Source organism: Macrobrachium nipponense, chromosome 31 (assembly GCF_015104395.2).
Source record: "Macrobrachium nipponense isolate FS-2020 chromosome 31, ASM1510439v2, whole genome shotgun sequence".
Taxonomy (NCBI): Eukaryota; Metazoa; Arthropoda; class Malacostraca; order Decapoda; family Palaemonidae; genus Macrobrachium; species Macrobrachium nipponense.
In genome coordinates this window covers 8,626,073-8,846,510 of record NC_061093.1, presented here as the reverse complement: position 1 = coordinate 8,846,510, position 220,438 = coordinate 8,626,073, and the positions used below count along the sequence as shown (strand labels likewise).

General features: G+C 41.8%; 1 pseudogene; it reads right to left on the bottom strand.

The window, feature by feature from the left end:
- Positions 1 to 54,632: 54,632 nt before the first annotated feature.
- Positions 54,633 to 202,794, bottom strand: LOC135206595 (DNA polymerase alpha catalytic subunit-like; annotated as a pseudogene).
- Between the last annotated feature and the right edge of the window lie 17,644 nt (positions 202,795 to 220,438).

Below are 220,438 nucleotides of genomic sequence, written 5' to 3'. Positions count from 1 at the left end.
CCATGGTTTCGCTGTGAATAGACACTCACGTATTTCAAGTGGAATTTGGAGAGATTCGGTTGCGATGGCAGTAAGGATAAAACAACTGATTAGGTTAAAATGCATTTCAGTTCAAAACATGACCCCGGGGAAGAGGACGTCTTATATTTTCACTAGTATAGGCAACAGAATGTTGTTTTATTGTGCTGATTACAACTACAGTCTTGAATAATATCAATAAACATTACACACATACGCAAATATTGTTCAAATGAGCGCTGGGAAGGCTGGAAACGACGTGGCTGTCGTGTGAGTAACGAATTGTTCACGTCCCAAAGAGACGCCATATTCTGCAGTTTTCCATCCAACTGAATTCTCCACTTTCACAATTATGGTTCCTCATAAGCTAACTGGAAGACATTCAGGGGATCAGATCTCTCAAAACTCAGTTGCTACTGAAATGAACTTTTAGTCATGCTCAGAAACACACTGCAACTGGAAAAAGACTTTCAACCCAGATAGCTAGTACATATACTAATAGTTTGAAACCCTGAGGCTAGCATTCAATATCCCTTCAGGGGTAGTTTACAGTTTAGTTGGCCAGGCTGCGCAACACCTTTTGCCCGGCCCATAATCCCTCCACCAAGGTAAGTAGTTCCGTGACAGACCGGGCCGCACAGGTAAGCAGTCCCTTTGACCTGGAAGACCTACCACGACCCGTGAGGCCCGACCATTCAAAACAGTCAACATGGCGTTCCGTCTACTCCTCATCCATCGCGGGTTGCTTTTGCCGCTGCTAACCCGATTATGCTTTCGGACTTGATAAAGTTATTTGACGATATTGACGTGTTATGTTCGTTCCTTTTTAAAAGTGGCCTTTTAGGCGATTTTTGTGGTCAATATGAACAATGAGCCTCGTGAAAGAAGACGACAGTTTTGTGCCCTAAGTCAGGTTAGTGTGGTTCATTGGTTAGCACAACCATTGTTACCATACTGGGGGTTCGGCCCCCGGTCAGGTTAGGTTGATTCATTTGGTTAGGTCACAATCACTGTTACCATACTGGGGGTCCAGGGGGCTTTGGCCCCCTGGCCAGGTTAGGCCATGCACCCTACGTCAGGTTAGGTTGGTTTATTTGGTTAGGGGTCAGTCAAGTAAGCCAGGCCGCGCATCTCATCCCTGAACGTCCACTTAGGCTAACAGTCCATAGGGTAGACAACCGACTGGACTAGTCGAGCCACTGACTACCGCGTTTGTGGCCACCCTCCGAAAAACTACTTTAACTTTCACAGTAAGTATTTTCTGCAAAGTTAGAAATTAAGGACATATGTTCAGACTAAACAGAGAGTATCGAAAAGTGTGGTCATACACAGTGCACACTACCTCCGTGACGCTTTCGAAATTTTTACTTACAACTATAAATATTTTGAAGATTTACACCATCTCGATGTTTGCGGAGTCGCTTGTGTCAACAAACTTCCCATTTCCTGTGCAAAATCTGCACACCACTTGTACACATAGAGGCTGGGGCACTTTCATCACAACAATCATAAACACCGACTTCCAACCACTACTTTCTTAAGGAAACTACGATTTTTGGTAGAAGAAGAAGCGTGCACTAGATAATTATTTAAATAAATAGTTAAACGACAGTACAAGGTCATGAATTGCATAAATATTTTTACATATTCATGATTATTAATTTGAAAATATCATTGCTGAAAAAGTATCTAGATTCCTCACTTATATATAAACAGTTCTGCTTGTGAACAGTACCTCCAGCGTTCTTCGCGCTCTTCAACTATTTATCAGTGTTGCCGATTGGTATTGGTTTACCCGCCAAACTGGGTATAAGACTTACACAAAAACGGGGAAATAAGTGAAATTAGCGTATCCATTTGTAGTATACATATATTACAGCAATTTTATCATTACTGCATTACTACGACCACTAGAATTCATGGAAACTGTTTGTAAATGCATCAGCGTATGTGTGAAGCTCCACTAGATTGGCAACGACAAGTCATTTTGCCGTCGTCTGCTCTTATGTACTTCAGAAATATCTGTAATTTTTGGGGGTTAATTTGGTTGCAAAAAAGGGATAATAGACATGAATTAAAGAAACAATTTGAAGTAACAAAGTAAAGTTAAACTAAATAATGAGTAAAGTAAACAATTAAGGAATAAAAGCTTTGCACCCCATAAACTGTATACTCGTGTGCTGCCCATAACTGTGTTTATGGAGTGAGCGCTTAGGAACCAGGAACCACAGCGTAGTTCAAGTGCAATTTGGAGTGAATTAAGACCAAAATGTGTAAAATTACAATCAAATAAGCACTGTGGAGTTTCAGTTGTTATGGCAGTGAGGATAAAACCACCGATTACAAAGTAAAAATGAATTTCAGTTCAAACCATGACCCCGGGAATAAAACGTTTCATACTTTCACTAATAGGGGCAACAAGATGTTTTATTGTGCTGATTACAACTGCAATCTTGAGTAAGATTAATAAACATGTTATTGTTATAATACAATTAAGTTTGTTCATACTTACCTGGCAGATATATATATAGCTGTATTCTGACGTCCGACAGAATTTCAAAAACTCGCGCACACGTAGTGGGGCGGCCAGGGTGGTAGTACCAATTCCCGCCGCTGGAGGCGGATATCAGGAACCATTCCCATTTTCTGTTCATATTTATTCATGACCCTTGTCTCCTGAGGGGAGGAGGGTGGGCACCCTAATTATATATATCTGCCAGGTAAGTATGAACAAACTTAATTGTATTATAACAATAACATTTTGTTCATGAAACTTACCTGTCAGATATATATATAGCTGAATCCCACCTTCAGATGGTGGGTAGAGACAGAATAGGATTTTTAGGAAACATAAATTAAATAAAAGATTTACTTCTTGGTTCCTTACCTGATAGCAAAGTAGACTCTGTGATTACTGTCACTAAAGCCTGCTTATGCTTTTATCAGAGTTGCCAGCCAGGTTTGGACCTGTAGTGCTGGTGCACTCTGGATGCTCTGTCAACGGGGACGTGACCACAATGTGACAAGACCATCTAGCCAAACATATGGCAGTAACACAGCAACCGACCACCACCTGACCAACTAACCAAAAAACCCCTGACATTAACACTAAGGAATGGGAGATTTCCACAGAAGATCTCACCATCAACCAAAAACACAATAAAAACTAACCTAACTAAGCTAAGGGATAGGGAGAGAGCTACCTTCAAGCCCCCAAAACTGTGTCTGCCGAAATGTAAGGCCCCAAAGAACTACAGTTCTCGTAAATCGTCACATCCCGGAGGTAATGTGAGGCGAATACGGAATTGCTCCTCCAAAAGGTGCTATCAAGTATATCTTTGATAGACATATTCCTTTGGAAGGCAAGAGAAGTAGCTACGGCTCTGACTTCGTGAGCTTTCACTTTAAAGAGGCTCAAATCAGTCTTCTGGAAAGATGAATGAGCCTCTTTAATGACGTCCCTCAAGAAGAAAGCAACAGCATTCTTCGACAACGGCAAATCTGGTCTCTTCACCGAGCACCAGAGATTACCTGAGGGACCTCTTATCTCTTTAGTCCTATTCACATAGAACTTGAGAGCCCTGACAGGGCACAGGGCTCTCTCTGGTTCTTGACCCACGAGAACTCGACATTCCTTTGATTTCAAAGCTCTTCGGCCAAGGATTAGACGGGTTCTCGTTCTTAGCCAAGAAAGATGGGCTCAACGAGCAGACAGCGTTGTCCTCCCCCTTGAAGCCCACTAGGCTACTGAACGCTTGGATTTCACTAACTCTCTTCGCCGTCGCCAGAGAAGCTAGGAAAAGCGTTTTTACTCGTCAAGTCCCTTAGAGAAGCTTCATGGAGAGGCTCAAAGGGACTTAGCATAAGATGTTTTAAAACCAAATCGAGATTCCATGAGGGCGGTCTTGCTTGAGGAATCTTGGTGGTTTTCGAACACGACCTTAAGAGATCGTGCAGATTCCTTATTGTCGGAGAGGTCCAGTCCTCTGTGGCGAAAAACGGCAGACAACATACTCCTATAAACCCTTGATTGTAGGAACTGCCAATTTCTGCACATTTCTTAGATAGAGTAAGAAATCTGCTATCTGATTCACAGAGTTCGTGGAAGAGGAAATTCCTTCCTTTTTGCACCATGCCCTGAAGGAGGACCACTTAGACTGGTAGACAGCTCTTGAAGAGCTCTTCGAGCATTAGCGATTGCTCTCGCAGCTGCCTTTGAAAAGCCTCTCGCTCTGGCCAACTTTTCGATAGTCTGAACGCAGTCAGAGCCAGAGCGGAGAGGTTTTGGTGAAACCTTTTGAAGTGAGGCTGTCTGAGTAGATCTCTCCTCCAGGGCAACGTTCTTGGGAAGTCCACAAGGAATGTCATGACCTCGTGAACCACTCTCTTGCTGGCCACATTGGGGCAATCAGAGTCAACCTTGTCCCTTCTGAAGCTGCGAACTTCCTCATTACCTCCCCCATGATCTTGAATGGGGGAAGGGGAAAGGCGTAAAGATCCAGGTCCGTCCAGTTCCAGAGCAAAGCGTCCACTGCAATTGCCCCTGGATCCAGAACCGGGGAGCAATACAGAGGAAGCCTCTTCGTCCTCGATGTAGCGAACAGGTCTACTAGAGGACGTCCCCACAATGTCCATAATTGTTGACAGACTTCCTGGTTCAAGGTCCATTCTGTTGGTAGAATCTGATTTCGTCGACTGAGAAGGTCCGCCCTGACATTCTGAACCCCTGCCACGAATCTTGTCAGGATCTTGATGCGCCTTGCGTCTGCCCATAGCAGAACCTCTTTCGCCAGGAGAAAAGGGATCTGGAGTGAGTTCCTCCCTGATTCTTTAGATATGCCAGGGCTGTGGTGCTGTCTGAGTTGACTTGAACAACCTTGCTTGACAGTTTGTCTTCGAAGAACTGTAGCGACAGGAATATCGCTGCCAGTTCCTTTACATTGATGTGCCAGGCTACCTGTTCCCCTCTCCAGGAGCCTGACACTTCCTCCCCCCCCCAGTGTTGCTCCCCAACCGGAAATGGAAGCGTCTGAGAACAACACTAGGTCGGGGCTCAGAAGATTTAAGGAGAAGCCCTCTCGTAACTTCTGAGGGTCGAGCCACCATCTTAAGTGGCTTTTACCTTGCTTGAGATCCTTAAGATCGCATTCAGGTCCTCTTTCGACTTCCATTCTTCCGCAAGGAAAAATTGAAGAGGCCTGAGGTGCAGTCTTCCCAGCGAGACAAACTTTTCTAGCGAGGAAATGGTGCCCAGCAGACTCATCCACTCCCTCACCGAACAAGCTTCTCTCTCTAGGAAGGCTGCGACTTTCTCTAACCCCAGTCGCTGACGTTCCTGGGATGGAAACGCCCGAAAAGCCACTGAATCCATCTGAATCCCCAGATACACGATGGACTGTGTCGGGGTCAGATGCGACTTTTCGGAGTTGACCAAAAGACCCAGAGACTTTGCTAGGGCTAACGTAAACTGCAGGTCCTTCAGACATTTCTGCCTCGACGACGCTCTGATCAGCCAATCGTCGAGATAGAGGGATATCCTGATCCCTGACGAATGGAGCCACTTCGCTACATTCCTCATTATCATTGTGAAAACCATCGGGGCCGTGCTGAGACCGAAACAAAGGGCTCTGAATTGCCAAACCCTGTTGTCTAAGACGAATCTCAGGTACTTCCTTGAAAGAGGGTGGACGGGGACGTGGAAGTACGCGTCCTGCAGGTCCAGAGACACCATCCAGTCGCCAGGGTCTCACAAGGGCTCCCAGCACCCCGACTGAGGCGTCTCCATTTTTGAAGCTTGATCTCTCTTTTCCTACAAAAAGATTGAGCCTGCTCACATCCAGGACTGGGCGCCAACCTGACGACTGCTTCGGCACTAGGAAAATCCTGTTGTAGAAGCCCGGTGACTCCAGGTCCAAGAGACTCCAGGTCCAAGACTTGTTCCACCGCTCTTTTTTCGACCATCTGGTCTAACAGATCGAAAAGAATACTTTTTCTTCTCTCCCTGATAATATGGAGAGAGGTCTCTGGAGTTGATGTTAAAGGAGGAGGATGTAAAAAGGGGATCTTGTACCCCTGCTCTACTATCTTGAGCGTCCAAGGATCCGCCCCTCTCTGCCTCCATGCCTCCGCAAAGAACTTCAGTCTGGCCCCGACTGGCGTCTGAAGGACAAGATCTTCATTTGGTGGTTTTGGTTTTAAATGAAGCTCTTCCTCTCGAAAAACCTCTCCCTCGAGGAGCTGCTCTCGAGGGGGTGCCCGCGAAAGGGTTTGACTTTCTTCGGGGGTTTACTGAATGCCGATGTGGAAGGAACTGCTTGAAAGACTGTACCAAGAGGTCCTGGGTCGCCTTCTCTTGCAAACTCGTTGCAAGATCCTTTACCATAGCCTGGGGGAAGAGATGGTCCGAAAGAGGCGCAAAGAGCAATTCCGCTTTCTGAGCGGGAGAGACCGACTTAGCGGTAAAATTGCATAAGAGAGCTCTTTTCTTCAGGAAAGCAGTTCAAAAATGAGAAACTAGCACCTCCGAACCATCCCTGACGGCCTTGTCCATACATGACAACAACGCTGACAGCTCCCCCAGACTGAGAGAATCAGGACTTCTAGACTGAAGTCTAAAACTCCCAGGCACCAAATCTAAGAAATTTAAGACATTCAAGGTGCGAAAGCAAGTCCCTTCAAGTGGTGGTCCGTCTCCACAGGAGTCCAGGACACCTTAGCAGACGCTAAGAGAGACCTCCTCTAGGCGTCCACTAAACTGGAGAAGTCACCCAGAGCGGACGAAGGAACCTTTACTCCCACGTCCTCCTTGGTTTCATACCAAATTCCTCCTTTCCCGGCGAGTCTAGAGGGAAGGAAGGGCGAAAGTGTCTTGCCCTGATCCTTCCTTCGAGACATAAAATCTTGAAGTTTCTTGAAAGCTCTCTTGGTCGACAGCGATGTCTTCATTTCGACGAACTCAGGGGTCTTAACGTCTTGGAAGACGAAAGTTGAGAGGGAGGAGACCTAGGGGCTGCCGGCTGGAACTTCTCCCCGAAGGATGAACGTAACAGCCTGACAAGAACCTTATAGTCCGAGACAGCTGAAGCTACCGGAGGTTCTTCTTCGACGGAACTCCCTGGACTAAACTAAGTTCCCCTTCCTCCCTAAGAGGAACTGGAGAACGTCCATCAGGAGAGGGCGTACGTCCAGCAGTCTCAAGCCTGAACAAAGACTTCCGTTTGGGATTTAGCAACAAGGCCTGCCGAAGGGACGCCAGATCGGTGGGGAGCCCCCGTAACCCTCATTGCGGCTTTCGACATACCCACTCCCTGAGTCCTGGGAGTCCGATAGAGGTCTAGGTCTAGAGGCATTATGGGGCCGATCTGACGCCCCCTCCACAACACTTAGGGCACTAAAACACAAAATTTCACAGGGCCAGTTTCTAGGGCCAAAACTTTCGATTCAAAGCGCGAATAGACTCAAAAATCAAGAGAAAGGTTGTTACCTTCTCCAGACACAGCACTGGGCCCGCCCGAAGGCAACAAACAGGATTAGGTTGAGCAAAATCTACTGGTGTTAGAGGAGGAGAAATGTTACATCCCTTACCTTTCGTAGAACTGCTCTTGGAGGAAGACCTCCTGACTCTATCGCGCTCCAATTTACGTCGATAGGTCTCATACATCTTCCATTTATCATCATCCAAATCCTTGCATTCATTGCACCGATCATCAACCAAGCAAACATGCCCCTGCAATCCATACAAACTGTGTGAGGATCAACTGAAGGTTTAAGAAGCCTCACCTTACATTCACTCCTCACACACACTCTGAAACTTCCAGTACTTGATCCCGACATCATGTACACAGAAAAGCCAATCCAAAATAAAAAACCAATCCACTATTACGCGTGCCAATCCAACAATCCAGAAGTCGATACCAAAAGTCAATCCAGATAATTTAAAGCGAGATAAATCAAAAATCCTAGACGGAGGTACTGTAAACAGTTGTTTCCAGCACCGGCGACAGAAAAAATATAAACAGAAAATGGGAATGGTTCCTGATATCCGCCTCCCAGCGGCGGGAATGGGTACTACCACCTGGCCGCCCCACTACGTGTGCCGCGAGTTTTGAAATTCTGTCGGACGTCAGAAAATACAGCTATATATAATATCTGGCAGGTTAAGTTTTCACCGAACAAAGTTTACATTATATATGCTAACATTGTTCAAATGAGTACTGGGAAAGCTGGGAAAGATGGTGGCTTGGCTGTGGTTACGAACGGCAAGTCACACGGTTGCCGCCATATTGGATTTCAAAACTGCCTTGAAAATATATTTTACGAGGACCTCACATGCTTATTTTAGTTCGTATGGCGCTTTCATATATCACATTATGTTGATGAAACTTCAATCTTTTGAATGGTATGCTTAAAGATGTTATAGTATTCTTGTTTCACCAATTAAATACCGAATGAATAAGTCTGAGCCACGCAATGATGATGGATCGACTGCGGTGTTTCCCCCTACGTTCAAACTACAAATGTAGAGTATGGGAACAGTTTAGTTAGCCAGGCCGCGCAACTCGTGTCCGAATGAATGTAGAGTAGTGGGTCAGCCACACAGCCGTTTCATGGATTTCCTAGTGTTAATTGTCGTTATTGTTTTCCCCCACCCCCAAAAAGCCTAGTTCCCCAATAGTTCCCCCCTTACCATTTCACGAAAATTACGCTGAAAATACGATTTGTATAGTCTTTCACTGCACATTTTCGAAAATCGGGCCAAATCATACGCACTAGCTTTGCCAAGTTTTACCAAAATATGATCTTTCATTTGGCTGCCATCATGTCGCGCCATCTTGTTTGTATTCGTCCGCCAATTATCTAGCAGACAATATTCTTGGCTAACTAAACTGTAGGCGCTCCCATTTCAGAATCAAAGCTCAGATTTGCTGTAGGCTACGACTTTCATATGGAATTGGGTATACTAATTCTAGGCAGTAACTCCGAGCGGACTGCAAGGAACAGTCCTGTGAACATGACAGCCCCTAGAGATAAGGGCTTCAAATATATACTATATCGGTGTGCTTTTGTACTGACCCCTGTGGGTTAATTACAGTCGACCCGCCAACAGTAACGGGAAGTTCTTAATGAGCAACCTAGGGTAGAATATCACGACAGGCCAACCCTCATCACAGTGGACGGGTCTTATTCACTCGATATTTAATTGGTGAAACATGAATACAATTGCAACTCTAAGCATACCATTTAAAAGACTGAAGTTTCGTCAACATAATTGTGATATATGAAAGCCCCATACGAACTAAAATAAGCGTGTGAGCTCTTCGTAAAATATGTTTTCAAGGCAGTTTTGAAATCCAATATGGCGGCTACGTTTTTCATGGACGGTTCTCATCAGTGACGGCCACCATCTTTCCCCAGCCTTCCCAGCACTCATTTGAACAATGTTAGCGTATGTATGTAACGTTTATTGATCTTACTCAAGATTGCAGTTGTAATCAGTACAATAAAACAACATTTTGTTGCCTATATTAGTGAAAGTATGAAACTTGTTATTCCCGGGGTTATGGTTGGAACTGAATTCATTCTTACCTTGTAATCAGTGGTTTTATCCTTACTGCCATCACAACTGAAACTCCACAGTGCTTATTTGATTGTAATTATACACATTTTGGTCTTAATTCACTCCACAGTGCACTCAAACCACATTGCTGTTCGTGTTTTCCTAAGCACTCACTCCGTAAATAAACAAAGTTACGAGCAGCAGACGACAACACTGATTATTGAGATGCAAAGCTTTATTCCCTTAATTGTTTACTTTACTCAATATTTAGTTTAACTCTACTTCAAATGTTTATTTAATTCATGTCCTATTATCCCTTTTTTGCAACCAAATTAACCCCAAAAATTACAAATGTTTCGGATGTATACTTACGAGCAGACGACTGTTAGGAAAAATGACTCATCGTTGCCAATCTAGTGGAGCGTCACACATACGCCGATGTATTTACAAACTGTTTCGATGAATTCTAGTTGTCATAGTAATGCAGTAATGATAAAATTGCTCTAATATGTATATATACTACAAATAGATACGCTAATTTCACTTATTTCCCCGGTTTTGTGTAAGTCTTATACGTAGTTTGGAGGGTAAACACATACCAATTGACAACACTGATAAACAATTGAAGAGCGCAAAACGCCGCAAAGAATGCCGTAGTCCCCTTGAATAAGTAACGAATAAGTACTGGTAAGAGGTGGGTTTACGATTGTTGTGATGAAAGTGCCCCAGCGTCTATGGGTACAAGTGGTGTGCAGATTTAGCACATGAAATGGGAAGTTTGTTGACACAAGCGACTCCGTAAACATCAAGATAGCGTCAATCTTCGAAACATTTTTTAGTTGTAAGTAAAAATTTCTAAAGCGTTTTTGGTGAGATTTCCACTGCCGTAGCCACCCTTTTCACTACCCTCTGTTTAAATCTTAAATTTGGCCTTAATTTCTAACTTTGGAGAAAATACTTACTTCGAAAGGAGAGTAGAGGTCTTTAGCTCCGTTTTTTCACCAACAAGAAGTCGCGACTGATGCCCATCTCCGGTGTCAGGACGCGTTATAATGTACTTTTTCAGAGGGTGGCTAGCGTTGATTGTAGGTGGCCTGCTTGGCCTGCTGTGATATTTTACCCTAAATGCTATAGGAGACTGTAATTTCCAAAGAAATACCCAACTTAGTTAGTTGAACCCCCAAAAATATAGGTGAAATCTTAACAGGCAACCCAAATGCTATAGGAATCTTTAAATTCCAAAGACGTAAACCCAACACGGAGTTATTACTTAAATCTCCCCCTCAGGAACCACAACAATGGACGAACTTTGGACGTCGAACTTTCGGCAAAACCAACGACCCTCGGAACAAAATTACAGTAACAAGGGGCTGACTGCAGACTTCGGGGTAATTTATTTGTCCAGAAATGGTAATAAAAGTATTAAGGAAATCTTGACCGGGTCTCGACACTTCTAACCCGACAAAAATAGTGGTATAGGTACCACAACAATGGACGAAATGTGGACGTCGACCTTGCTGATAAACAAACAAACGACAAACTTATACAACTATCGGGGGGCTGACTGCAGACTTCGGGGTAAATTGATCAGAAATGGCATTAATAGTAAGGAAATTTATTAATAAATAGGGAAAATTACCTTATCCGGGCCAATTCAGGGCTCTAAATGACCCAGGTTTGGTTACGTTACGGGGAGGTTAGGTTAGGACGGACTCGTCCTGGACTCAGTTTTCAGCAGAAAATGACATATTTAACCCCTAGTCAGCAGTGGCTCCCGGGCATGCAAACTAGCCATTGCAACTCAAGCCATGCGTTTGTTAAATGTAGTGGGGGCGTTGTAAGAGGGCCAAGAACACGAAGGGGGAAAATCCCTCTGAGCGCCTCGTTTCCACCAAGCTGAATGAAACCTCTCTCATGCTCCTTCGACCTCAGCCACAACAGTGAGTCAAAACGCAGCTTTGGGGCTCCTGCGGGCCATTTCTGCGGAACCACGTCCACCTCACACTCTACCCTTCGCTTTCGCGTACTCACTCGACGAATTTCGGAGTCGGAAGCTCCTCTTGAAACGCCTAAAGCCTCGTCAACTTAATTGTCCGCCATTTCTTCTCTTGCGATCCGCTCCGCTCCTCTGCGTAATCAGTCGTCTCTCTCGATGCCAGAACCTTCTTGCGGCCCATTGTGCTTCTCCTCCTCGGCCCCTGCTGGCCTTCGTACGCGCTCCCACAAAGATCTCGTACTTTTCGTCGTCAGTCAGCATGCATTTTCACTCGTATGAGACATTTTTCTCATTTCAACTGAGTGTATAACCTTTTCACTGACCAAAGATTTGATAGAGCAACGCCTATGCATACGAAACCATTAGACAAAGTTCATTTCATGCATGACACATGGCAAATGTCCGTAATTCAAGAAAGACAAAGATCTTTTGCTTTTAGTTGTCAGTCAACAAACATGCATTTTCACTCGTATGAAGTATGGTGTATTTTTTTTCTTATTTAAACTGAGTGCAACCGTTTCACTTTCCAAAAATTTGATAGTCTGTGCAAACGAAACCATTAAACAAGTTAAGTCCCCCAAAAAGATCTCTACTTACTTTTAGTTGTCAGTCAGCATGCGTTTTCACTCGTATGAAGTATGATAACCTTCTTCTCATTTAAACTGAGTGTAACCGTTTAACTTTACAAAAATTTTATAGCCTCTGCAAACGAAACCATGAAACAGGGTTAAGCTCCAAGAAAGATCTCTTACTTTAATATGCATTTTCACTCGTATGAAGTATAGTACCCCTTTTCTCATTTCAACAGAGTGTATAACCATTTCACTTTCCAAAGATTTGATAGAGCAACGCCTGTGTGCAAACGAAACCACTAGACAAGGTTAAGCTCCAAGAGAGATCTTGTACTTTCTGATAGCCTGTGCGAACGAAACCATTAGGCAAGGTTAATTTCGCGTACACAGAGGAAATGAACGAACAAGCGCCTTCACATATGACAAATGTTTGCTAATAATAGCATTCAGCGAGCAATGAAAACATTTACATTATGCATATTTTTTGCACGGAACTGCTATATCGTGTTAACTTCAATTTCATATTGTTTGAAAGTAATAAGTAGTTAGTAAGACTGCTTTCAGTTATGAATATCTTGTTCTTGATTGCTTATTAGGTAAAAGGTGTATTTTTTTTGTTCAACCTTTTGCACGAAACGTGCAAGTCTCTTGGAATTCCACGAATCACTAACATTATGTTTTTCTCGTGTTCATTAACTTTCTTGTAAGGTCGGTAGAGTTTAGAACTAGCTTTCAATTAATGTTTTGTGTAAGCACCATTGACTCCACTACCATGACCACACCTGTCGTCAAATGACAGTGAACTTGTTGTAGATCACTGATAACTTTTAGATAATGAATAACCAAGAAGATATTCATAACTGAAAGCGGTCTTATACTAACTACTGCATTTACCCTGGCACCCGATAATGCAGAATTTAAAAAATAAATTTTTCATTTTTAAGAAAGAATTTAATAAGGAAATTATTGCTCGAACACCTAGCTCTAGGTCAGCTCAGTTTTCGTTGGGTAGAACAATGCCTAACTTTTCTATCAAGAATGCTGCTTCTTGACAAATTAGTTGGTGTATGCTCTATGAAGTTGATTAGAACAGTTGGCTATATGCTCTTCCATATACTATCGGGCACATTGAACGACAGTGATTTCCTATAATTCACCGACTCATGCCTGTAAACAAAGAAATTCCACGTGACCAGATTTTCATGTTGACGCATCTCCAGTTTACATCTACTATTGATGACGTAACACAGCGCAAAAGCCTTTACAATCAGAAGTGATCGTGCTTGTTATACGTTATCGTACATCGTTTACAGGCTTTACTGAAACATTTGGGAAGCATTCTCTCTTGATTTTGCTGAAATAATGAGAATGACCCTTACACTAAAGTTGAAATTATACATCTGTTACTAAAATTCGGCAATAAAGACAAGCAAATAAGAGGTTGGCCTGTATTAAGGAATACAAAATCTTCCCAAAGTTGCACCATCACAATTTTCTTAAGCTCACCCGTCTGGCGTAGAAAACTTTGTAGGGGAGACTATTTTGCATAGGATTTTGAGGTATTTCTACAGCAGTCCGCACGAACTGCAAGGAACGTAACCGCGGGTACGACATCCACTAGGGAATGGGGCATCCAATGTATTTCGCCGTGTTTATTACTTGCCACTGGCGGTTAATTACAGTCGTCCGAATAAATATCACTTAAAATTCTTGTTCAGTAGGTAAAACTGCATAGAAAAACCGCAACCGCCGTAGTCTAGGGCTAAGCCACCGCGGATTAATACCCTAGATCTACCGATTTTGATCCTGAGGTTGGGCGGTAAGAATACTCGTGTCGTAAAAGGCGATTAAAAGGACAGCTGCTACTTTGCAATCTTACTTTTTAGTAAAATGCAAGACCCACCGCCAATAACTGTGGAAACCGCTACCTTGCAGTCGTACTTTTTAGTAAAAGGCTAAGCCCGCCGCCAATAAGAGAGGTTGATGGCAGCAAGGGCATGCAGTTGTAAAAACCCCTGATGATGCCTTTGATAGACAGTAGAGAAGGCAGTAGAGAAGGCGCATCAGGCAACCGACCACTTAATGTAGGGGTAACGGTGGGAAAGAAGATTGCATAGGACTTAACACAAAGCCCAGACGGAGGAACTTGTCTTGAATTGATATCCGTTACCTTCAAAGTTTTCAGGGAAGCGCGTTACATTGTTTCATGAAATAATGAATATTTTATACCATGACATCCGACTACTTTTAGCAGAATATCGCATTGTATGTGAACACTATAGACAGAATAAATGAAGAATGGCCCCAACATTCAAGGAATAAGAGAATTCATGCGAGAAGCGTTGAATGGCAATATATAAGGTGATTGAACGTAAGTTTTGGTGTATGAAACGATTATTCTGGGGTTTTCTGAGCATAAGGCTTATCAACAATATTGCAGTAAATTATATTGTGAAAGGTGCAATATCCAGGTTTTTTTATTGTTAATATTTTCAAGATTTTTATATAAATCATAACATAAAAAATGGTGACAGAAGTCTATACTCTAACTGCACAGTAACAGCAGAAATTCAAATTCTTTAAACCTTTGCCATGAAGGCCACTGCAGTCATGAGGTACACCTCTTATCCTTCCTCCTAATACTTCCAAACTCTGTAGCTACTTTTTCTAACAATCCGCTATCCTTTATTTTTTCTACATGACCAATCCAAGCACACACACACACACACACACACACACACACACACATACATATTGTGACGAAGTGCCAAATATCTGGTTACTACACTTATACACTTACCATTCATTAATTGTTACCTTACAACAGCCAGGCACCTGAACCTTCATCACAGGTACTAAACGACTGAATACTCTAAAGGCAATCGACAACTTTAAAAGTCTAAGTATTTCCCTGATTTCAGAAGTCTAAGTACTTCCCTGGTTCTAACTCACTTCAAGTAAATTGAAGGAAAACAGCTCAGTTACCACTCTATGTGCAAGTGATTACATTAAAAAAATATGGAATGTTATTCCATATATATAAAAAAAACTAAAACTAAAGAGGTCAACCAGATTGCTTGCAGGAATGTGATCAGACCAGAGACGCTAAGATGACGTATACAATAAAGTAGGCTAAGTTGACGTGCCGTCACCTGTGGTCGTTCATTTGTTTTGAAACATTAGTCCAAGCTTCCTGCTTGAGACAACTACCGCGACCTATAATTCAAACGGCCTACGTGATTTCTAATGTGTCTCATTTTGTATGTATGTTCATATGTTCGAGCTACTGTCTGCTTCTTTTATGACTTGTAACCGAGATAGTAGTCAGAACAGAATTAGCCATCATCATTGGCAGAAGCGATTAAGCCATCGTCATTAGAAGACCTGTACAATCCTATCTGATCTTCATCATGTAATCTCAGAGAATAGAACTATTTTTTATACTTCGTGTTTTCTACTAGAAACCTCACATCAGAAAGATATCATCATGAGTTTAAACACATCTTCGGTCAAATAACGCAGAAGATACTTACTTCGTTAGTTATCACAAAACCCCAAGACACTCCAATGAGTATGGAAGTGCATAACCAACCGACTTAGCGTAAGATTATCGCAAGTCTAACATTACCTCATAGGGCGCCTAATTATACAAGGCAACAGCCCTAATATTGGTGGCAGACTACAACAAGAACTCTACAACGTCTTCCAAAGAAAAACCAGAATAATGAATAATTTATCATATCAGAAGTCAACGACGACGAAAGCAACAGATTCTTCAAGCAACTTAGTATCATCGTTTAGTGAGCGTTTCCAGCACTTCAAGAAACAAACCGAACGCGTCTTCAGCATCGGATCTTCAAAGGACACGAATCATCCAAACAACGCGCACAAGGGAAACTCAAGCCAAACCAGGTCATCCGCTAAACAGAGAAGGAGGGCCAAGGGCGTGTCGTTATCGGAACACCGTGACTTCCCACAAAATCAAGCTAAGTACAATTTTTTTATTCATTTGGAGTAACTGAGTGTTTCCTTTACAGGTCGAATTTTCGTTATTCCTGTGGCTGAAGTTACGAGACCTTCTTAATCTTACTTTTTTACAGAAATTATCTACATCATTGAGATTTCGCTACTGCGAGTTTTTATCTTTGAGTTTCTGTTTCCAGAAGTTCTACTGAAATATCATAATCATATACTGTGTTAATTTTATCATTTTGGTTGATTATTAATTCTTTACGTAACAAATCATATTAAACAGTGAATATGCATTTACGCAGTGGACGTCTGTATTTATACCGATGCATAGATAGGGCCATTAGACACCGTAGTGATTAGAAAACACAAAAACAAGTGGAACACCCGTACAAATCTAGATAAATTAGAGGTAACACTATTTCGGGTTATGACAATAAATGCTCCTGTGCAAGGTCCCGATCGCAGTTTTAACCTTGAGTTTTTTGAGTTATATGCATAAAATATCAAACCTCAATGACTCAACTTAACTTTTTAAAATATGGCTGGATTGCAAGGAATAACATGTCTATAAACACTTTCATTAGGTTAACATACTTAAAACAAATCAACAAAATGTCTAAATGCGCTGACCTCGATCCCTCACTATTTCAAAATTTGAGCAAAGAATGAAGTAAACACAGCAAGTACACGATAACGCAGTAGAGATAACTTGTTTTAATAGTAATCGCTCAATTCTTTATAGTTCAAGTCATTCTTATGTTCGTTGCTTTATACGTAACCAACAACAGAATGCTAAAAACACAAAATACGTTGCCGATGGTAATAAAGAGAAGAATCCTAAATATTACAAAAAGAAATAGGTAAACAGTAGCCCTTTCAGAAACAAACAAATCGTGCTTAAGCAAACTTGGTTACTGTGTCATCTAGTCAAGCGGTCAGGGTCAGTTAAATCTGCCGAGTGTTCAAAGCAAAGCACATTCCACATAAGCGACTTCAGTGGAGAGGGAGAGCGATGTTGAAAAAATTAAAAAGGAATTTTCCTATGAATCACACGACCGTATCAAGTAATCAGAGCAGGTTCTCGTAATTTTAATACAATAAGTAGTGGTGGATTAAGCCCGACTGTATGCGCCGTAAAAATGAGAATATCTTGTTTTTATCCCTTTAGTCCAGTAATATCCTGATTTACGGACTCACCGTCTGTTGTTCGAACTTCCCTATTGAGAAGTCCAGAGTATATTTCAGTAATGAGCAACAAAGAGTTAATCGTTGTAGCGTAACGCAGATTCAGTAGTGGCGAATAAGCGAGCGCTTACAGATACCTCTATAGTTATAAAAAACATTGATCTGTATCTAGCGTAATTGTAAGATATCCATCTATGTGTATACAAAACATTATCTTACATCCTGGCAAATAAGGCGTGTTTATCAAAGGAAAATTCTATAAACCTCCTAACATATTAAAATTCATTTTGAACAAAAAGAGACAGTTAATCAAATAATAACTTTTATAGAGTAACTATTCATTTGTCTCATAAATCGTGATATTGTTCAACGACCCAACAGAATTAATTCTCCCACAACCGCAGTCGCAGTGTGCACACAAAATCTCGAGAAGCATGCACCCTCGAATGTCTTAGTGCGTGTAAAAAGACTTTGCTGGGATCTGAAATTTTAATCCTTCCCGACACTCTGGAATATAATGATTTCCGCGAACAAAGCCCTATACACGGTTGACTCACAGCAACAAGTTAATCTAGTAATCCACAAAACCTATACATATAAATATCGCATTTTTTTATTGTTGCTAATTTTTAATCACGCCCAACCAGTCGTAGATGAATCGCTCTTATACTCTATCTAAAGTAATATCCGTAAAGTCATTCAAGCAGAGGTGATTCAGCAGAAATTTTTTTTATCTTTTATCTGAATACCAGGAAGTTTCTCCACTAGCGAGTGATCTCTGGGGAAAAACGGATGTCATTGAAAACAAAATACGGTCTAAGGACAAACATAAAGCTATATACGCACCTTCGTATAGACTCCCAATGAAATTTCAAAATAGAGATAAATGAAGAAGTTAAAAAAAAAATGTTAGTAATAGGAGTCATTAGGAAATCAAATAGCCCATATAATTTTTCCCTCAAACGTCATGCCAAAAAAGAGATCGGATTTGGCGTATCGGCGTAGATTTCTGTTGCTTAAACAAGGAAACGATTCCCGATTGTTTCCAGTGCCATGAACAGACGATATCTTATCTTTGTTAGTTCAGAATAATTTTTTTTTTCACCAGCTTGGACTTACTTAAAGGCTTTCACAAGATACCATTACCTAAGTGATTGTACCTCATACACCGTTTTCAGCACACTCAGGGGACATTATCAATTTTTATGTATGCCTCCGGCTTACGTTGCGCCCCAATTACAATATAGTGTTTGGAGACTTTTAGGGGATACCCTACATTCTTATATGGTTGGTCTTGTAATCTTTTCTAATACCTTAGAAGTACATTCACATAAACTAGAGCTAGTGCTACAGAGACAAAGACAAATAATCTCAGAGTAAAATATCTAAATGTGAGTTTTTAAAAACCGAACATGTTTATTTACGTTTTATGTGTCTAGTCAAGGTCTTAAGTAGTCCATGGTAAGGTGTCGGCTATTCATAACTTTCCGGTACCTATTAACGCAAGGGGGATACAGCACTTTTGCGCTGTAGTGGGTATTATAATCGTATGTAAATATGTAACTCTTCAATCATAGCAGCTCCTTTAACAGATCTTACGAAGAAGAGCATAGATTTATTATGGTCTAAAAAGCATCAACAGGCGTTCGATATCTTAAAAGTGGAATAATGCAGCTCACCTAACTTAAAAATCCCTGATTTATATAAGGAATTTTTTTTTATTGCAACAGACGCCTCAGACCAAGGGGTAAGAGGGGTACTACTTCAGCAATATGATAAACAGTTCTTCCCTATAGCTTTTTATTCACGTAAACTAAAGCCCTCTGAAAGTAAATATGCATTAATACACAAGGAAGGGCTAGGTATTGTTAACTCACTAGTACATTTTACGTTCATAATTTACGGCAATCCTGTTAAAGTCCTTACTGACCATAAGTCACTTACCGAGTTTTTCAAAGGCTTAAACAGTCCTAAAGGAACTCTTTGGCATATGATCATTCAGGTCTTTGGAGCCAAGTTAAGATATCTACCTGGGAAAGCAAATATCATAGCTGACGCATTATCCCGCACCATACTGCAAAGAACCATTAATTGGACTAAAAGATATAGAAACATCCGTGCCTATTGTTAAAATCGTATCTAAACAAGAAAATTCCTTAACCCAAGAGATCGAGAGCATTGAATATCTGGGTTGGAGCGCCGAACTGTTACAAACTGAACAAAGCAAGAGTCAACAGCAATAAGCAAAACAATAAAAACTTCGAACTGAAACAGGGTCAGCAGCTAAGCAAAACAATAAACACTTCGAACGGAAACCGGGTCAACAGCAATAAGCAAAACAATAAACACTTCGAACGGAAACAGGGTCAACAGCAATAAGCAAAACAATAAACACTTCGAACGGAAACAGGGTCAGCAGCTAAGCAAAACAATAAACACTTCGAACGGAAACCCTAAAGCAAAAGTATATTTAAAGTATGTGTATCAGAATTATGTAATCAAATATAATATTTTATGTAGGTCCGTGACGAGGAAAACCCGAAGAACACAGCAGGTGACTAACGACCAGGTAGTAGTAATCTCTTTCATACCAATCGTCCTAAACTGGTTGCATTCCATCATCCAGGGTTCTCTATTATGTCACAGAAAGCCAATCACTGTTTTACTGGCCTACAATGCTTACAGATATAAAAAGCACATAACTAATTGTAACACGTGTCATGAAAACAAGGGATACACTAAGACACCTGTCAGTTTAAGGGCCTATCCTGTGCCAAATCAATCCTTGAAAGAATATACGTAGAATTATTAACAGAATTATGAGTCTGACAGAGGAAATAAACACTTCTTAGTGTTAATAGTTCCTTGACACTTTATATAGAATTAATAGCACTAAAAACAAACACCGCAATTGAGTGCGCTAGGAATATTTATGAGTGCTAAATCAGTAAACATGGAATTCAACACATAATAATCTCTGACTCGGGTGGTGTAAATCAATAATAATCTCCTTAACTCGTTGTGTGAATTCCTTTCCATTAAGAAAACCAATACTATATTTTATCACCCAGAGTCAATTGGTTTGGTAGAATAACGGATGATTAAATAGGAAGTGTCAATGTCTTACGAGTTACAACTCGTGATACTGGATCCGAACTGGATTATAGCGGTTCTCACGGTTTTAAATACCTTTATCATTCATATCTTGTATCTATAGAATTGATACCGCAAGTAGCCTTACGTATACGGTACGCCGCTAGGACACTTTTCCACATATTCAAGCCAACCATTAATTTATCAAATATAAAAAATAAATAAATAAATAAATAAATAAAATAAAATAAATATGGATACAAGTAGAGCCGATATAATACACTCCATAAGAAGTCGGAAGGGTTACAAATTATAATTAAAAAGGAATCACGATAAAATCAATAAGCAAAACGTAACCATAGGTTAATAACATATCCAAATATATATGCGTAAAGATTTGAACGCTTTAGTTTAGTATTCCATTCAGTATTCTAGGGATACTAATGACAAATAAGCTAAAAGTTCAAACACATATCAAAACCTACTGACATATTGTCTGTCCCGGTGATTTATACTAGTAGTCAATGAAAAATAAATAAATAGATAAATAATAAATAAAAAATAAAATAAAATAAAATAAAAGAGATTTTAAAGTCAGGAAGTCTACAAGTGAAAATGTATATCTATGCAAATAATCTTACAGGGCAAATAATATATATAAAATTTGTATGGAAACCCTTTTCATTAGTTTGAATAAGGAATATCTAATTTAACATAATTACATTTATTTACAATCATGCAGATTTCCAAACATGAAACTAATATATTGTTCAATGTTGGTACTGTTTTTTTTTTCAGACATTCTTCTCATGTGGGTGGAGTATTAAAACAAAAAAATATCATTTGAAAGTACTAAAGTCGTATTTATTACAGCAAGTAACGTAACGCATAAGCTGGCTGAGAGCAATCTCCTGCCCGGTGACGACGTCATCATTGCCAAATCATCATTGTTCCTTTTAACCTCAATAAACCGCTTGCAAAGCAGGTTGGCTGGAGAGAGGAATGCTTAGCTCATGAACTTCACATGTGGTTCATAGGTCATGATGACATACATAGCCATAACCTATTCTTATCCGTGTGTGCAATGCAACTTTAGTAAAGGAATTGCAATCGTTTTAAAATGAATGAACAAAATAAGCAAACAGAATTTCTATAACATCAAAATGAATTAATTTTTTCTGAACCTCATAGACAATTAGAGTCAATAAATCAGCGTATGACATTGGTAAACGGACATTTAGAAGTATCAAGTCATGGATATGAAATATTTACTTGCAACATTAGTCCATTACAATTCAAGTAAATCACATTCATGGGAAAATGTCACACTTTCTTGAAAAACCCAAAGTTTATATAAAAATTAGTTACATAATGGGTTCTTTCGTTGCATCTCCTGCCTATTAATAAAGTTTAAAAAATTAACCTCAGAGGGTGCGCTGGAGAAATTTGAATATGAAACTTTTGTTAGGGGCACATAGGATCGGATTTTATCACAACTTAATTTCAGTAAGCATAGAGAAATACAGAATCATGATTAATATTCTCTTTGACTCTTACGTTGCCTGGCAATCTTACAGCTCCGTTTCACACTTCTTTGTCTAGTAACTTACTACCAGTAATATCGAATTTTCTTTGGGATTCGTATTGATATCTGTTTATTTTTATAATTATGGATATTTTTACAGTCATCATAGACCTGGATAGGTTCACTCATTGTTAATGCCATGGATAAAAAAGTTTGTACAGCTGACTCATTTGAATTCCATAAAATATCAGCAAATTCATGTGGGTTAAGTCTGGTTCTTAATGGCTTTCTCCCTCCCGTATTTGATGTTGTCTGAATTTACTTTGCCCTTGTGACAAGTATAATTTCACTTGCAGGCTGATTAATGGAACCTGGTTACAGTATCCTGCAGTACGAGAGTTTCACATCGCAACTACAAAAAATCGTTCGTCGCTGCGGACGACTGCAGTCAAGTAACAACCGCCTACAATGTGAAAGGAATAAGCACCATCATAAGTGAACAAGCTTATTTCATGGACTTCTTCGACCGATACCCGTATCCCATCGTTAATCTCGTTTTAATGCGGAATGCTCTGGCGGCTGTCGGAAATTGACTACAAAAGGGACATACTTCCGACAATTACGACCAGAAGGATATTCAACTCTACTTTGCTGGCGAAGGACTCGTGCTGGGGATGATTTTATTCATCGCGAACGTATTTGTGTGGCTTAGGATGCAGAGAACAAGTATGAGCGCAAAATAGAATGTTGGACCCTGACCAGGCAATTTTCCCCTTGTTTTAACCATTTGGAATTGGCCATTTCATTTGGCTATAGGTGGTTGTCTGGAACTGTGTAATGGACGAAAAGTTGTTCGAACGCTAGTTAAATGTGTAGTAGTATAACCTCGGTCATGTATCCTATATATAAAGTATCATGTATCCTATATATAAATGATCATAAATAACAGAGTCGAAATATAATTTTGCGTGTACGCACTAGGAATATATTATATAAATGATCATAAATAACAGAATCGAAATATATCTTTGCGTGTATGCACTAGGAATCTATTTAAAGTGCACCTAGATTAATCACTTAGATTAGTCGTTTATGTGAATCAGTTGTATTAAGTGCACATATATTAATCATAATTATATGAATCCATATACATATGTATAAATAAATCAGGTAGCCTATAATCAATCTGTTACCTTTTATCTTATAAATAACTGCAGGTATATAACAGTTAGCATAAAAATCAACGAATCAATCAGCATAAACGTTAATAATTTTTATCAATTTATATATGAATTTTTATCAGTTAAAATATGATTTTTATCATGTAAATCTGTATTCTATGCAATTATCAGAGTACATTAGTATTTTCTGTAGCATATGTATCTTAATGAGTTGAAGTGAAAAACTGTATCAGTATATATCACATGATCACTATTATTTACGAATATCATCATATGCATATTATGTCTTATATCTTATTACTTGAATCTGTATTTGTGTACACCATGAATTTTTTTTTACTTATAAGTTTATCTATATATATTCACATAGTGTCTGTATCACACTCCTATAAGTCAAATGCAAGTCAAGCTTGAGTAATGTTCAGTGGTTGGTTTTGTAGCTGACCGAGCTTTTATGTAAGTGATTACATAATAAAAATATGGAATGTTATTCCATATATATAAAAAACTAAGACTAAAGAGGTCAACCAGATTGCTTGCAGGAATGTGATCAGACCAGAGACGCTAAGATGACGTATACAATAAAGTAGGCTAAGTTGACGTGCCGTCACCTGTGGTCCTTCATTTGTTTTGAAAACATTAGTCCAAGCTTCCTGCTTGAGACAACTACCGCGACCTATAATTCAAACGGCCTACGTGATTTCTAATGTGTCTCATTTTGTATGTATGTTCATATGTTCGAGCTACTGTCTGCTTCTTTTATGACTTGTAACCGAGATGGTAGTCAGAACAGAATTAGCCATCATCATTGGCAGAAGCGATCAAGCCATCGTCATTGGCAGACCTGTACAACCCTGTCTGATATTCATCATGTAATCTCAGAGAATATAAGTATTTTTTATACTTCGTGTTTTCTACTAGAAACCTCACATCAGAAAGATATCATGAGTTTAACACATCGTCGTCATAACGAAAGAAGATACTTACTTCGTTAGTTATTACAAAACCCCAAGACACTCCAATGAGTATGGAAGTGCATAACCAACCGACTTAGCGTAAGATTATCGCAAGTCTAACATTACCTCATAGGGCGCCTTATTATACAAGGCAACAGCCCTAATATACGTTTCTACCTAACATAAATAGAATCATACAAATCGATGTGAAAGAAAACACTTTAAAAATTTTAAATACTAAAATTTATCATTAATGCATCGACTTCCAGCAGGAACAGGAGGCCTGTCAACTCGTCCCAGGCATCCTTGGGTGATGTAACTTCCAGGGATTGGTTGATAAGGTCGAGGACTCGTTGGGCCCTCACCGGAAGAGGAAGGGAATATGTCTCGACGAGTTTACTCCTCAGGTCTCCGTAGGATATTTGACCAGCCAGTGTATCCAGCCACTGGGTGATACAGTTGAAGACCTCTTCAGGTAACATCATCATGATGATGTTGGCCCTGGTTCCCTTGTCTGTGATCCTTGCTACCCTGAAGTGGACGTCCACCCGAATGGAACCATGATGTCATATTCTGTCGTGAGAACAGTGGCACTTTTACTTTTTAGCCGATTGACACTCTCGTCGATGTGAGAGTGTTGTGGAGGATCTGAATGTCGTTGGAAGAACTGTAACTGTTTCACACACCAAAACCCAAGAATTTAGTCCGTGAATGGTGTTGGGTCCGTCAGCGGCCAAGACTAGACACCGCGTGGTTCTGTTAATGACTTTCTGAATGCGGTCAACGTGTGTCGTTAATGGCGGGAGCCAAACCGTTCAAAGATGCCAGAACGCACCTGAAAGGGTACGCTGTAAGGAGTCTGTTAGTGGTGTCAGTGTCAACTGAGAAAAGGAGCTTTCAGAGACCTAGACTTTTTGTCGCTGTGTGAATCTGTTAAACGTTCTCTGAAGGTAAGCGGCTGTAGTGAGTTCATTAATGGCAAGGCCAAAACTGCTGTGTTTACCGTCCAATCCAGGTCACCAATTGTGAGGACATAGATTAACAGGTAGTATCTGGGTACTGATGCTTTATTACCTGAGTGTGGGGTATAACATTGACTTGTGCGGACGGACATGAGGTACCTGAGATCAGGTCAACAGAGGTCTGAACGCTGAGTTGGATTTTGGCTGACAATTTGTGTTTGTTTACAAACATATAAATGACAATATGAACAGATGTTGTCTGTGTATGCACATGATTATCATATTGGCAGAAAGGCCAGAGAATTCTACATCGACTGATATACAGTGAGACCTTAGCAAGTTAATGGATGTGTTAAATGATAATGAAAACATTGTGGAAAGACGTTGTCTTTACACCATTCCGATTTCGTGGAGTAAAATTTTATAACCATGACTGATCTTTAGAAAGGGTATTGCCAAACAACACTGACTTACAGATGGATACCAGCAACCCCTATAAGCAGCAGACACTCAAAAATGATCCACTAGAAAGGGGAGGAAAATATGGTGACTATCAATGAAAATTATTATAATGTATTTTAACCAGACCACTGAGCTGCCACCGAACTGGCCGTAAGGATGATAACGTTGAGATTTTACAAAGTTAGAGCTCCTTAAAGTTTTTATAAACCTCGTAACACTAAATGAATTTCCAACAGGCATATTACTACGAAAATAAGTGAGATTAACTTTATCTCTGGAAGACACTTTTGTTTCAGTTCGGCTGACAATGCCTTCATTAGTCATCCGTTTCAATAGGCACACTAGTACATTAGTAAGGTCAACATTATTTTCTTTAAACTCAAATTTCTTACTGGCACTAGGACTTAATTCCTTCAAACCATTCTATTCCTACATTTCAATGTCATATGATCTGGTTCATTACATTTTTGCCTAAAAGTACCAGTGTGATTATCTGACTCCAATAAAATACTAGGTTCCTTAGGTTAACGAGTCTTTGAATAATGCGATAACGTATAGGTATATGTTAGCATGTTGACATAGATATGTATATCTCAACTGTCTAGTATTAAAGGATAAATGGTTCAAAGTACCATCATAGTTGCAAAAACTGCTCACATGACGTCACAGCATCCGGGCATTTCCCAAGCACTCGCTATATTCATTGGCAAGCTGTGCAATGAGCGAATAGCGTGTTTAAGTGCGAAAATAGCTGTTTCTCGTTGGGTAAATGGATGTACAAATCGTGCAGGGGCTCAGCAAAACATGGATTCTATACAATACATGTCATAAGATTACATGAATATGAAAACGCCAAGCAATTGTCAGAAGAAAGACGAAGATTATGGCTGTCAACAGAAAAGAGACGTCGTCAAAACAAGCCCGAATCTGCTCAGAACACTTTGTCACAGGTATGATTTCATTCTTTACCCATTTTCATGAAGTCACAGTAGTATTCTATACTCATGTATTGAGTGGTATTTGCCACGTATTTAGACAAATCAGCTCTGTTATGTTGTTTTGCACACACCATATGTGTAAAGAATAATCAACGATTCTCTGAATACGAGATTTATGGGTCATATTAATTGTACTACATTGCATATATTATTACGTCATTGACACTGAACTATGACAGATGCAATCAACTGATGGTGATTGAATAACATTGATTTTTTATCTTTATGACATAACATACATCCGTACTTACCATCAACAAGACTTGATGATCTAGGTAAATTTGAGCACTTACCAATGACTCTCTTGCACTAAACTTCATACACCACTTCAAAATGGCTCATCGATTCCAAACTTCACCAGCTGCTTCCAGGATTTTTCTTGTATGCATTCATGTCCTTCATGTAAGATTTCGCCACATGATGTACTCGGCAACTCGTGAGGAATTGAGGAAAACCACGCCCATGGAGTTTCGAAAAAACTTTGGTTAAAAAAACAGCTGTCGTCAACGCTTGTCATTGATTGTTTCGAAATTCCAATTCAGCTACCAAAGAATTGAATGGCACGGGCACAAACTTGGTCAGCATACAAGCATTGCAATATACAGTCAAAATTTCGGTTAGAATCACAATCCAAGGTTTTGTTTCTTTCTTGTCAAATGGATGGGGTGGTAGAGCCGGCAAGGAACTGTGGACTGCTGAGGAAGTTACTGTCTGGAGACTGTATTCTGGCTGACCCGGGACTTGACATTTCTGATAGTGTTGGTTTCTACTGTGCCCAAATTAACATTCCCAACTTCACAAGGGAAAATTCCCAACTGTCACCTATTGACGTGGAACTTAAAAGGAAAATTGCTCATGTAAGGGACACAAGCGCACTATCGAGTCAAGAGCAAATTGCATTCTAATGACAGAAATTGTGTGAATCTGTTGTGCCATTTATTATAAATCAAAATAAATGTGGCACCATACTGGAAACAAGGTATAAAGTGACCTCTTTATTTACATGTATGTGCTAGAAATGAAATTTGTACCCATTGCTACAGAAAATAATAACATAAATGACATATATAATGAAGAATAACAAATTGTTAGCTTAGATGTAACTTAAGCTTTCAGAATAAGACATACACATTACAAATTGAAAATAGCTGCCTATTACAGCTTGCCAACAAACATGGCGTCGCTGAGGAGGTCACGTGACAAGAATTGGCCTGTGGGAACTGTATAGTTACGAGCATCCTCTCTATATGTATGGTTATGGGGACAGTAATTCAAATTGCTCTTGCACTTATGAAAGACTACTGGGATTTTAAATTTATTACAACAAATCAACATTAAATAACAATGCAATTATTCACAACAATAAATATCAGTGCAATTATTCACAAAGAAACAAAAGGGATATGTGAATTCGAATCAGCACGTGCCTGCCACTAATCACTAGTCAAAATAAAAGTATGATAACACAGCCCCATCCCGTGGACAATGAAATATTAGTAATTAAACAATTTTTCTGATAGTCCAAGGAGTAAAGAGGAAAAGGTGGGGCTAATACCTGCTTTTATACTCACAGGATATGATAGTTGCAATATGAAAAATGGCAAATATCAATTGAGGATTGGCGTGTGACTACATGATCAAATGGCAAAGGATGGGGCTTTCATTACAGGTACATATTATGTATATGTAAAGTTAGAGTCTATGATCAGTAGGTAAGCATGAATGAATCATAGTTTGGCAGACAAGCAGCACATGAAATGGGCGTGAACGTGCATGATTTTACCACCCATACACAATTTGGGCGACAACACAAAAGTTATTTAGTTTTGATGTAGGAAAATATCAAAGTACAAAAACTAAAGTGGGAATTACTTAAAATTACCACACTATTTGTAAACACTTATTAAGTGACATATACAGTCTATTAAGAAATTCAACTAAATAAATCTCCAAAAACCTCACTTAGAGACAGGTGATGCCCAATTTGGCGCTGCGTTCAATATTTGGACATTTCCCCCATAAGAAGGTGAGAAATATGGGATAATATAATACCCTCGTTTCTCATTATTCTGAAATAATTAGGCAAATGCATGCCCCTGGACTCGAGGACTTGCTCCTCGAGTAAGGTTTGTAATTTAGCCCGTTGAATGGTTGGCCCCCTAATGGGCATGAGTCTTTTGAATCAGTTTCTGTGGGACTCTTTTCACTAGTTACTTCCCTCGTTGGAAGGTTCACTAAAGGGTTCACACTGTGGCGGGATCACAAGCTTACAAAACAATCGGCGAAAATCCCCCCCCCGCCCCCCCCCCCCCCCCCACCCCCCCCCCCCCCCCCCCCACATAAACTTAACCAATCCAGCTGCCAAACTCACCTTCAGTCACACTTTCCTCTTTACACTACGGAATACGTGCAGGACAACTGATTTACCTACACAAAGAAAAAAAAAAAAAAAAAAAAAAAAAACATGTACTCATCCAACTGCAGATACTCAGGGCTATGCTATGCTGTCCGCTGGTCGAGGTCACTGAGACACTAACAACAACAAAGACAACTACCAAGAACCACAACCCCACAACTCAACCACCAAAACAACCAAGGACCACAACCCCACAACCCAGCAACACAACTATAACACAACACCCAAGGACCACAACTCAACAACACAGCAAACCAACAAGGAACACAACTACAACTCAACAACACAACAAACAAGGAATACAACCACAATAAAAGACCACTACACAAACAATCACTAACACAAAAAAATCACAACACTTCACCAACAACAACAACAACCCTCAACTACAACAACTCATATATAACCCAACAGAAACTCACATGCACAACAAATCTAACAACACAGGCACAACAACTCTATAGCAAACAACATCAACTCAACAACAACTAAGCAACAAATCAATAAAACACTAAATGTAACTGACTTCCAATGCCTTCAATAGACTGTTGCCGACACTTCTGACTATCACCGATTCTGACAAAAGACTAAAGAATGCCTCCAAAAACACAGAACTCTAACCATAACTCTAAACTCCAACAGCACCAGCAGACAACCCAGAACTCACCAACTGCCAATTCAATCGCTAACCATCCATCCACCAATTACACCCTCTCTCTTTCTCTCTGTCTCTCTCTCAAGGACGTTGTCAAATGGAACTCCCATAACTCCTCCATATTTCCTCCCCCGTTACATTTGACAACGTCTCCTTACTCTCACAACACCCACACTAAATATCCTTCCGCAACACCCACAGGTGCTCAGACACAGGCCCCCTGGATCTTGTTTGAGGGCCCTCATACACACTCTCAGTTACACCGCCATCCACTTCTCCCAAGCCACTTCCAGTCAGACTCCCATTACCATCTCCCTCACTACTATCCTCTCAAATCTCACTCACTATCTCATCTACCCCTTCTAACTCTTGTCCCAACATCTCTCGTAACTCTGCCACCAAATCACTAACCTCATTTACACTCCTGCCAAACTCCTGAAGAGACTCATTCATACTGCCAACCACGTCCTTACAACCCGATTCCCTTCCTGCTGAAATCTCACTAAACCCTGACAATTCAAACCCACACACACCACAAGTATCATTCCTCCCCTCAAAGTCATCCGTATTACATGCCTTATCCACCATTTTTACCCTAACACTAACCCCTCTATCATCCAGTTCATGTTTCTCCCTTTCCTTACCTTTCTCCACTTTTTTCCATACTCAACCAACACTAACTGCTGATCTCCCAGACCCATTTGCTCACTGACACCCGGCTCACATTTATTAACTTTTCAACCACTCACTCAGCGCATTCTCCCGAACACACTGTCGCATACTAGAGGACCCACCCAACTGAATCCCCTTAATGCCTAGTTTCCCGAACTCCCAACCTGACTCATCCTCCTTCGCCTACACACTCACCACGCGACCTTCCATTCCACATTCAACACACTTCGCACACGGCTCCTTACACATCCTAGCATAATGCCCACTCTTCCCACAGTTGCTGCAAACCACGTTTACATGGGTATCCCGACATCCACTAGCTATGTGCCCTATCTGCCCACACCTGTAACACTTAATACCCCTATATTTCTTACACTCACTCGCCAAATGTCCCGTTTGCCCACACCCAAAGCACGCGCCTAACAGCCACCGACATTCATTCTTCTTGTGTCCAGGCTTAAAACACCTGTAACACTGCTGCTCTCGCTCACAACTAACTGACCTCACTCTTCCGACACTCGCACTCCTATCTCTTTTAGGGCTAACTACACTCACGTTACTTGCTCTAATGCTCCTATCAACCACTTGCTCTGCCATTCGCCTCGGCCCTTCTAAAACTGCCTCTTTATAGCTTTTAAACTCTAGTATAACCTCAGCTACTTCAGTCCTAACACTAACACTTCTACTCTCATGCACCTATCTAGCTCGTAATCCTCTATTTCTAAAATGTCATTCCACGTCAACCTTTCATTCGTCCATCTCATTTTTCCTAGCTAATGTTTCTAACCTACAGACATACATTTACAATGACACACCAACATTCATTCTTGCCTCTTCAAAATCATGCTTTCTCCTATATCTAACGTTACTCTTTATCCTCTTTGCCTGTTCTACAATCCTGGCTTTCACACACTCGTATGGCTCATTCCCTACACTCATCATTACCCCATACATACTCAACAAAAATCCCGTCAAGAAGCTACCTAACTCTTGTTATCCCCATACTTAGCCTCACAATACTTCTCATATTCCTTGAAAAAGTCCCCTATGTCCCTACTACTATATTCCTCGTATTGTGCATATTACGGTACCTCTCTCATATGCACAGCCTTTCGTACTTCCTGCTCACTCTCGCTACTTCCATTCTGACCCTTCTTTCCCTCTTCCTAATACAGCGAGTCCACTTCCATACTCACGTCCATACTCTTGACTACACTCTTCTTACCCTTCTTTCTACCCACCTGTTTCCACTCACCACTATCTAAATCACTCTCAGCCCTTTCCCCAGTGTATTCAGTCTTAGTCTCATCCTGTCCGTCACCCTTAATAACCTTCTTTCCCTTAGTCTTCTTTTCCTCAGCCCCCCTCTTATTCTTGTCCTCAGGTTTACCCTTATCCTGTATCTTCCCCTTACCTATCACAACCAAGTCACCTTCATCACTTGTACTCTCATCCACTCGCTCTTACACTTTCTTTACCACTCTTAGCCAATTACAAGACCCAGTAAGCCTACCTCCTACAGCTCCCTCTCCCATGAATCCCTTAATCATCTCCTGCACTGCATTCATCCTTACTCCGAATTTTTCGTCCATTTTCTCAACCATTCTCAATTCCGCTCCTTTCACCTCTTCTTTCATTTCCACTTTTGCACTCCTTAGCATTCCTCTCATTTCCTCTAACTTGCTCTTCAGCTCCTCACACTCTACCCTTAACCTCTCATTCTCCACTTCCAATCTTTCCTTAGCTTCCCTTGCCAACTGTAAAACTCCTCCTCCAGCCTCTCCATCTCCTTCAACCCTTCCATCCTCACTTTCTCTACCAATCACACAACTCACTACCCCAATCGTCCTGCAGCTGCCGCACCAACAGTCGCTGTTCGGGCGCCAAAAAATAATGTGGTGGGATCACAAGCTTAAAAAACAAGAGGACAAAGTCTCTCCCCCCCCCCCCATAAACTTAACCAATCCAGCTGCCAAACTCACCCTCAGTCACACTTTCCTCTTTACACTACGGAAGGCATACAGGACAACTGACTTACCTACAAAAAAAAAACACACACACGCAAACACATGTATTACCCAGCTGCAGATACTAAGGGCTATGCTATGCTATCCCCTGGTCGAGGTCGCTGAGGCACTAACAACAATAAAGACAACCAAGAACCACAACCCCACAACTCAACAATAACACAACAACCAAGGACCACAACCTTACAACTCAGCAACACAACATCCAAGGACCACAATTCAACAACACAACATCCAAGGACCACAACTCAACAACACAACAAACAAGGAATACAACCACAACAAAAGACCACTACACAAACAATCACTAACACAAAAAAATCACAACACCTCACCAACAACAGCCCTCAACAACTCACAACCACACCAAGAAACCACAACAGCTCCCCAACAACAACCCTCAATGACTACAACTCATATATAACCCAACAGGAACTCACAAGCACAACAAATCTAACAACACCGGCACAACAACTCTATAGCAAACAACATCAACTCAACAACAACTAAGCAACAAATCAATAAAACACTAAACTTAACTGACTTCCAATTTTTTCAATAGACTGCTTCCGACACTTCTGACTATCACCGATTCTGACTAAAGACTATAGACATCCTCCAAAAACACAGAACTCTAACCATAACTCTAAACTCCAACAGCACCAGCAGACAACCCAGAACTCACTGACAGCCAATTCAATCGTTAACCATCCATCCACCAATTACCCTCTCTCTCTCTCTCAAGGACGTTGTCAAATGGAACTCCCATAACTCCTCCATAACAGTCTATGGGAACTATGGTGGAAGGGTCACATAAATAATGTTCTGTTCCACTGAACAATTCTACTGTTCTCATCATGACCGTTAGAGAAGTATGCAATAAAAGCTTTTGCGTTAATAGCGAAGCCAAGGGCCCATAGGTATCGGCATTGGGCAGTCTTTACTAACACTACTTGATTCATCATCAGCTTCCATTAACATAGATCACGATTCTGACGTATTCTTAAGTTTAACGATGTCAGGTAACAAATAATGAAAAATGAATCCTTTTTGGAACTGCCTGAGGGTTTGAACCAAGGCATTTTGATTAAGACTGAGTTCACTGGCATCAGGCTCTGACCACTTGTGATCACCTGAAAGGACGACAATTCTGCCTCGCCCCTCAAGTATCTTGTTAGGAGTAAGCGGTTCTACTTCTGATGAGTCTTCAATGTAAGCCAGAGGTCGTAAGTTCACTACGCACTCAGCTTCTTTCTCCACCGTGAGGAATGTGTCATAACTGAGCTGTTTGGAAGTGCCATGTGATGTGCTTCTGAGAGCAATAAAGCTACAACTCCTCTTGAAACTTCTGAGCCTGCCAGAATGATGTGCGGTTGTCAGAATACAAGTATGTTGGTTGGCAGTGGGCTGCGGCAAGACGAGTAGTGCTGATGACGCCAACAGCAGTGAGACCGGTGGACGCATCTAGGCAGACAGCCTGGGTGCTGAGATATATGATTACTGCAATGTATACTTTGATGCTGTCTCCTAGTCCTTTGACCTTTGAGTGCACAATACTGGTTTGGTGCATAGGGTTGAGGAGGCAATGGCAGCTGGCTCTATACAGTTTTGCCTTCAATTTCCAGCAGGTCACACATATTCTGCAAAACAGTTTGACGAAAGATTGAATATTAAGTGTGATACCTTTGGCGGTACAAGGAAAGAAGAGTACGAAAAGGGCAGTGCATGTTGAAGAAATGCATATATATGACAACTGTTTGGTGATGTTGGTTTAGAAGATGAGTGTTAGCGTGTATAATTTTAGTTTCTGGGACCATTTTAAATTGTTTTGAACAATGACATTTTTAAAATTTTACGTCAATAGGTGATTATGAAGAAGATTACTCCTACTGGCAGACACGAATTGATCTGCGAAATCAGACTAAAGCGTAATTGACTTAAAGGTATAAAGGTTAATGAGATGTTTAACCAAATGACAGCTAAGGGTCAATGTGGCTAACTCAAGCTTTGGTATTGAGAGTTTACAGAAATGGGATTCAACTTCGATTTTGACATTAACGTGATTTTCTTCAGCTATGCAATTTACTGCATAGGATAATGTCCCATAACTGCAGTTGGAAGCACCAGGTACATCTGAGCGAAGGATAAAGCGAGGAAGGGTGACATATACAAACAAGAAAATTCAGCAATTGGAATCTTACATTACTGACTGAGAGTTTAAGACAAAGGTCTATCCTGTGGAGGTGATTCTTTCCATGCTTCTTGTACAAGTAATTTGAAAAAAACGCTTTTCTGGGTTCGACCTATGTCGGCCGGTGAAATGGTCCTGTAGCACGCATTTCTAGGTATAAATAGATTCTAAATATACCAGAGAAAAAAGCTAAATGGAATGCTGAAGTTATTACCCTCAGCTCAAACACCATAGGGCGTCGGTATAAGCACTGGGGTGAGTGGAGGCCACTATCACAGGTCTTCTGCCAATTAGAAGATCCCCTTCAAAGTCCCTCACAAGGCAAGTGCCGTTACAAGGACTACTACATCTACCTTCCGCTCGCTACTACTACCACCCATGCCCGGCGGCTACATTCCTGTAATTAGCGCATTGTTATTCGCACATGTCTCTCGCTCCTCCCCCTTTGTGTGTTTTTGTCGAAGCCATGTCTGCTGCAGAGCTCCCAGCTTCTTCATCCAAGTTGAGTATTCCATTTTACGTTTTGGTATTTCGTGTGGTCATGATGCATTCCCTTTTTAGCCCTTTTGGCCCCGTAGTTCTCGCAAACCGGGGTGGTGCTATTTTCATCCGCCATCTTGGGTGCATCATCAGACGCGTGCATTCTTCCCTTTGTTTGATTATGCTTACATTTATTTCACGTTTAGTTTTTAACTGTTTTTTACCGCTTTTTCATATTCACCCGTGCATTTCCTAGCTCCTGGCGTATCTGGAGTTCTGGTTTTACGTGTTTATCTATACGTCGTAGGCTCTAACTCGCTCCTAACGTCCTCTGGGGTCTCTTGTTAATTGTTTATTTCGCTTTTTCTAGCCTTTGACTTTGTCCCCAGTCCCTCAGGACCGTGTTCGTTCATCTTCGTACGTATTCTTTATTTATTTCTTGTTATACGTGAGTAGTGTATTTGGGCTTCCAGTTAGCCTATAGTATGGTATCTTTAAAGAGAGGGTGATTCCCCTCTCTCTCTCGCGTTTTTATGCATGCATGCTTTTATTGTATTTTCGATGTTAGCCAGCTATGCACTCGATTTTATGTACATTTATGATATTCATTTCACTGTGAGGTTGGAAGTTTTGCTTTCCTACCCTGGCTTACCCGACCAGACATAGGCTAGGTTTTGGAAGGTAGGTCAGGTGACCCTACCCCTCCACCCTTTAGGCCCTCCATTATCGCCCCCTGCCTGCGCTACGGTGCTCGCTGGGAGGATGATCCAGGATGGAGAGTCCCTCTCTTGTCATGTTTGTTGGGCCTAAACCCTCCCTACCTGACCAGATCGAAAGTTTCGATTTTGGAGGGTTTTGTTGGCTTCCTTCCGTCCACGTCATGAGATCCTTGGAGGCCGAGCTAGCCTACCTGACCGGATCCGTACCGATCTCAGAGGGTTAGGCTGGGTCCCTGCTGGGTATATCCTTTTCCCCCTTATTGTTCCTCTTTTGCAATTCTTCCAGTGATTACTCATCATTTTATTATGTTTGCTTTGTTGTGTATTGCCTTGGTCTTGCCTCCTTTAGGGTACCAGTTGGCCTACCGTCTTCTGCTCCCTTTAGTAGTAGGCTAGTACAGCTCCCGTAAGGTGGTGGCCACTGATCGGTTGCTGTGGCCAGGCGTTCACGACTTGTCCACTCTCCTCAGACCCCCCCCCCCCCCCCCCCCGCACCGGTCCTGTTCGGCACTGCCTAGCTAGCTTGCGGTGCAAGTAATCCTACCGATGAACGTCCGCTAGAGTATCTATCTTTCCATGGGGGGGAAATTGGTTGGAGGGGAGTGGTTACTAGTAGTTGGTGTAATCTCCTTATTTATGTCTCCGGGCCTGTACGTGCGCTGGTCAGGTGGGGTCTACCATCAAACCAGCCAGCAGGCTATACACCAGATTGTACGTTTCACTGCTCCGCCGCTCAGTTGTCTTTTCTCCCTGTTGTCTCCGCCTCCCCACTCACGTGGGGCCGGATTTGGGCTCAGAGTTGCGTTTCTAGTCACCTTAGAATCGCTTCTCTCCCCCGATGCGATCAGGTTCAGGCCTAGGTCTTACCTTTTCCCCTGTTCCGCTCGTATCAACCCGTCTCCACCGGTGTTAACTATTATGATAATGGGATTATGAGACTTCGGAGTAGGCCAAGCCTTCAAGGGATTACACCAGATTTATTAGATGTTATTCATATTTATATTTCGTTAGACTCTGTAGGTATATCTCCGGACCTGTTGGGTTCCGACGTAAAAGATACCGGAGTTTATTGTACCGTTGTTTCCGTCGCTCAGTTTTCCGTCTTCTTTGCTATCACTGTTCCCCATTTCAGTGGGGACGGTAAGGGGTTCAGATATGCGACTACATTAATTCGTTGCTTTTTCTAATTCGGTACGGTCAGACTCAGGCTTAGGTCTTACCTTATCCACCTGTTCTGCTCGTATCAGGCCCCATACGCTGGTTATAGCTTTACCATCCTGAAGACGGACTCCGGAGCAGGTGGAGACACCCAGTTTTTCTTTTATTCATTCAGTGAGTTGAAATCATTCAGTGAGTTAAAATCATTAACCGATATTTCCTTTAAAGATGCAAATATTTGGTTAAAGTGCTTGCTCCTGCTGGAGTTAACTCCGGCGCTTCTACGTATAATACTCATTTGACTTTCCAACTTACAGATGGTCCGCTGCCAGGTAGAAGGTTGCTTAGCCACCCTGATTATGCCGTACGGGCATGTGGTCTGCAGGTCCCATGCTAACTGTGCCATTCCGCTGGATGACTACCTGGTCTGGCACCCGGACCCCTGCACTGTGTTATGAGATGGTCGGCATCATCTCAGACGAGTCTGTTAGTAACGTTCTCACCTCGTCGTTTCCCTAAAATTTCTGCTATACGTCAACTTTATGAAATTTCTTTGACACGCAATCCCCTGAACGGGATCCTAATTCGATTATTTTTTACAGGCTAGTTTGGCGCTCCAGGGGGAGACCAAAGCGTCCCTGAAGTCCTAGGTGGGAGGATTTGGTAGGAACGCCAGGGCCAAACATCCCTACGTGCTGTCTGAGAGTCTGTGCTCCCTTCTTTACCTGGGAGCTATGGCTTCGACAGCTGTTCCTGCTTCAGTGGCGGATCCATTCATCGAGGGCATCCGTCTGGAGACGCTACCCCTCCCGGAGGACCAAGAAGGCTTGTGTGACCTGGTGGCAGAGGAGGTTGCGGCCATCAGCCTCCACCACGAACCGATGGCCACTGAGGATCAGGAGGTAGGTAGGGAGGTAAGTGAGGCAGGTAGTCTCCCCTTTAGCCCCACTCCTTCTTCTTCCCCTTCCTTCCAGGGCTTTTCTTCCAAGTCCGCCCCCTCTTGGGATAGATCGGCCTCAGTCATCCCTAAGGTTAAGGCTCGGAAGACAAGATCCCTTCCAAAGGGATCCAAACCTGCTCCAGCAGGTTCTGCAAGGTCGTCTTCGGCCTCCAAGCCATCGACCTCTGCTTATAAGCCTTCCTCTTCCAAGGCTCCTCCCCCACCCAAGTGGTCGAGAGCCAAGACCTCCAGAGCTAAGCCGACGGAGTCCGGCTTTGACCAGGAGGCATTCGCAAATCTCCTGATGATGAAGATGAGCGAGGTAGTGGACACCAAACTTGAGTCGGTGTCCACTCGACTCGCTTCAGGCCTGGAGACCTTGGGTCAGTCCCGAAAGAGACCGTCATCTACCCTAGGGACCAGACCCAGTCTGCATGGGTCCGCACCCTTACAGAATGGGACTGCGTCAACACAAAGTTGACACCCCATAAAAGTTGCTTCACTATGTTTGTGGCCCTGTGAGGAGTTCCGACTCCTTGCACTTCAAAAGTGGCGGAGTTGACTCTACAGGCTGCGGTAGAGGACAAACCCTTACCTCAATTAAAAGAGACAGAGGCTACCTCCTTGCTCTTCCTCGGAGATGTTAGAGTTTTGGACTGACGCTCCGGCTACATTCACGGTGGGCAGGCTCAACCCAGTGTGCCTCCCCCCTGTTCACCGAACGGCTACCTAGGATTCCGGACCCCTTGGTCAAAGCGGAATTCGAAGCGAGATGCAGACTGAGTAGGTCGATTAACTCAGTCACCTCGACTGAGTTGATCGCTACGACGTTCGCTGATGAGGCTCTTTTTCAAGTCCACACGTAGTCACTGTTACAGGCCTTCCAGTCGGACCTGTATGACTATAGTGGCTAGGCGAGCCTGCAAGAAGCATGTCTTTGCGAATGCTTCCATAAGGCACGAGCCAAAAAGACTCATAAAGGCTTCAACTTGGGGTGCCAATCTCTTCCCTGAGAATGCTGTTAACAACGTCCTCAGTGAAGCAGCTAGAGCTAACCAGAACCTTCGTGTCCGTTGGGGACTTCCTTTCAAAAGGAAGTTTGAGACCCCCAGACCACAATCCAAACCTAGGAAGAGGGTGAGGAAATTCCAAATTTACCAGTCCTCTCATCCTCAGACGGTTGTCCAAGCAGTCCCTGTCGCCCAGATCGGCAAGTCTTCAACATCCAAGGCTCAGCCACAGCAGCAGTTTGTCCTGGTTCAGAGTCCTCCAGCTCAGCAACCCTCAACCTCAACAACCTTAGTAACCTCCCAGCCTTCAACGCCTATGAGTCGAGAGGAGCATTTTGCGGCTACAGTAGACATGCAGGGAGTAACAGAGCCAGAGGTGCCTTCCAGCAGAGAGGTGGCTCTAGAGGCAGAGGCCTCAGGGGAGGCCAAGGAAGCAAGACTGCAACCAACCAGTGAGACCCCGCAGGTGGGCGGGAGACTATCTCTTTCGGGACCATTGGACCTTCAGTCCATGGGCCCACAGCATTGTTTCGAAAGGTCTAGGGTGGGAATGGGAGAAAGGGCCTCCTCCACCAGTCAGTTTTCACCAGACCCCAACGACAGACCTACTAGACTATGCCAAAGATCTCCTTCAAAAGAGGGCAATAAAGAAGGTCAAGCGCCTAAAGTTTCAAGGACGTCTGTTCAGTGTACCAAAGAAGGACCCGGACAAACAAAGAGTGATTCTGGACTTGTCCCGTCTCAACTCATACATACATTCAATGAGACAAGTTCCGCATGCTGACCGTCTCGCAGGTGCGGACCTTACTTCCCCGTGGGGCCATCACCACCTCTATAGATCTTACAGACGCTTACTATCATGTTCCGATAGCAAGAAACTTCTCTCCATACCTAGGCTTCAAACTAGGAAAACAAGTTTACTCATTCAGAGTCATGCCATTCGGGCTCAACATAGCGCCCAGAATATTCACCAAACTAGGAGAGACAGTAGTCCAAGAACTAAGAGCTCAAGGGGTAATGTTAGTAGCTTACCTAGACGACTGGTTCATTTGGGCAACCAATGACGAGGAGTGTCGCAAAGCAACAGCCAAAGTAATAGAATTCCTAGAGTATCTGGGTTTCCAGATAAACCAGGAAAAATCTTGTCTCGTTCTGGCGTCCCGCTTTCAATGGTTGGGAATCCAATGGGACCTAAACTCGCACAAACTATCTCTCCCATCCAAGAAGGCCAGAGAGATAGCGAAGGCTACGAGACAGTTCCTCAAGAACAAAAAGGCTTCTCGTCGTACCCAAGAGAGAATTCTAGGTTCGCTTCAGTTTGCCTCAATAACAGACGTCCTGTTGAATGCCAGGCTGAAGGATATCAATCGAGTCTGGCGAAAGAGAGCCAACAACAAATTCAGAGACAAGATCTCTCTAATTCCGCCGATATTGATGAAAAGGCTCCGTCCGTGGACGGAACGCCGGAGCCTTTCCAAGTCAGTGCCACTGGAATTTCCTCCGCCGTCTCTGATAGTCCACTCGGACGCCTCTCTGAGCGGTTGGGGGGGTTACTCTCAATACAAGAAAGTTCAAGGAACGTGGTCGAAGATGTTCCACCAGTTCCACATCAATGTCCTAGAAACAATGGCCATTTTTCTGACCTAAAAACGTCTGGCTCCAGTCAAAAACAGTCATGTAAGGTTAGTCTCGGATAGCGCAGTGATAGTTCATTGCATAAACAGAGGAGCCTCCAGGTCAAGCAAAGTAGATCATGTGATGATTGCGATTTTTTCTTTAGCGACGAAAAATCGTTGGCACCTGTCAGGAGTAAGAAATGTCATCGCAGACTCACTATCCAGGAAGACTCCGCTAGAGTCGGAGTGGTCCCTGGACATGAAGTCATTCCGTTGGATTCGCAATCAAATCCCGGGCCTTCAAGTAGACCTGTTCGCCATGGAGTCCAATCACAAACTTCCGTGTTATGTGGCTCCCAACCTGGACCCTCTAGCTCACGCCACAGATGCGATGTCCATAGATTGGAACGGTTGGCAGAAAATTTACCTATTTCCACCAGTAAACTTTCTGATGAAAGTCCTGCACAAACTCAGATCTTTCACAGGACAGGTAGCAATGGTTGCACCCAATTGGCCGAAGAGCAACTGGTTCCCTCTTCTTCTAGAATTGAATCTCCGTCCCAGACGGATCATCTGTCCAGAACTGGCTCAAGTAGTACAAACTCGGACTGTGTCAGCTTCCTCAAGAATTCTGAGTGCCCCAACTTTATGAACTTCATGAAGTTTGCAGCCCAAAAGGACGCTAGTATCGATCCACTAAACATCCTGTTCATAGAATCAGATAAAAGAGAGTCAACACTCAGACAGTATGCTTCTGCAGTGAAGAAACTGGCCATCTTTCTAAAAGAATCAGATGTCCAAAAGATGACTACGAATCTGACAATTTCAATCTTTAGAACCCTATTCGAGAAAGGTCTAGTTGCTAGTACCATTACTACAACCAAATCTGCCTTGAGGAAGATTTTTCAGCTTGACTTTAGTATTGATTTGACAGATTCGTAATTCTCTTCAATCCCTCGAGCATGTGCCCGTCTGAGACCAGTAGACCGCCCTCATGCAGTCTCCTGGTTTTTAAATGATGTACTTAAATTAGCCTCATATATAACCCTTCTCAGAAAAACATTATTCTTAATGAGCCTGGCTTCAGGCGCCAGAATATCTGAACTGTCGGCTCTCTCTAGACCCAAATCACATCGATTTCCTTCCGTCGGGTGAAGTTCTACTATCCCCGGACCGGAAATTCTTGGCCAAGAATGAAGACCCTCAAAACAGGTGGGCTCCGTGGAAGATTATTCCCCTTACACAGGACGCATCATTGTGTCCTGTCGCCACTCTTAAATCTTATCTGGCCAGAACTTCTGAAAAGTCTTCAGGTCCTCTTTTTATTAGAGAGAAAGGCGGAACAATTTCCTTAAAAGGTATTAGACAACAAATCCTTTATTTTATTAAAAAAGCCAATCCGCATTCAGTCCCACACGTCCATGATATCCGGGCAGTGGCTACCCCGATTAACTATTTTCACAATATGAACTTCGAGGATCTGAAGAAATATACGGGTTGGAAATCTCCGGCAGTATTTAAACGCCACTATCTCAAGAATTTAGAGGCCCTTAAATTCTCAGCAGTGGCTGCAGGGAGCATAGTCTCCCCTGAGATGACCGAGTCCTAAAACTCTATTTTCTATTGCTTATTCTGCTTAGCTTTTTTCCCTTAATACTCACTCCTTCCTACCTGCCTCGCTCATAATCCCTACCAATCTTTCCCCCCCTTCCCGGTGCTGGGCTGGTTTGCTTGCCATTCCGTTGCTGGACTTTTATATAGCGCTTGGGACTCCTTTTTGTATTCCTTACCTGTTATTGTACATACTTGTATGTATCTGGTCATATTGGTTCCATCTGTCTTACCATTGTAATTTATTACTTTAATGCTAGTTATTAAAACTTAATTTTAAGAATGCAGCTAAGTTTGCTTGTTTCTTTTCATTCCTTATTAAATTTAATCTTAAGTGAACTTTAAGTTTTATTGTTCCTTATGTCTTTGCTTTGTATCTTTCAAGCTTGTATGGCAATTCTCTGATACTAGTTTTCATCCCGACACAGGTCGAACCCAGAAAAGGGATTTTGACGAAGGAAAAATCTATTTCTGGGGGAAGACCTGTGTCGCCCGGTGAACCCGTCCCTCTCTCTTTTCCTGATCCCCACCCTGCAGCCAGTCCAAGTGGGTGGTAGTAGTTGCGAGCGGAAGGTAGATGTAGTAGTCCTTGTAACAGCACTTGCCTTGCGAGGGACTTTGAAAGGAATCTTCTAATTGGCAGAAGACCTGTGATAGTGGCCTCCACTCGCCTTAGTGCTTATACCGACGCTCTATGGTTTTCAAGCTGAGGGTAATAACTTCAGCATTCCATTTAGCTTTTTTCTCTGGTATATTTAGAATCTATTTATACCTAGAAATGTGTGCTACAGGACCATTTCACCGGGCGACACAGGTCTTCCCCCAGAAATAGATTTTCCCTTCGTTAAAATCCCTTAATAGGTATGATCCTAATGGATAAAAAATAGAAGCTACTACTACAAGTAATTGTCATTAGTTAAACAATCACTGTCAACTACTGAAGATATGGACTAAGGTGCGCTGATTGTAGTTTATTATCCAAAAGACACGAATGATGGACCAGTATGCAGACAATCATTTAGAGATTTGGTACCTCTTTTACAATAGAGGCTACTAATAAGAACAATTGTCGTTCGTTAAACAATCACTATCAACTACTGGAGATAAGGACTCAGGTGCGCTGATGGTTAGTTTATTATCCAATATACACACAAATGACAGACCAGTATGCAATCATTTAGAGATTTAGTACCTCTGCTACAACTACTTGCATTAAAAACTGCAAAAATGTGCCCTCTTGTGGCTTCTATAAAGTAATTCTTTGCGTTTATCAGTTACTCCGGCATAGCTTTCTCTGAGCTATGCCTCGCATTTAAACTTTCCTTTTGAAAGTGAGTCAAGATCTGACACCACTGAGGTTAAGAGGAGGCCTTGCCTTAGATTTAAAATCACAATTTTTGAAAGTAAATTGTATGTTTCCTAACTATGCAAATCTGAGGTCCTTTACAATAGGAATTGCTTGCGGCGAAGCTGGAACATGGCCGTTAAAACTCTTGAACAAGGTTTCAGATTGAGGTGTGGCATGAGATGGGCATTAGTGTCAAGGACCTCAGGTTTTTATGGTCAGGAAAAATACAATTTACTTTCAAAAGCTTTGTTCCTACACAATATAGAAACCATCGGTCCTTTACAATAGGAAGACTCACTTATTGGAGGGAGGAATCTGAGCGAGTCTCTAGAACTGACTGGAGTTCAGCACACCTGGTCGATAGTTTTTTTCATTGCATAGCCTTTCCATGTATTTATATCAAATGTGACTAGCTTATGTATTGGAGATATCATGCATTCAAGCTCAACTTGTATGTCACTCACAATCTCATTGTTTTTGTTTTGTATCACTATGGTATGGTTCAAGAATGATGTTGGTTTCTTCAAGACATTTACAAGGTTGTAGCTTTCAAGTAACTATATAAAATCTTTGAAATAATTGTCATCATTATTTTCTGAGTGCAGGTTGAAGTCACCACTAATCAGTGTATTTTTGTTATCAGCTAACAAGTTTAGGAAGTCACTGAATTTATCTATGAACAATCTCTTACTTGTGCTTGGTGGTTTGTTTCCTTGTTAAGAATTTGTATGTGTTTATTTATGTGTAATTTTAGTTTTTATATATTCGAATGCATTGAACATATCAGTATAGATACTCTGCATACTTTTTTTTTTACAAAGATTTCCACTCCACCACCTTTTTTGTTTTCTATTGGTACATGGTAAAAGTTGAGACGCTGGCTAGCATCATTTCGTTTATTTTAAAATAATCACTTACATTATTGCTTAGCCAAGTCTCCATTAGCATGTATATATCTAGATTGTGATCATCTATAAGATTTCTAAGTATTGGTTTTATATCCTACTGACTGTATGTTTAAATTGCATAAAAGATTATTAGTCAAAGCCATGATCCATACTATTTTTTGCCCTTGATACTTGTTCTTTATATACTATGTGTAAGAGTTACATAATAAAAATATGGAATGTTATTCCATATATATAAAAAACTAAAACTAAAGAGGTCAACCAGATTGCTTGCAGGAATGTGATCAGACTAGAGACACTAAGATGATGTATACAATAAAGTAGGCTAAGGTGACGTGCCGTCACCTGTGGTCATTCATTTGTTTTGAAACATTAGTCCAAGCTCCCTGCTTGAGACAACTACCGCGACCTATACTTCAAACGGCCTACGTGATTTCTAATGTGTCTCATTTTGTATGTATGTTCATATGTTTGAGCTACTGTCTGCTTCCTTTATGACTTGTAACCGAGATGGTAGACAGAACGGAATTAGCCATCATCGTTGGCAGAAGCGATCAAGCCATCGTCATTAGAAAACCTGTACAAATTTCCTCTGAACTTCATCATGTAATCTCAGAGAATATAAGTATATTTTTATACTTTGTGTTTTCTACTAGAACCTCACATCATTGCCGAATCATAATGAGTTTAACACATCGTCGTCATAACCAAAGAAGATAATACCGACTTCGTAAGTGATCTACAAACCCCAAGACACTCCAATGAGTATGGAAGTGCATAACCAACCGACTTAGCGTAAGATTATCACAAGTCTAACATTACCTCACAGGGCGCCTTTGCAGGCCGAATTTCGTTATTCCTGTAGCTGAAGTTACGAGACATTCTTAATCTTACTTTTTTACAGAAATTATCTACATCATTGGGATTTCGCTACTGCGAGTTTTTATCTTTTGAGTTTCTGTTTCCAGAAGTTCTCCTGAAATATCATAATCATATACTGTGTTAATTTTATAATTTTGGGTGATTATTAATCCTTTACGTAACAAATCATATTAAACAGTGAATATGCTTTTATGCAGTGGATGTCTTATTTATACAGATGCATGGATAGGGTCGTTAGGCACCGTAGTGATTAGAAAACACACAAAAACAAGTGGAACACCCGTACAAATCTAGATAAATTGGAGGTAACACTATTTAGGGTCAGGACAATAAAATGCTCCTGTGCAAGGTCCCGATCGCAGTTTTAGCCTTGAGTTTTTTTAGTTATATGCTTAAAATATCGAACCTCAATGACTCAACTTTAAAAAATACGGCTGGATTGCAAGGAATAACATGTCTATAAAAAACTTTCATTAGGCTAAATGCGCTGACCAGGATCCCTCACTATTTCAAATTTTAGCAAAGAATGAAGTAAACAACAGCAAGTACAAACAGTTAATATTGAATGCAGTAGAGATAACTTGTCTTAATAGTAATCGCTCAATTCCTAATAGTTCGTCATTCATACGTTCGTTGCTTTATACGTAACCAACAACAGAATGCTAAAAACACACAATACGTTGCCGATGGTAAACAGTAGCCCTAAATATCAGAATCAAACAAATCATGCTTATGCAAACTTGGTTACTGTGTCATCTAGTCAACGGTCAGGGTCAGTTGAATCTGCCGAGTGTTCAAAGCATAGCACATTTCACATAAGCGACTTCAGCGGAGAGGAAAAACGATGTTGGATCATTTATGCCATACCTTTTTTTATGCCAAAACCTTTTTAATTTAATAAGGAATTTTCCTATGAATCACACGACCGTATCAAGTAATCAGAGCAGGTTCTCGTAATTTTAATACATTAAGTTATTATAAATACTGGTGGATTAAGCCCGACTGTACACGCCGTAAAAATTAGAATATCTTGTTTTATTCCTTTAGTACACGTAATATCCTGTATTTACGGACTCACTGTCTGTTGTTCGAACTTCCCTATTGAGAAGTCCAGATAAGCGAGCGCTTACAGATACCTCTATAGTTATAAAAAACATTGATCTGTATCTAGCGTAATTGTAAGATATCCATCTAGGGGTATACAAAATATTATCTTACCTCCTGCAAATAAGGCATGTTTATCAAAGGAAAATTCTATAAACCTTCAAACATATTAAAATCCGTTTGAATAAAAAGAGACAGTTAATCAAATAATAACTTATATAGAGGAACAAATCATTTGTCTCATAAATCGTGATATTGTTCAACGACCCAACAGAATTCTCCCACAACCGCAGTCACAGTTTGCACGCAAAATCTCGAGACGCATGCACCCTTGAATGTCTTAGTGCGTGTAAAAAGACTTTGCTGGGATCTGAAATTTTAATCCTTCCCGACACTCTGAAATATAACGATTTCCGCGAACAAAGCCCTAGACACGGTTGAATCACAGCAACAAGTTAATCTAGTAATCCACAAAACCTATACATATAAATTTTTATTGTTGCTAATTTTTAATCACGCCCAATCAGTCGTAGATGAATCTCTCTTATACTCTATCTAAGATAAAGTAATATCCGTAGTCATTCAAGCAGAGGTGATTCAGCAGAAAATTTTTTTTTATCTTTTATCTGAATACCAGGAAGTTTCTCCACTAGCAAGTGATCTCTGGGAGAAAAATGGATGTCATTGAAAACAAAATACGGTCTAAGGACAAACATAAAGCTATATACGTACCTTCGTATAGACTCCCAATGAAATTTCAAAATAGAGATAAATGACGAAATTGAAAAATGTTAGTAATAGAAGTCATTAGGAAATCAAATAGCCCATATAATTTTTCCCTCAAACGTCATGCCGTAAAAGATCGGACTTGGCGTATCTGCGCAGATTTCTGTCGCTTAAAGAAGAAAACGATTGGACTTACTTAAAGGCTTTCACCAGATACCATTACCTAAGTGATTGTACCTCATACACCGTTTTCAGCACACTCAGGGGACATTATCAATTTTTACGCAAGCCTCTGGCTTACGTTGCGCCCCAATTGCAATATAGTGTTTGGAGACTTTTAGGGGATACCCTACATGCCTATTGGTTGGTCTTGTAATCTTTTCTAATACCTTAGAAGTACATTCACATAAACTAGAGCTAGTGCTATAGAGACAAAGACAAATAATCTCAGAGTAAAATATCTAAATGCGAGTTTTTAAAAACCGAACATGTTTATTTAGGTTTTGTGTCTAGTCAAGGTCTTAAAGTAGTCCATGGTAAGGTGTCGGCTATTCATAACTTTCCGGTACCTATTAACGTAAGGGGGATACAGCACTTTTGCGCTGTAGTGGGTATTACAATCGTATGTAAATATGTAACTCTTCAATCATGACAGCTCCTTTAACAGATCTTACGAAGAAGGGCGTAGATTTATTATGGTCTGAAAAGCATCAACAGGCGTTTGATATCTTAAAAGCGGAATAATGCAGCTCACCTAACTTAAAAATCCCTGATTTAAATAAGGAATTTTTTTTTTTATAGCAACAGACGCCTCAGACCAAGGGGTAAGAGGGGTACCTACTACTTCAGCAATATGATAAACAGTTCTTTCCTATAGCTTTTTATTCATGTAAACTAAAGCCTTCTGAAAGTAAATATGCAGTAATAGGCAAGGAAGGGCTAGGTATCGTTAACTCACTAGTACATTTTAAGTTCATAATCTACGGCTATCCTGTTAAAATCCTTATTGACCATAAGTCACTTACCAAGTTTTTTCAAAGGCTTTAATCACAGCCCCAAAGGAACTCGGTGACATATGATCATTCAGGTTTTGGAGCCAAGTTAAGATATCTACCTGGGAAAGCAATTATCATAGCCGACGCATTATCCCACAATCCCGCACCATACTGCAAAGAACCATTAATTGGACTAAAAGATATAGAAACATCCGTGCCTATTGTTAAAACCGTATCTAAACAAGAAAATTCCTTAACCCAAGAGATCGCGAGCATTGAATATCTGGGTTGGAGCGCCGAACTGTTACAAACTGAACAAAGCAAAAGTCAACAGCAATAAGCAAAACAATAAACACTTCGAACGGTAACAGGGTCAGCAGCTAAGCAAAACAATAAACACTTCGAACGGAAACAGGGTCAGCAGCTAAGCAAAACAATAAATACTTCGAACGGAAACCCTAAAGCAAAAGTACATATATATTTAAAGTATGTGTATCAGAATTATGTAATCAAATGTAATATTATATGTAGGTCCGTGATGAGGAAAACCCGATGAACACAGCAGGTGACTAACGACCAGGTAGTAGTAATAATCTCTTTCATACCAATCGTCCTAAACTGGTTGCATTCCGTCATCAAGGGTTCTCTATTATGTCACAGAAAGCCAAATCACTGTTTTACTGGCCTACAATGCTTACAGATATAAAAAGCACATAACTAATTGTAACACGTGTCATGAAAACAAGGGATACACTAAGACACCTGTCAGTTTAAGGGCCTATCCCGTGCCAAATCAATAAATGAAAGAATACACGTAGAATCATTAACAGAGTTACGAGTCTGACAGAGGAAATAAACACTTCTTAGTGTTAATGGTTCCTTGACACGTTATATAGAATTAATAGCACTAAAAACAAACACCGCAATTGAGTGCGCTAGGAATATTTATGAGTGCTAAATCAGTAAACATGGAATTCAACACATAATAATCTGTGACTCGGGTGGTGTAAATCAATAATAATCTCCTTAACTCGTTGTGTGAATTCCTTTCCATTAAGAAAACCAATACTATATTTTATCACCCAGAGTCAATAGGTTCGGTAGAACGGATAAATAAAAAGTGTCATGTCTTACGAGTTACAACTTGTGATATTGGATCCGAACTGGATTATAGCGGTTCTCGCGGTTTTAAATACCTTTATCATTCATATCTTGTATCTATAGAATTGATACCGCAAGTAGCCTTATACGGTACGCCGCTAGAACACTTTTCCACATATTCAAGCCAACCAACCATTAATTTTATCAAATATAAAAAAATAAATAAATAAATAAAATAAATAAAAATAAATTAAAATAAAATAAAATAAATATGGATACAAGTGGAGCCAATATAATACACTCCGTAAGAAGTCGGAAGGGTTACAAATTATAATAAAAAGGGAATCACGATAAAATCAATAAGCAAAACGTAACCATAGGTTAATTAAATATCCAAATATATATGCGTAAAGATTTGAACTCTAACTTAACGCTTTAGTAATGACAAATAAGCTAAAAGTTCACACATATCAAAACCTACTGACATATTGTCTGTCCTGGTGATTTATATTTGTAGTCAATGGAAAAAAAAAAAAATAAATAAATAAAATAAAATAAAAGAGATTTTAAAGTCAGGAAGTCTAGAAGTGAAAATGTATATCTATGCGAATAATCTTATACAGGGCAAATAGTATATATAAAATTTGTATGGAAACCCTTTTCATTAGTTTGAATAAGGAATATCTAATTTAACATAATTACATTTATTTACAATCATGCAGATTTCCAACATGAAACTAATATATTGTTCAATTTTGGTACTGTTTTTTTAGACATTCTTCTCATGTGGATGGAGTATTAAAACAAAAAATATCATTTGAAAGTACTAAAGTCGTATATTTATTACAGCAAGTAATGTAACGCATAAGCTGGCTGAGAGCAATCTCCTGCCAGGTGATGAGGTCATCAGTCTAGAAGGTGCATGGCGCATTTGCCCATTCATCATTGTTCCTTTTAACCTCAATAAACCGCTTGCAAAGCAGGTTGACTGGAGAGAGGAATGCTTAGCTCATGAACTTCACATGTGGTTCATGGGTCACGATGACATGACATATAGCCATAACCTATTCTTATCCGTGTGTGCAATGCAACTTTAGTTAAGGACTTGCAATCGTTTTAAAATTAATAAACAAAATAAGCAAATAGAATTTCTATAACAACAAAATGAATTAATTTTTTCTGAACCTCATAGACAATTAGAGTCAATAAATCAGCTTATGACATTGGTAAACGGACATTTAGAAGTATCAGGTCATGTATATGAAAAATTTACTTGCAACAATAGCCTATTACAATTCTAGTAAATCACATTCATGGGAAAATGTCACATTTTCTTGAAAAACCCAAAATTTATATAGAAATTAGTTACATAGTGGGTTCTTTCATTGCATCTCCTGCCTATTAATAAAGTTTTAAAAATTAACCTCAGAGGATGCGCGCGAGAAATTTGAATATGAAACTTTTGTTAGGGGCACATAGGATCGGATTTTATCACAACTTAATTTCAGTAAGCATAGAGAAATACAGAATCATGATTAATATTCATTTTGACTCTTATGTTGCCTGGCAATCTTACAAATAGCTCCGTTTTCCACTTCTATGTCTAGTAACGTACTACCAGTAATATCGAATTTTCTTTGGGATTCGTATTGATATCTGTTTATTTTTTATAATTATGGATAGTTTTACAGTCATCAGAGACCTGGATAGGTTCACTCATTGTTAATGCCATGGATAAAAAAGTTTGTACAACTGACTCTTTTGAATTCCATAAAATATCAGCGAATTCATGTGGGTTAAGTCTGGTTCTAAATGGCTTTCTCCCTCCCGTATTTGATGTTGTCTGAAATTACTTTGCCCTTGTGACAAGTATAATTTCACTTGCAGGCTGATTAATGGAACCTGGTTACAGTATCCTGCAGTACGAGAGTTTCACATCGCAACTTCAAAAAATTGTTCTTCGCTGCGGACGACTGCAGTCAAGTAACAACCGCCTACAATGTGAAAGGAATAAGCACCATCATAAGTGAACAAGCTTATTTCATGGACTTCTTCGACCGACACCCGTATCCCGTCGTTAATCTTGTTTTAATGCGGAATGCTCCGGCGGCTGTCGGAAATCGACTACAAAAGGGACATACTTCCGACAATTACTACCAGAAGGATATTCAACTCTACGTTACTGGTGAAGGACTCGTGCTGGGGATGATTTTATTCATCGCGAACGTATTCGTGTGGCTTAGGATGCAGAGAACAAGTATGAGGCCGAAATAGAACATTGGACCCCGCCAGGCAATTTTCCCCTTGTTTTAACCATTTGGAATTGGCCATTTCATTTGGCTATAGGTGGTTGTCTGGAACTGTGTAATGGACGAAAAGTTGTTCGAACGCTAGTTAAATGTGTAGTAGTATAACCTCGGTCATGTATCCTATATATATAAAGTATCATGTATCCTATATATAAATGATCATAAATAATAGTCGAAATATATCTTTGCGTGTACGCACTAGGAATCTATATATAAATGATCATAAATAACAGTCGAAATATATCTTTGCATGTACGCACTAGGAATCTATATATAGTGCACATATATTAATCATAATTATATGAATCCATATACATATGTATAAATAAATCAGGTAGCCTATAATCAATCTGTTATCTTTTATCTTACCAATATCTGCAGATATATAACAGTTAGCATAAAAATCAACAAATCAATCAGCATAAACATTAATAATTTTTATCAGTTAAAATATGATTTTTATCATGTTAATATTTATTCTATGCAATTGTCAGAGTACATTAGTATTTTCTGTAGCATATGTATCTTAAAGAGATGAAGTGAAAAACTGTATCAGTATATATCACGTGATCACTATTATTTACGAATATCATCATATGCATATTATGTTTTACATCTTATTACTTGAATCTGTATTTGTGTACACCATGAATTTTTTTTTACTTATAAGTATTTTCTATATATTCACATAGTGTCTGTATCACACTCCTATAAGTCAAATGCAAGTCAAGCTTGAGTAATATTCAGTGGTTGGTTTTGGTAGCTGACCAAGCTTTTATGTAAGAGTTACATAATAAAAATATGGAATGTTATTCCATATATATGACTAAAACTAAAGAGGTCAACCAGATTGCTTGCAGGAATGTGATCAGACTAGAGACGCTAAGATGACGTATACAATAAAGTAGGCTAAGGTGACGTGCCGTCACCTGTGGTCATTCATTTGTTTTGAAGCATTAGTCCAAGCTCCCTGCTTGAGACAACTACCGCGACCTATAATTCAAACGGCCTATGTGATTTCTAATGTGTCTCATTTTGTATGTATGTTCATATGTTCGAGCTACTGTCTGCTTCCTTTATGACTTGTAACAGAGATGGTAGACAGAACGGAATTAGCCATCATCGTTGGCAGAAGCGATCAAGCCATTGTCATTAGAAGACCTGTACAAATTTCCTCTGAACTTCATCATGTAATCTCAGAGAATATAAGTATATTTTTATACTTTGTGTTTTCTACTAGAACCTCACATCATTGCCGAATCATCATGAGTTTAACACATCGTCGTCATAACCAAAGAAGACAATACCGACTTCGTAAGTGATCTACAAACCCCAAGACACTCCAATGAGTATGGAAGTGCATAACCAACCGACTTAGCGTAAGATTATCGCAAGTCTAACATTACCTCATAGGGCGCCTTATTATACAAGGCAACAGCCCTAATATATGCACTTATTGCCATCATATGTTTTATGTTAAGTATCACTGTAGCCTTTCTTTTCATAATTTTTACACTTTAAGGTGGTGCTAGTACATTCATTTATGTATGATTTTTGCTGCATTTAGGTTTCGTTTGTATGTTTTATGTTGCATGGAACCAGTGGTTATTCAGCAACGGGACCAACGGCTTTAAATGACTTCCGAACCACGTCAAGAGTGAACTTCTATCACCAGAAATACACATCTCTCACACTTCAATGGAATGCCTGAGAATCGAGGTGGCAGGCCAAGACCATGCCGATCACGCCATGAGGCGCTCAATATATACTATAGTGCTTTTATTTGTCATCTTTGGCTTTCATTTCCTTTACAATTTTCAGGTCTTCCTCTTCAGAAATGTGAGTACTACCTATCCATGGATTTTTCACTATGTTATTGACAATGTCATCTTTGTCCTTCAGAACATATACTACTTTTACTTTGGGTTTAAGTTTGCCCTTCTCATTTACTGATATATCTGATATATTGCTGATATCCCGAATCTCTGTTTTTGCTTTTTCTAAGGTGTTCCCTCTGAAAATCTTACAAATAAGTGTCTGTCCCTTGTACTATATATCAAAAGAATAAATAACAGTTAGGTGAATGAAAACTTCTGGAACATGTGGCAAAACATTTTTGAGTGACTGCACATAAACTTCACTCATTTTGCATTCTTTTATCAAACGATCAAGAAGTAGTTTTCACTGAGGCCAAAATGATGGTGCCATTGAGAAAATATTCAGTTAGCATTACAACAACTTCCCTCTTATACAAAGCAACTATCCTAATAGGACCATCTGGTCTAGTTCAGCCAAAAGCCGTTTTCATTCTCTTCTGGAGATAACCTTCCCTACCAAAGACTGAAGCTCCTTGTTATGTCACCCTGGGTGAATCTTTGTCATGAACAGTGCTGTACTTGCTATTCAGTGGTGGAACTTAGCCCCTCCAGGAAAGCCTTGTGATGGATGGTGTAATTTCAGGTAACACATTGTCACATGCCACAGCCATCTCTGTTATGCATTGTTTAAACACATCTCTCCAAAACACCCTTCTTTGTAATGTGATTGTTTCAGTGCACTTCTACTATGAATATTTAGAGCTTCTAATAAATGTTGAACATAATAAACATAAGTAGAGATACTGGTAATGGATAAAGAAATGAGACATTTTTTCTTCATTGTATTTACAGTGAATACTATGTATCTACTTTCATAAAAAATCTATTAAAAATACTCATAATAAACACAAGCCCCATTCCAGCTATTCTTTCTAAGACATTAAATAATAAACCTGTTGACATTATATACATTCAAATCTAATACTTTGGACTACATTCCTGAAAAAAAGGCTTATTATACAATAGGATCTGTACAAATCATCAGAACAACTACTTATTATATTACAGTGGCACCGAAACTTAACAAATCTCAGGTTGGTTTATTTTGTTACCAAACAGATACCCCTAAGTCTGATAATAATAAAAACACTTTGTACTTATCAGAGTAATCAGGTAAGCAAACCAGTTATCGGATAGTAGATGAAATATGTCCAGTGTGAAACCTCTCATACTTTCTCAAATAACCAGAAAGTCTTATGAGGTATCAGATGGAGAACAAATACACACAGTCCCTGGCTTATGACGCTCCGAGGTTATGACATTTTTCATTATATTCATCAGAAATTATTTCCAGATTTACGACGCATGTCTTAGGGTCATGTTGCTTATAATGCCGATCTGACAGAAGAAATGACTCCAAAAATACAAAATACCAATATTTGAAGTCCTTTTTTTTTTTTTTTTTTATGGAAAATGCAATAAAAATGAAGTTATCATAGTTTTTAATAAAGCCAAAGCATTAAAAGTAAGGTTTTCTCAAGATTTTTAACAATTTTCCGGCTTACGACGCATCTCAAGAATGGATCCCCCGTCGTAAGCCGGGGACTGCCTGTACAGGTGACCGACACTTTTCAGCTGGAAACTGTAAGCATGTAGCCTTTGTTTCCAGGGTAAATGACCCCCTAAGGCCCTGCTGTTCGAGTACTTCTGTCGCTCATTTGTGTGTGTGTGTGTCTAAGCATACACATGTTGTTAGGAAGCAACATAAACTTACTGTGGAGCATCCCCTTTTCTATTTGTACAGTTATGTAGTGTTACATATTTTTCAGTGTGTGTGTGTGTGTGTAAAGGGTATACATACACAAAAGTAGAGCCTTTCCCCCATCCACCCTCTCTCTCTCTCTTGCTGTCAATTCTTTTATTAGGAATTAAGTTTTAAAGGTTACTTATGTTTAAAAATAAACTACTGTATACTTATGTTTTTTGTTATTTTATATTATGAGTTTTGTGTACATTTTAAATATTGTAATCAATCATAGGTAGGTACAGGTAAATACACATCTTAACAAAGCAATTAATTTTTTAGCCATGTCTCTGAAATTAAAAAAGTAAACAATGTAACTGAATGATAATTACAAAACTACTAGTTACTTAGGGGATTTTGTTATTTATGGGAATTGGCGGACTCCCAACCTGTCCATTAAATTGAAGTGCCATTGTATTGTTAATCATATAAAAAATATACTATACATTTAAAATGGATTTTCCATTATATTGTCAGAACGCTTGCACATGATGTCTGATACTAGCACACATTTCTAGAAATGAGTTACTAGTTTAAAAAATTTATACACTTTACACTAACATTTTAAGGTTTCTTCAAGAACATCTAGCTTGTGGCTTGACTAAAAGGCTTCCAAATAATTTTGTGAGGTTAACTTCTGAATATGCATTAAATTTCAGAATTTTCTGTACTTCAGACTGGAGGATGTTGTATGCTTTTCTCAATGTGTCGTCACGAATACCTGAAAAAAGTAGTTAAGTCAATCAATTTTACCACAGTCATAGCACCTACTACATGATCTCAAATCCTCGAGTTACAGAAGTTTTAATCACTCACATGGGTGGCAGAATCAAAGATGACTTTGAGGAGGATGATAGTACATGAAGAAAGGTGCAAAAAAAATATATATAAAATAATTGACAAAATGTATGTTTTTATTTCTTTGAAGGAATACTGACAAGTCTACCAAAAATCACTCATTTGTTTTTTCAGCAACCATGTATAAAAAATTTAGTTCTTAGAGAAAAATCTACTGAAAGAACTGAACAAACAAAACAGTATTCTTTGCTAACAAAAATATAGTAATTCTTATTCCTCATACAATGCTCACTCAGGATAATTCAATGGCAGAAATTCAAAACCCTTCAAACCTTTTTAAGCCAGAACTCTATGGTTCAGCACGATTAAGATCTGCTTTTAGTAATTTAAGGATCCCCCATTAAGATGGTGCTGATTTTCAGTGAGCATTTTGCTGACATGGTAAAGTAAATTTCTTACAGTTGACTGTATTTTAGCACATCAAGACGTCATCACACAGTCCAACAAAAATATCAATGGACCACAAAAAGACAGTAGTAAAACCCTGGAAAATGAAAATTCTGCACTGCACTGGCTTTATTACCCCCTTTTCCAAAAGAGAAATAACTTTGTTTGCAAGCGCCGAAAACCTCACTGACCCTTGCAAATAAGCAGTCAAGACGACCAGCGTGTTGACTAAGGGAGGTATCTTCACAAAGGGGATAATAAGCACGGAGAACCCTCTCCTCACTAGCGAGAGGGACCTTTCGAAGAAGTCTTCTAGATTGCTTTTGAAGCAAAACTAGTACTTCCTCTGGTACGGGAGAAGGGTCTCGGTCTGGACTGCAAGGGCTGTGCCCTCGAAGGAAAAGACTGCTTCGCACTTACAGCAGGAGGATCTCTGGGCCTTTTGGAGAACTGAGCAAGAAGATCCAGAGTGCTCTTCTTCAGCAAGTCAGAAGCTATGTCGAGGACTGTCGACTGGGGAAACTGGTGCTTCTTATCCAAAGGCAAGTACAACAGTGCTGATCTTTGCATCGCCGTAACTCTTTAGAGGTGTAAGAGCACCAAAGCTTCCTTTTCTTAAGAATGCCCATTGTATAATGTGAAGACAACGCATGGGGATCATCTGTGATTCCCCTGTTGATACAAGACAGAACTCCCAACCAGTCTGAAGTGAAGCTCTCGGGCAAAAACCAGCAAGATCTAATTTTGCAAGGCACGGCGCCCACTGCCCACCCTAGGAAGTTTGTGACTTCGAAAACTTTGAAGATGTTCTTCATATGGTGGGCCAATTCCAACACCGAAAAAAAAAAAAAAAAAAATCTTCACTGAAGAGAAAGCAGAACATCTGGCTGAATCTACCCACCCTGAAAAGTCTCCTTGGGAAGAGGCACTGACTCCCAAGAAAGAGCTTCCTTAGTGGCATACTAAAGATATCTGCTAGCCAAGCCTCTGTGTTCTTGAAGGCTTTCTTTGCCAAAGAAGAAGGACCATTTTTGGTAGGTTCGAGGAAGCAGCCGAGGGCATATCTATCACTAAAGTGGACATGGGTGACGAAGTTGTAGGCGAGGAGAAGGGAGGATAAGAGGCCAATACGAATTTCATTGAGGCGACATATGCTGAAGCAGCAGCTTGATCCTCTATTTCTTCATCTTCAGACGAAATGGGAGAAAGGTCTGCATGAGCTTAAGGCTTATCTGCATCCAGAAGAGCTTGAGGAGTCAATACTTCCACAGGAGCCTGAGGGGGACCCTGCACCTATGGGCTGCGGCCTAACCACTACTGGCGTCTGCGCAGACGCGGGGGCTCGAGACGTCTTGGGAGCTTTGCTAAGCAAGGCACTGAATAGGGTCCACTTCAGTGGAAACAGAGGGAACTACGGGAGCTGGAGGCACCGATGGGCACAACTGCACCTTGCTGACTGTAGAGGGTTCTGGCGCCGATGGGCACTTGACAGCGCGGGCGCCTCAGGAGCTGGAGGAGGAGCAGGAGCCAAAGAAAGCACTGAAACCTGCTGAGGAGTCATCGAACTCGTCTCTCTGAGAGGCAATCAGAAGAAAAATGATCTGGACTGTCCCAATGGCTGCAGTTCTCTGGACCTCTTGACAGGAACCACTGGAGGCCGCTGCTACGTCCTTAGTGGCCACTACCTCCTCCAAAATTTTGGGGAGTATGCAAGTGACCTTTGCCTAGGAAAGTTGATAAGACTGCACTATCAATTTTTGCTTGTCCATCAGGACTTTCACTGCTGAACCAAGTTGCTCTATTGTCTGCACTAACAGCAAAAAGCGCTTTTCTCCGAGGCTGGCGATGTGTGGGAGCCTGAAACTTGAGAAGGTGGTACATCAAGAGAACTGGGAACTGCGGCTAAAGAAATAACGGAAACACTCTAATCTGATTTAAAATCTGACAATCCCTGACCAGCTGATTCTGAATTAGCTGTAGCTAAAGCCATTCTCTTTCTATCTCTATCCTATTTTCTTAAATGAGACTAAGTTCCTCCAAGCTCTTTCGTCCCAATCAACACACTCATTACATCTAAATCCAAAGAACATATGAGCAGTCCTTGTTCATTGGCAGACTCAGTTAATGGCGCTAGTCTAGCGCCATAAAATCTGCGATTTGTGGCACCATAACAGGCAGTTTCGGTTATCAGCACCATGATATACCTAACAGAGGCTTCATTAGCTGGTTATCGGCTAATGGCGGTTTTCACTTATCAGTGCCCTGCCGAGAACGGAATCCCCACCAATAACCAGGGACTGTCTGTACTTGTTTGAGGCAAGCCGAACACAAAATATGAACATCATAAGAATCTTTGGTCAACCTAGTATTACATCCTTTTGTGCAATACCTTATGTTAGAAACACTATAGTCCAACATGTCGAAAGTCAAGTCGGTAAACAAAGTCAATAACTATCAAGTTCTATAAAAAACAAGAACCTGACACTCACTAGATATATATCACTGAATCAGCCGACACCATGAAAGATATTTCATCAATTGCTGTGCAAACAAATGGAAAAGTCAAGAATTCCAGAATTAACCCCAGCTGACAACCAGTCTATAGCCATCAGCCGGCAAAAACAAACTAAGCTCTCTGCCAAGTGGTTCTTCTCTTTCCTCGAAAGTAGGTTACCTAGCCAAATCAAGCAACAAAAAATTAGCATGACTTGCAAATTTCAGAATTTATTGATGGGGAGTGAAACTCTTAGCTAAATAATTGTAGGGTGGTTAAGTCCCAAAATTAAAAACGACAGCCTGCACATTGTGGATGTTAGACAACTACTCTTTTCAGACGATAGCGAACATGCTTCCACAACTGGAAGTGAACCTCTTTGACAATTATCAGAATCGCAAACTGCCAGTCAAGCAACAGCAAGAGACTTCTTCCTACAAGACTAGAACAAATGGAGGACGATATAGCTTTTTCTTCCATTGTTCCACATTTTGAAGTTGTTGAACAAACTCCAAACCTTCAAAGGAACTGCTGTATTGGTGTCTATTACTTTAACAATGAGGGAAGAGATGAATTCCATTACTGTCCACTGTTTTATCCCAGTCAGTAGAGGGAAAATTATTCAAGGATCCTCCTTTCTGAGCCGAGACCTTCGCAAGTGGACGTTTTAAATATCTACCGTGAAAATTACTAGTCCAACATTGCTAGGTACCAAGTGCACAAACTATGGATGATATGGTTAGATTATATCCATACCAAGAGCCCAATCAGAATTCCTAAGGAAACACTTTTCAAATTTCTTATCCCTTTAGAAGACAAATGCCTTGCAATTACAATAATCATGGCACACAAAGCAGCAATAACGGAATCATTGCTTTATGGATTCGGGATTGGCTCTTGTATAGAAGTTGTCACTTACCTTCTGCAGTCCTTTGCACTACAAAGACCCGCTCTCAAAAGGTTCAAATTACATGGTCCTGAACAAGGTGTTTAAACTTCAATCAGCTCAATTCAGTGGACCTGATACAACCACAAGTCACATGCTACAACAAGCAATCTTCTTAATTGCATTAATATCAGGAGCTCGTATTAGCAAACTGGATTCTCTTAGATGGGGACGATACATCACACATCAATTATTATTGTCCTCTGGTCTGTCATTTCTGGCTAAGAATGAGAATCCTTTAAGAAGGAAATCTCTTATTCTAAGTAAACTAAATTTAGCAGACAAAACATTATGCCCAGTTCAAGCACTTAAGATTGCCTAGAGGTCATGGCAAACATCCCAGAAGGTCTGTTTTTCCATACTTTAGCAACATTATTGCCACAATCTCGAAAAAATTTGACTACACTGTATTGGTAGGTGGCAAGGATTGTCCTGACCCATAGGCACTACAGCAGTAAACCATGGGTCTCCTTAACAGGCAGGTATGCTAACTATCACTGGGGAAGGTTTGGCAATACTGCAACCATACCCAGCATGCTTAGGTAAGTCACCACACTCCTTCACCCTTAAAATGTAAGTTTGCACTTTGTTTCTTGTTCTTTAGAATTGAGAATGGTGGCTTGAAACTTGTGGCTTGACCCTGGACCACAAATGTTTTTGGGTTGTTGGGATTAAAAGTTGAGCACTTTTTGTCAACTGTCAATTTCTTTGTAAAGCTTCTTGAGGACGAGACAGCAACTACACCATCAAAAAACAGATTTTGGCATAGGAAAAACCTATTTTCTGGGCCTAACCTGTGTCGCTCTGTGAAATATTCCTATAGCACTCATTTCTAAGGTATAAGTATTGCTAAATATACAAGAGAAAAAGCTACATTGGATTATACCAGAATAAATCTGGGGCGAGTGAAACCACTACCAGAGGTCCCCTGCCATTTATTCTCTTCCTTTGTCAATTTCCCCCGTTCCAAAGAGGAGCCGTACCAAAGCCATCTACTGCCCGCTACTGCTACAACTAGCGCCTCGATCGTCATTCCTTTTATAGCACTACTGTGTTTCACACGTGTTTTAAGTGGAAGCCTTATTTTGGATTTATTTGAGATGTCTGAACGTCAGGAATCTTCTGGATCTAAGTTAAGTACTGCAATAATCTATATAAGATCATTATGGTAGCGATGTTGATCATGAAAGTATGTTTGGCTTTGTTTATATGTCGGGAGCCTGCATACGTCACTCCGAGTCAGCCATTTCATGCATCGCTACCCGTGACTTTTATTTATGACGACTTTCAATCGGTCATCCATACTAATTGTAGTCGCGTGGATGTTATATTAGCAGTTACTCCAAACTTACGAGTTTTTATAGATTCTGATGTTTTATGTTTTTCTTGGCGTGAGAGCTGTTATAGCCTAACTAATCAGACCTTATATGGCGGATGTGGGTCGTAGATTCTCCCTGCCCTTGGTCGCATGCGAGGAGGACTCCTCCTTTACGGGACCAGTTAGACCTGCGTTTTGTCCTTGAGCCACCCTGGCCTACCGCTCCAGATCGTAATTAAAATTTACGTTTTTGGAGGGTTAGGCTAGCTGCTCAGAGCCTCCCTGGCCGACCTGACCAGATCGTTCCGATTTTGCGAAGGTTAGGCTAGCTGCTCATTAGTTCATTATACGCACCTATTCCCCCCCTCCACGTCATCCCTTTAACCCCTCTCACGCCAGTGTTATTGTGTGTTTTTTATCATATAGAATATCATATTATTGTATTGTATTGGTGGACAGTCGGCCTATAAACCGGCTGTCTCAGTGATCAGTTGGATCCACTTCTTACCCGGAGGTGACCCACTCGAGACGGCCTCCCTCCCCCATCCCACCCGTTGAGTGCTCAGCTCGCTAGCGCTACCTCAGGTAGCCAACCGAGCCCCTTCCCCTCTCGCGGGGAAAGGTGGGGGGTCCAGTCAGGGGAGTGGTACTCCTCATCTCAGGTAGTAAGTGGGGGTACGAGGGTACCCACCCAGACGAGCCCTGGTTGACCACCCAGCTCGTCAGGACGGTATACACTGCGTACTTCCTCAGCATCCCCTTTCCTATCATTTAGCCTTACTCCACCATCTATCCTCCTGCCCCTGCGGGTCCGGGATCCGACTAGAACTCGTTCTATATGCATATAACAAACAAGGCTTCTTATGGATAGTATCAGGCCTAGGTTTTACCTATTTTCCCTGATTCGATCCCTCACCGGACCCGGGGATAGTAGAAGACAGCGTGGAAGTGGGACGGGACCTGGAAGTGACTGTTGATACAGTGCTCCGGCACAATAAAAATAATTTATTAATTTTTATTTTATTTTACTTATTTAGTTTTAAGTTTTTTATGCATTTGGCTGGCTTACTACGCCGGGTATTTCTACCCCGGCAGGTACCCTAAGACCAAAAATGCACGTTTTTCCTCTCCCTAGCTCCCCCCCCCCCCCCCCCATTTTTTCCGTTATACCTCTGTGTCCCATTCCGGCAACAACAGACATGAGCTAAGAAAGGCGTTCTAGTGCAAACTAAGAAAACCTCTCTGGTGCCGGCAGATTCAGGCCAAGGTTAACCGATTTTTTCCCTGTTTTGTTGGCACCAAGTCTACAGTTATAGAGGAGAACGCAAAACGGTGCCGGAAAGCTAACGGAAGAGGATAAAACGATTGTTTTTATATTTTGCATGCCGCCGGAATCGTTACAGCGTTCTGAAGTAGTAAGCATCTCCGGCGGGTCTACATATAACGATATTCTGGTATCAATAATTAGTTTAGTGCATGCTCCGCCGGATACATCTCTGGCGGGCCTATTCAATGATCCTCATGTATCAATTTTAAATCTACAGATGGTGCGCTGTCAAGAGACAGCTTGTACTGCAATCTTGCAGCAACCGTGCGGACACGAGGTGTGTCGCACTCATGCAGGCTGCGCGGTCTGAGTTGACGACCTGATAGTTTGGCACCCAGATGGGTGTGAGATCTGCTACAACTTGGTACTAGAATTCACTACCGACACGTTAGGTTCCAGCTCATGGCATGAGATATTGGAAAATTCTGCAGACACTTTTCAGATAGTCATGAGTTAACTTAAGGTTAGAGTTTAAAAGTAAATATCTCTTCCAGAACCCTTGACGAGGTTTTGGGTGCAACGCCAAGGGCAAGAAGCCCTACATGCTTTCTGAGGAGTTGTGCTCTCTCATCTACCCCAATGCTAAGATGTCGGCAGCCGTATCGGCGGATCTGGCGGCCCCGATCATTGCCAGGATCCGCCAAGAGACTCAAGCCATACTGGCGGAAGACCTGGAGGATTTGGGGGATGAGGTAGTTGAGGAGGTTGCTGCGATCAACCTGGACCTCGAGCCCATGATGAAGGTAAGGGAGTAAGTGAGGCAGTTGGTACATGGGCTAAAGCACTGTCCTTTAGCCCGTCTCATTCCTCTTTTTCTTCGTTTCAGGGATTTACCAAGAGGCCTACGACTTCTGGGTACAAGTCGGGGTCGGTAATCCCTAAGATTAAAACCAAGTCAGACACCCTTAGGACGATTGCTAAGCCCCTCCCTAAGCCTTCCAAACCGAAGTCCCTCAGGGAAAGCCGTTCCAGTTCATCATCAGCCCCCAAACTGATGGCGGACGCGGCAAAAGCTGCCACACCTAGGCAGGGATCAAGGACGAGACTGGCAAAACCTAGACCTCAAGATTCAGGTTTTGACCCGGCCGCTTTTTCCAGCATGCTGATGCTAGAGATGGGGAACCTGGTTCAATCCAAGTTCCAGGAGATATCAGCCCAGCTGGTTTCGAGTCTGGAGACATCAGGCCAGTCGATCCAATCTTCAGCACAAAGAATGGAAAATCAGGAGACACTGATGCAGGGAGTCCTCCAGTCCGGACATCCACCACAACCTCTGGCTGTACTGGACGCCTCAAAACTGCCACCCTTCAAGAATAACAACCCTTGGAGGCTAGCTGCCCATGCTCCATTTTCAGAGGGCAGACTAACAATAGAGGGGTGTGGAACCCGGCCAGTAGAAGATTTTGAATTCTACCCGCCGGGTCTCCAGTTTCCTTTTTCAGGTTATGCACGCCTGACGGAGGAGGCATTGATACGGGAAGACAAGGTACCGAAGGAGACGGTCATCTTCCCCAGAGACCAGGCTCAATCAGCATGGGTTCGTACCCTAACCGAAGGGGAGTGTACGAACACTAAGTTGACTCGCCACAAGAGCCCCTTCACCATGTTTGTGGTCCCGGATGACACTCCCATCCAGTGTACGTCGAAGAGAGTTGAACTGACACTCCAGGCAGCAGCAGAGGACAAACCCATGCCTCAAATCAGAGAGACGGATTTGCCATCCGTGCTCCTCCCGGGAGGAACAGAGAGTTGGTTGGATGCCCCGGCAACTTTTTCGGTAGGAAAGTTGAGCCAGGATTGTGCAACAACACACTTTAGCGAGCGCTTGCCCAGACTCTCAGAAGCGCTTGTTAAAGCAGAGTATGAGGCCAGACGTCACTTGTGTAGGTCCATCTATTCCGCCACTATGACAGAAATGACAACCCTAGTGTATACTGACGAATCCTTATTCAAGATTCTGACGAAGTCATTACTTCACACCTTACAGTGTGACGTATATGACTTCGCTATAGCCAGAAGAAACTGCAGGAAGCACGTCTTGGCTGATGCTTCAATTCGTCATGAGCCAAACAGACTCATCAAGGCGCCAATCTGGGGGGCTAACCTGTTTCCCGAAACATTGGTAAATGAAGTCTTGAGCGAAGCAGCCAGGGTTAACCAGAGCTTGCGAGTTCGCTGGGGCCTGTTCCCAAAAGAAGATTTGCTTCTTCTGGAGCCCAGCCCAGGGGAAAGAAGAGGGCAAGGAGGTTCCAACCTTTCCAAACGAACCAACCTCAGACAATGGTCCCAGGCGGTTCCAGTAGGCCAGCTGAACCAGCCGTCCACTTCGAAAGCCCAGCCTCAACAACAGTACATGCTGCTGCAGAGCCAACCCTCTCAGCAGCCTCAAAGCTCGGCCAATTTTACTCCTTCTCCGGCCTTTAAACCTTCCTATGAAAACCAAGGGGTCTTTCATGGCTACAACAGGTTTGCAAGAGGTAGCCAAGCCAGAGGAGCTTTCCGCAGAGCTAGCGGAAGAGGCTTCAGGGGAAGCCGGGGTAGCCGACCCTCAGCACAGTGAAACTCCTCAGGTAGGAGGGAGGCTGTGCCTATTCAAGAACCGCTGGAAATTCCGCAATTGGGCACACAGCATAGTAGCAAAAGGACTGGGATGGAGTTGGAAGAAAGGGCCTCCTCCATCAACCAATTTTTGTCAATATCCTACAACGGATCTGGTAAATTATGCCCAAGACCTTCTTCAAAAGAAGGTAGTTACAAAAACCAAATACTTAAAATTTAAAGGACACTTGTTCAGCGTTCCAAAGAAAGACTCAAACAAGCAAAGAATAATATTAGACTTGTCTCATCTGAACTCATACATTCAATGTGACAAGTTCCACATGCTAACCGTTACGCAGGTACGGACCTTACTTCCCCGTGGGGCCGTCACCACCTCTATAGATCTTACAGATGCCTACTATCATGTTCCGGTAGCAAGGCACTTCCGCCCCTTCCTAGGCTTCAGATTAGGCAAGCAGGCTTACGCCTTCAAAGTAATGCCGTTCGGGCTCAACATAGCGCCCAGAATATTTAAAAAGTTAGCAGAAACAGTGGTACAAGAACTGAGAGCTCAGGGGATAATGCTAGTAGCCTACCTAGACGACTGGCTTATCTGGGCCAAAAACGACAAAGAATGTCTCATGGCAACTCAAAAAGTACAAAAATTTCTGGAATACCTAGGTTTCCAGATAAACTACAAGAAATCCCGACTCACTCCAGCATCACGGTTTCAGTGGTTAGGAATACAATGGAATCTCAATTCACACAAACTGTCAATCCCACCGGTGAAACGAACGGAAATAGCAAGCACTACGAGGCACTTCCTCAGAAGCAAACGTCCCGGAGGAACCAAGAAAGAGTCTTAGGCTCGCTCCAATTCGCCTCAGTAACAGATGTTCTGCTAAAGGCCAAACTCAAAGACATAAACTTGGCTTGGCGGACCAAAGCGAACAGGAAATTACGAGACAAAATTTCCCGCATCCCGTCAATACTACGAAAGAGATTCTGTCCATGGACAGAAGTCAAGAACCTGGTAAAATCAATACCATTACAGTTCCCTCCACCATGCTTAGTGGTCCACACGGATGCCTCACTAAGTGGTTGGGGAGGATACTCCCAATACAAAAAGGTTCAAGGCACTTGGTCAATAACACTCCGCCAGCTTCATATCAATGTTTTGGAAACCATGGCAGTATTTCTAACCCTGAGGAAACTCTCTCCGGTGAAGAGACTCCACATCAGGTTAGTATTAGACAGCGCAGTAATAGTCCACTGCATAAACAGAGGAGGTTCCAAATCAAGCCACATAAACCATGTCCTGATAGCAATCTTTTCATTGGCAGCAAAGAACCAATGGCATCTGTCAGCAACTCACCTGGCAGGAGTAAGGAACGTAGTGGCAGATGCACTGTCAAGGACAACTCCGCTAGAGTCGGAATGGTTCTTAGACAACAGGTCATTCAAATGGATCAGTCAGCAGTGCCCGGGTCTTCAGGTGGACTTGTTCGCCACAGAATCCAACCACAAGTTAAAAGACTATGTGACTCCCAATCTGGACCCCATGTCCATAGATTGGAACAATTAGAAGAAGATTTACCCATTTCCTCCAATAAATCTACTAATGAAAGTCCTGGACAAACTCAGATCCTTCAAAGGACGGATTGCTCTGGTAGCTCCCAACTGGCCCAAGAGCAAGTGGTACCCTTTATTCAAGGAACTGGGACTCCGTCCCAAATGGATCCCCAACCCGAGGCTAACACAACTAGTACAAACGAGGACTGTGTACGCTTCCTCATGGATTCAGAATGCCCTAACTTTATGGACTTCCACAACTAAATCTGCCTTAAGAAAAATTTTCCAGTTTGGGTTTAACATTAATTTAACAGATTCGTATTTTTCATCGATTCCAAGGGCCTGCGCTAGATTAAGACCAGCAGACAGACCTCATACAGTCTCCTGGTTTCTGAATGACGTACTTAAACTAGCTTCAGACGCCAACAATGAATCGTGTCCTTATACAACCTTTCTTTGGAAGACGTTATTCCTTGTAAGCCTGGCTTCAGGAGCCAGAATATCAGAATTATCAGCTCTTTCTAGAGAACCAAATCATATTGACTTCCTCCCATCTGGAGAAGTTCTGTTATTACCAGATCGGAAATTCTTGGCCAAAAACGAACAGATGGTCTCCGTGGAAGATTGTTCCACTTCCACAAGACCTATCCCTTTGTGCAGTCAAGACATTGAAATAATTTTTGAACAGAACTTCCAATAAAACCTCAGGTCCTATATTCATTAGAGAGAATGGTGGAACAATCTCATTAAAAGTAATTAGACAACAAATTCTTTATTTTATTAAACAGGCTAACCCGGAATCAGTACCCCATGTACATGATGTCCGAGCTGTAGCTACCTCAATTAATTACTTCCACCATATGAACTTTGATGACCTTAGAAAGTATACGGGATGGAAATCACCGAAAGTATTTAAACGACACTACCTTAAATCCTTAGAGGCCCTTAAATACTCAACAGTGACAGCAGGGAATATTGTTTTCCCTGACACAGCCTAGTCATATTAAAATATCCAGTCTTAATAGATCTGCCTTCTCTTAAGCTCTTTCTCTCCTACCTGCCTCGCTTATAGCCCTTAGCCTTCACCTCGGTAATTGTCTTGGATTGTACACATGCACCATTCTATTACTATGTATATTTATTTATTATTCCCATACGGGGAAAATATTTTATATTACTTGGTGTAGTAATATCTTATATTTTGGTGTAGTAATCATCCTGTTCTTACTGTAAATTGGTTTTGGTATTTGTATATACTTCATAGTATAATGACCTAGATTTAAGATAATTGTTAAAACTTTATTGTAAGATGTAAATAACTTCATTAAAGAAGGTTGAATTACTTTAATAGTCTAATTTCTCCCTTCCAGTAGCCTTGTAGGTGTTTTGTCCAAGCTTGTGCTTTCTATTCTCTGTTACTATGTATTTCACGAAGCGACACAGGTTAGGCCCAGAAAAGGGATTTTGACAAAGGAAAAATCTATTTCTGGGCAGTGACCTGCGTCGCCCAGTGAACCCACCCCTGATGTCCTCACCCTGTAGGCCCAAGCTTGGGTGCTATTTTCAGGAATGACAATCGAGGCGCTAGTTGTAGCAGTAGCGGGCAGTAGATGGCTTTGGTACGGCTCCTCTTTGGAACAGGGGAAATTGACAAAGGAAGAGAATAAATGGCAGATGACCTCTGGTAGTGGTTTCACTCGCCCCAGTTTTTATACCGACACCCTATATAGGGGTGAGCGAACCAGATTTATTCTGGTATAATCCAATGTAGCTTTTTTCTCTCGTATATTTAGCAATATTTATACCTTAGAAATGAGTGCATAGGAATATTTCACTGGGCGACACAAGTCACTGCCCAGAAATAGATTTTTCCTTTGTCAAAATCCCTTTATGATAGTCACTGTTGAGTCCTCAAATCTCTCCCTATTCCCTGACGAAAAGACATGGAATTTGGGTAAGGGATCATCCAGCAATGACCATCAGAAAGTAATGGCTTTTTGGTCCGTTTTTGGTAGCATGTAAAAAATATGAGGGCGCACATGCGCATGCATAACCACCTCTTGCAGGTTTTTTTTTATGTAGGTAAACTGGGTTCAGCATTCGCTGAGGATAAGAGAAAGTACCCTCTTATCCTGAGTCCATTTATAAAGTTTATCTTGATGAAACAGTACCCAGCCAAAAACTAGCTAAAAGAGAATCCTTTGACATCAGTCTGGTCACCATGGAGCTCTGGGTAGACCATGGAAAAGGTAACTCCCTGAGGACTCAACAGTAACTACCAAAAATAGGCTTTTCTTATGTCAAAACCAGTTTCCTTTGCAAAATTACAATTACAATTGACATACTATCATAAAAGATAAGAACTAAAACCAACAACCACCCCTGGGTCTATTCATGAGCAAATATATAAAAAGATGTCATGTGAGAGACTACAGGCCCCCTTGAAGTCAAGTACACAAGTGACTCATGAGATGCCTAGAATTGCCAAGCTAAGCCAGTCTATAAGTTGCCATTAGTAAATTCATGGGCTAATGAAGTAATGGAACCTCTTTCCCACACAATTTCTTCAAATTGATGGCACATAATATTGATACTCAAACCTGTTATTGTTACTCATATAAGGTATACATACTTCCATTGATGGTTAAGTCTGGAGGACAGTAAATATAAATGAAAAACTATAACTGTTGGTAGGTAACACAACGAAGGCTTAAGAATACTTACTTTCGTCTTTGTGTTTGTGACAGGCCTTAGCAAAGTCAAAGATGTAGTCATAGAAACACATCTGCTTGTAGAGCTGGGAGTCAGTATACTAGAAAAATAAAAACAACTTACAGTCAACAGACAAAACCTACTTTAAATGCACAGCACAAACATATAACAATGAGATAAAAAATCTTTATATACATACAGTACATAAAAAAACTAACAAATTTAAAATATAATACTGAAAAAGCGTATGTAAGAACATTAAAAATTTTAACTTAATATAAAGGACTGAGATTTAATTACCATAAATGCCCACATATAAGACAACTTTCTATTTTTCATGTAAAAATATAGGTTTAGAGGTATGTTTGCCATACAAGACGACCCGATTTATTCAATTAAATAACATTATCAATTGATGCATGTTAGTTGGGTACATAAATAAAATCAATAATTATTGGAATTATTGTGCCAAAAACATGAGCTGATTCGATACAGTTTTGAATATGCCTTCTTGCGTAATAGTCTGAAGTCCCGTGAAACCGTTATAAGTGGCACTGTGTGTATGTGTAACAAAACAAGTCAGCCGCCAAAGACGTTACAAGTTAGCGTCGCTTGGGCAGTTCAAAAGAGTGCCATGCATCTCTTTATCCCTTCGTGATTGGCCCCTTGTGTCTAAGGAGCCAGAATAACCAATCAGCTTCTTGCATAACAATGCTGTGTGAAGGGGGTATTTGAAACAGGCCGGACTACCGGTCAGAGGAGTTCGTCAGCGGGTCGCATACAGTACAGACAGACTGGGCCGAGACACGAGTGCCCAGCCAGTGCCCCGAGTTCCCGTCGACCGCCACACAAAGACGAGTGTCACAATGAAGTGTCAATAACAGTCTAACCTGCCGTCCGTTTGTGCACTAGCATAGTTAACGTAATAATTGCAGTTAAAGGCCACCTGTGTAGCTAAGAAGAATACACCTGTGTTAAACGTTTCATCGATTATTATTTTTGCATGTCCTACATCGCATGCACGTAAACTTCTCTCTCTCCTGTTTATTCCTTCATATCCCGAACCCACAAATGACCGAGATCAGGTCAAACATATAAAATCAGTATCTTCAAGATTTTTAAATGTTTAGCAAAGCTCACCATTACAAAATGACAAATTTGTAACTAATTTGTATTTTTCATAACTTACAAACCTTCGGTCTTAATATTAGGATAAATACTCAGCGCCAGCTGGAAACCGGTAAAGTTTAAAATAATTTTGAACGCAATGGACTATTGGCATCTTTGCTTTGTCACGAGACATGTGGGGCCACCCACATACCCCTCATTTAACTCGTGACCCTGTCAGTTATTTTCTTACCGCCTTTAAGTGAGGACGTGGTTTGCTCAGTCCTTTTAAAGCCGGTTTAGTTTGCCCCCTGTTGTTTTCAATTTGTTGCTTGGAATTCCCGGATATGTGAACATCAAGCTTTCTCATGCTGCGAGACTTCCGGGATATCACAAGAAGCAGTTATATGCCCTCTTATTTTTCTTCAACGGTTTCGACGTCGATGGAAACCGTCGAAGTACTCTTCGTGTAGTAAGTCGTAGGTGAAGAAACTCTTAAGGTACGGTTAATCCGTTACCTGTGCTTGGGAATATCGCATATTCATATGGATTGCCTGTAATCCAAAGCTTTAATGTGTCTGGAAGTGCTTTGGGAAATAATTATGACTAATTGTGCTCCTTTCCTTGCGGGCGTGCATCGCCATCTTGTTTTCGTTCCAAATACGTGGGTAGAGAAGATGCAGGTGTGCGGTTGGCGTTAGGCTTATCAGGAAAACCAACCCAAAAGGACAGTTGGTTTGATGTTTAACGTCGTGTTGCCATCCAGGATCCCACGTGATGGATGTCCCTTTTATCCTGACATGCACTGGATGGCGGTCGGATGCGTCGCCATCTGTAAAGAAGCAGATAGGGCAACAAGGCAGCCTTCAATGTCAGGTTGCTATGACTACGAGAATAACATCAACAGCCTTGCACTTCTGGTAGGGTGCTGGCTTTGCATTCGAGTTGCTCAGTGACGTCATAAACATGGCGACCGCCATGACGTCTCTTCACAGCTGCGGCCTACACGAAGGCATGCTTCCATTTTCATTTCGAGGTACAAGAGTACTTTGCAACTATGCTTTCGGATGGGAGGTTTTTAATGCACATTGTTTTTGAGAGAAATTCCCTTAGGAAAAATATATGGTAAACGTCACAACAAATGCTCAAAGCCTGTAGTCCTTTAAAACTGGAGAGAACCCTGATCCCGGTATTGAGGATAAATGTGGAATTATCAATATCACAAAACCCTTTATATTGATTGTAAAATACTACCAAGGAAATAAAGCCTTTAGTAAACAACAAGGCTCACAATCACAAGTCAAGCAAAACTGGTTACTACAAACAGCTGTTTTGTTAACAGGAAAATTTGACTACACTGATTTACCCTTTCAGTAACTTCAAACTAACTATCCATGTTAAAAGGGTATTTTGTATAATAAGTATCAATAAAAAAATGTACTAATATTATAGCTTTATAATAATGGCACTATGGATAAAGTTGGTAAAGTGAGAGCTTGCTAATCCTAACATATAATTATGGTAATTACCTACTGTAACTACTGTTGTTTTGTTTACAGCATCGATAGTTGTCACTAGTGATTCACTTTAATTACCAATTGTTTTTACTGTAATTACAGTTGTATTGATTACAGTGTTGATAGTTGTGATGGTAGTTAACTGCTGCCAATTATCGACTCTTCAAGGTTTGCCTATCATTAAAATTCTTGACAGGATTTAAGGTTTGCTTTTTATACTCAGTGTATGAGATGACCCCCCATTTTGGTGGATATTTTTAAGGTTAAAAAGTTGCCTTATATGCAGCATATACAGTACTCAAATCTCATCAACATAAATACTAGAACTGTAGAAATTATCATAAAATAAAAACTTACCTCTCTAAAAAGGACACCACGCTCACAGAAATTACATATTGGAAACCCACGGGAGAAAGGCAGGGGAATACGTCTGGTTCTATTAGTGCAACCCGGGTCTTCACAAATCAACCACGTCTTTTTAAAATAAAAAAAGTACATTGTAATTTCAGTCATTCAAATTAAGGCATACAATATTACATTGTTAGAGCAGTACAATTTTTAAAACTGCATACCATATTAGTAAAGCAGTACATTAAATAAAAAACTACATATTACAGAGGGTAAAAAAATATAAAATCAAACATTCAAGAGCAGTCGCATCCACTTGAATGCTCTTAAAACAAATAATGGTAATTAATACTCACATCATAGTACTTGGTAATATGTCTCCTAATATCTTGTCTCAGCTTGTTGACAATTGGAGCAGTACGAGAATAGATTGCAAACTTACACTTCGGATTTGGACAGCTTTTCAATGCAACTTCCAAACTGGACCCACTTCCCTGAGGATTTAAAGTCTAGTAAGCGCTCACTTTAGCTATATTTTTTCCTATACAGTACTAATAAAGGGATTTTGACGAAGGAAAAATCTATTTCTGGGTGATTGGCTCGTGTCGCCCTATGAAAGGATCCTTAATATCATTCTTTCTAGGTAAAATTAATCTAAAATTACCAGAGAAAAACAAAATTAAGAAAATGTCAGTAAAACTGACTCGCTCACTCTTAAAAAGAAGTGTCGGTATGGAAATAGGGGCGAGTGGGAACACTACACGAGACATTCACCAATTAGACCTTCCATCAGAATCCCCACAAGAGAGAGCTGATACCAACGGGCGATGCGGCCGCTACTACTACTACTAGAGGACGCCACGGACAGCAGCGCCCCTAGCGGTCATCCTTAATCTAAGAACATCTTGTCTGACAGGGGGGTTGGGGGGGGGGGGGGGGGGGGGGGGGGGGGGGGGGGAGTCCTTGGGGGGGGGGGGGGGGGGGGGGGGGGGGGGGGGGGGGGGGGGGGGGGGAGGGGGGGGGGGGGGTGGGGTTGGGGGGGGGGGGGGGGGGGGGGGGGGGGGGGGGGGGGGGGGGGGGGGGGGGGGGGGGGGGGGGGGGGGGGTGGGGGGGGGGGGGGGGGGGGGGGGGGGGGTCGGGGGGGGGGGGGGGGGGGGGGGGGGGGGGGGGGGGGGGGGGGGGGGGGGGGGGGGGGGGGCAATCAATACAGGGTGGGTTTCATAGGGCGACACGAGCCAATCACCCAGAAATAAATAGTTTTTAGATTTTTTTTTCCTTCGTCAAAATCCTTTTCTGGCTCGCTCGTGTCGGCCTATGAAAGAGTACCAAGGAGAAACAGACAAGATGGGAAAAAAGGACAAATGAAAATCAGTTGTAAAATGAGGGATATAATATAAGTAAATCAGTTATACAGCATATAACTAAGTACTTAAGGCTAACTTATTTTAAACAATGACATAAAAGAAAGTTAGTAATGTAAAGTACTTAAAATTACAGTAAACATAGTAAAATTACAAATAATGCAGTGTAATTTTTAACAAAATGGATTTACTTAGATAACTTATTTACAAAATATACAAAACATTTAGTCTACCCTAGCATAAAAATAAGGGTAGGTACACTGAAGTACATTATCAGTACATAGTGTGGATGTCCTAGCAAAAAAATAAGGGACAATCCACTAATATGATCTCAGCGGCTAAGGCTAGAATATCCGAGTAGCATGCGATAGGGTGAGGCATGTTGGATGAGGTAGGTAGAGAGGAGACCTGGATCTATACTACGACTACTATACAGTATCAGGAGAAACAATGTTTCCCGCTGCTACTGCAGAAAATTTTAAAGATTCCAAGGACTTTAGATAATGACGTCTTTAAAGACTGTCGGAGATTTCCATCCAGTATAACTTTTTAAGATCCTCAAAGTTCATAATGTTGAAAGTAAATTAATATTGAATTGGGTGGCTACTCCCCTGATGTTCATGTGCTTTCTGGAAATGAATCAGGATGGCTTGTTTAATGAAGTAAAGGATTTGTTGTCTAATACCTTTTACTGATAAAGTACCACCTTTTTCTCTCATGAAGAGAGAACCTAAGGATCTTGAGGATGTAACGAGATAGAAAGGCTCTTACCAAAGTTGATACTGGGCAGAGAGAAGGGTCTTGCGGAAGTGGGATGTACTTTCCAAGGGCCCAGGGGGCCGGTTGCAAGAGGATCCTCATTTTTAGCCAAAAAACAAAATACGATCCGTAGCAAGCAGAACTTCTCCTGAGGGGAGGAAATTCCACATGACCGCATCTCTGGATAGAGCCGACAGGTTCTTTGAAATTCTAGCTCCTGAAGCTAGGATTAATCAAGAATAATGTCTTTCTAAGAAGCATTATGAATGTACAAGACGAGTTGTCAGTATCTGATGCTAGTTTGAGGACATCATTTAAGAACCATGAAACTGCAGTAGGCCTTTGAGAAGGTCTAAGTCTAGCACAGGCTTTAGGGATAGACGTAAAAATAAGATTCAGTCAGATCTATCTGGAAACCTAACTGAAAGATCTTCTTCAAAGCCGATTTATGAGTAGTAATAGTGCTAGCTGCTAAACCTTTTTCAAACAAGGATCTGAAAAAGGATATAGCTAAATTAACTGTCATGGTTGTAGTGTTTGATTCTTTCAGGAAGGATGCTAATTTTTTAACAGCTGAGTCATATTGTCTAATAGTTGACTCTCTCTTATCTGATTCTAGAAGAGGATGTTTTGTGGATCAATGTTAGCATCTTTATTAGCCGCAAACTTCATGAAGTCCATAAAGTTAGGGTCTGAAGAATTCCTGAGGAAGCGAACACAGTCCTCATTTGTACTGATTGTGACAGCTTGGGATTGGGAATCCGTTGAGGTCGGAGACCCAATTCCAGAAGCAGAGGATACCAGTTGCTCTTGGGCCAGTCTGGAGCAATCAGAGCTACTATTCCCTTGAAAGTTCTCAGCTTGCTCAAGACTTTCAAGAGGAGATTCACTGGAGGAAAAGCATAAATTTTTCTCCACTGATCCCAATCTAACGACAGGGCGTCCGTGGCATAAGCCAGAGGGTCCAGGTTGGGGGCCACATAGCAAGGGAGCTTGTGGTTCGCTTGTGAGGCGAAGAGATCTACTTGGAGACCTGGGACTCTCCGGCATATCCACCGGAATGACCCGTCGTCTAGGACCATTCTGATTCCAGAGGGACTGACCGGGACAAAGCGTCTGCTATCACATTTCTTACCCCCGCCAGGTGAGTGGCGGACAGATGCCATTTGTGTTTGTTTTGCTAGGGCAAAGATGGCTATCATGACATGGTTCACATGCTTGGATTTGGACCCTCCTCTGTTTGATGCAATGAACTACAACTGCACTGTCCAAAACTAGTCTTAGATGAGACTTTTTCGGGGGAAGCAGTTCTCTTCAAGGTAAGAAATACTGCCCATTGCTTCCAGAACGTTTATGTGGAGCTGGCGGAATTGAACTGACCAAGTCCCTGAACCTGTTTGAACTGAGAATATCCCCCCCACCCGGACAGGGAGGCATCCGTGTGAATGGTTAACACTGGAAGGGGATATTGAAGGGGTACCCGCTTGGCTAAGTTCTTTTACTTTTAGACCATGGACGGAGTTGATTGCGAAGGATCTGTGGAATTACTGACAACTTGTCTCGAGATTTGGCGTTTTGCTCTCGATCGCCAAACTCGATTTATATCTTTTAGCCTTGCTTTCAGGAGGATATCTGTCACTGAAGCAAACTGAAGGGACCCTAGGATTCTTCCTGGCTTCTCCTTGATGTTTGCTTGCATTTGAGAAAATGTCTGACAGACTTTGCTATTTCTTTCCGTTTGGCCACTGGAATGACAGATTGTGGGAAGACAAATCCCATTGGATTCCTAGCCACTGAAAAACGAGACTCCGGAGTAAGTCTGGATTTCGTTTGTTATCTGGAACCCCAGATGTTCCAGAAAGTGAACTACCTATTTGGTGGCTTTGAGGCATTCCTCGACTGTTGGTGCCCAGATCACCAATCGTCGAGGTATGCTGCTATCATTATTCCCTGAGCTCTCAATTGCTGCACAACTACTTCTGCTATTTTCGTGAATACCCTGGGGCTACATTCAGACCGAAGGGCATCACTTTGAATGAGAATGTCTGATTTCCTAGCCTGAATCCTAGGAATGGGCGGAAGTTTGTCTGGCTATAGGGATATGATAGTATGCGTCTGTAAGATCGATGGAGCATGTGACGGCTCCACGAGGAAGTAAGGTCCTTACTTGCGAGAGGGTAAGCATCTTGAAACTTGTCGCAACGAATGAAAGAGTTTAGCCTTGACAAGTCTAAGATTACCCTTCTTTTTGTTGAGCTTTCTTTGGCACGCTGAATAAGCTACCTTGAAATTTTAGATGCTTGACTCTCGCAATAGCTCCTTTCTGAAGGAGTTCCTCCGCATAATCTGTCAATTCCTTTGATGGTACTTGGCGAAATGATTTGATTGGAGGGGGATCTTTGATCCAACTCCAACCCAATCCCTTGGACACTATGCTCTGTGCCCAATTGCTGAACCCCCACCTGTGACGGAAGAGGAACAGCCTCCCTCCTACCTGGGGAGCCTCATTGTTGATGGGCGGGTTGACCACCACGCCCTCCTCTGAACTGCTTACTCCTTGTCGCCCTCCCTGCGCCACGCTGGCGAAAGTAGCCTCTCGCCCTACCTCTCGATTGTCTATTAAAGGAGGGTAGGCCTGACCTTCATACATAGGGTTGAAGGCCGGCGAGAGTGCGTAGGAGGTCGAAGGTTGTGACTGAGGAGACAGCAGGAGGATGGGCTGGTTCTGCTTTGATGTAGAAGGTTGTCCCTGTTGGGGTAACCGGGACGGCCTGAACGAATTGCTGCTGTTGCTGGTGTTTCTGGTAAGGCTGGAACCTTTTACCCAGACTTCTTTGGTTTCTTACCAGCAGTGGGGACGGATTCTTGCTTCCTCTTAGATGAGATACCCCACCTAGCTCTAAGGCTCTGGTTGAGCCTAGCAGCCTCGTGGTGTACCTCATTTACAGCGGACTCTGGGAAGAGATCCGCTCCCCACATGCTGGAAGCCAGGAGTCTATTAGGTTCGTGCCTAATAGTGCACTCCTGCAGAACGTGCTTTCGGCAATTCCTCCTAGCTTGGAAGAAGTCGAAAGCATCCGTCTGAAGCTGGGACTTGGCCAAAATCTTAAACAAAGGTTCCGTGCCATACGAGAGAGCAGCCATCTCCGTGATAATCAGAGAATTGAGGGGACCTGCCAAACCTAGTTTCGAGCGTCGAACTCTGCCTGAATCCAAGGAATCAGGCAGCCTTGGGAGCTTTCGCCGAACTGGTCCATGGCACAGTCCGGTTTGAGCTTACCAAGCGTGAACGTGGCTGGCAAGTTCTCCCACAATTCTCCGAAAGCTGGGAAGAGCGGAGAAGTAGACTCTGCTTCCCTTAGCTGTGGCATGGGCTCATCCTTGAGGACTGCCTGAAGAGTCGTTTCTACTATTTTTGTAGTGAACGGAAGAGAAGCCTCCTCCTCCGTCGCAAAAATAGTGAAAGGACTCTTGAAAGCCTGGAGCTTGGTGTTGGTACACTCCCAGTCCTCAAGGCAGTGAACCCATTCGCGTTGAGCATGATCTCTACTGTAGAGAACGTTCTCCTGGAGATCTTGTCCTCCCTAGTAAGCGCCGCTACGGTCAGCCTAGCATAGCCAATGAAAGGCTGCGTCAATACCCGGAGGATAAAACTCGAAGTCCTCAATCCTTCGAGTTCCACACTCCGGGATAGAGATCATACCATCTTTAAACGGAGCGTAAGCGGCCACTCTCCATGGGTTCTCCATGGAGAAAGCTGGTAGTGACTCATATGGTGGAAGCTGGAAAATACCAGCACTTGTTACTGGGGAGACTGGAAGAGGGACCTGAGAGAGCCCAGCTACTCGGTCCTCATTCTCTCTAACTCTGTTAGAAGATCTTGGATGGACTGGCCCGACTGAGACAGAGTGCTCGACAGTTGTGCGAACATCTGCTCGAACTTTGTTCCTAGGGCGGAGACTTGTGAGCCAACCATCTCAACCTACCTGTTGCATCACCACTGCTGAGAAAGCAGTGGGATCAAAAGGTGCTAGGTCCCGCTACTCCAACCGGCGTTGCCGGAGTGGATGCGGTGGAGGCCGGAGAAGGCATTGGCTCGGCGGGAGCGCGAGCCTTCTCCTTAGAAGACTTGCTTCTAGAGCTCTTTGAGTATGAAGAGCTCGCTTAGCCTTCACCGCGTCAGCATAGGAAGTCGAAGACTTCTTAGCTTGAAGAAGACGACGACGACTTTTTAGAAGTCGTCTTAAACCAGGGTCTTCGGTTCTCTCTGTCCTTCACCTTTGGGGTACAGAGAGAGCGGGAGAGCGGGTAGGGATCTCAGATCCCAAAAAGCCTTGGAAAGAAGCAGTAGAAGAAGGGACAGGAGAAGATCCAGGAGCGCCCAAGGAAAGACCTTGGGCAACCCGGACACACCTACCTCAACCAACAAATCCTCAGCACCTACCGCCATAGGCTCAATATTAAGGTCCAAGGTTGCGACGTCCGGGGACCGACTCTTGCGTGGCCACGACCCCGAAAGACTGCTGCATCTCCTGCTGGATGGAGGCTATGAGAGGGGCTGCGGATATGGGGTCAACATACCTGTTGACTTGCCACCGGGGAAGATCTGAACGGCCAGCTTCTGTCTAAAATGTAAGGCTGGCCTTTGGCGGCGTTCTTCCGAAAGCCGCCCACCCACGCTTTCAGGGTTGCTAGGGGGGCGACCTCCCTCACACCAGCAGCCTGAAAGAGAAGGCGAAATGAGCTTCTAATGGCGGGACGGGTTAACAAGCTTATGTCTAAGTGTTGTTAGTAAAACGATAAAAAAAGTCTATAATCGACTTACCCCCTCCACCAGCTGACTGGCCAGGTCGTAACAGATGGCGCAGGCTTCCGGGTGCCAGACGATCATGTCGTTGTAAGGCGTGGCACACGGAGCGTGAGACCTACACTCATCGTGGGCGCAGGGGTCGTACAACGTCGCGTTGCATCCAAGGACCTGACAGTTGGTAGCCTGTAAGTGGAAAGATTACATAAGTATCAGGAGAACACTTACAGCCTAACAGTTGCTCCGCTGGTGCCGGAGCGAGAAAGTTAGATTAAACCAGAGCCCCGCCATAATACTGTGGTAGTAATATGGTTGGTTGTCCAAGGCTACGCCGGAGACAAGAGATAGAATCCAACCAGGTGTGGTGGTGAAATGAAACACGACGGACAACGGCGGAGATGGTATACATATAAAATAAATAAAATTATAGAAATCATCGTAAAACTAGGGTATATCCTTAAAAATAACAATAATTATCAAACCTTTCCCTCCCGTCTACTAGAAGAGTGCCCGGGTAAGAAGGCAAGCTCCCTTCCGGTAGCGGGGGAGAAAGGTAAGGATATAGTAAGGCAAGCAATCGACCACTAGTAATGACCACCCCGCCCGCTGGCGGAGCCAGTAATCTATAACCAAAGGTGCCCCGGCTGCGGCGGAAGGCTCCGTTCGTTACAGAGAGGGAAGGTGGCTGAGCAACTGGGGAGGGGGGGGGGGAGGGTTCTCGGCGTAACACGGCGGAGAGAGAGAGAGAGGTGGTGGCCTACTCCATCCCAGTCCCAACAACTACCCGCTCGGTGACTCGGTACCCGATGAGTGGTCGCCCTATACCCCCGTGGGGAGAACCCCTGGCCTCCTCAGAGAGGGAGGGAGGAAGGCAACTGAGGTTGTCATGGCAACCAAGGGGTCCCCCAGATCCCTCCCTATACCTGGGAGGGAGGGAAGGGGAAGGGTAAGGTGCGAAGGAACACGTGACCGCAAGTGGCCTAAGCCGCGATAGCAACACAACCGTGAAAGGGCCACGTGAACCAGACTGTACCAACACATGGGACATGCACCTAGGCTAGCCTAACACCCTAAATAGAACTAAAATTACATCGTAAAGATGGAAAAGACACTTTTAGTAGAAGAAAAAGAAGCCCAGGAGGAGACAAACTGTTCCGAGGAAACAGAAGCCTACTCGGAGCCAGCGATAGCCGATGAAGAGCAAGAGCCGGGATGCTGGGGCTAGAACACAGAATAGCCCTAAATACCAAACTAAGAGAAATGGTAAAAGGGCCTAACCTAGCTAAAAAGGCGATGTAAAAAACGATGAACGTGATATAGTAAGCCCATAAGTATAAGAAGTCCCAGTATGGAAGACCGGGAATTCTTAACGAGGCAGCATGGAGCCGCCACGAGTCGACCGGGAAACCGTATATGACCTATTAGAAGGAAAAATCTGGTTCCTGGAAGACTAAATAAAATACAGTAAAAACAACTACGTTATGAGGCACTTAAACTTAGCCGTTGCGATGGCAAGCACGTTCCATGACAGATGATGAGATAAATCCCAAAAAAAGGCACAGCACAATGAAACAATGAAAAACGGTACGAACGCTGGCGCTAATAATTAAGGATGACCGCTAGGGGCGCTGCTGTCCGTGGCGTCCTCTAGTAGTAGTAGTAGCGGCCGCCATCGACCCGTTGGTATCAGCTCTCTCTTGTGGGGATTCTGATTGGAAGGTCTAATTGGTGAATGTCTCGTGGTAGTGTTCCCACCCCCCCCCTATTTCCAAACGGCCCTTCTTTTTAAGAGTGAGCGAGTCAGTTTTACTGACATTTTCTTAATTTTGTTTTTCTCTGGTAATTTTAGATTAATTTTACCTAGAAAGAATGATATTAAGGATCCTTTCATAGGCCGACACGAGCTGAGCCCAGAAATAAATAAGACAAAACTAAATTTCTTCCCTATAATTTTTCCTTCCAAACCATTAACCATAAATGTGCTGGCTCTATATTTGCTCTTAATAGTCTGAGGACCACCAGTTTTTAACCTGTCAAATACAAAGATTGGGTAGTCTAAAAATACATTATATCGATTATAGTCTAAAAATACATTATATGGATCCTCAGGTATTCTTAACCAATAATCACATATGAGGCAGTGAGATTTGAAGGGCTTGGAGGAGGGTACACATTTTAGTTGAATGGGTTAAAATAAACCCTTAATTTTGTGTTAAAAGAACATGCTTTGTTTCAACCAATCAAGCCTTGCAATATTGATAAATACCAATTTCAGAATCTTACGCTACCAAGGAATAAATAATTTCAATGTTGTCACCATACCTGGTAACCTGAATTCCCTCCCAGCTGCAACCAGCATGGAATCAGGGGAATGTATTTCTGGTGATTAGAAATTCATTTCTCGATATAATGTGGTTCGGATCCCATAAGATGTAGGTCCTGTTACTAAATAACCAATTGGTTCCTTGCAACGTAAATATAAGTCTAATCCTTCGGGCCAGCTCTGGGAGAGCTGTTAATCAGCTCAGAGGTTTGGTTAAACTGAGATATACTAGACTTTTTTAACCATATCCAGAACTTGACATTACCTGAAGGATCCCCAGCACCACAACATATCCTTGACTGGACAGCTACACAACGCTGTTGTGGGGGGCAAAGAAAGGGCTATGGTAACACTGCTTACAGCCTTAAACATACTGAAGAAGGGGTATTGTGGGGGTGGTAAGCTGGGGTAAAATGGTTTTTTGTGGGGGTGGAGTAGCTGACTGAATTGGGAGTGTCGAGAGGGCCCTTGTCTGCATGGGAGCTTTTGCAACTGTTACTTACTTAAAAGCCAATCATTTTGTTTACTGCTTTTCGGTGGGTGAGTATTGTGGGGAGGGAGGTTGCTCATATCTAAAATATGAACTTGGAATACTGTGCATGGTAAAGTTAATATTCCTTAATGTTATTTACAGTAATACCCCAAACTTGCACAATTCGGGCTGTGCAAATTCACAAACAAACTTTTAATTGGAAACTAACTAATGTCATACATGAGTTTTTCACAGACATACGAACATCTGCAAAATCCCTGAGAAACCCTGCAAAAGTGTTTATGTTTAATATTTTATATAATTTATGTTTTCAAGCTTTTATGTATAATAAATTAAATAATAAAAATAATAATTCTCTCCCTCTCTTTTACTAAGATGAGAGAATATTTATGGTACATGTTTATTTGTTTTCTATAATAAATAAATGATTTATCTAATAAGTACTAATTTTCAAATATTAATAAGATATAATAATAATAATAATAATAAAACAAGCGATGAAGGACATGATCAGGAAAGAATTTATACAGACTCAAGGCGATACTCAAGTCAAAACTCAACGCCGGAAACATGATAAAAGTCATAAACACATGAGCAGTACCAGTAATCAGATACAGAGCAAGAACAGTGGAATGGACGAAGGCAGAACTCTGCAGCATAGACCAGAAAACTAGGAAACATATGACAATACACAAAGCACTAAACACAAGAGCAAATACGGACAGACTATACGTAAAACAAAAGGAAGGCGGGGGAGGACTACTAAGCATAGAGGACTTCATCAACATCGAGAACAGAGCACTGGGGCAATATCTGAAAACCAGTGAAGACGAGTGGCTCAACAGTGCATGGGAAGGACTGATAAAAGTAGATGAAGACCCAGAAATATACAGACAGGAGAATGACAAACAGAACAGAGGGACGGCACAACAAACCAATGCACGGACAATACATGAGACAGACTAAAGAACTAGCCCAGTGATGAAACATGGCAATGGCTACAGAGGGGAGAGCTCAAGAAGGAAGCTGAAGGAATGATAACAGCAGCACAAGATCAGACCCTAAGAACCAGGTATGTTCACAGAACGAAAGATGGAAATAACATCTCTCCCATATGTAGGAAGTGCAATACGAAAAATGAGACCATAAACCATGTAGCAAGCGAGTGTCCGGCACTTGCACAGAACCAGAACAAAAAGAGGCATGATTCAGTGGCAAAAGCCCTCCACTGGAGCTTGCTCAAGAAACACCAGCTACCTTGCAGTAATAAGTGGTACGAGCACCAACCTGAAGGAGTAATAGAAAATGAACAGGTGAAGATCCTCGGGGACTATGGTATCAGAACAGATAGGGTGATACATGCAAATATACAAAATCAAGAAGAATGTATCACTCATTGATGTTGCAATACCATGGGACACCAGAGTTGAAGAGAAAGAAAGGGAAAAAATGGATAAGTATCAAGACCTGAAAATAGAAATGTGAAGGATATGGGATATGCCACTGGAAATTGTACCCATAATCATAGGAACACTAAGCACGATCCAAGACCCCTGAAAAGGAATCTGGAAAAAAACTAGAGGCTGAAGTAGCTCCAGGACTCATGCAGAAGAGTGTGATCATAGAAATGGCATACATAGTAAGAAAAGTGATGAACTCCTAAGGAGGCAGGATGCAACCTGGAACCCCACACTATAAATACCACCCAATCAGAGAGAGAGAGAGAGAGAGAGAGAGAGAGAGAGAGAGAGAGAGAGAGAGAGAGAGAGAGAGAGAGAGAACTATACTAATTAAAAAATTTGTATGTGATATGACAATTTGTCGAAAATTGCATTTTTCCTAACTATACAAACCTGAGGTCCTTTAACAATAGGAAGTAGCTAGCGGCAGCTGGAACGGTCGTAAGCTTCGAACAAGGGAGACGGTAGTTAACTACTTGTCCGCATCGTCGCGCGACTGGGAGGTAAACAAATCACTTTTGCTTTTGGCCCATGCAAATACGCAGAGTGAGGGGTGGCATGAGGAGGGACTATATGTAAAGGACCTCAGGTTTGTATAGTTAGGAAAAATGCAATTTTCGACAAATTGTCATTTGTTTATATTCCGATACGTAATACAAACCATCGGTCCTTTAACAATAGGAAGACTCACTTCTTGGTGGAGGAATCTGAGTCTTTTAGATGAACAGACTGGTGTTCGTCCATCCCTGGAATGCCTCCCCTGGTCGTAAGAGCGAGGGAGGGATCCAAGCCTCTGTCCGATTGATCGGGGTGTGACCGCAGGATCAATGGTCAGACCTCTGGGCCGAGTACTAAGAGAGAGGCAAGCGTATCTCTTCGTACCCAGCATTGTAAGAACTTTTTCCTGTACATGAGCAATATAAAGTAATGGGTTTGTCTCATGTAGGCATCCACTTCCTCCCCCTTGTTGGAGAAAGTGGTGGATATACACTCCTATCTCTAGTTAAAGAGATAGGATGGAGCTCGGTTGAGTAGCTTACCTGCATCTGACTCCCTTCCAGCGTGGTAACGACCGTATCCCTCTGCCCACAGGTAGAGGTAGAGAAAGATGGTGAAGAGAAGCCAGTCACTCCTCTCATTCGCACATTCATTCTCCCAGTCATACCAGGAATCGATGCTGTTCTGCCTGCTCGGGTGCTGGGTAAGCTTACACAACGTGTTGAGCAGCCACCACAGGTCCCAAGGAAAAAGTATCCAAGGACTTGTGGGCAATATCCCGAAGGTGAAGGACGTGAAGGTGGTCTGGTTGGCCCAGACACCTGCCTTCAGGACCTGCGCCACGGAGAAGTTCTTACGGAACGCTAAGGAGGGTCCGATACTCTGACTTCGTGGGCTCTCGGTCGGAGCGTATGGATGTCGTCGCTACCATCAGCCTCGTACGCTCTCCTGATCACCTCACGCAGCCAGAAAGAAAGCATGTTCTTGGAAAAACTTCTTCTTGGTAACCCCAGTGCTAACGAAGAGGCGTCGACACTCAGGCCTGAGGTGTCGAGTTCTCTTCAGATAGCGCCGTAGCGCCCTCACAGGACAAAGCAGCATCTCATCCGCATCGTTATCGGTGAAGTCCAGAAGGGAGGGGATCGTGAAAGACTCGAACCTGTCGTCAGGGATCGACGGATTCTGAGTCTTGGCTACGAAGTTCGGGACGAAATCGAGCGTCACAGATCCCAGCCTCTGGTGTGTTTAACATCATAAGAAAGACCATGTAGTTCCCCTACTCTCTCGCCGATGCCAGGGCCGCAGAAGAGGGTCTTGAGGGTCAGATCCCTGTCTGACGACTCTCGGAGTGGCTCGAAGGGTCTTCGAGTCAAACTCCTAAGGACGAGAGTCACATCCCACGCAGGGGGGCCTGAGTTCCCTGGGTGGCAAGACCTTTCGAAGCTCCTCATTAGCAGGAAATCTCGAACAGAGTTCGAGATGTCCAGTCCCCTCAGTTTTTTAGGACGAGCGCCAGTGCTGCTCTATATCCTTTAACTGTGGGTACTGAGAGATTCTTCTCTCGGCGAAGAAACACGAGGAAATCCGCTAACCTGCTGAAGAGTGGCTCTGAGAGGAGACAGACCCTGTCTACGACACCAACCACAGAAGACGGCCCACTTCCCCTGGTACACAGCTGCAGAGGACTGTCGGACGTGTCCAGCCATCTCTGTTGCTGCGCTACGAGAAAAGCCTCTCGTTCGCAAGAGATGGTGGATAACAGCCAGCCGTGAAGTTGAAGGGACTGGACTGCTTGGTGGTACCGTTCTACGTGTGGCTGGGCTAGAAGGTTGTGCCAATTGGGTAGCTCTCTCGGTGCGTCCGCAAGAAGAGCCAGCAGGTCCGGATACCAAACGGCTTGAGGCCGTTTGGAGCCACCAGGATCATTCTGAGATTGGGAGTGACCAGCGCTCGACTGATCACTTTCCGAATCAGACAGAAGGTAGGAAAGGCGTAGGCGAAAGAGGTTGTCCCAGGGGTGTTGGAGAGCGTCCTCTGCAGCTGCCCATGGGTCCGGCACGGCTGAAAAGAAAACCTGAAGTTTTCTGTTGTGCCGGGTGGCGAACAGGTCTACGACCGGTCGCCCCCACAGGTTGAAGAGCCTTTCCGCCACGTCTTGGTGTAGAGACCATTCGGTCCCTATCACCTGATCCCGACGGCTGAGCTTGTCCGCTACTACATTCCTCTTGCCTGGAATGTAGCGTGCTGACAGCTCTATCGAGTGAGCCGTGGCCCACTCGTGCACCTGCACCGTCAACTGATGGAGCGGAAGAGACACTAGCCCCCCCTGCTTGTTGACATATGCCACTACTGTGGTGTTGTCGCACATCAACACTGAGTGTCCCACCAAGCGGTCCTGAAACTCTCGGAGAGCGTTGAACGCCGCCTTGAGTTCCAGGACATTGATGTGAAGGTGCTTTTCGTGATGGTCCCACACACCTGCAGTCAGCAACTCCTCCAGGTGTGCGCCCCATCCCTCGGTCGATGCGTCTGAGAACAGAAGCATCTCCGGGGGGGAGTGCGTATGGGCACTCCTCTTAAGAGGTTCTTGTCGTCGAGCCACCAGGCTAGGTCCTGCCTCACCTTGTCCGTGAGAGCCACGGGAAAGTAAGGAGGATCCTTGGCCTGAGACCAACTCTCCCTTAGCCTCCACTGGAGAGACCGCAGGTGAAGACGCCCGTGAGGGACTAACTTCTCGAGTGACGACAGATGGCCGATCACGACTTGCCATTGCTGTGCTGCCTGTTCCTGCCGAGACAGGAACCGGCCGGCTGCCTCCCTGAATTTGCTGATACGCAAGTCTGCGGGAAAGACCTGCCCTGCTACCGTGTCTATCAGGCATACCCAGGTACTTCATCTTCTGCTTGGGTTCGAGATCGGACTTCTCGTAGTTATCACGATCCCCAGATCGCGACAAAACTTGAGGAGTCGATCTCTGTCCTGTAGCAACTGCGAGCGGGAGCTCGCCAGGACTAGCCAATCGTCGAGATACCTCAGAAGACGTTATCCCGTGCGAATGGGCCCAAGCTGACACCAGAGTGAACACTCGCGTGAACACCTGTGGGGCGGTTGGAGAGACCGAACAAAGTGCCCTGAATTGGTACACCGTCCCGTCGAAGATGAAGCGGAGGTACATTTCTGGAGGACTGATGGATGGGTATTTGAAAATACGCGTCCTTCAAGTCCACTGAAAAGCATGAAATCGTTCCCCTGATCGAGTCGAGCACCACCCGAGGTGCCGACTCCATCGTGAACCGCGTCGTGCGAACGAAGCGGTTCAGGGGAGAGAGGTCTATCACCGGACGAGCCAGCCCCCCGATGCCTTCTCCACTGGAAGAGGCGGCTGTAAAAGCCCGGTGACTGGTCCTCCACGATTTCTACAGCTCGTTTCGCCAGCATGGTCTTGATCTCTGTCGAAGAGCGTTGTCCTTTGCTGATCCCCGGACATAGGTCTGTAGATAAACCGGTTTGGAGATGAGGGGGGGCCGAGACTCGAAGGGTAGTAGATATCCCTCCCGAAGGACGTCTACTATCCAGTTCTCGGCGCCGTAGCGCTGCCAAGTCGCCCAATGGCTCGCCAGGCACCCACCCCCCCCACTTCCGCCGGCAGCAGGTGAGGGGGAACGCCGTCCCTAGCGTTTCCCTCCTCGTTTCGACTTCTTCCCACCAACCCCTCCTCGGGGAAAGGAGGGTTGGGAGGAGGGCTGATTACGGCCCTCCTCTAGCAGAAGTCGAAACAGCAGGAGTCTTCGCACGGGGCTTGGACGGTGCAACCGTCTTCGCCGCCGTGGAAGCGCTAGCCAAGCTCTTTGGCTTGGCCGCAGTCGCTCGAGATTGCCCCAGTAAACCTTCGAGACTGGCCTGGTGAACTAAGCGGTCACTGTCATCAGTGCGCCGCCTTTCCACCGCAGCGTCCACCATCTCTCCGGGAAAGAGAGCTGGGGAACTCCTAATGGGTCCATTGCGAAGCCCGAGTGCCGCCTCACGCCCGGCCCCCTTGGTCACTCGGGTAAGGACTGCGTCCCTACGTCGGAGAACCAAGTTGGCCCACAGGTTAGCAGTCTGATGGGCGAGGTAAGAGATCGCTTTCCTCCAGACTGGCACAGTCTCCTGAAAGAAGCGTCGTCTTCGAGAGCAGAACTCCGGAGCCGGCCGCTACTTTGGATATTGTGAGGGACCACAAATCCAACCAAGAGACTGCCTGGAATGCTGCCATAGCGGTAGATTCCAGGGCAAGTGCCTCCTGCTGCGAGAACCAGAGGTTCTCCGACAGGAGCTGCTGCAGGGACACACCTGGAGTCAGCCTCGCTAACTCCGGGTTAACCTGTTTAGGCAGTATCGGGTCTTCCGAAGGCACATAGAATCGCCTCTGACGCTGTAGAGGGGGAGGAAGCAGCTTAGAAGACCGTCCGGATTTCAGCGAATCCTCCCGTCCTGAGACGAGATTCTCAACTTGATCCAGGACTGACGTCTGCAAGCTGTGATCGCGGTAACCCCACCATCATTTTGGGTTCCCTCTTGGGACCCCAAAATGATTCGAGCCGGGACGTGGGCTCTGCCGGTGGTAGCGGCGATCCTTCCGCAAGGTCATTATGCTGACGAATCAGCTTAATGACCTCTGCAAAGTTCCTCTGTATATCAGGGAGTTAACTAACGTCTTGTGGAGTAGGACCGTCCAGTCCCTCCAGCAAGAACAGGTCCCGCGATACTCCTCCTTCAGAAGGAGGAACAGCGGCAGACCCCTGACGGTCGCCTCCAACTACTTGCGCGTTTTTTTTTTTGTTTTGTTCTGGTCGGTCCTAAAACCGTGCCCGATCCTATACGGCGTCATAGCGGGGTCCGAGCGAGCGGCGCACCTCTCGTGATCACTCCTCGGTACCTCGCTCCTCCCGGTATAGCCCGAGGAGGTTGAAGGTACGGGAGAGCAGGAGACCTGACGCTCCCCCCTCGCTCGCTGCAGGACCAGCGTGCGTGGAGGGCTGCTGCTGATCGTCAACCCGCGGTGGCGATCGAGCAGCAGGCCTAGCCTTGCCGCTCGCCTGGGGCGAGAGGCTCGGCTGAGAACGTCGAGACTGATCTCTAGCGTCAGGCGAGCTGTTGCTGGTCACCGTCTCCGCCCGGTCCCTATGGGAGCGCGGTCAGGTGACCTGCTAGGCTCTCTGTCACGGTGAGACCGGCCGAGCGTCCTCGTCGGTGCGTCGAGCCGCTGGTACCGACGGCTGCGGGGACCCCTTCCTCGCCTCAACCCGAGCAGCCAGTTGATCGCTGCGAGAGCGTCCACTGGCCTGGCGAGAGTCGTGCGCACGACTCTCGCCAGTCTTCTGCTCCGCGCCGCTGTCTTGACGGCGAGCGAGCTCGGACGTCAAGACTTTGGCTGGACGGTCTCCCGTGGAAGAGCGTCCACTCGGTACTTCTCGCGAACGAGAAGCGGCCGAGACGGAATGGTTTAGCGCAGAATCCGCGAACACCAGGTGAGGACGTACCAGCCGAGGCTGGTACACCTCTGGTCCCCGTCGTCTTCTTCTTTGCAGAGGAAGAGACGGGCCCCGTTCCCGAAGGAACAGGAGGACCAGCAGAAGAGCTCCCCGACTCGCCTGAGCGAGCCGGGCCCTTAGAAGATCCCGAAGGAGTCTTCTTAGGGGGGGAGGAGGCAGCCTTCTTCTTCTTCGGCTGTTTAGCCTTAGAAGTCGAAGGGGAAGAGGAGGCAGCAGACGACGAAGAAGACGACGACGACACCTTCCTCTTCTTCCTCTTCTTCTTCGCCAGGCTCCGCAGGACAGACGTCAGGTCTTCCATCCAGGAGGGAGCCGGGGCAGTTGCCGAAGCAACAGGGCCCGACTGCACCTGTCCGGAAAGACCTGAGACTGTGACAGCACCACCAACAGCAGGAACAACAGGAACAGGTCCAGGAACAGCAGGAACAGCATGCACATTATCTGAAACGGAAGGAGCAGCAGGGACAGCAACAGGTACGGCAGGCACGGCAGGTACCGCAGGAGAGCCAGGCGTCCTGTCGGCAGCTACCGTCATTCTCGGCACTGGCGGCAGGTCCAGGGGGGTACTCTTGGGGCAGCGGAAGTCCGGGGTCGGCAACACAAAGAACCCAGGTGGCGGTGGCACCGTCCTCTTTGGTACGGCAGTAATCGGTTTGTGAATTGCAGCCGTGGGTGTCACCGACATTACATGTGGTGTATACACCAAGTGCGGTGGCATATCATAAGCTGGTGTAGATATTGTAGTAGGTAGTGGTTACCGTACCATGAGTGACCACTGCCGACCCCGCCAACCGCTGAATCAACCCTCCCGTAATACTAGGCACTCCCTGCAGTCCCAGCGACTCCCACACCTGTCCCAGGTCGTCCTTCGCTCATGGCACACCTGCGGAAGCAACAGTCGGGTTAGTCAGAGGGGTTTCCTCGCGCCTGGGGGGAGAAGAACCCCACCCAGAGCGGACGGAAGACCCCGAATACAACTGGACGTCCGGGTAGCGGGCGCCCTCCTCCACACTCGACGGATCGAGAGAGGAGAAGGACTCCGCTACCCCCCCCGCAGGGGAAGGCGCGAAACGTGGGGGCTGGCCGGGGGGGCAGGAAAGAAGACGAAGTGTCCGTTACCAAAGGAGTCACTGGACTTTCCGATGACTTCTTTGGCGGCCTAAGTCTCTTCCTGCCTTCGTACAGCACCCACTGCGCCTCGGACCAATTCATACATGTTACACATGGCTCGGTGCGGGAGCATTCTCGCCCCCGACACCGAGTACAAACCTCGTGTGGATCCACATCCACAAATGATCTGAATCCGCCGCATTTACGCCACTCCAGCCCGGGACACACTCTACGGGCGACTGGGGGGCGCGGCGAAATCTCCATTTCTTGATCACTCATTATTAATATGAAAAAAGAAATGTAAAGTACTTACAAGCATACACTCTCAAACACACAAGGAAAAAGAGGGCTGATACTCAAAGCAAAGGACAAAGCGGGCAGAGCGATGACGAGCACGTCCTATCCTCACACGGCCGAAAGCAAAAGTGATTTGTTTACCTCCCAGTCGCGCGGCGCGCGACGATCGGACAAGTAGTTAACTACCGTTCTCCCCTTGTTCGAAGCTTACGACCGTTCCAGCTGCCGCTAGCTACTTCCTATTGTTAAAGGACCGATGGTTTGTATTACGTATCGGAACAAACATATTTTTAATAAACAAATATTCTTTTCCTCATCTTTTGTTAACTGTTGATGAGGAGCTTGAAGGTAAAGCTGTCAAATAAGTCAACTTAATATGACAGGATGGGGGAGTGATGCTGACTAGTGGGTCAAAGGATTCTTACTTGATTCTCTCTCTCTCTCCGTAATAATTCATAAATAATTTCACTTTCTTAAGTAAGGACAACTCTCTCTCATTAGATAATTCTAGATTGATCTTATTTTACCCGTACCACCTACAAACTGTAAATACAGTTAAAAAACAGACGCATAACTAAGAGTTGTATTAGTCCAAATATAAAACACTGTTCAAGAAAAGGGATTTTACAACAAAGAGAAAAGACAGAATAAAGAAGTTCTCAATAATGAGGTTGAGAAGACATATATAGATCATTCAGAAAGGATAGAGAGAAATAGTATAGGTAATCTTACACACTCCTATATTTTACGTTAACCAATTATTTCTTTTTTTAAGGGTAATGTATTAAGCTAACATTTACATGAAATTACAGTAACTTTAATTTAATTTAAAAGTTAGTTTAATACTTAGGGAGCATGATCAGGGTCATATATAGCGTTTAAACTCTAGAAATAAGCATTTATTAGCATTTTAAGAAATTGTGCCAAACTAATGTAAAAATTTGCCTTGCGTGAGGGGGTCTGGAACCTAACCTCACTTAGTTCAGGGTATGACTGTAATTGATACAAGGGAGTTAATCAGTAAATATAGTGTCTTACACATTTACCAAATGTCTCCAACAATTATTTACTATAGCCTAAGCTCTAGTAGTTTAACCCTTAAATGCCGAAGCGGTAAAATAAAAATTGTCTCCCGTGTGCCGGGGGTGTTTCGGAGTGAGCGCGGAAGCGGAAAAAATATTTTATTCAAAAAATCACAGCGCGCTTAGTTTTCAAGATTAAGAGTTCATTTTTGGCTCCTTTTTTTGTCATTGGCTGAAGTTTAGTATGCAACCATCAGAAATGAAAAAAATTATCATTATTATATATAAATAATGCAATATATGATAGCGCAAAAACGAAATTTCATTTATAATTGTATTCGAATTGCACTGTGCGCAAAACGGTTAAAGTTAACAACTTAATTTTTTTTTCGTTGTAATGTACACTAAATTGTGATCATTTTGGTATATAACACATTGTAAAACTATAAAAGCAACACAGAAAATATTATCACAAAATAATGCATGAATTCGTAACGCGCGGACGTAAACAAATATTTTTTTCGAAAATTCACCATAAATCTAAATATTGTCCTAGAGACTTCCAATTTCTTTCAAAATGAAGACAAATGATTGAATATTACTATACTGTAAGAGTATTAGCTTACAATTGCAGTTTTCGACCATATATAACGAGTTAAATTTGACCGAATGTCGAATTTTTTTATATATTTTTTTATATGCAAGTATTTCGGAAATTAGAAAAGCTACAACCTTCAATTATTTTTCGTTTTATTCTACATAAAATTGCGCACATTTTTATATATAAAACTCTATGAAATGCCTAATGTAAATTGGAGCAAATATTCCGAGAATGTGACGTACGCATTTAGCAGATTTGTGGCGGAGAATCCGCGCGCGGAAGGAAGTTTTTTTTTTTTTTAAATTCACCATAAATCTAAATATTGTGCTAGAGACTTCGAATTTGTTTCAAGATGAAGATAAATGACTGAATATTACTAGACTGTAAGAGTTTTAGCTTACAATTGCGTTTTTCGACCATTTCGGTAGAGTCAAAGTTGACCGAACGTGGTTTTTTTTTCTAATTATCGTGATTTATATGCAAATATTTCAATTATTTTTAGTTGTATTCTACATGAAATTGTGCACATTTTCATATATAAAACTTTATGTAACGGCTAATTTAAAATGGTGCAAACATTACCACAATCGCACGTATGATTTTTTCGGAAGTTACCATGCGGACATAAAGAAAATGTTTTTTTTTTCAGAAATTCACCATAAATCGAAATATTGTGCTAGAGACTTCGAATTTGTTGCAAAATGAAGGTAGAGGATTGAATATTACTAGAATATAAGCGTTTTAGCTTACATTGCGTTTTTTTCGACCATTTCGGTAGAGTCAAAGTTGACCGAAGGTTGAAATTTTGGCACTTATCGTTATTTATATGAAAATATCTCAAAACTGATAAAAGCTACAATCATGAGTATTTTTGTTGTTGTATTCTACATAAAAATGCGCACATTTTCATATATAATACTCCATGTAATGGCTAATTTTAAAATGGTGCAAACATTACCACAATCGCATGTATGATTTTTTTCGGAAGAGTTACTGCGTGGACGTAAAGAAAATGTTTTTTCATAAATTCACCATAAATCGAAATATTGTGCTAGAGACTTCCAATTAGTTGCAAAATTAAGGTAAATGATCGAATGTTACTAAGATATAAGAGTTTTTGCTTACAATTGCGTTTTTTGACCATTTCGGTACAGTCAAAGTTGACCGAAGGTTGAAATTTTGGCACTTATCGTTTTTCATATGAAAATATCTCAAAACTGATAAAAGCTACAATCATGAGTATTTTTTTGTTGTATTCTACATAAAAATGCGCACATTTTCATATATAATACTCCATGTCACGGCTAATTTAAAATGGTACAAAAATTATGTCAAAGTGACGAAATAATTTCAGAGATGTGTCACAGATACTTTTTAGTGCGGCAAGAAAGAAATTCGCGCTTGCGCGCCTGCGTAACGATTGTAAACAAAACAACACCTTGATCCGTGAACTCCCAGCATCCCCAAGGCGCGTGATTCAAGAGTTTTTGGCTGGTAGGCCTAAAAGTATTTTTCCGCGAATTTTTACAAATCTTATGTATGTCGACGTAAAATATGTCCAGTCGGCACCAGAGACAAAAAATGTTGACGTAAAATACGTCCAATCGGCGTTTAAGGGTTAAATGATGTCTCAGATGGCATAAAGATTTCATAAATTTCTGTATGTCATATACAAAATGAATAACAATATTGCTGTAATACACCTTGAAAAAGTTCGGCACTAAAAATGGCAGCTACCTGTTCAATATAAAATTAGCTTGTGTTTACATACATGTATGTATGCACATATGTACATGTATGCATCATGTTGTTGTTTGTTTTCCTTTCTCTTTCTCTGGCCCACATAAGTAGTTTTTATAATTTTATATGCAATATAATGCACAGCATACAGTATTGTGCTGTTTATAAGTACGTATACTAAAGTGTGTTGTTTGCTGTATATAAGCATATGCAGTGTATATGGTTCTGTGGTATTGACAAGGTAGAGAGGTTGAGGATATTATGTTGCTGTTTTACATCTGTAGAGTATTTTTTATCATATCCAGAAATTTCCATTTGCTGGGCAGTGCATTGGATGTATTAATCTAGATACAGGAGATTACTGTACATTTTTGAGATTTTTTTAATGCCTAAATTATACAAATACTTTTATTAATGAGAAGACTGTACGTGAATATTCTTCATCTGATTCTCAATACTACAAGAAGTTTGGAATGTTGTCACTCTAAACTTTCTGGTCTTTGAGATCCTAGGGCATAAATGTAAACTTTTTTTTTTACAGATTTCTGAATTTCAAAGCTTTGAAGACAGCTCTTGCTTCCTCTCCTGATGAGACACAAATGACCCACAGGTCATTAACTCAAATTTTGGGATTACATCAGGTGGAGTTATTGAATCAAACATGTCTGTGGATTCAGAGGCTGCATGGATGGTGATGGTGAGACTACTTTCCTTTTAAGAGTAACAAACTGAGGCCTGGTGATCCTGGGAACATTTGTACCACAAATATGGGCATGTAAGGTTTGTGGGGTTGTAATAAAATGAATTCAAGTCAACAATGCTTTTCGACTATTTTTTTAATCTTTAAAATATTCCACAGAGGACAAATAAATATACAGTATTCGCGGGGGATGCGTACCAGACCCCCCCTGTGAATAGTTAGAACCCGCGAATGTTTGGAACCCCTATAAAAATGCTAAAAACAGCCTATTTTGTTAGTTAAAACTCAAGAAAAACCCACTAAAAATTTTCATACATGGTTCTTTTAATAGTTTTATCACAAAAAGTGCATTTTATGATGAAATTCATCAAAAAAACCAGGAATTTGTGGATATTTATCATAGAAAATTACTGCGAATGCGTGAATTTTCCGCGAATAATGCAGGGAAACGTTCCCGAGAGAAATCCGTGAATGTGTGAGTCCGCGAATCTGGAGAATGCGAATATGGGGGGTCCACTGTATATGGAAATTTACTCAACCAACACAAGTACCACCTTAATAGACAGTCCCCAGTTATCGACGGACTCCGTAATCGGCAAGCGAGTTTTATGAGGCTTGTTTAGCGGCATAAAATTGGCGATTTATGGCACCATAATAGAGTTATGGCACCATAACATACCAACAGAGGTGCTTATGGCACTGATAGCCGGTTATTGGAACCATAAATCGATGAGTTTCGGTTAATGGCAGTTTTAGCTTATTGGCTCCCCTGTGAACAGAACCCTCACTGATAACTGTGGACTGTCTGTAAAGTTTTTTTCACATCATAATGCCTATTAAAAACAACTACTTCACAAAAGAGAGGGAATAGTGTAAACAGTGTTGAAGCAAACATAAAATAGGTGGCATCCAACCAGAAGAAAAGTTCACGGTTAGTATTTACGGCAAAGTTGCTGATTAACTTGTTTTATGCACTTTTCAAAGGAGAAATCAAAATGTCCAACTTACCACACCTGAGAAAGGAGAGTCCATAGTAATAATTGTGTCACAGTTCAATGAAGGACACTTGAAAGAGAATCTTTCACACAAGCGATATCTTTCCTCATCTGATATTAGTGATGATGAAGCATCCTCCTCCTCTTCTGCCTGTCCGTATTGTCTTGATGCACGATATCCAGATGGATCTAGTCCTATAATATAAACATGACATTTTTATGATAAAAATGATATTGTTATGATACAATAAAGTTTTGTACATACTTACCCGGCAGATATATACTTAGCTTATAGTCTCCAACGTCCCTGACAGAATTTAAAATTTCGCGGCACACGCTACAGGTAGATCAGGTGATCTACCCTCCCGCCGCTGGGTGGCGGGACTAGGAACCATTCCCGTTTCCAAATCAGATTTTCTCTTCCACCTGTCTCCTGAGGGGAGGCTGGGCGGGCCATTAATCGTATATATCTGCCGGGTAAGTATGTACAAAACTATATTGTATCATAACAATATCATTTTTGTACATGCAACTTCCCCGGCAGATATATACTTAGCTGATTGGCACCCTTGGTGGAGGGTAAGAGACAGCTAAATAATAAAAATAGAAACAGGAAACAACACATGATGTAGGTCAAAGACCTTGGTTCCTACCTGATTGGGCAGAAGACTTCATGGATACTGTCTATGAGTCTGCTTTGCCTCAAGAGCTTCAGCGAGGTAGTGACCTATGACTGAGAGCTCTTCTGGATCTTGTCAATGGGGGCTTACCCACTTACATGACAGAACCTTGTTAGGATCTTTGTCCATGGGGGCTAACCCACTTACATGACAAAACTTTTGCCTCTGGCACTATCAAGGAGCACAAAACAAATCTCGACCACCTGACCAACTCTAACCCGTGTTAGAGCTAACAATTGAAAGGGGTTACCACTTAACCCTCTTTCAAACAAATATAAAAGCACAACACCAAATTAGAATTAAAATTAAACTAAACTAACAAGGATTAGTGTCAGCTCCCTGTCCCAGCACTGAAACTGCAGATACGTAGGGCCCCAACGAGAAGCACTTATTGTAAGTCACTCTCACGTCTCTCAAGTAGAGAGAAGCAAACACTGAGTTGCATCTCCAGTATGTACAGGCTACAATATTGTTCAGCGACCTATTCTTCTGAAACGCCAGAGATGTCGCAATGGCCCTTACTTCATGTGCTTTAACTCTAAGGAGTTTAAACTGTTCATCATCGCACGTCGCATGCCCCTGTTATGACGTTCCTCATAAAGAACACCAGAGCGTTCTTAGAAATGGGTCTTCTGGGATCTCTGACAGAACACCAGAGACTCTTTAGGTTGCCCTTAATCTTCTTTTTTCTTCTTTCCAGGTAGAATTTAAGGGTCCTGACAGGGCACAGGGATCTCTCTATCTCTCTTCCCACTAAGGGTGAGAGCCCTTTGACCTCAAAACTTCAAGGCCAGGTTTAGGAGGAATTCTCGTTCTTTGCTAAGAACCAAGGTTTAAGAGCAGATTGCCGACTCTCCTTTAAACCCTACTCTAGCATCCAGAGCCTGAAGCTCGCTAACTCTTCTAGCAGTCGCCAGCGCTATAAGAAACAGACTTTCTAGTCAGGTCCCTGAACGACGCCTGTTGAGGGGGTTCGAACTTGTCCGATACTAGGAACTTGAGAACCACATCTAAGTTCCAACTAGACGGTCTAGAGTACTAATTCTTAGTCGTCTCAAAAGATCTTATAAGATCATGCAGATCTTATCCTCCGCGATATTTAGGTCCCTGTTCCTGAACACCGCGGATAGCATGCTACAATAACCTTTAATCGTAGAGACAGCTAAGCTGCATTCTTCTCTTAAAAAGAGAAGGAAGTCAGCAATTATGGTCACAGAGGTATTGGATGAGGATAATTTCTTCGTCCTGCACCATCTCCGAAACACTTCCCACTTCGACTGATAGACTCGCAAGGTTGATGACCTGCGGGGTCTGGCGATCGCGCTAGCAGCCTTGCGCGAAAAGCCTCTCGCTCTGACAAATCTCTCGATTGTCTGAAGGTAGTCAGGCAGAGAGCGGGGAGGTTTTAGTGAAATCTGTCGAAGTGGGGTTGTCTGAGCAGATCTCTCCTGAGGGGAAGAGATCTGGGGAAGTCCACCGTCCATTCCAGTACCTCTGTGAACCATTCCTGAGCAGGTGAAAAGGGAGCGACCAGAGTTAGTTTCGTTCCTGTTGAGGGGACGAACTTTCACAATACTCCCCAAAAATCTTGAATGGGGGAAACACGTAGCCGTCTATCCCTGTCCAGTCTAGAAGGAGTGCGTCTACCGTTATTGCTCTTGGATCCGAAATGGAGGAGCAAAAGTTGTCCAGTTTCTTGTTCTAATTCGTGGTAAAAAAGGTCTATGTGTGGTCTGCCCCAAAAGGCTCCACAACATCTGGCAAACGTCTTGATGGAGAGTCCATTCTGTGGGGAGGACTTGATCTCTCCTGCTCAGCAGGTTCGCCCTTACGTTCTTCTCTCCCTGAACAAATCTGGTGAGAAGTGTAATTTCTCTCTCCTCTGCCCACAGCAACCGGTCTCTTGCTGTTCCGTACAGGGAGACGTAATGAGTCCCTCCCTGTTTCCTTATACATGTTGTCCGAGTTGACCTGGACCACTGAGCCTCTGACTTCTGGTTCGAAACTCCTCAGGGCCAGGAAGACTGTATTCAACTTCTTGTTAATGTGCCAGTTCACCTGGTCCCCCTTCCAGGTGCCTGACACTTCTTTTGCCCCTAGTGTTGCTCCCCATCCCGACTCTGAGGCTTCTGAGAACGACACTAGGTGCGGTTCCGGCTTTTAGAAGAGACAAGCCCTTGTTCATTCTGAGTGGGGAAAACCACCAATTCAGCTCCTTTTTACCCCTTCCAGGCTCGGGAAGGTGTCCGCAGCGAAGTTCTTGGTACACTCGAACTAAGTCTACACCGTAGTTCGTAACTGACCCCGGCGCTCTGACAGCTGCCGACTGACTGCTTTCAGTATCGAGGTAAGTTGTCCAAGAATCCGAGCAAGTCATGTGACCTTCGCCTTTGAAGGGTTATGCGAGAGACCATAAAAAAACGTATATTCATTTGTCACTAATGCCGGACGGCGAGGTGATGATTCTGTTAAGGCATGTGCCCAACAGGTGAAAGTCAATTGCCTTCTAGAGACCGAGGTTCCTGATGGTAAGACATTCTCATAGTAGTTGAATCTCCGCTAAGGAGAAACAATACTATATGCCGTAGAAGACGAAGGAGGACAGAGAATGCAACATACTTCTTCAGTCAAATCGAGAGAAAGATTCTCAAGATTCTGAACCCGTGCTTACCAATGACTGAAAACGCTAACCTCTATTTCATTGCTGTCCGGTGAGAAGTCGTAATTGCTATGAAAGCGGGGCGTTTTTCAGTAAAGAAAAACCCCGGGAAGTACTGCCCACAGAATTGCTTCTCATGGGTTGAACATTTGGAAGCAGAGCTGTCAGGCCTGGGAATAGGTGATGTCTTCCAATACATCTGTTAATTTGGGGTGAACAATGAACAATTGCACACCTACGAATACGAGATATTTTTGAAGACAAACTCCGATGTCTGAAGAAAAAACATTCCGCATTATCGCAGTGCGATCCAGCGGTAGACTAGTACAGACTTCTGCTACAGTGTGGTAAACAGAAAAAAGAGAGTCCAAGAGATATCTCGGTTGAAAATTTCTCGCTATGTCGAAGGCGATGAAACCGAGCATCACAGCAGTAGATGGTCATTCATGTATGCGAGAATCCCCGTTAATCAGAGACCTAAGTCCGTGATTGTTGGTCAGAGATACGGTTCGGCAGCCAATCAGTGCAGGGGAGAGAGAAGCAACCGACCGTGCATCTCGGAGAGCCAGCTGGTACTGAGCTGTTATCGCAGTGACAGCAGACTCATACACCGTTAGCTCTCGACTTCGTCATCCTGAGTTGCCATGTAATCCATTCCACGAAGGATAAAAATAAGCTCGAGCAATTATATTTAAGCGAAAACGGATTTCGGCAAATACAAAAGCTGAGTTGGTGTTGTCGTGACAATACCATAAGTATCTAAAATCGAAACGTAACTCGTGGGAGGTTGCAGGGAGCCCCAATTAGCAGTTCAATTAGGATACTAGTTGTCTCGGTCACCATCCGTAGAGCTAACTACGGTATGCGCCTACACCCTGGACAGTTCAACTGCTTAACAGAATCATGTCGCGAAGGTAAAATACATAGTATTTTTGTAGGTTTCTGTAAGACTACCTCCATCCTACATTCTTTTCCCTACGAGGAATGAGAGTAAGGATTGGAGATCGACTGCCTTCATTCTCTAGTCAAGAGAATGAAGGAGAAGTCTTTCCCGAAGGAAAGCTTCAATTGTGAACAGAGTACCGAAGACGACAGTTCAAGCTTCTTGTCTTATTGGGCAGAAGACTTCATGGGCACTGTCTATGAGTCTGCTTTGCCTTAAGAGCCTCAGCGACGTAGTGACCTATGACTGAGAGCTCTTCTGGATCTTGTCAATGGGGGCTTACCCGCTTACGCGACAGAACCTTATTAGGATATTTGTCAATGGGGACTAGCCCACTTACATGACAAAGCCTTTTTGGATCTTGTCAATGGGGGCTTACCCACTTACATGACAGAACCTTTACAGATCTTGTCAATGGGGGCTTACCCACTTACATGACAGAACCTTTTGGATCTTGTCAATGGGGGCCAACCCACTTACACGACAGAACCTATTCCAAGAATTCGAGCATTTGGTGAGGTTCCCGAATATCGTAATAATTATCTGGGATTCTCGTCTAGCTCACTTTGGACCATGGTTTCGCTTAAGTGTTAAGAGATTGTAAAAAACTCGAACACTGCGAGTGCTAGAAATTCCAAAGAATCTAAAGCACTCGGCGAAACCCCCACCGAATTCGTTAGACGATCATCGGTTGGTGGTTCTCTCGATTCCCGTAGAAATTGAGGATGGGGCAGGATCCCTCCTCAATGACTGGGTTTACGCCAGGTAGGACCCGAAGATCCCCACCCGGCCGCGCAGTCCTCCACGTAGTAGATGCTTTTCTGTCCGAAGAAGGACGCCTACCAGGAGAAAAGGCGCCTGGCCACTGGAGAGATCCTGGCAGGAGGAAGGTGCTAGCTGCTAGGCTGGCGCCAGCCAGAAGAGGAGCTTCTATTCACTGGAGAGCGCCTAGCAGGAGAAAGGATCCTGCTGGGATCCTGGCGCCTGTCAGGAGAGGCGCTTCTGTACACTGAAGAGCGCCTAGCAGGAGAAAGGATCCTGCTGGGATCCTGGCGCCTGTCAGAAGAGAGGCGCTTGCTAGAAGACGAGCGCCTATGATGCGTTGGGATCCTGGAAGGGGAGGATCCTCCTTGCGACGGAGGGCGCCCGGACGAGAAACGCCTACCAGGAGAAGAGCGCCTGCTAGGAGAGGATCTCCTGTCAAGAGTAGAGCGCCTACTCAAAGTCGAGAGCTTAACTGGAGAAGCGCGCCTATCAGGAGAGGAGCGCCTGCTGCTGGAAGGGAGCAAGCTTGATGAAGGACGCTTACAAGAGCTCTTGACGGGAAGAGAGACGTCCTTCCTGCGCGAAGCCTCCTTGGAAAAGGAGCCTACGAGAGCGGACAACTGTTCCTGAAGGCCTAGTAGGAACTGTTTCATAGACGCCTGAACTCCTTCCGGAGAGGACGCGGGGGATCCTTGGGCTCTCTTCTTGTCTGACTCCAACCTCGCCTGGGCGAAGACGAATCTGAAGCTGAAAAGCACTTCCTTAGGATGCCTTTACTGTGGCGATCCAAGGCAGCCGAAGGGACGCCTGACCGTTGGGGATGCTCTACATCCTCCTTGCGGCTGTCGACATTCCTCCTCCCCTGGTCCAGGGAGTTTGGAAGAGCTCTAGGCCTAGGAGCAATGCGGAGCCGGTCAGATGCCCCCTCCACTACACTGGGAACACTGCACAAAAAACTTCCCACAGCACTCTTACCTTCCATTGCAAGCAACTGCAATTCCATCCTGCGAATCTCGGCTTTCATGCCAGAAATATATAAATCAAACTCACTATCTTTGTTTGTTTCAAAGAAGAAAGAGACTTCTTCTTCATTCAAAATCTCCCATTCAGTACAAGGATTATTAATAGACAATTCATTAATAAGTGGTCTATAGAACTACAAAACAAACTTCAACAATGAAGGTTCTCATAAGGATCTTCATCATATCTTCATGTCAAAAGTTTGTTAATGACTGTCATTCAGTAACTGCATACAGTCTTACAACAGAGTGGTAGTTCCTTTGAAAAAACAAAAATTAAATTACTCTTCTACAGTGCGAGGATCTACCGAACCCTTCGGTAGTCTTCCGTCACACATTCATCGCCCATATTCTAAAAACAGTACTAGCGTCTGACGCATTAGAGAATCACAAAAAGGAAATCCAAATAAAAAGTAAACAAAAGCGTATGACAAGCCAACGATCCAATACGTTTTCAAAAGACAGTCAAAAGATCCACGGCAAGCGAAAAATGAAATCCAAATCAGGAGGAACCAACAAGGGGTGTTATTGGAACCGGCGACAGAGAAAATCTGATTAGGAAACGGGAATGGTTCCTAGTCCTGCCGCTGGGTGGCGGGAGGGTAGATCACCTGACCTACCTGTAGCGTATGCTGCGAAATTTGAAATTCTGTCGGGGACGTCGGAGACTATAAGCTAAGTATATATCTGCCGGGGAAGTTGCATGTACAAAATTATGTTTTACCTATACCTACCAAGCTATTACATACCTGAAAGCTTCCTACCACAGCAGTCCAAAATTCAAATTTGGTGGTGGCACACCATCAATATGTAGGTGAATGGGGCTTACGGAGAGAGACTGCAATGGCAGACGAAGGTTCCTTTGGGCATCTTGCTGACGAGCCGACAAAACTTGCTTGACTGTCCTGTGGGAACAGATGAGACTTGCCCAATGGAGAACAATAGGGCCAACTTTTTTTTGCGTAGTCATCACTACATTCGTAATGAATAAGCACCACAACTCTCTTTTCTTGAGTATGCCCATGGAAAAAGAGAGATACCAGTTCTGCTGAGCCATCCCTAACTGCCTTGTCTGTGCAGGACAAGACACCCAGCCAGTCCATAGCAAAATCCTACAGCAGAAGAGGACAATCCTCAATTTTGCTGGCCAGCGCTCCCACCATCCAGTCTAGGAAACTGGAGATCTTTAGAATCTTAAAGAGATTCCTGATGAAGTGGTCTACATCTGGTGAGGAGAATACGACTTTAGCTGAAGCCAAAGCAGCACATCATGTCGTATCGACCAAACTGGAGAAGTCCCTTTGAGAGGAGGCAGAAAAGCCCAAGGAAGGAGCTTCTTCAGTGGCATAAAAGTGGTTCTTCTTCTTTAAAAGCTTAGCAGGGGAGAGGCAAAGGTAGCCTTGCCTAACTCCCTTTTGGCAGCCAACCACTCATCCACTTCCCTTAACACTCTCTTGGAGGAGGAGTTAAGGACTAACTTCGGGAGGCAGCTGTCACTCGTCTTCTCCCTCATCACAAAAGTTGAAGCAGGTGAAGTCGTCAGTGGTTTCAAAAAGGTCTGGGAAATTGGCCAGAAAATACTTGGGCAGACCAGAGTAAGCTGAAGAGGGAGTGGAGTCATGGTCCCCCTCTTCGTTGGAAGAATGAAGCGACAAGGTGTCCCCACTCTAAAAAGCAGTAGCCTTCTTCAAGAAACCTATCGGTCACTAAGTTGTCGCATAATCAAGAGCCAAAGAAGGGTTCTCCGAAGCAGATGTATGTGGCGAAGGAGAAGGTGGCGCCGCACGCCCCACCTTTGGCGCCAAGCACCACCTTTCATCTTCGAGCAGACAGGAGATGAGGAGAGTAGCGGGTGAGGCACCGAGCACCTGGAGTTGACTGAAGTTCAGAAGCAAGAGGTAGCTTTCAATGGTCCGATTGCTTGGGGGCCAGCATCAGGCAACCAGTAGAGCCCAGAAACTCTGGGCTGTCCCATGAAGGAAAGATCAGAGAGCACTAAAGATGTAGGTGTGACAGCATAACTGCAAGAAGGCTGTGGACTTGCCTCATGCTCCCTATACTTCTTGATAGGTGGAGGGGAGCTATCCACTAGAGATGTATGCTTCTTTAGAGGTTGAGAGGCAACCAGACAACGTTACTGGCACTTCCTGTCGGAAGACGACACTTCACTGAGATGCCTTTCCGGTGGTGTTCTGTCGCGGCCAGGGACAGAACAACATGCTCAACAGCGGCGGTGACTGCCTGTGGGCAAATCCCACCAGACTCCTTTGGACCTTCAGTTTGTCTTCTCCCCGGTGCAAGGAGCGGGATAGAATAATGACCTTCATCAAGGAGCACGGGTGGGACAGACAGCCACCTCCTTAGACAAAGCACTAACACTTGGCACTGCACTGACACTCGTTGACTTTCCTACAAATACTCTAACTGATAATCCCAATTTCATTACAGAGTTAGCCAAGAATTCAAATTTCTTGTTGTACTTGACACGGGGCTGGCTATGGTGTCAAGATTGGAAGCATGGGAACCTGGTAATGGAGTATGTGGGAAAATAGAGGGAGCACTATGGGTGGAGAGACAGCAGCACTCAAGAAGGGAACAAATAGTGCTACATTCCTGTTCTACCAGCAAAGGAGTAGCTTCTATGCTCACCCTAATCTTGGCTCTAAGGGCCGCCTCCTCTTTCTGTTCCTATCTAATTTCTTAGAATGAGATTTAAACACTTTCAATTGTTACTGATCCCACCCTTGACATTCTATCCATGTAACGCCCCTGTTACACTCTTGCCCCCTACACTTTGTACATTTAGTGTGAGAATCATAACTGATCTGGTTTTACAACCTTTGGTATAAAACTGAACACCTGAAGAGCTAGAATCAGACATCTGTTTGTAAAGATCAAGTTAATCTGGTAACAGGTTTAACTATCCAAAAAAAAAAAAAAAACCACCAAAAGGGATACTTTCACCAATAACAACTGGAAAATACAGCGAAAAGTGATGAAGATGATGCCCAAAATCCACCAACGTTGATCGGGAGCCAGCAGAAAACAAATTGTTAGCTTTCTGCTAAGATGTACCTGGTGATCCCAAAAGTGGGCGGATCCTGTTCACTTACAATACTGATGGTGGCGCCACCGTCAAATTTGAATTTTGGACTACCCTGGTAGGAAGCTTTCAGGTATGTAATTGCTTGGTAAGTCACTTAGGTAAAACTTAAGATTAAGAAAGTGTCTAGTTATAAGTTACATCACTACATACAAATAATAAAAGTACATGTGACATGGAAAGGGATAAATTTTAATGGAGAAAAACCTACCTAAACATTCTGCTATTCTTGCAGCATCTGTTCCCTCTATGGGGTCACAGAGACGGGATACAACTGGGTGAATCTGATGAGCTAAATAGTATTTCTTGTCTATAGCTAAAGAAGAATTAGATTTAACCTCTTCAACATGGTATGCTCGCTGTGTTGGTGCCAAGTTGGAACCATCCTGAAAAAGAAATTATTTCCAGAACTCTTGTTTCAATAACTTAAACTGGGATATAGTAAAACTTTTTAATATATACTAACCCATTAAATTCAACTCAAGTTCATGTTAACATAAAATTCATGATTTGGTTAACTACTTTACACATTAAAGTATTTTGAATTTGACTGAAGGATGATGTGCATCACGCTGGCAAAAAGACTTCTTACATCAGTCACATTACTTCATCATTAATTGTTTCTGCTGTCAACGGTGTATTTGTACTACTTTCAGCATCACTGCACTGTTCTCTTGGTTAATTTGGATTGTCAACATCACCATCCAAATAACCCTTTCCCCAGGCCTAGCAATTTATCATGTCTGTCACTTTCATCATTTTACCAAATGTTTCAAACAATATGTGTGATTGCCGAAGTTTATTCATGTTGGTGGTTGGATGAGAAAGGATTTGTAAACTTTTGTCTGACATAACATTCAAATACTCAGCAAGTGCATATTCTCGTAGATGGCAAGAGCGAGTGAGGTGTCAATTCAAGGTGAAAGATACCCACATTTTACATGTATGAATGAGTAAGTGACTGTAAGAAGAATACAAGGCACATAGTTAATCACGAGAACATTCAGGATAATCAGGGAAGGAGTTGAAGGAACAACTTCTTCCTTGTGTTCTGTTCTTTGCAAAAATTCTTACTAGGAGAATAGGCACACAGAGCAAAATTTGAACTTAGACTTGTCTGTTCATATCTATGAATGTTGGTAACCTGAATATCCATAAATAGCTCACACCATCTTTTGGACCTGTATGGATTTTGTATTTTTGATCTGCCATAGTGAATAACAATACTGATGTAACATAACCAGTACATACTCATCCATACACACGCACACATGAAGATTTTGATGGTCTAAATTTCTTATGTAGATTGCCGAAAACCTCCGATTTTCAGTTATCGCAGATTTTCGCTTATCATTAAGCCATTGGAACGGAACCCCTGCCAATAACCGGGGACTGCCTATAATAATATGCAGGAAGAAGACCCTGTTTTAAACATGTTCTGTTAAAAAGGATGGTTGAAGTATTTAACAAATTATTCTTGTATATGATTTTTTTTCTTATAATTTGTTTTTCAGGCTCAGCGATGTCAGACAATAACTGCCTGCTGTTCATATTTGACAAAAGGATAGCTGGGGTCTAGAAACAATTTCATCCAGGGAAATAATCGTTGGGGAAATCCGTGATTCAGGCAGAGGTTCGTTGTCAGGTGTTTAGCCTGGTATGAATCTGGCCAGGTTCAGGCGGGGTCTGTTGTCTGGAATTTCTTCTGGGATGCTGGTATTATTGTCTCTTGTTCTGGTACTGTCTACATTTCAACCACCTCGCTGGTCATCTTCAGGACAAGTTCATGGAGGAATTGGAGAAACAGGTCAAGTGTGGCAGTATTTGTAGTGGTCCTACATCAAGGGCTAAATTCTCATTGGCCGAGCCGGTCTTGGGCGTAGCCTAATGTCATGTTGCAAAGATCACCGGTTTACACTAGTGCGAGCGCCACAGTGCAACTGGGGAGGATTGCTGAAAATCCCATCATCCTGCAGACATTCCTGATTGGCTGGCTCGTTCTGGGGCCCACACTCACTGCTGTTCTCTGGTGGTGATAGGAAGGAGGAAAGTCTCCTGTATAATATTCATGCTGGGCTCCTCTATTCCTATGTGTAATGCCTCAAGGAGGCACAGGCAGCAGTGGTCAGTGGTCTGATCAATGATTTCCACATTGGGTATGTCTGCCTTTCAGATATTTTGGTTGTGGGCAGTCTTGGCATGGTCATAGAAGACTCCTTTAGCATGGCAGGAAATTCTCTTGGAGAAACGCATGGTGGTCATCCAGATGCATGAGCCAAGGCATCCTTGGGTGGGGCATGAATAATGGTAGACCACATTGGTCTTCTTCAAGGGATCCTGCAGAGAGGCAGCTAGATTATTGTGCATAACCAGGCTGCTTTCACACCCCCTGCCCCAAGCTGATAGGCCTCTTTTCACTCGCCACCTGACCCATACCATAAGTTCTAAACCTTTGCCTCTTCCCCCAAAGAAAAATCTGAAATGACACCACTGCATCTGATACTTTCTTATATTTTATTATTCCAAGCTGTACTACTACATTCGTTACTGAGTTTACCAGCTTCAAGTGCCCCCTCAAAACCTACACTGTAATACCAGCTCAGGGGTGTTGTATAGTCTACTGGGCCTTGAGTCTTTGGAGGCCAGATGCCCAAATTATCTGTTAAGTTGAGGTGCCAGTGTTTCATTGCTTAGCCAGGAATAATTGTTTTAGGGATCAGAAAATGTTTTATTATTTTTGTTTACAACTACTTCGCATGTATAAAATAATATCTCTCACAATTAAATCATTTATTATACTTAATAATAATGACTGAAAAAAGATGCTGCAAAAGGATGTCATTTGCTAAATATAATACTTCATAAAAATGACAATAGTGACAGTTAATATCAAAGTTTGGCAAAAAATCTAGTGAAAGCTTACAACACTACAGGGTCTAAAATCCCGTTCTGCATTGGCTAAGTTCCTTCTTATGTATACGCAATTCATGATGAGTTGTTTATAAAAAAAAAATTTCATTTATTTTTTTTTACTTCTAGGTATTTCTCTATTACATTTAGCTTGTTAGATTGAATACTACTATCACAATACATACTCAAACTTGTGAACTTATACCCAATTAAAACACTCAAATTAGAAGTCATGCATTTTTAGTGTGTTTTCAGAAAAATTTTCCCAACATACCTCACAAATAATATACGCCACTGTATCACCTTGACGCAACTTTTTTCCTCCTCTTGAGTTCATCCGAAGTGCAACTTGAACGTGAGGAAGGTTCTTCATATCAGGGTAGTCTTCGGGGTTCTTTGTTAATTGTTTAGTGATAGCAAGAACATCAAGGTTGATCTGTTGAAAAAAAAAAGTTAAAATTGCATGGTTGCTACATCATAATTATAAGTCAAATGTATTCTAGAGACTCCTAAGCAAACAGCTCTTAACTGGCAGGCACTCAAATTACTCAGGCAAAAAGCTACTGAAAGTACAGTACTTATTACATATTTAAAATAAACAAATCATTGATCAATGTCAAGACCTTCCTCTTCTTCCCTCAGAGAATCCTGTCATTTCAACACTCCAAATCACTTTACAGGCTGATCAAAAGAATGGTTATGCATGGACTATTTGGCACTATGGGAATTGCTACAGGGTCCCTGCCTCTACTAACGATTCTGGACCCATCTAGTGATATTCAAGAGATTTGTCTGCTAAGTAGTGTAAAATGTAGCTCGGTAATAAAGCTACCACAATAGAGTAGTTGTTAAGTGTAATAGTCAGATAAATTGAGGAGTTACTGTATTTGTTTTGCAAATGGAAAATAATGTAATCAGCATTTATTTCCTAATTACAAATACCTAAAGTCTTCTATATAAATATACTTTTAGTAACTGCTAGTCTTGCTGGTAAAGCATGGTAACAAGGTAGTAACTAGCGGCAAGTGAGTGGGGTTAGAGAACACTCACACTCTTCACTGTTGATGCTACTTTTAGCTTTGATAACAGTAGCAAATACAAGGTTGGTTAGAGATGAGATTATAATAAAAGATTTCAGGTTTGCATGTCTAGGAATAATTCAAATGGTTCTGAATGTGATACATATCAAGAGATGCATGACTGGAACAAGTGGAGGACTATACAGTGGACCCCGTGTATTTGCAGGGGCTGTGTAACATTAGTATACGTATATGTACATATCCACTTTAAATGAGCTAGTGTGGCCAATGCAGTACCCATTACGATACTGTACTGTATTTTTACTTCAACCATTTATTTCTGCTTTAATGATACTGTATTACTGTAATTTCATTTAAAAGTTAGTTTAAATCTTTGGGAGAACGATTATGGTCACATTTAGTGTTTAAACTCTAGAAATATGCATTTATAGGCATTTTTAGTGACTTTCCCAAACTTAAGCAAATCCTTGCCTTGGGCAAGAGGTTATGGAACTTAAGGGGGCTGGCCGGCTAATGCAGTTTTTTAACGACAGGACTCTGATATTCATACCACTTAATAAGGTGACTTGGGACATCTCCAAACCGCATATGATTTTCGCCTCTGACCTTCGGTTTTGTGACGCCAGGGAGATTTATCCCGAAAATAACCATTTTTCAAATTCTATCTCCTCCCTTGATATTTAATATTAAGACCTGGGATTTCTACCATATATAAACCTGATGCAGACCTCCAATCGAATGGGGAGTTTTTTTGTACTAAGTCATTTTTTTTGCTAGATATGAATTTTTCAATATAGTAAAAAAATAAACCCTATAAATCAGGAGAAAAATTTATAAAAAAAAAAAAAAAAAAAAAAAAAAAAAGACGAAACAAAAATGGGAAAAAAGGGCTCTATTTGATTGTTCTATAATGTCTTTCTGAGTTATATACCAAATTCCAATGTTATAGCTTTAAAACTAAGTGAGAAGATAGATTTTGAAGGTCAATAAGTATAGTTTTGAGATACGGGCGTTCAAAGTTTTCCTTCGTATTTCTATAAAGACAATGTTAATAAATAATGATTATTATGAATGTATATTTCTTTTTTGTGTATTAATAAACCAAAACTATTTTATTTATCATAATTTAATCATAATTGATGATCCCTTTGCTCATATATCGTAGCCTGGGGCACTGCTTGAGGCAAGATGGGGCACTCCTTCATACGCAATTCTCTCTCTCCCCTTCACTAACTCGGCTTATTACAGCGAATTTTCTTCTTCTGTATGTTAGCGAGATGTTTTCCTTGTATTTTCCTCTTTGGCATGATGAAATTCTTGCCGAAACAAAGATAAACATAATAAATCATGATTATTATGAATTTCATGTTCCATTTTGGGTATTAAAAAACCAAAACTTTGTTATTTATCATAAATGAAGATCTCTTTCCTCAAAGATCGTAGCCTTGGGCGCAAAGTGACGTGTGCTATCAGGCAAGACGGGGGCGTTACTACGCAACCCTTACTACCAACCCTCCCCTCTCTCTTCACTAACTACGCGTATATTATGATATTCTGTAATAATACTTGAGCGATTTTTCTTCGTCTGTATGTTAGCGAGATGTTTTCCTTGTCTTTTCCTCATTGGCATGATGAAATTCTTGCCGAAACATACATAAACATACGTAAAAGCAAGCGAATGTCAGAGGTGAAATCGAACGTGTAGACTACTTAAGTTTGTGATCGCACTGAATCATGACTGGACTTGGTAGCTGAGCTGAAGTCTCCCTTCTCGAATTGGGGAATGTCTACAGATGCCATTTCTCCCAATTTCTTTGACAATATTTATCAAAATTTACGATAATAGAAGAAATATTGCATTTTCTTGTACGGATCAATGTTTTAGGCTTATTGAGTTACGTTAACTAATTACCCTGTAACTACGAAAGTAAGAGGAATTTTGACGAAATATTTCGTATACGTATTCTCAATTGCCATATGAAGCTCCATGAATTTTTTCATGACTGCATTTTTCGCCCTATACCACCATATACCACCATATTCCGGCCAGCCCCTTTAAGGAGACCGTCTGCTATGATGTCTATTTTTTTTATTTATTACGCAAAATAGATAATTTTCATATATGTTTTAGATATATATAATACCTTCATCATATAAAAATTTCAAGTCATTTGAGCCAAAACTTTTAGTTTTATTAGCAAAAATAAGATTTTTAAAAACAAAATAGGTAACGATTTCTCCGCTAATATGACATCAGTTGTATTAAAAATCATACCATAAAAACTTCTTTATATACGGAACAATTCTGTGTGACAGAATTTTGATTTTTGCTTTTTTTTATGAATTTTTTTTTTTTTAGTCTACACTCAAAAAAATCTAAAAAAAAAAAAAGGAAGAAAGAAATCAAAATTGTCTCACAGAATTATGGGATTTTTATTCCTCTTTCTAATGATATCTTTCTCTCTAAAATTGGATAATAAATAACCGAGTAATGGCAACCGACATGCGCATAAGTATGTTTTTGAGTTATGAGCTCCCAAAGATTTGCTATGTAAATTTCGCTTTTTTCTTATAAAAGTCAAAACAACATTATTATAATTACTTTATTTGTACTTTTATTGTTGATTTCTACATCAAGGATCCTGGTCCTACCCCTAAAAGTGGTATTAATACCCTCAGCGTGACACCAGACAACGATGTTGACGGCGAGACATGAGACAATGAGGGCACTGATAACAATGAATTTTCGTGTTTTTCTTTCAGCACACTCCTGGCCTTCGCTAATTTTGCTAGCCTTAGTTGCTGAGTAGCCTTCTTGATCTTAGGTAACTTCGGCATTGCTATAAGTTCACTAAGAAGTTATAAAAACAACGTAAATAGCTAGTGACCAAACGCAAGTGACAAAGTGCATGTATAACTGAGTCATTCTCTGAGTCTCGCGGCTCTCGCCTATAAATAGCCGCTCTGAGCAGCTCTCCTCTAACACTACCTTTCATTGCTACCAGATGTATGAGAATCTCAAAAAAAATCTGAAAAAATCCCTGTATATATGCAAAAATAAACACGCAAAAACGATTCTGTCAAACTCAGTCATACAGACAACGCAGTTACGATGATGTCATCATTTAAAAACTGCTATATCTTCATTATTTGTAAAAATAATTGGCTGAAACTTCTGGAAAGCATGCACGGCATGTTTCTGCATAGATACAAGTAATAACTCGATTTTTTATTTTTTCAAGACATGTCATCCGCCATAGCGGATGGTCCCCTCAACCTTGCATAAGTTTGACATAATATTACTGTATATGGTGTTCCATCCAACACTGTACACTTGGCAAGGAATGTTAAGATACAGTTTTTTTAAATATTCGGACATATAGTGTTCAATAATGCCACACCTGGCACCTCTAGAAAGGGGGCGGAGCTTCAAACTCAGTGTTTGTTGCTTTCTAGATTTCCATTAACTTTTACACCATAAAGATTCTGTAGAGGTCCTATATTCATATATACTTGAATGTAGAAACAGGTTCTATATTATTCGTTAATGTTGGTTTGGTAACGTCAGTTCAGGGTACAATATCGATCATCCTTTTCTAAAACCTACTGTGAAACCTTATTTATAAGTAATGTTTGACATTAAACTGACGTAAAATTCATAGGTAATTGAAGACGGATCTTAAACAATGAGAGAAAGTGTTTTAAAATTTGGGCAGTACTTGTGGAAATCATGAGGAATATTACAGCAAAGAATGAAATATTATGACGATAGAGAGAGAGAGAGAGAGAGAGAGCGGGCAAGCATAGACTCTTAATTCATTACATTTCCTTTGAAAGATTAAGTGATAATATTTTTTCAAATGTTTCAAAAGTGGAGAGAGAGAGAGAGAGAGAGAGAGAGAGAGAGAGAGAGAGAGAGAGAGAGAGAGAGAGAGAGAGAGAGAAAACACTTGGAAGAGGAAGAGAGAGAGAGCGTGCAAGCATAGGCCTATCTATAGAGATACTTAATTCATTATATTTATTTTGAGAGACTGAGTGGTAATATTTTTTCAAATGTGTTTTAAAAGTGGAGAGAGAGAGAGAGAGAGAGAGAGTGAGAGCAAAGTCTGCATACTTGAAAGCTTAGGCCTATTTATAACAACTTAATTTCATTATATTTTCTTTGGGAGATTGAGTGGTAATATATATTTTTAATGTATGTTTGAGAAGGATCATAATATTCAAATTAATTCTCTAAGTAATTCATACCCTAATCTTTATTTCATTCGACAGTTGCCGTAACATTCAGATTGTAAAAAGACGGAAAATTTCACACACAGGCTACAGTCATTCTTGCTCTCTTGATATAGTCTTTACTTTTAAAAATCGGGTTTCATCCATAAATCATTCACGAAAAAAGCTGTGTTAAGTAAAAATAACTCAATATGTATTGCACGGGCAATTAAAGTTTTATATCGTGCAAAAAATGCTGATGTGTTGAGAGATCGTTCAGCCTCGCGGCAAAGAAAGGCAGTCGTGTAGGGCTGTAGGCTACTACGAACTGCTTTGTAATGGGAGGATATAGCCAGAAAATCTTTGAGCTGACATGCTACTTTAACCTTGATAAAGAATTATATTTAAAGACAGTAGCTTTGTAAACAGCAACTGGCATTCGATCCATGTCAACGTCAAAGTAATCAAAGTGCAAAATCCGTTACGTAAGCCAGTATCCAGTGACTTGCGCTTTCCCGCTCGAAGTTCTAGGGCTCCTCCTCACACCATAGAAAACGCTCTTGCAGATGGAACTAGATTTGCTCAACCTACCTTAGCCGTTGCAACATTGAGTGCCATTGACGTCAGCTAACTTTAATCGTTTTGGAATACAAACATCAGTTTGTAGAAACTAAAATAATTGCATTCACCACTTACGATGATGCAATATATCCCCGTTCATGAGGAAAAACGAGTAAATATTGTCGTCGTGATACATAGTACTAAAATCAGAAATTCACATTATATCTACCAGATCTCTATGAACGAATCCATCTGAGAAATTCCAATTACTTCGGACATATATCGTGTTTTTAAGTATCTGAACGGTTTTGTTTTGCAGTTTTAACTTATATGATATAATTTGCAGTATATTTTCATATTCTAGAGTAAATTTAGCGATACTATGTCTTTTCAGTAAAAACAAATGGGAAATTGGATGAACGAAAGCTAATGAAAACTGTATCTTCAGTTTTCTTGTCGAGTGTACATGCCGAGGACAGAACTTTCCAAACCCATTTAAGGGGGCCGGCCGGCTAATGCCCTTTTATAAGGACAGGACTTTGATATTCATACCACTTAATAAAGTGACTTGTGACATCTCCAAACCGCATATGATTTTCGCCTCTGACCTTCGGTTTTGTGACGCCAGGGCGATTTATCCCGAAAATAACCATTTTTCAAATTCTATCTCCTCCCTTGATATTTAATATTAAGACCTGGGATTACTACCATATATAGACCTGATGTAGACCTCCAATCGAATGGAGAGTTTTTTTTCTAAAAGTCATTTTTTGGCTAGATATGAATTTTTCAATATGGTCAAAAAATAAACCCTATAAATCAGGAGAAAAAGATTTATAAAAAAAATACGAAACAAAAATTGGAAAAAAGGGCTCTATTTGATTGTTCTATAATGTCTTTCTGAGTTATATACCAAATTCCAATGTTATAGCTTTAAAACTAAGTGAGAAGATAGATTTTGAAGGTCAATAAGTATAGTTTTGAGATACGGGCGTTCAAAGTTTTCCTTCGTATTTCTATAAAGACAATATTAATAAATAATGATTATTATGAATGTATATTTGTTTTTTGTATATTAATAAACCAAAACTATTTTATTTATCATAATTTAATCATAAATGATGATCCCTTTGCTCATATATCGCAGCCTGGGGCACTGCTTGAGGCAAGATGGGGCACTCCTTCCTACGCAATTCTCTCTCTCCCCTTCACTAACTCTGCTTATTACAGCGAATTTTCTTCTTCTGTGTGTTAGCGAGATGTTTTCCTTGTATTTTCCTCTTTGGCATGATGAAATTCTTGCCCGAAACAAAGATAAAACAAACGTAATTGCAAGAGAATGTCAAGAGGTGAAACTCGAAGGCGTACACTTTTTTTTTTACAAAGACAATTTAATAAATCATGATTATTATGAATTTCATATTCCATTTTGGGTATTAAAAAACCAAAACTTTGTTATTTATTATAAATAAAGATCTCTTTGCTCAAAGATCGTAGCCTTAGGCACAGTGTGACGTGTGCTGTCAAGCAAGACGGGGGCGTTACTAAGCAACCCTCCCCTCTCTCTTCACTAACTACGCATATATTATGATATTCTGTAATAATACTTGAGCGATTTTTCTTCGTCTGTATGTTAGCGAGATCTTTCCCTTGTCTTTTCCTCATTGGCATGATGAAATTCTTGCCGAAACATACATAAACATACGTGAAAGCAGGCGAATGTCAGACGTGAATTGGAACGTGTAGACTACTTGACGTCTGTGATCGCACTAAATCAGGACTGGACTTGGTAGCTTGAGCCTGAAGTCTCCTTCTCGACTCGGGGAATGTCTACAGATGCCATTTCTCCCAATTTCTTTGACAATAATTATCAAAATTTACGATAATAGAAGATATATTGCATTTTCTTGTACGTATCATGTTTTAGGCTTATTGAGTTATGTTAACTAATTACCCTGTAACTACGAAATTAAGAGGAATTTTGAAGAAATATTTCGTATACGTATTCTCAATTGCCATATGAAGCTCCATGAATTTTTTCATGACTTTGCATTTTTTGCCCTATACCTCCATATATGGAGGTTCCGGCCGGCCCCCTTAAAACCCAAGCTATAAGACTGTTACATCGGCAACTTCATTGCTATTGGCCTTAATGAAGAAGCCACAAGCCTACAGTATGGCTTGAAGAGGAACCCTAGCTTAAACTACGCTGAAATATCACTGAGGGCTGACTTACTTTCTTGGATGTGGATGTGGAATAAAAAGAAGATAGGTACGATACAGCCATGTACCAAATACAAATGGAAAGTGCCCACTACCCAGACACTTACAAATGTTATGTAGTGGGCAAGTATAGGAGACATGCAATTATAAATTGTTCCACATCAAAAGCTATTCATGCAGAGCTTGAATGTATTAGGAAGCTCTTCACTAACAATGGTTACAACAGCAACTTAACTACAGTTGCACACAAAAACAGATTGACAAGTATGTCAGTACCCAACGACGACATCTACATCAACAGCAAACATCACATTATGTTACATAATGGCAAATCATAGCCAATTTAAGGATGAGGTCAAGGCCATATGTAGGATAATTGCCAATGGTGCCACACCTACATATAAAAAAAAATATCTCATGAGCTCACTGGTGTCTGAACCTGGTCAGCGCCCTCAAAATGTGGAATAGCAATGCCCAGTTGGCTTTATGTGCAAGTCTACCAACCTAGTAGTAGTATGTAAATTTTAATGTCAAGCCCTCAGCAATTACTACATAGGTCGCACCACTACCACTCTGCGACAATGACTGCAAGCTTACTGCAATCAAAGGGCTATATATTCCAACATTATGTAGATGCCTACAACCATACACCATAAATGGAAAAATTACTAGAAGGCACAGAGATTGTGCAAAAAGAAGCTCAGGACTACAGATTGCAAAGAGCAGAAGCTGTAAGTATAAGCCAACAAACACCTAAATTAAACAGTCCAAGAAACACAAACTTCATCCTCCATTCTGCAAGGAAACCACTCAACATCATCTGTGAGAATCCAGAGGGAAAAATGAGCAACAAAACACTCTCCAGTATGAGAGAAAATTCAGCTAGTGGAGCAAAACAAAACTATTAGCCAGACAGATGTTAAATGGTTTCCTGTAGACCTTTTTGAAGCCTTGGGGGGTGCTGGTAACACAAATATCCAGGAAGGGGATGGCAATATCAACAGCTCTTTTGATAGAAAATGGAGGACCGATTCTTCTTCAAATGTTTGAAAGTGTCTCAAGCTCTACCCCATTGGCAACGTTGATGAAGGTATTGATAATACCCATGCAGTAGTCAAAAGTCATCCTTGTTTATCAACGAATGGAGTCTCCTTCATGCAGATCTTCAGCTGATATCAGACTCTGCCTCAATGGCAACATCAGCCATGCCTCTCCCACTGCTCTTCCTGAAGTGCCACCTCTGACAAACTTGAAAATATCGTCCAGACACTAGTTAACGGGTATGCTTACTGTAAAGGGCCGCGAAGAATGGAGTCAGTAGGTGGTATCAGCAAGAAAGCTGTGTCCCAAGAGGGTGCAAAGACCATCCAATCATTCTACAAGAGATACACGAATACAAAGTATAAAAAGGACGACACAACTCTGAAGGACATTATTCAAGCTCACTGTAACCCATGCCTAGGTGGGCACAAAGTCCCCCTTACAATCTCTCATAAGGAAAAATGAGCAACAAAACACTCTCCAGTATGAGAAAAAATTCAGCTAGTGGAGCAACACAAAACTATTAGCCAGACAGATGTTAGATGGTTTCCTGTAGACCTTTTTGAAGCTTTGGGGGGTGCTGGTAACACAAATATCCAGGAAGGGGATGGCAATATCAACAGCTCTTTTGATAGAAAATGGAGGACCTGACAAAGTGTCTCAAGCTCTACCCCATTGGCAACGTTGATGAAGATATTGATAATACCCATGCAGTAGTCAAAAGTCATCCTTGTTTATCAACGGATGGAGTCTCCTTCATGCAGATCTTCAGCTGATATCAGACTCTGCCTCAATGGCAACATCAGCCATGCCTCCCACTGCTCTTCCTGAAGTGCCACCTCTGACAAACTTGAATACATCGCCCAGACACTAGTTAACGGGTATGCTTACTGTAAAGGGTTTCGAAGAATGGAGTCAGTAGGTGGTATCAGCAAGAAAGCTGTGCCCCAAGAGGGTGCAAAGACCATCAAATCATTCTACAAGAGATACACGAATACAAAGTATAAAAAGGATGACACAACTCTGAAGGACATTATTCAGGCTCACTGTAACCCATGCCTAAGTGGGCACACAGTCAACCTTACAATCTTTCATAAGGATCAGAGGACTGCCCAGCACCTCATATGAAGAACAACCCCTCCATCAGCAGCAATCCCATGAAAAGGAGGAGTGGTTTACCAAATACTGTGCCCTGAGAATGGATACCACCATTCTTACATTGGTATGACTTGCCTTTCTAAGAGAATCACCTTCCATCTACATGATGGGGAGGTGTACCAACGCTGCATGAGGGAACACAGCAACAACCCCAATGCCACCAGATTATAATTAATACGTACCACAATCCTAAATGGTGACATGGATCACCTCAGCCTCTGCTACAAGGAGACCCCCAACCATCCTTTGATGGAAACCTACTCTAAACGTTACTTGGGTAACTCTCCTCCTGCTGACCACTGTCAGGAAAACAACTTGGTTGGCCCAAGACAATACCTCAGCCACACTCCTCCTTGAGGTGCGAGCAGAGCCCCCAGCGCCAACGAATTGGTGCCATCGTCGTCAGCCAGATGCGCAACCAATAAGAGAGCTCCAAGTATGACCGACATTCTTTGTGAACCCATTTTTGGGTATAAATATTCCCTGCATATAACCCTGGTGCCAATTACTTCCTCTCAAGGCCTATGGAAACATCAGAATAATAAATGAACTTTGGATAGCAGCTTTATAATTTACCTGCTGAACAATCCGACTTGTGAAGGTGAAATATAAGCTCAGCAGCATATAGTGTCTTTTTTTCAATGGATAATAATGATATTTTAGTAAATAAAGGCAGTCTCCAGTTATCGGTGGGGGTTCCGTTCCGACGGCATGATAACATGCAAAAATTGCCGAAAACTGAAAATCAGTGACTTTTGGGAGTTATTGGTGCTGATAACGGGACATCGGCATTTCTGTTAGGTACGTATCAATGCCAATAACCTATTACTATCGCTGCATTTTGACACCCAAAAATCGCCAATTTTCATGACTAGGCAAGTACCACACAACCAGATTGCTGATAACCAGGGAACTGCCTGTACCAGTAATATTACACAATTATGTTTGGCTTGGTACAAGCATTGACAGTCTATGGTGTCTGAGTGAATGTTTGCCTACCAGATATACATCAATTTTGCAAATGACACTAGTTATATTTTCAACTATATTTGGGGAGTTCAAAATAGGTTTTATATGGTATCAAACACAGTGCCTTGTTACCAAGTTTCAACAACTGGACCAGGTGGTATAAAGGATATCATAATGTATAAAATGAATGTTTTTATCAAAGTAGAAAAGAAAATATATCATGACCAGAGTTAAAATTCTGAAGCCAGGCAGTACTTGTAAACTTTTTCTTTAAAAAGAAAATATTATAATAATAATGTAAGATCAATTTCATCAAACTTGACAACATTTAATTAACTGCAAACCACTACTGTACTTACTTTACCCGCTTCTAAATCTGTCTTGATTCCCTCTAAGTGAGAATGAATGCTTTCTATCCTTTCATCTGACCCCTGATCTGATAAGATCTGCTGAACTATATGCCTGTAAAAGATAAAAAGGGTACATAAACATAGTGAAATGTGCATAAACAGGATTGGCAATTATCAAAATTTCATCTTTGAAATGAATAAAGAAAATCGTGTTGAAAAATAGCAAAAATTGTTATTCACACAAATGTTACTGGTATGTAATTAAAATTAACTTTGGTAAACAGCACAATATCACACTTAGACAATTTCTTACTTTCCACAGTCTGAGGCCAACTGTGACCAATCACGGCGCACAATGTCTAAACCCTTAAGCTCTTGCTCGGTGACAACTTTGCCATTTGGCAACTTGCTGACAGTTAGAGCTGCATATTTCTTCTTTTTTAATAGCAGCATATATTTGAAGACACCATCAACATCTAATTCTAAAAGCTTATAAAGTTTATTCACTTCTGATTTGATCTGCAAATCAAAGAAAACAAAGACTTAACAAATGGGAAAACAGTGTATAAGAGAACACAATTTGAGCAAAGTTCATCATCAGAGTTCAGAGCTTCAATCAGTAATATTAAACACAGAGTATATATTTACAAGGACTGAAGTGGTACAGTAAAACCGAGATATCTATGAACCATAATATAAAACATCTTCAACTTACAATCACACAAACATAGAAGTATACTGAAATCGTTAATGATCTGAAAAAAAATTTCTGCATACCTTTTTATATTTCATTTCAAAATCAAAGATAACACAAAGAAAAACATCTAGGGAAAAAATGTACGAAACTAACTTTAATGAACAGTTAGGCATTATTGATAAGCCATTATATGATAAAATGCAGCTAAAAGCATTATCTACAATTTCTGATTAAATATCTTGTTTCTCTTTGGCTGTTTTCTGATTCCTGCAATCCTCCAAGAATAAATCAGAAGTATCAAAATTAGATGACTTCATCATTCTTAGGTCACGAAATCAAAGTAATATTACTCTAACTTTAGCACTGAAATCACTCTTTGAAACCCATGTGTACTTAGACATAAGGAGCATGTGTCTTACCCAAAGTCCTCTATAGTATATCACATCCAACACCATCCATTTGTTCCAAGACTCATGGCATAAGTTGAAATTAAATGAAAATTAAACCCTTTAAAAATAGCCTAGGCTCTTTATAAACGACAAAATCCACATAGCATCATTAACACATTAGATTAAGAGTTTTACTCTCATTAATAAATTTATATATTCCAATAGTCAAGAAAAAAAAAAAAAAAAAAAAAAAAAAAAAAAAAAAAAAAAAAAAAATTACATTTACTATACCTAATGTAGGGCATTATACTTTGGGTTTATATGTATTATTTTACAACGTATGTTTATATATTATCTAATGCCTCTATTTTGTTACATTTTAAAATTTCATGTTTGTTTTTGCGTCATTATCCAACCCTACATTTCAATTATGTTTATGGTAAATCATCTTCATTTCATGTATGATTGCTGAAGGATTTCACTCCATAAATGTACCCTTGCATTTGCGAGTCAGGATTTACTGATGATGGGGAGTCCTGTTTTGATATATAAATGAATGCTAAGTTGGAAAAGCAATTTGTAGTCCTATTGCAAATTTGTGTCCTTGGAAGACAGTCTATTCTGGCAACAGAGCAAACTGTTTTGGTCACATGAGTGTTAAGAGGATTTCAACAGTGTGGCAATAGTGGTTGTGTTAATACTGAAGGAAGTTTTTACTATGATATTCAACCACGACTTCTTTAAGCCCCTCTATAAGTTCTGGATGTCATAATGAAATATTGCAAGCTTTGATTATTTCTACCTATTTACCATATATACTCATGTACTATTAGACTCCATTTAACGTTTGACCCCATTTTTTACTGCATATATTAAGATTTTAGCATACAGTGGTCCCCCCGTATTCGCGGGGGATGCGTACCAGACCCCCCCGTGAATAGTTAGAATCCGCGAATGTTTGGAACCCCTATAAAAATGCTAAAAACAGCCTATTTTGTTAGTTAAAACTCAAGAAAAACCCACTAACAATTTTCCTACATGGTTTTTTTAATAGTTTTATCACAAAAAGTGCATTTTATGATGAAATTCATAAAAAAAACCAGGTATTTGTGGATATTGATCATAGAAAAATACCGCGAATGTGCGAATTTTCCGCGAATAATGCAGGGAAACTTTCCCGAGAGAAATCTGCGAATGTGTGAGTCCGCGAATCTGGAGAACACGAATACGGGGGGGTCCACTGTATACCCCATGTAATGTTCGAGTTTTGATTCTGGTAATAAGCCTAGGCTGTTTCTATATATTTGAAACCAAAACATGATGGTAGCCTATGCTATATTACCAGTCACTACCGTAGCCCAGTCTAAGATTCTGACATCTAAAAATTGAGTTAAACTAAGAAACTAAAAGCTTAGAATATACAAGAATTTTGGGGGACACCTACTAAGAGATTCTGATCATCCAACCACCAACGAAGGTCTTTCCTCACCTTTTCGGACAGAAGAATTCTCTGAAGAGGTGAATCTCCTGCCGGGGACCAGAAGTCTTTCAGTCTCCACTGTAGGGATCGAAGATGGAGACGACCATGAAGGAGCAGCTTCTTGAGGGAAGACATAATCCCCAGAAGAACCTGCCACTGGTGAGTCTATTGTTCTGGCTGTGTAAGGAAATTGCATGCTACCACTTGCAACTTCTCCAACCTTTAGTCTGAAGGAAACACTTGACGCTGCTGTATCTATCACATACTTAGATAAATTATTTTCTGGTTGGGATTTAGATTTGACTTCTCTAGGTTCACTATAATGCCCAACTCCGAACAAAACCGAAGACGATCTCTGTCTTGCAACAGCTTCCTGGAGCTTGCTACAACCAGCCAGTCATTGAGATATCTCAGCAGGCGAATCCCTTGAGCATGAGCCCATGTCGAGACCAGGGAGAAGACTTGTGAATGACCTGAGGGGATGTGGTTAACCTGAAGCAGAGAACTTTTGAACTGGAATACTTTCTCTCCAGTGAGGCGAAGAAACTTTCTGGACGAAGGATGAATAGGAATCTGAAAGTAAGCGTCCTTCAGGTCTAATGACAGCAAAAAGTCGTTGTCCCTCACTGCTGCCAACACCGTCAGTGGCGTCTCCATCTTGAACCTTGTAGGAATGTTCCATTTGAGGTACGATATGTTTTCCCTGTTATGTGTATCTCTTTGCACAGGGTTCAGGAAAAGACAAGTCAGTTCCCACTCATCCCTTGATCTGTAATCAACTCTTGTACATTAAAGGAATCAACTGGTCCTGAGTATGTCTCAACCTGCTTACATGGCGCAGTGATTCTCATTTTCCAAAGCAGGACCTACAAGATGCTGAGACGAGGCCCATCACAACCACCAACCCAGGGGCACAAGCAAGGGACTGTTCCCCTATGGGGCCACCTGCAAGGCACAGGGAATGGCAACCAACCGGCACGCCAGCACCACCACGAGGGACAGGGGGGGACTTTGTTACCAGGCTTTTGCGTTCGGCTCCCTCATGGGCACAAGGAACGGACCACATGGTTCAGCCTCGGCAGGTGTTTTAGGGCGATGTGCCCTGAGAAGTGTAGCTATGAGATGACACAAAGCAGTTTTCGAGAATGGTGTCGCTCTATGAGTGATTGGCTGGCCTTAGGAAACGTCTCAGGAGAGAATGCACTTATCAGTATCCGGTTAAACTGCGATGAGAAAGTTAAGGATGACTATAGATGTGTAACGCACTCAGAGGTTCAGTGGAACTCATTAACGACCTCTGAGGCATTTGACAAGACTGGAGGAGATCAACGAACGAAGTCTCGATGAATAAGGCAGGGCATGGGACAAGTTTTTCTCAGCGCAACAAGGCGATCAAGAAACCGCGAAATCTTTTGTGCATAGGTGCCAACAATTGGCCTTAGATTGTGGGTTTAAGTGTCCCCATTGTCGAGCTGATCTGAATGATTTTGTGTTAGTTCAGCGGATAACAAGTGGTTTAAGCAATGTGGGACTTAAGCAAGAGATCCTAGCAGGATCATCGAGGTTTTCAATACTGTGCAGAAATTGTTACGTAAATGTGAAATTTATGAATCTGCAGAAAAGGATAGTATTAGCGCTCGTGGAAGGGCAAACGTAGCTAGTTTGGTAAAGGGGATGAGATAGGCTTAGGCCTGGTTGAAAAGTGGGTTAGAAGGTGAAAAGTAAAAATGTTAATTGATTAGCCTATATCGGTCTTAATAGTAGTGACAAGGGACATGGGCCGTCGGGCCGTAGTAGCTCGAAACCTACTGGTAACAGTAAGTCAGATACCAGGTGTAAAAAGTGTGGTGGTCGTTCTCATTGGCAGGGAAAATGTCCTGCTGATAAATGTTAACTGTCTTCAGTGTGGTATTGTGGGGCACTTTGCTAAATTCTGTCGTCAAGGGGGGCAAACAGCCCGCCAAAACGGCGCCTATTGTGGACGCGTCTGTTACGTCATGCACTGTTGCTATCCACCTGCGGACAATCGCCAGGTAGGCCTATGTGCGGCAGTGGGGAAACTGCCATGATGGGAAAATAAAGGTTAAGCATGAGTTTTCATGTGAGTGTGTCGTTGTTGAGGCTGTTCCAGACACAGGGGCAGAAGTGTGTATAGTAGGGGTAGATTTGTTACCAAAATTGGGTTTGAAGGTACCTAATCTCTCTCGGTGTAATGTCATTGTAAATCACCGCAGGGAGAAGTCATTGAGAATATATGGGTCGTTGATATGCTAATAGAATTGGGTGATAAATCAGTGAGCACTAGTGTTATCGTTGTGCAAGGTGCTACCCCGTTTTTATATGTCTTTAGGAGTGTGTAAATACTAGCCTATGCATACAAAGTTTCCCCATCATACTGTCGCTACCGTGAATGACGGTCACTCGGAACCCTCTGCGTCGACTAACCCCCGCCAAACGCCTGAAGAAAACGTTCGCACACGGGTAGGGGGTGGTGGTCGTCAGCGTGAGACGCCATAGCTGCCACGGAGCGAGAATGTCCTAGGCTGAGGGACTGGCTACTGCAACGTTTTGCGAAGACTACGTTCAACGTTTCAAGAAACCCTCTGCCGATGATGAAAGGAGCCCCTCACCACATTCACCTGAGGGAAAGGTGCCATCCCCTATGCGTGTGCATACACTTTATACCAGTTCCTAAGCATTTGGGAGTCCGATGTTAAGGCTCAGCTCGACGAAGATGTCAAATTAGGAGTAATTAGGGAGGTCCCTGCTGGTACAGCTACGGACTGGTGTGCGAGGATGGTAGTAGTAGCAAAGAAAATGGTAAACCACGGAGGACCTTGGACTATCAAGAGCTGAATAAGAATTGCAAACGAGAAACGCATCACACATGTGCTCCTTTTGACATGGTCTCGGGTGTGCCACTTCGTACATATAAGACTGTAGTTGATGCCTATGCCGGATTCCACCAGGTGCCATTAGATGAGGAGAGCCGACAGTGACAACGTTTATTACACCATGGGGGAGATACCAGTATTGTCGAACACCTATGGGTCATTGCGCGGCCCCAGATGCATACACGAAAAGGTTCGATGACGTTATTATTGATGTACACAGAAAGTACAAGTGAGATGACGTGTTGTTATATGACGACAGTGTTGAGGGAGCCTTTTGGCATACTTATGATTTTTTGCAATTATGTGGAGATAATGGTATTACGCTGAATCCGGATAAATTCCGATTTTGTCAAAGACAGGTAGAGTTTGTGGGGTACGAAACTGATTGGGATAATTATAGACCTTCTAATGAGCGTTATGAGTGCCATTAAGAACTTCCCCATGTCTGCAAGCCCAAACTATCACGGATATAAGATCTTGGTTTGGACTTGTGAACCAAATTGCACCTTTCGTGGCTGTAGCACCGGTAATGGAACCATTCAGGGATCTTCTCAAGAAATCCCCCATCGGAAAGTTTATTGGGACCAAACGCCGTTCAAAACAGTTTTGTTGCAACCCGGGGACAGCATTTGCAAGATGTTGGGCGACGGACGACATATTATGATAAGACAAGGCGCACTGCTGTTGTTACCGGATTGGTGCAGAGAAGGAATGGGATTTGTTATATTGCAACAATATTGCAATTGCGAGGATCTCAATGCCCCTTTTTGTTGTAAGGGGGGATGGAAACTTGGCATTATGTGGCAGCAGGCACCTGACGGAGGCGGAGGCAGGCTATTGCCGTCATTGAGGGGGAAGCGGCTGCAGTAGTATGGTGCCTTAGGGAAATCGAGATTGTTTTTAATTATTGGGAATGCCCGAATTTCATTTTAATCACGGACCATAGACCTTTGGTAAAACTCTTTGGGGATAAGAGCCTAAAAGACATTGCAAACCCGAGACTTACTAAGGTTGAAAGGAGAAAACTATGCAATATAGTTTTTACCATTTAAGATATTTGACGGGGAAGAAGAATTCGGCAGCCGATACGTTATCAAGATACCCAGTGATTCGCAGTGAAATACCGTCAAAGACGAAGAAGAGGAGGAACTTATGAACGAAGTTTGTATTGCCGCCATGAGCGTCATCGCTGGCGGATGACGTCATTACTATGGACTGGCTACCATGAGGGGGGAAGCAGAGAAGGATCCTGATTATACTATTGCAGACGACGTTGTCAGCGAAGGGGGTTGGCCGTCGTCAAGGTCTCAAGTGGAGCCCTGCCTCCAAAAACCTTTTTTCCCTGTACGTGATAGACTGAGTGTCATTGAAGGATTAGTCACATATGCATATGACGAGGGGCATGTTCGTCTGGTAGTTCCGGAGGCACTACGTTTACGCATTGCAACAATTTACATCAGGTCATCAATCAACTGACTCCATGATCAGAAGAGCACGACAGGCAGTTTATTGGCCTGGGATTGAGGGTGACTTGGCAAATTATAGGGCACAGTGTCATGATTGCAACGTTGCGGCACCTTCGCAACAAAGGGAAAGTATTATATACACTCCCCCTCCCGAATATCCGTTTCAGAGAACTGTTGCAGATTTATTTCAAGTAGCAGGGAGGCAGTATATGGTCTACGCCGATCGACTGACTGGATGGATGGAAATTTATTTCTTCGCTAACGGAACTACATCCGCGAGATGAATCCCAGTTTTTAGAAAGATATTTTATGCAGTGGGGAGCACCTGAAGAAATATCAGTGGGACGAGGGCACGAATCTAACGAGCATGGAAATGAGACATTTCTTTGGTAAGTGGGGGGTATCTATGAGAGTGTCGTTTCTGCGCTCACTACCCCCCAGTCCAACGGGGTCGGGCAGAAGCATGCTGTGCGCGCACCGCCAAACAAACATTAATGGGCAATACTCTACCTGATGGAGGGCTAGACAATGACAAGGTAGCTCAGGCGATATTGCAGTATAGAAATACACCATTACGTGGTATAGATAAGTCTCCTGCACAGCTGGCCATGGGTCGCCAAACTTCGAGATTCGGTGCCAATGTTAAAAAGTTATCATTTCGTCACCGAGCATTGGTCGGAAACCTTGTCCGCGCAAGAGAGAGGGAAAGAAGCGCTGTTGAGCAACGAATATCATCCAAGTATAATGAGAAAGCCAAGGATCTTTCCCCCCTACAAATAGGGGAGAGGGTAGCTATCAGGATGTGACTACACGAGCCTGGAATAGAAGCGGGGTGGTTATTGAAAAAAATAGATACCGCCAATCGCATAAGGTTAGACGGGAGCGGAGAATTTCGACAAGAATCGCAAGCATTTTGAGATCCCTCCACCCACACCACCTGAGGGAGAACCTACTCCCACATGGCCTCGGGGGAGGATGTGGCCCAGTACCCACCCAGGAGAGAAGTAGCACTAGGGTACGTCGTCCCCCGCAATGGCACGATGATTATATACAGAGTAATTGCATTTTAGTTGTGTTAATAAATATCCCCTAAACATGTCAAGTTTTGTGCATATACTTTAATCCTGATTATTTGGGTTTAATAAGTGTTCCTCTTGTCATGTTTACCATTTATGTATGTTCCAGCGCTGTGTCCGAAGGACTATCTTTATTATAGCTGAATTCCCTTTGCTTCATATGTTACTACCTTTACCAGTTTTATTATTTTTGCAACTAAAAGGAGAAATCTATACTTATGTTTTAAATATACTATGTTTGCTTTGAATGGGGAGCTTTGATCTTAAAGGGGAGGTGTAGGAATGTTCCATTTGAGGTACGATATGTTTTCCCTGTTATGTGATCTCTTTGCACGGTTCAGGAGACAAGTCAGTTTCCCGCTCATCCCTTGATCTGTAATCAACTCTTGTACATTAAAGGAATCAACTGGTCCTGAGTATGTCTCAACCTGCTTACAAACCTTGTCTTCCTAACAAAATGATTCAAGGCGGAAAAGGTCGATTACCGGCCTCCAGTCGCCCGTTACTTTTGGTACCAGAAAAATGTGACTAAAACCCTGGAGAAGGCTGCATTACTTCCTCTATTGCGCCCTTGTCCAGCATCTTCAACACTTCCCCCCGAAGAGCTAAGAACTCCAGAGAATTGTATGGGTACGTCTGACCGAGCAAAGGACTGTCTGAGAGAGGGGAGAGAAGTTGAATGGTGGTAGATATCCCACCCGCAGAACATCTTCTACCCACTTCTCTGCTCCATAATCTCACTACTTGGCCCATTGGCACCCCGGGCAACCCCCTACCCATGGCAAAGGAGAGGGAGAGGCACCCACACTATTGACGACCACCTCTGTCCTTTCGCCTAGATCCCCTTCCAGGGACGGGATTGAAAGGGACGTTGTTTATTAGACTTAGCCTGAGAGGAGGACCAAGGGCCCCTAGCCGAAGCAGAGCCGCTAGGAGACTTGTTTCTGAGGGGAGGAGGAGGAGGACAACGGAAACGTGCCAGTGACTTTGAAACTGCCTGGTGGACCCCAACCTGTCCTTGGTATCAGCTTGTCGCCGATCAATTGCATCTTCCAACACAGTCCTAGGGAACAGGAATTGAGAATCCAGGAGATCCCTATTCCGAAGTGCTGATAAGGACTCAGAATCCACTGAGCCTGCTACCTTTGACAAAGATGCGTTTCTCCTAGCTACCAGAAGGTTAGCCCATAAATTAGCACTAAGCTGGGTCAGATAGGAGTAAGCCTTATCCCCAGACTGTAACAGCCTAGTGAGGGAAGAAGAAGAAGAAGAAGAAGAAGAAGAAGAAGAAGAAAGAAGAAGAGAAGAAGAAGAAGAAGAAGAAGAAGAAGAGAGAGAGAGAGAGAGAGAGAGAGAGAGATTACGGGCCTCCAAGAAATGCAATAACAAGCTTTCCATGGAGGGTGAACCCCGTAGCCCAAGTGACACCCAAATCGCCGCCATTTTGGATGACAAAGATGTCTCTCTAGGTGGCAGCACAAGCGACCCAAAATAGTGGAGGCTGGGGGAGCCATAGCGGGAAGGCATGCAGACATGAAATGGGACAACAGGCCTTCCAAGGAGGGGACCCTTTGTAGGCCTAAGGAGGCCTACATAGATGCCATCTTGCACAAATTGGTCTCTGAAACAAAGGAACAAGTTGGTGCTGCCTCCTCCTTCCCAAAAGGGGCTTCTCCTCCTGAGAGAGAGAGAGAGAGAGAGAGAGAGAGAGAGAGAGAGAGAGAGAGAGAGAGAGAGAGAGAGAGAGAGAGAGAGAGAGGGCAGCAGTAAACAAAAATCACTCTGAGCAACTCCTGATACTCCCAAAGACAAATCAATGGAAGAAAAGGAAGGAGACAAGGCATCAATGAATGAGGATACAAAAGGAAAAAGTCTGGAAGAATGGGAAGCAAAAGGACCCACTTGAGGAGGGGTGAATCATTCCCAAGATGGACACGTAGACATCACACAACGCTCCCTCTTCTTCTAGAACTTCTTCCACTGCACAACAGACCAGGAACGACATTCTGGGTACGGATTGGTTACATTACAAAAATTAGCACGATACCTACTGCAAGTTGTATGATCAATCAGAGTGGAAGCTAGGGAGCATGAGCATGGGAACCCTGGAAGGCATGCACTGACACGCCTTTGACTTCTTAGATCCGATGGAGGAATCAATGATATACATCCAAAGCACACACAGACACCCAAAAACACAAAAAAGCAGGAAGGAATCACAGGATATCTAAAAAGAAGCTAGGGAGGAGGAGTAAAAGTGAACATCCACTCTCCAAGGCAGCTGAATCAAGACTAAATGCATCACAGGGTTCAAGTGTGGTCGTGACCACTCTCCACCTCTTCTACGCTTTAGATGCCAGATGCCACAGATTCCTTGCATATACAATCTTTAATTGTTTTTAACCAGTTTCAAGCTGGCACCAAAAGACTTATCCTATTGTTAAGACCCAAATGACTGTTATGGGTATCCAAGACTTGGGAAGCTACTCATGCATGAGCAGTACTTCAATCTGACTTACAGTTTCTACCATTCTTTTCACAGAGACTGAAGTGTCTGGAATAATTTTTATCATTAAAAAGGCTAATTTTAAAAAATGGGTTTGCACAATATAAAGTATACAATCTTTTAAAATGATAAATTTCCCATGAAAATGGTGGCATCAAAGAATTACACTACGGCATAAATGAAGAATCACAACAATAACTTCATATACCAAAACAGTTGGTATGTCAGCAACTCCCTAATTTTACAGAGTGCACAGGAATTTTGCTTGCATATCTCACTTTCACCTCTAATAGTAAATACATGGAAAAAAATAATCGTGCTTACCTTGTGTCCAAGCTTAAACACTTGATCATAATCTGTGCAATTTGTATTGATCATGATGGAATCAGTGTCACCATAAATAACTTCAAAGTTCATTTTCTGGACCAAATCACGAGTATTGAGAAGAATCTCCCTTCCCTTTCCTGTAAATTAAAAGGATCAGATATCTAGTTAATAATACTGCTAATATAACACAACAAGATTAATAAATAATCCAAAAACAGAAAGACCAGATAACAAATACAGCAGTACCCTGAAAACCCCCACTTGAAAACACAGAGAGAGAGAGAGAGAGAGAGAGAGAGAGAGAGAGAGAGAGAGAGAGAGAGAGAGAGAGAGAGAGAGAGAAGAAAACTGGAGGGTAGAGTCGAGATGTTGAGTTGATTCACCGGCCAGTGAATACTTCTGAACAGTGAAAACAGGTTGTGTGATTATATAAATAAAAACGTTTAACTACAACACAAGGAGTGTTTAATAAAGTGATCTACAATGACACCCTTTGGATCTTATATGGAGAAATATGGCAAAGGATGACTAAGCATATGTTGACAAATGAAATGTAATATTTTTATTAACAAGAACATGTTCACTATAAAAACAATCATAAGTTACCACATTTCACGTAGGAACTATATCAGTCCCATCAACCCATTTTTATACGAAAGAAACATTCATTCTGCCTTGATGCTCCACATCATCTCATTCCACTGTCCCAAGGTGACACCAACAGAATAAGAGTGGGGTTGGGAAGTGGGCAAGCACATTTCAAGACTAAGACGTTTGTTTTGAAAGATGTGTTTATGTTCATAAAAATGTCTCTTGTTTGCTAAAACTCCATAAATCATAAAATTACTGAGTCTTAATTTAGGTAGAAGAACAAATGTCTCTTAAGGGTCATTAAAAATATCTTGGGAGCTTTATTTTATGAAATGTAGTAAAAAAAAAAAATACTGCTCTGGCAATTAAAGATCATTACATATTCATAAATCAGGCAGCAAACTTCTTGAGCTTAATCTCTAGCAAACCTAAACCAGAAAGCCCCATATAAGATACATTAAATCTAAGTGTAAAAATTGGGGGCTAAAAGGCCAAACTTGACACTGCAGTAAAAAGCAACTGTTGTCTTTTCTAGACTTTGGATGTCAGATACACAGTTCTGTCTGATACAACAATGCACAACTGGATCCACCTCAAAAGGAGGTGCTAAGAATATCCACGGGAGCTTTCACATCGTTCTGTCAAAGCATAAGGTATGAGACTAATTTTCTTTTGCCCATCTCTCACACCAGCACTGGTCAAGGTCCTTCTCCATTCTAAGAACAAACACGATAACAATGGACCAAGAACAATGCCCTGTGGAACTCCAGACACAATAGGTCTTGGTTCACTGAAGATCCCATCAAGATCAACTCGCTGCTGCCTACCTGTAAGGAAATCTTGAAGCAATCCTAAGACATATCCACCCACTCCAAGATTCTGAGGTTTATATATAAGTGACTTATGATTTAATAAATCAAAAGTGGCACTAGTATTTATTTGATTTACTGTGCACTCAAAACCCCTATCAAAATTCTCTTGCAAATAGCATGTAAAGCCTAAAAGAGGATAGATACCTATATGGAGGAGTTATGGAGTTCCATTTGACAACGTCCGTGTGTGTGTGTGTGTGAGAGAGAGAGAGAGAGAGAGAGAGAGAGAGAGAGAGAGAGAGAGAGAGACGGGAGAGAAGAGAGAGAGAGCAGACCGCGATTAGGGAGAGATGGAAGAGCGAGAGAGAGAGAAGAGAAGAAGGTCAAAGGTGGTTGGATGGTTAACGACTGTATTGGCTGTTGGTGAGTTCTGGCTGGGTTGTCTGCTGGTAGAGTTTTCAATCAGTCTTTGGTGAGAGCCTGTGATAGGTAGTAGTGTTGGAGGAGTCTATTGGAGGCATTGGAAGTTGATTGAGTTTTGTTTTATTTGGTGTTGTTAAGTTAGTGTTTTTGCTTAGAGTTGTTGTGCCTGTGCTGTTGTGATTTTTTGTTTTTTTGTGTTGTTTGTTGCAGTGGTCTTTTGTTGTTATATGTGAAGTTGTATGGTTGGTTGCTTGTGTTGTTGCGGAGTTGTTGGGTTGTAGTCCTGGTGTGTTGTTGTGGTGTCATGGTTCTTGTTGTTGGTTGTCCCAGTGACCTTAACCAGCGGACAGCACAGGATAGCCGGAGTAACTGGATTGAGGGTTGGTAAGTACGTGTTTTTGAGAGTTTTTCGTTTTTTGGTGTTTTGTTTTTGTATAGGTGAAGGTCAATTGTCCTGCTGTATTTTGTGTGTGTAAAGAAGAAAGTGTGACTGAGGGTGGGTTTGGCAGCTGGATTGATTAGGTTAATGTTGGGGAGGGGTTTTGCCACTTGGTTTTTTTTTAGCTTGTGATCCCGCCACACCTAAATGCTCCTATATGCAATACTGGACTATCAGCTAACAATCATTTAGATTCCACTTACTTATTTAGTGATTTAAAATAAGTTTTTCAGAAACTTTGGAGAGTGCAGGGAGAGTAGAAATTGGCCTGTAGTTACTGCAGTCTGAAGATGTTCCATATTTTGGAACAGGCATTGTATAAACTAAGCTTGTGCTCATCTGCAAAGATCTTTAAGTCCACATAAAACTCTGTAGAATCTACTTACTTTTGGGAGATTTACAAAATAGAGGGAAGAAACCATCAGAATCTTCTCCACCTCAGCTATCAAATATTATCAAGGAATTTTCTCAACATCCATAGAGTGAAATGCAAATTTTGTAAAGAATAGGTTAAGGATGACAAATATCGGGGAGAAGGAGCATCTTCAACTGATAGCTTAGCTTTAAAAGCTCGATGATGAATTAACAGTTCAGCCTTTTCCCTAGGGTCAGTAACCCAATCTAACCATCATCTGTTAGTAGTGGTGGAATAAAAGAACAAGCTCAACCCAAAGATAGATGATGCCAATGGTCCACCACTGATGAGACTGAGATATTCCTTCAAGTACTCTTTAAGAAATATGACATTTTCTCCCAGCTGTATGGGTAAGTTCTACACGCAGCATGTAATTTTTTCATCTGAATTATTTCATCTCCACATGTTGACATTAGTCTGCCTTGGTAAGTTAGTATAGATGTATCATCAAACCATGACAATGGTCATTTGTCCAGAATTTGATTGGGACTTTTCCAGGGATATACCTTGTTAAAACTAGCCATCAGCATATCCTTTTAATTTCTTAGGATCAGGATCTGAAATAGCACCTGAAATATCAAGTGCTTGATAAGCTTTCATAATATGATCAAAAACTGACCTTAGATTTTTTCAAGCAGACTGTTTTTCCAATGGTGACATAGGAATACACTGATTAAACAGATATGTCCATCTCAACAGGGCAATGACCAGCTGTGGCCTATATATTCACAGACCTTGCGGACTTAATAATAGCTGAAACACCTGTGAATACGAGGTCTGATCTATTACTAGAAATGCGGTGTTTCCCAATTACCTGGGACAAAATCAGAGGATACACAGAACTCAAGAGTTGACCAACCATGTTTATTTGTGGAATTTGGAATTTAGCCACTTGCTGTGCTGTTTGCATTAGAATCCACAAATAATGAATGGAAGCTTTTGAATCCATGTGACTCCAGCCATACTAATCCTTTCCAAGTCACATATAGGACATTAGATATTTGGATTGCAGTAAACAGCAAATAGTACACACTAACATTGTAGAAATTATGAAAATTTTATAAAGAACTTCATGGAAACTACACTCCTCATTTTTCTAATGCTAAATAGGTTGTCCAGACTTAGTGTATACAGCCATATCTTGCACATGTGGGATGTTATAGCAATAAATAAAGTCAGGGCCTTAAAACCCTGAGATTAAAAACCAACCATTGACTTTTTAACTAACTACAAGTGTCTCAGATAAAAACATCAAACCCCCCGTTATGGTCACAACTCAGGAGATCAAGAAAATTTGACCCAAAGCCCCAAATATTTGAGTACAGTAATCTGCAATTTTTCTTTCCATAATGAGTAACAGGCCCAGGGTTCTGCTCAATGTCTCAGAAAAGAATCAAAATTTGCAACATACAATCATTAGTGAAACTAATAAACAGACTTGTAATAACACTAACAGAAAAAATCAACAGCAGAATAATCAATAACGATATGATCAACCACAACAGTATTTACATTATTTACAAAAATTCTGTTGAAAGTATTAGTAAATTGAAAAATGCGCTGGAAAGCAAACTGGTTGACAAGGTGGGGGCTGGTACACCTTGTGAGGCAAATAAGAAACCTGGCAGGTTTGCCACAACAACTGGGGGAGGACAGTCAGTATGGATTTACAAATTATAAAATGCTAGGAAGGAAAAGAGTACGTAAAGATGAAGTCACTTCCTGATAATCAGTTTACGTCCTTGCTGTAGGAACGGATCTCAGACATAAACTGAGACCCTAATGTAGGCCAACACTGAGACTAAGGTGTACACCCAGGTGAACATCTGAGGAGCTGTTGCCAGTCTGAAGCACAAGACCTTGAACTGGAAGACAATCTCATTGCAGATCAAGTGGAGGTACTTTCAGGAAGCCTGATGAATTAGTACTTCAGAGTACGCATCCTCCAAGTCCATTGAAAACATGAAGTAGCCGTCTCTGATGGGCTATAACAATAGGTGTGGAGTTTCCATCTTGAAACAAGTCTGCAGGATGAACTTGTCCAAAGCAGAAAGGCCAATTGCCTATCTCTAATTCCTGGTTGCATTTGTTACGAGAAAGAGGCTGCTGCTAAAACCCAAAAGTTGACAATCTGACTTCCCTGGTGCCTGTCTTCACTTCCACTGCTACCGTCAAACTTAAGAGATTTCCATAAATCTGGAGGATAGAATGGGAATAGTATAGGTGTTTCCAAGAGGGACAAACAAAAGTCCTTGAATAGAAGCCTGTATCCTTATTAAGGACTTGATCTTGAAGGCTTAGCTCCCCATCTTGCTGCCACTTTGCCTAATGACGTGACACGCAAACCCTACTACTCCTGGCAGTGGAAGGAAGAAGGGATCATCACTCAGGAACCCTATCTCTCCCTTCCTGGACAGACCTCAGGGACCTCAGGAGGGAAAGATAGAACTCGGGAAATTCTTTGCTTTTCTAGAAGCAGCAGAAGATTAGGCTTCGTGTCATGTTTGGGCTTTCAAGAGCTGGACTCTGTGATCAAAGATGCTGAAGGTTGGTTTTTGACGACGGATACCTCTGCCCCAAATGAGTTTGAATGACAACACAGTTGATTATAGCCTTGGGAATCCTTTCCTGTAGCTTAACTACTCTTCCTACTAAACACTTGGAGGAATGAGTAGACAAGCCCCACACTGAACTGTTCCTCAGTGAGAGGCCACTCTTGAGAATATCTGTATCAAAAACTGGGAGATGATCCTTTTCCTTCTGCAAAGAACAAGATTTGTCCACTGGCTGGTGTGCTAGAAAGGTAAGGGCCCTATCCATGGACAAAAGCAACCTTCTGAAGGTTGCCCCCTAATCTGAAGATGAGACATCTGTCAGCATGTTCAGTCATACCATGAGAATCAAGCCAGCCCTAAAGAGAAGCTGTGGACAGACTACAAGGCATTTGCCTTTTGCAGCACCGGAATGGGAAACTTTTCCCCAACAGATTCTCTTCAGGGTGAGTTTGTTTGTCATTCATGAGACTGATGCACCCAATGGCAGAAGTGTAGCCTTAACACCCTACCCTCAGGTGCACAGTATTTACTCTGTGTGAAAGAGGTAGAGGAAGAGTTTACTTGATCTGATGGAGGTGAGGGAAACTCCCTGACATGTAGATAGTGGTACTGAACCCTCATCTAAAAAAAAACACAACAAAAACATTAAAAGATACAGTGATTTCTTTTAGCTCTCTCTAATGATGATCTGTAGATTACTAATTCATTAGATAAGAAACAGTATGTATTATATTAAGGACGTATATTTATTTACACAAGCCTTTATGTACAATGTATGTGTATGTATAAATAAATAACTGTACTAGTATCTGTATCTTGTAACCAGTTACAATTAAATAAGGTGGTAAGACATTTGAAAAAAAACACAAAACAAAAAAACAATGCACATATCAAATGTAAAATAAATGTCAACACACAAGGGTTTAATGAAAACTAAAGCTATTACATCACAAGCATGTATGTGCTGCTTTCTACAATGTAAGGTATACAAACCTCTTGTTGACACAAACACAAAAAGCAGTTGTACTGAATCAACTTTGCGGTAGCTAAACTGACTTTATTATTAATACAGAATTCAAAATTACTTCAAATATTATTTAAAACTATATGTATGAAATCAAGTGATCACTCGCTCTACAACAGAAAGTGTAGGCAAATTTTTTTCTCTCAAACAATTTGATGTTAAGACACTAAAATTATCCAGTAAGTATTGCATATGTTTAAAATTTACTGTATGTGCACCTTGTTGGTAAGTTATGGATAATTACCTAATATGTCCAGTAAAAGTACCACTACATTAGATACCAATTCAAGAATACATACGCAATAATATATGAATGACAAGATTTGGTCCAGTGCAATATTACAGAAAGTCATTACTAAAGTTGAGCTTCTGCTATGCAAGTCTATCTCAAGTTTGTGTATCAGAAAAAACAAGTTCTACCATTCACTCTCTATTTGGATCTGCTGAGATAAGCTTGGCAAGTCTCAAATGAGCAGACAGTGGTTCAACAGCAAAGCAGTAGAGCACTACCCTATTTACAAAATGCCAATTATAAATACCTGTGATGAGGGAGGCTAGATGGCGTGCAAAGAACCTTGAATATGTAAAGCCCAGGCAACCATACATACTGTTGGCAGTCAGCTTTAAGGCTTTCTGTCGGATATCATACTGAAAAGATGTGGAAAATGTCTTTAAATATCTATTTAGAATATTCTAAAAATTAAAAATTCATATGCATCTTTGATAATGCAACTATGATATCAAACAAAAAATGTATTCAGTATCAATTCCTATTATGGTAGTCATTAAAATCTCTTCAAAAATGTCAGTTACTAGTTCAGCTTTTTTTTTTTTTAACCTTTGGCAACTTAATATATATATAGTAATATGAATATATATTAATCAGATAAAACTCAAAATGGCTTCAGCAACAAAACCGACTATGAAAATCAACAGAAAAGAAACCAACATTGTCCTTACCTGTAACTTCAGATCAGGCAATAAGTCTGTCTGTTTCATCATCTGCTTAACTTGTTTTCTACTTTCAAACCAATTGCGGATTTCAGTAGGAAGAACTCCTGGCTCTGTTCCCTCTTCGGCATAGTTGGCAATTCTTCTTCATTCTTTAAAAACAAAAATACATCAACAAAAACTCTTACCTTCCATAATTAGTTACAGCAGCAACCTAGTTACTGGTGTTCAGAAAATAGTTAATTAAAACACCTGAGTACTATACAGTGTTCCCCAGTATTCATGGGGGTTGCTACCAGACCCCCGCAAATAGATAGAATATGCGAATAGTTAAAACCCTATACAAAAACACTTAGTTAAAAACCCCTATAAAAACGCTTCAAACTGCCTATTTTGTTAGTTAAAACTCAAGAAAAACCCACTAAAAATGTTTATAGCTGCTTGTTTTAATAGTTTGATCATAAAAAGTAAACTTTATGATGAAATAGATAAAAAAACCCAGAAATTTGTGGATATTTCTCATAGAAAAATACCGCGAAGAGGCGAATTTTCAATGAATAATGGGGGAAAATGTTCCAGAGAGAAATGCACGAATATGTGAGACCGCTGTATCGACATACTCAGTACTTTATCCAAAGCACTGAACTAATTCATTTAGCTCATATGCCTGGCCTCAAGGATTTGTCTTTATCAATAATAATCATTTTTTTATCTACTAAATTACAGTTTTTGAACAATTTCATAACCGGGCTAATTGAAAAAAGAGATGGAAATTCTGACAAAATGTCTTATGATTTCTTTCCGATGTAATGATAGCTATAGGAAATAATAGTATAGGGTAGTAGTAAAAACAGAGAGAGAATAATCAAACTACATTGAAAATAACGTGAAAGAGGAAGAGAGAGAGAGAATTGAGCTTTGGTGTGTGAGACAGAATTTGATCAACAAAACCTTAGTCACAGGAAGATGGACCATAACACAATCGCAATTAAAATCTTAGGACCATCATAAAATCTTTGACCTGTGACCTCGCACCAGACTTACTCAGCTTCTATCGATAATGGAGCCCCACCTCCAGGAGGAGGTATTAACATGTTAAAATATTGATTCTGCCTGGAAAAGGAGGAATTAAGTTAACGAATTAAGTTAACACAACCTAAAAGGGGATAAGGAAAAGATAGGGAAAGACCGTTCCACGAATGCGGAGAACCAGAACCTACAACGCCTAAGGTGGTGGTGCCGAATTCAAACCGAGGGTGGCTGAATTTCAGAACGACAGAAGAAGACATAGGGGAAGGGCAGCCGTAGTTCAGTAAAGAAGTAGAAATATTGCCAGGGTCCAAAATTAGATTTATAAGCTTTGTAGTTGTAACTTGTATTCTCTGCGACAGTAAAGAAAGAAACCCTGCCGTTCGTCCCACTCAAACTTCTCCTGAGAGACTAAGACTACTATGATTATTAATCCAGAACTAACATTAAGAAGAAGCATAAAGTTAAACATAGAATCAGACTGCAGAACTAATCAAGAAGAAGAGGCAGGTAAGCGAACATAACTCAAACACTACCTTAAAAAGGGCACAACACCAAAACTTGACGTTTGTTGCACATACGTAAATGTTTTGGACATTCACAATAAAATTTCTGACAGCCAGTGTTACATTCTGTTCATATGATAGGGACAGGATCATGTAGGCAATTCATCAAATATCACTGGGTCAAAAAGACTGACCAATTCCAAGACGAGTCAAAATTACTGGTGTGTCTTGTCCCTTTTGATAAGATGAAGTCCATACATATTTCCACTAAAGTTGGGTAGTTTCATTCTCTTACTATCAGGATCACTATTCTGTACATTTTCCCATTTATTGATTATACAGGTAGTCCCTGGTTATCGCCAGCATTGGTTATTGGCGATCCGGTTTTATGGAGCTTGTCTAGCGCGATGTGCCGATTTCCGGTTATCAGTGTCAATAATTGAATACTGGTACCGATGCATACCTAACAGATGTGCCATTAACCGGTTCTTGGCGCCGATAAGCACATTGTCTCTTAATGGATCCATATAATTAATCATTCTAATTGTTGAAAAACTACTCCACCTATTAGTGCGACATAAGAAGGAAAGTAGGATGGACTACACATGCAATGGGTTCCAAATCTCCAATGACATAACGTTAAAATAAATTAAAATTTAGATTTATCAAGCTTAACAAATGAAAAGATTTGGAAAAAATTAAAATATGTACTGATGACATACAGTACTTTGCAAGTCACATGGCATTTAAACTGAAAAACATGTAACAGCCTTTCACTTGATAAAACACTTTCCACTAAATGTGTAAGTAACAAAATCATTAACATGCAAATTTTAATCAATTTAGTACTCTGTAAACAAAGTTAGAAGCTGAGTACGTACTGACCACATCTATTTTAGTTCACTCAAATCTAAATAAAATTTACTTAAAGATGGCTTACAGGTCCAAACAGAATTGACTTTTTTTTTTTTTTTTTTTTTTTTTTTTTTGATAAATCAGGATTCATATACATATACAATTTTTTTTTCCAACTGTCTCATGAAGAAAAGGTGAATCCAAAATACCTGTACGTATAACCTAATATACCTTCTCAAGTGCAGCCTCGCGCTTAAAAATTACTTCACGAACAAATTAGGGGAGAGGTTCTGTATTCTCTAAACATGAAAATATACATATTGCAGCACTAACTGAATCTGTGAAAAGAAATATGCAATACTACTAATACTGATTGTAGTGGAGGCATGTACTGTATTCTGAAATGAATCCATTACTTATCTCATGTTACATAAAATTAAGACGGGGTTTATGGGGAACACTTCTCTCCCGAACAACCTTGCTGCGCTTGAAGCATAAAGCTAATATTTTCCAATACATTCCTTTACAATCTTTGGGTCCCTACTGCAGCTCCGAGGTCCACAGCCTGAACCAATTTAAAACTACACATGAGTATGACTACATAAGCAGATAAATTAATCTTAAAACATATTGTAATTTATTGCTTCAGAATATTACTCAATAATTTTCATGAATGGTTCTTATGAAAGTTTGGCTTATTATTGGGGCCCTAATGTTCTGGTTTAAAGAAAAAACATACTAATCTATTGTACATAGACCACCCTTTATTTTCATTATTCATTTATTGTCTCTCAGAAGTAGTCTCTAACATTTGAAGAAACTTGCATTTACTCTACATAAGGATACCTTGTGTCTAGTTTGGCAGAAAATAGTCCACTGGTTTTGGAGTGGTATAAACGATAAAAAAAAAAAATCAGTCAGACAGATATCCAAACTTACAGATGTTGGACAAACCTGATCAAGAAAGCTCATCTGAACTTTCAATGTGAATAAGCTATAAAAAGGAAAACATCTGCACATTCTATGTAAAAGCTTCATAGATACTGATTTCAATGAAACAATCAGGTTTTATAATGACTGATATCAAATTATAGATATACAATTTTACAGTCAGATATGCACTACATATATAAGCTTGGAATCTATAAATCTCCATTATTCTACTGAAAGATAACCTACAAGTAGGCAATTTTCAAGTTGTAGATATCCATGCCAAACTGCAAAACTGAAAATGACTTACCAGGAATACTTTTCAAGTAACAAACCTGCAAGAACGTACTCTTATCTTCAGCGAATGCGTGGCATTGTTGTGAAGCAAATATTGTATTCCTGAATGATAACTTGGGTACAAAGAATTGAAGTCCATGAGCAAAATATATTTATCATAAAAAGCCCTTCTTAGGATCTAATACAAGACCTCCAGCATAGGCAGGTTTACGACGTCCTTTGGCACTTCTTTTACCACCTGTTTCGTCTGCTTCCTCTGCTTCTTCATTGACAGCAGCCTAATAAGAGGAACACTATTGAATTTTGGAAAATAAGGCATCACATAAGCATCTACACCATGTTAATATAAAAACTTTTAATACTTACAAAAATGCATTCATTATGAACCCATTACTGTGTGTTGCCTGTGAATCACTGATATTGGAATCCACTAGAAGGGAAAGATCATTCAGTCCTATGGTTTAGGCATATGTCCTCATAATCCTTTAGATCACTGGTAGCTAACATGAATCATTCTTAGTGTAGTTTGATCAGCTATGACAAAGTGAGGGATCAACTAGAGTATTGAAAATTTTTAATTTTATCCTTCATCTGCACTCATTACTTAAACTAAGCCTGAATAGCAACTAGGCAGGGGATTACTGCACTACTGATAATTAGTAACTTGATAAAGAGATCCTGAATATTGAGGCATAAAGAAAACATAGTCTGGGACAGAAGACGGAACACGGAATCAAGAGTGGTAAAGAATCTTTTGATAACTGAAGGATTACATGAAAACCCATACAACTAACGCTACCTCTGAAGCACTAGCCCCTTCTAATGAAAAATAAATCTAAAGTAATCCCTCAGTCATCTAGATCGCTACTATCTGACACACCTAGACCAAGGATCAAGGATCCATAATATATATAAAATATGATATATATATATATATATAGATAGATATATAATATATATTAAATATGAATATATATATATATATATAGATAATATATATATACGATATATATATATATTATATCTATAAATATATATAAATATATATATATAATATATATATAATATATATATATATATATATATATATATATCTATATATATATATATATTTATGTATATATACATATATATATAATAAGATTATATATATAACTATATATAGTATATAATGTATATAAAAAAAAAAATAAAAAAACCCAAATGTATATATATATATTATATATATATAATATACCAATAAGGATATAACCCAGGAAGGTAAATAAACCAACATTGGCCCCAAAAACCAATGGCTGGTAACGGGAGCAACAGGAAAAAGGTGGTAACACTGCTGACACTCGGACTAACCAAGGAAACAGTTTTAGGGGAAGGGGAAGTCTTAATAAGTTTCCATGGTGAGAGAGAAGGGCGGGGTTGGATGGATGGCCAGGGCACCATCAGAATGGAGGGCCAGTTAGCAAGGCAGAGGAAGGTCATAGGTGTTGTTTTGGAAGGTGGGTGGTGCTGGGAAGCAGTTTTATGGCTAGTAAGGTTGGGGGAGGCAGCTGCAGTGTTGGATGGGTGATAAGGGATAGGTAGAACTGACTTGCTAGAGATTGTTTTGGTTTCATGTTTTTATGTTTAGGATATAGTCTTCTTCTCTATCTTCAGCTTTTCCCGTCCTTATATGGGGTTGTTGTTTATAAGCCTTCTCCATCTGCTATCATGCACCATTACCTCACTCACATTCCTCTCCCCAAATGTTCCTGTTCACTGTCTCAATCTCATTTTTGGTCTACCTCTCCTCCTTGTTCCAGGCACTTCCATGTTCATGGTCCTTTTATATACACAATCCTCCTCTCCTACAGTATCATATTTATTACATTCATATGTACAGTTGAGAGAGACAGAGGAGTACAGAGAAGAGAGAGAGAGAGAGAGAGAGAGAGAGAGAGAGAGAGAGAGGAGAGGAGAGAGAGAGAGAGAGAGAGAGGAGAGAGAGAGAGAGTCATAAAATATTCTCAAGTGTACTGTCATGATATGTGTGATAATCATACTTAGAATCAACTAAACTTTAATAATTTATCATACAGTAGTTTGAGTTATGATTTATTCATATCTGTGAAGCTGCACTGTGGGTCAAAAGTGACTGTTTATCTGTGTCATGGTTTTTGGAAAGTAAGTATTGAAGACAAATTAAATAAGTTTAAATAAGTATACAGGCAGACCCCGGTTACTAGTGGGGGTTCCTTCCCGGTGGTGTGCTGATAAGCGAAAAACCGCCATTGACCAAACTCTGTGATTTATGGTGCTTATGGTGCCGATAAGCGGTTATCGGTGCCATAAAAATAAAAACCCTTGTGGTGCAAAAAAAGCCATAAATAAAGCCAATATGGTGCTAGACAAGCATCAAAACTGGATCGCCAATAACCGGAGACTGCCTTTATCTTAGTCTAACCACTCAGAGCTGATGAACAGCTCTCCTAGGCTGGCCTGAAGGATTAGATATTTTTATGTGGCTGGAACCAATTGGTTACTTAGCAATGAGACCTAAAGCTTATCATGGGATTCGAACCACATTATATCGATAAGTGACTTTGTAATCACCAGAAATCATTTCCTCTGGTTTTGCATTGGCAGACCAGGGACAGTGAATGCAAGTTACCAAATCAATGGGCGAGTACACAACCCACTCGTCCAAGGAGGGACCAGTACGAAGACAAATAATGACTATACTTTATTGTCTACTTACCATAAGGATTAGAATGATTACATTTCATTGTGTAATTAAGAAACTGTATTTGGATTAAGATTTTTTGGTGCTACATTACTTGGGTTAAGGTATCCAGGTTAAAAAAGATTGGACAGCAGTACTTAATTGTATTTTATCAGATGGCCATGAAAATTAAAAGAAAAGGAAAGAGAATAATATTCTGCTATGTATATATAGTACTGTCACAAGATTTGACAATCTAACATGCACAATTTTTATGGAAGTGTGTAAAGCTTGAGTTCTTTAACAGATAGCTTATAAAAAAATTTACAACAGCCTCAATGACGGTACCCTGCCCCTTTGAATAGCTCCAAAAATCTACATTTCTAGTAGAAATATAAATTTTCATAATCATTATTTGGATCCTACCTACTGTTAAATTTAGCTATATCTCCCCGCTGATTGGCAAGTCGGCATTCAAACAAAAAATCGAATGCTGCCAGATGACTGTCTAGTTTACCTGTTTTCCACCAGGTGTGTTTCGAATGTTTTAGCTCTTGTCAGAATTCTATTTGACAGCCCACTAAGGAGAGATAACCAGGTATATGAGGTGGTAAATGATGTTGGACAAAAAGCTATATCTACAAGATGGATAGTAACTGAAAAGATAAAAGGGGGGAAAGGATATGTAAAGCAAGATTGGTAGCTAGAGGGTTTGAAGAAGAGATGGCAAAGTGGGGAAAAAAGACGCTCCCACATTGCAATGCTGAAAATTTTAAAATTCTGTCTAACCATAATGGTGAAAAATTGGAATGTTATACATTGGATGTCAAAACTGCATATTTACAAAGGTGATGAGATAGAAGATGGTTGGAGGGATTATGGAAGTTGAAGGAAACCATATATGGCCTCAAGGACACAGCAAAAGCATGGTATTGTAAAGTGGTGAAAGTAGTGAAGGAGCTACATGGTGGAGAGACGAGAGAAGAAGACTGGAACCTAATATATTCTTTTGGAAAAAGGACAATAAATTGAATGACACTTTGTGTACCCACATAGATGATTTTTGCTAAGGAGGAACGGAAGGATTCTTAAAGGAAACGATTGGGAAATTGAAAGGGAAATTGCAAGTAGGAGAACAAGAGAGTAAAAGGTTCAAAATATATAGGAGTAGTAATAGAGCAGGAGGAGAATAGATTTTCCCTTAATCAGTGGCAGTATATAAATTCTATATGAGAACCAGAGGCTAGAAGATACACGGGTAATAGAGTGCTAGAACAAAAGGAGTTAACTGAGTAAAGATCAGTGGTAGGACAGCTGAATTGGGTATCACTACACACGATGCCAGAAATATCATATGATGTTAGCGAATTAAGTAAAGCATTTAAAGAAGGAACAACTCAGGATATGAAGAAGCTTATTAAAATTGTGAGAAAAACTAAGAGCATGATGGGCGAAGTTACAATAAGTGAAACGGAAGAAGAAAAGATTTATTGGGAAGCCTATGCAGACGCTGCATTTGGAAACATAGAAGATGGCCATACTCAACTGGGTTATATTATTTCCTTGACAGATGGGAAGAGAAGTCCCATATGGTGGAAGTCTAGGAAATCTAGGAGTGGCAAAATCCACCATTGAGGCCGAAGCCCTGAGTGTTGGGGAAGCTTAGAAGGATTGACATATTTCAAACATTTGTGGGAGAGTAGGAGGGAGAAATTTAAAAGCTTTGGTTAACACTAATAGTAAAACACTAATGACCGCCATCAAATCGAGCACTGTAAGTAAGTCAGCAAGAGATTAAAAATAGATATTCCAGCAATAAAAGGAAACCATAGAATCGGGGGAAATAAAGGAGGTGAGATGGATAAAAGGAAAGGAGCAAGTGGCTGATGTATTAACTAAAGCAGGAGTTTCAGGGGAATGTATTAGAAATTATGTAGAGGGTAAAGAGTTGGAAGATGAAGGAAATTAAGAGGGGACTAGGTTAGGAAACAGTGGGGCGGAGGGAGGGAGAAAGAGATAAGTGTGATTATATAGTGTATAATTGTTATTGGTATTTGATGCATTGTTGAAATATGGTGGGTGTCTCATATATGGACAGCATATGGTTGATTCTAGAAGGTGTCTGTTGATGTATTTAAGTTGTGTTGTGACGTCATAGGCTGTGACGTCATAGACAAGATGGCGTCGGCGTCGGTGGGATGTAAACAATAACACACGACAGTAGAAGACACGTGGTGGTGTTTGGTGGTAGGGGGAGAGCGCTCTGGTCTGGTAGGGAGTTTTTGGGTCGTAAGTCTTGTTGTGTTGTTGATCTAAAGTGATTTCTGGAGTATACTGGAGGTTGGAGAATGTGTACAGGTGGGCAGATTATTCATTTGTGTAAAGAAAGTCAGGCTACACTAAAATTCACTGAGAACTGACCCGTTCCCTGGCAGCGGACGGACTACAAAATGTCGCAGGGCAGTCCTAGGCTCGGGCTACGTACAGACGAGGGCACCAACACCTTACTTCTAACAGGGAATGCGAAAAAGAGCACACACTATGAGGGGATTCAGAACATTCCCGACACAAACTCAGTTTAACTGGGATTAGAACGAAAAATAGGTTTAATGTTCTAACCTCTTGTTATGCTTTTCCTGAACCAACAAAGGGGAGCAGAAGGCGAGCTACACAGAAAGTCAATACTAGCCTAATAAACTGCCTAGTCTGAGTAGGGATAGTCTGACAGGTTTAAGTTCTGACCTAACTAATTGCTTTCGCAATATGACAAATTTTTAAACAATTTGTATTTTTCATAACTAACAAACCTAAGGTCTTAACATTAGGATAATACTAGCGCCAAGTTGGAAACTGGTAGAATTAAAATTAAACTTGTGAGAATCCAGGGACTATTGCCATCTATACCAGGTCACAGGGCATGTAGTACCCAGAATGCCCCTTAGCGTCCCGTGACCAGCCAGTTACTTTCCTACCGCCTTTAAGGTAGGACGTGATTACTTTCTATCTGTTTTAAAGCCGGTTTTAGTTTGCCTGATTTTATTCATTTTCACTTTTTAATTTTTCTCAGGCATAAATTTCTCAGAACAATTCCCTCCATTCTTCACATCTAGTAGTTCCAAGATCATACTCTGTACCCTTGCAAGTACAAAGGAATGTTGATCAACTTCCAATTTCAACATTCTGGTTACACCAAAAACATTCCTACACAGCTTGATGTAATTAGTTTTTGCTTACTGGTGGAAGATATCCTAGGAAAGTGAAATTACAATACCATAAACAGGTGTAAAACAGACAAACTTCATAGAATACCAACAATCGCCTAGCCACAATGGCGGCAAGGAGAATTCTGACAAAAGCTAAAACATTCGAAACACACCTGGTGGAGAACAGGTAAACTAGACAGTCATCCGGGCAGCCATTCGATTTTTGTTTGAATGCCGACTCGCTTAATCGGCAGGGAGATATAGCTAAATTTAACAGTAGGTAGGAATTATTCTCTCAAATTTTAATCCATTCTCAATGTGTAGGAGTAACAAAATCAGTGGCTCTATGGATGTTCTTACTTGCTATCAGTGGATCATGGGTAGTGCACTAGATGGTAAAATCAACATAATGAAAACTCCTGATAAAAGTTGAATTTGTTTCTATTTCATTGATAGCTACAGAAAATCAAGTAGCTGCTAACTTTTTTGGTTAACTCCTTCCTGTTGTTCAAACTGGGAAGATAATTTAATTTGGTTGACGAGGCAGAGAAGAGGGTGTGAAGTGTCTCTTCTTGAAGTTAATTGATTTAGAGATAAGACAATTTTTTTAAAACCAAACAAGTTAAAAACAAGTTAACATTAGTTTTCTATTAATTTGCAAATGCAGTTTGTTTGGGCTAAAGATCGGTAATTGGCTTGCGAAAAATTGAAATGATAGGAATTTTTCCAGGTACTAGGGAGAAGTCATCTCCCAGATATTGTTTAAGATCTTCAACAAGTTTGCCTTTGCATCTTCAGCTATGTGCTTCATCATCTCATAGAAGATGTTATCCTTTCCCGGGGCTGTTTATTCAGCTAATGATAGGGCACGTTGTAGTGCTCTCAATATCATCAAGCTGTAATATAATTCTTCTTTAGCATCTAACAGCTTGAGGCTTGGTAGATAATTTTAAGATATCTGAAAAATGGTCCACCAACTTAACAGCATCATCAGGGTCTGTGATTAGTTGGTTGTTTATTTTGAAGGAAGGTAAAAGTGAAGTAACATTCTTGCCAGTCAGTTTCCCAATATTTTTACCTTATCAAGCTTGAAAGGTTCTTTGTATTAATTCCATTTATTTATCTTGCTGTTTTTTTTTTACACAGTCTGACCTTCCTGAACCTCTTAAATCTGGCACGCCATGGTGTCTTTGGCAGCTCCCATGATCTAAGCCTTTTTTGAATCAGCTGCCATTAATTCTTGAGCAACTACATGGGCACTGCCTGTTTCCGTCCATTTGCAGTGCACCCACTCTATATTGTAGTTCAGCAACTTAGTTAGTTGTGGATTTTTCTGTGGAATGTACTTGTGATTTGCCGGCATACGAAAACACAACCCTTGCCGATAAAGAAGCACACCAATTTTACTAGGTTTACTACCTTGTTTACAAAGCTTAAAGCTTCAATGACTGCATCACGTTTTGCCACAAGTAATCTACATAAAACATGAAAGGTTATTGTATCTTGTAGGAAAAAATAAGAAAATAAACAAAAAAGGCAGACACAAGTTACTCTTGAACAGTTACAGATGTTAACGAGAGGGCTTGCAAACAAGAATGATTCAGTTAACTTTTGGTAAAGAGGAGGATTGTAGGCACATGTGCTAACCTACCCGGACTGAATGTCTACGCTTTGAATCTGATAAATGACTAGGCTTAAATTTCAGTAATAAACAGTGATGAGACAACATGGAAACTAATAATTACGTATTGAGCTAAGTTGTACATAAATTTAAGAAAGGTATAATGTGGGGGAATAGGGTTGTTTAATGAACCATTCTGAAGGAATATATTTAACCCTCACAATCTACTAAAAATTAAAACAATTAAATCAATGTAAGTCATCATGACTTCAAAGTGACACCAACCTTCTGATTCCCACTTGCAGGCTGTCTATCTGGTACAATGAAATTTTTTCCAGTAAATGCATGCAGTAACAAGAACTCATTCTCTCTGATCGACCACAATTCCAACAGAGTTCGTGAACATGACATTTCCTGTAAAAAAGATTGGTCTTTATCTTAACACCTGTTCTATTCAAAACATGCTTTCCACACATGAAAAACATCACCTATCAAAGCTGATCATAGACAACCTTGATCTACACACTTTAAACAAGCTCATCAACTATATACAAGCATATATTTGCACTCTTCTAATGTTCCAGACACTCCAGTCTTTTATCTAATAAATAGATGAATGGTAGTACAGTGGTTCCCCAGTATTCGCGGGGGATGCGTACCAGACACCCCCCCGTGAATAGTTAGAACCCGCAAATAGTTGGAACCCCTATAAAAATGCTGAAAACAGACCTATTTTATTAGTTAAAACTCAAGAAAAACCCACTAAAATTTTCATACTTGGTTTTTTTTAATAGTTTTATCACAAAAAGTGCATTTTATAATGAAATTGATGAAAAAAACCAAGAATTTGTGGACATTTCCCATAGAAAAATACCGCAAATAATGCGGGGAAACGTTCCCGAGAGAAATCCGCGAATGTGTGAGTCCGCGAATCGGAGAACGCAAATACGGGGGTCCACTATATATGAATTTGCATAACCCACCTTCATCCTCTGGTACTCATCATTCACCAACCCTTTTCTTTGTGTATCTGCACAGCTTCAAAGATGAGAAAATCTATGTTTCTTCCACTACAGGATTGCACAGCTAATTAACCTTGTTTCATTGTCAACTTTTTTTTTACCTCAATTTTCCTTTCAGTATACTAAAACCACTATAGGAATCTTCTGCCTTTAAGGGCGCATATGGCCAGACTTAATTGCCTGGGTATTATGTCTCTCATCTTCAGGTATTTTGTGTAGAGCAACACCCCATTTACAACTGCTTCTAATTGTTCCAAAACTATAGGAAGTTTCTTTGCATATTCTTTAATGTTAAAGCTTATTGGTATCAATAAAACAGATTTAGTGTTTGGCATCACCTGGGTAAAAAGTGGTTAACTATACGCTGTTTTTTTTTTTCCATCTGTCCATCCACCTGTGGTGTTTGCGCATGGTAACACTGCTTCCTGGGCTTTAAATAATATCCTGTTTTGAATATTAACGGTGTAATTCGCATACAGTAAATTATTAAAACACTTTTCAGTTGCAAATGTACTCCCAGATATCCTTTTATTTACCTAAAACTTACACATAGCGTAACTATTTAAAGCCCAGGCACAGTATTACCATGCAAAAACACCACAGGTGGATGGACAGATGGAAAAAAACAGAGTATGTATAGTTAATAATTCTAAGACTAAATCCTAATCACATTCATCATCTTTAGAACTTGAATATCTCTGATATCTAGCGTTATTTGGTTTTGTAATATGGACAAAGGGTAACTTGACTTTTCTTTCTTTTCAAAACATTCCTACTTAATTTTCTTCCTTCCTAACAAGACCGCAGCAAGCATTGTTGTTTCAGTAGGTATTTTATGATATTATCTGTATAACCTTATTTATTTACTAAAATTAAAATTAAGAGAGTATAACTTTCATAAATACCAAGTCTATATTTTTGTTCCAAGTTATTTACATTTACTTCCTTCTATATTTTTCACCCTTGAACATGTATTGTGTTTAAGTTGTCGTCTTCTTTGACGAAATTATTAGTCCACTGTATAGCAGGGTCAGCCACTCAAGTTAACTTTCTCCATCTACAGTCAAACCTTTTTCGTAGACTTTCTTCAACGAAATTTTGTCTTGGTTATTGTACGTTTCCTCAGTTTTCATACACTCGGAAAAACTCCATTTGGGGCTCAGCGTGTGACTGGGTCCCGTATCACCACACGTTTTGTGCTAATTTTACCATAAAAACTAATTGCAAGGTAGCCATCATGGGGCCAAAGAAAGCTGCAAGTTTCACCCCTTTGGTAAAAAAGAACAGAAATACAACTGAATTTAAGAAAGAACTTGTAGTAAAGTATGAGAGTGGTGCACATGTAGCTCACCTCACTAGGATGTATGGCAAGTCAGTATCGATGATCAGCTCTATCCTAGCAAAGAGAACGGAAATCAAGGCAGCTGACATTGCAAAAGGGGTCACTTCATTAACAAAAAAAGAGACCACAGCTAGTGAAAGACATAGAAAAGCTTCTGTTAGTGTGGATAAATGAAAAAAAATTAGTGAGGGAGAGTGTGTGTCTGAAGCGATCACTTGTGAGAAGGCTAGGATGCTATTCGTGCTGATTTAAGTAAGAAAATGCCAACAACTAGTGATGCCTTGGTGATTTCAAAGCCAGCAGAGGCTGGTTTGAAAAATTCAGAATGCATATGGACATCCAATGTTACACGGCATGGGGTGGCTGCGAGCTCGGATAAACACGCTGCCGAAGAATTCGTTGGTGAATTCAGAGTATCTTGAGAGTGAAGAATTCTCCCACAACAGGTCTTCAATTGTGATGAGAAAGTCCTGTTTAGGAAAAAAAATGCCAAAACAGACCTACATCACGCAGAAGGAAAGTTCATTGCCAGGGCACAAGCCTATGATGGATAAGATAACACTCTTGGTCTGTGGGAAATGCCAGTGGGGATTTTAAAAGTGTATCACTCTGAAACTCCCAGAGTTTTTAAGAAAAACAATGTGATAAAGAATAAATTGCCTGTGATGTGGAAGGCCAATAAAAAGGCATGGGTCACAAGGTAAAATTTTATTGAGTAAGTAAATGAAGAGTTTGGCCCAAGTGTGAAAAGATACCACAGTGAAAATCAATGCCCTTCTACTGACTCCAGGTAATGGACAATGCTCCTGCACATCCCACTGGCTTGGAAGACTAGCTGTTAGATGAATTTAAATTCATCACTGTGAAGTTCTTGCCCCTAATACCACTCCTCTAATCCAGCCCATGGACCAGCAAATCATCTCGAACTTCAAGAAACTGACACATAGGCACTGTTTCAAAGGTGTTCTGAAGTGACCCCAGACACTGAATTGACCCAAAGAGAGTTCTGGAAGGAGAGCACTCAATATCTTTTTAATTGCATAAGTCTTTGGCAGGGAGTGACTTCCAGGACAATGAAATCTGTTGGAAAAAATTGTGGCCACTGTTACCCCGAGAAGGATTTTGAAGGGGTTTTTGAAGCTGATCCCGACGACCCTAGGCCTGTTGTGGAGTCTACTGTGTCTCTGGGGAAGTCCATGGGCCTGGATGTGAGTGGCGAGGATGTGGAAGAGCTAGTGGATGCCAACAGGGAAGAACTAACCACTGAGGAGCTGCAAGACCTTCAACAGGAATAGCAACAGACTGGAGATGAGGAATCCAAGAAGGAGGAGGAGGAAGAGAGGGGGTACTGCATCTACTTCAGCGATTAAAGAAATGTTTGCCAAGTGGAGTGATGTAAAAAAAAATTTTGGGGGCACATCATAACAAAGACTTTGCAATCCATGTCTCTAACATGTTTAATGACAATGCTTTTTACCAGTTCAGACAGATACTGAAGTAACGTCAGAAAGAAATGTTTCTGGACAGTTTTGTTATTCAGCAAGGGTCCAGTGACTCTCAAGCTGGTTCTAGTGCCAGTAAAAAAATGAAGTGGGGAAGTAACCTTAGATAGTGCCACTAAAAAAACGTAGAGAAGTAACCCTAGATAGGTTCATGATACCTGAAATCCTTCTGGAGGGGGATTCCTCTTCCAAACAGTAACCTCTCCACCTCCCTCTACCCTCCTCTCCGTCTTCCATACGCTAACGAGTCTTCCGTAAAGGTAAGAGTGATGTTAAATGTTCATTATTCATTTATATTTATTTCTCATTGTTTGCTGTATGTAAAACTGTGTTTATTCCCTGTAAAATGTATTTTTAGTTAATATTTTTGGGGGTCTGGAAGCCATTAATACTATATAAATTATTCCTTATGGGAACTATTGTCCTTGTCTGGGGGGCTGACCTGGTCCCCTGTTCAATCAGAACTGGTGCACAAGACAGAAAAACAGCATTTTTAAAAAATCAGGTTCAAGACGAACCGGTGCCGGGAGCCTGACTGCTGGCACCAAACAGACAGGTGAATGCATACTTTGTTCACTTTGTTTTGTTTTATGTACAGCCCGCCACAGGGATGATCCCTCTTTGGTGGGCCCTTGCATGATTTCAAAATATGACAATTTGTCGAAAATTGCATTTTTCCTAACTATACAAACCTGAGGTCCTTTAACAATAGGAAGTAGCTAGCGGCAGCTGGAAACGTCGTAGCTTCGAACAAGGGGAGAACGGTAGTTAACTGCTTGTCCGATAGTCGCGCGCCGCGCGACTGGGAGGTAAACAAATCACTTTTGCTTTTGGCCCATGCAAAATACGCAGAGTGAGGGGTGGCATGAGGAGGGACTATATGTAAAAGGACCTCAGGTTTGTATAGTTAGGAAAAATGCAATTTTCGACAAACTGTCATTTGTTCCGATACGTAATACAAACCCTCGGTCCTTTAACAATAGGAAGACTCACTTCTTGGTGGGAGGAATCTGAGTCTTTTGATGAACAGACTGGTGTTCGTCCATCCCTGGAATGCCTACCTGGTCGTAAGAGCGAGGGAGGGATCCAAGCCTCTGTCCGATTGATCGGGGGTGTGCACCGCAGGATCAATGGTCAGACCTCTGGGCCGAGTATAAGAGAGAGGCAAGCGTGTTTCTCTTCGTACCAGCAAGCAAGAACTTGTTCCTGTTTGCAAGAGGCAACATAAAGTATGGGTTGTCTCAAGCTGGCATCCACTTCCTCCCCCTTGTTGGAGGAAGTGGTGGATATACGCTCCTATCCCTAGTGAAAGGGATAGGATGGGGCTCTGTTGAGTAGCTCACCTGCATCTTGTCCTTATCCAGCAGGGTGACGACCGTGTCTCCCTCCCTAACCACAGGTAGAGGGGAAGAAAAAGATGGGAAGAGGAGCCAGTCACACTCTCATTCACTCATCCATTCTTATGGTCACACCAGGACTCGATGCTGTTCAGCCTGCGAGGGTCTGGGTTCGCTACACAACGTGTTGAGCAGCCAACCACGGGTCCCCCAAGGAAAAACGATCCAAGGACCTGTGGGCAATATCCGAAGGTAGAAGAAGGGCATGTGGTCTGGGTTGGTTGACCCAGACCCCTGCCTTCCAGTTACCTGCGCACGGAGAAGTTCTTGCGGACAAGGCAGCATCTCCTTCGCATCGAAGGCGGTGAAGTCCATTAGGGAGGGGATTGTGAACGACTCGAACCAATCGTCAGGGACCGAAGGGTTCTGAGTCCTTCGCTACGAAGTTCGGTACGAAATCGTAGCGTCACGGATCCCATCCCCTGGATGCTTGACTTCGCAGGAGAAATCATGCAGTTCCTCAGAGGAAAAGAAGGAAATAGTCGCATGACCTATCCCTCTTCTCTACTTCGGTGATGTCCAGTACCCATACTGGTCTGTCCGTTGCCACGAAGTCTCTCGCATCCTCCTATCCCCATGCAGCGAAGTTCTCGGTAGTGGATAGGACACCGTCACTCCATGGTGGTTGTCAATGGTATGGGTACTGTGACAAGCTATTAAACGAAGTAATGATTGCTCTGTAAACAAAACCGAACTAAGTCAACAGCGTAGTTTACGTACTGACTCGGCCGCTCTGACAGCCGCCGACTGACTGCGTTCGTAGGAGGCAAGTTGTCAAAGCATCCGAGTAAGTCACGTGACCTTCGCCTTTAAATGGGTTATGCGAGAGACCAAACAAATAATGTATTTGTTTGTCACCAATGCCGGACAGCGAGGTGATGATTCTCTTAAGGCATGTGCCAAACAGGCGAAAGTCAACATGCCTTCTAGAGACCGCCGAGGTCCCTGAAGGTAAAACATCTCATGGTTGTTGAATCTCAGCTAAGGAGAAACAACACTATGTACCGTTGAAGACGAAGGTAGATATCGAATGCAACCTACGTCTTCACATATGAATCGAGAGAAGGATTCTCAAGATTCATAACCTGTGCTTACAAATGACTGAAAACGCTAACCGCTATTTCATTGCTGTCCGGTGAGAAGTCGTAGTTGCAATGAAAGCGGGGCGTTCTTCAGTAATGAAAACACAGGGGAAAGAAACCCGCCTGACGAAACTGCTTCTCATGGGCTGAACATTTGGAGTAGAGCTGTCAGGTCGGAGAGTAGGCGATGTCTTCTGACACATCTCGTAATTCGGTTGAACAATGAACAATTGTACACCTACGAATAAGAGATATTTTGAAGACAAACTCAGATGTCTGCAAAATCATTCGCATTATCGCAGTGCGATGCAGCGGGAGACTTGTACAGACTTCTGTTACCGTGCGGTAAACAGAAAGATGAAAGAGTCCAAGAGATATCTCTGTTGAAAATTCTCGCAATGTCGAAGGCGATGGAATCTAGCGTCACAGCAGTAGATGGTCCTTCATTATGCGAGAATCCCCGTTAATCAGAGACCTAAGTCCATGATTGTTGGCAGAGATACGGTTCGGTAGTCAATCAAAGCAGGGCAGAGAGAGACATAAACTGACCGTGCATATCGGAGGCCCAGCTGATACTGAGCTGCTATCAGGCAGTTCAATACGCAGTAGTTGAGCCTGAGCTCTCGCTGACTCGTCATCCTGAGTTGCCAGGTAATCCATTATTCCACGAAGGAATGCGTTCGGCTAGAACTACCGAGCCTAAATAAAAGATATGCTCGAGCAATTATATTTAGGCGAAACGAATTTCGGTAAATATAAACATTGAAATGGTGTTGTCATGACAAAACCATAAGTATATAAAATTGAAACTGAAACTCCTGGGAGGTTGCAGGCAACCCCGAGTTGCAGTTCAATTAGAATACTTCTCTTATAAGTCGCAATCCGTAGATTAACTAGGATATGCGCCTACCCGCGGACAATTCAACTGCTTAGTAGATCATGTCGCGAGGTTAATATACGTAGTATATTTGTAGGATTCTGAACAACGATCTTCGTCCTAAATTCTTTCCTTCAAGAAAACAAAACAAAATAAGGATGGAGATCGACCACCTTCGATCTCTATCAAAGAGAGTGAAGGAGAAGTCTTCCTCGAAGGAAAGCTTCAATGGTGAACAGAATACTAAGACGATAGTTCAAGCCAAACTGGATATTCCCGTCCGATCTTCTCTAGTCCAGGTTGGTCGCCTACTGTGAGATAGTTCTTCAGCAGCAGTCTTCTTCCCAATGCTAGAAATTCCAGGAATTCGAGCATAGGCGAGGTTCCCGATTATCGTGTATATCGGGGATTCTCGTCTCGCTCACTTTGGACCCGTGGTCTCGCGTAATGTGTTTGGAGATCGTAAAACTCGAACACTGAATGCGTTAGAAATTCCGTAGAATTCTAAGCAGTCTGCGAAACCCCCACCGAATTCGTCAAACGATATCGGCTGATGGTCCTCTCGATTCCCGTAGAAATCGAGAATGGGGCAGGATTCCTCCTCAACGACCGGGGCTTACGTCAGGTAGGACCCGAAGGTCCCCCCGGTAGCGCAGTCCCGAACGTGGGATCCTACAGAGAAATCTCTGTAGGATCCCTCCCCTTTCCCTCGTAACCGTAAGGAGAGAGGGAATGGGGGAGGAATTGGATACTCGCTCGCCTTCCCAGTGGAGCTAGCAGTTGGAGAAGAGTAGGAACAGCCATCGCCTTGCGGCGATGGCCTCTCAGAGTCTGGGAAAACGTATCGTCAGGAGAAAACGTTTTCCCGCGGAGGGTTACGAACTCTCACTGTAGGTAAGGGTCTGCCGCCACTGTGAACGTCGTCTGGGTGGGGCTGATCGACACCTGACAGGAGAGAGCCGATACCGTCCTCCGACTCATTCCAGTCCTCGTCGAGGTCGAAACCTCTCAGGAGGACCGAAGGAGTATTCAAATACGGTGTCCGAAGACACGTAGAAACAAAGCGCTGTCGCAGTAGAGGAGGTGGAAGTAGCTGATCGACCGGCAGAAATGAGGAGAGCCTTCTTGTCCGGAGACGAGAGACTCTGGTTCGAGACAGAATCGGCAAGTTCCGATCGCGGCAGACCCACCGTCGGTTTGGGTTCCCTCTCGGGCCCCAAACGACTCGAGCAGAGACGTGGGCTCTGCTGGTGGGAGCGGCAATCCTTCCGCAAGGTCATTATGCTGACGAATCAGCTTAATGACTTCTGCAAATTCCTCTGTATCTCGGGAGTAACCGTGTCTTGCGGAGTAGGACCGTCCAGTCCCTCCAACAAGAACAGATCCCGAGATACTCCTCCTTCAGAAGGAGGAACAGCGGCAGACCCCTGACGGTCGCCTCCAGCTACTTTCGCGAGTAAGTCGTTCATGGTCGGTCCTAGAACCGTGCCTGGTTCAATAACGGCCGTCAATAGCGGGATCGCGAGCGGCGCACCTCTCGCGATCACTCATAGGTACCTCGCTCCTCCCGGTGTAGCCCGAGGAGGTTGAAGGTACAGGAGGAAGGCAGACCTGACGCTCCCCCCTAGCTCGCTGGCAGGACCAGCGTGCTTGGAGGGCTGCTGCTGATCGTCCACCCGCAGTGGCGATCGAGCAGAGGCCTAGCCTTGCCGCTCGCCTGGGGCGAGAGGCTCGGCTGAGAACTTCGACGCTGATCGCTAGCGTCAGGCGAGCTGTTGCTGGTTACCGTCTCCGCCCGGTCCCGATGGGAGCGGCGTCAGGTGACCTGCTAGGCTCGTTGTCGCGGTGAGACCGGCGAGCGTTCCTCTCGGCGCGTCGAGCCGCTGGTACCAGCCGTGGCTGGTACCGACGACCGCGGGGACCCCTTCCTCGCCTCAACCCGTGGCTGGTCAGCGACCGTCACTCAACCCGAGCAGCCAGCTGGTCGCTGCGAGAGCGTCCACTGCCTAGCGAGAGTCGTCTGCACGACACTCGCTAGTCTTCTGCTCGCGCTTCGGTCTTGGCGGCGAGCGAGCTCGAGTGTCAAGACTTTGGCTGGACGGTCTCCCGCGGGAGACCGTCCATCGTACTTCTCGCTAACGAGAAGCTGAGGCGGATCCTGGTTTAGCGGCAGAACCGCTAGAACCAGGCGAGGAAGTGCCAGCCGAAGCTGGTACTCCTCTGGTCCCCGTCTTCTTCTCCTTGGTAGAAGAAAAGAGGGCCCTGTTCACGAGGGAGCAGGAGGACCAGCAGAAGAGCTCCCCGAATCGCCGGAGCGAGACGGGCCCTTAGAAGGTCCCGAAGGAGCCTTCTTAGGGGGGAAAAACCCGGGTTACCAGCTGGTCGCTGCAAGAGCGGCCGCTGGCCTGGCAAGAGTCACCTGAGCGTCTCTCACCAGCCTTCTGCTCCGTGCCGCGTCTTGGCGCCGAAACTTGGCTGCACGGTCTCCCAGAGGGAGAACGTACACTCGGGATCCTCTCGCGAACGAGAGACCGTGCCGGAACCTGGCGTAGCGGCATCGCCGCTAGCACCAGGCGAGGAAGTACCAGAGCTAACCGATACTCCTCTTGGTCCCTGTCTATCTCTTCCTTATGGGAAGGGGAGACGGGCCCCGCTCCCGAAGGCAGCAGGAGGACCAGCAGAAGGACCCCCCCCGTCCCACACCCGGGCGGGGGACGGGCCCTTAGAAGTTCCCGAAGGAGACTTACTTAGGGGGGGAAGGCAGCCTTCTTCTTCTTCGGCTATGGGCCTTAGAAGTCGAAGGGGAAAGGCAACAGCAGACGATGAAGACGAAGATGACAGCTTCCTCTTCTCCTCTTCCTCGTCAGCTCACGCAGGACAGTCGTCAGGTCCTCCATCCAGGAGGGAGCCGGGGCAGTTGCCGAAGCAACAGGGCCCGACTGCACCTGTCCGGAAGGACCTGGGACTGGGGAAGACACACCGAGGCAGGACCAGCATGGACAGGCACAGGAATCAGGAGCGACAGGAACAGCAACCAGCTCAGGAGCGGCAGGAACAGTGGCAGCGGTAGACCCAGAAGGGACAGCCAAGCCAACAGCGGGAATCACATCAGCGGCAGGTACGGCAGGCCCAGCGATCGCCTCGTAGAATCATCATCGGCAGCCAGCGGAACCTGGGTCCTGGCGGCCCGGTCCAGGGGCGGGGCGAGCTGCTGGAACAGCGGAAGTCTGGGGCAGGCAACACGAAGAAAACAGGCAGGCGGCGGCGCAACCCCACCTCGGTACGGCTGCGGCCCTAGTAGCGGCAGACGGCGTCATCGACACAGCATGGGGAGTGTAGACCAGGAGGGGGGGGAGCAGCATAAGCGGCCGTGGTAGTAGTGGAGACCGCCCCAGACCTCGCTAGACGCTGCAGCAGCCCGTGGATGCTAGGCACACGCCCTGACTCCGCGGTGGTCCATACCTGTCCAAGGTCGTCTCCCACGGATGTAGCACCTGCGGTAACATAGATAGATTAGTAAGAGGGGTTCCCTCACGCACGGGGGGAAGACATGCCCCACCCCGAACGCAAGGAAGGACCCCAAATACAAAATACAACGAAGAAGCTGAGCGGGGGGCAGGAAGGAAGACGAAGAATCGGATACCAAGGGAGTCGCGGGAGAGCTTTCCGACGACTTCTGGCTGACCTTCGCTTCCCTACCCCGCCACAGCAGTGAATGTAAATGAAAAATGACACAGAATACTGCCCTGCGATTCACTTCATAGAACTGACAGGGGAAAAGATAAATTCCCGGGTAAGAACGGAAACTTGATCCAATAATATGATGCTATCAAATATATATGAAAATGAAAACAGAATACTGACTTGCGATTTCATATTCACATAAAAAAAATCGTAGTAAGGATCAATTCCCGGGTAAGAACGAGAATTGATGCCATCCAAATTAAATTAAATTTCATGCAAATAAATAAATTGAAATGAAAAGAATATTGCAATTGCGAATCCACTTTCATTGCATTCTATTATACAAAATTAAAAGGCTCGTGCAGAGCGCAATCACACTCTCGGTAACGAACGCAACAGGGCAAAAATATAATGAAAAGAGTACTTACATTTTTCAATTACCCACTTTCGCCCCAAAATAACATGACTCGGCGCGAGCGCGCTCCCGCCCTCGGCACCGAGACACAATTCAAGGGTTCAATTCATGAAAAGAGAGGAAATCGCCGCATCTACGGCGATAACTCCATGTTTGGTTCATAATTAAGTAATGAAAATGAAAACAGTGTACTTACAGTTTCATTTTCAAGTCAAAACCAAACCAGTAGTAGAAAAACACAATAAAAAACAAAGCATACGACGATGAAGAGGGCAGAGAGCGACGACGAACACGTCCTTCACACCCGCGGCCGAAAGCAAAAGTGATTTGTTTACCTCCCAGTCGCGCGGCGCGCGACTATCGGACAAGATTACTTAACTACCGTTCTCCCCTTGTTCGAAGCTTACGACCGATTTCCAGCTGCCGCTAGCTACTTCCTATTGTTTAAAGGGGACCCGATTGGATTTGTATTATGTATCGGAACAAAAAGTGTTTCTTATATTTGACAATTCTTTTAGTGTTTTCTCATCAGTATCATCGCTCCCGCAAAATAGGAGTCTTTAATTCTTTTTTAAATTTGCTTTCTTCTTGTATGATCTTCATTTCAGGCAGTATTTTGTTGTATAGTCTTGGTGCACAATGTACAAATCCTCTCTCACCCAACTTACATTTATTCTAGGCTCACATTTTCTATATGCTTCACTTGCATGTCAGATTACAATATTCATTTCAGGTTTAAAGAAGCACAGACACAGGTGGGCACTTCGCTCGGACACTGGGTGCTCAGACTTCGGACTCTGTCCACTCAAGAGCCCTCTGACACCGCTGGGCGTTTAGATAGGTAGAGCTTTGGCGTAAAGTACTACAAGATCTGCCTTTTCAATGGTCAAGATACACCTGAAAAGTGCCATCAATGTTATCGTCTACACTGGGATCCAAATCTGTCCACACTGGGATTCGTATCACTAGAGGACAAAGAATGCTCATCCTTAAGGAAGCCTTTCCAATGGCTGTCCATCCCATCGAGAACTGCGGACAGCAAGCTTGACTGAGAGGTAGCTATCTGGGGGGAAAAACCCCAATGAACACCCATAAGGGTTTAGGAGATCCGGTAAGGCCACATACGTAGTCCCTTCCTGACTACGCATCCAGTCCATTATGCCTCATCTCAGGTGTAGGTGTTTTCGCTACAAAGCTACTAGCTTGCTGGCTCAGATCTTGGATACCAGTAATGCCTGCACCCTCTCTCATGCGCTTGTCACCCCTGACACCAATTCAATTCTTCTACTAGCCTCTTGCTACTTTCTTCCTTTCCATACCTTTGCCAGCTGTGTGTCTTGGTTAACTGATGTTAACTTTGTAATAGTGAAGTGTGGTGCAGTTATGGAGTTCCATTTGACAATGTCTGTGTGTGACAGAGGGAGAGAGGGTGTAATTGCTGTATGGATAGTTAAACGACTCTATTGGCTGTTAGTGAGTCTGGCTGGGTTGTCTGCTGGTAGAGACCAGAGTTCTGAGTTTTTTTTTGAGTCAGTCTTTGGTGAGAGCTGGTGATAGTCGGTGGTGTCGACAGTGATCTAGTGAAGGCATTGAGATTCGTTTGAGTTGTGTATTGTTGATTTGTTGTTTGTTGTTATTAAGTTTGATGTTAATTGATTTAGAGCTGTGTTGTTGGATTTGTTGTGCTTGTGAGTTTTTGTTGAGTTATTGTGAGTTGTTATGGTTGAGGGTTGTTGTTGGGAGCTGTTGTGGTTTCTTGGTGGGTTGTGAGTTGTTGAAGGTTGTTATTGGTGAGCTGTTCTGATTCCTTGGTGTTGTTAGTGGGTGTGTGTGTTGCCTTTTTGTGTTGTTGTTTTTGTGTTCCATGGTTGTTGTGGTCCTTGGTTGTTGTGTTGTTGGGTTGTAGTCCTTGGCTGTTGTGTTATTGGGTTGTGGTTCTTGGTTGTTGTTGTCGTTTGTATTTCTGTGACCTTAACCAGCAGACAGCACAGGATAGCCCTGGAACATCTGGAGTTGGTAAGTCCATGTGTTTTGTTTTTTTCGTTTTGTTTTTGTATAGTGTTGGTAGGTACCTACATGTGCTTTGCTTTTTTTGTTTTGTTTTGTATAGGTGTAGGTCAATTGTCGAATGGAACTCCATAACTCCTCCATATTTCCTCCCCTGTTACATTTGACAACATCTCCTTTCACTCACAACACCCACACTAAATAGCCTTCCGCAAGACCCACAGATGCTCAGATGCAGGTCCCCTGGATCTCGTTTGAGGGCCCTCATACACACACTCAGTTACACCGCCATCAACTTCTCCCAGATCACTTCCAGTCAGACTACCATTACTATCTCCCTCACTACCATCCCCCCAAATCCCATTCACTATCTCATCTACCCCTTCTAACTCTTGTCCGAACATCTCTCATAACTCTGCCACCAAATCACTTACCTCATTTACACTCCTCTCATATTCTTTAAAAAAGTCCCCTATGTCCCTACTACCATATTCCTTGTATTGTGCACATCAGGGTACCTCTCTCATATACAAAACTTTTCGTAGTTCCCACTCACTTCCGCTATTTCCATTCTGACCCCTCTTTCCCTCTTCCGAATATGTACAGAGAATCCACTTCCATACCCCTGACTATGCTCTTCTTACCCTTCTTCTTTCTACCTACCTGTTTCCACTCACCGCTATCCAAATCACTCTCAGCCCTTTCCCCCAATGTATTCTGTCCTAGTCTCATCCTGTCCATCACCCTTACTAATCTTCTTTCCCTTAGTCTTCTTCTTTTCCTCAGCCACTTTCTTATTCTTGTCCTCAGGTTTATCCTTATCCTGTGTCTTCCCCTTCTTTCCCTTACTTATCACAACCAAATCACCTTCGTCACTCGTACTCTCATCCCTTTGCTCTTTCACTTTCTTTACCAATCCTGGCCCGTCACAAGACCCAGCAGGCCTACCTCCTACAGCTCCCTCTCCCATGAATCCCTTCATCATTTCCTGCATAATTTCTTGCACTGCATTCATCATTACCCCCAATTTTTCATCCATTTTCTCAACCATTCTCTCTTCCGCTCCTTTCATTTCCACTTTCGCACTCCTTAGCATTCCTCTCATTTCCACGAACTCCCTCTCCTGCTCCTCACACTCTACCCTCAACCTCTCATTCTCCACTTCCAACCTTCCCTTAGCTTCCCTCGCCAACCGTAACTCCTCCTTCAGCCTCTCTATCTCTTTCAACCCTTCTATCCTCACTTTCTCCACCAATCACACAACTCACTACCCCAACTGCCCTGCAGCTGTCGTACCAACAGTCCCTGTTCGGGCGCCAAAAAATAATGTGACGGGATCACAAGCTAGAAAAAAACAAGTGGCAAAACCCTCCCCACATTAACCTAAACAATCCACCTGCCAAACCCACCCTCAGTCACACTTCCTTCTACTTCTTCTTAACACAACAAATACAGCAGGACAATTGACCTACACCTATACAAAACAAAACAAAAAAAAGCAAAGCACATGTACCTACCAACACTATACAAAAACAAAACAAAAAAAAGCAAAGCACATGTACCTACCAACTCCAGATGTTCCAGGGCTATCCTGTGCTGTCCGCTGGTTAAGGTCACAGAAATACAAACGACAACAACAACCAAGAACCACAACCCAATAACACAACAGCCAAGGACTACAACCCAACAACACAACAACCAAGGACCACAACAACCATGGAACACAAAAACAACAACACAAAAAGGCAACACACACACCCACTAACAACACCAAGGAATCAGAACAGCTCACCAATAACAACCTTCAACAACTCACAACCCACCAAGAAACCACAACAGCTCCCAACAACAACCCTCAACCATAACAACTCACAACAAATCCAACAACACAACTCTAAATCAATTAACATCAAACTTAATAACAACAAACAATACACAACTCAAACGAATCTCAATGCCTTCACTAGATCACTGTCGACACCACCGACTATCACCAGCTCTCACCAAAGACTGACTCAAAAAAAAACTCAGAACTCTGGTCTCTACCAGCAGACAACCCAGCCAGACTCACTAACAGCCAATAGAGTCGTTTAACTATCCATACAGCAATTACACCCTCTCTCTCTCTGTCACACACAGACATTGTCAAATGGAACTCCATAACTGCACCACACTTCACTATTACAAAGTTAACATCAGTTAACCAAGACACACAGCTGGCAAAGGTATGGAAAGGAAGAAAGTAGCAAGAGGCTAGTAGAAGAATTGAATTGGTGTCAGGGGTGACAAGCGCATGAGAGAGGGTGCAGGCATTGCTGGTATCCAAGATCTGAGCCAGCAAGCTAGTAGCTTTGTAGCGTGAGCTGATACTTGACTAACGAAAACACCTACTCGCAGCAGTAAACAAAACACCCAATTCTCTCCTTTCTAGTTTCTGCCTTAATACTTCTCAGTTCTTCTACAAGTCTGTTAAACAAATCTTGATTGCAAATGTTACAGGCCTCATGAAATGACAAAATACCCAATAATTATTTCCAATGCAGTTATCAGTGGCTTGCGCGGAGCCTAAGGCCTATAAAGAAATCATAAATTGCCAAAATTATAGTCTAAGGCAAAGATAATAATAGAATGTCATAACATCCAAAAAAATACTTTAAAGTGGCTTATGGTCAGAAGTAAATTTATGAATTGCAAAAGTTAATGCCTCATGAAAAAAACATGACATACACCCATTACTTTATAATGGAATGCCATAACATCTAAGAATTATTTTTCAGCAAAACTTTTTTCAACGAAAAACTATTCATAAATTGAAAAGGTTATGGAAAATTGAAAAAAGGTTTAACATTGACCAATTAGTATACCTATGGTTTTTGGTTTGCCAAGATCTATTAAGTGGATTAACCCCCTTGGAAATGAATACTGTGTCAAGAATGGCACTTTGAATCTGAAAACATGGCACTTTAGGTATAGGAATGTGATCTGCAGTGTAGAGTACCGACCATCTAACACATTTTCAATGCTTTCCCTCTATAAGTCGCTTTGCTATATTACTGTCATGTGATAAAAACCAAATCCTTGCTTTTTAAATAGGATTTATATTCTCTTAGGTATTCAGATGCAATGTTCAAATTCTTCAAGCCTCAATATTAAATTAATACTTCTCTGAGGTCATTACAGATTGTTTAAGGTAACAAGTGCCAAGGATAAATAATAACTACTGTTGCACTTATGGCACGCCATTCTGTGGGGCTTATTTTGTCCCTCAGATGGTTCATCTCAGCCTCAGCACCTTACATTGTATACAGTAGGGCCTCGATAATCGCGGGGGATAGGGCCCAGAACCCCACATGATAAGTAAAAATTGCTTTAAACTGCCTACTTTAATAATTAACCCACCCAAGACCACTATTTCAATGTTTATAACTGCCTACTTTAGTTCAAGCACCAAATATGTCTTCAACTATCACCTTAAACTAAATTCAAGACAGTTTCAAAGTTATTCTTTCCTATCTTCAATTTCCCTTTCATCAGATCAGCCAACAAAAATATTACCTAACAATTCGTTTCTATTTTCATGATTTGGCTGCTGCGCCAAACTAAAAGTACATAGCATATCTATTTATTTTGTGAATGAACATATTTATGATAAAAAAAACATGATGTACTGTAAAGATTACAGCACCCAACTATAATATTAATGTATAAACAGCAAAATACAGCAATAAAAATCTATTTTTGCCTTTTGTTTACGTTTAGAATCAGTTGATGGACGTTTATTACTGAAAGAATTATTTTGGAAAACAATTTAGTTGCTTAAAGAAACAAATTTATTAATGGAATTACTATTATTTTTAACTTTGTACAGTGGTACCTCGAGATATGAAAGGCTCAACTTATGAAAAACTCGAGATACGAAAGCAAATATGAAAAATTTTACGGCTCTACATAAGAAAATTGTTCAAGATACGAAAGCTTGTTGCTGTAAAGTCCGAGATTCCCCCGGACCACCGATAACAATTTTGAAACTTGTGCGCTGCTAACTGAGTATAGTACTCACCACCATCCTCCCACTCTCCCATTGGTTCCTGATGCTAGTCACCGCCATGAGATCCTTCACTCCTATTGGTCAGCATCCCTCCCATGATGCATCTACGTAGCGGCGTGCTTTTTCGGCCACTCGGTAGCAGCATCGTTTCTATACGCACACGTGGTATCCATTCGTTCTAACGATTTCGTTTATTAATGTAAATTCGTTAATGATTTCGTTACAGTATACTTTATCATGTTGCGTGAGAACTTCACTACATAACATAATTACGTACAGTATATACGTAGTCATGGGTCCCAAGAAACTTGAAATTCACGGAAAGAAGAGGATGCTCTCTTTGGAGACAAAGATGGAGATTATCAAGATGTATGAAGCTGGTATATGATTGAGTGTGATCGCCAAGGAATATGGCCGAAATCTGTCGACAATAGACACCATCCTTAAGCAGAAGGATGCCATCAAAGCAGCTACACCTTCCAAGGGCGTCACTATTTTGTCCAGCAAGAGGACCCACGTGCACGATGAAATGGAAAGGCTTCTTCTTGTCTGGATAAAAGACAAAGAAATCGCTGGCGATACAATAACGGATACGGCAATCTCCCACAAGGCCAGCGCTATTTTCGGCGATTTGATTGCCCAGGCCGAAGACGACGGAGGAGAAGGGACATCAACGCCAACCCCAGACTTTAAGGCTTCGCATGGGTGGTTCGAGAAATTCCGTAAACGGATTGACATCCATTCGGTGGTGCGGCATGGGGAGGCGGCCAGCTCGGACACGAAAGCGGCCGAAGCCTTTAAAAAGACGTTCGACGAGATGATGATCAAGGAAGGCTACAGTTCTCAGCAAGTTTTCAACTTTGATGAGACTGGCCTTTTTTGGAAAAAAATGCCTCGTCGGACGTACATCACAGAGGAAGAGAAGAAGCTACCCGGGCATAAGCCTAAGAAAGACAGGCTTACACTCGCACTTTGTTCGAACGCCAGAGGAGATTGCAAGGTGAAGCCCCTACTTGTCTATCATTCCGAGACTCCTCGAGCCTTCAAGGCCCACGAAATGCTTAAGGAGAAGCTTGCAGTTATGTGAGGGCTAATGCAAAAGCCTGGGTAACAAGGCTTTTGTTCACCGAGTGGGTAAATCTGTGTTTCGGCCCGACAGTGAAGAAATTCTTGGAAGAAAACCGCCTCCCTCTGAAATGCCTGCTGGTGTTGGACAATGGCCCTGCTCACCCTCCTGGCCTCGAGGAAGATATCCCAACAGAGTATTCCTTCATCAAGGTTCTTTATCTTCCGCCTAACACCACCCCTCTCCTCCAGCCCATGGACCAGCAAGTGATATCGAACTTCAAGAAGCTGTATACGAAACATCTTTTCAAACGATGTTTCGACATCACCAATACCACAAACCTCACCTTGCGTCAAATTTGGAAGGAGCATTTCGATATTGTAATATGCATCCGACTAATCGACCAAGCTTGGCAGGAGGTTTCGAGGCGAACCTTGAATTCCTCGTGGAGGAAACTCTGGCCTGATGCCGTATCCGCCCAAGACTTTGAGGGATTCGACATGGGCGAAGCTGGTGCTGCAGATTCAGAAACAGTTGACGATCCTGAAACTGTTTCGCAACCAGATCCTGACGAGATCGTTGCACTTAGCAAGTCCATGGGGCTGGTCGTCGACGAGGACAACATCAATGACCTTCTCCAGGAGCACCAAGAGGAGCTTACGACGGATGACCTGAAGGAGTTGGAGGCAATGCAACATAACGTCGTTCAAGAGGAGTTCTCTAGCAGCGGCGAGGAGGAGGACGAGGACCTCTATGACAAAACGGGCAGGAAATTAACGGATGCGATTAGCTTGCTTTTCAATAAAGTGGCATCTAATTCGTAGAAAAGAGACACCCCATGAAAAGGCTTACCACAGGATTGTATAGCTTGGCACAGTTCGATGACGTTGCCCGAGTCGTTTCAGGAACATTGTCAAAAGCAGGCAGAAGCAATCTTCCTTGGCATAGTTATTTTTCAAAGAGGCCTATAGTAGGAGTAGTAAGCTAAAAGGAAGAACCAAGTGATACTAAAAAACAAAGTTGAAAGTGGTGAAGAAGTTGAAATTTTGTAAAATAAAAATAAAAATAAAAAAATTTTAATTTTAGTTTTTTGTAAAGTTAAGTGTTACAGTTTTGTTAATGTGTTTCGTAAAGTTTAGCTTATGTTTTCCTTACATTTTTTATGTTTCATAAAGTTAAGTGTATGTACGTATCTGCCGTTTGTCCTCCTCTGTCGCCAACTTTTTCAGTAGATAGCCCTCCGACTTCGAAAGGTAAGCTTCCGCATTTTACTACATACGTACGTACAGTATTTCTTGTACACCATGTCCACTAATACACTTTTATTTACAGGTATATTAGCGGTACGTATTAAGTTAGGTATTGAATGGTCCAAATTGTTGTAGTATTTCATTGCTTATAGGTCAATTTAGCTTTATTATGATATTGTCATGATACAATAAAGTTTTATGCATACTTACCTGGCAGGTATATATATAGCTTATCCTCTTGTTGCACTGGCAGAATTTCAAAACTCGCGGCAACCGCTAGTACACTGGTAGTTCAGGTGATCGCCACCCCGTTCCCGTGGCGCTGGTGCTCGGAACCATTTCCATTTTCGTCAGATTTTCTTTGAACCCTGTCTCCTGAGGGAGGAGGCGTGGGATTTAATTATATATACCTGCCAGGTAAGTATGCATAAAACTTTATTGTATCATAACAATATCATTTTTATGCATGACACTTACCTGGCAGGTATATATATAGCTGATTGACACATTTGGAGGTGGGTCAAAGACAGCAACATCGTCATAATTTAAAAATTAAATAATTTTTAAAATTACTATTAGGTTCCTTACCTGCTAAGGTAGCTGACTTCGTAGGTCCTGCCTCTTAGCCTGCTAAACCTTAGTAGCTCTCAACTAGGATGTGACCTGTTTGTTGAGAAAGCTAATAACAAGGGTCTGACAACTGGACATGACCAATTTGCTGACAGGAAACCCTGGCCCTCATTTACCACGGGCAGTCATGCTAGGAAAGTTAGTCACCTGAACCACACACAATCACTATAACAAAAAACAACTACTTCATAAACTGAGAAGGCAATGACCTTCTCAGACAACCATAAAACACTATAATAACCTAATTAAAATAATAGCCTAGCATGTTAGTAGGTTATGGGGTGGAAACTCCTTTGCCCAGTACTGTACCTGAGGATACGTACGGGCCCAACGTTTGACAATTATCAAAAGTTGTCTTAACGTCTCTGAGGTAATGCGAGGCAAAGACTGAATTTGTCCTCCAAAACGTAGAGTCTATAATCTCCTTGAGGGCTAAGTTTTTTCTGAACGCCAATGACGTAGCTACGGCTTTCACTTCATGAGCCTTAACCTTAAGCAAACCGAAGCTTTCTTCTTGACAAAATAAATGTGCTTCTTTAATGACTTCTCTCACGAAAAAAGCCATAGCGTTTTTAGACATGGGTCTGGTAGGGTCTTTCACCAAACACCAGAGAGAACCTGAGGCTCCTCTAATGCTTTTTGTCCTTTCGACATAGTAACGTAAGGCTCTTACTGGGCAAAGAACCCTTTCCTGTTCTTGACCTACCAGATCAGCCAGTCCTGTAATCTCAAATGACCTTGGCCACGGATGTGAAGGATTCTCATTCTTGGCTAAGAATTCTTCCTGGAACGAACAAACTGCTTTGTTGTGCTTCCATCCTACTTGTTTGTTAATAGCTTGCAGCTCGCTAATCCTTTTAGCTGTAGCTAAGGCTACCAAGAATATAGTCTTCTTCGATAGCTCTCGTAAAGAAGCACTGTCCATAGGTTCAAACCTATCCGTTTCTAAGTACTTGAGTACGACATCAAGATTCCAAGAAGGCGCTCTGCAATGTCGATCCTTCTTCGTATTAAAAGATCTGAGAAGATCTCTAAGATCTGCGTCATTGGACAGATCTAATCCTCTGTGCCTAAACACTGAAGATAACATACATTTGTAACCCTTAATAGTTTGATTTGCCAAACCCTCTTCCTTCTTCAGATACAGAAGGAAATCTGCAATTTGGGTCACAGAGGTCTGGATGAAGAAATCTTCCCGATTCTTGCACCATTTACGGAAGTTCTCCCACTTTCGACTAGTACACGTTGGATATAGTTGAAGCTCTTCGTGCTCTAGCAACTGCCTTTGCTGCTTCTCTAGAAAAAACCCCTCGCTCTGACAAGTCTTTCGATAGTCCTGAAACGCAGTCAGACCCAGAGCGAGGGTGTTCTTGTGGAAACTGTCGAAGGGGGTTTGTTTGAGAAGATCTACTCTTGTGGGTAGACTTCTCGGAGAATCCACTGTCCATTCCAGTACCTCTGTGAACCAAGTTTGGGCCGGCCAGTATGGAGCTATGAGCGTAAGACTTGTTCCTTGACTTTCCCTGAATTTCTTCATTACCCTTCCTAAAATCTTGAACGGTGGAAAGGCGTACGCGTCTAGCCCCGTCCAGTCTAGTAGGAAGGCATCTACTGCGACTGCAAGAGGGTCCGGGACTGGAGAACAGTAGTTCGGTAACCTCTTCGTCGCTGCGGTAGCGAAAAGATCCACCACTGGGCTGCCCCAAAGATTCCACAGCCTCTGGCATACTTCCTGATGCAAGATCCACTCCGTCGAAAGCACTTGTCCCTCCCTGCTCAACAGGTCCGCTCTCACATTCTTCTCCCCTTGAATGAACCTCCGGTGAGCAGGGTGACGTTCTCGCTCTCGTGACCCCCAGCAGAATCTCCTTCGCCAAATTGCAGAGTAAACGAGTGGGTCCCTCCTTGTTTGCGAACGTATGCCAGAGCTGTGGTATTGTCCGCGTTGATCTGCACCACCTTGCCGCCGATCCACGCTCTGAACGCTTTCAGAGCCAAGAAAATCGCCATCAGTTCCTTCCTGTTTATGTGCCAAGCTTTTTGCTCCTTGTTCCAAATGCCTGACTTCTCTCGAGGGCCAAGCGTCGCTCCCCAGCCTGCGTCTGACGCGTCAGAAAATAATATCAGGTCTGGGTTCTTCTGCTGGAGCGAGGTAGCCTCTGCTAACCTTCCCGGGGCTAGCCACCACTTCAATTCCTCCTTTATTTCTAAAGGAATTGGAAACAGGAAGGAATCTGGTTGCGATCTTCTTGGCCAGACTTTGTTCAGGAAGAACTGTAAGGGCCTCATGTGAAGTCTTCCTAGAGAAACAAACCGCTCTAGCGAAGAGAGTGTCCCCAGTAAGCTCATCCACTCTCTTGCCGAGCATTGGTGTTTCTCTAGGAATTCTTGCACTTTCCGAAGGCACAAGGTCTGCCTTTCGGGGGACGGAAAAGCCCAAAAAGTCACTGAAGATATCAGAATCCCCAAATAAACTAGCTCCTGTGTGGGGATCAGATGTGACTTTTTCAGGTTCACCATCAGACCCAAATGCTTTGTTAATTCCAATGTAATCTTTGTGTCCTCCAGACATTGTTGCCTTGATTGGGCTCTTATGAGCCAGTCGTCCAAGTAGAGGGAGACTCTGACACCTAACAGATGAAGCCACCACGTTCGCCATCATCCTTGTAAACACCTGAGGGGCCGTGCAAAGCCCGAAGCAAAGGGCTCTGAATTGATATATCTTGTCCTGGATCACGAATCTTAAATATTTTCTGGACCTTGGATGAATCGGAATATGAAAATACGCATCCTGAAGGTCCAGCGTCACCATCCAGTCCCCCGGACGTACTGCTGCCAGTACTGAATCGTTCGTCTCCATCGTAAACTTGGTCTTTTCTACGAACAAGTTTAGATGACTTACGTCCAATACTGGCCTCCAACCTCCTGAAGACTTCGGTACCAGAAAAAGCCGGTTGTAAAATCCTGGGGACTCGTGATCCAAAACAGGTTCTATTGCCCCTTTCTCCAACATGCTGACAACTTGATGCCAAAGAGCCTCTCTCTTCTCTAAATCGATGTAATGAGCCCCTAGGGCTCTCGGGGTTGTAGCGAGAGGTGGTTTCTTTAGGAAAGGTATCTTGTAACCTTCCTTCGCTACACTTACGGACCAAGGATGCGCTCCCCTGCTTTGCCAGACTTCCCAGAAGTCTAAAAGTCTGGCCCCAACACACGTCTGGAGGACTTCGAATTCATTGGTTGGTTGAGGTTTTCGAACCTCTCTTGGAAGGAACTCTTTTACCTCTAAAGGCTGGTCGGGAAAAAGTCTTACCCCGAAAGGGCTGCTGTGTTGTCCTTGATTCTTTTGGTGTCTTCTTTACCACCTTTGTCGGCAAATACTTCCTCACTGAAGAAGTCAGTAGGTCTTGGGTAGCCTTCTGAGTAAGGGAAAGCGCGATATCCTTAATAATTTCCGATGGGAAAAGTTGTCCTGAAAGTGGGGAGAACATCAACTCCGACTTTTGTGCATTCGAGACTCCCTTAGCAGCGAACGAGCACAACAGAGACCTTTTCTTCAGCACCCCTGCCGTAAAAAGTGAAGAAAGTTTATTAGCTCCATCCCTCAAGGCTTTGTCCATACAGGACATAATGCTTCTGGGAAAATCCAAACTCGAAGGTTCTTCCATCTCTAGGGTACGGGCCAAAGCCCCCAACGACCAATTGAGGAAGTTAAACACTTCAAAAGTCCGATAAATGCCCTTCAGCAAATGATCGAACTCAGATGAAGTCCACCACACCTTGGCTGCGTGTAGGGCATGCCTACGGGAGCTGTCCACGATATTAGAAAAGTCCCCCAGGGAGGAGGCAGGAACTCCCAGGCCAAGACTTTCCCCCGTAGCGTACCATACACCAGACTTCGAAGCCAACTTGGCCGGAGGGAAAGCGAATGAAGTCTTCCCCGCTTCTCTCTTCTCCTTCAGCCATTCATTGATTCGTTGAAGGGCTTTCTTAGCTGTGATCGACAGCGTCATTTTCAAGAAAGAAGATTTCTTGGGTCCTTTCGTCTTTGAGAATTGAGACAGAGGAGATAACGGAGCAGACGGTTGAAAATCTCCTTCAAACAAGGAAAGAAGGCACTCAGTTAGCTTCTTGTAATCCGAAGAAGGCGTTTCCACATTCTTGTCCTCTTCCGAAAAAACTAAGTCTTCCTCCTGAGACGAAATATCCTGGAATTCCAGATCCTGATGAAAGTCCAATGAGGGATCCGTTTCCAAAGCTTGCTTGGACAGCGAATGAGAAACTGTCTGACAGCGAATGAGAAACTGTCTCATTAGGAAACCCTTCTCCTTCTTGTCGGGAAGAAGAAGGTTCAGTGTGCTGCGTCCTGCGTCCACCATGCGTCCATCACTCTTCCTCTTGCGTCCTGCGGTGTCGGAGAAACGTCCCTCCTATAGGACACACTGCGTCCTGGATTGCGAGATAATGCCGCCTGAGAAAGGGGAGGCAGCGGCTTGTCCTGCGCCCTCTTGGAGGACTTAACTGGAAGAGAAGCGTCCTTACGTCTAGCCGAAGGTTGATCGGGCCTGTCCCAGGATTTAACCAGGACTGCTAATCTCTCCTGCATATCTCGCAAAACTTCCTTAGTCTCCGCTTCCTGACAAGAATCATGCGGATGAGGAGGAGGAGAACGAGGACGCATAGGGCTGAAACGAAGAGGCGAGCGATCCTGACGTCTACAAAGCGGAGGTTCTCGAAGCGGAGAATAACCGCTCATCGCACGGTTAGCCACATCAAAAGGACGAGAAACCCTCTTCCTCTTGATAGGGATTGCGTCCTCATCTTCCGACGAAAAAATCTCGGGGCTACTCCAACCCTCTTGCTCGTAAACCCTTTCATCCTGGGACGAGGTCGGCATGTACGATCTCTTGAGAGGACGCGATTCTTCCAAAAAGCGTCGATTCCTTCCTGAAGCAGAACTATCAGAAGAATAAAAGCACTTCCCAGTAACGCCTTTTCTCTGGCGTACTGCTGCAGCCTGGGACGCAACAACAGGACTGCCTGAAGGGACGACTGATCGTGAGCTAACCCCTCTCGCCTTCCTTCGAGTGTCGACATGCCTTCTCCCTTGGGTCTGGGAGCTTGACAGAGGTCTAGGTCTAGGAGCACGAGGGACGATCAGGCGCCCCTCCACCACACTGTCACCAACATTAAACACTTCCACTTTATCCGTTAATCGCTTGATCTGATCCCCCATTGAAGCAAGGGCAGCGAACACTTTCACAATTTGCGGATCAGTAGTGTCCTCAGATACAGCAACGGGCGCAGGAGAAACCTGAGGGGAAGGTGCTACTAAATCTACATGTGAATGAACTGGAGAAGACACAGACAGATTCATTCAAAGGTTTACCCGAAGAACCAGATCTCTCACTTCTAGACACTGATCTTCTAACCCGATCTTTTTCCAGTCTTTCCACATACTTAACAAGAGCCTTCCATTCTTTCTCATTTAGACTCTCACATTCATTGCACCTATTCTCCCACGTACATACAAACTCTCGACACTTCTTACATACAGTATGGGGATCTACCGATAATTTCGGCAGTCTCACTTTACACCCTTCTTTCACACAAACTCTAAACATACTACATGAATCAGACATACTAACGAAATAACAATTGCGATTGCCAAGCTAACTTTCCAAATACGATACCAATATCCAAACATCGAAAAGTCAGTCAACGAGCAGGAAATTCTATCAGAGAACCTTCAACGATGTTGCCGGTTCGGCTGGCAGAAAAAATCTGACGAAAATGGGAATGGTTCCGAGCACCAGCGCCACGGGAACGGGGTGGCGATCACCTGAACTACCAGTGTACTAGCGGTTGCCGCGAGTTTTGAAATTCTGCCAGTGCGACAAGAGGATAAGCTATATATATACCTGCCAGGTAAGTGTCATGCATAAAAATGAAATTTACTGGGGTGATTTTGGAGGGCTTGGAATGGATAGCCATTTTACATGTAAAATGTGGTCCAAGATACGAAAAGCTAATGATACGAAGGCCGCCTCGGAACGGATTAATTTCTTATCTCGAGGTACCACTGTACATAATAGTTTATGATATTATGATATAGTAATTCATATTTCATTGAGAGAGAGAGAGAGAGAGAGAGAGAGAGAGAAGCTTAGGACGAGAGTAACTGTTGAATAGCTTGAGAGAGCAGCTTAGGACAAAGAGTACTGTTGACTAGCTTAGCTCGAGAATAACATAATGAAATTTGTATTTTAAATATTTTTATGGTGATAAGAAATGAAACATGGATAGTGATAAGAGTGATAATCATTGAGTCAACTATAAAAGTTGTATTGAAGCACAGTTTCGTAAATCACAGAAAGAATAAAACAATGGCAACACATGTACCTACAAATGTCGGGGACCATCTTGTTCTTTTATTATGATAATAATAGATCAGTATTATAGTTTTTTTCTGTAAGTGATAAGAGAGAGAGAGAGAGAGAGAGAGAGAGAGAGAGAGAGAGAGATTTTGCTATTTACATTCACAGTATTTGAAAGTTTGTAAATGAGTTTATCTATTTGAAAATTTGTAAATGAGTTTATCCTAATGCATTTAGTCATGAAAAGAAGAATAAAACACAGTAATTAGTGAATCTTGCTCTATGATAAAATTCGCGATTTCGTTAATTTTTCGGGATATATGTAGTATTTGGGCTCCACAAAAAAAGTAAGTAAAGTGATTTATGAGAGTTTAGAGGATACTTACGCAAAAATACATCGGTAGTTTGTAGAATGGTGTAAGCACTATCACATTGTGTAAAAATAGTATGTACGAACGAGACTGTAGGTTTGGTGACGTCACGGTGGTCATATGTATTTTTCGTGAATGAATATACATTTATGATAAAAAAATAGTTACTGTACTGCTTAGAGTACCATACTGTAATATTAATGTAATCACATCAAAATAAAGTAATCATTGCATACTGTAAACATGTAAAGTGTATTTTTGTCTTTTGAAAAATGCATTCCCCAAGGAATTATTCCTTGAAGAGACTTTTTATTATGAAGATATGCCAATAATATATAAGATATGCATTTTATTATGTATATATGACAATAATATATAAGGTAAAAATGGTTTTATTACGTTTACGCTTCGTCGCCAATCGCAAACAACAATACGATAATCTATGACATTATCGTTTGTATGACTGCAGTGTTCAGAGAAGTTGATTACGTTATACCAAAACAATAATGAAGTTCGAATTGAAAATTAATGTTTTCCTAAATGTTATTACTACTGTAATTACATACTACTTAATATCTAAAAGGGTTAAGAATGACAAAGGTGCTGTGAAGTGTAACTCAATGTTTACATTTCTGCTGGACGCTCAACTACAAGTTGATGTCAATGATGTGGAATTATTCCATGAATAGGCTATATATTATGATTTGCCTACAATATATAAGGTGAGAATGGTTTTATTACCTTTATTGTCAGTTAATATCATAATGTGAATCTGTTCATCATTTGCTGGTTATCGGAACTGGACGAGGCTCAGCCTACCACGGACAAGCCCGCGATGCTACGATTCATACCAGCGATATAGACTGAGAAGTGGTCCAAGGAAACACACGTGATTAACCGAATCCGTGATTGCTGATCTGCTACTAAGCGAGGCCCCACTGTACTGCAAAACACAGTCTAAACACCCATGTCAAAATATGTATTCTTGAAGTTATCAAAAGAAACATTTCCAATTTTCTACAATTAAAAACAAAATAGCCTTACCTGCAATGTTAGTAATCTGAAGCGCAAGAGGAAGAACATTCAATTCACACATCAATCTCAGAACATATGATGTATCTTGCATAGTCATGGTAACCAACTGAAGCAAAGTTGCAGAAGAACTGAAATTTTCAAGTCTTTAGAGTCGGGGACAACAACATTTAACAGATCTACAGATAAATATAAACAGCATTTATACAGACCCAATGATTATGGAAATCATACTTAGAAATCAATTACTATTATCTAGTTAGTCCTTTGTTCACAAAAGAGTACTCTCATAAAACTAGCACCACTGAGTCCTTAGTATACATCCACCAATTACCTCATATTCTGAGTAGAGTGAGCAAGCAGGTCTAGTGATGGCACTTCATATATGAATATTGGATTGGTAATGAAAACCAGCTTTTGTTATAAAAACTTTCTCTACTCATAACAATCCATACAATCATATAAATGTCAAACTGTTATTTTTAAAGAGGGAGGATATTCTTGACAAAACTAGACAGACAAGCTAGGTTCCAAATGTCGGAAACTTGACTTGCAGAAAGCTAAGGACTGGTTGGCTGGGAACTGAATCCTTCTCAGGCAAAACATGCTGAAATCTGGAGTTGCTACTGATGAAGACTTAGAAACATGCCCAAAATTGTGTAGGCTGGTGAAAGGAGCATGCAACATAGCTACTGGCAACAGCTTACACGAGGGTGGGCACTGAAAACCAGGACTTTGGAGAAGCCAGCATTTAAAATCGAGAGGAGTTTGATCACTTGTGCTGGACCAATGAGATAGAAGGAATGTCTTAGAGAAATAATCAAATTCCTTGGGAGACTTGTTATGTCCACAAATGCATGCATTATAACGGGAAACTTTAACTGACCTGATTTGATCTGTCACTATTCTTGCATGTTGGTAGGATCTTGGACTACCATAACTTTGGCTGACACCCAGTCAGATACTATCAGAGAAAATGATCACAGATGAGTATGCAATCTTCTGGAGACCTGATTGTAACTTCAGAAGAGAGTATACTATAACAGGGATTCTCACTGGAACCAGCTCAATCACTTTAGTAGGAAAGGACAACAGTACTTGGATTCACTTACAAAACTCTTCTAGTAGGAGGCAAGGCAAATATTATCAACTTGATGAGATCTTTGAGGTCTTCGAGTGGAGGAAAGTTCTGAATAGCCTCTTCAGCCGCTCTTGAAAAACCTTTCGCTCGGACAAGGCTCCTGACAGTCTGAAGCCTGTTGGGACCAGAGCGGACAACTTTTGGTGGAACCTGTGAAAGTGGGGTTGTCTGAGAAGAGACAGTTTTGAGGGAGCAGTCTTGGAAAAACAACCACAAGACATAGCAGATCTTCATTGGCCAGAAAGGAGCCACTGGAGTCGTTGAGGTGCCTCCATGAGAAAACTTGTTTTGCACCTCTCTGACCATGCCGAACATAGGAAATACGTAAAAGTCTAGTCCTGACCAGTCCTGGAGCATGGCATCCGTTGCCCATGCCAGAGGGTGTCTGGGGCTGGAGAGCGGAAGAGGGGTAGCTGATGATTCCTGGATGTCGCAAACAGGTCAATCTATGGGTGTCGTTCCATAGATCGCTCCATACCAGAGGGTCCAGGGTCCATTCCGTGGGAAGAACCTGGTTGCTGCAACTTGACTTATCCTACAAGATGTTTAGTTTCCCTTGAATGTAGCATCTGGTTTTGTTCTGCCCAGATTAGCTGTTCTCTGGAGGCTTAGTTAAGGGAGAACGAGTGAGTGCCTCCCTACTTGCGGATGTAAGTTAGAGCCGAGGTGTTGTCGGAATGAACCATCACCATCTTGCTAAGATCTGGGGAGAGAATGATTGGAGGCCCAGATGAATGGCCTCCATCTCCTTGATATTTATAGATGGAGGTGTGTGTCTGATCCGTGGACCATGTCCTGGACACTTCTTGGACTCCTAGAAGGGCTCTTCAACCTTGGTCCAATACATCTGCATACATGCTTAGCTTGGGGTACAGAGATAGGAGTGGGAATACATGTGAGGACTTGAGGGGCTGTTAAAAGGCTGAACGATAAGGCCCCCGAAACTGAAAAACTGTTTTGAAAGATGAAAACGGAGGTACTTCCTGGAGTCCAGACGTATGGGGATGTAGAAGTATGCGTCATGCATGTCTAACGAGATCACCCAGTTGCCCCAATGAATGGAAGCCATGACAGACCGGCTCGTTTCCATATGAAACTGTCTTCAAAACGAAGAGATTCAGAGCACTTACATTGAGGATGGGCCTCCAACCTCCCGATGACTTGGGAACTACAAAGAGCAGATTGTGGAACCCCTCTGACTCATGACACTCGACTTCTGCAGCTCTCTTGAGAAGGAGGAAGTCAACTTCCTGAGAAAGGGGTGAGAATCTCTTGAAGCCTTTTGAGTAAGATGTCAAAACGATGGGAGACCTGACTAAAGGAGGTCTTTCCTAGAAGGGATTGGAGTATCCCTCCTTCAGAACTTGAATTATCCATGGCTTCGCACCCCTACGTCTCCATTCCTCCCAAAAGTGGAAAAAGTCTGGCTCCTACAGGAGCAAGAAGGACAGGTATTTCATTTCTTGGAAGAAGGTTTGAATGTCAGTCTCTTAGCTGACTCGAAAAACGTAGGTTGGTTTGTGATCTCAACTGGAGTCTGTCTGCCTCCACAAAAGGGCTGAAGCTGAAGGAGAGAAAATGACTTAGAAGAGATGGAGGGATCCTTTAGATGTCTAGTGGACTGCCCAACAAGTCCTATGTAGACTTTTTCTGGAGGTCTGACAAGATCTCCAGAACGGTGGACTCCTAAGGAGGCAGGATGCAACCCAGATCCCCACACTATAAAAACCAGCTAGTCAAATAGGATGACTGTAAAAAAAGGAATATAAAAATAATAAATAAACAAATAAGAGGGTGAATAACGAAAGAAATGGAAATAGGAGGTAAGATATTAAAAGGAAGCCACCACAAATGATAACAAAACAGTACCTGAGAAAATACAAAACTGTGAGATGTAAAGGAGTAAGACTGGCAACTTACCTTTTGTTCAGCACAAAAACTAAAGATGAGAGATGGGTTAAACAAAATAAAAGTCTGTTAGGTAGTAAACATAAACAATAAAAGCAAAAATAATGGGAATACGTGATTAAGTATGACAAACAATAAAAGCCAAAATACTGGGAATATGTAATTAAGTATGAACGTATAAAATACTGAATGCACTGAATAATCTAGCTATAGAGAAACATACCAGCAATAGAGAAAAAATATAAAGGCTATATGGCCAAATTATCAAGCTTACTAACATAATAAGTGAAAAGCTGGAACAGACGAGCTTTAAATATGATGGAACAAAGAAAAACTGATGAAACTTGCAAAAGAAAACATGCCAAAAAGCCACCTGCAGAGCCTTTGCCAGCTTAGTACACTCATAAAATCTGAGGTTGTTGGAGGATGGATGCATAAAGGTCCAAGCGGTGACAGTCGTAAGAGTACTCTCCTTTTGGGGAAAGAGTAGGAGAGGTTGTCTTGAGATCACAACCAAGATACTACAGCATTTATATAATTGAAGGAATCTAGAGTCAAATAATTACAAAGTAAGAGAATAACTTACTCATACATCTTCTTCACCTCCTCAAAAGTCAATGATCTACATTCATTTTCTGGCACTCTCAATACTTGTGACACCAAGGAAGGTAAATCATAACTTTTTGCTCTGATAAGTTCTTTTGATGATATTTTCAAGTCACAGACTAAACGTCCACACATTGCTGCCCTTTCGGCAAATCCTTTACTCTGAAAAAGTATAATGTAAATTATCATCAATAAAATAACAATATTGTAAATTATCATCAATAAAATAACAATCATTTATAAAGCTCTATGGTACATAAATATAAAAAGCACTATGTCCTCTCAAAATGTACAGAATATAAACTGACTTACTGTAAGCTTGGGCATCTGTGTTCTCTTGAGACGTCCAAGGCGTGACCAATGGGGAATTTTATTTACATTTACTCTATGGAGGAGAACACTTAGATCAAAGTTAAATATGTCATGCCCAACTATTATATCCGGATCAATCTTATGAATCTTGGCCAAAAGGAATCCCAGAAGAGCCCGTTCACTGTCTGATTTTTCAATCTTGGTTGACTGATAACGAGGTAGCTTATCTTTCAAATCCCAGGGCCATATTACATCAGATGGGTGTGTCATAGCTTGGAAAATTAAGAAATAAAATTATAATTCTGAAATTAATTTCTTCATGATCGCATACTCTATCTCATCAATTTTATTTCCACAAACAAATAAAGAACAGACTGACACCATACATACCACAAAAGTGCACTTGGAAAGGAGGATTTGGAGGAGCTTTGTCGAGAGGAAATTCATGATGGACAAGACATGACACCATTGCAATTTCATTCTGGTGTGTCTTTGGGTTAACTGTTGTTCGCATGCCAATAGTCATCACTACTACAGGGGGTGCTGCTATGTTGGGTACAGGAGTAACATAGTCTGGCTGTACAGCTATGGCCTGTATTGAAAAGTGCATTTGAAATCAAAACACAGTAAAATGTCTAATAATGTACATGACATAGAGTAAATCTAATTCTATGCTATTACCCAAGCTTCTTGTTTCCCTGACCCAAAACCTTTATTGATTTGAGAAGCACTTATATCACTTCATGATAAAGTCCAATTCTGCTTCTTCCCTTTTTTTCTTCTCTTGTTTTCTTCCTGCCTGGGCTAAAAAAACATTATTTTGTCCTGCCTCGGTTAAAATAACTTTACCTTCTCCCTAGCTGTAACATATTTTTGTTCTAAAAAGGTGATATCTCTCTTTGTTAGCAAACTAAGGCAGACATAAATATGGATTTGCAGTACAAATTTCAGAATAAAATTCATAATTTTATGGACATTTACTAAACAAAATGTTAACTTAGTAAGACCACATTCTCTCATTTCTAGACAGTTAAGCTAAAGTCTTTGTTCTTAAATGATGTAAAGTTAACAGACCTGACCAACAGAATAGGAAGAGAACACTGGAAATATAGGAAAAGCACAAGTTAAAAAGGAATGGATTTAAGAGAAGATGGAGCTACAGGCAGTCCTCGCTTATCAGTGGCATAGGTTAACAGCCTTCTGGTTTTATGGCGCTTGGCTAACGGCAACATCAACCAGATTTTCGGCGACTGTAAGCAATTTTCAGCATCAGAAGCAGTTTATTGGGGTCGGTAAGCTTTACTGGTGTCTGGTAACGGTTTATTCAGCACCAATAAGTGAACCAGGGGACTGGCCTTGTTTCCCCCAAAAAACAACAAAACAATTACTACCATCTATAATGTGCCTTGTGAGTGGAACCTTTACAAATAGAAGGCACAAAAATGAAGACCATTTCAAAATTCAAAATTTAAGTACAATTAGTACAAGAACTCAACTAGTTACAATTAACTTACCTCCACCTTACACCAAGACACTGGTGTTGATGGCAACTGTGGTAGCTTGATATCTAGCCAGCATGGGCCTTTAATCTGACGTTCTAAAAGGAAGAGCTCCAGAGAGGATGTATTTGCACCAAAAACATGACTGAAGGTCTCTCCACTCAAGTCCATAGGCACAGCAGGGTATTCAGCCTTAAAACAGAAATTCAAAACATGAAGTACAAAGTTTTTATAACAAACTGGTTTTTATACACACCTGAAATCATAATTTTGAATTGACTGACATATTTAAGTTAGGCTACAAAGCAAAGTGTTGGGACACTTTCAGCCATTCAGTGCTTAAGAGTGAACACAGGGATTTAGAGATTAGCTTTCGACATACCCAAACTCATCAGTCTTGTCTACGAGATAAATCCACAGATTAAAACCAACCGACCTCTTCACTATTCATATTGTTTGGACATGAGGCCAGTACAAACCAAAAAGGAAAAGGGGTGGGGATTGGAAGTTAGAATAATAAGTAAAGAATTATTAGCTTGATGGGTTTATGAATATATTTATATTATAAAACCAGAGTGTTTCATCAAAACCCCATAAACATTATTTACTGTATATACTTGTAAATTCATGTAACTTTTGATTAACTAATTTTTAAGCTAATTTTAAGTGGATCACATCATACACAAGATGTAAATTAGCGTATGTAACATTCACATATTAGTACAGTAGGGCCTCGTTAATCGCGGGGGTAGGGCCCAGAACCCCCCCGTGATAAGTAAATACCCGTGTTATCCTGGTACCCTCCCTAAAAATTGCTTTAAACTGCCTACTTTAATAATTAACCCACCAAAGGCCACTATTTCAATGTTTATAACTGCCTACTTTAGTTCAAGCACCAAATATGTTTTCAATTATCACCTTGAACTAAATTCAAGACAGTTTCAAAGTTATTCTTTCCTATCTTCAATTTCCCCTTCATCAGATCAGCAAACAAAAGTATAATTACCTAACAATTCCTTTCTATTTCATGATTTGGCTAATGCACCAAACCTAAAGTACATAGTATATCTATTTCAGGAATGAACTATTTATGATAAAAAAAAACATGATTTACTGTAATGATTACATCACCCAACTATAATATTAATGTATAAACAGCAACATACAGCAATAAAAATCTATTTTTGTCTTTTGTTTACATTTAGAATCAGCTGATGGACGTTTATTACAGAAAGAATTATTTTGGAAAACAATTTAGTTGCTAAAAGAAACTAATTTATTAATGGAATTATTATTTTTTTTAACTTTGTACATAATAGTTTTATGATATGATACAGTAATTCATATTTCATTGAGAGAGAGAGAGAGAGAGAGAGAGAGAGAGAAGAGAGAGAGAGAGAGAGAGAGAGAGAGAGAGAGAGAGAGCAGCTTGGGATGAGAGTAACTGTTGAATAGCTTGAGAGAGCAGCTTAGGACGAGAATACTGTTACTAGCTTAGCTGGAGAATAACACAATGAAATTTGTATTTAAATATTTATATGGTGATAAGAAATGAAACATGGGATAGTGATAAGGTATATTCTTTTGTATACTGTTATAATGTGATAATCATTGAGTCAACTATAAAAATTGTATTGAAGCATTTCGTAAATCACAGAATAATAGATCAGTATTATAGTTTTTTTTTCTGTAAGTGATGAGAGAGAGAGAGAGAGAGAGAGAAAGATAGAGAGAGGAGAGAGAGAGAGCAAAGAGAGAGAGAGAGAGAGAGAGAGAGAGAGATTTTGCTATTCTACATTCATAGTATTTGAAATTTGTTGTTAATGAGTGTATCCTAAAATTGCATTTAGTCATGAAAAGAAGAAGAAAACACAGTAATTAGTGAATCTAGCTCGTACCAACGAGACTAGGTTTGGTGACGTCACGGTGGTCATAGGTCTTTTTTTCGTGAATGAATATACATTTATGATAAAAAAAATAGTTACTGTACTGCTTAGAGTACCATACTGTAATATTAATGTAATCACATCAAAATAAAGTAATCATTGCATGCTGTAAACATGTAAAGTGTATTTTTGTCTTTTGAAAAATGCATTCCCCAAGGAATTATTCCTTGAAGAGGCTTTTTATTATGAAGATATGCCAATAATATACAAGATATGCTTTTATTATGAATATATGACATAATATATAAGGTAAAAATGATTTTATTACGTTTTACGCTTCGTCGCCAATATTTATATTATAAAACCAGAGTGTTTCATCAAACCCCATAACATTATTTACTGTATATACTTGTAATTCATGTAACTTTTGATTAACTAATTTTAAAGCTAATTTTAAGTGGACATCATAACACAAGATGTAAATTAGCGTATGTAACATTCACATATTAGTACAGTAGGGCCTACGTTAATCGCGGGGTAGGTCCCAGAACCCCCCCGTGATAAGTAAATACCCGTGTTATCCTGGTACCCTCCCTAAAAATTGCTTTAAACTGCCTACTTTAATAATTAACCCACCAAAGGCCACTATTTCAATGTTTATAACTGCCTACTTTAGTTCAAGCACCAAATATGTCTTCAATTATCACCTTGAACTAAATTCAAGACAGTTTCAAAGTTATTCTTTCCTATCTTCAATTTCCCCTTCATCAGATCAGCAAACAAAAGTATAATTACCTAACAATTCCTTTCTATTTTCATGATTTGGCTAATGCACCAAACTAAAAGTACATAGTATATCTATTTCATGAATGAACATATTTATGATAAAAAAAAAACATGATTTAACTGTAATGATTACATCACCCAACTATAATATTAATGTATAAACAGCAACATACAGCAATAAAAATCTATTTTTGTCTTTTGTTTACATTTAGAATCAGCTGATGGACGTTTATTACAGAAAGAATTATTTTGGAAAACAATTTAGTTGCTAAAAGAAACTAATTTATTAATGGAATTATTATTTTTTTTAACTTTGTACATAATAGTTTTATGATATGATACAGTAATTCATATTTCATTAGAGAGAGAGAGAGAGAGAGAGAGAGAGAGAGAGAGAGAGCGAGAGAGAGAGAGCAGCTTGGGATGAGAGTAACTGTGAATAGCTTGAGAGAGCAAGCTTAGGGACGAGAATACTGTTACTAGCTTAGCTGGAGAAATAACACAATGAAATTTGTATTTTAAATATTTATATGGTGATAAGAAATGAAACATGGATAGTGATAAGATATTCTTTTGTATACTGTTATAATGTGATAATCATTGAGTCAACTATAAAAATTGTATTGAAGCAGTTTCGTAAATCACAGAATAATAGATCAGTATTATAGTTTTTTTTCTGTAAGTGATGAGAGAGAGAGAGAGAGAGAGAGAGAAGAGAGGAGAGAGAGAGAGAGAGAGAGCAGAGTAGAGAGAGAGAAGAGAGAGAGAGAGAGAGATTTGCTATTTACATCATAGTATTTGAAAATTTGTTAATGAGTGTATCCTAAAATTGCATTTAGTCATGAAAAGAAGAAGAAAACACAGTAATTAGTGAATCTAGCTCGTACCAACGAGACTAGGTTTGGTGACGTCACGGTGGTCATAGGTCTTTTTTTCGTGAATGAATATACATTTATGATAAAAAAAATAGTTACTGTACTGCTTAGAGTACCATACTGTAATATTAATGTAATCACATCAAAATAAAGTAATCATTGCATGCTGTAAACATGTAAAGTGTATTTTTGTCTTTTGAAAAATGCATTCCCCAAGGAATTATTCCTTGAAGAGGCTTTTTATTATGAAGATATGCCAATAATATCAATATGCATTTTATTATGAATATATGACAATAATATATAAGGTAAAAATGATTTTATTACGTTTACGCTTCGTCGCCAATCGCAAACAACAATACGATAATCTATGACAATTATCGTTTGTATGACTGCAGTGTTCAGAGAAGTTGATTACGTTATACCAAAACAATAATGAAGTTCGAATTGAAAATTAATGTTTTCCTAAATGTTATTACTACTGTAATTACACTACTACTATTAACATTTCTAAAAGGTTAAGAATGACAAAGGTGCTGTGAAGTGTAACTCAATGTTTACATTTCTGCTGGCCGTTCAACTTCCAAGTTGATATCAATGATGTGGAATTATTCCATGAATTGAGGCTATTAATATTAATGAAGAAATATGTCCAATAATATAATAATGGTGAGAATGGTTTTATTACCTTTATTGTCAGTTAATATCATAATGTGAATCTGTTCATGCATTTGCTGGTTATCGGAACCGGACGAGGCTTAGCCTACAACGGACAAGCCCTCGATGCTGTGATTCATACCAGTGATATAGATTGAGACGTGGTCCGAGGAAAAATGATATTGTTAAACTACAATAAAGTTTTGTACATACTTACCTGGCAGATATATACTTAGCTATAGTCTCCGACGTTCCCGACAGAATTTCAAATCTCGCGGCACACGCGACAGGTAGGTCAGGTGGTCTACCTTACCCGCCGCTGGGTGGCGGATGTACGAACCACTCCCGTAAGCTTGTCAGATTTTTCTCTTCCACCTGTCTCCTGAGGGGAGGCTGGTGGGCCTTAATCGTATATATCTGCCAGTAAGTATGTACAAAACTTTAATTGTAGTTTCACAAATATCATTTTTGTACATGACTTCCCTGACAGATATATACTTAGCTGATTGGCACCCTTGGTGGAGGGTAAGAGACAGCTCAATAATACAGGTAAGACGGGAAACAACTAATGTAGGATATAAAAAACCTTGGTTCTCACCTTTTCAGGATGAAGACTTCATAGATACTATCTCTGAGTCTGCATTGCCTGGAGAGCTACAGCTAGGCGTGACCTGATGCTGAAAGACTCTCGGATCTACCACTGGGATATGTGATCCCCTATTGTGGTAGAATCCAAGTCGGATGCTGTTAGAGGGACCTTGTCCGCTTACCTAACAGATCCTTACCACTACCTCTGCAAGGAGCCAAAACCCACCAGACCACCTAACCAAATACAAAGGGTTAATATTACGACAAAAAGAGGTGCCTCCTGCAACCTCTTTCAGACAACCAAAAAACAACAATATAAAATATAGGGTACATATCCAAAAAATTTACACAGGATAAGTTTTCAGCTCCCTGCCCCCAGCACCGAATCCGCCGATACGAAAGACCCAAGGCGAAGCATTTATCATATGTGATTTTTACATCACGTAGGTAGTGGTTTGCAAAACCGATTGGCATCTCCAAAAAGTCGCCTCCATCAAGTTCCGCACAGACATATTTTTTCTGAATGCAAGCGAAGTTGCGATGGCTCTCACCTCGTGAGCTTTCACTTTCAGTAGTCTAAAATGTTCTTCCTTACAGGCAAACATGTGCCTCTGTATAAGGCTTCTCAGAAAAAAGGAAAGAGCATTCTTCGACATGGGCCGAGTGGGGTCCTTTACGGAGCACCAAAGCACATCTTGATTAGCCTTAAGTTGTTCCTTCCTCTTAAGGAAATACTTCATAATTCTCATAGGGCAAAGAGTTCTTTCAGGCTCTTCCCCTACTAGAAAAGATAAACTACGAACTTCAAAGCTGGGCCAAGGGCGTGATGGGTTTTCATTCTTTGCAAGGAAACTTGGAAGAAACGAACACAACACCATAGAATCTTCCTTAAACCCTACATTGCCCTCAATAAAGCTTGGAGCTCACTCACTCTCTTAGCTGTAGCTAGGGCCAAAAGGAAGATAGCCTTCTTCGTCAGATCCTTGAAAGAGGCTAAGCCAGGAGGTTCGAATCTAGACGATCCAAAGGAAATTGTTTAGAACTACGTCTAGATTCCAGTTCGGTACTATATGAGGACGCTTAATGGTTTCAAATGATCTAATAAGATCATGCAGGTCCTTATCATCGGATATATTTAAGCCTCTATGCCGAAAAACCGCCGCCAACATACTGCGGTATCCCTTAATAGTTTGACACAACCAGATGACATTCTTCTTTGAGGAAAATAAGGAAATCCGCAATTTGGGTCACAGAGTACTGGAAGAGGAAATGTTCTTCCTCTTGCACCAACGTCTGAAGACATCCCACTTTGACTGGTATACACGCAAGGTGGAAGGTCTCCTCGCTCTTGCAATTGCTTTAGCAGCTGTTGCTGAAAAGCCTTTCGCTCTGACCAAACTTTGGACAGTCTGAAGCCAGTCAGACTGAGAGCGAGGAGTTTTTGTGGTACCTGTCGAAGTGGGGTTGTCTGAGTAGATCGCTCCTTAGCGGGAGCGATCTTGGAAGGTCCACCAACCATTCCAGTACCTCTGTGAACCATTCTTGGGCCGGCCAAAAGGGAGCGATTAAGGTCATTCTCGTTGAATCGGACTCTACGAACTTCTTGATGGTTAGCCCCAGGATCTTGAAGGGGGGAAACGCGTAGACGTCGAGTCCGTTCCAGTCTAGAAGAAGAGCATCTATTGCTACTGCCTCTGGATCCGATATCGGAGAGCAGTAAGGATCCAGCCGTCTTGTTCTTTGACGTGGCAAAGAGGTCTATGTGTGGCCTGCCCCATAACTTCCACAGGCTCTGGCATACATCCAGATGAAGGGTCCACTCTGTGGGAAGGACCTGATCTTTCCTGCTGAGGAGATCTGCTCTTACATTCCTTTCTCCCTGTACGAACCTGGTGAGAAGCTTGATTCCTCTTTCTCTGCCCACAGAAGAAGGTCTCTTGCTGTCTCGTACAGGGAAAAGGAATGCGTCCCCCCCTGTTCCTGATATATGCCAGAGCTGTAGTGTTGTCCGCGTTGACCTGCACTACCGATCTTCTGACTTTGGGCTCGAAAGCCTTCAGAGCCAACCACACAGCCATCAACTCCTTTCTGTTGATGTGCCAGGCTACCTGGTCCCCCACCCAGGTACCTGACACTTCGCTGGTTCCCAGAGTTGCACCCCACCCCATGTCCGACGCGTCGGAGAACAACACCAGGTTGGGGGTCTGTGATTGAAGAGACCAGTCCCTTCGCAAAGAGGTTTGGGATCTGCCACCATAAGAGATGTTTCTTGATGTCCTGGGATGAACGACAGGGAGAAACGTCAAATCCTGAGAACGACGACTCCAATTCCGATGAAGAAAGAATTGGAGCGGTCTCAGGTGCAACCTTCCTAGGGAAACAAATTGCTCCAGAGAGGAGAGCGTCCCCCAGCAGACTCATCCACTCCCTCAACCTGTGCATACTTCTTTCCCTAAGAGGTTGTTACTCCTCTCGAAAATCCTCGGGCTATCCTTTCCTGCGAGGGAAAAGCCCGAAAACTCGAGAGTTTCATCTGTATCCTGAGATACACACACTCTTGCTCGGGAATTAGTGATGACTTCTTGAAATTGACGAGAAGTCCCAAAGCCTTCGTCAATTCTAAAGTTACTTGTAAGTCCTTCAAACAACGATCTTCTGAATTGGCCCTTATTAGCCAATCGTCGAGGTACATGGATATCCTCACCCCTTTCAAATGAAGCCATTGAGCCACATTCCTCAAAATCCCCGTGAACACTTGAGGGGCCGTCGAGAGGCCGAAACACAGAGCCCTGAACTGAAAAATTTTCCCCCACCCCCCCATCATGAATCTGAGAAACTTCCTCGAGGAAGGATGGATCGGTACGTGGAAGTAAGCGTCCTGTAAACTCCAAGGAAACCATCCAGTCCCCTGGACGAAGTGCTGCCAGCACTGATGAAGGCGTTTCCATCGTGAACTTCTTCTTTTCTACGAAGAAGTTCAGGGCGCTTACATCCAACACCGGTCTCCATCCCCCTGAGGACTTCGGAACTAGGAAAAGGCGGTTGTAGAAGCCCGATGAATGATGGTCTGTCACTAGTTCGATAGCCCCCTTCTCCAGCATCTGATCTACTGCTAGATGGAGAGCTTGATTCATGATGGGGTCTCTGTACCTGGCCGTCAGTTCCCTTGGGATGGTCGTCAAGGGAGGTCTTTCGACGAAAGGGATGAGGTAACTCTCCTCAAAATAGAAAGGGTCCAAGGATCCGCCCCTTTTTGGGCCCAGACTTCTGCAAACTCTAAGAGTCTGGCGCCCACCGTTGTTTGAAGGACTTGCAAGTTATTTGGGGGCTGGGGCTTTTAACAGACTTGGCGAAAGTCTTACCCCTTCTTGAAGGTCTACGACCTCTAAACGTAGAGGTTCTTGATGAAGATGCCCCTCGAAAGGGTTCTCGAACACTGCCTTTTCCTTCTTAGCCTTGGTAGGGAAGGAAGGGCGAGGTTTTCTTGCCGACTGTGCCAAAAGGTCCTGGGTGGCTTTGGCCGAAAGTGACCTCGAAATGTCCTGCACTCGATGTTTCGGGAACAACTGAGTAGACAGAGGAGCAAAACAGCAAAGAAGACCTCTGAGCATGGAGACCGACTTCGTTAAGAAGGAACAATAAACCGACCTCTTCTTCACGATCCCGGCCCCATAAAGGGAGGCGATTTCACATCGCTCCGTCTCTTACCGACTTGTCCATACAAGACAAAACACACATAAGATCTTCTGGCGAAATTGACTCTGGCACTTCAATTTTCTTGGCTAGGACTCCCAACGACCAATCAAGGAAGTTAAATACTTCTAGCACTCTAAACATACCTTTGAGCAAATGATCCAATTCATTCATTGCCCAAGTCGTCTTAGCAGAGTTAAGGGCAGTTCTCCTTGTCGAATCTACCAGCGCCGAAAAAATCCGAATCAGCCGAAGACGGTAGACCCAATCCTAAGGGCTCTCCTGTTTCGTACCAGAAACCAGCGCGTCCTGATAAACTTCGAAGAGGAAAAGCGAACATCGTTTTCCCCGCTTCTTCTTTGGAAGCCATCCAGGAACCAAAACTCCTCAGTGCCTTCTTCATTGAAAGAGTTGGCTTCATCCTCACACAAGAAGAACTCTTCGCTGTCTTCGCCGTTGAAAAAAGTGAGTGAGGAGAAGGAGGAGACCGTAGGAGTAAGGGAATCCTCAAAAACTTGTAAAAGTAGCTCTGTAAGCTTCTTGTAGAAGAGACAGCAGCAGAAGTGTTCGGTTCCTCATCCGAACCTTCTAGGACGTCTTGTCGAGGCGAGCGCGGAAGATCCTTAGGTGACGAAGGGATCCTAGCAGGAGTTGAGCGAGAGGTTGGAGAACGCCCTCTCTTAGAAGAGTTTCACATCCACTGGAGAACGATGAGAAGATCTGGGATGTCTACGATGAGACTCCCTCTTCGAGGTATCTGGAATCTCAGCCGCCCAAGGAGGTAGGTATGGGCTCCTACTCCGAGAATCCTCGGAAATATCCACAGGGCGCTTACGAGGGAGGCGAGCGCCTACTATACTCTATGCGCCTATCCTGAGGTGAGCGGCTGCCAGGAGAAGAGCGCCTATCGAGAGCAGAGCGCTTGCGCGGCTCTCCATACCTGTCCAGTTGCGTACGATCAACGGGAAGTTCGACTGGAAGGCGAAATGCGCCTACTAGGAGAAGGCTGCTTGCGAGACTCTTGACGTCTAACAAGAGGGTAACATTCAAGGAGAAGGGCGCTTCAAAAACTAACGAGCGCCTACTTGGAGAAGGGCGCTTCCGGGATTCCTGGTGCCTACCAAGAGACAAACTGGTCAGGAGAAGTGCGCCTAGAAGCGGGAGAGCGCCTACTACGGACGGAGAAGGGCGCTTGAAAGACTCTTGTTGTCTGCCCCTAGGAGAATAATCATGGAGTATGACGCCTTCAAAGAGACGAGAGCGCCTACTAAGGAGATCTATGTGCAGTAGGCTCTTGGCGCCTACCTTGCGGGGAAGCGGCTAACAGTAGGCCGTATATCTGCACACGGACTCCTACAAAGGACTAGATGCCTGTCAGGAGAGAAGTCACGATCCGACACTCGAGGAGAGTGACATCTGGAAGAAGAACGCCTACTTGTATAAGGGCGCCTTCTAGAATCTTGAGGCTGCTGAGGAGAAGTCTCACGCGAGGGAGTTTGAAGAAATCGCGTGATGAGCAGGTGCAGTGCGCTTACCGGAAGCGGGAATCCAATCTGGAGAAAAAACTTCTTTCTCCATAGAGCGTCCTACCGATGTTTGGCGCCTTGAAATCGAAAGAGAGCCAGCCGAGCGAGGGCGCTCACGAGCGAGCGAGGGCGCTCACGCGAGCCCCCACCTTCATACGAAACCTCCCCATATGAAATGAAGGGGGAGAACGATCCTCTGAAGAGCGGCGCCTAGATCTCTTGATCGGAAGAGAAACGTCCTTCTTCCTACGTGATCTAACTGCTAGAGAGTCTGCTAGCGCCGTGATCTGAGCTTGAAGTCCCGCGAGTACTCTCGTAGGAGAATCTTCTTGTTCTTCCTCGGAAGCAGGCCGAGCGCGGAGCGCGAGAAGAAGAACGATCACAGGATTTCTTGGGTTTCTTCGTCTCCACCGACGATTCTTCCGGGAAACCTCCGGACTAGAAGCCAAAGGACTGCAGGGAGCCTTCCAAGCCCTCTTCAACGGGCGCGACGCATCCGGGGAGTTCCAACCTCTCTTCGAGAGGGAGACGACGAAGAGGAGAAGCATTGGCGTAGGAGCTCCTTCTTGTAGCGATCCGAGGCAGCCTGGGAGCGTACTTCAGGATCTGCCGAGGGGACCGCCTGATCCGGTGGTGGGGGCTCTCCCTAGCCCTCCTGCGGCTTTCGACTTTCCTCCTCCACTGGAACTGGGAGTCTGGAAGAGGTCTATAGGCCTAGAGGCACTAAGGAGCCGTCAGACGCACCCCTCCACAACACTGGGGACACTGCACTGATCACTAACACTCTCCTTACCTTCCAACTGACGAATCTTCTGATCCATAGAACGATTCGTGGCTTTCAGAGCTGCCGCCTCCGAAGGCGAATCTTCGGCTTCGGTGCGGGGAGCCGGGGCTGCAACTTGGGAAGAAGGTTCTAATTCTACGTTAGTACTATTAGGATCCACATCCAACTCACTCATTCTAGATCTGCTAGAACTTCTAGAGGAAGCCTTACGCACTCTATCACGTTTCCAACTTCCTAACATAAGAAAGAGAGAGCCTTATATTCTTCTTCATTCAATCCCTTACATTCACTACAGGGTTAGCAAAAGAACATTCATTCCCCTGCATTTCATGCAAACAGTGTGGGGGTTCTACCGAAGCTTTCGGCAACCTCACCTTACATCCTTCATTCACACGCAAACCCTAAACAAAACCGAAGTTTTAACTACCGAATCTAGATCAGACATCGTTAAAGAAAATCAAACTCAAAATCAAACCGGTCCCACAATCAGCGTATGCCAAGCCAAACAAAGCGAATACGTCACCAAAAGAAGTCCAAATTAACTCCAGGCAAGCGAGAATCGAAAAACTATCGAGAGGAACCGACAACAGTTGTTATCGTTCCCGCGACAGAGAAAAATCTGACAAGCTTACGGGAGTGGTTCGTACATCCGCCACCCAGCGGCGGGTAAGGTTAGACCACCTGACCTACCTGTCGCGTGTGCCGCGAGATTTGAAATTCTGTCGGGAACGTCGGAGACTATAGCTAAGTATATATCTGTCAGGGAAGTTCATGTACAAAAACCAGTGATTAACTGAATCCGTGATTGCTGATCCGCGACTAAGCGAGGCCCCACTGTATTGCATTATGAAATACAATCATAATGACTATGCACCTTTTTTAAGGATCTAAAAAGTTATGCTTTACTTCAAAACATAGCCATTACATTTTGGTTTGGAAGTCAAGTGAGGGCGATTACGAGGTAAGTCTATTTCATGCGAATTTCTTGCTTCTAGTTAGAGTAAATGAATCTCTAGATACAGACAGCCCCCGATTATTGGCAGGGGTTTCCATTCTGATGGCGGGACGATAACTGAAAATTGTTGATAACTAAAAACTGGTGATAATGGCGCCAAGCCCTAGTTATTGGTGCCAATAATCAAGGCTTGGCGCTGATAAGCGGGGATTGATGCCTAAAATTCAGTTATCATCGTTGCTAGACAAAAGCCATAAAAATGATATTGTTATGATACAATAAAGTTTTATACATACTTACCTGGCAGATATATACATAGCTATTACTCCGTCGTCCCCGACAGAAATTCGAATTTCGCGGCACACGCGGCAGGTGGGTCAGGTGATCTACCCCCCCGCCGCGTGGGTGGCGGGATAGGAACCATACCCGTTTTCTAATTCATATTTTTTCTTCCAGCTGTCTCCTGAGGGAGGCTGGGTGGGCCATTTAATTGTATATATCTGCCAGGTAAGTATGTATAAAACTTTATTGTATCATAACAATATCATTTTTATACATTCAACTTACCCGTCAGATATATACATAGCTGATTCACACCATTGGTGGAGGGTAAAAGACAGCTATTACTGAATATACAGGTAAACAACATACGTTGTAGGTAATAAATAAATAAAACCTTGGTTCCTATGTGTTTAGACGAAGGGTCGACTTCCTAGCTATTGCTAGTAGTCTCCTTCGTCTCAAGAGCCCTCAGCGAGGATGTGACCTATGGCTAAAAGTTCTTGTAGATCTGTCAATGGGGTCTTATCCACTTACTTGACAGAATCTAGTGGTCATTTGTCAATGGGGTCTTATCCACTTACATGACAATACACCAATGCCTATTGGCATAATTTAAGGAGCACAACACCGATCCCGATCACCTGATCCTAACACGAGGGTTTGTGCTTAATTTGAAAAGAGCTATCCCCAAACTCAATTCAAATAACCCCAGAAAATAATTTAAAAAAAAATAAAAAATAAAAATAATTCACTAGTTAAGGATCAGTGTCGTCTCCCTATCCCAGCAACGCATCCGTGGACACGTATAACAAAGAGAGAAGGATCTCTCATGGGCCCACTTGATCTCCTTCGTGCAAAGAGAAGTCAACACAGAGTTGCATCTCCCGTTATTTTACAGCTAATATGTCTCTCACGACATATTGTTAGTGGAAAGAACAAGAATTGTTATTAAAGCCCGCCACTTCAAGCGCTTTTTAATTCTTAGCAGTTTGAAGGAATCATCAAGTTTACTCAAGAAGTGCTTTAGAGATTCCACTGTTCCAAAGAAGACCAGGGCTTTCTTTGAAAGAGATCTCTTCTGGATGAAGCCCAGAGCCTGGCTTGCGCCTTGGCTGGCGCTTCTTGGTGCCTCGCGCCAGTCTGGCGCCTAGTGCCTGCCTGGCGACTCGCGCCTGGCTGGCGCCTCACTCGTGTCTGGCTGTCGCCTACCGCGCCTTGGCTGGCGCTTCGCTTGCCTGGCGCCTCGCGTCTGGCTGGCTCCTCACGCCTGGCTGACTTCTCCCCACTTGCTGGAGATTCGAGCTTGTTAAGAGTCTCGATGAAAACTGGCGATGTCCACCTTTGACACTTTATTGCCTGATTTACTCGCCTCTAGCGCATCTGCGCCAGATTGGAGGCCTACTCCTTCTCCTCATCCAGACAATGAACCAGTGTTTATTTGGACTGTCTTGTTCTGGCGTCTTTACGCCTGTTTGGCATTTGGCGCCTGATTGGCGCTACATTGTCCGAAAGTCTGAACATCCACAATCGTTTATCAGGAGAATGGAAAAAAGGGTGGAAGAAATTCTTTCACTTTGAGCTTATGGCCTCCGTAACAAGGGGAGGTAATTTTAGTCAGCTACATCCAGTAGACGATAGGAAATCTAATAGTCCGAGAGACCAGTCTTCCTCAGAGGAGGATCATACTTGATACTTCCGTTGCTAACGAGCACTCTTCCTACATGTTGATGAGTTCTCTTGTTGCAAAATCTTCCCTATCCTTGCACGAAGGCAGGGAAAGAGCCTGGAAGTCTAAGGAGATTCTGAGCTGAAATTGGGAGGATTCCTGATTTCTAGCTCTTTAAATATCTCTTCGAACCTTCTGGGAAGTGGTTTTTTAAACCCTCATCGTATTCCAAAGACTCTGTCAGCAAACGTTTAAACCTTATCTTCTTTTGTAGATGAGAACGTAAATACATTGCCTGGACAACGAATCCTTTATCTGAAAGCGTTGATCCACGGAATAAAAAGGTTTTAGTTCTTTTGCCAACATACCATGCTGGTAGGAACCCATTGCCTAGTCTTTCTAGAATTTGATTCCAGATTCCAAGCCTAAAATTTCACTCGTCCTTTTGGTCGTTTAGTACCAAGCAGAAACATTGATGAGGAGCAGTTCCATCATGTCAGAACACGGAATCTGAGGCCCAAATAGGATCCCATTGTAATTATAAGATCTCCTAGTCTTGTCGTATAGAGGTATTGTATAAGATCCCGAAGATCTTAATGCTCTGCTATCTCCAATTCCCTTTACAGAGACAGAGTATAGCCTTTTACTGCGTTCTTTGATAGCAGAAATATACAAAGGTGATTCTTCCCTGAAAGGGAAGAAAAAACCGCTATGTGGTTCACAGAGGTATCGGAAGAGGACAGTTTTCTCATTCCCTCTAGCACGACCTGCAGTAATCATAATATATCTTATTCATGACTACTGTCATTTACCTTGAAACATCCTCTCATTCATGTCCACTTCTGGTCAGTCTGCACGCAGACAGACTCAGAGTGGAGAGGTTGTTAAGGTCCATTTAAAATGGATGCTGAAAGAATATTCAGACTGTCTTGGAAAAGACTTCCAAAACTTGCTGTAAGAAGAACGTGACTCTGTGAATCCAACCTCTCTAAGTCTAAATGAGGCATAACGTGTTATCCTCTCTTTCTTTGATGCCCTTTGTCTTACATTCTGTAAAGAGTTTATATTTTAGGGGAAAAAGACTAAATTTTATTCACCTTTTCTATAAAATAAAGATGGCGTAGATTGCTACCTCTCTCTTATATTCATTCTTCCCGTCCTTGTGCCTGGGCAACAAGAGAATGGAAAATTCTATCATCGTTATACAGCAAAACAACAAATTATTATCATCCTATTCTCCTAATAAATGATCCAGGATCGAGGAGAATCATTCAAGATTCCTATCCTAGGACATCAGGCCGTAATGTACGGTTCAAATACTTGAAAAAGCCTCTCACCCAATACTGAGAGCTCTTACGAGTCTTTTCCAGTACCAAACATTACAAGGTCTCCCTTGTTATATGTTTACATAGGAGTAGGATAATATAACATCCTGTTAATAACAATGAAAGAGGAGAAAGAGGAGCTGCATTGTTCAAGGGACTAGCCAAAAACGTGCAATAAAAAAGGGGTTGCCAAGGTCTTTCTAAAACCTGCACCCAGCTTAACTTATGAGTCCGATATATTTTCTATCACTTGTCTCATAAGGTTGAGGAAAGAGAGAGACTTCTAAAGATATCGGTTCTCTTCACCATGTAAAGGTCTATAAAGCAGAAAAACCCACTTATCCTGACACGTACTACGTTCGCCTGTGCGATATCTAGAATAATTGTCAGTAGAGGGTTGATCTGGCAAAGAAAGTTAACAAAAGCGTATGCCGAACCAAAGATCCATTACTTCCCTGTAAAAGTTAGCCCAGACGATCGATGGCGATGAAACACGAAAATCCATCAGGAGGAACTGCAAACGTTGTTTACATTCCAAGCGACAGAAAAAATATGAATTAGAAAACGGGTATGGTTCCTATTCCCGCCACCCAGCGGCGGGGGGTAGATCACCTGACCTACCTGCCGTGTGTGCCGCGAAATTCGAATTTCTGTCGGGGACGACGGAGTAATAGCTATGTATATATCTGACGGGTAAGTTGAATGTATAAAACCTAATTGCTGATAACTAGGGGCTGCCTGTATACTCTATTTATATGGGACAAGGTTATTTTAAATTATACAGTGTTCTTAAGTCTAAATACGACTTCAATAAGTTTTTTATGAACCAAATTTAGTTATGTTGGAGGTATGTTACTTGTGTAAAAAAAATCAAGATTCCATTTGTTATTTTCACTTGATTTCATCATAATACAAGTTTTACATATCTATCATTTCTCAACATGAAAACAACAGTAAAATACGTTCTTTCATGCCCAGTAGTTTTGATTAAAATATTTTTCTCTCCAATTTTATTTACAGTCAAGTTTGATGACATATCAAAGTTTATGGGAGTTTCATCCACGCAGTCATTAGCAGCTTGAATAGTTTTCCCAGCTCTAGTTACAACTTGCAGCTTAAATTTAGCCGTATATTTCCTTGCTGATCTTTTCTCCATATCAAATAAGGGTATAATGTAAAAATATACCAGTCTTATTCTACCTAACGTATTTTGTAACATAACTGCATTAAATTTTTACTATTGTACAGTGGTCAAAATGCAAGCAAAACAGCTGTTGGTATCCGATTTGGTTGTTTCTAGTTCAGTTGTTTATGGCTGTATGCATTTACACAACGAGTATAACGTTATTAACAAGGGGGTTACTGTGTTGTAACTTGGTCTCTCAAAAAAGGAACTTCCATGAGGCACAAGATATATAAAACAATTTTTTTAAGGGAGAAAATTTTGGGGTCGCACACTACCTGAGATTGCACATTACAGAAGCATATATGATAGCCTAAATCAAAATTTTAGTGGGAGGTATAAGTGCCAAGTGCCCGAGGTTTCAAGAATCTATGGGCACTTTAGAACTATGTGGGTCGAGATATAAAGGCTCAGTTAACTCAAAAGGTTACTCAAAGGCATAAGGAACCTGTAGAGAATTTAAACATCAACTTTTCACCCAGTGAACCAGGACAACTATATATTTAGGAAATCGTGAATGAATGGATGCAGCTAAAGTTAAGTAGAAGATGAAACGTAACTCACTGTCACTACCAGTTATAACAAGTATTAGTCTAATCATCTGTGTATATCTCTTAGACAAAACTCAGCAAAAGTAGACTAGCACTGACTGGTGCCTGGCCTCAAAACTAAAGATATATCCACGTTAGGATGATATGCCTGTACTAATATGACATGAAACCTGCTTTTTCCACTGACCTACAGAAGAAAAGGATTTTTACCTCTAAAGTTCTATGGAGGCAGTGGAAAATAGACCACACTGGATAATGCAGATGGTGATTATCTGAAACCTTAGACTGGTTATTGATTCTTGACAAAAATGCTGAGGCACAGCAAAATTTAAGTGGAAAAGCACTAAAATAAATGCACAGCAAAATTGTGAAAGTAAGTATATATAAAAAAAACACCAGCAATAAGCAGCATACAAAACACATTGAATACAAATGTTAATACAAGACTAAGCCACTAAACTTAAAACCCTGGTAAGCAATGCTCAATAAAGTTACTGCTGCTTGGGTGCAAAAGAAGTACAGTAATTGAAACCTTCAGAAAAACCTATAAATCACATAATACACGACTAATAAAACCTACCTACAATTATAGGAAGAAGTGCCAAAAATTTACCAACAATATCTGCAACAAACTCTACCATGTCATAAAAATGATAATGGGATACAAAGACATGTTCTACTCCAAAACATTAAGACATAGTAATGACTGAAATAGGAAAATTTGCTAGCATTTGAAACAATGCTTTTCATTTCCTTCAGGTCAATTGCAGAATGAAAGTGAGGGACATATAGTATCTCAAAATTAATGAGATAGCAACTGCTTGGATGTCATAAGCTTTCACTTTGGAAGTAGGCAAAATGTCTTCCTGAATCTGAGAATGCGCCTCAGAAATGAGGTCCCTCAGGAAGAACAACAATGCATTCTTAGTAAGAGGGCAAGATGGATTCTTAACAGAACACCAGAGGTTGCTGGATGGCCCTATAATCTTTTCGGTCCTCCTCAGGTAACACCTCAGGACTTTGACAGGGCAAAGGACCCACTCTTCTTCCTCAGGACCAAGGATTTCCATCAAATTTTTAGTGCTGAAGGAATGGGGCAAGGATTGGACAGGTCCTCGATCTTGGCTAAGCCTAGGGTAAAGGAACATACTGCATCTACTTAGGAAAATCCCACCATCTTATCGATGGCCTGAATCTCACTGACACGTTTGGCAGCAGCCAAAGCCACTAGGAAGAGACTTTTCTGAGTGAGATCCCTTAGAGAAGTGGAACAACAGGGTTCAAAAGAGGGGCCTGTTAGCCACTTCAACACTATGCCTAGGTTCCAAGAGACCAGATTGACCCTCTTCTGCTTGGAAGTGTCAAAGGACTTGATGATGTCACTAAGATCTCTGTTAAACAACAGATCCAGACCTCTAAGCTTAAACAGTGCTAAATATGGCTCAATACTCCTTGAGGCAGAGGATAACATACCCCTAGAGGTCCTCGGATAAAGAAGGAAATGCGCAATTTCAGTTACAGATGTCTTAGAAATAGAGGCGTTATGTCTGAGACACCATCTTCAGAAAACTGTCCACTTAGCTTGGAAGATGTGGCTAGAAGACTGACATCTACATCTTGCAATAGCCTCTGCAGCTCCTCTTGAAAGCCAATCTTCAATCTCCTCTACTGTCTTTTTGAAGAGTCGAGGCAGGTGAGACTGGGGCAGCTGGAGGAAAAAGGTAGGAAAGCTTGCCAGCAAATAATGATCTGCATAGGCTGAAGGAAAGGCAGATTCTAGATTCAATTCCTCTTCTCCTGAAGAGACCAGAGACAGGGACAAATCGTGAGAAGTCTTGGAGGCAAGCAGTGTGTTCTTTAGCATGTTCATAATCTCCACTAAGTGATGTTTAGTTCGTGCCAAAGACGGCTCATCTTGGTCCAAGGAAGGAGACCCGCAGTCAGCAGGGACTTGACGCTCGAGAGTAGGACACTGGTAATGAAGAGTTGGGCCCTTGGATGACAATGACGAGCACCTGAGAGGTTTTGTTGGGCATTTGCTCCCCAGAGACTAGATTCTAGTCAAACCAATGCAAAGACATAGGGATCCACAGCAAAACTGCAGGAAGGCTGTGGGATGCGGCTAGATTCTTTATACCACTCGACAGGGAGGTAAGAATGGCAACCGTCATCTACATGTCTCTTCAGTGGCCATGAAAAATCAAAAGAGTTTGCGGTTCCTCCTGTCTGCACTGAAATCCGTGGAACTGGATGACTGGGGAACAGGAGTGACCTTTGTCTAGGAGAACTGGTGGGATGAGTAGTCACCTCCTCCACTTGCATAACACTGTTACTTGTCACTTTACTGGCAATGGATTTAGGGTCGGATGTGAGGGAGCCAGGCGCGGGAGTAGGTAGAATTAAAGTAGGAAAGCTAGTGATAGGAGAAAAAGTGGGAAGAGGGGAAGAAGGAAGAGCAGGGCTATCTTCTGACCTAGGCTTAGGTGTAGAATCTAGGTTAGTGAAGCTCGTTTCTCAGCTCTAGATTTTGTTTGTTTATTTGTATGGTGTTTTTACGTTGCACGGAACCAGTGGTTGTTCAGCAACAGGACACGGCTTTACGTGACTTCCGAACCGTGTTGAGAGTGAACTTCTATCACTAGAAATACACAATCTCTCACACATCCATGGAATGCCCGAGAATCAAACTCGTGGCCACCAAGGTGGCAGGCCAAGACCAAACTAACCATGCCACTGAGGCGCTTCTTGGCTCTAGAGGTCACTTTCCTCTTCCTACCCTTTTTTTAACTTGTCCAGGTGAGATTTGTCTCAATCATTACATTCAGCCCCAGTTCTCTCCTTACTACCATTCCTAACCCTGTACATTTACAGCAAATTGTATGAGAATTATATGAAATTTAATCAATCTGGTTTTGCAACCTTCGCTAGTTATAAAACCTAGATAAGCTTGAATCTGACATCATAATAAAAAACAAACAAAAATTATCCTGAAAGTTATCAAAGCTGAAGGCTACTCACTCAATATTTGTAAAAGCTGTTAGCCTGATATAAGGGCCTCCAAAAATCAAATGATCTACTTACCGAATAACGTATTTCCATATATTCGGACTCATTTGGGACTTCAAACTTCTCAAATGCATAAAACTTCTTAGTTATTCGTGACTTAAACTCATTAATGGTGTATTTTTCTGCTATTTTTGAAGCAAATTCCTCATACACCTTCTCCCATGCTACCGTGATGCCAGTTTCTTGCTTTGTCTTTAAATCCAGGTGCTGAAACACGGCAAAAGAATCACATCATCATTAGTCAGAGTCCTATAAGGAATCTTTAGTATTTAAGAAAATATATAAAAAATGGATATAAGAACACTGCAAATCATTTACACACTCTTTAGCCAAGACAACTCACCTTGACTCGTGGTAAAAGAAAAATTTTACGCTGAATATTCTTTACTGAAATGCAGCAACTAGTATAACTCTGAACAGAATCAATCCAAATTTTTCCAAATAAAAAAACAGTGCCAGGTTGTTTGAAGGGATCTTCATATGCATCCAGCCAATAAAACCTCAAGACCTGAAATACCAAATTGAAACTATTATGTGATTTCATATATCCAAAGCATTACTTTGATCTCATTCATTTTGTCTAATCAGTGTCACCTTCAGTAAAATATTTAAACATCAATTATGATACTCAAATTTTCTGTTGCCAAGAAAACCAGTCACAAGAAGGATACCTGCCATTCACAATGGTGTCAATTTTCCCACCACAAACAGACCTTCAATCTATTCTCTTTCTTTAACATCCAAATTCACATTTCATAAAGGAGGGAGGGTTTCATAATCACTTCATAACCAGCTACCATCCTAGCTTCACCACTTATAACAAATGGTAGTAGTATGATATATTTACTATAAAAATAGTTACACAAGTCAACATATTCCATTATCCATAACATTCATTACTCTACCTTCCCATTTTGAAGACTGTCCTTAAAACTTTAAAAACTTTATTAGTTAAATCAAAATTTAATGGATTCATTTATTTCAGCTGCAGAACTGGGAAACTAATGACCTTTCTCTGTCCTGATAATCATTAATCAACCCTTGGATGGAACCTGCAAAAAGCATTACATTATCCTTTATACTTACAGTCCATTTGAAACTTAAACAAGTTTTTCTAAGATATAGCAATAATACTTAAATTCTCCCCTTAGATGTAAATGGAGAAAAATATAAAATTTATAAATACACATTTTTATAGATAGTATACAAGTCTCCAATATCTAAACCTATACCAGGACTAATATTTGCAGCTTGTTTAATGAGGTAGTAAGGTAAAGAAGTGGTAAATAAAAGGGAAATACCACCAATTCAGCCATGTAAATTGTCAATGAGCCACTTGAGTCACTGTGCCATTATATGTTATACCAAGTCATTGTCCATCTGAGATTTTCACCCAACCAACAGGAATAAGCATCATTTTCATTTTTATTCAATCACAGATGGCACGGTCTTCCAAAGAAGGAGTTTGAGGGGAAAAAAAAGCAATCCTCCAATTCTCCTAGAACATAAAAAAAAGCAAGGACCATCAGTTAATCAAACAATTCACATCCTGAAAATCTCTATAATACAGGTTGGTTCTTGAAAGTGGATTATTATGAAGGAGTTAAGCCAAACTACTGAGCCAATGACTTAAGCTCTACAGGGCTACCTTGAATGATTTGTATTTGTTGAAGATAAAACTTTAGACTTTACTAATTTACAGCTTTTAAAGATTTTATAATTGGGTTAATTACAATGATGGAGATTCTGACCAAATTTCTGTGACTGATTTGTTTCTGGTGTTTCATATTTGTTGTTGATTAACTGTTTTTGTTACTCAATAGTTTATACAAATCAAGAGGGGATCATGCCAGCTGTTCATCAAATATCCACAGGATTTTTTGGATTATAATCTTGAAGGAATTTTAAAACCATTATTGAGAGACAATAATTATAGATCTATGTGGTGGGAAGCTGTATGTTTAATAATAATCTTAATGGTTGATCCTGTTTTATGTAATTGTGCATATTATATATGATGTTTTAGGGTATAGGTATAGTTTTGACTAAATGTTCTAATTGGGGTATTCATAGTTTTAACTAAATAATTCAACTCAGTACAAGTTTGTATCTCATGCTTATTCCAAGGAAGAGGTCCTTTTCCAATATTACTGAAGTAAATCTTATACATACTCATATTTACTGACTCAAGTCTGCTGGCTCTCACTGGGAAAGGTGGAAAGTCATTATTTCTCAACACATTCCACTGATTAGAGAGCCTTTCTGTTGTATTATTTGCTTCATCTTAACTTCATTCCTCAGTATCCCTTTAACACCGAGCTGGTATTTCCGAAAGTGTCTCCCGTATGACGGCGGCGTTCGCGAGTGAGCGCCGAAGCAGAAAAAGTGTTTTTAAAAATCAAAAAATCCCAGCACACTTAATTTTTAAGATTAAGAGTTCATTTTTGGCTCCTTTTTTGTCACTGCCTTAAGTTTAGTATGCAACCATCAGAAATGAAAAAAATTTTATATATAAATATTGGAATATAAGACAGCGCAAATAATGATCTGCATAGGCTATGAGCAAAACGGTTAAAGCTAATGAGTTATTTTTTCTGTTGTATTGTACACTAAATTGCAATGATTTTGGTATATAACAAATTGTAAAGCGATCAAAGCAACACAGAGAAAATATTATCACAATATGATGCAGGAATTCGTAACTCGCAGACGTAAAAAAAACTGTTTTCAAAAATTCACCATAAATCGAAATATTGTGCTAGACTTCCTGTTTGTTGCCAAATGAAGGTAATTGATTGAATATTACTAAAATGTAAGTGTTGTAGCTTACAATTGCAGTTTTCGACCATTTCGGTCGAGTTAAAGTTGACCAAAGGTCAAATTTTTTCTATTTATCATTATTTATATAAAAATATTTCAAAACTTATAAAAGCTACAACAATAGGTTGTTTTTTTGTTGTATTCTACATGAAATTGCGCCCATTTTCATATATAATACTTTATGTAATGGCTAATTTAAAATGGTGCAAACATTACGACAATCAGAAGATTATTTTTTTGGAAGAGTTACTGCGCGGACGTAAGGAAAAAGTTTTTTTCACAAATTCACCATAAATCAAAATATTGTGCTAGAGACTTCCAATTTGTTGCAAAATGAAGGTAAATGATTGAATATTACTAAAAATGATATTGTTATGATACAATAAAGTTTGTTCATACTTACCTGGCAGAAGTCCGACAGAATTTTAAAAACTTCCGACACACGCAGTGGTCGGCCAGGTGGTTAGTACCCATTCCCGCCGCTGGGAGGCGGGTATCAGGAACCATTCCCATTTTCTATTCATAATTTTTATTTCCACTGTCCCCTGAGGGGAGGTGGGTGGGTACTTGATTATATATATCTGCCAGGTAAGTATGAACAAACTTTATTGTATCATAACAATATCATTTTGTTCATGAAACTTACCTGTCAGATATATATATAGCTGAATCCCACCTTTGGAGGTGGGAAGGGACAGAATAGAAGGATTTTGGGAAACAAATGCATGCAGATGATTTACATCTTGGTTCCACCTGTTAGCATAGCTGGCTTCGTGGTTACTGCCACGTAAGTCTGCTTGTGCTACTAGAGTTGCCAGCGAGGTAGAGACCTATATAGCTGGTGCACTCCAGATGATCTGTCAACAGGGGCGAGACCACGACATGACTAGACCATATTGACCATACCATGAGGGCTAAGAAGTAAAATATATTATATATATATATATATATATATATATATATATATATATATATATATATATATATATCACCACCTGACCAACCTAGCCAAAGTTAAGGCGTTTTAACTAAGGCTTAAGAGTTAAGAAGTCGCCGTTGTTGGTGACTCAACAACTAAATTAAGAGCTCTTCCTAACCATTTTCTACAGGATAAGGATTGAGTGGTACTTCTTGCCCCCAAGATTGTGTCTGCAGAACACGGTGTATGGCCCTAGCGAGCAGCAGATCTCATATGCCATCTTCACATCTCGCAGGGAGTGTGAAGTGAACACAGAGTTGCTTCGCTAAAACATGGGACTCAGGATGTTGCTGAGTGCCATGCTCTGTTGAAATGCTTCCGAGGCCGCGCCCTCACCTCGTGAGCATTCAGATAAAAAGATTTCAAATCTTTGTGCAAAACAGAATGAAGGAGCATTTTTGTTTTTGAAAGAATCCTTAACACTAAAGCCAGGGTGTTCTTCGATATGGGCAAGTCTGGTCTTTTTCGGAACACTGCAGATTGCCCGAATGACTTCGACTTTCTTGAGTTTTATGTAGATAAAACTTGAGAGACCCAACAGGGCACAGGACTCTCTCTGGCTCCTGCCCACTAACTTGTGCCATCCTTGCTTCCAAGCTCCTGGCCCAAGGACAAAACGGGTTTCCATTCTTAGGCCACAATGGAAGGCTTAGAGAGCACACCGCCTTGTGTTCTCTAAAGCCAAAACTTGTGACGATGGCTTAAAATTTCACTAACCCTCTTTGTCGTATCTAGGGTGGTTAGAAGGCCTTCCTGATCACATGCAAGAAGTTAACAGGAAGGAGAGGTTCGAATGCTTTGACATCAAGAACTTCAGACTACGTCTAAGTTCCATATTGAAAGCTTCGATCTGGACATGCACAGTCAGTCCGTCTGTACTAAAGTCAGGTGACCGACCAGTTGACCAGTCAGACGAATCAAGGACAGCAAGGCTGTACCCTGAAGACCATAAGGCACTATTCTTCGCTGAAGGATGAGTGTCTGGACTGCCTGGGTGATTCAATCTAAGCATACCTTGGGGGTGTATCAACGCAACCCAACGTCGTCAGCGAATCAACTCCTGACTCGAGCTTCTGGTGCCAGGAGAAAGGAGCGAGGAGCAAAAAGGCGATTCAGTCCCGAAGGAAGAATGCCTGACAGTCCAACCTGGTCTCATGTTACACGATCATCCGGGGGTGTATAAACGCAACCGACTTAGTCAACAAGAAACTCAGGGCTACTATATGTCGCCTGATCTCGCACGAGTGTTCTGACTCCGAGAAAAACAGGTGAGACAAAAAGAAGATGGTGAGCGAGTTTCGAGATTCCACAGAACTCAAAGATCGTGAAGGGCTTTGTTGTTTGACAGACGCAAATCTCTGAGCCCAAAGGCCGTCAACAACATATTTGCATATTCTTTAATAGTTGTGACTGCCAGCTTATCCCCATTCTTCAGACGGAAATGGAAGACGGTAATCTTATTCCTGTCAACATCTCGATAGTCTGAACGTAGTCAGACTCAGAGCGGAGAGGTTACAGGTACCTTTCGAGTTAGAGTAGACCGACTCTCTCGGAAAAGGTCCTTGAAAGTGAACTAGGAAGTATGTGACCTCTGTGAATCTAGGATCCTGAAGGCCAACATGGGGCGATTAGCGTCAATTGTCGCCTCCCCCTGTGACGTCATAAATCCTCTTATTACATTTCCTAAGCGATTGAAAAAGGGGAAAAGAGACTAAACATCCATCCCCGTTCAATATCATAGGATGGCGTTTAATGGTACCGATCCCGGATCGAGAATAAGGGAGCAGAGAAGAAGAAGCCTCTTCGTCCTCAACATATCGAAGAGAGAATGAAAGGGCGTCCCTAAAGTCTACACAACTCTCAACTTACTTCTAAAGAAAGATTCCACTCGGAATTTGAATAGTTGCTGCCGTCGATCGAGACGATTCGTACGGACTTTTGCAATCCTGTAACGAACCTGTAGAGGATCGTTACATTCTACGCCTGTTGTTATAATAGGCACTTTCTCGTAAACTCGAACAAGGACCGAGAGAAGATACTTCTTAAGATATGAGAGAGCTGTGGAATATCAGAGTTGATCTGGACCACTGGTTCCCAAAAACTCGTTTCGAGGACTGGAGGGACTACCGAATCGCTTTTACTTCTTTCAGATTAAGATCCAGGACATCTGAAACCCTATCCAGATTGTTCCGGCAACCTTCTTTCTATCACCTCAGGTGGATAGACGCACTGAGAGATGTTCAGAATCATTCCTAGATCTAGAATAATATTTCAGTTTCCCGGTAGGAAAAAACTGTGGTCTGAATTGCAGTCTATTCGGGGAAACAAACTTCTTCAGGAAGGAAATGGTCCCCAGCAAGCTCATCCATTCCCTCCCCGAGTATGCTTACTTCCCTAATAAGGCTGCGCTTTGCCTAAGCAGGAGAGCAAATAAAAGTGCAATGTTGCGGTAGACTCGTAGTTCCATACCGTGCGGTAACGAGCACCGAAAGGATTAAGAGATAACTCTGTTGAACATAGTAAGGCAAAACGAATGCAACGTTTATTCATTCACGTAAGAAATCCCCTCAATCTTAGGCTAAAGTCCGTGATTGTAGGACAGAGATACAGTTAGTCAGTCAATCCCGCAGGAGAGACGTAACCGTCAGCACAGAGATACGGTTAGTCAGTCAATCCCGCAGGAGAGACGTAACCGTCAGCACAGAGATACAGTTAGTCAGTCAATCCCGCAGGAGAGACGTAACCGTCAGCACAGAGATACGGTTAGTCAGTCAATCCCGCAGGAGAGAGAGACGTAACCTACAGCGCATGACAGCGAACGATCTGTTACTGGCTCGGTTCGGTTGGACTGGAGGACAGACACAGCGTGACAGCAGCAGCCAGCAGCTTACGAACGTCGTCTCTTAACTTTATGTCTGGGTTGCCAGCTACCCTATTCTACGAAGAAATAGGTCCGTTATTTTTTGAGCAGAAAGACTCTCAAGCTGGTATATTTAAGCGAAACAGAAAACGCTAAATATATAGATGCGTTTGTGTCGTCAGAACACTACCATACCACGGTAAAAGATAAATCGGAAACTCCTGGAAGGCTGCAGGGAGTAACGATTAAATGTCCTTAAAATAGACAATAGACGTCTCGGTTGCCATCCGAAGAGGTAACTACAGCAAGCGTATATGACTTGAACCAACCAGAAGTAAAATAACGCAATGCAAAATATGAAATTATATCACAATAAAGTTTGTTCATACTTACCTGGCAGACATATATATAGCTGAATTCGGAAATACAGCTACATACATATCTGACAGGCAAGTTTCATGAACAAAACTTAAGAGAATCGAAGCAGTCAGCTCAAGCTTCTTATGTTATTGGACATAAGCGTTCATTGACGTAGTCTACAAGTCTATTTCTTGTACGAGTCTGCGAATGACGAATGAGAGCTCTTCTGAATCTTGTCAATAAGAGCTTATTCGCTTACGCAATATCAAGTTAATGAGTTTGTCAATGAGAACTAACCCATTTACGGGACAAAGAGATATTTTGTCAATGAGGGGATACCCACTTACTTGACAAAACGAAAGTATATTGTCAATGGGGGAAAGTCACTGAATTGACAAAACGTAATCCAGGAAGTCGAGCATTTAATTTTTCCGATTCCCGTCTCAAACGAGGAAGGGGCAAGAATCCTGTTAAGAGACTGGGCTTACGGCAGGTAGAACGACGATGTTCCATTCGGCAGCGTAGTCCCGACTAGAAACTAACAAAATCTATCATCTGAAAAACCCTTTCAGATGGGCTAAAAAGCTTGCAAAATTATCCTGGGAAGAGGAAGAAACTCTCCAACCAGCTTCCTCTCCCGTATCACAACTAATGCCTGCTAAAGCTTAAAATTTATTGGCAGTATGGCAAAGGAAGTCCTGTCTTGTGCTTTCCTGAAGAGCGTCCTTTTGATGAGTGCCTTTGCAAGAATCCTACTGAACATTGCCGAGAGTCCTGACGTGCAGGACATCGAGCCTTACATAACCCGTAACTGCCTTATCGCAAAGTCTTGACTGCGGTAGTGGCTACTTAAATTTATTGGCAGAATGGCAAAGGTTGCGGTAGAGCAAACGAGATCTTCCCTTGAGCTTTCCTTAACTCCATCCACCTATGCGAAAAGCAATATTAATTGACAGAGACCTCTTGAATTCACGAAACCCGATGTCTTGCTGGGTTTCGAAGAAGAAGTTGTCTGTTCACTTTAAGCTTCCTCCGAAGCACTGCCTACTTCACATTCTTTGCAGGTGAGGTAGAAGGTATCGCCGAAGGTAGAGGTAAAATTCTTTAGCCCCCCAAAATCTGAAACAAGAGCTTGAAGAGTTCAACAGAAACGTTCAGCCAGGCGACACACCTGGCGTGCGCTGGTGCACGCTCGGCGTCCACTGGCGCGCGCTCGGCGTCCACTGGAGCGCGCTCGGCGTCCACTGGCGCGCGCGCTTGGGCTGCACCCGCATCCGAGCGCCCCGGGCGTCCGCTCTCAAAAGCTTCCTGCTACTATGACTTCTTTTACGTATTTCTCGGTGGAAAGACGGACACGAGTTCAGGCGACGTTCGCCTTCTTACTTCTCACTGAAACGCATAACGAGAGAGAGAGAGAGAGAGAGAGGACGTGAAGCGTCCTCTTCTATAAAGCTTCTATTTAGAGGGCGCGAGTCCTTCCGAAAGCTCCAACCCCTGCATGGGGAGGACGCTTCGGAGGACGAGAAGCAATCTTTCATGATTCGTGCACGCGCACGCACTTTGGCAGTCTGGGGATTTTCATCAGAAACTGCCGAAGGCACGCCAGATCGGTGGGGGTTCCTTGTAACCCTCCTTAGGCTTTCGACATGCTCCCTCCCCGGGTCCTGGGAGTCAAGCAGAGGTCCCGGCCTAGAGGCGAAACGAGGCCGATCTGACGCACCCTCCACTACACAAGGGGTATCACTGCACTTCTGCACTTCACTTTTACTCTCTAAAGCAAGCACTTTCGATTCTAAGTTACGAATCGAAAGAGTATCAGAGAAAGGGCAATTCCTCTACAGACACTGCTTAGGGCCCGAAGGCAACACTGCAGGGTTAGGAGTAACAATTACAGAAGTAGCACTTCACAGCAATGAAGGAGAGCGAGCACCTCTCGTAGACATATTCATAGCCCGTAGGCCATACTACAGGGTTAGGCAAAATAAAGTCTACAGGAAGTTTAGCAGGTTCACTACCCTGACTTTTGTTACTGATTAATTGCGTACATACGAATCATACGTCTTCCTTACGGAATTAGACATGATTACTGATTAATTGCGTTACGGAATAGACAAAGTCTCACACTCCTTCCATGACAAATCTCAACAAAGAAGCATGACCCATACCCCTCGTGCATACCAAGTGCGGATCTACCGAAGCTTTCGGTAGCCACACCCTATCTTTGCAGACAACCCCGTCTGAAACTAGCCTAACTAGATTCAGATATTTTATGCAAAAATGAATCAAATTCAAATCAATTTAAGATAGCGTATGCCTAGCCACAAATCCAAGTAAATAAATCAAAAGACAATTAGGATACTTAGGGCAATGAAGTTTCCAAAATCCTAAGACGGAGGTACTGAAAACAGGTGTTTTCAGCACCGGCGACAGAAAAATTATGAATAGAAAATGGGAATGGTTCCTGATACCCGCCTCCCAGCGGCGGGAATGGGTACTAACCACCTGGCCGACCACTGCGTGTGTCGGAAGTTTTTAAAATTCTGTCGGACTTCAGAAAATACAGCTATATATATATCTGACAGGTAAGTTTCATGAACAAATATAAGAGTTTTAGCTTACAATTGCGTTTTAAGACCATTTTGGTCGAGTCAAAGTTAACAATGGTCGAGTCAAAGTTGACCGAAGGTTGAAATTTTGGCACATCGTTATTTATATGAAAATATTTCAACTGATAAAAGCTACAACCATGAGTTGTTTTTTGTTGTATTCTACATAATATTGCACACATTTTCATATATAATACTCTATGTAACGGCTAATATAAAATGGTGCAAAAATCATGTCAGTGACGAAATAATTTCTGAGATGTGTCACTGATGCTTTTTAGTGCGAGAAGAAAGAAATTAGTGCTTGTGCGCCTGGGTAACGATTGTAAACAAAACAACAGTTTGCTCCGTAAGCTCCCAGCATCCCCCAAGGCGCATGATTCAAAAGTTTTTGCCTAGTAGGTCTATAACTATTTTTCCGCGAATTTTAATAAAAAACTTTTTTCGTTGACGTAGCATACGTCGGTTCAGCACCCGACAGACAATTTTCGTCGACGTTTAATACGTCCAATCGGCGTTAAAGGGGTATTATTAGGACATGAAGAAGGGTTACAGGTGGTTCAACACTTTTACTTGCACAAAAGAGTTTGAGTTTGATTTAAAACCTCCAGTGCATATATCTGACATCCATATTACAGAACAGACAAACAGTTCCTTTGAAGAGCAATGTCAATGATGGTCTGCAGGCTCCCCAATTTGTATGAGATAGTTTCTTAATCAAATTTAATCCATTTTTACATTTAACTTTTATGTAGGCTACATCAGATTTCCAGGCTTTCTGACTAAAGAGTATGTGATAATCCTAACCTTTAAATCAACCTCTCCATTTTAGCACATTACAATTTTATAAAAAATAACTGCTGGGGAGTTGGAAACTTAATGATGAGGCCCATGTTTTTACTTTTAATATACAATTATTTATGTTTGGCACATATGCTTGATGCTGTGTAATTTACTGTAAATGGATATCATTAATTCATATTTGAAAAGTATGGTCTGGCAGGAAGTTTTCAATGGAAATTGGCAAACGAGTACTGTATCTCCATGTGGTGCTACAGGATCTTTGAATGTCAAGGAAAACAGCTTTATTATTTGTTTGTACAGTCAAATTTTTTATGGATGTGATCTTCAATATGGCATAACAAATCTATACATACTAGTATAACTGAATCAAGAAAGTTTGGAACGTGATAAATCCATAAATAAAGATATAAGCCAAGAAGGAAAAATAAACAACGGCCAAGAAGGAAAAATAAACAACGGAGTTTCTGCAAGATCTTTCGAATCAACGTCCTTTACTCGGCAGACAAACCGAGTTACATGAGGAATTTACAGTACAGGGAAGGTTGTATTAATGACAGATAGGGATTATGAGAAGATTAGTACCTAGAATCCGGCACACCTGGTGAATGAGTAACCTTTCTGAACAAGCATAAACACAGGTACAATTTAAAAACAAAGATATAATTACAGACTTAAATACAAATTGGTTGCCTTAGAGATATCTTCGTTGTATATGTATGTTTAATATGTTTTGTGAATAAGTTTTTGTTTACCAAAGATCTGAATTGGTCAGCTGTCGCCCTGTATAATCTTTTAATTGTCTTGTCCCTGTGTCTGAGCAGTGGGACTTAATCGTTTTGTTTTTAAATTGTACCCATGTTTATGCTTGTTCAGAAAGGTTACACATTCTCCAGGTGTGCCGGATTCTAGGTACTAATCTTCTTATAATCCGTAACTGTCAGTTATAAGACCTTTCCTGTACTGTAAATTCCTCATGTAAGTCAGTTTGTCTGCTGAGTAAAGACATCGAGTTGAAAGATCTTGTAGAAACTCCGTTGTTTATTTTTCCTTTGTGGCTTATACCTTTATTTATACGTAGTACTAGTATCTATTATTCTGTGATCCAAAGTGGATAAGCATCAATACTTTATTTCTGGGCTCAGCTCGTGTCGGCCTATGAAATATCCTTAAGATCATTATTTCTAGGTAAAATTAATCTAAAATTACCAGAGAAAAATAAAATTAAGAAAATGTCAGTAAAACTGACTCGCTCACTCTATAAAAGAAGTGTCGGTATGGGAATAGAGGCGAGTGGGATCACTACCACGAGTCATTTACCATTTATACCTTCCAACATAAAATCCCCACCAGAGAGAGCTGATACTAAAGGGTGATGCGTCCGCTACTACTACTACTACCGACGCCACGGACAGCAGCGCCCCTAGCGGACATCCTTAATCTTTAGCTTTACAGCGCTAGGTGCATTTTTCCCTTGTGTCGTTTTTTCACGGATTACTTTCAACCATTACGATGGAACGTGCTGCAATTGCTTCGGCTAAGTTAAGTGCCTCATAAGTAGTATTTCCTAGTATTTCAGTCTTCCAGGGACCAGTATTTTCCTTTTTATAGGTCATATACGGTCTCCCGGTTGACTCGTGGCGGCCGTGTGCCGCCTCGTGTTTTAAGATTTCCCGGTCTCCCATACTGGGACATCTTATGCTTATGGGCTTTTTATATTTACGTTCATCGTGTTATTACATCGTTTTTATAGCTAGGACACAGCCCTTTTTACCATTTTCTCTTAGTTTGGTATTTAGCGGTATACTGTGTTTTCTGGCCCAGCATCCCAGCTCTTGCTCTTCATCGGCTACCGCTGGCTCCGAGTAGTCAACTGTTCTTCGGATCAGTTCGCCTCCTCCTGGGCTTCTTTTTCTTTTACTAAAAGTGTCTTTTCCTCCTTTACGATGTATTATCAGTGTTATTTAGGGCGTTAGGCTAGCCTAGGTGCTTGTGCCATGTGTTGGTACAGACTGGTTCACGTGGCCCCTCTGTGGTTGTGTTGCTATCGCGGCTTAGGCCACCTGCGATCACGTGTCCCTTAGCACCTTACCCTTCCCCTTCCCTCCCTACCAGGTGATAGGGAGGGGTCTGGTGGATCTCCTTGGTTGTCATGACAACCACCGTAGCCTACCTCCCTCTCCCTCCGAGGAGGCCTGGAGCTCCATACCAGCTGGGGTATAGGGCGACCACTTGTCTCGGGTACCGGGTTACCGAGAGGGTAGTAGTAGCGACAGGGGGGTGTGTGTGTGTGTTTAGGCCAACCCCCCCCTCTCTCTCTTCCTGGCATTTCTCATCTATGAAATCAGCAACAGTCCTAACCAAAAAGATACAAAAGCATTCATAGATATATTAGAAGGATATAATCCTTCAAACTGGAACAAATCTAATGAAAACATCTTGAAAATAATTGAAGAAGTTCCAAATAAAATCCAAGTGGTCAAGAGACTCATAAAGAAAATATACATAAACCAACATATTCCGACAAAGAAAATGAATAAGGTGAATCTTGTGAATATCCTAATTGATGCATTAGGAAAAAGAATGCCAAAAGCATGCAAACTGTGTAAGGTTTGGTATAGCATAGTCAATCCACAAAACCTAATCAGAAAATGTGCTGCATGCAAAATTCCGACCCATCCACAGTGTGCTGAGGTAATACAAGATTTGAGAAAAGATACAAGAATTTTTTGTTCAACATGTCTATCATGGATAGACAATGTTATTAAATCAAGATTGAATGTACAAATAGTTGAGGATGAAGAAGAAGAGAAGAGGAAGAAGAAGAAGAAAAAGAAGAAGAGGAAAACGGAAGAGAAGTAAACAAAAATGAAATGACAGAAAAAAAAATAAGGAAAACAAAGAACAAGATAAAAGTATGGATGCAGAGATACTCATTGATACTACATATGAGGCAATAAAGCAGCATACCTACGAAGAAATAAATTACGATATGACAACAGAAAAGCAAATCCCGAAGAGGCTCTACCCAGATCTATACAATGACGGGAAAGAGGAAAAAAATAGACAAGAAAGACAAAATCTGCAACCTTTTGAAAAGAGGGAATTGCAGATTTGGAGAAAGATGTTACTACAAACATCCTAAGATATGTCAAAACTATGAAATATATGGTAAATGTGCATACTTAGATGGATATGGGGATGATTGCAGAGATCTGCATCCAAAAATATGTAAAAACCTAAAAGAAGGAAAAGGATGTAAGTTCGACAAAAAATGCAAATATATGCACCCTGTAGCCATGAATCATAATCAAATAAATAACCAACCAAGTAATAAAATCCAAAATAAGAAAGAAACAAATAAAGAGAGAAATCAAGAATATCAGGTAAAAGAGAAAAGCAAACCACCAATGAGATATGCAGAGGTGTCAGCAAAAAATTTCAAAGCATCAGCTCCGAAATTCTACTCAAGAGATAATAACTGTATTTATTATGCAAGAGGATATTGCAGAAACGGAGAAAATTGCAGATTCAGACACAAAATGAATAATTATGATGAAGGAAGATCAAATATTATGGAAAAGTTGGATTTTTTAATGTCAGAATTTCTGGAAATGAAAAAAAGAACAACATACCAGAACAGGAAAGAGACATGGGAAAATCCTTATTACTACCAGTATTAAATGAAGGAGAAAACACGCAAACCATCATAGTGATGAATGCGCAGGGTTTAGTTACGAGTAACTCAAAAAGAAAAATAGAGTACTTAGAAGAACTAACCCAAAATGAAAAGAAAATAGATATAATGAATATAAGTGAAACCTGGTATTCCCAAGAGACTGGGAATGATGATCAAATAAAAGGGTTCCAAACTTATAGATCAGATAGAAAAAATAGGAATCAAGGGGGAACCGCAATATATGGGAAAGACAAAAAACAAGGAAAAAATATATGAGAAATATAGTAACTCAGAATGTGAACTAATAGCGGTAGAATTTGAATCTGAAAAATTGATGAACATAGTAATATATAGACTCCTAATACTAAAGAGTTTGACTTAATAATTGAAAAATTGGATGATATATGTAGAAATCACAAGGACTGGACTATTCTCCTATCTGGTGACTTCAACTTTCCTTTCGTAGAATGGAAAGAACGAATAGGAGATTGTGGTTGAACTTATACATATAAAAAAAGAGAGTAATAGTAGTGCAGAAGATAAGAGGCAATTTGAAAAGCTATTAGATATGCTACTAGAATACAACATTCAACAAATAAATCACCTGCCAACAAGAAAGGAAAATACTTTAGACCTAGTATTTGTGAACGAGATGAATTATGTTAAAGAAATAATAGTTTATAATGCGAGTATTTCAGACCATAATGTCATAGAATTAACAGTTCATTCCAAAGCAAGTGAAAAATAGAGATAAGCAAGAAATGAAAAGTGGGAAGGATATGGAAAATACAACTTCTACAGTAAAAATATAAAATGGTCAGAAATTAATGAAGAATTAAACAAAGATTGGGATAACATTTTCGTAAGTGATGACATAAGGGTAAATACGGAGATATTATATAAAATATTGGAGAAAATAGTGGAAAAATATATACCGAAGAAGAAAAGTAAACATCATTCATGCATACCAAGAGACAGAAGGATCTTGTTCCAGAAAATCAGAAAGTGGAAAAAAGGTCTTGCAAAAGAAAAAAATGCATGGAAAGTTATAGAACTAAAAAGTAAGATAGAAAATGCAGAACAAAAAATTATACAATCAAAAGAAAATGAAAAACGGGACTTGGAAGAAAAAACCCTATTAAATATCAAGCAAAATCCCAAACTATTATACTCATATGCGAAGAAGATGAATAAAAGAAGAATAGAAATAGGCCCTCTAAGAATTGAAGGGAGATTAACGAATGGAAAAAAGGAAATTTGCAACATACTGGCAGAACGATATAAGAGAGAATTCACCCCTAGAATAGATAATGAAGATAATGATATAGAAGTAAGGGATGAAAATAGTGAATATTTAGCTGACATAGATATTAATGAAGCTGATATTGTGCAGGCTATTAATGAAATTAAAAATGGAGCTGCTGCAGGGCCTGATGGAATTCCTGCTATTTTGTTAAAGAAAGTAGTTCATTCTATCGCAAAGCCACTTGCAATATTATTAAGACAAAGTGTAGATACAGGCAAGATTTATGATGAGCACAAATTTAGCATATATTACCCTACTTTCAAAAGTGGATCAAGACTAGAGGCAAGTAATTACAGTAATACTTTGGGTTACGAACCGATTAGTATACGAATTTTTTAACTTACGAAGTGACGCCCTCATTCTGGAATACGAATTTCGCTTGGAATACGAATGCGCGGATTTCCATCATGGGAGGCCGCCTGATTTGTTTACATCGGATGAGCGTGGGATCTGCGAACGCATTTTTTTCGGCCAAAACTTAACGCCTGCTTTGTTTACATCGGATGAGCGTGGGATCTGCGAATGCATTTTTTCGGCCAAAACTTAACGAGGGTCACGTGACTTCCTCCTACGCATCCCTTGACCCTTTTTAAACCATAACTCTTTCAATATCTCGCTGGCGGTAAGATTGAACGCATCTGTCCGTGATACGCTCTCAAATTTGCTTAGTGATTTGCGCACGTGTTGTGTTTTCCGTGATAGTGCTTATACATTACTATTACCCAAATATAAAGACAATGGCTCCCAAGATGACGAAGGCAAGCAGCAAGAAGGAAAGCATAAGAAAGAAGGAGATGATTACAGTCGAAATGAAGAAGGAAATTATCCAAATGCATGATAAAGGCGAGTGCGTGAAAGACATTGCAGCATTCTTCAAGCGGTCGCAATCAACGATCTGCACTATTTTGAAGAAAAATGAAGAAATTAAAGCCAGTAAAGCATCAAAAGGTGTCACAGTATTGACGAAACAACGGCCTTATATTCTCGACGATGTAGAAAATTTGCTCATAGAAAAATATTTTTTCAAAATTGTGAAAGACAACATAGTGTTGCGTAAGCGTAAAATTAGTGATCGTAGTGAACGGTGCTCTCTAGAGAAAGAACCAGAAAGTCTTCCAGAAGTGTTCACGGAGGGAGATTTCCCCCCCAAGCCCTAACCCTCTCCTCCTCACCCTTCCCCTCCTCCCGTCTCCGTCAAGCCAGCAGCCACACTCGCCAAAGGTAAAGTTCAGGTTTTACTGTGTATGCATATTAAATCTAGTGTTTATATTTAATTTCATTCTTCAATTTTATAATTTTATGTAATTCCTACACGAATTTTCAACCTTAGTGAACAAAAATAAATGGAAAAATATGAATTGAAATGGTTATTCATGGTCGGATGGAACGCATTATTTGCTTTTTATAACATTCTTATGGGAAAATCCATTTGGGTTACGAATTTTTTAGGTTACGAAGCAGGTTCTGGAACGGATTAAATTCGTAACCCAAGGTATTACTGTATAGGCCTGTGAGTCTAACATCACATATTATGAAAGTGTATGAAAGGGTAATGAAGAAAAATATTATGAAACATTTAATAAAAAAATAATTTGTTTAATAAAGGACAACATGGTTTCGTACCCGGAAAAAGTACACAAACCCAACTGTTAGTCCACCGTGAGAACATATTCAAAAATATGAAAAGCGGAAATGAAACAGATGTGGTTTATTTAGACTTTGCAAAAGCTTTTGATAAAGTAGACCATAATATATTAGCGAAGAAAATTAGAAAACACAATATCGTGGATAAAGTAGGAAGATGGTTAAAAGAATTTTTACACAACAGAAAACAGATAGTTATTGCAAACGACGAGAAATCGGATGAAGCCAAGGTAATATCCGGTGTGCCGCAAGGTACGGTGTTAGCTGCAATACTGTTTGTTATTATGATTGAAGACATAGACAATAATGTTAAGGATTCGGTAGTGAGTAGTTTCGCAGATGACACAAGAATAAGTAGAGAAATTACTTGTGATGAAGATAGGAACGCTCTACAAAGAGACCTTAACAAAGTATATGATTGGGCAGAGGTAAATATAGGATGGTATTTAACTCTGATAAATTTGAATCAATAAATTATGGAGACAGAGAAGGAAAGCTATATGCATATAGGGGACCTAATAATGAGACAATCACAAATAAGGAAGCAGTTAAAGACCTTGGTGTGATGATGAATAGGAACATGTTATGCAATGATCAAATAGCAACTCTGTTTGCAAAATGTAAAGCAAAAATGGGAATGTTGTTACGGCACTTCAAAACAAGAAAAGCTGAAAACACATGATTATGCTTTATAAAACATATGTTCGTAGTCCACTTGAATATTGCAATATGATATGGTACCCACACTATCAAAAGGATATTAGCACAAATAGAGAGTGTACAAAGGTCCTTTACAGCTAGAATAGAAGAAGTTAAGGACCTAGACTACTGGGAAAGACTACAATCCTAAAACTTAAAATATAGTCTAGAAAGGAGAAGAGAACGCTACATGATAATTCAGGCATGGAAACAGATAGAAGGAATAGCAGAAAATATCATGGAACTAAAAATATCAGAAAGAGCAAGCAGAGGTAGATTAATAGTGCCCAAAACTATACCAGGAAAAAAATAAGGAAAGCACACAGGACATTAATCCACTACGCACCAGCATCGATAATGCAGCGTCTATTCAATGCGTTGCCAGCTCATCTGAGGAATATATCAGGAGTGAGCGTAGATGTGTTTAAGAATAAGCTCGACAAATATCTAAACTGCATCCCAGACCATCCAAGATTGGAAGATGCAAAATATACCGGAAGATGTACTAGCAACTCTCTGGTAGACATTAGAGGTGCCTCACACTGAGGGACCTGGGGCAACCCGAACAAGATGTAAGGTCTGTAAGGTCTGTAAGGTCCGCCGTGTTTACGCCGGGCCCCCCCACCCCCCCCCCCCCCCCCCATTGCCTCAGTCCCACCCTTCCCCTACCTTAACGGACGGAGCCTCCGC